The following is a 288,358-nucleotide window of genomic DNA, read 5'->3' as shown; positions in this document are numbered from 1 at the left end:
TGAAATGTTGATTCTATTTTTTGGTACACTGAACATCTCTGTCCCAGTCCTGACAATTGTTACTTCCTACATCTTCATTATTGCCAGCATCCTCCGCATTCGCTCCACAGAGGGCAGGTCCAAAGCCTTCAGCACTTGCAGTTCCCACATCTTGGCTGTGGCTGTCTTCTTTGGATCTTTAGCATTCATGTACCTGCAGCCATCATCAGTCAGTTCCATGGACCAAGGGAAAGTGTCCTCTGTGTTTTATACTATAATTGTTCCCATGCTGAACCCACTGATCTACAGCCTGAGGAATAAAGATGTCATTGTTGCTTTTAAAAAATTAATTGACAGAAAACATTGATGTAGTTAGACACAAGATGAGGATTATTGATTAGAACACTATCCAGAGAGACATAGTTTGAAATACTAGTAATTTTAATCTACTTGTTACCTTCATAATTTTTACTATTATAATTTTCAATATAAATTTAAAATTCATTTTTCTCTGCACATATTATCCCATATTGTTTCCCAGAGTCAACAATGTGAACAAATAATAAAGGTGAAATGGTTCTATAGGTCCATAATGGTCACTCCATCACACACACACACACACACACACACACACACACACACACACACGTGTGTGTGTTTTTGTGTTTAAAGTATTCCTTTAAAAATAAAATTAATTGCAACAAAATGATACTTTTTTAAAATTCATTTTTGAGAATGTCATACGTAAATCATATAATTACCCCAGTCATCCTATCTCCAATCCCTCCCATGCTCCCTCTGCTGTCTATGAAATTAATTGTCTCTTTAAAAAAGAAAATATATATGTACTAGGAGGCTTATCCTGAGGAAGACGGACTCCTTTCTTGACTGTATTTAATTGCATAAGGCTCTTCATTTAGGAGTAGTTTTCACTGAAATGTGCCCCTTCCCTTTGTGTATGTCAACTGGTATCATTTTGGCTCTTGTTTCAGGAACCGTATTGTTGACATTTCATGATGCCACGTTCCATAGAGGACATAGTCTCGCTGCTCCTTCCCTGTCCTCTGGCACCTAAAGCATTCTTTCCTCTGCTTCGAAAATTTCCCTGTGCCTGAGGTGGTGGGGTAGAACTGTAGACCGATTAACTGTGGCTCTTCATGTCATCATCACTTCTTCAGAGGGGTGTGTGTGTGTGTGTGTGTGTGTGTGTGTGTGTGTGAGAGAGAGAGAGAGAGAGAGAGAGAGAGAGAGAGAGAGAGAGGTATTTTTAGCTAAACATAAAATGATTCCCTATGGTATTTATCCCTCTTCTCTATTTCTCCTTCCATACTGCTTTCCTTTCTCCCTTTCAAATGAAAGGATCCCCATTTTTTCTCTGTTCATAGTACCTGCTATTCTCTGTTCTGGAGTATATGATCAATCCCACATTAATTTTTATTTATTTTTTATTTCTGCTCACAACTAAATGTTTGGATCTAGGCAAAGGAAGATTTTCAATTGTGACTGTGGTTCTATTTAATGTACTTTCCTATAAAAGTCATGTTATATAACACTTGAGAATAGAAAGGCTTCATGTTGGCCACAGACTCTCTGTGACTTATTGCTAGAGGCCATTCTTACTATGGCATGAGGGAAGATTTGCAGATGTCTTATTTCTTCTCATACAATGAGCAGAGAACTAGTCTTAATTGCTCTGTACACCCCACACACCACATACAATTATAATCTTAGAACTGTATAATGTTTGTGAGAAATTATGATTTCAGAACAAAAGAACCAGACAATGACACTGGATCAGACCTGACAGGATTTGTTCCCCTCAGCATGCTGGACGCTGACATCCTGCATCCTCCTTGCTCCAGTCCTAGACACTTCTCTTGCAGTTACCCATCAGAATTGGACAGCTTCCCAGACAGCATTGTAGGAAGCTTCTGATCCCATTTGGTCTAGCATTTCAATCAATCCCACACAGGACTCCTATTAAGCATGGAATCTCTCCACATGTAGAAACTGGACCTCAAATGCAATCCTTGGCTTGCTTAACCATTTTCCCCAATTTTTGGGCCCCCTAATGTATTATACACCCCAATTTAGCCTGAAGAAACGTTAAGGGATAGACATCCCATTTCCCTTTAAGTGGGGTTGGGTAGGTTTCTGTTTGCTCTCTTGGTCTAAAAATGCTTATTTTCATCAGGAGGTGGTTATAAATTATTATTGGTCTTATACAGAGAGAAAATTAGCCTGAACTCAGGGATGTCTCTCTTCTCTATCTGTCATCCATAGGTAAGGAGACAGGAGCTGAAAAGAAAGAAAAGAGCATATAGAAATATAGAGGGAAGATGGAACAAATGGTAGACGATTGAACCTACTTCTTAACTCAAAGTCTTAATGTTACTTACAAAGAAAGTTATCTAAGTCACTTGTATAGAATTTTGTATATTGATGCAAATCATGGTCATGTCAAATACTAGTCTGATTTAGTACAAGAATATATATCCTAAATCTAAAAGATAGATTTGATTCTATAGATATATAAGGTAAAATAGTTAAATAAGGTCTTCAAAAGCCTCAAAGGCCCATTCATATTTTTCTCTTAATTAAAAATGTTTTTGAGATTCTACTGTGATTGCACTATTTCTCTTTCCCTTTCCCCCCTCCAGAGCCTCCATAAACCACTTCTTGTTCTGTTTTTAAAAAATCTATGACCTTTTTTTCAATAATGGTTTCCTACCCACATATTTGTCGATGTTTTTTCTTTTTTTTTTTTTAATACATTTTTATTAATTTATACATATTACATCTCAGTTGTTAGCCCATCCCATGTATCCTCCCATCCCTCCCTTCCTCCCACTTCCCCCCCCCTACTCCCCTCCCCTATGTCTGTGTCTGAGGGGGATCTCCTCCCCCTGAATATGCTCATACGGTATCAAGTCTCTCCTTGGTGACCTATTATCTTTCCTCTGAGTGCCACCAGGCATCTCCATCCAAGGGACATGATCAAATATGGGGCACCAGAGTTTGTGTGAGAGTTAGATCTTCTTCTCCACTCAACAGTGGAGAATGTCCATCGGCTAGTCCGGGTAGGGGTTCAAGGTTTTTACTGCCTATTTTTTCCTTGGCTGTTGCCACAGTTTGCGGAGGACCCCAGGGCCCAGACTCGCCTGTAGTTTTCCAGGACCCATTGGATCCTTCCATTTCCTCTTTCTCCCAGGCTTCTCACACCTAAAGTTTCAATAGGATGTCCTCCCCTCTTACCCATTATTCTGGTAGGTACAGTTTTTCATGGTAGGATTTGCTGAAGGAGGCAGAGGCAGGAGGATCACGAGTTCGAGGCCAGCCTGGGCTACACAGTCGATGTTTTTTCATAATTCCCTAAAAACTCTTTATTGACAGCTCTACCCCCCACAATTATGGGCCTGCATCATAAAAGCTGTGCTCTACCTGTAATTTCTCACACACTGTATCTACCGATATGTTCTGTTTGCCTAGCAATTTTATACGGAATAATTGAAGTTATTGATAGAATTCTAAATTTAGGATAGAATTAGGAGACAAGAATGTAAGACTTTGTACTTTAAGAAAAGTATTGAGATAATCTCTGAGTTCCTGTCACTGTCAGATACAGTCCTTAATACTCACCTACAGCATTCAACTACCCCACGCAATAAATTATTTAGGTTCTACTAGCTAACCTATTCTTTTATTCTGTTAGACAAGTAAATATTGAGTGATACAAAAATTCTATATGTAAATTATTATTGCTAAAGATCTTCACTCTTTTCCTTTCATAAAAATTCAACTTCAATAAAGGAATCATGCTGATTCAAGGAGCATTTTAAATAGTTAACTGTTTACCTTTAGGGAATTTTTAATTATTGATTATATTTCATTTTTACATATGTATTTATACTATTACATATAACTAAAACAAAGTACATACAAGAAGAAGAACCATGAAGCAACCAGGAATTATATACTGTTACATTCATATTGATTTTGGTATTTGTATTTGGCAAACTATCTTTACTACCTTGGTGAGTCTAAAATTCTGAATTAAAACCAATATCTATCATATCTCATCTCTATGCCCTTAAAACATCTATCTAGACCTAAAACATCTTAACCCCTAAACAACTAAGCTTACTTGTAAGACTAAACTATCAGTTCTTCAACCCCATTAGAGACCTGAAAAGGAAATTTTTATTTTATTTATAAGAATTATACTTTTCCTACCATGTATTATGTACTGAAAATCAATGTAATAAATGTAATAAAATAAAGATTTTAGTTAAAATAGTATTCTATGTTTTTGTTTCTTGCTAAGAGGTTTTTTCCTTTTGTAAGACTAATATAGTAAACCATTATTTATGTGACCTTTTTCCATTACTGGAATCTAATGGTTCTAGCACTTTTAACATCGAATTATTAGCACTGACCAGTTCTGGCTATTATGAATAAGGCTTAGTATATTAATGCATGCCTGTAACCCAAACTTGTTGGGTAGCTGAGTTGGATGTTCTCAAACGTATAAATTACAGATTTAGATTTGTGAAAATTAAATTAAATGAAATTAATTCTCTAGCCTTGTTTTCTGTGAGATATAACTGTCAGAGTATTTTCTAGATCCTAGACCAACTCATTTTAATGTGGGCTTAAACAACCATACTGTCTATTTGCATATAAGAAATGTAGAATCTTAAATTACATTCAGATTTCATTTATTACAATATTTGTTTTAATACAGATAATCCCTGTATATAAATTGTAACCACATTCAAAAATTTGATGATAGAAAAAGATTAACCATCTGGGAAATAGCATTTGTTTCTCTTTTCAAGAGATTTCACCTTGAGAGATGGAAATCCTTGGAGAACATCCTGTCATGCTATTTGGAGCTGTCATATATAAGTCCAAGGTACATCTTCAGAGAATAGGAGGCAGAACTGCTCAGGAGACTGTGATAGGTGAGACTTTGCTAACTCTAGAAGTGAAGAAGAACTTGGATATATTAATCTTTCATTAGATGGACTTCAAAAACAGCTCTGAGCCTGAGGCGTAGGCCCTGGTCTCCTAGAACTGATGACTGTGCTCAGCACAGTCCTGGTCTCCTAGCACTGATGACTATGCTCAGCACACATGAGCCCCTTACCAGGATTAGTGATTTGGCAAGTGGCAGGATAAAATTTGGTGCTGAGACTTGGAAAGAAAGAAGGTGAGTGTGTTCATCTCAAATGTGATTAAAGTCATGAGTCTAGAAGAACCACTGTGAAAAGTCAGGAAATACTCCCCAGTAGTTTCATTAATTATTCACAAGGTAATCTTAAAAGCTTATAGAATACACCTGCCACGTTTTCGGTTCCAAAAAGTACATAGTCCTTCTGCATTCTGCTCTGGCTCACACTATAAAAATTTGCTGCTGCTTAGAAGTTAATTTTCTGGTATTCACTAGGACATTCGAGGCAGTATGTGAATGGAGAATGCTTGCATGATGTCTTCAATTTTAAATTTAAAAGAAGTGAAGTTTTATCAGAAAATTGAGTGGGAAATTGGAATAGTTCTGTCCTCATCTCTGACTTTCCAAATTTTATGCCCAAAAATGAGGCTCTGGTTTCTTTATTTAAATCAATATTAATGTAGTTTAATAACAAAATAAATTTCTCTTTTCTTTTGCCTCCTTTAGAATGTATTAAAATCAGCACATTACTTAAGAAAAAGTATTTTCTGGATGACTTTTATTTCATATTTTATTATGACCTCATAACCCATACACCACGCATCCATGTATAGCAGTGTTCCCAATCTTCTTGAACATGCATAATGTCATTATCATCACAGCATAGTGGGATAAATAGTTGAGAGGTGTTGTTTCTGGTGAGAACCAACAGGCTTCTTCAGCATAAAGGACAAAACTCAGCAGTTCAGCACACTCCTAATCTTTTCTGATGCTTGAATTGCATGTCCTTGAATGTGATGAATGTGAATGTGTATTGCATATCTTACATGTGTCATTATCACATTATGACCACTGCATATTTATAAATGATGTCTCAGAGGTCCATTTCCTTCTGCATGATCTAGGTATGTGTGGTCTTAACTGACTTAGTAAGGATTTATGCCTTGATGTTTTTATATGGATTACATAAAATAATTTATCTTGGATGTGATGAAATATTTTCACACCAAGTATTATACATTCCTCTTTAATTTTTAAAGTAAAAATTTTTTCGTTGTTTGTGAATCAATTTCTTTTCTTTTTTTTCTTTTTTTTTTCTTTCTTTCTTTCTTTTTTTTTTTTTTTTTTGACTTCTATGTCTGAAGTTATAGTAACTTTGAAGACATGATGGCCACAAGAAGTACACCTTACCATGAGAAAGTGGTGATGCTCAGCTTAATCTTAATGCAAAAAAAGGTTTCATAGTGTTTGACTCCTTAAACTCCTACTAATATGTCATTCTTACTATGATGACTGCTTTTCAAGTAACTAGGTTCAATTACAAGATTAGGCCTTCTCTTCTACATTGCAGAACTTATAGGCCCACTAAACTAGATTTAATTAGAGACCAAAGTTCGAACAAAATGCTTGAGTAAACATGTTTGGCATTTTTAGATTATCCTGATATTTGTTGTGTATCATAAGGTGTTTTACAAGCAAAATATTTCAAAGAACCATATTAAATCCATAGGTATTGGAATAATTGGATAGTAAAGGCATTTTATAAATTATAAAACATAAAAATGGTTAATTAGTGTTGCATCTTTGAATTAAATAGAGGTGATTCCTTTCAAATATTTTATGATTGTGAATTTTCTCAAGTTTTCCTCATTATGAAGCATTACAGTGAATATTGGCACATTTCTGCACTTAGTGTAAGCTTATCACGATGCAATAATAATATATTCAATTACAAGTTTTATTTCTTCTCCCTCACAGTCTTATTTTGCCTGTAAATTTTTATCACCTATTAGAGCCTAGTTCTAATTAACATATGCTAATATGGCAGATTTAGACTGTGAATTTTTTTTCTTCCTCTGTATGTAGTTTATTTTACCCATGTGTAATAATATAAAGGTATATGTTAAAATTAATAAAAATATTTTAAAAACATAAAATAACAAAATAAAATATTGACAAGAGTTATAGGCACAGTAACAAAGAGAACAGTCTCTGTAACTATGACATATGTAACATTTTTATCTGTAATCACTATTTTTCAGATATTCACCTTAATACATATGTGTCACTTCTAGATTGTGAAATTTTTTAGGCAGAGTAGATATCACTTTTCGTTTTACTGCTGCAATGAGCTGACATCATTGTCATTTCATTTGTATGAGCTACCAGTCTACCTACAATAAACATAAAATTTAAGTATGATAACAATTAATGAGGTAATGGTACTGGCTTAATGTAACTAAGTTTAGAATATCAATAGATGATTCAATATTAAAGTCAGTGAATCTAAAAATAGAACAGGAAATAGTTATTTACAGCTGTGGAGGTGATCTCAAGAAGAGCTAGAAATTAAACTGAAGCTGTTCTGTGGAGATTCTATTTTCTCTTGGGAATAAGGCTATGAGTATGAGTAGAAAATGCAATTATTTTTGCTTTTCTACATAATCATTCTTACATTTTGCACTGGTTAATTTTTAATGCTGTTTTTATCTTAGGTGACTTTGATAAATAACAGTATTTGAGTAATAAATAAATTAAAGCATATTTCATATTCATATGTGTTTTATATCTCATTGAAAATCAACTACACACATTACTCTCTTACTGTAAATTCTGAAATGACCTAAATTAGAAAAAGGTTGCTTCAAGTTCTTTATTAATGTTTTAAATGTGAAATCCAGTAACAGGATTATGACAAACCTATTCATAAGTCTATGAAGTTTGATTTTTTAAATCATATTTTGTATTTAAAAACATTTCTATGGTAAATTCTTCTCTCATTAAACTTTCCTTCAATTTCTCTCAGGACTACTTGAAAGATCCAGCATATGGGAATTGTTTCAATCTTATTAGATTGGCTGGTGGATATTTGCTGCTAACTTGTTCATATTTTATGCCATTTGTATTTCAGTTTTATTTTTAGAAATTCCATTGGGATATGTTTTAATATAAGAATACATAGTAGTAAAATAGAAATATAGAATTCATTGTTTCACATCCAAAGACTAACAAACTTAAAGCCTGAGATAATGCACTTACGTAAGATAAGCTAGGCTTAAAACTCTTTAGCAGCAATGAGAAGATACGTCACAGCTTAAAGAAAAGGTATGACTCAAGTTTTAAAGACTACAGAAAAAGATAATGAGAGTATTTCTGCAGGTATTACTGTGCTGTGCTTAAAAAGTTCTAGAACAGCATCCATAAAGACATTGAGCATTTGGGATATCTAAGCAATATAATTTAAAAGGTCACACACACACACACACACACACACACACACACACACACACACACACACAGCTTCAAAATAGCCATTGTATATTTTGTGACATTTTACTCTTTAATATATTTTGACAAAAATTTTAAAAAGTTTAAAAGCAAAAGGTCTTTTGTCTGACAATAACATTAGGCATGGATTTCATCTTCTGAGAGAATAGATCAATATTACCATGATGTTTATGCTACCATTTTACTAAGGAGAATGTCTTCCACTCAAAATGTTAATTTACTCACAGTGTTTACAGTTGGTTAAGATTTCTTAACATGGTGGTGCATGCCTTTAATCCCAGCAATCTGGGAGTCAGAGGCAAGAGGATCACTGTGCGTTCAAGGCCAGCCTGGCTACACAGAGAAATCCTGTCTTGGAAAAAAAAAGACTGCTGAGCACCTTTTTTTCTCCATTAGTGTCCATAGTAGCTCCCATACTGTGAAAGATAGCCACTGGGGATGAAACTTCCAGGCCAGGGTAGGTATCTTGGTATCTCTGTTCTTTACGACGTGAGTACAGGGGACTTCAGCAACAAAGCCTTGTCACTGGGCCCTGGAATATAATCAATAGCATTGAGAAGAGCCTATAATTTTTACAGAGGCTAATGAACCTTCCCTCACTGACCATTAACTCTAAATAGAGAACCAATTAACCCAAGGTGATGGATGGATAAAGAGATCAATGTCCTCAGACACTGGGGGACAGTGGCACATATGAACTTAGAGTGATTGTGACAATAAACCTAATTCGTGTGCAAGCACAAACCAGACCAAATCTCTGAATGGAGTGTGTAGATAGGCAGGAAAATTCTCCTCTACCTCAAAAGCTACTGGCAATTGATGTCTTCTGGGAGAGGAAGATTCGTTTTCCTTAAAATTGTTTCCCCTGGTAAGTCAGCAGTGCTCCTGTGGAAGAACACATATCTAAGAATACATGGGCAACACAAATTGGGTGTGATGATTGAAAAAATTATGGACACAAAGGGGACTGAATATTGAGTAGAGTCAAAGAAAGGTTCAATGTGATCACTACCCACTGTAAGCAATTCTTGAAGAAGTAATTATCAACAAAATAAAAATTGACCAAATACAGCTACCAAGAACATTTCTAGAGTGCAATATTTCATATAATAATAAGAGCAATGACATATTTGAAGAGAAAAAAGCTTTTTAAAAGCCCAAAACTTGTACAGCTACTACATCTATGGAATGATACATAACCTATGAAATATTTCCAGTAAGATATTATGGGAAATTTGATCTATTAATTATGGTGAGATACAATTAAATAAAATTTATTGGGGCATTTATAGCAAATGAAAATTCTAAAAGGAAAAAATTGTAGAGTACTGGATAAAGCTCTACTTAAAAAAATTAAATAGCACTAAATTTTGTGGCACCGTCCTAACGTTTGAGCTTTCAAGGTGAATAGGCAAGAAGATCATGAGTTCTAGGACAGCCTGGGCTATCGAGTGAGCCCTTGTCAAAAAAGAAAAAAAAACAGTAATAGGTAAAGAGCAGAAAATTAAAGACCATATAAAGAAAAAATAGTTAATGAATAAAATACAAAAATATGATTTGGAAAATAAGCATAGCTATGCAAGAATATTTATTGATTAATGAATTTGGATAACTTCTAAAATGGTTAATGAGACAAAAATAATCATATGTTAATGATATATATTCTAAAAAGATAAAACACTGCTCAAAGTAAATCACATACACACACACACACAAGAAAATCATTACAAAAATGCAAAAAATTTAATCATTTTTACGGTTGTCAAATGTATTGAAACTTCCACTTAGAAAATATAAGAAAATTAATATGGATATTAAAATACAACAAAATTTTTCTTTTATAATTTTCACAGATATAGTAAAGCAATATCTAGATTGTTATATTTTTGAATATTATTAATGTCTGAAAGATCTGTTTTATAGCCATTCTAACAATACCATATTGTTGAAATTATGGTACTGTCTGCCAAGTGTGATTTATTCCTTTAAAAATGCTAATAATAATTCTATTCTATCAAAAAGTACAATAAAATATTTGGGCTATTTCCTACTCAATATTTAATAAACAAACAAATAAATCTGCTAAAATACATTTCACAATTCTTTATGCAGACAAATGTTCTCAAATGTCCTGGATAAAACTTAAAAACACGTAACTAAAGTTCATAGAAGATGTGTATTTAAACTTTTACTATGGTGCCAAGATGCTTTTGGCAATGTTTCAAGGTTTTTGTATTTTACACCATTATCAAAATGCCTTGATGTATCAAGCTACTACTTATCTACATTTGGCATTGCCACAACCTTTTTTTATTAATTTATTCTTGTTACATCTCAATGGTTATCCCATCCCTTGTATCCTCCCATTCTTCCCTCCCTCCTATTTCCCCCTTATTCCCCTCCCCTATGACTGTTCCTGAGGGGGATTTCCTCCTCCTGTATATGCTCATAGGGTATCAAGTCTCTTCTTGGTAACCTGCTGTCCTTCCTCTGAGTGCCACCAGGTCTCCCCCTCCAGGGGACATGGTCATTGTCACAACTTTAAAAAAAAAGCCATTCCAATGTACGTCTACTGAAATCATTTTGAATTTATTGATGTTTAATTTAATGAGCCTATTCTCATATAGGTATTAACTCTTCACATACTGATTTTGTAGGTATGTTATTTTATAAGGTTTTTTTCAGTTAACGTATTCACTTTACAATAGAAAACTGTTGTCTTTATGGTATCACTTATACAAATACGTTGTGTATTTCATAGTAAGCTCTTTGAACGATATATTTAATTACTATCGGTTTGGCACCTCATTTTTTATCCCTTTGAGCTTTACAATATTTTTTATTCTTTGAAATTTCATACAATATGCTTTGGTCATATTCTCTGGTCCTATTCTCTCTCCTTCCCCCAACTTCTCCTATGCCCACGCTCCTCCCGCTCCCATGCAGCTTTGCGTCCTGTCGTTTCAGTTTTCCGATCCTGGCCAAACTGTTCCGCTCGGATACTCTTGGATAAGTCGTCTCCTGTGGCATGGTCAACTTGCCTAGTACTGCAGTTAGGGACATGTTGATGTCTTCTTTAAGCAGTTAAAGACTGTCAATAGCTCCTCAGCTGGGGTGAAATTTTTCTTGGACTCCCCTTTTCCATGTTGGGACTTGGTCTGGCTTTGTCTTATATAGATCCTGTGCGTGCTGCCACACCCACTGTGAGTCTTAAGTGCAATGGGTCTGCTGTGCACAGATACAGTTTGTTTTCTTATAGTCACCCACCATCTCTTATGAGCATTCTTACCCACTTTCATTGTCTTTCCTGAGTTATTGGAAGAGGGCTGTAGTTTTACATTTGAGTGATGAGTAAATTAGTTTTTAATATAAAGTTAATGACAACTTCAGTTATGCACACACAGACACAGACACACACAGACACACACACAGACACACACACACACACACACACACACACGTTGCTATCACCTCATCAGTAATCTCTAATACACTCCCTCTTCCTTATAAATCTTTCCCACATACATGACTTTATGTTTTGTTTTTGGACCCATTTATTTTAACAAGGTCATCTATATGACCATATATTTAGAACTATCTGCTGGAGTTTGAGGAGATTATTAGTTAGTACACAACTGAAGGCTATGTCTACCCCATTCCAGAATCTATTAGTAGTCCATAGCTCACAGTGGGCAAGCACAGTATCAGGTCTCCCCTACGCATCAATCTGTGGTCAGTTATGCAGAGCTTCAGTCTTTTATGGTCCACTGAGGCCCTCACTGCTGCGAGATCATGATTGCTTTGGCTGGTAATTCCAAGAAGAGAGTTTTTCACTGATCTCGTATTTTGGTTCTTAAATTTTATGTCCCCTGTCATTTTATGATTAGAACCACTGTATAGTTTATCTTTTCTTTATTTATATATGAGTTTCCACAAAATCTTGAAGTTGGACTCTTCCATGGCTGTCTAGAGTTTCTTCAATATTATCTTCAATACCTTTTATCTTACTCAGTCTACTTAAATCTTTGATCTTTCTTGGGATTTAAGTTGTTATCTATGTAAGACATAAATGTTTACATTTTAAAAGCATTTCAAACTTTTGGCCATTTAATAACTAAAGTGTAACCCAATTAGGAATTCGCTTTGTGTACACAATGATTAATTCATTCACAGTTCAATAGGACAGAGGATTATTATACTTTCCTCTCCTTTTATGTGTTCTTGCATTGCCATCCTTCTTAGTTCACAGCATATAAATGGGAAAAATAAGAATTAAGCTGAGTCTCTGTCACTAATTTTAATGTGTAGAAATGGCCAATTTTCCCTCCAAGAGCTCTCAATATGAACTAACTACTCAAAATCATATTGTAGATTTTCAGAAAGACAGGATGCCAGTAATACTCATTTCTTTCCATAGTAAGTAAAAAGATACACTGTACTAGTCAAAGGTTGTTATTAGTAAGTCATGGGAGTAAATATGGGCTCTTTTTCCTTCTGCCCTCACAATCTATTTAACCACTAATAATCCTGTTCATCTTAAGACCTTGTTTTGAGACCACAAACCACTTCCTAGTAGCACCATATATCTAGTACCGAATTCAATGGCTGCTTCACATGTCATATAATCTTCACATTTGAAAATTTCAAGACTGTAATTATCATAATAATTAGAAAATTTTAAAAATCTGAAATAAGAACTTTGGGATCCCCTGGAAAGATTAGATTTTGGGTAATCATTCACTGTTTGTAGGGAAACTTGCTTACTCAAGTTTGTCATTTTTTCTCACTGATAATTACCATTTTTCCCAGCATATAAGATGACCCCAAATTTAACTTTAACTTTTCCAGTTAAAATATAGAGTTTGTAGCCTGAGTCAGCTGCAAAGGCTGTGCGTTGATAGAGGGGTATTCTTCTATGGCAGGTGTTTTCTAAACTCTATATTTTAACTGGAAAAGTTAACTTTAAAGTTAAAGTTGGGGGTAGTCTACTAATGTAGGAAAAGATGGTATTCTAAGTGTGAAATTAGAGACATTACTTTGAAATGCAATTTTTAAAAATTTGAACTCAGTGATGGTATTTTACATGAAATGAATTCTTAAAATTTTAAGGATGTGTTTAAAAAATAATAAAGGATAATGTATATTTATCGAAGGTAATCCATTAAGGTAATTATTAAAAGAGAAAAGGTTTTCTAAGTCAGAAATAATTTATATGGGGACTTTGTGTGCAAGGAAAAGAATAATAAAGTCACTCTAACAGCCTTATGATTCTCTCACTCCTTCAGGATCTTAATGGAGAACACAGCATCAGGAAACCATTGCACAATGACTGGGTTCTTCTTGGCTGGACTCTCAGAGAAGCCAGAACTCCAGCTGCCTCTCTTCCTGCTCTTCTTAGGAATCTATGTGGTCACTGTGGCAGGGAACGTGGGCATGATCACACTGATTGTACTCAGTTCCCACCTACACACACCCATGTACTATTTCCTCAGCAATCTGTCCTTCATTGACTTCTGTCAGTCTACTGTTGTTACTCCTAAAATGCTGGTGAATTTTGTGACAGAGAAGAACCTCATCTCCTACCCTGGATGCATGACTCAGCTTTTCTTCTTCGTCATTTTTGCCATTGCAGAGTGTTATATATTGGCTGCCATGGCCTATGACCGCTATGTTGCCATCTGTAACCCCTTGCTTTACAATGTAACCATGTCCTATCAGATGTACATTTTCCTGATTTCGGGTGGGTATATAATTGGAGTGCTGTGTGCATTAGCTCACATAGGCTTCATGATTAGAATTAGTTTCTGCAAATTATATGTGATCAATCACTATTTTTGTGATCTTCTTCCCCTCTTGAAGCTTGCATGCTCTAATACCTATATCAATGAAATGTTGATTCTGGTTTTTGGTACATTTAACATCTCTATCCCAGTCCTGACAATTATTACTTCCTACATCTTCATTATTGCCAGCATCCTCCGCATTCGCTCCACAGAGGGCAGGTCCAAAGCCTTCAGCACTTGCAGTTCCCACATCTTGGCTGTTGCTGTCTTCTTTGGATCTCTAGCATTCATGTACCTACAGCCATCATCAGTCAGCTCCATGGACCAAGGGAAAGTGTCCTCTGTGTTTTATACTATAATTGTTCCCATGCTCAACCCACTGATCTACAGCCTGAGGAATAAAGATGTCATTGTTGCTTTTAAAAAAATAATTGGAAGAAAACACTGATGTATTTAGAAACAACATGAGTATTATTTACTAGAACAACACTGTCCTGAAACATATACTTTGAAATGACACTAGTAATTTTAATCTACTTGTTACCTTGATAATTTTTACTATTATAATTTTCGATATATATTTCAAATTCAATTTTTCTGCACATATTATCCCATATTGTTTCACAGAGTCAACAATGTAAACAAATAATAAAGACAAAATGGTTCTATATGTCCATAATGGTCACTCCACCATATATATATATCTGTGTGTGTGTGTGTGTGTATATATTTAAAACATTCCCTTAAAAATAAAATTAATTGCAACAAAATGATACTTTTCTTTTTAATTCATTTTTGAAAATGTCATATGTAAATCATGTAATTACCCTAGTCATCCTATCTCCATCCGGTCACTCCCACGATCCCTATGATTTCTATGAAATTAATTGCCTCTGTATATATACTGGGAGGCTTATCCTTGGGAAGAACGACTCCTTTCTTGCCAGTATTTAAATGGATAAAGCTCTTCATTTAGAGTGAATTTCACTTAAATTTCCCCCTTCCACATTATTATGTCAAATGGTATCATTTTTCTCTTGTTTCAGAAACTTTACTGATGAAATTTCATGATGTCACTTTTCATAGAGGACACAATCTCAATCCCTGTGCCTGAGGAGGGGGAATTTTGTTGTAGATTGATTAACTATGGCTCTTCATGCCATGATCAGTTGTTCAGTAGGTGTGTGTGTGTGTGTGTGTGTATGTGTGTGTGTGTGTGTGTGAGAGAGAGAGAGAGAGAGAGAGAGAGAGAGAGAGAGAGAGAGAGAGAGAGAGAGACAGAGACAGAGACAGAGACAGAGACAGAGACAGAGAGACAGAGAGACAGAGATTTTAGCTAAACATAAAATAATATGATTCCCTATGGCTTTTTCAAACATCCATATTGTTAGTATCCCTCTTCTCTATTTCTCCTCACACACTGCTTTCCTTTCTTCCTCATAAATGAATGTAGCCCCATTTTCTCACTTCATATTACTCACTTTTCCCTGCTCTAGAGGATTTACTCAACCCCATCATCAATTTTTATTTTTCTTATTTTTGCTCACAATTAAATATTTGGACCTAGGCAAAGGGAGATTGTAAATTATGACTGTAGTTCTATTTAATGTACTTTTCTATAAAAAGTCATGTCATATAATACTTGGGACTTACTTACTTAAAAATATTTTTTTAGATTATACTGTAATTACACTATTTCTTTTTCCCTTTCCTCCCTCCAAAGCTTCCATATACTTCTTCTTGTTCTTTTTCTAATCTATGACTTTTTTTCAATAATGGTTTCTTCCTGAATACATGTAGATTTTCTTTCTTATAATTCCCTAAAAATGCTTTAATGACAGCTCTACCCTCACAATTATGGGCCAGCATCATAAGGGCTACATTCTACCAGGAAATTCCTTACACACTCTATCTATCTGCATGTCCTGTTTGCCTAGCATTCTGAAGGGCAATTATATATGGAATAATTGAAGTTATCGATAAAATTCTAAATTTAAGACAGAACTCAGAGGCAAGGGTATAAGACTTTATACTTTAAAAAAAGTGGTAAGATTGTCTCTGAGTCCTTGTCACTGTGAGCTACAGTCCTTAATAGTCACCTACAACTTTCAACTAACCCATGCAATAAATTATTTAGGTTGCACTAGCTAATGTATTGTTTTATTCTGGTAAACAAGTAAATACTGAGTGGTACAAATTTCTATATGTATATTATTATTGCTAAAGGTCTTCACTGTTTTCTTTCCGTAAATACTCAACTTCAATAAAGGAATAGTTTTAAATTGTTACCTGTTTATCTGTAAAGATTTTTTATTTTTATTATATTTATTTTTTACATATACATTTATATTATTCCACATAAGAAAAATAAAGTACATACAGAAAGAAGAACCCTGAAACAATCAGGAATTATATAATGTTACATTCACAGTGATTTTGCTATTTGTACCTGGCAAACATGAAGAAAATATCTTTCCTACCTTGGTGAGTCTAAAATTCTGAATCAAAATCAATATCTATTATATCTCATCTCTATCAACTTAAAATATCTATCTAGACCTAAAAGCATCTTAACCCCTAAGCAACTAAGCATAATTGTAAGACTGAACTATCTGTTCTTCAACCCCATTAGAGACTTGGGAAGGAAAATTTTATTTTATTTATAAGAATTGTGCTTTTTATGTCATGTATTATGTTCTTGTTTTCTTTATGCCACCATTTATAAGAGTGTTTGACAACAACAAACTTCCTGATATACTGGGTCACAGAACATTTCTATTTCATATGCTGTTATTTCCTTGAGACAGATATGCAAGAACTGGGAAGCCACTTGTACCAATTAGTGCTGAGATCCCCAGGACCCATTGATCTCTGTGTTATGTCCAGTTCTGGTTTTCTGTGATGTTTTCCATTTGCAGTAAAATGGCTTTTTAGATCTGTGGTGATAGCTACACCTATGTGTGGGTATAAGACTAAGATTTAGAAGGTAGTAAAATGATATATTATAGTAATGTGTACTACTCTAATTGTCATATATATATATATATATATATATATATATGTTGAATAGAGGTTATATATGAATTAAACTACATGATCTGAAAATTATTCATACAAAACCTAAAGACTAGAGACTCAAGAAATGTTTTGATTGGTTTGGTCAGCATAGTCCATCTGACTCTGAAGTTTATATGGACAGATAACATAGCTCTTTGTGCCTCTCAGAACTTGAGGATGAGACCCCATTGATGGAGTCACTATGTACTTCGGAAACAAGAGCCAGAGGAGCTGAGAGGAATCAAGCATGGAAACCTCTTTCTTGCAGTTTGAATTCGATGTTGCCAGAAAATACTCTGCAATCTGATGAGGAATGTAAAAACTTAAACAATCTATCCAGCTACAACATGTGTGGACCATTGTAGCCAGCATGCCAAGATATTGGTACAGGTGCAAATAAGTGTCACTTATATGTTGGTGGTTGCTCACCACTGTCTGGCAGAATATAAGTCCTACTTTTCTGCATGGAAATCAAGCCTGGTACTGGAAACCTAGCCACCTTCTTGGGGCTAGTGATGTCAACTACTTTTGAATGAACTCATTTATATAGTTATATGTTATGTAAATTTTAAAGTTAATTTATGTTAGACATCAATCTTCAATTTGGTATAAATTTGGTACTCTTCTATGCTGCTAGTGAGTGACTTTTCAAACTGTGAAGTGTGAAGGCTTTGTAACACAATTCATGATCCCTACAAAGATGGTGCCATTGACTAAGTATAAAACTTTAGATTTAAAATTAAACATAAAAAATGTGTTCTCTACCAAGAAGAGATTTGATACCCTATGAGCATATACAAGGGGAGGAGGTCCCTCTCAGCCACATTCATAGGGGAGGAGAGAACGGGGAAAATAGGAGAGAGGGAGTAATGGGAGGATACAAGGGATGGGATAACAATTGAGGTGTAATATGAATAAATTCATAAAATATATTTTTAAAAATGTGTTCTCCGACAGACATATTTGCAAGGTAAAAACTATTGAGGATTTGCTTACCCTGTCTTTGCACAGTTTGGCAATCAACATGGGCCAAATTTGCCCATTTTTAGGCAGAATTCTGTCTGTGGCAGAAACAAGGACATTTTGGCCAGTAGCTGGTTTGCCACGTTTGAAGCCAACTCCGTAAGGAGATTCTTTAATGCACACCTTCTTCTTTGAAGCAGGCTGGGTGTTGCCAGGAGTTAACTTGTCTTGTTGTCAAAGAATCTTTAGAATAATATAAACATCTTTAAATGCCATATTCTGTAGATCTCTGATGTTTTGAAGACCTTATTTAACTATTTACTTCATATATCTATAGACTCATATCTTTCTATCAGACCTAGAATATATTCTTGTGACAAAATTAGACTAGTTTTTGACATGAGCATGATTTGCATCAATACACAAAATTCAATACCACTTAATAAAAAAATAACCTTATTTTCGTGTAACAATTAAGGCCTTGAGATGAGGAGTAGATTCAGTAACCTACCTTTCGTTCTATCCTCCGTCTATATTTCTATGTTCTCCGTTCTTTCTTTTAAGCTCCTATCTCCTTACCTATAAAAGAAAGATAAAGGAAAAGAGATACATCCCTGAGTCAAACCCAGTTTCCCCTCTGTAACATATGAATCATACTTACAACCAACTCGCAATGAAAATAAGCATCTGTAGACCAAGAGAGTAAACAGAAATCTACCCAACCCCCCTTACAGGAGGAGATGAGAAGTCATTCTCTTAAGGTTTCCTTAGGCTGAATTAGGGCAAATAGTTGCTTTGAAGCTCCCCCACCCCCAAATAATGGGAAAACGGTTAAGCAAGCTTGCTTGTTTTATTGTTTCTCTAATTGGATAGCTTGGCCAAGGTGGATGTGTCCATTGCCATTCTGGTCTTTTATTTTTTTTTAACATCGAAACAATAGTTTGTTATGTCAGGAATTTATGATATTCTCTGCTCACCTTGTTTGCTCCTTTTATTTCCTGACCAGTCTACAACCTTTTTGTTAAGTAGCAGGCATAGTGAATGACTTTTACTCCTCTTTCCCAGTTAACTTCTTATTGTCCCTGAAAACAGGAAGAAGTGAACACGTCTTGCTCCTTTTGGGATGGAATCAGTTTCTTTAGTAAGACTCAGTAGCTCTTGATGGCTTCTGTCTTACCTGGCACCCCAGTTCTCACCCCTCCAACTATTTTCCATTATTATTCTTGTTTGCAACTTCTTGTGTAGCATTTATAATAATATCTAAATTATTATTACTTGGATGAGGAGAAAGTAGCTTTTATTTAATTCTTGTGGAAAATTTCTCAAGTAAAATGATTTTGTGACTCCCTCACACTGTTGAAGCATGTTTGGTAGATGCCAATGAGAGTTACAAAGTTCATATCCTTTTACTTTCTTACCCTGCTCTTTAATCTTTTTCCTTTCAAGAAAAGATGTTTTTGAAAGTTGCAGCAACCTTTTAGTGTCTCTAACATAATTTTTACTATGTCTATATTTAAGACAGAACTAGGAATCATACCACTGGCTATATCACACACATGAGAACCACTAGAGAATATATAATAATTCTGCTTGTTGATTTCCCGAGAGATGAAACTCGAGGGATAAAACTCTAGAGGGAGATAAGCTCAAATTTTATTTTTGTAACCAATCTCTTGTTTCTGTACTCAGGATATAAAATGTTTGTCACAACCCAAACATTTAGAAAAAAAAAAGATTTTGAGACCCAGATTCAAGGAATAGTGGCTCAGCAGCAATCTGGTGTAACCAGCAGCTCACATGTTCAAGGCTATTTTCCTTCTGGTATAAAGGGGAAGCTAAACATGCAGCGTTGAGTTGTCTATGGAGAAGGGGAGGTATGTTCAGATAAAAGTCTTTAGTTCATACAATATTAAATCATCTTGTTCATTCTTTGTTCGTATACATGTGTGACTTTTTATTTCCCAAGTTCCATTTTCATTCAAAGAGCCTCACATTCTTCTTAAAAATGTTTTGAGAATTTCACACATGAATACTCTATTTACTATTTACATCATTTCAAACTTCTGCTATCTCCACAAAAATAGGTCTAGACTCTCTTCAACTACTCTTAAATGACTGACACACACACACACACACACACACACACACACACATATATTATACCACACACACATATGCATATATATTTATATAAACACAAGACAAGATGAGTCCACTCAGTGTTGCTCATACGTGTATGTATTTAGGACTAACCATCTGAGATTAGATAGTGTCATGACTTGAATAAGAATGGCGTCCATAGACCCATATATTAGGATCCCAGTTGGTGCACTGCTTCTGAAGGATCAGGCATTGTGATTTTAGTGGAAGAGATGTGGCCTTGTTGGAGGATGTGTGACTTGGTGGACTGTTTAGAAAGAATTCATGGTTGTGATCTTTTTGAAAGAACTGTGGCTTTGTTAGAGGAAGTTTGTCACTGAGGTTAAGTTTTGAGCTTTCAAAAGCCCATGCCAGGCCTAGTCTCACACTCTTAGCCTCCTGCCTACAGATGTAGCTCCCGAATTCTGCCCCAGAGACTGAGTGCCTGCTAGCTGCTACATTCCCCACCATGCTGAGCATGGACTAAGTCTCTGGGACTCTAATCAAGCCCAAACTAAGTGCTTGCTGCTACAAGTTGATTTGGACTTGATGTTTTCTTTTTCACAGCAATAGAAGCAAAAAGTGCCCAAGGCTCTTCACCTATGCAAGTGGTCATGTTTCCCCCCTTGTCTTGTTTCATGTCAATTGAAAGCAGTTAAGAGCCACCCAGACTCCTTGATTTCCACATCTGTGCTAAGTATTCTTCCAATCCTTAGGATACCAAATCATAAAAAACAAACAAACAAACAAAAAAAAAACAAAAAAAACTTTTTTGTGTGTTCAAGTTTAAACTCACACAGTGTGATAGTTTCATGGTCATATTTAAGTTGTTTGTTACCATAGCTTGTACCACAATTTTAAATTCATATATTCAAGGTATGGTGTTAATTACTACATGTGTAATTTAATGAATAAGTTAATGTGGTTTGTGGTTTATACTAATAAATACATAGCAAAGTAATTTTTATCTAAAATAAGAAGCATAAAAAGAGCATAAAATATACTTGGTCTTTTGCATATACTATGACTCCCAGTTTGATGTTTTTATAGGATTCCTAAATAAGTAAATGAGCATTTCTCTGAATCTTCTTCCTGTTCATGGGCAGTTAACTGCCTTTTGGTTTGTCTTGTCCAACTGTGAGTGCGCAGCTTTGGTTTTTATCTTACTGTATTTTATTTTGTTATATTTTTAAAATGGCAAAGGTTCACAACTGAACTGTCAATCATTCCTGCTGGGAGAGGGAAAATAAGTTTTCTTACAAAGAATGACATTGGATATATCAGCCACTCCACGACATGCATCGTGTGTGTGTGTGTGTGTGTGTGTGTGTGTGTGTGTGTGTGTGTGTGCTTTAATTTCTTTGAATTTGGGTAATTTTATTTGGAGGGGCATTGTTTTCTTTTCTTGGTTTTGGGAAGAGTGTAGTTGTATTGGATATTTGACTATTGAGAAAAACCTTTAAACATGTTTGTCAGGGAGAGATAGGATTGTGAAGGATTTGCAGGAGTGGAAGAAGATGAACACATATATTTAAATTTAAATTGGTTTTAAATAAAAAATTGTTATTAGTTTGTTTTACCATAGAGCTTATTTTCAAATCAAATATTGCTTTATTGCATTGAGTTTTGTTTTTTTACAAAATATTGTTATATAATTATTGAATAAAACATAAGTCTTACCTTTAACAACACAAACAAAATTATGTTTAATAGTATAAAAAGATAAGAATAAAACCTTAAAGAATGATTATAATAAAAATTGTGGCATATTTAATGTCCTTTTTTGTAACAGTCATGTCGTATGATACTTAGGCCAAAAAGAAAGGAACTTTTATATTTTATGATTCTCTAAAATACCTTTGTTGATAACATCTGCTCACTAAGGAAGAGAACCATATTGGCCGTGTTCCTTCAGTGTCTTTATAAACACCTTATATAGTCTTTGGTTGTGTACTTATATCCTTACTGACTGAAATGTTCTGAAGAGCAGATTACCTATTTCTTTATCTATCTATCTGGAAGGCCACAGGAAACTGTATGCTTCACACGTTTAAATTTGTTTTAATGTTTGTCCATTGTAACATCCTAACAAAATCTACTTGAATTGCTGTCAACCTGCTTAGCTGCTATCATGCAAATTATTGATATAATGCTGTTTTCAAAGCAGAATTAAATATGCAGAACTAAATGTTACAATGTATACATTAAAGTTAGATAATTTTTGAATTTATATAATTATGAGATACAGTTTTCTGTTTTCACTGGTAATTTGTAACTGTCTTATGCACAAAACTGTCTACCAAAACTGGTTACTTTAGCTATAATTCATATTTTATATTAATAAATAATAATCAGTGAAGTCTACAAAATTATGAATATATATTAGAGAGTTCTGAATCATTACCATTTCTTTTCCCTGTAAGATAAATTGTACTGATCAAAAAAAAGCTTTTGAGCCAGGAGAACTCTTTGCTATGATAAATGAGCCACTCATAAAGTGAAAAAAAGGACTGCAGGCATCTTCTTATATGAATTATCTGTAGCAGTAAAACTCAGTGAGCCAGAGAATACAGTAATGTTGGTGATAATTTGGGAGAAGATACATAGTACATATGTTCAATGAGCTCAGTCTCAGGTATTTTAGGACACAATTCTTTATCTGAGAATATTCATAGAGATAGCCTGTGTAATATCATGCATTGTGTAATTCAATTTATTTGATGGTGCATATTAAATCAAATAATCTTACAAAAATAAGACAAGCAACAGACACAAATTATTATGTGAAGACTTGATGAGGAGATACATACATCAGTTATATTGCTAGTGGTACTGGCAAGACCAACATTTACATATTCCATGCCAATAAAATCATATGTTAAATATGTGTGGTTCTTTGCACCTCAGTTTGCTGAGAGGAAAGATAAAACATTCTTAGTTCATTAAATGTTGTTATTTTGCTAATATTCATTCATATTTAAGATGCATCTGACAAAGAGAGCCTAAGACAACTAATACACAGTCACAGTGTATGGTTCACAACTTTTATAGACTAGCTGTACTGAAGAGAAGAACAAAAATAAAAAGTGAGATCTTCTTTGAAGATAAGTAGTGAGGAAAGTAAGAAATCTGGTGTTAGCATATAAGTGACTGCTTCACATTTCCATGAGTAGCAGTATCAACCAAGAGTCATTATGAAGCTTTTCCTGATGATTTAGACTTGGTGCGGAATGGGAGCATCTGTCCTTTTTGGGAGGTAGTCAACAACAACTGCTGCGTGAAAGAGAAACAAAGATCAAACAAAGAACCCAAAAATATCTCACATGGGTTTGTTGATCATTTAAAAAAATATTCCTCACTTCTATGGTGATTTCTGTTTCTTTACATTACTTTGCTATGATGTTTATTACATTTAATAGTTGTCTTACACCAATTCTGCATTTTCTATAGCTTGATTATATTTATGTACCAGTAGATGTTTTATTTTCTTGATTTCAAATCTACTGGTTTTTAAGTTCAATTTTTGTGTCTCAATTCCCTAGACAAATATTTTTCGTTTTTCAAGACATGGTTTCCCTATGTAGCCTTGGGTGTTCTGGATTTGTTTTGTAGACCAGGCTGGCCTTGAATTAAAAGTGATTCTCCTGCCTCTTCTTCCAGATTCCTGGGATTACAGGCGTGGGGCGCCATATCCAGCTCAGGTAGACAATTAATTCTATTGTTCATTGTCTTGTTGATAATGCATTAATATAATCCCAAGTAAAATATCTACCAAAGGAGAGATGCTCCCAATAACCCATGACAAATTCTGGAAACAACTAAAAACACTAGAATGGTGGGAAAGTGGTAGAAAATGTGTGCCAGTAAGAAAAAATAGTTTTATCACGAAGGTTGAAATCAAGTGAATATGGGTGATATTATTTCTTTACATGTCTCCTTTCTCCAGGACTAAAAAAAAATCTCTGATTGTTTTGAAAAGAGGGTGTCAGATGACTGGAGATACCAAAAAATATTTGAATTCTGTTTCATAGTCCATAGAGGGATAGGACAATGAATAGTCAAAATTTTAAGTCTGTATAAAACTTTATTTTATACAGAGTTTCCAGAAGACAATGGGAGAATTAAATCACACCGCAGTGTCTGAGTTCATCCTCGCAGGGTTAACAGAGAATCCTGAGCTCCAGCTGCCCCTGTTCCTCATCTTCCTGGCTCTCTATGTGGTTACAGTTGTTGGAAACCTGGGCATGATCGTCTTGATTCTGTTTAGTTCCCAACTCCACACACCCATGTATTATTTACTCAGCAGCCTGTCCTTTATTGACTGCTGCCAGTCCACTGTCATCACTCCTAAAATGCTGGTGAACTTTGTGACAGAGAGGAATGTCATCACTTATTCAGAATGCATTTCTCAGTTCTACTTCTTCTGTGTTTTTGCTGTCTCAGAATGCCACATGTTGTCTGTAATGGCATATGATCGCTATATAGCTATAGCAAACCCTTTACTTTATAATGTAGCCATGTCGCATCAAGTCTGTTCATTGATGATAGCTGGGGTGTATGGTATTGGCTTACTGAGTGCCACTGCCCACACTGTCTTCCTTATAAGAGTGTTTTTCTGTAAGGCTGACTTAATAAAGCATTACTTCTGTGATCTTTTCCCATTACTGCAGATCTCTTGCTCTAATACTTTTATCAATGAATTAGTAGCACTGTCCCTCAGTGCATTTAACATTGTTGTACCAGCTATGATGATCCTCAGCTCTTACATCTTCATCATTGTCAGCATCCTACGCATTCAATCCACTGGGGGCAGAGTCAAAGCCTTCAGCACCTGCAGCTCCCACATCTTGGCTGTGGCTATTTTCTATGGTTCTACAGCATTCATGTACCTACAACCATCTTCTGTAAGTTCCATTGATCAAGGAAAAGTGTCCTCTGTATTTTATACCACTGTTGTGCCTATGTTGAATCCACTGATCTACAGCCTGCGAAACAAAGATGTTAAAGCTGCCCTTAAAAAGTTACTACAAAAGATAAGTTTCTTCAAAACAAAGAATACATTTCCCTGGAAATAGAGTATAACTTCTTCAGTCTGGAGGAAGATACAGTGCACTAGATGCCACTAGTAACACTAAACATGCGACTATTGTTAGTACATTTTTATTTGGAAGAAATCTACCAAAAGTGAATGCGGACTCTGACTTTCATACCCATAGAGAACCTCTACACTCAGGTGTAACCAGAATACATGCATAGGTAGCAACTTATTTCACATGAATATTCTCCAAAGTGGGTTATTGGTTACACTTACATATACAAACCCAGATCTGCTTCTGCGAGCCTCACTCACTACTTTAAGTTGTGAATAAATACCTTTATTCAACATCAGTTCATTTTCCCAATGTTTTGTAGAAGGACTTCTTGACTAATTGGCAAATGGATCAAAAAGTGTTTGTCTTTCTTGTATAAGTTAATCAATTTGAATAAACAGCTTGTAACTCTGAGACTTGAAAAGCACGTGGACCTCTATGAATGCATATCAAATCAAATGACAAGGTTCTCTCACAGTCCTACCCACAAGGTGATTATGCTATCACAGACTAGATTGGCCAATGATATACAAGAACAAACGCACTTTGCACTTTATGGTGAGATGTGCATCATTCTTTATACTAGTCTTTGACTCCTAACAGTTCTAAAGGTCTATATTAATGTTTCTTCTTTGTGTAGAATCATGGTATTCTACACATGGCATTCCAAACCTTGCCTTTCTGAGCTTTAGACTCAGAAGATACATTCTTTCTCTGTAGAATCTCTTTGTGTCATTTCTTCATATTGAGAAGAGACAAATTAGGAAAATCATGTTCTGACTAGCAATAAGTGCCATTCACAAAGTCAGGATCATATGTGAAGGGCAAAATGGGGGAAATAAAGGACCACCAACTAATGAATGCTTTTGGTCTCCTGTGACAAATTAAGCTCTTCAACTATTTAAATGAAGAATACAAAGCTTTACTATGAATGAGTTTGCTACAGCTTTCCAATGACATTTTTACCACATAACACCCAAAGGTAGATTACTGATAAATAACAAAAGAATAGTTGTAGCAGAAAATGACAGGACACAGCTTAAAACCAGTTAAGTTTATGAAGATAAACATTATAGGAAAGCTTTTGAAAACATATACACTACAGACAGAGGCCTATAACCTTAACAATGGGTGTTGAAAATATTTGTAGGTGAGGATTAAATGAAACAAAGCATTCTGTTAGCATCTATCTCCTCTAACCAAACAAAAAACAGGAGGTTGTAAATAGCTTAGCACTCTACTCTCCAACTTTTCCATTAAGATAAACCTTAATTCTGTTTCTCCAAGTGGAGGAACAATTTTTTTTTACTTCTTACTTCTCAGACATGTTTTGACAGTTATTAGACCAGATACCTTGAGCTAATGCTATATCCAAAAGAAAAATCAATGATGATATATGTAGTATGTACACACATACTCAGTTTGCATTGTCTTAATCAGTAAGAATCTAATAATGAGATGTGTATTTAAACATGACTAAAATCCAGCAAGAATGTTGATTGCAGAAAAGACTGTAAAACTCTGAGGTAGATTAAATATTCCTAGATATTTTATATTTAAAAACATAAACGTAGCTAATATATTCTGTAAAATGCACAAGGCAGAGTATCTCTTAAGTTTTAATTTATTTAATTTTTCATACAGGTGAAAGCTCATAGGGTCTCAACCCTGCAAACAAAATCTACAGGCAAATAAGGTCTTGCTTTGCTCTTGAAAGCAAAGAGCAACACCTCAACTCTCTCACCTTGGGAAGTCGCAGCTCCTTTATAATGGTTAATTCATGGCATCTGCCTTCAGTGGTGCCTCAGGTCCCCAATATCATGATGGAAGAAATAAGAAGATGTGTTATTTGACTTCTCCCTAGAATGGTTTCTGAGATTATTGAACATCAAATATTTATATTTGTATTCCATTTTAGTTCTTAGCTATAACTCTTTGGTAGCACTATTCTTCAAGGACAAATTCTTCAGGAGACAAATAATCACATTTCAATATACATGTTCTTCCCTCCAGGATCTATTAAGCCATTGCTGGAGGGACAGCACAGATTTCTTTACTCACCCTTAACCTTGTCTGAGTGGAGCTAAGTTGAATCTGCCAAACTAGCTTTCATATCTAACAGATATAAAATCATGTTGATTTTATCACAGCATTCCTTGAACACCAGAAACCTAGGTGTACTTATTCTGGGTGGACATGTGCCTTTATTTCTATAGTTCTGTACTCAGTTCATATCCCTTCTTTATTCTCAGTGTATTTTCTTGAAGTATCTTCCTGATGCCCTTTTCTCCTTCCAAATTTTAGAAATATTTCAGTGAAAACCTTATGTGTATCATACTTATGAGTGGCTCATCATTCCATGTTATAACAAGGCACTTTTATGTTATCTTATTGTTAGTATCAGTGACTTATTTATTCCCTATCATTAAAGATGTTTATAGCTGATAAAAAAATTAGTGAAAATCTTAAGAATATTTTTTCTTTCTATGTTTTATATTTCAAAAATCTAATGTTTTGTAATTAGTCAAGGACAACACATTTCACAGGATTCGTAAATTCTGTTACAAATTCTTCACATTTTAAGATTGGAAAGTCATGCTTTAAACTATAAAATTATACTTTATGTTTATCATAAATTAACATGTAGTAAATAATAAATAGCCATATAAACAAATTCTTTTCTAAAGCCCACAACGTAACTAAGCCAAAGAAGCTGGCTAGGTTTTCAGTACCAAGATTAATTTCCATTCAACTTAGTGGGTCTTAAATTCAACTAGAGAGCTGTAGGTGATAACAACGTGTAAACGGCACTTACTGTACCTTTAGTACATCATGGTATACTGGCCACTGTGGTTCAAGTCTGTTGTACATGAGTAGAATTGTTCATGTTTTTCCCTCCCTCACCATATTTCAGAATATTTTCTAACAACGTAGAAGTTGGACTGCAGGAGGGAGGGTTTCAGGTTTCACTCTCCTCTGATAAGTGTTGTGTCCTAAGTGTGCAGTGACTTCAGCAGTAGGGTTTCAAATTCAAGCACTGAGAGGTACCAAGCACTACATTGTTAGTCTATATTATTTTCGGAGTCACCCGCATTAGCCTGACCAACCATGGCATATATGCATCAGCTGAGGGTGAGAAACTCACATTTAATTATTTGCATTTTTGGCCAGTTTGGGGTTTCTTTAGTGGTCTCCAACTGCTACAAAAAGAAGCTTGTTTGATGAGGGTGGAGAGTTAATGCTGCCTGAAGATGCAAAAATAAACATTTCAAATACATTTAGAAATTATACTGATTTTAAACAGTGGCAGTACTATGTTCTCCTCTAGTGTCTATGACTTTAAGATGCATGAGTAGTGGGTTAAGTGTGTACTTTCAGGCCAAATATTGAGCATGCCTAAAGTCCAATTAGATCGCAGTTGTTTACTACCATGATTTTTGTGCCACTATTGTACTCTTGAGGCCATCTTGCCATGGTTGCAATTATTGTACATCATAGAATTTGTAGCTAGATGTAACTATGACTATTTTTCTGCCTTGGAAGATTCCATCTCACCTTAGGCTTTATGACATGCAGTCCTAATAGAGGAGATGCAAGCTTCAAGTCAAGTTATTGCTGTGAACCTACTGAAATTATTGAAGTGCACAGGGCCAGTATTTTACATTGCATGTATTCTGAATTTTAAGAAAACACTTTCAATTAAATATTAAATTAAGAAAGTTTATGGACGTTTCTGTAGGTTTAATAATCATAAAGAGACAAAAGTTACACTTAACTAAAAGTCATGTTATCGTAGAATTCTTCTTAATTTAAAACAATAACAGTCACTACAGCAGACGTACATTTCATTCTTTTGAACAGAGGATATGGCAACCAGAAACTATTGCACATTGCCTGAATTCATTCTGACTGGGCTCTCAAAAAAGCCGCAACTCCAGGATTTTACACATATTATATATACATACCTACGCATTAAAGCGTGTTAATAAAAATATAAATAAAATCTAAAACAAGAGCCCAATACACCTTAAGTACAGGATATGCAGAACACTTAATTAAAGTTATGATACCGCCAATAAACTATCACTTCCTAACTTTAAATTCTTTCAGCTATTGTTTATTTAGTATCTTGAGAATTGGTCAGATAAACCACAGTTTGCTTTCTCTTGGCTGTCCTGAACTTGCTTTGTAGACCAGGCTGGTCTAGAACTCATATCAGTTCTCCATCCTCTCCTGCCAACAGTGCTAGGATTAAAGGCATGTGCCACCACCATGCCCAGCTTACAGGAAACATTTTGACACAACCTTTTCGTGATCCACATACTCAAAATATTGGTTAGGATTTGAAAGTTTAGAAATGTCAGGAATCCATTTGAGGAATAACTTGGCAGCTGGGGAATTAACGCTGATAATTGCTTATTTTTCTCATGATCATGTTTCTAGAATAATGAGAGTCCTTAGAGAATGTTTGTTTCCTGACACACAGTATCTGAAGAAGTTAAACTCAGGAGAGAGCTTCACAAGTGATTGTGACTGTGGATGTAAAGTTGAAACTGCTGAGGCACAAACGGAGTCATAGAAGAAGCTTACTTGAGATACAGACCAGGTTCAAAGGTACTGTTGCTATTGACATTTAGGCCTTGCTTTTTTCGTACTAACTGTAGAATTCTGGGCTCCTCCTTCTCCCAATGCCAGAATTAGTGTCATTTACAAACAACAACAACAAAAAAAAACCTTTATATTTAGGATTTCAACAGAATTAAGGTGAGTATGTTCGTCTCACATACACTCAGCTGTCATTTAGGACTCTAAGGCCTGGAGTGATCACTGTCAGAGGTCAGGCAGAAGTAAGTGAGTGTCCCAATTCACTCATCTAATTCATTATTTATTCTAAAGAGTGCATTTAAAAGCATACGATGCGGCAGACACGTAAGTAAGTACAACTGCTCATATGCTTAGTAGTGTAGTTTGTAGCCCAAGGAAGTGTGCAGTTAAAAACTTACGACATCCTTAGTGCCTTTTAGGAAGGATGCATCCATTACAAGATTTTGGAAAATGGCTATGCCAACCATAATTTTAGATGCGATATAAAAGGAAATAAACATTTACCAGCTAACGATGAAAAAGTTCTCACTGGAATAAACAGCAAAACAATAGGCAATGAAATGATAGTAATAGAGTCTGGGATTAAAGTAAACATCTGTCGTTTTACTAAAGAAATGAAAGGGATCCTTTGGATATTTGAAAGTGAACTACCATCAAATTTAGGGCTCAATATAGTCTATGGCAAGGAATAAGTAACTTGTTCCCTTATTAAAACAACAAACTAAAATATTATTACCCTATTATTAACACTGGATATACACTAATGATATAACCTTCAAATGTTCTTTGAACATGTCTCAGCTTCTGTGTTTTATCTTTCCATCGTCCCTTTCTTACTAAGAACGTCCATCAATAGCCTGAGATACAACATAATAACTTTATCGTAGTGCTTGTCAACTTCATGGAACACAGAACAAACAGAAACATTAGCAGAGCTTTTGGATGCGGGCTCAGCTGTGGTAAATGGTGACCACTAAGAGGCCCATTGGCTCGACCATCAGGCATCATTGTGAACTCTTGGCATTATTCCACTGTTGTATCCATGAGAGGACAAAACAGAGATTTTTTTAGGATCACTGCATAAAATATGTTAAGATAACCTAAAATATGATAGTATAATTTGTTATATTCTAAGATTCTTGGTTTTCTGAAAATTTCTGCATTTTTTTCCTTCTCCCCTAGTCTCTGAATTTCAATGTCTCATTGAATCAAAGTATATCTTTAGTTTTTCATATAAATTGAACATAACTATATATGTGGTATATTAATAGCCATTTAAAATACAATATAAGGGTTAATAAATTTGTCTTTTTAAAATTTTAAGTTGCTTATTTACACCATTTTTATTCATAATAACTCATTGTCACCGACTTAATATTTTATTTCTACTTTAATGCCAAGTGAATTCAAATATCTAAACTTTACTCTCTTGGTCTTATGTAAAGATTTAAGTTTATACTAAAGACATAAAATGTCCAACATTCTTATGCATATTTTAAGATATTTTCAAATTTTGGTGATTAATGAATTTTGAGAACATGTGCGAAGTTCCAGAAGTTGGTAAAAAAAAATACTCAAAGAAAAATACCATGATCAATTACAAGAAAGTAAAGTCCACGCCCCTTTAAAATAGCCTAATATGTGAGTTGATGTCTGTATAAATATCAGCATGAGCAAATTATTAATAATTGTGTACTCACTCACTTTTAGGAGAGGTAATAACAAACTATCACAATTACTCTGCTCAGATTGTGTGTGGGATACGTAACATAAGGCTGTGGTTCTTGAGCAGCTACTTTTATTTGTAACTGTGTTTACATTTTAACACTCACAGATTTTAATTAGTGCTGTAGTCTCTTTGGGTGGCCAAATGTAGTAAAATGTATTTCCCAATGCTGGTAAACGATCTATCTCTTTAACCCCATTATTTCTGCAATGATATGAGAAACTGTACCTCCTGCTTGTATGAGACCAATGTTGTCTATCATATATCTTCACTAAAAGAAATATTAGTTTTGATATAAAACTCCCATAATTGAGGCAAGCTAAATGGGAGGAATGCAAGCATGAGTGTACTGATCCTGCATGCTGATGCAAAACTGTGAGAAATTCAAAGGAGGAAACTATAGAGTACAAGGGATAGAGGAGCATTCTGTCAATGTTGTGTAGCTAGCAGTCAATAATTGTGACATTTTGAGTGTCAACATCTTAATTCTCCACCAATGTTAGGATAAACCAGTATTTTCTACAAATTATAAAATTGGAACATAAATTGCTCAGTGTACTAAATTCAATATTTAGTCATTTTATAAGATGTTCTATATATGGTAGGATGTTATACATAGGAATTAGATTACACTAACTAGTAAATTAATTTGAGAGACTTTTTATCTTTGTAGGAATGAACCCCCTAATTCATGACTCTGATAAATCTTTTCCTGTATTAATACTAAATATCCTCCTGTTCCTCTGGAGATTATTCAAAAGTATATATCACATGGATTTTGTTAGATTCATTCTATAATTTGAATTCCTATCTGTTACTGTTTTACACAATGCTATTTTAATATTCTTATTTCATTTGTACCTTTCAAAATACTTTAATAGAATAAATAATTAGTGGCAAATAACATCAGTATTTGCAATACTGGCTAAAATATATCTTGCAACATGCAATTGTCAATACATACATATGTAATAGAAGGTACATTATTAAATGTAAAGTTAGTTATTCCTCTTTTGTGAGATTCAACCCAAGATTTGAATAATGAAAGTCATAAATAGAAAAACCAAACCCTCTACCGGAAAAAATTCATAAGTTACTCAATAACTATTATAATACCACTCAAAGAATCACTATGCATAGGCAATATTAATAAGATGATCAATGAATTGGACATAACAAAAGTATAGTTATCTGATCTAAGACTTATTGAAAATATTTAGAAAGGCTGAATAAGCACTGTGTTGTAACCAAATCCTCAGAAAAACTTAATGATAGATATTGGAGAGTATGCTCAGGAAACACGTTGAATTTAACAAAATATTTTAAATGAATAGAATGTGTGTCAATATATAAATAATTCACTTGCTTATGATTCATGTAATTATAAATATTGTAAAATATTTCATACTGAATTCAATGATAATGTGAAATATTTAAATTGGTAAGACATAATTGATGTGAAGCCTAGAGTGGAATTAACAATGTATACGTATGTATTACAGAATAATACAAAACAGAAGCATTACTTAAACTTTATTCTTGAGGAAATTAGAAAGAAATCAGGAAGTCATTTCAAAAATGTATATACATAGAAAGAATTAATCTAGTAATATGATCTTAAAGAAAGTAAATACATAAACCAAGATCAAGGAAAATTGTTTTAAATGAATTAATAAAATTGATAACCTTGGCTCAAGATCAAAACAGAAGAATATTAGTTTATTGAATTCAGAAATGAAGTACAATGTCATCAATTTTTCATGTTAAATAAAACTCACAGAAACATGCAGTATATTTGATAACATATAAACTAGTATGCAGTTCAAATTTCAACTTAAGAAACCTAAGAAGAAAGACAAAATTTGAGGGTTTTTTGGTTTCTGTTTTTTATTTTTGTTTTTACTTTGGCCATCCATTTTTTAAGAGAATTAACTTTGGTAGAAATGTGTGTGTCAGTGTGAGTATATAATGTCTCTCAAGCTTTTTTTTCTTCCTGCTGTTTGTTTATGTGTTTAGTTCTATTCAAGTTTTTGGTTTGTTTGTTTTACTTTTTCTCATTTTATTTTTATTATATTTACATGCCTGTTTGTATTCTAATGAGAGAAAGAAAAGGTACAGATTTGGGTGAGTCCAAGACAATGATTAAAATTTCTTATATTATAAAAATCTATTTTCAATAAAAATGAAAGAGAATATTTGAACAACTCCTATGTATTCAATAGTGTTAATCCAATACTCAATAATATTTCAAACAAGAAAATACTGTAATTCTGGCAGGGCACACCACTGAATAATCCATAATTTTGGATCTGGTTTTGTTAAATAAATTCATAAAAACTCTAGCATCTTTAACACTTATTTTGTTTCATATATTCTTCCAAATTTATTGCTAAGTAATATTTTATTTTCATATAAATGCACATGCATATGCATATCATAATACATGCATCAAACATCCTTAGTGCACATTAGAGTTGTTTATAAATTTTGTTAATAGATATAAAAATGCTAAGCATATATTTGCTATCAGTTTGATACAGGTAACTATATATGTATGTATCTTGAGTAAATACTAAAAACTGAACTGACAGAATATGTAGTATTACTATTTAAATCGATAGGAAATTACTAAACTATTTTTTTAAATAGTGGAATGGCATTAAACCAGTAACTAAGTTCTGTTTAAAACTATGGTAGAAACATTTAGATGTTACTTATTGCATGCATTTTCCTTTTATTAAAAATAAGACTTGAAATAAAAGATGGTGGTACCTCCAGAAACATATGAAGCTGAAGACAGTGCTTTCAATATCTGTGAAGAATTGCGTTGGAATTTTGAGGGTGTTTGTGTTGAATATATAGATCTTTTTGGTAGAACTTTTACTATATTATTTCTACTTACCCATGAGCATGAGAGATATTTACATATTTTGATATTTCTTCAATTTCTGTATTTAATAATTTGAATTTTTGTCATACAAATCTTTAATTTGCTTGTTTAAAATTACCCCAATATGCTCTATATTATTTGGGGATGTTGTAAAAGACGTTGTTTCCCTGATCTCTTTCTCGGTATATTTCTTATTTTTATATAGGAAAGCCACTGATTTATGTAAGTTAATGAAAACTTTTCCTTTCATTTTGCTGACGGTGTTAATCAGCTGTAGGGATTTCTTAGAGGAATATTTTGAGTCACTTATGTATACTATAATATCATCTTCAGATATATATAATTCAATATGAATTTTTACTTTGTGAATAGTTAATGCATGTATTCATTATATAACAGAACAAGGAAACAAATTTGTAATTTTTCACTTTCTGCTCCTGTGGTTCTGCTTTTGAGACATTCTGATTCACAGAATTTAAAGGGGAAAGAAGAAATATTGGGACACTAAGATTCCTATTCCAGAAATTTTTTGTTAGTAATTGTCTTTTGCTTAACAATTCATTGGGCATAGTTAACAGAAAGACTGATTGATATATCTTTGCCATCTATGAGTTAGGTAGAATTGTTTTCTTAAAAATATCTTAGAGTCATGACTTAAATTAGCTACTTTACTTGCCCAGATGTGTCTCTTAGTCAATGATGTGGTTTAGAAATTGTATTTAGAAATACCAAGTTAAAAGGTTTTGATATGTTAAAAATAGAGAATTAACAGTAAAAAAATTATTACCACAAACACAAAATATTTTCTATAAAATATCATTCATTTTGTATTTTTCTGTTTTAATTTTAATTTTATTAGTTTATTCAAGTTACAGCTCAATTGTTATCCCATCACTTGTATCCTCCCATTCCTCCCTCCCTCCCGCTTTCACCCTATTCCCCTCCCCTAGGTCTAAGAGAGAGGGGGACCTCCTCCCCCACTATATGGTCATAGGCTATCAAGTCTCATCTTGGTAGCCTGCTTATTCTTTCTTTGAGTGCCATCAGGCTTCCCCACCAAGAGGTGGTGGTCAAATATGGGGCACCAGAGTTCATGTCAGTGTCAGTCCCCGCTCTCCACATAACTGTGGAGAATGTCCTGTCCATCGGGTACATCAGCATAGGGGTTCAATGTTTACTATTGTATTGTCCTTGGTTAGTGCAACAGTTTGAGCAGACCGCCCTGGGGCCCGATCCACACAAAATGAACGATTTTCTTCATGACCTCAAATCCTTAGTAATGAAGAAAATCATTCATTTTGAAACTCAAAATTTGAAAATAGCAAGATGAGCCAACTTCCACACGGTGCCGATGGTACGGGGAAAGTACTCGTATAGAATTTAAGGGGCACCTGGTTCCAAAAGAAGAGCAGCCATGTCACTCAAAAGACTGAATATTTTCCTTTCAGAATCTGAACAGAAAGCATGAAAAAGGGCAATCACTCCACAGTGACCAAATTCTTCCTCGCTGGGCTCACAGACCAACCAGAGCTGCAGCTGCCCCTGCTTCTCCTCTTCCTTGGCATCTACCTGCTCACAGTGCTGGGCAACCTGGGCATGATCATCCTGATTCTGCTCAGCTCCCACCTGCACACCCCCATGTACTTCCTACTCAGCAGTCTGTCCTTCATTGACCTCTGCCAATCTACTGTTATTATCCCCAAGATGCTGGCGAATTTTGTGATGGAAAAGAACGACATCTCCTATTCTGAGTGCATGACTCAACTTTACTTCTTTCTCCTTTTTGCTATTTCGGAATGTTACATGCTCGCCGCAATGGCCTATGATCGGTATGTTGCCATTTGTAGCCCCTTGCTTTACAGCGTCATCATGTCTCAACAGGCTTGCCTTTCTCTTGTTGTAGGAGTTTACATTGTAGGTATAGTTTGTGCGTCAGCTCACGTAGGATGTATGTTTAGGATTCATTTTTGCAGATTTGATTTGATCAACCATTATTTCTGTGACCTTCTTTCTATTCTTAAGCTCTCCTGCTCTAGTGTTTTTGTGAATGAATTGATGATTGTAATTTTTAGTGTTATTAATATCATTGCACCAACCCTGACCATCCTTAGCTCTTATGCTTTCATCATTATCAGCATTCTACGCATTAAATCCACTGAGGGCAGATCTAAAGCCTTCAGCACATGCAGCTCCCACATCTCAGCTGTGGCTGTGTTTTTTGGTTCTGCTGCTTTTATTTATCTGAACCCATCATCTTCCAGCTCCATGGATGAAGGAAAAGTGTCTTCCGTATTTTACACCATCATTGTGCCCATGCTCAACCCTCTGATCTACAGTCTGAGGAATAAGGATGTCAATATTGCCCTGAAGAAAATGATAGAAAGGAGATATTTCTTGTGAAAAATGTAATGTGTAAAATATTTTGTTAGTTGTTAATCTATGGCTATATAGTATGAATTGAATATATTTTATTTTAGTCATTCTATGTAAATTTTCCTCACTTCATGAGATAACATATTTTCCATGGCTTTTTAAATATGATTTTGACCAATGTCCCACCTTATATTATCTTTGAGGTCAGTGACTTATTCTTATTATCTGGAATGTATTTGTTACTACCAGGACTTGATAATTTTCTTGCTATTTATTTTCCCTAATATAGGCTTATTACATGCAATATGTAACCAATATATTGTTGCTTATTAACCATTCTATATTTCAGCATTAAGCACTCTCTAGCTTGGTTAAAATACATCATGCATAAATCTCACAAACTCTTAAAATGTTTGTCACACAGGTGGTGGTCTTGTGATAGTGGAGAAAGTTTTAAAATATTATCCTTGAGTTTTCTGAAATAAATCATAACACAAGTATGATAACATTGCTTATTACTTTTTATTATTTTGGTTTTTGTATGTGCATGTGTACATCTATATGTTAATGTGAATGTGTACATGTGTGTGAAAGAATGTACACACACGCATTGGGAGGTCAGAGTGCCAATCAGGTATTGTTTCCTAGAATCTATCCACTCTGTGCTTCTTTTTTTTTTTTAAAGATAGAACTCCCGTTCCACTGGTCACAAACTAGATCACATGATCTCCAAGAAAAGCCTGCATGTACCAGTGCTATGATGCTTTTCCTGGTGATCTGCAGAAAATACAGACATCTGTGTACACCTCCACAAAATTATGAAGGCCTACTCTAAACGCTGTTAACACCCCCAGGTTCATTACTGCACTAAGAAACTGAACCTGGCCCTGACTGAACTAGAACTTCTTTTGATATTCCAATTGTACATCAGCACTGAGTGGCCCCAAAACTGATTACCATCTGGCTACTCAAAAACCTGACCACTTCAGGTAGTAACAGAGATGCCAACAACCACACAACAAAAGGTACCAATGTTCATACCAAGAAACATTACTAAGGGTCTGACTCCAGATGTCCATGTCTTAAAGGAAAACTACAAACCACACACACACACACACACACACACACACACACACACACACACACACGCAAATCAAAGCAAGATGCTTCATCTCCATAAAATAATGTAGATGACAACAAAGACAAATAATACAGAATAGAAATCATAAATATGGTCAAAGAATTCAAATAGATATTAATGTTGGAAGGTAGACTAGAAAAATACAAATAGTTAAACAAATAGGTAAAACAATTATGGATTCAAAATGTGATTTAAATAATTAAAAACACAGAATTTCTGAAGAAAACACAAATTGAATAATATTTAACATGCAAAACTCAGAGAAATCAAACAAATGTTCAATAGAAAGCCACACCAGTAGGATGAATGAAATGGAGAAGAGAATTATCAGGCCTTGAAGACAAAGTAGAAGAAGAGGGTCACTCAGTCAAAGAAAATGATAAATCTAATAAAACCTAAGAACAGTATCATAGGCCTTTTAAAAAGCATAGGATTTATGAATTATGAGGATAGAAAAAGAAACTCAAATAAAGGCACAGGAAATATGTGGTAAGGTGAATGTTTTTCATCCTGACCCCAAACTCAAGAATAATGACTCTGGAGAATACAAATACATTCCCAAATATCTAGACCAAATAACTAGGCTCTTCTCTGACTATTTCCTAACTTAAAATAGCCCATTTATACTAACCTACATCCTGCCATGTGGCTTGTTACCTCTGATCAGGCACCACATCTTCCCGGGTGACTCTCTCTGCTCCTAGCTCTCTCCCAGAATCCTTCCTGCCTACTAGATGTCCCACCTTCTATTCTGACCTGCCCTATAAGCTATAGGTTTTTTAATTGACAGGATACACAAGATATACTTTCTACATAAGTGTATTTGTCAAAGTCATTAAAGAAGCATTTCTAAAGCTGACGCTAAAATCAGTTTTCTTCAATAGAGAAACATTGGTTATATCAACCATGTTCCAGACAGGCCTTATGCTCAGTAATATTTGGCAAACACAAAATAGTCTCCATTGTTTTGTACTTTTTTGTTTTATTTTGCCTTTTGATTGTTTGAAAAGAGGTTGAAAACATGAATTTCAGTGAAGGAGTGGAGCTATGGAAAGGAAGAATATAATCAAAATTTAGTTTATGAATTTTTTTTAAAAATTCTAGCAAAAAATTTAAGGGGAGTAACAATACATAAAGTAAATTTCCTAAATCTAAAGGAGGAAGTGTTACTCAAGGTCAAAAGGAATATGGGAAACTAAACAGAGAGAACCAGAAAGGAGTCCCCCTAATAATATGTTGAAAACACTATACATACAGAACAAAAAAAATTGAATGCCACCAGAAAGACCAGATTACATATAAAGGTAGACCATCTGTATACCAGTTCATTTATTTATTTATTTATTTATTTATTTATTTATTTTATTAATTTATTCTTGTTATATCTCAATGATTATCCCATCCCTTGTATCTTCCCATTCTTCTCTCCCTCCCATTTTCCCCTTATTCCCCTCCCCTATGACTGTGACTGAGGGGGATTTCCTCCCCCTGTATATGCTCATAGGGTATCAAGTCTCTTCTTGGTAACCTGCTGTCCTTCCTCTGAGTGCCACCAGGTCTCCCCCTCCAGGGGACATGGTCAAATGTGAGGCACCAGAGTACGTGAGAAAGTCATATCCCACTCTCCACTCAACTGTGGAGAATGCAACACACAAAGACAAGAAGACTTTCTATATACAAAATAAAAAGGAAGAAGAAGAAGAAGAAGAAGAAGAAGAAGAAGAAGAGAAAGAAAGAGAAAGAGAAAAAGAGAAGAAATCATGGAAAGAGTACCAGTCACAGTATTGTCCAATAGTAAAATATGTTGGAATAAATCTAAGTAAATTAAAGATTTTTCAGTGCAACTTAATGACTCCAAAGGAAAAAAAAAAAAAATACCAAAGTTCAAACACCTCTCACACTGTTGTATTAATACTGTGGAAATGATATTCAATCAAAAACAGTGTACAGATTCAATAAAATCTCTCTTCATCAAAACTGGTAAACAAAGTGTTAAAGGCCATCAGGAAGCACAAACACCAAGGATTTTCAAAGCAATTTAAATAATAATACGGGTGATGGTGGTCTGAAGTTATTAAACTCATTAGCAATCCTGATTTCAAGTTGATTATCATGGTTTATAACAGCAATAGGAACCATAACTAAAAATTATCATCGAGATCTTGATGATATGACCTTATTGCTGAAGACATCACATACTTGAGTGATAGGGTGTGGAGAAGTCATGTTGGTATCAAACTGAAAGTGTCAACCCTACTGTCTAGCTTTCAGATTGCCTGGAGTTCTATTCATTCTACTGCAGTAGAAAATCAGCAGTCTTGCTTAGTTGTGATCCTTGATTTCCCTAGAAAGCTTTGTCCAATGCTGTATTAGTGACAAGAGTGTTATGGGGGTAAGCAGTAGTTGGATTTATGGTCTTCACTATAAGATAAAAGTCATTCCTAGCACCATTCTGAGTTTCTGATGTACAAACCCATGGCTGAGTAGATCATAACTCCTAGAGGTGAACCAACTACTAATGACATAATCAATGTATGTCATTTACATACATTACATACATTACATACATTAAAGATGGATTAGTCTTGCATTATTTCTACAACTTGTTTGTGTATACATACATATGTTGATAGTTAAATGCATTGCTATTACTAATATTTTTGTACAAGATGTTATCTGTTAGATCAGTTAAGAATATGAAGTATAGGTGTTGGAGAGATGGTGAAGTGGGTAGGAGTACTTACTGCCGGGCTACGAGAAAATCCAAAATGTAAATGGCTAAATGAACACTCTCCTGAGGTCAGACTTTCAAAGATAAAAGGGTTTCGTGTCCCTTTTAAGTGTTTTGGTGTTTTCTCTCCCTGGTGGAAACAAGAGAGCTTTTTTTAAAAGTCCTGTGAAAACTTCATCTACTGGAGCAAAACAAGTGTGGACACTGATGTAACTGAGCGCTCTCATTAAAGACTTGGCCACACTAGGCCTCCAGGAAGTCCTTGTTTACAGTTTGGAGTTGCTGTCCCGTCCCGGCAAGATTTCCAGTGGGAGCATTTGGTATACCAACCTAGCCACAAAATTTTCAACCTACAATTTGTCCTGCCTACCAAATATGCTGAAATAAAGGTGACGCAGAAATTGTAAGAGTGGCCAACCATCGACTGGTCCATCTTGAGATCCGTGTCATAAAGTGGAGCCTACCACTGACACTATCTGGAAAACCAAGACCCAGAGGCTGCATAGTCCAAATACCTAAAATAGAACCAATACAACTGAAAAAAAAAAGTTAATGAAATAATTCCTAATGATATTGTGCTATATTCATAGATTCTTGCCTAGTCTAATTGTCATCTGAAGGACTTCACCCAGGAACTGATGGAAACAGATGCAGGGGCTCATAGCCAAACACTAGGAAGAGGTCAGGAAATCCTGTGAAAAGGGGGGAAGAAGGAGTATAGAAGCCAGATGGGCCAAAGACATCACAGGAATATTCACAGAATCAAGTAAGCTGGGCTCATAGGCACTTACAGGGACTGAATTGACAACCAGAGAGCCTGTATGAAACTCACATATGCCCTCTACACATATGTTACAGTTACATAGCTTGGTCTTCTTGTGTAACTCCTAATGGTAGGGGCAGGCCTCTCACTGACTCTGTTGCCTGATTTTGGGACACTTTCTTCCTACTGGACTACCTTCTTCAGCCTTATAATAGGAGAGGAGGTGCTTAGTTGTAAAACAACTTGATAGTCCATGGATGGTTGACATCAATGGGAGGCATGCCCTTTACTGAAGAGAAACGCACGAGGAGCAGATAAGGGAGCTAAGAGGGTGAGGAAAAAGGAGAGAGGTGGTGATAAAGATGCAAAAAAAAAAAAAATTAACAGATATATACAGTGAAAGTGTTAATGTATGTAAAACATTAGGTTCAATATCTGGTTGTATTTTTCACTTTAACTTTACTTTTGTTCGTTGTTTTTTTAAACAAGATCTACATATAGACCATCCTAAATGAGTGTGGTTTAGCTGTAGACTTCTCCATGGGATACGCATGGAGCAATAAAAACCTCTCCATAAAGAAAAATCATTATTATATTACTAATAATTAAACATTGGATATATAGGAAAAAACATTGTTGCTTACTAACACATATTTAAATATGTGATATATGTAATAAAATAAAACAATCTCTGAACTAAGACAAAGTACATGAACTCAGGAAATTATCATTTCAAATAAGAATCTCCCTCTTTATACCTGTGAAAGAGTGCCCTCAGAAAGTGCTTAGATGCTTACACCACCATTAAACTCACTGCTTTGCACCATATTGCATTGAGGGTTTTTTTTCCTTACTATGCTACAATACAGTGGAAGCTATAAACAACCTTACATGATTTTCTGTTTACTTCACTGAAACTTTTGTTAGAGTCTCAGGTATCAGAATGCAGCATTCACATCAGGCAATCATAACATCTATTGGGACCAAAGGATGAGGGGCCTTGGTTCTGCAATGAGACCTGGTTTAGCTCAGTCCCTGATTGTGTGCTTGAGTTATTGAGTGTCAGTGGTTTATCTTCCTCTCCTCTAAATGAGGTGCTTTTAATTAATTGAGAAAATAATCACTGAACCTAAGAAAAAAAACCTTCATACCTTATGAATACTCAATAGTGATTTTAAATTAAATCACATCTACATGGGACTTTATATCTGCATTACTGAATTATAATTTTTCTTTTAATATACTGTATTAAAATTCTTTTTAAAGTGCCTTACTGGAAGGGCACATAAGGTGACTGAATGTTTATCTCCTATTCATTAAGTTCTATTTTAATAGAAATGTGCATTTTAGAAGGCCAGAGAATCCCTGAAACATTTGTAGAATTGGAGTGAAGGCTTAGGAGTGTTACCACATGCAAAGACTTTAATATGAAATAGGCAGTAGAAATACGTTTTCAAGAAGCATCCAGTCTGAAATTACTCTATCACATAGGCTTGGACATTGGAAAAAGATTTTGCCATTTCTATTTACAAAGCTCTATTGTTTGAATCTTAATGAAGAATGTAGTAAACTTAAATCTAATTGGTCCCTTGGGACTACCAATGACTAAATTATGAAAACTCTCCAAGGGCATCTGAGAGAAATGACTTAGGGAGTAATAAATGAATTCAAAACATGTTAGCATGCACATGCCATGAACATCGTACAAACACCAAACCTCAGACCCTGAGACTAGAAGATACTGAGTTCCTCTAAGTACTAAAGAAGATGAAATGAGTTATCTTTGCAATACTGTAGGAAACCCATGCTTCATAAAGTGGAAAGCATCTCCACATCCAATGTTCTTGCAGGGATTGGGTTGGCCATCATCGGTTAAAGCGCCATAGTAAGTTCAAGGTCAGCCTGAGCTGGTGAGATACCATCTATCTTAGAAAACCCAGGGTCTGGCATATAGCTCAGTGATAGAGCACTAACCTAGCAAGCTTACATGCTAGATGTAATTCTGAGCACTGGAAAGGAATCCACCTGGAAGGAATCAATCAGGCAGAAAAAGTGTTTCTATTTTTTTTTTTTCTTTTCACTAAGGACACTTTACTACTTATTCACTGAATAAGTGTCATCTAAAAGCAGATGCTTCTGAATACTCAGATCTTTAAAAAATGTTTTATTTTTTTGAAAAAAAATGATTTTAATTAAGGAGAGTACAGAATAATTTTCTTAGATGCAGGTTTTAATAAAGTATTTTTTCTCCCTCATAAGCATGTAAAAGTGGTGATTTATATATTCTGTGGCATTTATATGATAAGCTACAAATTATAACTGTATGTTAGTGTCCCATCATGATTTAACTTGATTTTTTTTTTTTTTTTGGTTTATGATGTTAAAGATACATCTACAACTTATTTAAAAGTTTTGCTGAAAAAGTATTTCAAATCAGTTGTGTGATTTTCTTGAGCTAGAGAGATTACCTGCCTTTTTTTTGGTTTGCATTAAAAAAAATGATGGATACAATTTCTTGTTGGATATAAAATGTGTAAACATTTTTTCTCAAGGTTAACTAAATTGTTTTTGTAAAGAAATATTATAGAATTTTGAATTTACTAGCTTTCAATTTCAATCAATTTTAGACTTATGTCTACAAAAATAATACAATTTACTAATATCCAGTGCTAGAGTATCTTGATGTCACCATGTATTCTGCTATATAATTTGCTACCTTTATTTATTGTTAATACATCAATGCTATTACAAGCATCACTGCCTACTGATAAAAATTTTAATTTTCTTGATTGTCATCTAATGAACTACTATGTTGTCAGGGAACTCCAGAAATCACCCACTGCATTTTATTTGTTTCTCTCTTTAGCTTCCTGTTGCCATAACTGCTTGGTATGTTTTTTGGGGGGTTGTTTGTTTGTTTTGTTTTGTTTTTTTCTGTCTTTCATGATTTGAATATCGAAAATTTTATTTTTCATATAATTTAGTTTGCTGTATTTGAAAAGAATCACAAATTCTAATTGTGATGCCTGAAACTAAGGTAACAAGAAAATTTCATTTTAATATGTTGAGAAATTTTTATTCAAAATTTTACATATAAGCCATGATATATGTAAGTATAACTTTGTATAAGTTGTTATCTAGAATAATTGACTTTTTAAATTGTATTTTCTATATAATTGCTCAGTTATTACATAATTAATATGAAGAAGACTATTCTTGGGTTTCTTTTGTACAGTTTAACAAAAATAAATTAATCACACATTCAAGAGTCCATGTTCTGAACTCTCTACTTGGTCCTGCTGAGATATGTTCCTACCTTCACTAATGCATGTGAATTCAATAAAGCAATGTTAAAGTAAGTATTAAAATCAGTAATTAGAGCTTTACCACTTATTTTGTATATTAAATGGAGAAATGATTAATTGTATTTAATTAGAATAAAAATTTTAAAAAACTGCCTACTACTAGCCTTTGTTTTAATGCAAGCTATAGAATGAGATTTTATTATCATTAAAATTTTAATGTTTTAAATTGACATAGAGTTGGTTGTATAATTTAGTTTGAAAACAGATTTTTTTTCTATCAAACTGACGTTTCCAATCTATCAAAGTACTATTTTTTCCAACTGTAGATGTTTATTTAGATTCTGGATTGTGCTGAAATTTTCTGGACAATATTGACTTGCATTTGCTCTTTTATGTGAATCAAAACTGCAAATATCAGACAAGCAGTTTCCCCTGTTTCACTTTATATGTAATGCTTCCAGAAATATTTGTAAAGTCTTTACAGGGCTCTAATTTGGTTTGTCTCCAAGGTTAAACATGAGACAAGTGGTTTGGGTTGTCCATATCTTACTTTCATTCTATACACATAATGCCAAGGAGCAAGCTGGCTTTGTTGGCTTCCATAATTCCCTTGAGTGTAGAAAAACACATTCCACCAACACACATACACACATGGGGGGGGAGGGAGGGAGAGAAGGAGGGAGGGAGGGAGAGGGAGAGGGAGAGGGAGAGGGAGAGGGAGAGAGAGAGAGAGAGAGAGAGAGAGAGAGAGAGAGAGAGAGAGAGAGAGAATGGGTTAATGTAATCCTCTGTCAAAACGTTTATCCACAAGTTTTGGTTTTTATGCTGTTCACACATGTTTCCAAAACTCATAAGAGTTGTCATGAACCCTTTTGAAAAAAGCAGGGAGAAGAAATAAAGGAAGAGCATTACAAAGTACAGGAAAGGGTACTGAACTCTTATATATATGGTTGTGAGCCTAGCCTTTAATGGCTGAGCCATCTAAATGAAACTTTTTTTTCCAACAGTTCCTTTAGACAAAGATCTATTGCATCAGGTATCTTGGTGAAAATAGTGATTGCATTATATATTGTAGTTTAATTATCCTGAGCAATCATGACCTGATACTATAATTTATTTAATTCTTTTACTTTTGAGATTATAATATAATTAAACTGCCACTTCTTCTTTCTTTTCACCCTTTAATCCTTCCATACACCCTCCCCTCACTCTTTTTCAAATTCAAATGTAGCCACTTGGTGTGCTTTGCCTTAAGGAGGACTGATCCTTCCACTTGGTGTGCTCTGCCTTAGGGAGGACGATCTTTCCACTTTGTGTGCTCTGCTTTAAGGAGGACTGATCCTTCCACTTGTGTCCTCTTTATTTCAGAAGCTCCACCAACAGAATTTCAGTCCTGGAACTTTAACTCATCTTCCAACTAAGCCAGACAGCAAGAGGAGTTAAGAAACAGATTCCTTTTAAAAAGAGGATGTTTGGGGGAAGTTTATTGCTTTTTCAAACATATACATGTGAGAAACTCCTGGTTTGGATTCAGTGTTTGTGTCTTGGATGTCAGTATTCTGGTTTGAAGTTAGTCATTCTCAAAGCTATGAGGAATCTCTCAGTAGTGTCCCAATTTATCCTACTGGGTATCCCGCACACAGAGGGTATGGAGACCATGCTCTTTGTCCTGTTTTTGTCTTTCTACATCTTCACGCTAGTGGGGAACTTGCTCATATTCCTTGCAATTGTCTCCTCCACTCGGCTTCACACACCCATGTACTTCTTCCTGTGCCAGCTCTCAGTGTGTGACATATTTTTCCCTTCTGTGAGCTCTCCCAAGATGCTGTTCTACCTCTCAGGAAATAGCAGAGCCATCTCCTATGCAGGCTGTGTGTGCCAGCTCTTCTTCTACCATTTCCTGGGTTGTACTGAGTGTTTCCTGTACACAGTGATGGCCTATGATCGCTTTGTTGCCATATGCTACCCGCTACGGTACTCAATAATCATGAACTACAAAGTGTGTGGTGTCCTGGCTATAGGGACGTCATTTTTTGGATGTATTCAGGCAACCTTTCTCACCACTCTGACCTTCCAGTTGCCCTACTGCGGTCCTAATGAGGTAGACTATTACTTCTGTGATATTCCTGTCATGCTAAAACTGGCTTGTGCGGACACATCAGTTCTAGAGATGGTAGGGCTCATCAGTGTGGGCTTGATACCCCTCAGCTGCTTCCTCCTCATCCTTACCTCCTATAGCTGCATCCTCTGCTCCATTCTGCAGATCCGCTCTGCTGAGGGGCGGTATAGAGCCTTCTCCACCTGCAGTGCCCACCTCACCGCCATCCTCCTCGCCTTTATGCCAGTGGTCCTCATATACCTCCAGCCTACCCCTAATCCCTGGCTTAACGCAGCCGTTCAGATCTTGAACAACCTGGTTACACCTATGCTGAATCCTTTGATTTATAGCTTGAGAAATAAGGAAGTAAAATGTTCTCTGAATAAACTGCTTCAGCAAGTGCCTAGTATGTATAAAAAGTAACAGAGAAAGTCTTAGAACCTCATACTTTAATGAAACGATAGCTTCTTCAAAGCTATTCTTTTCTGTGCAATGGATAACACAGATATCACCACTGCTTTGAAGACTTGGAGATAAGGCAGAAATTATTCAAGGTGAACAAATAAATTGTTTTGTCAGCAAGGACTGTCTCTATCCAATGGGCAAATAACATGGAATTTTCTTTTCCTTTGCCTGACCTATGCTCTTATCTCTACAACTGTCCTTCTACTTCTTCAGTCTACTGCTTCTTTGTCAACATTTGATTTTTCTAATTATCACCCTGAATAAGTGCACTTTCATTTCAAAGTCTTGGGGTTCTTGATAGAAATGGAAGTGTTTCAATCTCATGGCTTTGTCATCCACTTGTGACTTCTGAAACATAACTTAAGTCATGTGTTGGAAAACTTAACTCGTGGGTGGGACCCAATCATGCTATTACAAATGGAACAATGTACTGATATCCTCAGCTACCTGGAACACCATTGTGTAATGGTCTCATACCAGGAGATATGAAAGAGAATTGAGACATAGTAGACAGGGATATTTGGTGAATGGGAGACGGATTCTGTTGAGTTTCTTTCTAGAAAATATGAATTTGGAATTGAGAACATCAGCACACCTAAATGATCATTTCAAGTCCAAACTGCAGTTGATTTGTCACCTGTGCATCCTCCTATAGATTTCCTTTCCTCCTGTGTGAATCAGTGATAGAGAGGTAGAGACCATGCATTTAATTTAGTTATTTATTTGTTTGCTTGTTTGCACACACTCATATACATAAAATAAATGAAATCTTTTAAAATGTTTTTTAAATTTTTGTTAAAAATTCTTTCTTATAAATTTACATTAAGGCTTTGTGATTCATCAAGCCTGTAACCTAGGTCCCAATTTTTTTAAAAATAAGAATTCTTATATAAAATTTTCTAATCTGAATAATAACGTATCTCTGGTAATATAACAGTCATTCATGTTACAAGTAGCATATTTATTCATTAATACAAATGAATAAATCATAATTGTTCTTAGTCATAACATATTATCAATAGCCAATAGTTCAGCAGGTACGAGTGGGGTCCTTTGAATGAACCCCTCCCTGATTGTATTACTCAGTTTTAAGTATAATAGCACAACTGATAGACTGAAATAAATCAACAGTAAGCACAGTAAAACACATTTAGTATCATCATCACCAAGGAAAGCAAATTAAAAACATAAAATATGCATACATTAAAATTGGTAGAATTAAAATTATAAAATGAAATTAAGTTTAGTCTTTAAAAACAGACCAACTACAACTCCTATTCATAAATAAATGTTAAAACGTTAAATTACTTCATTCACAGACAGTTTAGCAGTGTGATAAATTACTTAGAGCTCACTTAACATAATTTACAAGTCTTTTATCTGGAGATTTCTTTAAATTAAATGATATATGTGATAATAGCAGTATGGAACTAACAAGAACTTTATTTGTAATAGTATAAAATACCCTGCATGATCACCAATAACTAAGTGAATAGACTGTGATAAGTCCATACAAAACCATTCTAAACAATTAAAATGGAGTTATAAATAAGTATCTAAAGGTTACTTTGGATAAAAAAAAAAGCTAAGAATAAATTAATAAAATGTGTGTTTACATGGGATGATAGAAATCACCAGTCGGTTCTGATAATAGGAAAATCTGCTGTTGTCTAAGGGCTGAGGTCAAAATAGGAGTCATGAAGCATAATCAACTGTGTGAGATTTTGACTGCAGCAATAGGTCTAAAATTTATAAATATGTCAAAATCAATCCAACTTTCTTCTTATATATGTGCAGTTTCATGTACTTTTACTTCCCATGAATATGTGTGTGTGTGTGTGTGTGTGTGTGTGTGTGTGTGTGATGATATTCCTCTAACGTTTAAAAAATGTGGAAATTAATTGCAGAAACTAGTATATTTGAATGATGAATTATTCTTTTCAAATATTACATTTTTACTTATTCAAGTCTACTTCTGGATCTCTGGGGAGTATTTAAGAATTTCCCTCAGATAAGTTCTTCACTCTTTTTGTTCAGTACATGCACACAAAAAAATCTATCATTTCATCATTGATTCACAGACGGGTTTATGTCTTGTAGCTGCAATAAATTTACTACTGAATTCTGGGTATTAATTTATCTCCTGATACTTTATTGAAGTCTTAGATTAGTTTTATCCCTGATTCTTTAGGGATTTGGGGGTAAGCTATTATATTGTCTTCAATTAAAAAATAACTGTATTCCTTCTTTCCTCATTCTTAAACTTCTTGGGGTTTTCTTATGTTGCAGCTAATTGAATAATAATTTATACTTAATAACAAATCATTATGGGATGGGTACTCACTTCCTTTTCCTTGTCTTAGTCCAAGGAGCTATTGACTAATAAGGGTCAGGACCAAATGGAAATCAAGGACAGTGAATACTCTGGATAGAAAAAACAATTTAATCACATTGAGCAGAAGCTGCAGAATGAAACTGCCAATATTTTTTTGCAACAATTTGATCTTGTGTTTCTTTTTATTTTCTTGTGCATTTGAACAGATGCATCTACAGTATAGCTCCATGTTGAAAAACATTAAATATTAGTGAGCAGCACCCTACCTCTCACATTTCAGCTTTTTTTTGAAACATAATATAGAATTTGTATTTTAACAGTTACATACATGTGTATGATGCATTTTGCATTTGGATTGTTTTTAGCTCCAGCCCCTCTCACTCCCCTCCTCCTCCTGTGTACTCCCCTTTTCCTATTAAGCTCCTTTTCACGTCATCTATACATGTTTCTGGTCCCTGGTTATGACCAGGTGCACTTGTGGCCGTGGGGTTAGAATTATGTGTTGGAGTCTCGTGGGCATAGAGGCAAGACAACGAAAATAGTGGATCCCCACCTCCCAGATTCTATCATTAGTCTGTATATCAGTTCTGTATGGAAAATACTACTAATGACTATCCATATAGACATAATTCCAAACTACTATCTAAATATTCATGTTTACACCCTTAGGTGAAATGTATTTTTTGACACTAATGAGAGAAGATTTCATTTACACTAAACAGTGGCAAACAGAGACTCCTGGCTATATAAGATACCTAGAATAAATAATACATAAATCCTAAAGCCTAAACAAGGCATTTGTATTACTGTCCCCTTTAAGGACAAAGAAATATTGCAGATGAGGGAGAAGGAGGGACTGTAAGAGCTATTAGGGAGAAAAATCAGTGAAATTATGTAAAACAAACATGAAACAGTTGTCCTAATCATGACTTTTAAAGTGCTGTGCCTATTTCTACTGTGCCTGCATAAGACAGAGCCACTCACAGTCATTCATGGATTGTGAAAGGATTCATGGGACCACACTCCATGCTGTTGTACTCCAAACATAGAAAGGTTTAAATAATCAGCTATTGAATATTAGGATAAGAAGACTCAGGTTAGAGAAAAATATGACATACCATTTAATTTCTCTAAAAGAAAGTCATTTTCTGTCAAAGCAATGATGTCAGCTTTATGAAATCATTCTCTATTTTATTGGAAAATTGAATCAACAATAAATGGTAAGGTATTTTTTTAAAATATGGATAGTAGATATAGCACTGTCATATAGTTCTTGTCTAACATACATTGTCCTGAGAGTAATCTCAGTACCACAAACATAGATATGCTACATATTTCAAAAGAGAAATTAAAATAAATAGAAAGATCATATTCTCATTAGAAAATATACTTTTCCATCAATCATTTGCCAAACGGAAAACTTATCTTCCTACCAAGAATATGCCCAATGCTTTCTTCACGTCTTTGTTCCTTAAACTGTATATTAGTGGGTTCAGCATGGGGATCACTGTGGTATAGAACACGGAAGACACCTTCTCTTCCTCCAGAGAGTTACTTGAAGGAGGCTTAAAATACATGAAGGTGATAGACCCAAAAAAGATTCCCACAGCCATGAGATGAGAGCTGCAAGTTCCAAATGCTTTGGATCTGCCCTTTGATGACTTAATGTGAAGGATGCTGCAAAAGATGAAGACATAGGAGATGGCAACAGCTAGGGTGGGTACCAAGGTGTTAATCCCTGCAATGATAAATAGGAGAAGCTCATTGAGATGTGTATTAGAACAGGAGAGGTTGAGGAGGGGAAGAACATCACAGAAGTAATGGCTTATGATGTGGGATTTACAGAAGCTCAGTTTCATCATAGCACTTGTGTGTGCCACAGCAGAGAAAAGGCCTAGGATGAAGGCAATGAGCACTAACAGTGTACAGAGTCTAGAGGACATGATCACATTATACAGCAACGGTCTGCAGATGGCCACATAACGATCATATGCCATGGCAGTCAGGAGATAACCTTCAGCCACCACAAAGATCACAAAGAAAAAGAGCTGGGCCATGCACTCAGAGTAGGAAATCAAATTTTTCTTCCCAAGGAAGTTCACCAGCATTCTGGGTGTAATGACAGTGGAATAGCAGAGATCAACAAAGGATAAGCTGCTGAGGAAATAGTACATGGGAGTGTGCAGCACTGGGCTGACTGTGATGAGCAGGATCATGCCCAGGTTCCCCACCACTGTCACCACATAGATGCCCAGGAACAAGAGGAAGAGGGGCAGTAGGAGCTCTGGCTGCTGTGTTAATCCCACCAAGACAAACACAACTGCTGCAGAATGATTCCCAGAGCCCATTCTTTGTCGATTTCTGTGGAAAAAAAAAACTTTAGTTTACTATCACACTACAATGAACGTGCTTGATCTAGAAAACAAACAAACAAACAAACAACAACAACAAAAAAACCCAAAACAAAACAAAAGGGACCCAAAAAACTAAATGTGATATTATGAAAGACTTTACTCCTCTTATTAATGCAGCCAAAACGTTAAAGAAAGGTTAGAAAAGTGTCCAGGTATTGTTCTTAACTCCTGTCCAAAATCACCGAATGTATCTCCTTTAAATTTCTCCTTAAGTTGTTGTGAATTCTGATGGCAAAATAAAGTGCTTCCTCACTGACTTAGAAATATTTGCCTCCTGTGTTTAGCACCAGAATCAACTTTACCCAAGGAGAACAAGAAGCATTTTCTGACAGGTGAAGAGTAGAAATGTGTGAGTATTTGCTCATGCATTTAGCAATACAACTCAAGGATACATACATGATTGCTGGGGCTTTGGGTTTTGGCTACAAAAGCTACAGTATCAACCTGGGTTCCTGTTAAATACTTTCTTTTTTATTATTATTAATTTATTCTTGTTACATCTCAATGGTTATCCCATCCCTTGTATCCTCCCCTTCTTCCCTCCCTCCCATTTTCCCCTTATTCCCCTCCTCTATGACTGTTCCTGAGAGGGATTACCTCCCCCTGTATATGCTCATAGGGTATCAAGTCTCTTCTTGGTAACCTGCTGTTCTTCCTCTGAGTGCCACCAGGTCTCCCCCTCCAGGGGACATGGTCAAATGTGAGGCACCAGAGTACGTGAGAAAGTCATATCCCACTCTCCACTCAACTGTGGAGACTGATCTGACCATTGGCTAGATCTAAAAACATAAAGTGCACTAAGTGGACCAACCAAACAAAAAATAAAATAAATCAAGCAAGAATAAAAAGCGGAAAAGATTGTGCAAAATTCTAGCCTAGTTTCCAGTTTCTTTACTTAGATTCATCTCCAAAATTCAAAAAATAAGAAAATGGTGAATCTTCAGCTTTATTGAACTGAACACAGGTGTTTTGTATCTTCAGGTAGAGGGAAGGTACACATTTACTTGAGTAAAAAGCACTGAGTCACTCCAAGAAGGAAAGTAGTATCACTAATCAGGAGTACTCACCCAACACATTCTGGATCCAGCTATGTTTGTAAATCCTGAGGCACAGCCATTTCCCCCACTGCGTTGTGCTAAAACACAGCTCTCCGCAGTAGAGTTGCTTACCCTAAGGTTCCCCAGGAGAGTTTCCTCCCGCTCACTCATTTTCAAAAGTGTCACCTGTGTAGTACCTAAATCATTCAATAAAAATCTGCTACTTATGAACACCCTATGACCAATGGACAATCATTACTAGACAGTAGCATTTGCTCCTGTATATATTAGAATTAATGCTATTACTATAAACTTGACTCTTCTAGTAGTTGATGCTCACAAAGATTTGGACCCTGTTTGTAAACAAATAAAAGTGTGTGCTACATTTCTGCTCTCAATAGCATCATAATTAGTGGGTCCACGCTTTTTCCATGTGATATGCTTTTCTCATGGAGCCATTTTTAGATGACAGTGTGTATTATCAGAATACAGCTATTTCTTCCATTTTGATGGATTTAATGGTTACCCTCCTCCCCTCCCCTCTACGCTTTCTTCTGCTCATTTAATACCTCTTCCTTTTTTACACATTTCATGTTGAACCCATGTGCTTTTCCTATATTATGACATTGAATTCTTATTTACGCTGGATGGTTCATCTATTTCTGATGTAGAAATCCAAGTGAGGACAATTTAAGAATAGATTCAGAACTCAATTCCAGGGTATATGATTCTAGAACAACTCTTTCACTGGGTATACATAAGAGATGGTTGATATTTTATTGATAGTTGTCATCTAATTAACCACAAAGCAGAGAGGATGAAAATTCCCAATGGGAATAATTTTAGATGCTAAAGGATGGTCCAGATTTCTAAAGCTTCCCTTAAAAGGCAATTCTAAATAATGGGCAAGAGAAAGGGCATGGGATTACCTTGCAGTAAACAACTTGAGCTTGGAGCTCATGCTAGACAGGCTTAAAACAGCAGGAGACCAATTCCAGCAAAGAATACTTTATCTCAGAATTTTACTGCATTTCTAGAAAATTAGGTTTGGGGAAAACACAGAAAAGGGAAAAGAGATATTTCTGTTTTTAACAGAGCTTACCAAAAGAGATATTAAGTAATTGGAAAAAATGAAAAAAAAATATTTTCTAAAGCATCCTTCAAGGGAAAGAAGGCCTTGTGTAAATAGCTTTGAGGTATATTTTCAACACTATAGTCTCAAGATTATCTGTAAAGACAAAGAACAAAGCCAACAGAGAGGTACATATGATTTCAAAGAGCATTTCCAGAGTTCTCTCATAGACAGTCAGAGTGATCATGTGTGTATTGAAATCACCAAATAGTCCATCTGGCAAGAAAGCAGTCCAACTTCATAACCTGAGCATTTAATATATCTTTTGGGCAACAGGAAGGCAAATTAGATAAAAAGCTGAAATTTTGGATATATTTAGCACCAATAAAGGATTTATTGCAAAGGCTGACTTCATTGCTGATCAGTTTGGTGCTTTGGGCAAGTCATTTAATGAGTTTTAAAGTAATGTAAGGATGAGAATTCCCTAAGGCAAACAAAAGCCATGAATGTAAATATTCCTGTATAAAGCAGTAAGCAATATTTAATATACATTTACAAACCTGAATGTGAGATAAATGGTGGTAGAGCATGTATTTAATCTCAGCACTAGGCAGGCTGAGTTGGAGGCTATCCTGGTCCACAGAGTGAGCTCCGGGACAGCCAAGGCTACATAGAGAAACTTTGTCTCAAAAAATAAAAAAATAAAAAAATAGAAAACAAACAAACAAACAAACAAAAACAAAAAATAACAAAATCAACAACAAGAACAAAACAAACAAACTAACTAACTAATAACTAAACCCCCAGAAGAACAAAACAATGTAAAGATGTGAAAACATGCCAGATAGGAATCAGGAATATAGATTTTCAAATTTCTTCTTCATCTTAAACTATCATCTTAGTGTGAATGATGAAAATATAAGAACATTTGAAATTACTTGGCTCTTATACATTTTATCACTTCGGAAGATCAAAGTGAGGTTAGCAGTACCAACTATATTCTGGAAACCTGAGAGAAATTGTGACATTGAATACTCTTTATCTTGTAGAGTGTGCTCTGTCTAGTGCTTCTGAGGCCAGAAAGAAAGAAAAAAGTAATATTTGCAATGAACAGATAATGATATATCTCAGCATGATTTGAGTGGATTTATTCAATAAACAAGAAAACAGGAATTTCTGTTTTCCAAGGAATTAGATATTTAAGGATTTTTTTCCTTTGTTTTCTTTCTTTTGAAGATATGTGTGGGTTAATGTGCAAGATACAGAGTGCTAGTAAATAAATCCTATAGCAATGTTTTAAGAAATTGAAGCCTCATAGCCATGGATTCCCAGTGAGATTTTCTGTACCACTTCTAGTTAAATTTGGATTGGGAGTTATTCTTTCAGATTGTTTGATCCAGTTCCCCCCACCTCCAAAAAAAATAGTAACAGTGAAGGATGACAGGAAAAGAGACAGGAAGATGTCAGCTACTGAACAGAATATGGAAACAAATATTAAGATGTTGCATTTGAGTGAACATGATTGTTATGTCAATTGTCCCTCTACACAATATACTGTTGTCACAAATTAAACTGGATTCACCTATGTCCTGCAAAAATGAAACTGGATACTCACCTATGTTCTGCACAGAGGCAAAGTTCTTATGAATTGCTTAGTTTCCTTTTCATGTAACAGACAATTATTATGATGTTCAAAGAAATGTCTCCTTCTTTTTACACACATAGTGTCAAGTGCTGAATTAATGTTTTTGTCTGGAGTGAAATATCAATATTCGTTTAATTTATCAGTATCCTAAAGCACATCTGGAACTATAATTATGAGTATGTTGTGATGTAGAGGTTTTAAGTGATGGCCTGGGGACTTGGGATTTATTAGGAATACAAAGCACTCATTAGTTCACAAATCCCCTATAGTCGCCAGCATTTAAGAACAACTTGCAAAAATGACTGTCCCAAGAGCAATGGTGATGTTTGGAAAGTCCTAATGTATTCACAAGTCATGTATCAAGATGAAAAATTAAGTTAGGTGTCAAATATTTTTTTTTACTGTTTATTAATTTTTTTACAGAAAAAAATCTTCTGTTTAGCTTCAGGTAGTTTAGAAAATACAAAATAAAAACAGAAGCAAAGACTGTTTACACTTTATTTTAAGGTCTTGAGTGAGGTGCGATGTTTTTTAAATTAATTTTTGTCATATATATTTATAGTATTATACATAAATAAAATAAACTACATAAAGCTAGAAAAACCACAAAACAATCAGGGATTATATAAATGTTACACTCATGGTGTTTTGGCTAATTGTAATTGGAAACCTTGCAAAAAAACCGACTTTCCTATCTTGGTGAGTCTGAAATTCTGATGTAAATCCATACCTATATCTTATCTCATCTCTATCAATTTAAAACATCTATCTAGACCTAAAGATGTTTTATCCCCTAAACAACTAAACTTAATTGTAAAAACTAAACTATCTGGTCTTCAACCACATCAGAGACTTGAGAAGGAATAAAACTTAGTTGTGGCGTGCTATGTTTATTAGGTGGAAATAAACAAGGTCTAAGGCACTCGGGAAATCATTGTCTCGTGGCTGAATCAGACACATGCCTGTTATCCACAGTCTCAATCCCAGATACTCTGTGTTTTTGAAGATATTCCTTCAATAATGTATTCAGATATCTGTCACCCCACCATCAGATACTGAATTCCTCCCATTTCCTTTTTGTTGTTGTTGTTGATGTTTTTGTTGTTGCTCTTTTTCTTGCTTGTTTGTTTCTTTTTGAGGTAGAATCTAGCTGTGTCGTCCAATGACTCAAATTTGTAAATCTCTTATCTCATCATTCCAGTACCTAGACCAAACATGGGCCCAACTACTTTAGTTCTTTTTTTCAAAAAAGATTATTTACTGAAAATATGTATTTCCCATACTATATACTGATTATGTTTTCCCTTTCCATGAATTCACTCAGTTCCTCTTCATATCCCCTCCCATCAATGTTCAACCCCTTTCTGTCTCTCATTAGGAAACAAACAGGTTTCTAAGGGACAGTAAAGAAAAAAAAATGAGATAGAACAAACTAACACAATAGACTAGGACAACATAGACAAGCAGAAGGAAAAGAGACCAAGAAAAGACAAAAGAAACAGAGATAGACACAAAGATCTACTAGATGGCACACTCAAGAGTCCCATAAAAACACTAAATTGGAAGCCATAATACATACTCAAAGGACCTATAAGGTAAATATATTTATTATTAAATTATTATTAAAATTTTAAAAATCCCTGAGAGAACATTATGATACAAGGAATCCCCCAAGGTACCGTAGCCATCTACTGCTGGGAATGCAATCTACATTTAAAAGTGGTTTATTTACCCATTGAGAATCCCTTGAAGAAAACTAAATTTTCATTTGCAAGTAGTTATCAATAGGTGATAGTTCTGGGTTAGGGACGGGGGAAGGGGGGGGCATCTGTCCACTTTTCCTTTTTGCTCTAGGATAGTAACCGGTCCAGATTCCTGCAGGCCTTGTGCATGCTGCCACAATCTCTATTGAGTTCATATGTGAGAAAATCCTGTTGATTTATAGGGTTTTATCTCCATGGATTCTCCAATGCCTCTGGTTCTTATATTCCTCAGCCTCCTTCCAATTCCAATTGCTAATATGATATTTTCTGCAGCATAAAGAAACATTTTACAGATATGGTTTTCTTAAGTCCATTAGGGGAAATTTTCAATCTTAAATTTCTTTTTGTTTTTAAGAAAACTGATTAAATTTAACCACACTGGACATGTACTTTTTAATTTTAAACACAATTTAATAAGGGTTGCAAATTACAGTATATGCGCTATTCAAGTTAAACCTTATAAAGCCTAAAAAACAGCAGATGTCAGAAAGCAATAGAAAATATAAAGTATGTGTTTTAGTGGGTAATTTCAGTTTTTCTCAAGGTAAGAGACGCGGATGTAGAGGGTGTTTTTAACTTTGAGGATACCATGACTTTTTCCCACCTTTGCCATTTCCATGACCTTGTCTGGTACAATCAGTGATGCGCCTTCAAACCTGCAGCTCATTTTGTCTAGATACAGCTCACAGTAGAATGTGCACTGAGGGGGAAGCTACTCTTCTCAAGGAGCTGATGACAGAATTACAAAGCATTGCCTTGAACCCTCTATTGATAGTTTTACAGTTGTTATAATAATTTCCATAAATGTAGTGCCCTAAGTTAAGAGAAATTTGCTAAGCTACAATTCTGGAGACATGTTTAAATTTAATTGTAACCATCCACAATGGATGTTCTGCCTATACTTCATTACTTTCAGGAGTTCTAAATGAGAAGAGACATAAATCATTGTGAGATGCTGGCTGCCTTGGTGTCTTCTTGTATTATTGCAGTTTCTACTTTGTGGCTTTCAAGGGAAATATATGTAAATAGATTAATTCCTGTGCCCCAAACTCAAGAAGACCATTTTTTCAAACATAGCTTTGCTACTTTTATTGTCCATCCTGTTACAATGGCAGTTTTATTATGATTATAACATTTAATATTTAGAACTCTTCCTCTTCCATCAGTTTCTATACCTCTTAAAAATTTACAGAGATTACACTTCTCACAGAAAACGATATTGTTTGATAATCTACACAAATGTCTCAGACATTCTCAAACATCAAATATTCTAGCATCATTTCTCTAGTAACAATGGTTTTACCTAGAAGAAAGAAAAAACCCAAAGAACCTATGAGAACATCTCCTGTTTTATTTTTTTCTTTCTCTCAATATATTAGGATGACTGCCTTCGCCCAAACGCCCTTTTGAGTGCATTCTTTACATCCTTGTTCCTCAGGCTGTATATGAGGGGGTTTAGCATTGGGATCACTGTGGTATAGAACACCGAAGACACTTTCTCCTGTTCCATATTATTGCTGGAAGGTGGCTTGAAATACATGAACGTTATAGACCCAAAAAAGATGCCCACAGCCATAATGTGGGAGCTACAGGTCCCAAAGGCTTTGGAACGTCCTTCCGTGGAACGGATGCGAAGAATGCTAGTTAGGATGAAAGCATAAGAGATGATGACAGCTAGTGTAGGTGCTAGCGTATTAATACCACCAATAATGAACAGTAGTGTCTTATTGATATGGGTGCTGGAGCAAGAAAGAGCCAACAAGGGCAGAATATCACAAAAATAATGGCTGACAGTATGGGACTCACAGAATGACAACATTGTCATTCGCGTGGTGTGGACAGTAGCTCCAAAGACACCCAGGGAATATACCACAAGCATCATTATGGAACAGACCCTGTGGGACATGACAGTATTGTAAAGCAGTGGGCTACAGATGGCCACATAGCGGTCGTAGGCCATGGCTGTCAGGAGGTAGCCCTCTGCAATGGCAAAACTGAGGAAGAAATAAAGCTGAGTCATGCACTCCCAAAAGGAGATGATGTTCTTCTCAGATACAAAGTTCACCAACATTTTAGGGGTAATGACAGAGGAATAGCAGAGGTCAATGAAGGACAAATGTCTGAGAAAGTAGTACATTGGCGAATGAAGTTGAGAGCTGATGGTGATTAAGAGGATCATGCCCAGGTTTCCCAGCATGGTGGTCACATATATTATAAGAAACAAGAGGAACAGGGGGAGCTGAAGGTCTGGGCGTTTTGTGAGTCCTTCGAGGATAAAGTCCATCACTGAAGAATGGTTCATAGTAGCCGTTTCTCATAAAATGTTATCTATAAGAAAAAGGGAGGGAAAGGGTTGATAGTGATTATTATATTCTGGTTCTTTTTTGACAGAATGAATCTCTGAAAACTCATTTCTCCCATGTATCTGGGATTTCCAAAGAGCTTTTAATATATTATTTCTTTTTTTTTAAAATAATATGACATCATTTCACTTTCTCATTCTTCCCTTAAAGCCCTCCCATATATATCTCCTTGATCTATTTCAAATTCATAGCCCCCTATTCATTAATTATTGTTACATGCATATATGTATATGCAAATACATAGACAGTTTTTCAATATGCAAGAATTAAACATTAATACATAGAACGAAATAAACTATTTTTATCTTGTATAGAAACAGGCTTAAGATACAAAAAGAGTAGAGCATGATATTTCAGTATATGTTTCTGAAGGTCTTCTACAACTTTTTAAGAGTACTAAGCATATCTGTGTACCTAAAACTATAATTTGATGAGATATTCTTGCAAAGAATACAATATTAAATATAATATTTATTTTATATTTAATATAAAGGCTAGAGTAATAAATCTGAATCACAAAAATTGCCGGGGGAAAATTATTTTCAACCCTGGGCTTCATAGCAGTAATCTGTGCCACAAAACAAAACAAAACTAAACACAATGGACCCTACTCTGAGGGCAGTCCCAGGGTTAATAAGATGCTAAGCCCTTTAAGACTGATTGCAAGAGTATAATATCATTAGATGGATGTGCTGACCTTGCCTAATTAACCACATGAACCACAGTGAGAGGATTTCAACAGTTCCTGATAGAAATTCATCACGTCCATGCAGCTCAGTAGAAAGATACTGACAACAGCTAGTGTACTTAGTGGGTGCCGCCATTTTTAATAGGTACAAAAATAATTGACTGATTTTTTTTTATAAGTAGGGGTTGTCCAGATAAACTACTGATGATTTTGAGGTTCAAATTGTTCACTTGTTGAGGCAAACAAACCCTATCATAGTGTGTTTTGTTAGAGCCCAATAGGAGATAAAGAATAATATCTCACTTATTTGGAGATGTTTATTTAGTGAGCTTTAACCTCAGGGTTACAAAACAATGTCATATCTAAGCCAAACTAGTATAGAAATCATAATATTTGTGTACTAAGACTTATTATTTTATCAACCCACACCTGTCCATCTTAGCTGCATGGCTTCTTAGGAAGTACTAATGATTCATATGGAAAACGTCAAAATAAAAAAGCAAAGTTAGAAAGATTTAGGGAAACACGTGAAAGTCATTCAGTCCAGATGAGAATTGCAAAACGAGCAGTTCAATAGGAAGAAAGGGGTGTTAAAAATATATATTCAAAATTCTTAAATAAAAAAAGTGCCAAACTGCAAAGTTATGTGAATATTAGAACATTTGGTCATGTTAGAATACACATAAGTATGTCCAAAGAGTTAATGTAAAAGTAATTCCTACCAATGTGTCTTGACATTGTAATTTCAAGGAGGCAGGAGATCCTAACACAATATTTAAATGTCTTACTCAAGTAATCCATAATGCAATTCACAGATGAATAAAAATAAGACATTATATATTTGACATAAAATTAATTATCATATACAATAAAAGTGAAAATGAGCAACTTCCAATTGCATAGGTCATGTGATCTCTGTAGGCGGCAATGAGATATTGATTTTTCTCTCTTCCTGTTTTGTCCACTTCTTTGGCACCTACAATTATACTGACTTCATAGTTGTATATTACAGAATGATATCAGATAGAAGAGTTGGTGCTGCCATTCTTTATGTGCATGACCAAATATTGAAGGTAAGTAACTCATTATTCTATAGGTAAGAATACTAATGCTAACCATACCTATTGTTATATATGTATATACATATGTATATGTATGTATATATAAATGAAATATCTGTGCATCTACAATGAAAAACAGCTGAGATATTTGCTTCTTTGTTTAACCTAGACTATGGAAATCCTTCCTATAGCCTCTTAACATTTAAACATATGACTAGGACAGTGTATATTTAGGAAGACAATGTGCAATTGAGAATGTATTAAATCCATGATTAACCAGTTCTATGCTTTTTTTTTTTGCAGAGGGTGGTCTTTTATGCAATGGTTGTGTTTTAAGTCATGTAAAAAGTAGATGAATTTAATCTAAAAAAACAAATGCTATAGCAATACACTATAGCATAGTGCTAAGAAACTTAATGTCACTACGGCTCTATCCTACATGGAATCCAGTTTTGGGTAATTTCAGGTTAATCATATTAACAACATACTTCTTTCCTCAGTGGTAAATACATTGTGTGGTATTCCTTTTAGAGAATTAAATGAGTCAATGTAGGTTTCAAATTATTTTTAATGTTTTAATGTATAATGTTATAGTAGGGAAAATGGATCTACAGTATCAATGAACTAATCATTGTTAAGACACTCAGATATCATTAAGCATTTACTCAAGTTCTCAGAATGTGAAATCTACTTACCTTAAGATGTTTTCTTCAAACACAGGTATCCTATATTATTTGGAAATTTTGAGCTAGGACTTAGAAATACAAAGGTAATTCATTCCCAAAGGTGATCAAACCCTCTGAAGATTTGTCCCATATTTAATACACAATTAATGAAGAAAACAAACCATGGCACCGATGATCTCAGTAACATTTCACTACCTCAGAGATTTGACACTGTTAACAAAACTCAGTAATAAATCCCACGTTGTCTTTCTATAATACTCTAGAATGTACAAGGTGTTTTATAAATATATTTTTAATTTGTTATCTGAATCCTATTCTAGTAGATGCCAGTAAGTCTTAAAGGGACTTGCTCTCTGGGAAAAGGACTAGATTTTCTATTCGCTAGTCTATATGATTTCTATCACAGAATATGTAAAGATATGCAATGCCCCAACTACTCTTGTGAAAAGACTAAATGTAATTAAAGCATCTTTTCTGTGAGAAAAGAAAAACTGACATCAACAATTTCATTAATTTAGGGCACTTTTCTAATCTCATCTTTCCGCTTTATTATCTAAAACCACATAATCCTGAGCATTGTAGGAAACCATTGACCACTAAAAGCATGACTTCATGCTGTTGGCCATTTCTTCAGTTTTTATTCTATGTTTATCCATGAACTACATGTAGACAGGACAAATTTGGGATCAAAATCTTGGTAGGTGGGTTGGTGTCTCTCTCCCTCCCCTGAAAGTCCTGCCTTGCTACAGGAGGTGGCCTCTTTAGGGTTCATATCCCTCACTGGTAAAAGTTTCAACCAGGGTCATCTCCATACACTCCTGGGACCCTCGCTCTCCCCAGATATGCCTCCTTACTGATTTCCATACTCTCTCCAAGGCTTCCCCCTTCCTCACTCCTGATCCCCACCTCTGTTCCCTCCCTCTCCTTCTCCCTCCCAGTTCACTCGCTCCATCTACTTCAGAAGCCTATTTTATTTCTTCTGAATGATATTCAAGCATCCTCCCTTGGGCACACCTTGTTACTCGGCATCTTTGGGTATGTGGAATGTTTCCTGATCATCCTGTAATTTATGGCTAATATCCACTTATAAGTGAATTCAAACCGTGTGTATCTTTCTGCATCTTGATTACCTCACTCAGGATGGTCTTTTCTAGTTCCATCCTTTTGTTCGCAAATTGCATGATGTCCTTTTTTTTACAAAAGCTGAGTAGTATTCCATTGCGAAAATGTAAAACATTTCTTTTATCTATTCTCCAGTTGAGCGAGATAGCCAGTTTTGTTTTCAAGTTTCTGGCTATTGTGAATAAAGCTATTATGAACATAGTTAGCAAGTGTCCTTGTAGTATGGTGGAGTTCTTCTGGGTATATTCAAAGGAGTGGTATAGCTAGGTCTTGATGTAGAACTATTTCCAATTTTCTGAGAAATCCTCAGATTGATTTCCACATTGGATGTACAAGATAACATTTCCTACCAAGAAGGAAAGAATGGTGCACTTGCTCCACATCCTCACAATCATGTGCTGTCCTTTGAATTTTTATCTTATCCATTGTTGTTTGAGTTGCATTTCCCTGATGACTAAGGACAAGGATGTTGAGAATTCTCTATTTGGCTATGTACGTCTTTTTATAGCTGGGTTACTTGCTATGTTGGTATGTAATTTCTTGAGTTATTTATATATTTTGGATATTAGCCATCTGTCAGATGTAGGATTTGTGAATATTTTTCCAGTTTCGCAGTCTGCCATTTTATCCTATTGACAATGTCCTTTGCCTTAGTGAAGACTTTCGGTTTCATGAGGTCCCATTTATTAATTGTTGATCTTAGTTCCTGAGATGTCGTTATTCTATTCAGGAAGCTGTCTCCTGTATTTCAGCTTATCCCCCCACTTTCTCTGCTATTATATTTAGTGTATCTGATTTTATACTGAGGTCTTTGATCTACTTGGACTTGAATTTTGTACAGGGTGATAAATATATATCTATTTGCATTTTTCTACATGCAGACATCCAGTTAGACTAGCACCATTTGTTGATTGTTGTTGATTATGTCTTTTATCCCACTGTATGGTTTTGGCTTCTTTGTCAAAAATCAGTTGTCCCTAGTTGTGTGGATTTAATTCTGGATCTTTGATTTGATTCCATTGATAAACCTAACTGTTTCTGTGTCAAAAACAATGCACTTTTTCCTACTATTTCTCTGCAGGACCGTTTGAAATCAGAAATGGTGATTCTTCCAGCAGTTCTTGTGTTGTATAGCATTGTTTTTAGATAATCTGGGTTTTTGTGTGTGTGTGTGTGTGTGTGTGTATGTGTGTGTGTTTCTTTGTGACTTTGAGAATTGTTCTTGCAAGGTCTGTAAAGAATTTTGTTCATATTTTTATGGGAATTGCATTGGATTTGGAGACTGCTTTTTGGTAAAAGGCCATCTAGATTTTGTTAATCTTACTGATTCATGAGCATAGGAGATCTTTCTAACCCTTTTCTTGATTTTCTTTCTTCAGAAACAGGAAGTTCTTGTCATACATGTCTTTCATTTCCTTGGTTAGAGTTACCAGTCTGGGGCTGGATGCAAGTGCCTTTCTAGTTTGCTTCATCTCTTGGGTAGCTAGAGCTAATGGCTCAGTCAACTGATCAGGATCAAAAGAAGAAAGAAAAATAGGAGCCCAGTGTTTCTTCTCTAAGAACTGGATTGTACTGCAGCCAAGGAGGAAAACTTAAACTAACCACAATTTTCCTATAGCTGATCCTGTAAAAGCAGCTTCGAGATAGAGACTACACAGGGGTCATAAAAGGAAGCTCTTTGCTCTGTAGACAGGCCTCTTTGTGGAGATCTCCAGTAAGCTAATGTAAACTTAGGCCTGTTGATCCTAAAAGGTAAAGGTAAAGCCCCAAGTCCACTAACTTATTTGTAAATCTACAGAGATATGATAAATAAGAGAAAGATAAAAAATAATAATAAACCACGCACACACCCACATATATTCAAGAGAAAAGGTGGATGAAGTTAGGCATCTTAACTTCAACTAAAGTTACGCAGCCCAATTTCAATGCCTTTTATTGTTGGTCACCGTACTTATACTTCTGAGAAAGGGGAATTACCTCATACATATCCAAAAAAGGACAATTAATCACAAAAACACATAAATTTGAAAATACAACATGTTACGTTTTATTTATTTATTTTTTGTTTTCATTTTTTTAATTTTTTTTATTAATTTATTCATATTACATCTTGATTGTTAGCCCTTCCCCTGTTTCCTCCCATTCCTCCCTCCCTCCCACTCCCCCCCTTCTCCCCTCCCCTATGTCTGTGATTGAGGGAGACTTCTTCCCCTTATGTATGCTCTAAGATTATCGAGTCTCTTCTTGGTAACTTGCTATCCTTCTTCTGAGTGCCACCAGGCCTCCCCATCCAGGGGACATGGTCAGAAAAGGGGCACCAGAGTTCACGTGAGAATCAGATCTCACTCTCCACTCAACAGTGGAGAATATCGTGTTCGTCGGCTAGGTCTTGGTAGGGGTTCGAAGTTTACTGCCTATTTCTCCTTGGCTGGTGCCTTAGTTTGAGGAAGACCCCAGGACCCAGATCTAAAGATAAACATTTCTTATCTACGTATCCATTTCATAAATTCGTAGTGAGTTCAGAGTGACAAAGCCTAAAGGTTAACAGGGTCTAAAACTTACAAGAATATATGACTTTTCAATTAGGGCTTATGTAGCTATACATTACCCAGCTTTCTCTTAGTTCATAATGATTTCAGAACAATTATTTTATCTGTCTTTCATTTTAAGAAACAGAGTAAATTTGAAATGACAGCATATGATGCCACAAAGTGACAAGGTATAAGGAATTACAACAGAACAGTTTGTAAATTTAGACATTAAGGCTCATGCTTAGTTTAGACATTTCTAGGCAGCCCCATTATATCTTGGTCTCATGGGAAGTTTAAACCAACTTGCCAATATTTATGGTGAATACCAGGATTCATAGTGCTATCTGAAGTGAAGGCTTATCTAAGGCCACAAATCTGCTCCAAGGCGATATATCCCTAGTGAGTCATCTGGAGGTCCACAAAGGTATTTATTGCAGCCATAAACTCTCTAAAACTGTTTTAGAAGATCAAAACAATTTAAATTTTAAACTATTTGAATCATATTAGGAATTCCATAATCAAGGATTAATTCATCTGAACAACAAGCAATATATCCTCAACAAGATCCTGTAAGGAGTTTGTTCAATCAGAACTAGTCAATACCCAGCAAGTGACTGTTCACAACAATGCCAAGTGTTTTTTCTTTTTGGTTTTTGAGATAGGGTTTCTCTGTGTATCCTTGTCTGTCCTTGACTTGCTTTGTAGACCAGGCTGGCCCTGCCTCTAGCCTTGCTGTCCTGGAGTTGCTCTGTAGACCAAACTGGCCTTAGACTCACAGCAATACACCTGCCTTTGCCTCCCTGAGTGCTGGGATTAAAGGCATGCGCCACTACACCCGCCTCTGATGCCAGATTTTAGAGAGATGCAGAAGTGCACAATTAACTGGGGTTCCAGAGGTTGGAAGCAATTCTGGGGAGCATCACGGACAGACCTTGCAAAATACTAGATCCCTTCCAGAGATCTCTCGTGCCTACTGAACTTCCCCAAATCAATGGCTTTTGACATCGTGTCAGAGGCTGGAAGCAGTTCTGGGGGTGCATCATGGTACAGACCTTACAAAATACTGGATCACCTCCTAGAAATCCCACATGGCTAATAAGCTCCATTAACAGGATGACTCCTGGCATTTCATTTTATAGTATTTTATTTTAGTAAAAATGACAGAACCAGCTCAATAAATTAAAAATTATACTTATCATCTCTTAGCTTGGAAAAAAATGATTTCTTCACTGTCTTTCAAATTCACTACCTCTTGTTTAATTAATTTTATTTCATGCTTGTATGTGTTTATATATACACACACATTCCTTAATATATCCTGTTGAGTTCTTTATGTAAGGTTGAGGCCATATAAAATTTTCTGGGCTCAGTTAGGAATCATAATCATTATTCCTTTCTATAAAAGAACTTTTATTAAACAGAATAAAGAAGGTGATCATACTGTTTTCTATTAGTACAACAATAAATATATGTGGGGGTCATGAATCCTTTTGGCCATATGCAAGGCAGTTAATAGCTACAAAATCAGAGCCTCAAAAGAGAAATGGTGACTGGACTCATTGCTTCGGCAGATGTTGAGGCTGTCAAGGCCCTCTGTCTAATGCTGTCTTTACCTGGTTACTCTATAAGGGCTCAAGACAGGTACAAGTAATGGAAATTTCAAGATATAATTTAGAAAGAAAGCAATATTTTTTAAAGAAAGAATAGTTATGTTTATTTTTCCCCTCATAGGTTGTATCAACTTTTTCCCCTCAGTGGCTTGGAATAGCAATTTTCTCTTGCATTGGTTTTATATTTTAATTAAACCTTACAAAAACAAATTCTCACTCAATTTATTGAAGGTACTTCAAAAGCTGACAATTGAATTTTTGTTGTCTTTCTGAACAATCTAAATTTTATTCATGTGTATATGTCTGTGTTATGGTACGGCATATGTATTCCAGTAGTCACAGAGGACAGGAAAGGGCATCAGATGCCTTGTATCTGAAGTTGCAGGTGGTGGTAGCTGCCCAATATGAGTGACAGGAACCTAACCAGAGTCATCTGGAAAAACATCGAATGCTCGTCCTCTCAGCCTTCTCCTCAACATTTTAATAGTGATATCTTCCTGTGTCTAAGACTCGAATAGTAAATGTCATTAGCACAAATTTCATACTCACGCTATTAAACATTGCCCAAGCTGCTCACATCACACTTCTTCAATACAGTCTTCTGCCTTTGGGTGTCTGACATATCCAAAGGTAATCTTTCAGCTATTTCTCATTGTTATTGTTTTTCTATGCTGCTTACTTTTTTAAACGTTACGGGCATTTATTTATTGATTTAATTTTATTATTTATTTTCCAGTAAAAATAGATGTTTTTAATTTTTATTAATTTATTTATTTATTCACTTTATATCCCCCCCCTTCTCCCCATCTTACACTCCTTCCTTTATCCCTCATCCCTTATTCCTCAGAAAGGAAGAGTTCCTTACCAACCCACCCCAGCTTATCAAGTCACATCGGGACTGAATTCATTCTCTTCCTCTGTGGTCTTGCAAGGAAGTCCCATTGAGGAAGTGATCAAAACGCAGGCAACAGAGTCCATGTCAGAGACAGACCTTTCTCTCCTTACTAGTGGACCCACATGAAGCCTGAGCTTCCTTTGGCTACATCTATGTAGAGGATCTAGGTCCAATCCGTACATGATCCTTGGTTAGTGCTTCAACCTCCACAGGCCGCTCGGGGCCCTGGTAAGTTTTGACTTTATTGATCCTGGTTGTATGGTGGAGATTCATTTGGGTGTATGCCCAGGAGTCTTGAGATAGAGATAGTCCTAATTTTCTGAGAAAGCACCAGATTTATTTCTAAAGTGCTTGTACCAGCTGTTTACTCTTTTACCCAAAGAATCTAACATTATTTGTATGAAGTCTTAGAGAAAATAGAATATGAAGTTCTGTAATTATACTTTGACTTTTCTCTAAATGCAATAAGGATTTCCTGCTGTCTATTCACTTTAAAGTAGTTTATTTTATTTTATTTCTGACATTATAATAAAATTAGTTCATCCTTTGCTCTTTTATTTCCTTTCCCAAATTCATCCATATATTTTCCCTTTGCTATATTTTCAAATTCATGGCCTTAGTTTATTGTATATATTCCTAAATTCAACGTCTTAGTCTGTATAATGCTACATGAATGTTTGTTTTCAAATTGACTATTTGTTATTGGATAACTATTTAGTATGCTCTGCCTCTGGGAAAACAATTTCTCACACCGTCTCCTGGTTATGGCACAAGCTCCTTTCATTAAATCTCATCCCTTGAACTTTAAGTCACTTTCCAACTAAACGAAAGAACCAAGGGGAGGGAAGAAAGAGAATCTCTTCTGAATGTGGGTATTTTGGAAGTTTATCTCCCTTTCTTTTTCTGCTTCCTATTGCTTAGCAAAGTAATTAATAAAATGGATTAGTACTGCCTAAAATTTTAAATATAATCTATCACAAAACAACCTCAGTATAAATAAAGTACAAATCAAGGTTGGACTTTAATCCAACTCATCAAAAATTAGTAATCCTCAATTATACTAATACATTTGTATTGCTTTCCTCTTATTTCTAGATGTAGATCTATTCCAACAATGTAAGTGTGTTTGTTAAACATAAAATTAACATATGCATTAGAAAAACCCTTGGTTTGACTTCAGTGTTTGTGTCTTGGAAGTCTGTGTTCTGGTTTGAAGTCAGTCATTCTCAAAGCTATGAGGTAGTTTATGCTGATGTGCACCCCCCCACACACAGTCTGGAGAGCATGCCTTTGTCCTGATTTTGTTTTTCAACCTCTTCACCTTAGTAGGGAACTTAGTCATAATCCACTTGGCTTCACATACCCATGTACTTCTTCCTGTGCCAGCTGTCACTGTGTTCTACTAAGATCCTGTTTTACCTCTCAGGAAATTGTAGAGCCACCGCCTATGCAGAATTTGTGTATCTGAGCTTCTACAATTTCCTGGGTAGTAATGAGTGTTTTCTGTACACAGTGAGAGCCTATGACTGCTTTGTTGTCATATGCCAACCTCTAAGGTACTTAATGATCACAGATAACATGTGCCATCCTGGCCATGGGGACATTATTACTTGGCTGTATCCTGGCTACCTTTCTAATGACTCTCACCTTCTAATTGCCCTACTTTAGTTGCAATGAGATTATTACTTCTGTGATATCCTTGAGATACTAAAATTGGCTTGTGCAGAAACATCAGCCATGGAGTAGGGAGAAATGATATAAATATCATATTATCTCAAAAGTTAAATAAATAAATTCAGAAGCATTTATTAAGAGAAGGAATATGATCTAAGCTGCATTTTCTCTTTATTGAATAAATAAACACAGAGTGCTAAGTCAGTAGATAGGGTAGTGAAAAAGATGCCAAATGTTGATCAATGAAGTTAGGAAATCAATAGTGACCCTTGGTTGGTCCTACAGATGGCAAAGCCTTGTCTAAAGACATCTTCTCCCAATTGTCTCATGTAGGCCTCAAATAAAATGACTTGGTTATGTACCATGTACAAAGAATATAGTATATTTAGTAAGTAGAAGTGATTCATTTTACATTATCTGTTACACTTTATGAGCTTTGTTTTTTCCTCAGTAACTTGAGTATAGTAATAATTTCTCTTGAAATAGTTTTAAAATTTTTGTAAAAAATCACTTTTTGGAAATTCAAATGAAGGCTTTGTGATACATCAAGCCTTTAACCTAAATCACATTTTTTGAGCTTTTCTCAAGCACCTATATTGCCAAAATAGTTTTAAATTTTTTGTTAAAAATCACTTTTTGGAAATTCAAATGAAGGCTTTGTGATACATCAAGCCTTTAACCTAAATCACACTTCTGGTGCTTTTCTCAAGCACCTATATTGCCCCAAATTTTTTTTGTAAAATCAGGGATCCCGCTCAAACTAAGGCACCAGCCAAGGACAATACAGGCTGTAAACTTTGAACTCTGCCCAGATCTAACCAATGGACAGAGCATTCTCCACAGTTGAGTGGAGAGTGGGGTATGACTTTCACAACTCTGGTGCCTCATATTTGACCATGTCCCCTGAATGGGGAGACCTGGTGGCACTCAGAGGAAGGATAGCAGGCTACCAAGAAGAGACCTGATACCCTATGAGCATATACAGGGGGAGGAGGTCCCCCTTGGGAGCAGTCATAGGGGAGGGGAGTCGGGGGAAAATGGGAGGGAGGGAAGAATGGGAGGATACCAGGGATGGGATGACCATTGAGATGTGGCAAGAATAAATTGATAAAAAAATAAAAACAAAAACAAAAACAAAAACACCCAAAAAATATAATTCTCATACAAAATTTTCTGATCTGAATAATAACACATATTTGTAATAAAAACAGAGTCACTATCATTATTGGTAGTATATTTATTCATAATGCAGGAAAATAAAGCTTAAATGACCTTAATCATAACAAATTATATCAATACCCAATAATTCAGCAGATATGAGTGAGTTTCTGGGAGTGAGCCTCTACATAATTGTATTATTAGTATGTGTTATCTATAAGAAAAGTACTCACAGAATGAACTGTGAACACTAAGTACATGAAAACATATTTTGTATCATTTCTCACTGGAGAAAGCAAATTCAAAAGCATAAAATATACACATATTAAAATTGATAAGATTAAAATAAAAACATGAATTCAAGTTTTGCCTTTAAATGCAGACAACTGTAACATTTATCCATAAATGTTAAAAGTTTAAAATTTACCACATTCAGAAGCAGGTTGGCAGTTTAATAACTGATTCAGAGTTCACTTAACACAATGTACAAGTATTTCATATATATATATATATATATATATATATATATATATATATATATATATATAAATCAAGCAGTATGGAACTGATAGCAACTTTGAATTGTAATAGAATAACATACCCTGAGGTAACTAAGTGAATAGACTATGAAAAGTCCATATAATAGTATTTTAAATAATAAAATATGATTACTTTGAATAAAGAAAAGTTAAGCACATATTTATAATCTACCTATCTATATGACATGATAGAAATACCAATAGCGAGTCCATTGTGACAATGTGAAAATCATGTATTTTCTATGGAAAGAGATTAAGAGTCATGAAACACATTGTTTGTTATTTTTACTGTAGCAATGCTCTAAAATGTATAAATGTGTCAAAAGTAACCCTTGTCTTCTGAAATATGTGCAGTATCATGCACTTTAACTTCCCCTGGACAATTTGTGTGTGATGATGTTTCTCTAAAGTAAAAATAAATGTCTAGAAACATAAAAACTGCTATGGGGATTTTGTTAGTGTTCTGTTACATTTTTAAAAGTTGTGTAATTCTGCCCAAATATTAAGCTTTTACTTACTCAAGTCAACTTTTGGATCTTTTGGAAGTATTTTAGGATGTCCCTCAAATAAATTCTTTACTTTATTTTTCCCCTCACGGATACACATATATTTATCATCTCTGCATTGCTTTATATTGACGCTATGTCTTGTAGCTAGTTTCCTACTGAATTCTAAGTGTTAATGTATCTCTTGATACCTTACTAAAGTCGTAGGTTAGTTTTATCACTGATTTTCTAGGGACTTAAGAGTAAGCTATTATACTGTCTGCAATTAAAAGTAACTTTTCCTTATTTCCTCATTCCTACACTCCTAGGAGATATATTATATTGCAGCTAATTGAATAATAATTTATATTTAATAATAAATCATAATGGGGTTGGTATAAACTGTCTTTATCTTGTCCTACTATAAAGAACTATTGACTCAGGAGAGTCTGAACCAAACAGAAATCAAGGATCCTGAATATTCTGTAAAGTAAAAATGTTAAATTACTTTGAGCAGAAGCTGAAGACTGAAACTGCCAATCTTTTCTGCAACTGTGTTTTTTCTGTGTTTCTCTTTATTTTCTTGTGTATTTATCTAGTCCTTTCAAGGATTAATGGATAAACTTACAATCCAGTTTCTTTTTTGTTTGTTTGGTTTGTTTTGTTTTGTTTTTCGAAACAGGGTTTCTCTGTGTAGCCTTGGCCATCCTGGACTCACTTTGTAGACTAGGCTGGCCTCGAACTCACAGAAATACGCCCGCTTCTGCCTCCCGAGTGCTGGGATTAAAGGCATGCGCCACCACGACCGGCTTTTGTTTGTTTGTTTTGTTTTGTTTTGTTTTTGTCCAGTTTCATTTGTACAAACATTCAATATAAGTTAGCAGCCTGCCACATTGCAGGTTTTCTTTTTTAAGAAATAAAATTTCTGCTTTGATATTTCCATACATGGCTATCTTGAAGTTTGCTTGGTCTTAACTCCAGCCTCTCATATCGCCTTCTTTCCACTGTATTGGTAAATGGAGAGTCATGGTTATCTAAGATGCTGCAAATAAGTGATAGATAAAACCTGAAACCTAAACATGTCATTCATTTTTACCACTCTCCCATTTAAGGTTCAAGAAACATTGCAGATGAAGGGGAAGGGGGGAATGTAAGAGCTAGAAGACAGGGGGAAAAGCAGTAAAATTATACCATCCATATATGAAACAGTCACTGTAATCATGAATTCAAAGCAGCTGTGACTACTGAGCTTGTAAAAGACAGAACAATTCATGGTTATTCATGAAAGGGGGTACCAAGTTTCTTCTTGGTAAATTGCTGTCCTTCCTCTGAGTGCCACCAGGTCTCATGGTCCCCGCCTCCAGGGGACATGGTCAAAGGTGAGGCACCAGAGTATGTGAGAAAGTCATATCCCACTCTCCACTCTACTGTGGAGAGTGATACAGGGGGAGGTAATCCCCCTCAGGAACAGTCATAGGGGAGGGGAATAAAGGGAAAATGGGAGGGAGGGAAGAATGGGAGGATACAAGGGATGGGATAACCATTGAGATGTAACAAGAATAAATTAATAAAGGAGAAAAAAAGAAAAAAGAAAAAAGAAAGGGGGAAGTGTTTAATGAGCCACACCTCTTCCCCCAGAACCATAGGGATAGAAAGATTTGAATAAGCAACTATTGAATATCAGGTTAGGGAAAAATATAATATATCACTTCATTTATACAAAAGAAAAAGCTCAATTTTCCTAACAAAACACTAATACCTGATATTTTTATTGGAAAATAGAGTCAGTGGTACATGGTAAAGCATTTATTAACATAAAGACACTGGATGTTGCCCTGTGGTATAATGCCTAATACAAGATCCTCTGAGATTAATCTCAGCACCACTAACAAATATGCTCTATATTTTAAGAGGTAAAAATAAATAGATAGAATATGTTTTCTTTATAGCCACTACCTTCTTCCATCTCTCCTTGCCAAAAGTAAGACTTACCTTCTCACCAAGAATCTGCCCAGGGCCTTCTTCACATCTTTGTTCCTCAAACTATATATTAGTGGGTTCAGCATGGGGATCACTGTGGTATAGAACACAGAGGAAACCTTCCCTTGCTCCAGAGAGTTACTTGAAGAAGGCTTGAAATACATAAAGGTGATAGACCCAAAAAGATTCCCACAGCCATGAGATGAGAACTACAAGTACCAAATGCTTTGGACCGACCCGTCGATGAACTGATACGAAGGATGCTATAGAAGATGAAGACATAGGAGATGGCAACAGCTAGGGTGGGTACCAAGGTGTTGATCCCCCCAATGATAAATAGGAGAAGCTTGTTGAGATGTGTATTAGAACAGGAGAGGTTGAGGAGGGGGAGAACATCACAGAAGTAATGGCTTACGATGTGGGATTTACAGAAGCTCAGGTTCATCATAGCACTTGTGTGTGCCACAGCAGAGAAAAGGCCTAGGATGAAGGCAATGAGCACTAATAGTGCACAGAGTCTAGAGGACATGATCACATTATACAGCAATGGTCTGCAGATGGCCACATAGCGATCATATGCCATGGCAGTCAAGAGGTAACCTTCAGCCACCACAAGAATCACAAAGAAAAATAGCTGGGCCATGCATTCAGAGTAGGAAATCAAATTTTTCTTCCCAAGAAAGTTCACCAGCATTCTGGGTGTAATGACAGTGGAATAGCAGAGATCAACAAAGGATAAGCTGCTGAGGAAATAGTACATGGGAGTGTGCAGCACTGGGCTGACTGTGATGAGCAGGATCATGCCCAGGTTCCCTACCACTGTCACCACATAGATGCCCAGGAACAGGAGGAAGAAAGGAAGTAGGAGCTCTGGCTGCTGTATTAATCCCACCAAGACAAACACAACTGCTGCAGAATGATTCCCAGCGCTCATTCTTTGTCGATATCTGTGAAAACAGAAAATAATACTTTAGTTTACTATCACACTACAATGAACATGCTTGATCTCATATAAAAACTGAAATTTGCATCACAGAAGATTTTTACTACACTTGTGAATTCAACCAAAGCTTCTAAGAGAGATTTGAGAAGTGCCAATGTATTGTTTTCATCTTCTTTTCAGAAACATCTAATTTATCTCCTTTAATTTCTCTCCAGGTTGGGTCAGAATTTTGATCACAAATTAAAATGCTTCCTTATGAGTTAAAAAATATCCTTTCTGGAATTAGCAGCAAAATCAAATTTATCCCAAGGAGAGGAAAAAGACCATTTGCTCACAGGTGAAGAGTAGAACTTCTGTGTGTGTTTGCTCATGCACTTAAAAACACAACTCAAGGAGCTGAGAAGGAACTCCTGTGGCTTTGCATCAAGTTGTGGTTACATAAGGTAGAGTATCAGCCTTGTATCTGTTGTTAAACTCTTTTTCAAAAGTACAAAACAAGCAAAGTGAACCAACAAAGTAAAATTTCAATAAAATAAATCAAGAGAAAAAAGTAGAAAAGATATCGAAAATTCTAGCACTGTTTCTCCAGTTTCATTACATACCATTACCTTCAAAGTACCTACCCACCCCCCAAAAAAGGAAACAATGAAGACTCCATTCCACAGCATTGAAAATACTTTTTGTAAATCTCTAGCTGGAGGGAAGGTAGACATGTACACATGTGAACATCATTGAGTCATTCCAAGAAGGAAGCTGTCTCTATCCAGGTGTACTCATCCAACACAGCCAGGATCGTGCTATGTTGGTAAAGCCCAGGAAACAGCTGTTTCCTCCCACTGTACTGTGATGAAACACAGCCTCCTGTGGCACAACTGCTTACCTCAAAGTTCACAAGGAGAGTTTCCTCTCGCTCAATATTTCTCAAGTGTGTCAACGGCTTAGTACCCTAATCATAAGCTAAAAAGCCATTACTTCTGAAACCCCTAAAACCAATGGACAATCATTACAAGACAGGAACATTTGTTCTGGAACCTGCTAGAAGAATGCTATACCATAATCTTGATCCTTCTAGTAATTGAGGCCCACAGTGGTTCGACTCTGGATCTGAACAAATAAAAGTATGTGCTACATTTCTTCCCCCGGGAAACATCACAATCCAGTCAGTCTACTACCCTTTTGAGGGTGAAATGCTTTTCTCATGGAGTATTTTAGACGACAAAGGGTGTTGTCAGAATACAATATGTCTTCCATTTAGAAATGATGGCTAGAGACAACGGTTGCCCTCCTTGAGTCCTCTCTTATCTTTTCTCTTTTTCCTTCCCCCTTTTTTCCTCACATATTATATGTGGATTCTGTGTGCTTTACCCACATTATGACATTACATTCCTTGGAACCCTTGAATGATTATATATTTCTGATCTAGAGATCCAGGTTAGGACAATTTAAGAGTCTATATGAACTTGAGTAGGTTTTCCATAAGAGATGGTTGATATTTTATAGACATTTGTCATCTAACTAACCACAAAGCAGAGAGGATGGCAATGTGAATCATTTTAGATGTCGAAGGGTGGTCCAGGTTTCTAAAGCTTTTCCGAAAAGGCAATTCATATTATGGGCAAGAGAAGGGGCATGGGGTCCCCTTGCAAAAAACAACCTGAGCGTGGAGCTCTTCCTAGACAGGCTTAAAACAGCAAGAGACCAATTCCAGCTAAGAGTACTTTATCTGAGAATTTTACTTCAGTTGCAGAAAATTAGGCTTAAAGAAAATGGAGAAAAGGGAAAATTGATGTTTCTGCCTTCAACAGTGCTTATCAAATGGGATATAAAATATTTGAAAAAAAGGAAAAGGTATTTTACTAAAGCATTCTTCTAATGAAAAAAGGCCTAGTGTGACTAGCTTTGTGCTATACAGTCTCGAGATTACCTGTAAAGATGAAGAACAAAGCCAACGAAGAGATACACAAGAGTTCAAATGAGCGTTTGCATCTTGCAGGTAAAGCAGAAATGTTGCATGTGACTGAGCATGAGTCTCATGCCAACTGTCCCTCTGTGAGATCTCATACTATTGTCATGAATGAAACTGGGTACTTACCTAGGTCTTTCCACAGAAACTAAAATTCTTATAAATTGCTTGGTTTCTTTTTCACGTAACAGTATTAAGACTTCCAAAGAATTACCTTCTCCTTTCTTACACAAGTTATGTCAAGGGCTGGATGAATTGATATTTTTGGCTCATGTGAAATATCAATATTCATCTAATTTATCAGTGTTCAAAAGCAGATCACATCTAGCTTCCCAGTCCCTACAATCATGAGTGTGATATTGAGCTTTTATGGGATGCTCCTGAGGTTTGGGATTTATTAGAAATACAAGCACTGATTAGTTCACAAATTCCCTATAGTCCCCAGCAACTAAGAACATCCTGCCAGAATGACATCTTGCCATGGGTTCCCATCTGTCCCAAGAGTGATGATGATGGTTGTAAATAAAGTCCTTATGTCTTCAAAAATCCTCTATGAAGATACAACATTAAGTCAGATGTCAGATGCTGGCTTTTACCTTACATTTTATTGTTTTTTTTATACATAAAAGAATTTCTTTTGTTTAGCTTTGAGTAACTTAAAACATAAATCAAAATAAACAAACACTTTGTACTTTATCTGAGTGGCCCCAAGAGAGTTGCTACCTTTGAGAGCAGGAGGTAAACAAGGGTTCAAACACTCAAGGTGTCATCACCAGATGGTTGAGTCAGACGTATGCATGCTTTCCCAAGTCTCAAGCCCAGATAATGTGTGCTTTTAACAATTTCCCTGCAGCAATATATTCATAGATTTGTCACGCCACCCGTATATAGAGAATTCCTCCCCTTACTGCATTCTCTCCGTTTGTTTTTCTTGTTGTTTGTTTGTTTTTGATGTAAAAATCTTGCTGTGTAGCCCAGAGATTCAAATTTGCCATTCTCTTACATTAGCGTCCAAGTGCTTGGACCACACAGATTCTTTGAATCTAAAAAATTTTTTACTGAAAAATATTTTTCTCAGATCACATATCCTGAATATGGTTTTCCCCTCCCACTGATCTCTCAGTTCCTCCCTCACATCTCCGCCCATCTGGATTGAACTTCTTTCTGTCTCTCATTAGAAAGCAAACACACTTCTAAGGATTAATAAAAAAATAAAGTAAAACAAGACACAACAAAATCTAACACATCAGAATAGAACAAAACAAAGAGAAGAAAAAAGAGCCCAAGAGGAGGTATAAGAAACAGACATAGAGACCCATAAGGATTAATAAAAAAATAAAGTAAAACAAGACACAACAAAATCTAACACATCAGAATAGAACAAAACAAAGAGAAGAAAAAAGAGCCCAAGAGGAGGTATAAGAAACAGACATAGAGACCCATAAGAATCTCATAAAAATGCTGAACTAGAAGCCATAACACATATGAAAATGACCTGCAGGGTATATGTGCGCTTGCGAGTGTGGTGTGTGTGTGTGTGTGTGTGTGTGTGTGTGTGTGTGTGTGTGTGTACCATCTACTGCCAGGCATTAAGTCTACCTTAATAGTAGTTTATTTATCTATTGAGGCTCCTTTGGAGAAACCAAATTTTCATTTGCAAGTGGTAATCTTTTGGAGACAGCTTCTGAGTTAGGGGTGAGAGTGTGCGTCCACCTTTAGTACAGCATCTGATGCAGAGTACTGTAGCCCCTGTAAATGCTACTAAGTCTCATCTGTGAGCAAATCCTGTTGATTTAAAGTGGATGGAGTTCTCCATCCCCTCTGTTTCTGATACTGTTTCTGCCTCGTCTTCCACTTCCCATATGTTTTCTTAATATGGTATTTTATTAAATTTAAGCACACCTTACATATACTTTTTCATTTTAAACTCAGTTTGATGAGATTGTCCAACAGGAGCATAGATGACTCATGCTAAGCATTATAAAGCCTGGAAAACAAGTCTTGTGAGATAATCAAAAGATATATGAACTATTCATCATATATAAAGGATACATTTCAGTGATTAATTTCAGTTTTTCTCAATGTAAGAGGTGTATGTGTAGGGGGTGATTTCATTTTCAGGACACCATGATTTTATCCCACGTTTGCCATTTCCATGCTATTATCTTGTATAGTCTGTGATATATCTTCAATAATTGCAGTCCTTTTTGCTTAGAGACAGCTTACATTAGGATGTGCAATGCTAGGGAAACTATTCTTCTTAAGGAGCTAATGGCAAAATAACAAAACCTTGCCTGGAACCCTCTATTGATTTTTTTTATAGTTTGAGAACCCAATGCTAGTCCTCATTCTATTTGATTTATAAGTGATTTGTATGAAGATAATTTCAAAACACGAGAAGGGAAAAGTGCTGGCAAATACTTGTCTAGCTTCTACAGTGCTGAGAGTATCAGGACACAGCTTGTATCCATGAGTGGTTCTCAGACTCTTCCAGAAATGAAAGTAAAGTAGGCATTTTGCTGGCCGTCTCCAAGAAGGCTGCTGTAGTCACACAATGGGAAAGTTATCGTTTATGATGAGATGAACAACCTGGGGATTCAACACAGAGGATATTGTTGTGTTTTTAAGATACCAATGACTAGTTCATATCCAGAGACAGCTTTTCCCAGGAAACTGTCTGTTTACATATTAACAGTGATGATCACAGTATCTCCTTAGAGACACTGTTTTCCCCTCAGATTGCATCTCCATGCTCATTACTTCATTTCCAAACTACAAAGAGTAGAAGTCATCTGCAGTGGCTCTCTAGGCGCTTTCTGGCCTTGAATAAGAAGTCTAGTTGCCTCAGTGCCAGTCAGTTGCTAAATCATCATGTCTTGTACTTTATATTAGTGTAGAAAACTGTGAAATTAGACATGTAAGCTGAAGATTCTCTAAACACAACACATATACAGATCAGCCCCATCCTTGTGGTGGGCTGTTCAGTATCACACTTCTCAAGTCTTTACGAATTGCACTAGGAGATAATGACTGTCTCTTGAGAATGTTTTTTTTTTTTTTTTTATCAGTTTTAGGCTTAATATTTTCCACATGAGAAGTCAAACTTTATTAAAAATTCATCTTACTGATCCTAAATTCTAATTGCAATATTCTTTTAGAATATGAATATTTTTTAGAATAAAACTACAAGGTACTTTGAAAATATATAAATCTTTTTGGTTAACAGTATAAAATAAAAATCATGTAAATCTCAGTGAATTCCCATAATATTAGAAACAGCTGCAGCCTTTTTTTTAAATACAAATGAAGCCTGCGGGGAGTGGCTGAGGCATTAGAGAACATCTTTTTTTTTTAATCCATTTCACTGCTCCCCAAATCAGCATTGAACACTACAGATGCATTAATAATTACTTGAGCTGCACCAAACAGATACAAAGCAAAAGGTAAGAGACCCAAGAATCAAGCTGGAGTAGCCATTCTAGGATCTAATAAAAATAGACTCTCAACCAAAACTAATCAAAAGAGATGGGGGAGGACACTGCATACTCATCAAAGGGAAAAACAGAACTGAGCGGGAGGGGGAGGCATAGATTAGACATCTAAGATGTAGCGTTTCAACCCAAGCATTGGGTGTTTCTGCTTCCACAATAAAAATGAGGGAGATGAATCTTAACAACACTTCTGTTTCCTCAGTACACAGAATTAATAACATTTCAGTCAACAGAAACATGAAACAGACTGAGCAGTAATTACCTGCAGATGCTGAAGGGCCAAGGGAATGAAGCTTATTCATCATAGTGCTTCAAAAAAGTGCGGTTGTGTAACGCAGGGATACATAGCGAGAAGGCCTGAGTAATTTTTTTTGAAAGATAAATGAGTGTGTTTCAGAATCCTGATTCATTCAGATAAAGTTGCTTTGAAGGGTACTCTATAAAAAAGATGGCGTATTGATTATTAGTCATGGTTATATTATGAACCTAAGTATTCTTTTAAAATATTTAGAGTAAAACATCAGACTCATAAGATATCAAGAGTTTGTTTTCTTTTTTGCTTGGTTTTTAGAGACAGGGTTTCTCTGTGTCACCCTGACTGTCCTGGACTCGCTTTGTAGACCAGGCTGTCCTCGAACTCACAGCGAACTGCCTGCCTCTGCCTCCTGAGTGCTGGGATTACAGGCGTGCACCACCACGCCCAGCTTCAGATTTTTTTTTTCTAACTTTGGATTTACTAAGAGGAAAAATAAGATGGTTAATTTCAACTATAAAATTTATCTTGGGTAGCAATAGTATAAAAACATAATGGAAAAAGACCTGAAAGTGTGCTATGCTCACTAGTTTTCCACCAGCAATCATGTAACTGTAGACTAGATGTCCCTCAAAGCTACAGGTAATCTCTCAAATGCCAAGGCTAATCTTCCACACTACTGAACAGGAAGGAAATCCATAATTCCTCAGTAGAAAGACAAAACAATTCTCATAAGGTAGATTTTGCCCTGAAGGAAATGAAAATTTCATGGATTTATTGAAAGTTAGTTTTGCTTTTGAGGGCTTTTGAGAGTTCATACACAAACGCTACAAAACATGGAGGTAATTTGGTTTTTTCTCAAACCTTTGAAAAGATGAGTTCTTCTCCAAGGAATCAAAATCAGACTCAAATATTGTGGACACTCTGCACTCATAAGCAGTTAAGATGGTGTGCGATTTAGGATATACACCTTTAGGACTGTGCTAAAGCAGAAACTGATAGAGGTTTTTTGCTTCCCAAGTATGAAAGACAACAATAAGTTGGTAGTAGATTTGGAGTATCCTTTAAGATACTTGCAGATCAAAACAGGAAAAGCAGGAAAGCACTTGAAAGCATAATGCTAATGCTTAGGCTTCTGTCTAGAAGGCTTAGAACTGGGCTTGTGACCTGTTCTTCACCTTTGCTCTCTGCAGAAAAACAACACTGCCTGTATTGTAGTTGAGAGTGGGATATTACTTTCTCACATACTCTGGTGCCTCACCTTTGACCATGTCCCCTGGACAGGGAGACCTGGTGGCAATCAGAGGAAGGACAGCAGGTTACCAAGAAGAGACTTGATACCCTATGATCATATAGAGGGGGAGGTAATCCCCCTCAGGAACAGTCATAGGGGAGGGGAATAAGGGGAAAATGGGAGGGAGGGAAGAATAGGAGGATACAAGGGATGGGATAACCATTGAGATGTAACAAGAATAAATTAATAAAGGAGGAAAAAAACAACAACACTGCTTCTAAAGAAAATGGTAATTCTGAATTAATGTCCTGCTCTTTTGTATTGAAAGATCCCAAACATTTGTAAATCTCAATCTCTGACTTTATACAAGAGATAGATAAAGACCACATTTTTCTTTTTTAATATTTTATTATTATATTTCTTTTTGAACACATACATTTATATTATTACACATAAATATAGTAAACTACATATAGCAAGAAGAATCACAAAACAATCAGGAATTATTTAAATGTTACATTCATAGTGATTTGGCTATTTGTATTTTTGCAAGCTAGAAGAAAATATCATTCCTATCTTGGTGAGTCTAAAACTTTGAATGAAAATCAATATCTATCATCTCTCATCTCTATTAACATAAACATCTATCTAAACCTAAAAACATCTTAACCACTAAACAACTAAGTTTAATTGTATGGCTAAACTATCTGATCTTCAACCCCATTGGAGACTTGAGAAGCAATAAAACTTAATTACCTGAGTGAACCTGAAGGAAAAAAAAGCTTACAAGACCATCAATTTTAAAACTATGATTATGCTGAAGTATTGTCTACATTACAGAACAGAAATCTAAATAACTCTTATTTCTTGTCTCAGCATAATACCAGGTAGTATTAAATTATTTTATCTGAGTGTCATTATCTTTAGGATTTGATACAGTGACTTCTCTACCTTCCCCCCTCCCATCCACCAATTCCCTGCCTGCCTTGGGGCACAGTCAGCAGAAGTGAGTTTTACTCTGACCCCTGAGAGATATTGTCAGACTCAAGACTTGCCTTCCTTTCTAAGGAGACCCAGAGGACCCAGGAACATTCAGGTCCACCTGGGGCACAGCAAGCAGAGATAAGCAGCAGGCTGTTCCATAAGCTCCATTGCAGGCTGTCACAATGAAGCCTGCTGTGCCAAAGGAACATCCAGCTTAGAGCCCTTCCCATCAGTCCTGTGACTGCCTGGTCCACCTGTCACACAGCCAGCAGAGGTGAGCTGCATAGTTTCCCCAAAGATACAGTGTTAGGCTCCCAGCTTAGCCTTCCTTTCCAAGGAGGCCTGAAGGACCCCAGGAACATTCAAGTTCACCAAGGCACAGCCAGAAGAGCTGAGCAGTGAGCTGTTCCCTGAGCTGTACTGTCAGGCTCAAGACTACCTGCCTCCCTAAAAAGTCCGGCTGGCATCAGGAATATCCAGCCAATACCATGGACAATCCAACGGCTCAAGGCCAGCATAAGTACATAATCCATAAGAACCAGGGTGATAAAGTACCACCAATGCCCAGCTATCCTACAACAAGCCCTGGTCATCAAGATGGAAGCTAAATAGAGAAATCACGAAAATAACTGATGTTATGAATCAAATGGATCTAACCGAAATCTATAAAATGTTTCACTCAAACACAAAAGAATATGCTTCCTTCTCAGCACTTCTACAAAACTGACCACATAGTCATAAAGCAAGATTTAACAGATATAAGAAAATGAAATAACTCCTTTCATTTTATTAGACTGCCATGGGTTGAAGCTGTACTTCAACTACAATAGAAAGCCTCCAAACCCAGGGAAACTGAACAACTCTCTACTCAATGAACACTGGGTGAGGGAGGAATTTAAAAAAGAAATTAAAGCTAAGACATTTATAGACTAATAAAATTTAGCAGTCCTTTCCAAAATCCAGTGTTTTTAAGCAGCTGTGCTACTTGTCTCATTGACAATTTAAAAATGTAAACTCAATAAAGCATTATTTAATCTATCTCTGGGAGATCCCATATCTCCATTCTGTCATATGAATATTTCTTTTAAAGTCCTTTTAGATATCTGCACAACTGCTATATTTGTAGGACTATAAGATATATTTAATATTTTCTATGCCATAATGTCTAAAAACATGTACTTTACTAGATACATATGCCAGATCATCACCAGCTTCAATCTGCAAAGGCATTTCTAAGATAGCCAACACATCCAATAAATATGCAATATCAGAATCACCTTTTTCAGAATTCAAGGCAAAAGCTCATTGGAATTTTCAATCTATCAATGATATGATACACATATTTTAATTTTCCAAACTCAACAAAGTGAAATACAAAAGTATTTATGACATGATCTAAGGTGACATCCTTAAAGTTAATATTCTTAACTCAGTATATTGTCTTTCACCTATCAAGTGATCTTTGAACATATAAATATAGTATCTAGTATGATTTTGTTGGTCCATAGCCGAAGCTTTTTTACCTAGAATTTCTGTGGGATTCAATTCTCTTATTTCATGGCAAGGTGGTGCTATAGGGTTTGGATTGGATTGGATTTTTTGTTGTTTTGTTTTGCTTTTTGAGACAAGGTTTCTCTGTGTAGCCTTGGCTGTTCTGGCCTCACCTTGTAGACCAGGCTGGCCTTGAACTCAGAGATCTGCCTTCCTCTGCCTCCTAAGTGATGGGATTAAAGGCGTGCACATTCACTTCAGGCTCTCGGATTAGCTTCTTTTGAAGCTCTTTTTTTCTGAAACAAAGGATTCTTCGATCTCTTTTTTATCATCTCCAATCTGGCATTTCATTTTTCCATCTATTTTCTTCTCTAAGTCTGTTTTATTCTGATCTTTCTTAAAGAGCATATCTAAAATTGTAATCTTTAATGAGAAGAAAACTATTTTATGCTGATAAACAAACAAAATTATGCAGTATCCACATGCCCTCTGTCATTGTATTTTTCTTTTTTTATACAGAAAATATTTTTTCAAACTCTACAATGCTCCCCTTCCTTTAGAGGTTTCATTTTATCATGTACATTTGTAGAACATTTTTATTTATTTTTCTCTCTCTCTTTTTTATACTTTACTATTTTATGCATATTTAATTATTTCTCTTTTCTCGTTTTCTACTTTAATTTTTTTTTACATTTACATTTCTCTAAACTCTTTCCCATCCTTATCCAGCTTATCCTTTTTATATTACTTGACTCTCTTTAAGGACTTTACTTCATTATTTTTAAGTTATTTTTTTCTATGCATGTCTATACCCACTTTCTTTTCTTTCATAGCACCTAAGCACCTTTTAAAGAATTCTGTACTTGTTCAGAGGTTTTCTCCGTCTAGACCTGGCTTTCCATGTGCTTGTAACCATTGTCTGACTATGTGAACCAAGCCTTAAAGGGCCAGGGCACCTGCGAGGACCAGCCAGACTGGAAGGAGCAGCAGCATGCAGGAAGCATTCACATGTCTGCAGAGAGACTGCAGTGTCTGTGCATCCATAGATAGAGAAGTGCTCATTCTGTGGAGCCCCAGAGGTCTTTGTGTGCCTCCATAGTTTTGCCACACACCTGTACTCAACCCACACACCCTGTGTCAGCAACTCTGTCCAATGTCCCCTCCGGGCCCTTAGAAGCTGGAGGGATTCCTAGCAGCAGTGTTTGAAAGGAGCAATGGACCATCCAAGTCATGAGTTTTCACAAGTACCACAGGACAAGAATGGGTTAACCTTCCACCCTACCTCTGGGTTGCTCTTTAGCAATGGGAAGTTTCTTTTTTGTAGGATTGTGCCTGAGGCTCTAGTTACCCTGCTCTTTCTTTCTTTCCTTTTTATTAAATATTTTTATGTATACATTTATATTATCACACAGATATACAATAAACTACACACAGTAAGAAGAACCATGAAACAACCAGGAATTACATAAATGTTACATTCTTAGTGTTTTGCTCTTTCTTAAAGGGACCTACTCTTCCACTTGGCTAGGAACCCCGTTAGGGGGTGGGGACCCACAATTAATTCCTTCAGAACTGCCTTTGCAGCCACTGGGGCCAATGTGCTGCCCTTTGTGAAGCACTGACTGACCTGCATCTTCCCAGACCTGCCTGACAGAGGTTCAGATATCTGCTTTCTCCCTCTGCTTTCCTTAGCACAACAGCTAAAACAAGAAGCTGTAAAACTTTTGGTGTCATCACAGGCTTAGGAGGCTCCCAGGTCTCCACTGCCATCTGAGACCTGTAGTCTCATTCTAAAAGAGCAATAACTGTGACATTCCTCAAAAAGCTCATTTTCCCCTGCTCCAGGTGAGACTGGAAACCAAGCCTGGAGCTTTACCCAGTGCTCTCTAATTGGCCTCTGAGCAAGAAATGGGCCCATGGGACCTTTGATCCCGAGGACCAGACTGCCAGACACACCTGATGATACAGAAATCAACATTTGAGTAACACAAAGGTAACCTTTACACAATGCACGACACTCTTAAGTTGGCTGTCTTTGCAATCTGTCCTCTTTGAGAGTTGGGCATATCCTATCTCTAACTCATTCTGACAGAGTTCTCTGAGTTGTCACTTTCTCTCTCCCTCAACTGGACATTATGTTTGAGAATAAAAGTGTGTACTAAAGATGTGTTTATATTCCAGCCAGAGAGATTAAAGGTATGTGGCATTTCTGCATTCAAGCCAGATCACCTAGACCTACAAGGTCCTTGCATGTGATCCCTTGCTGGAACAGCTATGTTGCTGGTTTAAAATTCCTCTACAGTAAACTTAAATCTAATTAGTCCTCAGGTCTATCAATGACTATAACATGAAAAATCCAAAGGGAATATAAAATAAATGGTTGAGTGGACAATGAAGGTGTTCTAGACTTCATAGCATAGACATTCCATGAACATCACTGTACAAACATCAAACCTCAGATCCCAAGGCTGAGACTCTGGATTTATCTAAGTACCAAAGAAGATGACTTAAGTTACCTTTACAATACAAAACAAAATGCATACTACATAAAGTGGCAGATATCTCCACTTCAGTGTTCTTGTAGGAATTGGGTTGAACATCATCAACAAAAGTATCATAGTGTGTTACATATCAATCTGAATTGATGAACTATCTCAAAAACCCAGGGCCTGGGATATAGCTCAGTGATAAAGCACTGACCTAGCAAACTTAGACACTGAGTGTAATCCTCAGGTCTGGCAAAGAATCCACATTGGTTCTAGAAGAAAAAGTGTTTTATATTTATTTCATTTCTCTAATTATACTTTACCACTTAGTCACTGAGTAAATGACATCTAAAAGGAGGAAGCTTCTGGAGGAAACTTCTAAATAGTCATTTTTAAAATGTTAAATTTTTCTGGAAAAGGTTTTAATTAAGAATAGCACAGAAGTATTTTCTTTTCTTTTTTTTTTTGGAAATTTTTTTTCTCCTTTATTAATTTATTCTTGTTACATCTCAATGGTTATCCCATCCCTTGTATCCTCCTATTCTTCCCTCCCTCCCGCTTTCCCCTTATTCCCCTCCCCTATGACTGTTCCTGAGGGGGATTACCTCCCCCTGTATATGTTCATAGGTTATCAAGTCTCTTCTTGGTAACCTGCTGTCCTTCCTCTGAGTGCCACCAGGTCTCCCCCTCCAGGGGACATGGTCAAAGGTGAGACACCAGAGTATGTGAGAAAGTAATATCCCACCCTCCACTCTACTGTGGAGAGTGTTCTGTCCATTGTCTGGACCTTGGTAGGGGTTTAAGGTTTACCGCCTGTATTGTTCTTGGCTGGTGCCTTAGTTTGAGCAGGACCCCTGGGCCCAAATCTGCCTATCATAATGTTCTACTTGTAGGCTTCTAGGACCCTCTGGATCCTTCTACTTTGCCATTCTCCCATGATTTTCTCATCTAGAGTCCCACTGTCAAGAGAACAAAGCGACAGCCTACAGACTGGGAAAAGATCTTCACCAACCCTACATCTGACAAAGGTCTAATATCCAAAATATATAAAGAACTCAAGAAATTAAACACCACCAAACCAAATAACCCAATTGAGAAATGGGGCTTGGAACTAAAGAGAGAATTCTCAAATGAAGAATATCAAATGGCTGAGAAACACTTAAAGAAATGCTCAACCTCCTTAATCATCAGGGAAATGCAAATCAAAACAACTCTGAGATTCCATCTTACACCCATCAGAATGGCTAAGATCAAAAATTCAAGCGACACCACATGCTGGCGAGGATGTGGGGAGAGAGGAACACTCCTTCATTGCTGGTGGGAATGCAAACTAGTACAACCACTTTGGAAATCTATCTGGTGCTATCTCAGAAAAATGGGAATAGGGCTTCCTCAAGATCCAGCTATTCCACTCCTTGGAATATACCCAGAAGATGCTCCAGCACACAGCAAGAAAATTTGCTCAACCATGTTCATAGCAGCCTTATTCATAATAGCCAGAACATGGAAACAGCCTAAGTGTCCCTCAATAGAAGAATGGATAAAGAAACTGTGGTACATATACACTATGGAATACTATTCAGCTATTAAAAACAAGGAATTCCTGAAATTTGTGGATAAATGGATTGAGCTAGAAGTATTTTCTTTGATACACATTTTTATATAAGAATAAATTATTTTTCTCTAATAAATAAGGTAAAACTAGTGATTTATATCCTGTGGCATTTGGATTTCTCATTTTATATATAATTTTTAATTTGTTCACTTTACATCCCGACTATAGCCCCCTACCTTGTAGCCTCCTGGTCCCTCCACTCCTTCATCCCTCCTCCCCTATCTACTAGCCTTCAAAAAAGGAGAAGACCTCCTCCCCTATCATCTGACCTCAGCCTATCAAGTCTCATCTGGACTGTCTGCATTCTCTTCTTCTGTGGCCCGGCAAGGCTGCCCTGCCAGGGGAAGTGATCCACAAGTAGGCATCACAGTCCATGTCATAAGTAGTCCCTACTCCCTATATTATAGGACCCACAAGGAGACTGTGCTGCCTAATCTACTACATCTGAGCGGAGGGTTCTCACTATGAATGGTGCATGATGGTGTGTCTCTGCAGAACCCCTACCCTGCCTGGATTTGTTGGTTCCACTGGTCTCCATGTGGAACTCCCATTGCATTCGAGTGCTTTTATTCCCCAACTCCTCTAAAAGATTCCTTGTGCTCCACCCTGAAGTTTGGCTGTGAGTCTCAGCATCTGTTTCAATCCCCTGCTGGGTAAAGTCTTTCAGAGGACCTCTATGATAGGCTCCCTGCCCTGTTCTTTCTCTTCAACAGCTTTGGATGTCTATTCTATTTGTCCTTATGAATGAGAATTAAGCATTCTTCCTAGGGTCCTCCTTGTAATATAGCTTCATTAGGTTTGTGTATTGTACTGTGGTTATCCTGTATTATGTGGCTAATATCTGCTTATAAGTGAGGGTATACCATGCCTGTCTTTCTGGGTCTGGGTTACCTCACTCAGGACGATCTTTTCTAGTTCCATTCGTTTGCCTGCAAACTCAACATTTTCTTGCTTTTAATGACTGAGTGGTATTCTGTTGTATAAATGTGCCACAATTTCTCTATTCATTCTTTGGTTGACACCTAGATTGTTACCAGATACTGATCATTATGAATAAAGCTGCTATGAACATAATTGAACAATTGTCCTTGTTGTATGGTAGAACATTTTTGAGGTATATGTCCAGGAGAAGTATTGCTGGGTCTTGATGTAGAAATATTCCCAATTTTCTGAGAAAGCTCCAGGTTGATTTTCATAGTGGTTGTACTAGTTTGCACTCCCACCACCAATGGAGGAATGTTTCCCTTTCTCCACCTCTTTGATATCATATACTGTCCCTTGAGTTTTAGCTCTTAGCCATTCTGACAGGTATAAGATGAAATCTGAGTAGTTTTGATTTGCATTTCCCTGGTGACTAAGGACACTGAACATTTCTTTAAGTGTTTCTCAGCCATTCATTATTCTTCTGTTGAAATTTTCTGTTTATTTCTGTACCCCATTTTTAAATTGAATTATTTGGTTCTGTGTTGTTTACTTTCTTGAGTTCTTTATATATCTTGGATATTAGCCCTGTATCAGATGTAGGGTCAGGAAATATCTTTTCCCAGTCTGTAGGCTGTTGTTTTGTTCTTTTGACAGTGTCTTTTGCCTTACAGAAGCCTTTAAGTTTCATGAGGTCCCATTTATTAATTGTTGATCTTAAAGCCTGAGCTGTTGGCATCCTGTTTAGGAAGTTGTCTCCTGTGCCAATGAGCTTATAGCTCTTCCCCACTGTTTATTCCAATTGATTTAGTGTATCTGGTTTTATGTTGTGATCTTTAATCCACTTGCTTTAGTTTTGTGCATGGTGATAAATAAGGGTCTGGTTGCATTTTTCTATATGTAGACATTCACTTAGCCCAGTAGCACTTGTTGAAGATGCTTTTTTCCCCATTGTATGGTTTTGCCTTCTTTGTAAAAAATCAATTGTCCATAGGTGTGCAGGTTCATATCAGGGTCTTTGATTCAATTCTATAATCACCAGTCTGTTTCTATGCCAATACTACTCAATTTTTGTTACTATTGCTCTATAGTACAAAGTGAGATCAGGGATGAAGATATCTTCAGAAGATTTTTTATAATGTAAGATTATCTTAGCTGTTCTGGGCTTTTTGTTTTTCCACATGAATGTTTTTCCATGTGAATGTTAGAATTTATAAAATCTAAAGTGATTATCGAAAGTGGTTTAGGTACTAAACTTTGGACTCATCAAGATACGATAGGTAGTGTAGTACGTTCTCCAAAGCTGCCAAATAAATGGATTTGTAAAGGTAATTCTTATCTGATAGTTCTCATAATTGTTCTTTATTTGTTTGGTTTTTTTTGTTTTGTTTTGTTTTTTTGAGACAGGGTCTCTCCGTGTTAACCCCCTTACCTGTCCTGGACCAGGCCTGCCTCTGCCTCCCAAGTGCTGGGATTAAAGGTGTGTGCCACCACGCCTAGCTCATAATTGTTCTTACTGTATATAATTTATTGATATTAGAGAAAAAACATTTATTGAACTAAAGGGAGGAGATGTTGGAATACCCTCTGTGAAGGTGTGTCTCTGTATATTCAGTTGTTAATGCCGTATCAGTAGAGAGCTAAATACTAGCCAGATCTTGGCACTGTTATTTCTACGGTCCACCACTGGACCATTACAAACATTTTGTAAATATTTGTCCCTTTCTCTTCTGATTAAGGGAATTTAGACTTGTTTCGGGTTGGGTATAATTAGGAGGAGACAGCCAGTATTTGGGTAGGAAGTGGGCGGCAGATCTTCTGACCAAAGCAAAGGATTCAGGGAGAAGAGTCAGAGGTAGGAGATTCAGCCAACAGACACAAAGGAAAATGGAAAGACAAGACCAGATTATAGAGGTAGAGCTAGCCACGTGGCTGAACATAGGCTATTTAGATGGGTTAAATTTAGACTAGCCATGAGACTGCTCAGGAAAGAGCCCAAGTTTTAAAATATTAAAGAGCTCTGTGTCATTATTTATGTCACAGGCAGGTCTGAGATAGTCCTACTGTATTTTATCTCTCAGATTATAATATAATTAAACCAGTCCTTTACCTTTCTTTCCTCCCAACGTAGTTCTGCTCCTATTACATAAGGGTGATTGATAAACATAAAACCAGTATATTTGGGAGAGAAAACCTTAGTTAGATTTCAGTGTTTGTGTTAGAGGTCTGTGTTCTGGCTTGAAGTTAGCCACTCTCAAAGCAATGGAGAATCTCTCGTTGGTGATTCAGTTTCTCTTGCTGGGCACCCTGCACACAGAGGGTCTGGAAATTATGATGTCTGTCCTGTTTTGGCCTTTCTACGTCTTCACCCTGGAGAACTTGTTCTTATTCCTTGGAATTGTCTCCTCTACTCCACTTCACACACCCATGTACTTTTTCCTGTGCCAGCTCTCAGTGTGTGATATATTTTTCCCTCTGTGATTTCACCAAAGTGCTGTCCTACCTCTCAGAAAATCACAGAACCCCCTCCTATGTAGGCTTTGTATGCTGGCTCTTCTTCTATCATTTTATGGGTAGTACTGAGTGTTTCCTGTACACAGTGATGACCTATGATCACATTGTTGCTATATGCCACCCTCTAAGGTACTTAGTAAACACAAACTGTAACAAAATTTGTGCCATCCTGGATGGCACATCCTGGATGGACATCACTTCTTGGCTGTATTCAGGCTACCTTTCTGACCACTCTCACCTTCCAGTTGCCCTACTGCGGTCCTAATGAGGTAGACTATTACTTCTGTGATATTCCTGTCATGCTAAAACTGGCTTGTGCGGACACATCAGTTCTAGAGATGGTAGGGCTCATCAGTGTGGGCCTGATGCCTCTCAGCTGCTTCCTCCTCATCCTTACCTCCTACAGCTGCATCCTCTGCTCCATTCTGCAGATCCGCTCTGCTGAGGGGCGGCATAGAGCCTTCTCCACCTGCAGTGCCCACCTCACCGCCATCCTCCTCGCCTTTATGCCAGTGGTCCTCATGTACCTCCAGCCCATCCCCAATCCCTGGCTTAATGCAGCCGTTCTGCTCTTGAATAGTCTACTCTCCGCTATACTGAAGACTGAGCTATAGTTTGAGAAACAAAGGAGTAGAATCTTCTCTGATAAAAGTGCTAACGGATGTTCCAAGTGTCTCTAAAGACTGATAGAGCATGGTTTTGATTCTTGTGTTTTAATAACAGTATAGCTCCTTCAAAAGCTATTCCATTCTGTGCAGTGTATAGCACAGATATCACCACTACTTTAAAGACTTGAAGATCAAAGACTAATTACTCAAAGGGAACTAATACATTATTTATCATTAAGGAATATATCTGTACAGTTGGTAAATTAATTACATGATTTCATTTCCTTTGCCTGACCTATGCTCTTACCTCTACAACTATTTTTTTTTTTTGGTGTTGTTGTTTTTTCGAGACAGGGTTTCTCTGTGTATCCTTGGCTGTCCTGGACTCACTCTGTAGACCAGGCTGGCCTCGAACTCACAGTGATCTGCCTGCCTCTGCCTCTGAGTGCTGGGATTAAAGCCATGTGCCACCATGCCTGGTTTACAACTATTTCTTTAATTCTTATTACTCTACTACTTCTTTATCCACTAACTCTTAGATCAGTTTTATCACTTATTCTCCAGGGATTTGAGAGTAAGCTGTCATATTGTCTGTAATTAAAAATAACTGTTTTTCCTCATTCTCACACACCCAGGAGATATCTTATATCACAGCTAATTGAATACCACTTTATGCAATAGTAAATCATGACAGGCTGGGTACACACTTCCTTCACTTGTATAAGGAGAAATTGACCCATGAGAGTCAGGATGAAATAGAAATCAAAGATCTTGAATATTCTGAATAGAAAAAAAGTTACATGACTTTCAGCAGATGCTGCAGACTGAAACTGCCTGTTTTTATTTTGGCTTTTGCTACCATGTTTTCAATAACTGTGTTTCTCTTGAATTTCTTGTGCATTTGTCTTGTCCTCTCAGACACTAATTAATGGACCTACAATCCAGTTCCATGTTTATAAACATCCAATATTAGTGGGTAGCCATTACCTGTCACATTGCAGGTTTTCTTTTTAAAGAATAAAATTTTTACTTTAAATGTTTTATACATGTATATCATACATTTTGAGTTTTTATTGTTCTTAACTCCAGCCTTTCTCATTTCCCTTCTTCTTTTTATACAATCTCCTTCCCTTATTCATCCCCTTTTCACATTGTCTATACATGTTTATGTGGCTTGGGTACGATCAGCAACATCTGGGTCCTTGGGAATAGAATTATATGTTGGAGTCTCATAGGCACAATGGCGTCACAAATGAAGACAACTTTTACTCAACTCCCAGTATCCAACAGTAGTATTTAGATGGAAATTACCACTAATAATTTAATAAATAGACACAATTGCAAACTTCCTTATACCCTTTGCTTAAATGTATTTTCAACACTAGTGAGAGCAGTTCCCATATACACTGAGCAGCAGTAAATAGAGACTCATGGCTACCTAAGATGCTGAGAATAAGTTATAGATAAGACCTGAAGCCTAATCAGTCATTTGTACTCTGTCCCATTTATAAGGACTAGAAAACATTGCACATGAGGGAGAAGGAAGGAATATAAGAGCTAGAACATAGGGAGAAAAACAGTAAAATTATCTCATGCAAATATGACAGAGTCACTGTAATCATGAATTAAAAAAAGCTGAGCACACACAAGACAGAACCACTCAGAGTTATTCAGGGATCATGTAAGCATTCAGGGGACCACATCCTCTATTGCTCAAATACAGGCTTAGAAAGGTTTCAATAGTCAAATAAAGAATATTGGAAAGAGAAGACTCAGGTTAGAGAAAAATCTGAAGTATCATTTCATTTATACAACAGAAAAAGTTAAGTTTTTTGTCAAAGTACTAATACCTTCTTAACAAAATCATTTTCCATTTTGTTGGACAAACTGAAACAATGATACATGGTAAAGCATTTTTTAAAATATTGACAATGGATGTATGCCCATGGCATAGTGCTTGCCTAAACTACAGGATACTTGTGGATTAACCCAGTACCACAAACATAGATATGCTATATACTTCAATGGATAAAAAATGATAAATAGAATATATTTTCATGAGGACAATTTAATTCTTCCATCTATCATTTGCCAAAAGACAGACTTATCTTCCCCCCAAGAATCTGTCCAATGCTTTCTTCACATCTTTGTTCCTCAAACTATACATTAATGGGTTCAGCATGGGGATTACTATGGTATAGAACACAGAGGACACCTTTTCTTGTTCTAGAGACTCACTTGAAGAAGGCTTTAAATACATGAAGGTGATAGACCCAAAGAAGATCCCCACAGCCATGAGATGAGAGCTGCAAGTTCCAAATGCTTTGGATCTGCCCTTTGATGACTTGATGTGAAGGATGCTACAGAAGATGAAGACATAGGAGATGGCAACAGCTAGGGTGGGTACCAAGGTGTTGAGCCCTCCAATGATGAATACCAGAAGCTCATTGAGGTGTGTGTTAGAACAGGAGAGGTTGAGGAGAAGGAGAGCATCACAGAAGTAATGGCTTATGATGTGAGATTTACAGAAGCTCAGTTTCAGCATAGCACTTGTGTGTATCACAGCACACAAAAAGCTTAGGAAGAAGGCAATTAGCACTAACAGTGTACAGAGTCTAGAGGACATGATCACATTATAGAGCAATGGTTTGCAGATGGCCACATAGCGATCATATGCCATGGCAGTCAGGAGGTAACCTTCAGCCACCACAAAGATTGCAAAGAAAAAGAACTGGGCCATGCACTCAGAATAGGAAATCAAATTTTTCTTCCCAAGGAAGTTTACCAGCATTCTGGGTGTAATAACAGTGGAATAGCAGAGATCAACAAAGGATAAGCTGCTGAGGAAATAGTACATGGGAGTGTGCAGCACTGGGCTGACTGTGATGAGCAGGATCATGCCCAGGTTCCCCACCACTGTCACCATATAGATGCCCAGGAACAGAAGGAAGAGGAGCAGTAGGAGCTCTGGCTGCTGTGTTAATCCCACCAAGACAAACACAACTGCTGCAGAATGATTCCCAGAGCCCATTCTTTGCCGATTTCTGTGGAAACAGAAAATAATACTTTAGTATCATACTATCATGAACATGCCTGATCTTACATGATACTAAAACGTACAATATGAAAGACTTTTACTCCTCTTTTTAACATAATAAAGGTTGGTTTTCTCTTTCTTTCTTTCTTTCTTCCTTCCTTCCTTCCTTCCTTCCTTCCTTCCTTCCTTCCTTCCTTTCTTAGACATGTGTAGGTGAATGTGTAAGATACAGAGTTCTAGTAAACATATCCTCTATAAACACTTTAAGAAATCAAAGAGTTCTGAATTCGCAGTGAGGTTCTCTATAGTACAGCTTGTTAAATTTGGACTGGGAATCATTCTTCAGATTGTGTGACCCAGTCATAAAAAAAATAGCAGCAAACCATGGCAGGAAGAGAGACAGGAAGACATTAGCTACTTGACAGAATACTGAAACAAATATTCCTATTCTGGGAAAAGCTGAGATGTGGCATGTGAGTGAATATGGTTGTTATGCCAACTGTCCCTCTATGAGATGTTATACTGTGTTATAAATGAATCTGGGCACTTACCTAAGTCCTGCACAGAAAACAAAGTTCTTATAAATTGCTTGGTTTCTTTTTCATGTAAAAGATAAGTATTATGATGTTCAAAGAATTGCTTCCTGCTTTCTTACACAAGTCGTGTTGGGTGCTGAAATAATATTTTTGGCCCAAATGAAATATCAATATTCATCTATTAGAACAAACTATCACTGTACTAAAGCAGAACACCTCTATCTTCTCAGGACCTATATAATCATCTTTGTGGTGTGATATGGAGCTTTTATGTGATGCTCCCGAGACTTGTGATTTATTAGAAATACAAAGTACTCATGAGTTCAGAAATCCCCTATAGTCCCCAGGTTTTACAGAAAAGCCTGCAAGAATGACTTCTGGTCCTTGGGTTACTGTCTTTCCCCAGAGAAAAGATGATGGTGGAAAGAAAGTCCTTACATAATCACAAGTCATCCGTCAAAATAAAAAAGTTAAGTTAGATGTCACTTACTGCATTTTTATTACGGTTTGTATTGATTTTTTAATACAGAAAATAATTTCATTTTTTTTGCCTTTAAGTAACTTTAAATAATTCAGAAAACCAAAACAAGTAAAAAAATGTTTACTCTTAATTTGGGTGTCTTGAGTAGGGTGCTATGTTTATGAGGAGGAAATATTCAAGATCTAAGACACTCAAGCAATCATCAACATGTGTCTGAGTCAAACAGGTGCATGCTCTCTTCCATCTCAAGCCCAGATACTCTGTGATTTTTAAAAAATGTTTATTAATTTATTCTTGTTACATCTCAATGGCTATCCCATCCCTTGTATCCTCCCATTCTTCCCTCCCTCCCATTTTCCCCTTATTCCCCTCCCCTATGACTGTTCCTGAGGGAGATTTCCTCCCCCTGTATATGCTCATAGGGTATCAAGTCTCTTCTTGGTAACCTGCTGTCCTTCCTCTGAGTGCTACCAGGTCTCCCCCTCCAGGGGACATGGTCAAAGGTGAGGCACCAGAGTCCCGCTCAAACTAAGGCACCAGCCAAGGACAATACAGGCGGTAAACTTTAAACCCCTACCCAGATCTAGCCAATGGACAGAACCTTCTCCACAGTTGAGTGGAGAGTGGGATATGACTTTCATACTCTGTGATTTTGAAGATGTCCTTTCAACAATATATTCAGAAATCTCTCACCCCATCATCAGATACAGAATTCCTCCCATTTTGCAATACTGTCATGTTTTGTTTTTTGTTTCTGTTTTCTTTCTTCCTTTCTTTCTATTTATTTGTTTGTTTGTTTTTGAGATAGACTCTTGCCCAAGGACTTAAATATGCAATTCTCTTACCTCAGCATCTAAGGGCTTGGATCACATATAGGCCCAACTGTTTTGGTTCCTTTTAAATTTTTTTTCATTTACTGAAAATGTATTTTCCCATATGACATATCCTAATCATGGTTTTCTTCCCTACAGTCTTGTCTGTTCTTCCTCATATCTCCTTCTATCTAGATTTAATATCTTTTGTCTCTCATTAGAAATCAGACAGGCTTCTAATGGACAATAATGAAATAAAATGCGATTTAAAAATACTAAAATATCTGAAAAGCACAAAATAAACAAACAGAAGGAAAAGAGCCCAGGAAGATGAAAGACACAGAGATCCACTAGATTATACATTCAGGAATCCCATAACAATACTAAATTGGGAGGCATAATATATACACAAAGGATCTATAAGGTAAATATATGTGATGAAATTATTTTTAGGATTAAAAAAGCCTTGACACAACATTGTTAGATGAGGAGTTCCTAAAGTTGCCAGTGAAATAGTTTTCTGCTGGCCACATACTTCTGGGCATGCGGTCTACCCTTAAGAGTAATTTATTTAGCCATTGAAACACCCTGGAGAAACCCAAATTTTCATTTACAAGTGGTTATCAATAGGAGGTAGTTCTGAGTTACAGATGGAGGGATGTGTCTACTTTTCCATTCAGCTCTAGGACTGCATCTGTTTCAGACCCTTGCAGGCCCTATACATGTTTCCCCAGTCTCTCTTGAGTTCATATGTGAGCAAATACTGTTAATTTAGAAGTCCTTCTCCCCTTGGAGTTTTCCATCTTCTCTGGCTCTTATACCCTTTCTGCCCCCTCTTACACTTCCAACATATTTTCCTAATATGATATTTTATGCAATGTAAAGGGATATTCTATACTTGATCTTAGCCAAAAGGCCGAGAAGCAATTGGGTGACTGTTCAGGAAATAAACTGTCTCAGTCATTTTCTCACTTTGGAACCTGCTAACCTGCATTCTGGGTTCGCTCAGGCATTTAAGTTTTATCCATTCTCAAGTCTCTGATGGATTTGAAGACCAGATAGTTTAGTTTTTCAACTAAGCTTAGTAGATTAGAGGTTAAGATGTTTTTAGATCAAGAAAGATGTTTTAAGTTAATAGAGATGAGATATAACAGATATTAATCTCCATTCAGAAATTTAGACCCCACAAAATCAGAAAGATGTTTGCTTCACGTTTGTCAAATACAAATAGCCAAATCACTATGAATGTAACATTTATATAATTCCTGATTGTGTCATGGTTATTCCTGCTGTATGTAGTTTATTTTACTCATGTGTAATGTATATGTTAAAAACATTAAAAATATTTTTAAAAAGAAACATTTTACAAATATAGTTTTCTTGGTTACCTTGGGGTAATCTTGTCTTAAATTTCTTTTTTTTTTGTAAGAAAACTAATTAAATTAAACCACACTGTATATGTACTTTTTCATTTAAAATACAATTTGATGAAATTTGCAAACTTCACCATACATGACTCAAGTTAAACATTGTAAATCCTGAAAAAAATAGTATACATCAGATGAGCAGTAAAAAAACATAAAATATACTCTTCAGTGTGCAATTTCATTTTTTATCAATGTAAAATGTGTAAGTATAAAGGGTATTTTCATTTTAAGAACACCACTTGTCTCCACATTTGCCATTTCCATGATATTAACAGGTATGATCAGTGCTATGTCTTCAATCACTGCTGCTCTTTATGCCTAGACACAGCTTATATTAGGATGTGCAATGCAAGAGAAACTACTCTTCATAAGGAGCTAATGGCAAAATAACAAAGCATTGCCTTGAACTGTATATTGATTTGTTAGGGTTGTTGCAATGATTTCCATAAATGTAGTAGATTAAATCAACAGGATATTGTTAACTACAGTTCTAGAGAAATGTTTAAGTTAATTTTAAGTGGCCCAAATAGATGCATGGACTGCACCACACTACTTCCAGAAGTTCTAAGGAGTAGAAGTACAAATCCTTTTGAGCTTATTGCCGCTGCTGGCATGCCTTGGTGTGTACTTGTATCACACAGTTTATACTTTGTGGTCTTAAATGGACATATATGTATATAAATTAATTTATTTTCCCAACGCTCAGGAATTCTTGTCTTCAAAAATATCTATGCTATCTTCAATGACAGCACAAGCATTATAGTTATGACTATTATAATCATAACATTTAAATTTTGTAACCCTTCTTCTTTCATCAATTTCTATTACTTTTAAATTGTACCAGAGATCACACTATCCATTAGAAAACAATAGTAGTTGGTGATCTACAAATATGTCTCAGATATTGTAAACAAAAAGTAATCTATAATCATTTCTCAAGTAACTATGATTATTTTCTCTGAATGAAACAAAGAACCAATGAGAATTTCTCATGTTTTAATTTTTCTTTCTCTTAATTTGATAAGATGACTGTTTTCTTCCCCCAACCATCTTTTCTAGTTCAAACCTTACATCTTTGTTCCTTAGGCTGTATATGAAGGGATTTACCACTGGGATCACTGTGATGTAGGACACAGAGGACAATTTCTCTTGTATATTATTGAGAAAAGGCGGGTTGAAATCCATGAACATTATACGCCCAAGGAAGATGCCCACAGCCATAATGTGGGAGCTACAGGTGTCAACGACCTTGGAACATCCTTCAATGCAGAGGATGTGAGGAATATTAGTTAGGATGACAGCATAAGAGATGATGGAAGCCAGTGTATGTGCTAGGGTATTAAATCTAACTACAATAAGCAACAGCATCTCATTGATATGGATGCTGGTACAAGATAGAGTCAACAAAGTAAGCATGTTGCAAAAATAATGGCTGGCAATATGAGACCCAAGAAAGGACAGCATTGACATTCAAGTGGTATGAAGAGTAGCCACCTGAAAAACCAAGTGAGTATAGAATAGATGTCACGGAACAGGCCCTCTGAAATATGACAGTCTTGTAAAGCAGTGGTCTACACGTGGCAATATAATGTTCATAGGCTATGGATATCAGGAGGGACCTTCTGCAATAACAAAAGTGAGGAAGAAATAAAGCTGAGTCTTGCTTTCCAAAGAGGAGATGATGTTTTTCTCAGATACAAAGCTTACCAACATCTTAGGGGGAGTGACTGAGGAATAGCAGAGGTCAATGAAGGGCAAATGGCTGAGAAAATAGTACATTGGAGAGTGAAGTTGAGAACAGATGGTGATTAACAGGATCGTGTCCCACAGGCCAGCTCCAGAAACCAGTGAAGAGGAAAGAAGAAAAAGTCTTGGTGGTTCCACAGTAGAGAGAATTGATGGGGAGGTGAACAGCTGGTTAAAGTGACAGAACCACTGGGTAAACACCTAGCTAAAGGAACTAGTTGTTGAGGAGAGATTTGGGAATGGAGGAAAGAAGAAATATTGAGACCCAGGTGTAAATTGAAAGATCTTGTAGCCCAAGAGAACTTTATTTTTCTCCTGCTTTTTCTTTCTCTGTTGCTCCTTGGGCCAGAGTACCTCATGATTTTCTCATCTGTTACAATCAATAGAGCCATTAAAATTCAATAGAGCAGAAAACAATCTAACAAAGAAATATAAACAGTTCTGTGTAACTTAAAGCATTCAACAAAAATCAATCAATTTCTAAGCAGTGGTCAGCATGACCTGATTATTATTTCTTTTTTTAAAAAAGTTTAATAATAAATTTTCAGTGGACTAAAGCCACTGTGTTTATCTGATTATCATAGCTGCATGGATTGAAACTAAATGTCATTAACCCAGAAAAAAAATTGACTTACTTCCAGTCCCAAACCACCAGGTGTGCTATCCAAGCCTATACCAACTGCCAAGGGATCCTCTAGTGTAAAACATCTGTAAAACAAAATATTTCAAGCCCACCCTCTATTACTCTCACACATGTTCTAAAGAAACATGTTTGACATTTCTACAGCTAACAATACCTAGCCATATACTGTTATGTCAAAGTTCTAACTTTCTTTTCAAGCAGTTTCTGCTTGGCTGATCACAGCCAGGGGTAAGCCTTTGGCCATATGCCTTCTTTCAACATTCTATTAGTGCTCACAGTCAAAGTGAGAAATAGAGATAAAGGCAGTTTTAAGTGATGATCAGCTGTAGATCTTTGGAACTTTGTCAAGCAAAGCCTCAACACCTCTTCTGGATGTCTAAGGACCATGCTAGGTGGTTGGAAGTCTTTGTAACTTTGTCAAGCAATGCCTGTACCACTAGTTCTTGTGTATCTGATAATCATGCCCAAGTTTCCCACCACTCTGATCACATATATTACAAGAAACAAGAACAGTGGGAAATGAAGCTCTGAACATTTTGTTAATCTTCAAGGATAAAGTCAGTCACTGAAGAATGGTTTGTAGGAGCCATTTTTTATAAATTATTATTTAAAAGGAAAGGAAGGGAAAGGGTTGTAGCTCACATCTTGCTCTAAGTTCTTCTGACTCTGAGACTGCCAGAGCTATTAGCTTCTGTTGTCTTTGGGTCTCCTGCTGATTAGAAGAAGGCAGCTAAGAAAAAAAAGAAAAGCTTAATTACCTAAGCTGGCAAAAGTACTCTTGCTCAGAGGCCAGAGGAGCTAAATGGCAGGCCTGCTCAGGGCTTGGAACTTATTAACTCTTTGTAAGACAAGAAGAAAGAACAAGAAAAAGAAACACACACATGCACACACACACACACACACACATTCACTCACTTACACACGTACAATGGATTAAGCAAAGCAGGTTCCAACATGTTCTATTTTTTTCTCTGGGTGTAAATATTTCCTCAGACAAAGTCTCTAGGTAAAAAAGCAATTATCCAAAAATTTTAAATAAAGAAGAAAGCAATTAACACAAAAAGGTTAAAAAGCATAGTTACATAATGATTATTGATTACCAAGAGTGAATTGCAGGAAGATTATAGATTACAAGTTTTTCCATTACAACTCATATCTAATTAATATTACTTTATCTATCTGTACATGAGTAAGTTACAGCAGGATTATATATTACAAGTTTTTATGCTATAAACTAAACATTTCTTCATTCCATAGGTTCATTGACAGTTCAGGGCAACAATGTATCATGTCACAGTTTACCAGGGTTTAAGGTTAACAGGATCCAAGGGTTTACAGCAGGATTACTGTTTATATGTCTTTCCATTGAGACTAGCATCTCGTGTTCTTTAACTACCTCTTACCCCATGGGTTCCTTCTAACAGTTTTCTATGAATTAGTTTAACAAGGATTATAAGAAACAGGTCGCTGATCTTTTGTTTTATTTTTGAGGTTTTGTGCAGCTAATTATCGGTTTTCTGTTCATGGTTCATCTTATCATGGTGCACACTAAGACCTGTGACTTTACCTCTGGATCTAGAGCAAATATTTAGCTAGGTGTAAAAGTCTTGTGTTTGTTCTTCTCTCTAATGCAGTTTACATGCCAGTGACATATTAAGGTTCACAGACGACTTTGTTTTGTTTTTGTTTGTTTGTTTGTTTGTTTGGTTGATTTGTTTTTTTTGGGGGGGTTGCTTGTTTTTTGTTGTTTTTGTTTTTTGTTTTTTTAGACAGGTTTCTCTGTGTATCCTTGGATGTCCTAGACTCTATAGACCAGAATGACCTCAAACTCATAGAGCTCCACCTGCTTCTGCCTCCTGACGGTTGGAATTGTTTTCTTCCTCATTCCATCATCATCATCATCATCATCATCATCATCATCATCATACTCATCATAGTTTATTCACATTACATTCAGATTGAAATCCCCTCACTCTTTTCTTCCGACCCCCACCCTCTTTCTTCCCATTCTCTTCTCCTGGGCCTCCTCCCCTATGGCCTGACCACAGCCTATCAGGTCTCATCCTGATAGCCTGCATTCCCTTTCTTTTGTCTTCCCACAGGGCCTTTCTGCTAAGTGGATCTGACCTCAGGTCACCCAGCCAATCCACAAAAAGTTCTCTCGTCCATGTAATCAGGAATGCAAGCTTCAAGGACTAGCCACATGCCTGGCAGGCACACAACTCATCTCTGGGGTTCAAAGGAAGCTGTGGGCAAGAAAAACAAAAGAAAACCAAAAACATATGTGGGATTAAAGGCATGCACACCACCATACCCTGACAGTTCACAGACTCTTTGTGCAGGATTTGCTATATATATGCATATTTACCATAAATGCACAGACCAAAAGAAAAGGAGTGCACTTCTCTTTTACATAGATGTGACAACCCTCTTTCTCAAATTCATATTAGGCCAGAAAGTCTGAGACATCACTCCACACTAGAAATCTATAGCTAATGTGACACAGACTATTATTTCTCTGTGAGACAAAACATGTAAAAAACTTTCCTTACATTTCACACATAATCCAAGATGCACTCCTGATATCCATGATCAGAAGGCAGTCTTGTCCATTGCACTGGGACCTCATGACTCAAGTATAATTGATTTTGAGAGACTTGATTTCATCTCCTGATCTCTAACCTGGAGCCTCAAATATTCAAGAGAATGGTAGATAGGACAACGCTACAAGGAAGCCAGAAAGATGTCACCAAGTGGGGAGCAGATCTTGAGTGATTTTTTTTTTTTGGCTTTCCTAAGGTAATCTTTTAAATGTTATTTTTAAGCATTGTTATAGACAGAGTTGATGTCTAATGAAAATTACATTTAGCATGGAGTCAGAATATATTCTTACGCTTTCCTCTTCAGTTTTCACTATTAAAGAAATTCAATTTCAAAGTCTTTGTCTACCAATTGTATTACATTGCCAAAGTTGCTATGAGAGTTTGTTAATATTAATTATCTGGTTATAAATTGCTTTAAAAATAAAGACTTATGACATTGTCAATACACACATTATTATCATTTCAATTATTATGAAATCCAAGTGGTATAAGTGCTCAGAAAGATATTTCTATTGTTCTACAATGGAGTCCAGCATATCCACTAACAAATATTAGGACCTTAGTCAGTTGACTTAATGTTTTGAGCCATAATATAAAGGAGAAATACATTCAAACAGTTTCATAGAGATGTGCTAACAAGGAAGGGTAGTAATGTATGTAAAGCCTTAGTGTCAGTTCAGAACCCATGTTCTGCTTTTAACTTTCTGGCATCTAGGCACAGATGCTTATAGGTGCTGGATTTGAAGAAACAAAGCTTAGCTGGATGAGCAGGTCCTCAGGATCCAGATTTGATAGTGGATGCAGGGGTGGGGTGGAGTGGATCAGCATCTCTGTTACAGCTCTTCTAGTGATACTGTAGGTCTTGATCCCAATGCTTTCAGTCTGGAGCACAAGGATGTTGGCCTGGAGCCAGGGTCTTGCTTCCTCCCTTGGAGTATCTAGGCACAGGATCATGAAAACTGACTTGAACCAGCTGTCCAGAGTTCAGAATGAGTCAGGAAGAGCGAGTTTTCAGTAGCAGTGTGCATTTTAGATAGCTAGAGAAACCCTGAATTGTTTGTAGACTTGAAGTGACAATGTGGGAGTATTGCCACAAGCCAAGGTTTTACATGTGAGATAGGTAGCAAAAGTAAGTTTTCAAGAAACATCCAGTCTCAGATTAGTCTATCAGGCAGGCTGGAACATTAGAAAAAGATCTCATTGGTTCTATTTCTAAGCCTCTAACATTTTAACCTTGATGAAGAATGTAGAAAACTGTAAAAGTAACTTTTATTTGCCAGATTTAATTGTCATCTCAGAGGCTTATTGCTGAAAACAACTTCACTCTTCCTAGCTCTTTCTGAACTCTAGACAGCTGGTTCAAGTCAGCTTTGCTGGCCCAAACTCCTCTCTAAGCTGAATGAGTCCAACTGGCTTCTCTTGGTTTCTCACTGAATTGCTTTGCTTGGCCTCAAACTAATTCTGGCAATCTGTTCTAATCTTCTGGCTCCTTCTCATTCTCTGGCTCATTCTGTCTTCACTTGCAACTTGTCTCTGTGAAGCTGTCCTGATAAAATTGCTTTCTCTCTCCATCTGTCTCTGTGTCTTTCCCTTCTCTCTCTCTCTCTCTCTCTCTCTCTCTCTCTCTCTCTCTCTCTCTCTCTCTCTCTCTGTGTGTGTGTGTGTGTGTGTGTGTGTGTATGTAAGTGTATGTGTGTGTGTGTGCTGCTTATAAAATAAGAACCCCTTCTAATGACAATATATTTATTATAAGCTCAGGCACTATAGATGGTGACGGAACAGTATTTAGCCTGACCTATGTCCCTCCATAGGACACATTACCTCTACCTCAGTACCTTGGTCCTGGCACTTCTTTCTTTCTCCATGTCTGGGTGGTGACTCTTCCTGTTACTAATACTTTCCAGAGTTTCTATCTCTGCTCGATGTGGATGCCCTGTCTTTTTCTCCTGCCTCAGCTATTGGTTGTTCAGCTCTTTATTAAACCAACCAGGTATTGGAGGGAGTGCTTAGCAAATATAATGCAGCCATAGGAATAACAATAGCAATGTTCAGCCTGTACTCAGCACTCTGCTGGTTAAGAAAAAGCTCCCCACTTTCCTTACTAGGGGACACACATGAAGACCAAGTTGCTGTTTGGGTACATATGTGTAGGGGGCATAGGTCCAGTTCATGCGTGGTTCTTGGTTGGTGCTTCAGTCCACAGAAGCTCACCCTGGGCCCCAGATATTTGTCACTGTTGGTCTTCTTGTAGAACTTCTCTCCCCTGTAGGTCCTTTCATCCTTACCCTAACTCCTCCACAAGGCTCCCTGAACTCCTTTTATGTTTGGCTGTGAGTGTCAGCATCTGTTTCAATCTGCTGCTGGGTGGAGTTTCTCAGAAGAAAGTTACGTTAGGCCCCAGTTTGCAAGCATAGCAGAGTTTATTTAATAGTGTCAGGGGCTGGCACTCTCCCATTGGGTGGGCCTCAGATTGGGGCAAGCATTGGTTGAACAAGGAAATCATGAAATTTGCAAGCAAATGGACGGACCTATAAAAGATCATCCTTAGTGAGGTAACCCAGACCCAGAAAGACACACAGGATATACAGTTACTTATAAGTGGATATTAGCTATATAATACAGGATAACCATACTATAGTTCACAGACCCAAAGAATGACCCAAGTAACAAGGAGGACCCAAGAGAAGATGCTCAAATATCTCTCAGAAGGGGAAATAGAATAGACAATGGGAGTGGTTGGAGAAGGGAACAGGATAGGAGCAGGATTTTGGTGGGAAATGAAGGTGGGGAATCACATAGGAAGAGAAAAAGGGAGGGAGGACAGAGGGCCTGCCAAGAGAAAAGAAATCATGGGCAGGGGCATCTCTATGACAAACTGGAGACCTAATACAGGGTTGACTTCTGGGAGGATATGGGGGTGACTCTAGCTGAGACTCCTAGTAGCAGTGGTGGTGAAGACTGAAGAGGCCATCCTCTAACTAGACAGGACTCCTCGTGGAGGGAGGGGAACACCAGTCTACCCAAAACACTTTGACCCAAAATTTACCCTGCCTATAGGATGTGCAGAAATAAAGATAGAGCAGAAATTGAGGGAATAGCCTAACAATCTTATGTAGCCTCCATTTCCTACCTGTCCTCTTGAGAGTTGGACCTAAACTATCTCAGACCCATTGTGTCAAAATTTTCTCTGAAATGTCCCTTTGTCTTTCACTCAGGAAGACATAGTTGGGATTAAAGGTGTGTACAAGGGCATGTCTGAGTTCCAGCCAGATGGATTAAAGGTGTGTTTCCTGCCTGCATTCAAGCAGAGTCACACAGACCTAGAACACCTTTGGTTGTAATCCCTTGCCAGAGCAGCCATACTGATGAAGTAAAATTTCTCTTTGGTTAACTTAAATCTAACAGGTGTTTCTGGGTGAGCAACAATTAAATCATGAACATTTCCTAAGGGCATCTGAATGAAATTATTGGGTGAGTCATAAAGATATTCTAGACTAGAGAGCATACACATGCTATGAACATTGTTGTACAAACACCAAAGTTCAGATCCCAAGGCTGAGACACTCTCATCTAAGTACCAAAGAAGACGATTGGAGTTCCCTTTACAATACCCAATACCATAGAAAATCCCATGCTGTGTAAAGTGGCAAGTATCTTCAGTTCCTGTGTTCTTGCAGGGATTGGATTGGAAATTATTAATGAAAGCATTATAGTAAACTCAAGGAGCTGGTGGAACACGATCTCAGAAAACACAGGCCCTGGGATATAGCTTGGTGATAGACATTGACCTTGTTAACTTATACGTTGGGTCTAATCATCAGCTCAGGTAAGAAACCCACCTGTTTTTCTATATATTTTTCTTTTTGTTGATACTGGTTTACTACTTATTCACTGAATAAATGAGGTATAAAAGGAGGAGGCTTCTAAGTACTCAGTTATCTAAATTTGTCTTATTTTTCTGAAAGCAAATTATTTTCAGAAAGAATAGAACAGATATTTTCTTAGATACATGTTCTTATATAAGAATACATTATCCTTTCCCTCTCATGAGCAGGGCAAAGTGGTGATCTTCATTTTCTGGCATTGTTTTTCTAATTTTGTAATTTAATCTATAGGTTATAAGTGCACAATTTTGTCCCAAACGGCTTACTTTGCATTTCTTTTGATTAGTGAGGTTGAATATTTTTTATAACTATTTGGGACTTAATTTACTGTTTTGATGAAAATGTGTTCAAATCAATTGCTTGGTTTTCTTGAGATAATTTTCTGGAGAAATTATCTGGGTTTTTGCTGTTGTTGTTTGCATTTAAAAAGTATTACAGATACAATTTCTTGTTGAATATACCATTTGTAAGTGGACTTACTTTTTATTCTTTTGTAAGGAAATATTACAGATTATTGAATTTATTAACTTTTAGTTGTAATCAATTTAGACTTAAGTTTCCAAAAGTAATGTAATTTACAAATATCCAATACCTAGAATATTTTCATGGCAGCATGTATCTTGTTGTATAATTTTTTCTCCTTATTTATTGTCAGTACATTAACACTGTTAACAAACATTACTGCCTAGTGACCTAATTTTAATTCTGCTTGTTTGTCATCTAATGAACTACTATGGTCCAGGAAAGTGCAGGAATCTTCCATTGCATTTTATTGTTTCCTCTTTCTCCTGCTGGCCCTTAACTGCTTTGTATTCTTTTGCTGTCTTTCATGTTCTCAACATAGAAAAAATTAATTTTCAGATGATGTAGTTCATTTTATTAAAAAAATTATGGATTACAATTGTGGTGTCTGTAACTAAGGTTCCAAGAAAATATTTCTGCTACTATCTAGAGGAATTGTATATTCAAAATTTGTATTAAATGATTGTCTATGTAAGTATATTTTGTTTAAATTGTTAGACATGTATCTAGACTAATTGACTTTTATTTTTATTTTATATATAATTGCTCACATATTTCAAAATTTATATAGAAAGGACTATTCTTGGGCCACTTTTTTCATACAGCTTGCCAAAAATAAATTAATCATAAACACCAGAGTCTATTTTCTGAACTCTATATTTGGTCCTGCTGAGATATGCCTCTACCTTCACCAATGCATGTGAATAGTGCAATGCTAAAATAACTAAGTAAGTATTAAAATCAGTAATTTGAGCTTTAGCATTTAGCTTTGTATATGAAATGGAGAAATGATTAATTGTATTTTAATTATAATAAAAAGAAGAAAATTTGCTTTTGTGATCCTTTTGTTTTAGGGTAAACTATAGAATGATCTTATTATTACCTTCAAAAATTCTAATATAATTCACATTGACATTTTATTGATTATATAGTTTAGTAAGAAAAAAGAAATTTCTTAGTAAATTGAATTTTTCAATCCATAAAAATACTATTCTCACATACTCTGGAGTGCCTCACTTTTGACCACATCCCCTGGAGGGGGAGACCTGGTGGCACTCAGAGGAAGGACAGCAGGTTACCAAGAAGAGACTTGATACCCTATGATCATATACAGGGGGAGGTAATCCCCCTCAGGAACAGTCATAGGGGAGGGGAATAAGGGAAAATGGGAGGGAGGGAAGAATGGGAGGATACAACGGATGGGATAACCATTGAGATGTAACAAGAATAAATTAATTTAAAAAAAAAGGAAAAAATAAAAAATAAAATTAAAAAAATACTATTTTCTTCTAATTATAGGTGTCTTTTCTGAATATTTTCTTTACAAGTTTGTTAGAATGTTCATATATGGTAAGCTCTCATTTCAATAGAATGGCAGAGATGGGCAGAAGGTAGGGCCAGAAGAAGGAGCCTTCTCCTTTGGGAGCTAAGGGGTTAAAGCCTGCCACCAGGAGCACTTTCCCAGATTTCTGTATAACTGAGAATCCCAAGCACCTGGATCCTGTAATGTATGTTTGGAACTAATAGTATCCAAATAACAGAGCGTGAGAAACTTGAAAGCAGTAAAAATGAAATAAGTAAATTTTTTATGTTTTAAAATATGCTTAGGTAGCTAAGAAAGGACTTGTGCTTGATGGGGCATGCCAATAGAGGGAATTGCTTCAAGAAAGTTGACCATCTCCAGCAACACTTCTTATCTTCATCTATCATGAGGAACAATTCATCACGTAGAAAAGACCCTCAAGTTAGGGAGATGTGTACCCTCTAAAAATGTTAAGTCATAAAATTACCAAAAATCAAATCTACCTCCTCCCTCCCTCTACTCCAGCAGAGGGAGTGGTCCCTGATTCTCCTTCTCCTATTCAACAAAACTAACTCTACAAGAGCCCTCCACAAACAAACAAATAATAAACAAAGAAATAAATAGATAGATAAAATACATGAGAAACTGAGTGACTCCGTGACCTCTCACCTACCTGCCCTTTACCACACAATAGCTTTGCAATCTCCAGGAGACTGCTACAAACACACACACATACACACACACACACACACACACACACACACACACACACACACACACACACTCAAATTAAAGCCTTTGCAAACTCCAGCTCTCCTTCTACTCAAGATGCAGACTCAGAGACAGAATTTCAGGAATCCCAAGCATTCCCAGTTAAACTTTATGGCCAAGGTCCCTATTCCAGAGGAGCAGAGCAGGTTACATTACCAAGTGTCCCCTTGGCCAGGAACATCTCTGTGCAATTCAAGTTAGGGATAGAACACCCCCTCCCTCTGAATCACAAGACCCCACCTGGCCTGCAGTTGCCTGGTGGTACTGGCCCTGCCTGCACCATCCCAGGCCTCCTTCTAGGCCCTGTCTGTTGTGTGCACAGGCGCCCAACCTATTACAGGCCATGGGCTAAGAGGTCAGTATGTGGTGCCGCTGGCCATTTCCTTGGTCACTGTGCCAGTGGAGGTGGCAACAGAGTCTACCGGACACAGATGCTTCTCATTGATTGCCCCAAAAAGAAGCCTTAACGTGAGGAACCTTGCAGGTGCTGATTCACCTCATTTGCATTGTGTGGCACTGTTGGGGGTTCCCTGGCATTGGAGGATGTCTGATGCCCATGGGAATCCAGGACCCCTCTTCACTCCCCTCCCCTTTCTGCCATACTGAGGGCAGCTAAGGCTGGAGCCAATGGGCTGCAGGTTTCTCCAAAAACTGGTTTAAATACTTGTTATTTAAAAGTCCATGTTTTTAACCCAAAATTGTTTACATATTGCAGACAATGACAGTACCAATTTATCTTGCATCCACCTCACAGGTGAAACAAACTACATTAACAACTATTAAAGTCAGTTTATTTTTCCACAGAAAAGCTGTTACTGTCTACTTTGCATACATAACTAACATGTTGTTTCATTCCACAGCTACTTTAAGCAAGTGAGATATGAGTGCCAGCCCTTTCCTCTGCTTTCCTTACTGAAGCTCAGGTGACTGTCTCCAGAACGCCTCCACATGTGGAGCCTGCAAATATTGGAAATGCAGAATTGCATCCCCCTGTCCTGGTGACAGGAATCTGGCTTTTAAGGTCAAATTCTGGCATTTCCAGAGAGCTTCTGAGCTCAATATAGGCTTTTGATGTAAGACCTAATGGTTACTTGGATTCAAGGAATAGTAAAGCCTCATCTCGACTGCATTAAAACAGTATTTTTGAAATCTCTAGCTGGAGGGAATGTAGAGACATATATGTTTAAAAACCATTAAGTCACCACAAAAAGGAAAATGTCTATAAAAAAGAGTACTCACTCAACACCTCCTGGATCCAACTATGTTGAAAAGGGTGAGACACACCTGTTTCCCCACTGTGTTGTGATGGACCAAGTCTCCTGTGGCACATCTGCTTACATCAACATTCACAAGTAGGATCATCCTCCCGCTCAGCCATTCTCAAAAGTGCCAGCTGCTTAGTGACTTAATCAAAAGCTAAAATACTACTAATTATTAAGTCCCTAAAAAACCAATGGACAATCATTATGAGACAGGAGGATTTGCTCCTGAATATGCTTGAAAGAACAGTAGTACTATAAACTTGATCTTCTAGCAGTTCATGTTCACCGTGGTTTGACTCTGGATCTGAACACATAAAAACATGCACTACATTTGGCTCCTTGTGAAGTGCCACATTCCATGCAGTCCACCCTTTGCCAGGGTGAAATGCTTTTCTCATGGATCCATTTTAGACGACAGTGTGTGTTGTCAGAGTACAGCTACTTCTTCTCTTTAGCAATGATTGCTGGAGGTAACGGACCCTCCTCCCAACCCCTCTTCTTCCCTTCCTTCTTTCCTATCACGTATTTCCTCATATGTAACATGTTGGTTCCATGTGGTCTTTACCTATATCATGACATTTAGTTGCTTAGAACCCTTGGCTCATTTTATTTCTGATGTAGAAATTGAGGTTAAGACAAATTAAAAATAGACTCAGAACTTAAGTCCAGGATGATATGTTTCCAGAACAACTCTTTCACTGGGTTGATGTAAAGGATGGTTGATATTTTACTGAAATTTGTCATCAAACTAACCACAAACCTGAGAGGATGAAAAAGTGGCAACATGAATAATTTTAGATGTCAAAGGATTATCTAGATTTCTAAAGTTTCCTGGAAGGGGTAATTCCAGGTGACGCACAGGAGGATGGGGCAGTAAACAGCCTTAGCCTGGAGCACATGCTAGACAGGCTTTAAAAAGCAAGAGACCAGTTCCAGCTAACAGTCCTTCATCTCAGAATTTTTTCTAACTTGGAGAAAATTGTGTTTGGTGAAAACATAGAAAAGGGTAAATTGATGTTTTTGGCTTAAAACGCTTGTTAAAGGATATTAAATATTTGGGGGACAGAAAACTAAAAGAATATTCTCCAAAAGCATCTCTCAATGGTAAGAAGCCTGGGTGTGACTAGGTTAGATCTATATTATTACACTATAGTGTCAAGTTGACCTGTGAATATGAAGAACGAAGCCAACAAACAGGTACGTGTGATTGCAATTGAACATTTTCATAGTACTCTCATATACAGAATGAACGTGTGTATTGAAATCATCGAATGGTCAAGCTGGAAATAAAGCCACCCACCTTCATATCCTCAGTATTTCCCAAAATTTTGGGTAACAAAAAGACAAATTAGGTTACAGAGCTGAAATTTGGGATATATTTAACATCAATAAAGGCTTCATTCCAAAGATTGACTTCTTGCTGATTAGTTTGACACTTTGAGCAAGCAACTTAATGAGTTTTAATATGAAGTGACAATGAGATTACAACTTTCTAAAAACTTTATGATAAATGAAAGTTATGGGTGTAAATATTCAATAAATGAAACATAATATACAGTTAAAAACTAAAATACAGACATACAATATGAGGATGTGAATATATAACAGCTTGAAACAGGGACTATAGGTTTATGTGTTTCTTTTTCATTGAAATCCCTTCCTGTAATTGTGAAAGGTGTAAATATATTAGCATTTGAGACTATTTTGCTTTTCTACATTTTCTGATTTTGGAAGTTTGAAGTAAGACTAGAAGTAACAAGCACTGTTCAGGAGACCTTAAAGAAATTGACATCAAATATTCTTTATCTTTTCGAGTGTACTCTGTCTAGTGTTTCTTTTGCCAGGAGAAAACAAAGAAGAGATATTTGTGGTGGATGACTTAATCATCTATCTCCTCACTGTCTGAGATGATTGTTTCAAAATAAACAAGAAAGCAGGAATTTCTGTTAACAAATGGATGATATATTTAATATTGGTTTTCCCTTGCTTTCTTTCTCTGGTAGATATATGTAGGTCACTGTGAAAGATACAGAGTCCTAGTAAACACACCCGATAGACATGATTTAGGAAATCAAAGTTTCAGAGTCATGGATTCCTAGTGAGGTTCTCTGTACCACAGCTGGTTAAATTTGAAGTAAGAGTTTTGATTGTGTAACCCAGTCATAAAAAAGTGATAGCCAAGGGATGACAGGAAAAGAGACAGGAAGACAGTTGCTACTGGACAGAATACTGAAACAAATACTCAGGTAAAGCTGAGATGTTGCATGTGAGTGAATATGATTGTTATGCCAACTGTCCCTCTATGAGATATCAAAGTGTGTCATAAATGAAACTGGACACTTACCTAGGTCTTGTACAGAAAGTAAAGTTCTTATATGTAAATTGCTTTCTTTCTTTTTCATGTAACAGACAATTATTATGGTATACAGAGAAATGCTTCCTTTTTTTCTTACACATGTTGTATCAAGTGCTGAATTAATATTTTTGGCTCAAAAGCAGATCACTTCTAACTTCCAAGGACCTATAATCATGAGTGTGATATGAAGCTTTTATGTGATGCTCAGGAGACTTGGGACTTATTAGGAATATGAAGCACTTTTGAGTTCATAAATCCCCTACAGTCCCTGGCATTTAAAAAGAGCCTGTGAAAATGACTTTTGTGCCTTATGTAATTATCTCTCCTAAGAGTAATGATGATGGTTTTTTTCTTTGTTTTGTTTTTGAACTAGAACATTCTAGTGCAGCACAGGGATTCAAAATTTCAATTCCCTTCCCTAGCATCCAAGTGTTTGGATCACACATCAGTCCAATTGCTATGATTCTTTTATTTTAATGAAATTTATTTACTGAAAAATATTTTTCCTATATAATATATCCTGATTATGGCTTCCCTTCCCTGTGAATCCCCCAGTTTGCCCTCATATCCCCTCCCATATGAATTCAACTTCTTTCTATCTTTCATTAGAAAGCAGAGAGGCTTCAAAGGGATAATAATAAAAGAAATTAAAATAAGATGTAACAACAAAATGTAATTCATCACGATAGGACAAAACAAAGAGATGGAAACTAGCCCAAGCAAAGGCACAAGAAATATATACAGAGACCCATTTGTTTGCACATTCTGGAATCCCACGAAGACACTAAACTAGAAACCATGATGTATATGCAACTGGCCTGAAGAGTATATATATATATTTAAAAATCCCAGTGTAAGGCAAGGAATCCCCAAAGATGCCGAGGAGTTCATTTTCTGTTGGTCATACATTGCTGGGCATGAACCCCACCCTTCATAGTAGTTTATATACCCATTGAGACTCCCTTGGAGAAACCAAAGTTTTACTTGCAAGTGGTTAAAATTGGATATAGCTTATGGGTTAGCAATGAGGGCATGTGTCCACTTCTCCTTACAGTTCTAGGACAGCATCTGGTGCAGACTCCTGTATGCCCTGTGCATCCTACCTCAGTCTCTTATGCTCTTATGTGAGCCAATCCTACTGATTTAGAGGGCCTTGTTTCCTGGAGTTCTCCATCCCCTCTGATTCTGATATTCTTTCTGCTCTCTCTTCCACTTTCTGATGTTTGTTTGTCTAGTTTTACTATTGTCTTCTATTCAGTGTAAAGAGACATTCTACAGATGTAGTTTATGGGGTAACTTGGAGGAATCTTTAATCTGTATCTTTTTATTTGTAACAAAACTAATTAAATTCGAGTGCACTGTATATATACTTTTTAACTTTAAACACAATTTGATGAAGTTGTTAAACAGCAGCATACATGACTTAAGTTAAACATTTTAAAACCTGAAGACCAACAGAGTTCAGATAGTTAGAAAACAATATATCATATTCTTCATGGTAAAAGAAGAATACTTCTCAGTGAGTAGTTTCAGCTTTTCTTAATGTAAGAGAAGTTGGTGTGAAAGGTATTTTTATTCTTGAGCACACCCTGATTTTTCTTCCCACATTTGCCATTTCCTTGCCATTAGCTTGTATAATAAGGATACGTCTTCAATCACTGCAGTTCTTTTTGCCAGGACACTGCTTATATTAGGATGTGCATGCACAGGAAACTATTCTCCTAAAAGAGTTAATAACAAAATGAAAAATCATTCCTTTGAGCTCTATTTTTACGGTTGTAATGTCTTCCATAAATATAGTGGCTTAAATTAACAGGAACTTGTTAAGTTACAGTTCTAGAGATATGTTTGATATTAATTTTAACTGTCCCAAACAGATGCTTAGACTGCACTTCTCTACTTCTAGAAGTTCTATTTTTATGTTTTTAAAAATATTTATTAATCTTTTCAGGTTACAACTAAATTGCTATCCTATCACTTGTATCCTCCCATTCCTCCGTCCCTCCTGCTTTCACCCTATTCCCCTCCCCTAGGTCTATGACTAAGGCAAACCTCCTCCCCCACTATATGGTCATAGGCTATCAAGTCTCATCTTGATAGCCTGCTTATTCTTTCTTTGAATGCCACCAGGCCTCCCCATCAAGGGGAGGGGGTCAAATATGGAGCACCAGAGTTCATATCAAAATCAGTCCCTGCTCCCCACATAACTGTGGAGAATGTGCTGTCCATTGGGTAGATCAGAGTAGAGGTTTGGTGTTTACTATTGTATTGCTCTTGCTTAGTGCAATAGTTTGAGCAGGCCCCCCTGGGCCCCAACCCATCCATCACGATGTTCTTCTTGTAGGTTCTAGGACCCTCTGGGTCCTTCTATTTCCCCATCTCCTATATTTCTCTTACCTAGAGTCTCAAGATGTCCTCACATCTATCCCAATCTCCTGGTAAGTGAAGACTTTTGTGGGACATGCCTTTTGGGCTAGGACCCAATTATAAGTGAGTACGTACCATGTGAGTCTTTCTGCTTCTGGGTTAACTCACTCGTTATGATCATTTCTAGTCCCATCCATTTGTCCACAAACTTCTATAAGTTCTAAGTGAGAAAAGATACAGATTGTTTGAGCTACGTGCAGCTGCTGGCATGCCTCACTGTGTCCGTGCATCACTCATGTTTCTACCTTGTGGCTACAAAGGGACAAGTACATATATGAATTACCTCAAGTGTCTAACATTCAATAAAATGTTTTTTCAAACATAGCTATGCTGTCTTTAGTGTCCATCCAGTGACAGTATTCTTTTATTATAATGTTAGCATCTTATATTTATATCCCTTTCTTTTTTATCAGTTTTTAATTCCCCTTAAATATTCCTAGCGATTACACCATCCATACGAAAACTATATTGCCTGATAATTTACAAAAATGTCTCAGATATTCTCAAATATAAAATGATCATTTCTCAAGTAATGTTGACTATTTTATGTGGAGGAACTTAATACTAATAACATATGAGGCCTCCTGATGTTTCATTTTTCTTTCTCTCAGTGTGTTAGGATTGCCTTTCCCCAACCACCCTTTTGAGTGCATTTTTTACATCCTTGTTCCTCAGGCTGTATATGAGAGGGTTTAGCATTGGAATCACTGTGGTATAGAACACCGAAGACACTTTCTCCTGTTCCATATTATTGCTGGAAGGTGGCTTGAAGTACATGAACGTTATAGACCCAAAAAAGATGCCCACAGCCATAATGTGAGAGCTACAGGTCCCAAAGGCTTTGGAACGTCCTTCCGTGGAACGGATGCGAAGAATGCTAGTTAGGATGAAAGCATAAGAGATGATGACAGCCAGTGTAGGCGCGAGAGTATTAATACCACCAATAATGAACAGTAGTACTTCATTGATGTGAGTGCTGGAGCAAGACAAAGTCAACAAGGGCAGAATATCACAAAAATAATGGCTGACAGTATGAGACTCACAGAAGGACAACATTGTCATTCGCGTGGTGTGGACAGTAGCTCCGAAGACACCCAGGGAGTATACCACAAGCATCATTATGGAACAGACCCTGTGGGACATGACAGTGTTGTAAAGCAGTGGACTACAGATGGCCACATAGCGGTCATAGGCCATGGCTGTCAGGAGGTAGCCCTCTGCAATGACAAAAATGAGGAAGAAATAAAGCTGAGTCATGCACTCCCAAAAGGAGATGATGTTCTTCTCAGATACAAAGTTCACCAACATCTTAGGGGTAATGACAGAGGAATAGCAGAGGTCAATGAAGGACAAATGACTGAGAAAATAGTACATTGGCGAATGAAGTTGAGAGCTGATGGTGATTAAGAGGATCATGCCCAGGTTTCCCAGCACTGTGGTCACATATATTACAAGAAACAAGAGGAACAGGGGGAGCTGAAGGTCTGGGCGTTTTGTGAGTCCTTCGAGGATAAAGTCCATCACTGAAGAATGGTTCATAGTAGCCGTTTCTCATAAAATGTTATCTGTAAGAAAAAGGGAGAGAAAGGGTTGGTGGTGACTGTTATATTCTGGTTCTCTTTTGATGGACAGAATCTCTGGGAACCTCACTTCCCCCATGCATTTGTGTACGCCAAAGAGTTTTTTTTTTTTTTTTTTATAAATTACTTCTTTTATTTTTTTGAAAATCATTTCCCTTCCTCTTTCCTCCCTCAACTCCTTCCCTTATACTTCTTTCTCTGTTTCAAATCCACAGCCCACTATTCATTAATTATTGTTATATGAATATATGTATATGTGTATACTTACATAGTCCTTATTCAATCTGTTCAGTGTGTATCATGTTATTTGTATGTATGTTTTCAGGGATGATCATTAGTTATTGGATAACAAAGTCATCATGCTCTTCCTAGGAAAGACAATGTCGTCTGCTGTCAGTGCTCCTTAGCTGCCTGGAATGCTGTGCATAGAGTTGAGGTCTCATGCATGTGCTTCTAAAGCTTGAAGACAATGACTGGTTAACAGTGTAGGTTGCACCCCACCTTACTGACTGCTCCTGCTTAAGCCATGTCTCTTCATTTTGTTCAAAAAACTTAACTCTCTAATTACTTCAGATGAAGAATAAGCACAAATTTAAAACTAATTATTTTATTTACATATAATTAAAATAAGACTACTTAAGCATTTCACCTGAGTACCTCCAAGAGGAATCATCAGGTTTATGAAATTCAAGCTTGCACTATATCTCAAATAGTCTTTTTAAAAAATCTCTTTCAATTTCTCAGTGTATTGTAGAAATCAATATCACAGTCTCTAATGCTGGGAGTACAGACACAGTAAATGGAGCCACTAAAGTTGAGAGGAAATACATTTACGTAAAGAAGATTCTGGATGTAAATGAAAATATTATTTTAAAAAACAGCTCTATTCGCCCTACACTTGCAATCTTTTCTATTTCTTCTTGGGAGGAAAATCAAGAATTGACTAGGACACTCTCTTTCTAAGGATGCATGTACAAAATATGGTGTTACTGTCTGGTCATAAAATATAGCTGAGGCCAGCCCCATCCTCGAAAGAACAAAGTAGATCTGACTTCCAAACGTTAGATCTGAAACATTAATAAATTGGTATTTCCTCCAGGCAGTTCTGCTCCTTGCATCATTTGAAGACAATGTCTCACTGCCTTTTCTTTAAAACTATCAGAGCAGATCTCCAAACTTACTTTTAAATTTACTTATTATTTACTAAAATCCAAATAGACTTGAAAGAAGTTTTTTAACTTAATGTTCATATATTTTATTGAGTAATTTTTTATTAAAACATTCCCTTCAGGCTACAGAGATTGCACAGCAATTAAGAGCACTGACTGCTTTTCCAGAGGACATGGGTGCACCCACTCACCCACCAACCAGCTTACAATCATTTGTAACTCCAGTCCTAGGGTTTCAGACACCATCTTCTGGCCTCTGCAGGCACCAGCTTGCATGTGATTCACAGACATAAACGCAGACAAAAGATCCCTGTACATTAAATTAACATAATAATGTAAAATGTTCCTAATATTGTAACAGAGAGAAGTTTGGAAAGTGATATTGTTTTAAATTACATATTTTTTCAAAAATGAAAAAAATAAATTGAGAAAACATTAGTGCATACAATGAAATAAGTGATTTTTATTTTGTATTAAAAATGTGCTTAAGATAAAAAATTACAGATAAAGATGTTTCAATGTATTTTTCAGACTATCTTCTACAACTTTGTAAGAGCATTCAGTGTATCTGTGTACTTAAAAACAGGATTTGGTGAGATATTATTGCAAAGAATACAATAGAATATGATCTCCAAAAGTAATGAATCTGAATCAAAGAAAAGGAGGGCAAGGCTATCTTCTACCCTGGACGGCATAACAATTAACTGTCCCACAAAACAAAACACAATAAAAAGGACCATACTCTGAGGGACAGTTCCAGAGATACTGAGATGTTAAGCTCTTTAAGAGTGAGAGTGAAAGTAGAACACCTTCGGATGGATGCTCTGAACTTGATCAGTTAACGATACAACTCAGACTGAGAGATTTTCAACTGTTATTGATAGAAACTTATCACACCATGCAGCTCAGTAGAAAGATGCTGACAGCAGTTCGTGTACTTATCTCCTGCCACAGTTTTGATTAAGTGCAAAATAACTGCCTGGATTTCCTTTTGTAAGGAAGAGTTGTCCAGATAAACTACAGGTGATGTTGAGGTTGAAATTGTTAATCTGTTGAAGCAAATGAACTCCATTGCTGTGTGTTTTGGCAGAGTTCAGTAGAAGATAAACAGAAATATCTCACTTATGTAGAGATGTCTATTTAGTGAACTTTAACCTCAGGGTTACAAAAGAATATCATATCTCTATAAAACTAACATAGAGATCATAATATTTATGTACTAAGATTTGTTCATTTATCAATCCACATTTGTCACATGTTTTATCCATGCTTTCTTAGGAAATGCTTTTGATGCACATGACGGAGGTCAAAATAAAAGATCAAAATTAGCAGGATTTGGAAAGATGTATGAAAACCATGTAGCTCAGCTGAGAATCACACGCACAAAAACAGATGAGTTTAACAGCAATAAAAGGGGCTACAATATCAAATTAAATATCAGTAAAAACAGAAGTTCTCAAACTGCAAACTTACCTAAATATTAAAAAATTTTAGTCATGCTAGAATACACGTAAAAATGTCCAAGTAGTTCATGTAAAAGTAATGTTTTTTTACATTCCTATCTCAAAAAGGCAGGAGAGCTTGACACGATATTTAAATTTTCCACCAAAGTAATTCATAATGCAAGTCACAGATGAACTAAAATAAGATATCACATATGCAATATTTAACCTAAAATGAAGTATGTGCAATATAAATGAAAATGAGCAACTCCCAATTGCATAGGTCATGTGTTTTCTTTAGGCAGCAATGAGATATAGATTTTTCTCTCTTCCTGTTTTGTCCCTTATCTTTGGAATCTACAATATATTGTCTTTGTAGTTATATACTACACAATGATATCAGACAGAACACTTGTTGCTTCCATTCTTGATATACATATACACATATATAAGAAAAGTAACTGTTTATTCAATATGTAAGAATACAGATGCTCACAAGACCTATTATCCACAAAATAATCAGCACTTACACACACACACACACACACACACACACACACACACACACACACACACACACATATATATACAGAGGGGGGAACATAAAATATATGCATGACTAGAATAAAAATAAAAATAAATTAAAAATATAATAAAATAAATAAAAGTTGAGACGTTTGCTTCTTTATTTAACAAAAACTATGGAAATCCTTCACACAAACCCCTGACATTTAAACATATAACTAAAATAGTGTACATTCAGGAAGACAATGAAAGTATATTAAATCCACGATTGTCTTTTTCTATGCTGTTTTTTCAGCAATTGATCTTTTACACAATTGTTGTGTTTTAGGTCATATAAAAAGCAAATGAATTTAATCTAAAAAGCAACTGCTGTAGCACATATGTTACAACCTAGTGCTAAGAAATTTAATGTCACAGTGGAATTCCCCTACATGGAGTCAAATGGTGGGTGATTTCAGGTTATTCATATTAACCATATATTCATTTCCTCCTTGATAAATATAGTCTGTGAGATTCCTTTTAGAGAATTAAATGAGACAATGTAGGGTTTTTTTTTTATTATTTTGTATAGTTTTATATCTATAATGCTATAGTTAGGAAGATGAACTGTAGTATTGATGAACTAATTATTGTTAAGTCCATTTGAACATAAACACTCATACATCATCCAATACTTATTCAAGTTCTGAGGATTTGAAATCTACTTACCTTAGGATGTTTGCTTCAAACACAGGGTTCCTATATTACTTAGTAATTTTGAGCTAGGGCTTAGAAATACAGAAGTGGTTCATCCCCAAAGGTGCTCAAAATCTCTGCAGATTTGGCTCATTTGGAACACACAATTAATGAAGGGAAAAAACTATGGCATGGATGATCTCAGTAACACTTCACTACCTCAGGGATTCGATGCTGTTAACAAAACTCAGTAATAAATCCCATGCTGTCTTTCTATAATTCTCTAGAATTTCCATGTAATTTCATAAGTATATTTTCCCTTGTTATCTGAATGCTACTCTAGTAGATGTCAGTGAGTCTTAAAGGGAATTGCTCTCTAAAGAAATCACAAGGGTTTCTTATTCAGTAGTCCATATGTGTTCTATCACAGAATAGATAAAGATGTGCAGTGCCCCAACTGCTAGTGTGGAAAGACTGAATGTAATTAAAGCATCTTTCCAGTGAGGAAAGACTGACCTTAATAATTTCATTAGTTTTGGCTATTTTCCAAAGCCCTCCTTTCCACTTTATGATCTAGAACCACATAATCCTGATGTGGAACCACTGGCCATGAAATACATGATCTCATGCTACTGGCATCCCTTTCTCATGTTTTCTGATTTTGTTGAACATATATATATATATATGTTCTATGCCATGAGTTCATTGTGATCCAAACTCAGTGAAAGTCATGGTACTCCTTGCCCAGCAAGGCCCATGCCATCTTATTTAATATTAAATGTTTTAAATTAATTAATTAGTTAACTTACTAATTAATTTTGTCATATATTATATCACAAACTCAGTTTCCCTTCCCTCCTTCCCTCCCAGCCTTTCCCCTTCCTCTCACTGATCCACTCCTACTTTGTTTCCCTTCACAAGTATTTCTTTGAGACTAATTTTGATCATGCTCATCCCCCAAAAAGCCTTTCCAGATCCACTCCTCATTAGCTTTGTGTCAACTTCATTTTTATTTATTTATTTATTTATTTATTTATTTATTTATCGTTCACTCACTCATTCATTTGTTTTAATCTCCAGATGAATTGGTGATGCATAAATATGCGTCATCTTCTTTTGGTATGGTTGACTTACCAGAGGCTACATTCTTAGAATAAAACTGTCTCTGCCTCTGTAGCAGCTAACGATTGCCAATAGCTCCATTGTTAGGGGTAGGACTTGAGTTAAACTTTCTTCTCTGTTCTAGGATATTGGTGTGGCTCAGGCTTGCTGAGTTCTTGTATGCGCTGTCTTAACCCCTCTGAGTTCCTATGTACAAATGCCCTCTCAGCATTTTTGTAAATATTTGAGGGTTTTTGTTTTGTTTGGTTTTTTGTTTTTGATAAAGCATTACTGTACCAGTTCCTCTTTTTTCCTATCATTCTAATATCTACTATGTATTTCCCTGTTCCTCTTCCTCAGATTCATGGCCTTTTTTTCTTTAATTACTGTATAAACACACACACTAACTGTATGTATTCCTAACTTTATAAAGGCAACCCACTTGGTCCATCTAATGTTACTTGTATATCAATACATGATTTCAGGAATAATGACTTGGTACTGGTAAACTTATTTTTAAAAATTCAAGATAGCCAACATTTTATTTTAAAATATTATTAATATTATTTTATAGTTTGTTCAAAGTTTAATATAAAACTATTCCCAGAGTTTGATACTGAGTGATAGGCATTCTAAACAATGTTGGATTTGTTGTTGTTGGTGGTGGTTATAGGTTTATTCAGACCTTTTAAAACCATAGTTGGATAACTTATACATCCTTAAAAATTTACCTTTTCATCTAAATGTTCATTATATCCTCAGGACATAGGCATATGTGCTCATTCTGAGTATGTTTCCCTTCTCCAGTTTTAATTTAAACTTATTTAGTACCTTATTATCTTTAGGGTTTTTATTTTATCAGTCCTTTACTTATTAATGTTTTTATTTTGTTTTTTGTGTGATCCACTTTATTTTAATATTCATATACATGCTTGTTTGGCAGCACTGGGTATTGAATATAGTGTTCATACATGCTAGGCAATTGCTCTGTCATTGAACTACATATGCCCTGAGGTTACATTTTACTTTTTATTTTGAAACAGTTTCTAACTGTATTCCTGAAGTTGACCTTTAACTCACTTTGTATCCAAAGCTCCTCTGCCTCTGCCTCTTCAGCTACTGAGAGTACAGGCCTGTGCCACCTAACACATCTCCTAAATATTGATCATTTAAATTATACAGTACCCTTAAATTTATATTGCTATTAATGTATTATTATTGAATATCATTGATATTATATTATTCTTTAATTATTATTTTGAGTTTATACAGATCTTTTTACAATCTAAATTTAACATATTAAAGTCATAATTACATCTTTATAAAAAAAATGAAATCAGCATAATGCTATAACTGCCTCCAAGGACTACCTTAGATGTGTTGCACAGTTTTGTCCTATGTATTGTAGTGAGTTCCAAATATTCTTATTTCCTCTTTATTGTAATGTTCATTTGGTCAGTAGTTTTATCCTTATCATTTATATTAGTACATAGCTAATTTAGGGTAAAGGTTGGGTGTTACTTTTGCCCACCCCCTTTCCTGTAAAACATTAGTCTTATGAATAATAGAGTTGGTTCATTGTTATTGTCATTGTTATTCAGATACCAGATTTTAAACTTTGTTTTCCTTTACTGTTGAACAAATATATAGGGTACCATAGAATAAGAAATCCTTATAATGAAAAAGAGCAGAATGCATGCATGTCTTACCCATGCTTCTACTTTCAACATACTATTAACACAGCAGAGCAAAGTCTGAAAAATCTAGGTTTCTTTTTTTTTTAAATACATTTTTATTAATTTATACATATTACATCTCAGTTGTTAGCCCATCCCATGTATCCTCCCATTCCTCCCTTCCTCCCACTTCCCCCCTACTCCCCTCCCCTCCCCTAAGTCTGTGTCTGAGGGGGACCTCCTCCCCCTGAATATGCTCATACGGTATCAAGTCTCTCCTTGGTGACCTCTTATCTTTCCTCTGAGTGCCACCAGGCATCTCCGTCCAAGGGACATGTTCAAATATGGGGCACCAGAGTTTGTGTGAAAGTTAGATCTCCTTCTCCACTCAACAGTGGAGAATGTCCATCGGCTAGTCCGGGTAGGGGTTCAAGGTTTTTACTGCCTATTTTTTCCTTGGCTGTTGCCACAGTTTGCGGAGGGCCCCAGGGCCCAGACTCGCCTGTAGTTTTCCAGGACCCACTGGGTCCTTCCATTTCCTCTTTCTCCCAGGCTTCTCACACCTAAAGTTTCAATAGGGTGTCCTCCCCTCTTACCCACTATTCTGGTAGGTACAGTTTTTCATGGGGATGTACACCTTGGACTAGTGTCTCGATATAAGTGAGTATATACCATTTAGCTCTTTTTGCTTCTGTGTGAACTCACTCATTATGACAATTTCTAGTTCAATCCATTTGTCCACAAATTTTGGAAATTCCTTGTTTTTAATAGCTGAGTAGTATTCCATAGTGTAAATGTACCACAGTTTCTTTATCCATTCTTCTATAGAGGGACACGTAGGTTGTTTCCAAGTTCTGGCTATTATGAATAAGGCAGCTATGAACATGGTTGAGCATATGTCCCTGTTGTGTAGTAGTACATCCTCTGGGTATATTCCAAGGATTGGAATAGCTGGGTCTTGAGGAAGCCCTATTCCCATTTTTCTGAGAAAGCACCAGATAGCTTTCCAAAGTGGTTGTACTAGTTTGCATTCCCACCAGCAATGCAGGAGTGTTCCTCTTTCTCCACACCCTCGCCAGCATGAGGTGTCAGTTGAGTTATTGATCTTAGCCATTCTGATGGGTGTAAGATGGAATCTCAGTGTCGTTTTGATTTGCATTTCTCTGATGACTAAGGAGGTCGAGCATTTCTTTAAGTGTTTCTCAGCCATTTGATATTCCTCTGTTGAGAATTCTCTGTTTAGCTCTGCGCCCCATTTCTCTATTGGGTTATTTGGTTTGGTGGTGTTTAATTTCTTAAGTTCTTTATATATTTTGGATATTAGACCTTTGTCAGATGAAGAGTCGGTGAAGATCTTTTCCCAGTCTGTAGGCTGTCGCTTTGTTCTCTTGACAGTGTCACCTGCCTTACAGAAGCTTCTCAGCCTCATGAGGTCCCATTTATTAATTGTTGATGTTAAGGCCTGGGCTGTTGGTGTTCTGTTCAGGAAGTTGTCTCCTGTGCCTATGAGTTCCAGACTCTTCCCCACTTTTTCCTCTAATTGGGTTAATGTCTGTGGTTTTAGGTTGAGGTCTTTAATCCACTTGGACTTGAGTTTTGTGCATGGTGACAAATATGGGTCTAATTTCATTTTTATACATGTAGACATCCAGTTAGACCAGCACCATTTGTTGAAGATGCTGTCGTTTTTCCATTTAATGGATTTGGCTTCTTTGTCGAAAATCAGGTAAGCAAACGTGTGTGGATTCATCTCTGGGTCTTCAGTTCGATTCCATTGATCCACTAGCCTATTGCTGTGCCAGTACCAGGCTGTTTTAATTACTGTTGCTCTATAGTACAACTTGAGATCAGGTATGGAGATTCCTCCAGCGGATCTTTTATTGTATAGGATTGAAATGTAGGTATCTTGCTTCTCAGAATAGCATTCACCTCAGCTCAGCCTGCCTCGTTATAAAGTCAGACTGTAGAAGTATGGAATTGACACGGCAATTGACCCAGTCCACTGGGCTTGTGATGGACAAATAATAGACAATGTTATAAACACTTCTGCCAATTTCCACAGTGATAAAGCCAGAGAAGAAGAGTTTCTGCAGATACTGATAATTTATTCACATTATATCCTGATTGCTATCCCCTCACTTTTATCCTCCTGTTCTCTCCCTTCCTCCCTCCCTCCCTCTCCCCCTCCTTGTTCCATCCTATTTCCCCTAGACCTCTGACACTGGTGTGGGGGTGGGGAACTCCTCCCCCACTGTCTGATCAGTCTTTCAGGTCTCATCAGGATAGTCTGCAAACCCTTCCTCTGTGTGCCCTCGAGGCTGCCACCAAGGAGCAATGATCAAATCACCGGCACGAGAGTTCATGTCAGAGGCAGTCCTTTCACCTCTCAACCCCCCTACATACACATGGAGAATGAGCTACATCTGTACAGGGGTTCTAGGCACTCTGCATTGTACGTGGTTGGTGCATCAGTTTGTGCAGGCTCCCATGTGTCCAGATCCACTGGCCTTCATGGTCTCCTTGTGGAGGTCCTGACCCCTCTGGGTCCTTCCGACCCCTCTCACTCTTCCATACAACTCTAAGTGCTCTGCCCAAAGTCCCAGTTGCATCCCAGTATCTATCCCAATCCCCCTCTCAGTGGAGTTTCTCAGAAAACATCTATACTGGGATAATATTCACTTTTAACTGGATATATACCATGCCTATCTTTCTGAGTCCGGATTGCCTCACTCAGGATGATCATTTCTACTTCCATCCATTTGCCTGAAAATCTTAAGGTTTCCTTGCTTTCCATAACTGAGTACTATTCTGTTATGTAAATATACAACAGTTTCTTCATCCATTCTTCTGTTGAGGGGCATCTAGGTTGTTTACAGATTTTAGTTATTACAAATAAGGCTGCTATGAACATAGTTGAGCCAATGTCCTTGTTGTGTGGTGGAGCATCTTTCAGGTATGTGCCCAGGAGTGGTATAACTGGGTCGTGAACTAGCATTGTTCCCAGTTTTCTGAGAAAGCCCCAGATTGATTTTCAAAGTGATTGTACAAGTATTCTTGAATTAACAATGTTTAAAACAATTCATATACATTAATTCCTCTCAAATAATTGAAGGTTTAAAAACTGCTGTCAGTCTACTTTACTTCCTTTTGTGTCTTATTCATCTCTGATGAATGAATGTCACTTCTTATGTTAGGAACTGTGTAAGAACAGCAAAACGACTTTAGCATTCATGGCATATGTCCCAGTTTTGCCCTCAGTTTTCTGATATCATTTAATAAAAAATGTTAATGAGTAGATGTGCAACCTGAGGATTTAAAGTACAAATGACTGATGGTTTCTGATATAAAATTTAGATTTGTGATAATTTTAAGATTTTTATAAGATTACTTTTTAAGATAAACAATAGAATAATGGATCCTGGCTTTGTAACTACAAATTGCACTCTGCTAGTAAAAGAAACTCTCTGAAGAAAATATCTTGCTCACTTACAGTTTATTAGTCTATGCTTAGACATGAATGTATGTGGGAATTTGGGAATAAAGTGGGGTTTTTTCATCTGATGTCAAACATTTCATCACTAATGGTATTGGGGAACAAGCTTTTATAATGTTCATTGTAGTCATGTAAAATAGAATGTAACCACATTATAATTTTCATATTGCTTGAGAGATTTCTCTGGGAGATATAAGCTATGAGAGAAAAATTAAAGTTGTTGGAACTTGTTGGAACCTTTATTCATCTCACTCTGTGTGTGTGTGTATGTGTGTGTGTGTGTCTCTGTGTGTGCACATGTGCCCATGCATGCATGTGCCTGCTTTACATTAATTACTGCCCTCACATCCCCTCCTTGGATTCTAAGCTATGCATGTGTTCATTGTTTAAGTGAGAAGGTTTTATTGAGATAAATGCTGCATTTATGACAAGGTGGCCTTCATCATTCTTGGGGTCCAGAAAAGAAAGGACTTGCCATTCTCTTTGTTTGGTGTTTTCAGATCACACCCAGTCTCTCTCTCTCTCTCTCTCTCTCTCTCTCTCTCTCTCTCTCTCTCTCTCTCTCTCTTTCTCTCTCTCTCTCACACACACACACACACACACACACACACACATGCACACTATATTATTGCTATTTTAGGAGCTCTGCTTTCATTCTTTATGCACTATGTGCAAATCAGATCAATGTTCAATTTGCCTTTAATTTCAATGGTTACACATTTCTTGCCTCTTTTTATGAGTCTTCATTTTACTTTTATTACAGCATACATCAATTTCTTAGAGCATCTTGGTATTTTATTGTCTAATTATATATTTCTAGCAATAATTATTATATTTTAACTGTGTAGCAGACATCCAAGAGCATAATAAATAACTTTCCCCTAAAATATAAATTGTGATCTATAAGATACATTAAACACAAAATATCACATTTTAATGGAAAGCTGATGAAAATGATACTAGGCTGTATTAAAATAAAAATATGTTCTATTACATGGATAAGAGTTATTGATCTTGTGAGCATCCTCACCTCTTCCTAATGCTAGACATAAGCTTTGTTTAGCCAAGTAAACTCTTTAAAAAAGGGAAATATTATCTCTATTGAGTTGTAAACTGGAACACAACCAGGTATTGTACAGTGAAGCAAAGGCCAGGAAAAATGATTGGATTAATTTGATGCTCAAAATCTATTAACAGAGATTATTGAAGTCTTGATGCCTTCACTTGTTGCTTATACTTCTTATTGCACATGGTAAATAATTTACTGTTTTTAAACATATTTTTCATCATTCTAGAAGCCTAGGACAGTGGAAACTCCCAGGAATTTATGAGGATGACCTAAGACAACTAGCAATGGGGCTTTGGGGCCAGAACCTGCTATCTCCCATAACCAGACAAGACTTCCACTTTAGAAATTGGGACACCAACCAAGCCACAAAACCTTAGACTCGAAATCCGTCCTCCCTACAAGATGTGCAGGGGTAATAGATGGAGCACAATCTGAGGGAAGGGCCAACCAATGACTGGCATAGATTGAAACCCATGCCACGAGAGGGAGCCCATCCCTCACACTATTAGTGATATTCTGCAATATGTGCCGACAGGAGCTGATGTTTCATGTCTGTCATCAGAGAGGTATCACCAAACAATGGATGGAAATTGACTTTAGTAGAGCTTGAGGAATCCTGTGGAAGATGGATAGGAAAGATTGAAGAAACCAGTGGGTCAAGGACACAACAAGAAAATCTACAGAATCAAGTAACCTGGGCCCATCGGGGCTCATAGAAACTGAGCCGCATGCCAGAGAGCACTCATGGGATGGCCCTGGCCCTTTGTAACAGTTGTGCAGCTGGGTCATTTGTGGGACTTCTAAAGTGAGAGCAAGGGCTGTCTGTAACTACATTGTCTGTCGATGGATCCTTTTCCCTTCACTGGGCTGACTCCTCTAGCCTCAATATAAGAAGACGCTCCTTAGTCTTACTGCAGCTTGACCTGCCAAACTTGGATTAGAGTAGAGGGGAGGGCAGAGACTAGGAGGGGAGAAGGGAGAAAATGTTGTGATCAAGCTGTAAAATACATAAATAGCTTTACCAGTTTCTGAGTTTCTTGGTTTCTGAGACAGCAATTGGGTGTATATAAAGTTTTCTTACAAAGAACTTTGGGATCATTTCATGAATCCTGCATTTATTATTTAGAATAAATGAACAAGGGATTTACAAATAAGAAAGAGGCAAGGTCTCAAGCGGGGGAGGTTGAGGGACTTCAAAGCACACCTCCCTAGAGAGCTACAAGGAGAGAGCCCATTGTGAGAGGATGTGAGCCTTTCCTCATAGCATCACATTCAACATATATTCACACTGACTGCAGTTTTTAGTTTTCTCCATGTTATTTTATCCTGGACAGTATTTAGTCTTCTTAGGAATATTATTAGTTGATTTGGTTTGAACATTTGTGAGACTTGGGATTCGTAAAACAAAATGTAAATATACTCATCATAGAAAGCAAAAGCATTACTACTTTTGATAGGTTTTCGAATTTGTTTTTCCTACTTGGTGAAATGTAACATAGTTTAGAATTAGAAACTATTCTTCACTCTAGAAAAAGTTCTATTGAAACTTACTATGAATATAATAAAGCATCCTCCTTCAGCTTCATTTATGTTCAAGAAATATATTTGGTCTGTAAAATTTTCTATATCTTCTTTTCAATGAGAAAAATCTAACCATAGTATAAAATTCTGATATTTGAAAAAGCTACTTTTTACTTCAATCCAATCTCTAAGAAAAAAGATAGCCTAGGTAGATCAAACTATAATTGTCTATTGTTATAAGTTAAACATTATCACATTCTTTGTGGTCTGATATGTCCCTAGCAGCTTTTAAATGATTTTTAAAGTTTTTTTTTTGCTCTAGAACCCTAAAAACAATATCTCTGCTCATGATTTATACTTTATGAAAATTTTTAATTAATATACTCACCATACATAAGAATAGCAGAAATTTTATGAGTATTTAAGCTATTTCTACAAATTGTTTATTAGATACATTTTAAATCTCGGTCATAATGTCTTAAAGAAAGCCAAGACAAGCAGAATCTTAGTTTCTTGGAAAATGAGAGCTATGCAGTTTATCTTACAGTACGTGACCAGAATAAAAAGACCTATGTAAGCCGGGCAGTGGTGGTATACGCCTTTAATCCCAGCACTCGGGAGGCAGAGGTAGGCAGATTGCTGTGAGTTCGAGGCCAGCCTGGTTTACAAAGTGAGTCCAGGATAGTCAACTCATAGCTATAACAACAACAACAAAAAGAACAATAAAGAAAATAAACACCTGGATGCTTCAGAGACTGAGCTCAAATGGTGAAAGGCAATGTTCCCCGTGGTATTCACTTTCAGTTCACGTTTACACTGGCTGACAGTTATGTTTGTCTTCAATAATCACTTGGAACAATGGAAATTGTTGTAGATTCATAGCTGCTTCCAAAAACATGAAAGAAAAACTGAAACACAACTTTCAAAATTCTCACCAATTTTGTTCATCGGGTTTGTTTTTATGATAAAATCTGACCCTCTGTTTGTGTCATATGAAATCAACTATAAACCAAGCACATACACAGCAGAACAGGGGCCACAGCTTAACCAGCCTCTGCCTCACAGTGTAAATGAGTATAATTTGGTTAATTGGTTATCTAAGCCATAGTATTTGCCGACACAATAAACATATTTCCACATAGAAAAACTAAAGAGTAATACCTTTTACTTGTTTCTCGATGTCTCAAGTATATATTTATCTACGTAAAAGTTGTGAGAAAACGAGCAAGGAAAATGAAACGCTATGAAGAAAGTAAACAGCTCTAAATTAACGGAGATAATGATTATGTTTGACTAAGGTCAGTATATATAGCTTTGGTAAATATATCAAACAATCCAAGAGAATTATTTATTCTTAATAGTCCCTTTCTGCTCAAGAAAATAATTTTCTTTTCAGAGTTTTCTTCAGAGCTAGCTTGACGTCCTTATTCCTTAAGCTATAGATCAAGGGGTTCAGCATGGGCCCAACATTTGTGTAAAATACCGAGGCTACTTTTCCTTTGTCCATAGATTCTGCGTCAGAAGGTTGCATGTACATGAATGCTGCTGCTCCAAAGAAGAGTGAGACAGTCATTATGTGGGAGCTGCAGGTGTTGAAGGCTTTAGCCCTGCCCTGTGTGGAGCTGATGCGGAGGATGTTAGCAATGATAAATCCGTAGGAGACAAAAGTCGTGCTGGTAGACACCACGATGTTAATGCCAACCAGAACAAAGACTACAACTTCATTGTTGTAAGTGCTGGTGCAGGAAAGTTGGAGCACAGGGAGGATATCGCATAGATAATGATTGATAAGGTTTTCATCACAGAAGGTCAGTCTTGCCATGCAAAGAGTATGGGCCAAGGAACCCCAGCACCCCATCACATAGGCCCCAAACACAAACACAGCACAGATCTGAGGGGATAATATAACATTGTATAGCAGTGGCTTGCAAATAGCAACGTATCGATCATAGGCCATTGCAGTCAGTATATAACATTCTGTAATGACGAAAAAGCAGAAGAAGTAGAGTTGAGTCAGGCAGCCTGTATAGGAGATTGTGTTTTTCTCTACCACGAAATTAATTAGCATTTTGGGGGTAAAGACAGAGGAGTAACAAATATCTACAAATGATAGGTTAAAGAGGAAATAATACATGGGCGTGTGAAGGTGTGTGTTCAAGGAAATCAGTGTAACCAAGCCCAGATTGGCCACTATAGTAACCACATAGATTCCTAGAAACAGGAAAAACAGAGGCATTTGGAGTTCTGGCCGATTAGTTAAGCCCTCCAGGATAAATTCTGTCACCAGGGAGTAGTTTCCATCTGTCATTCTTCTGTAGATCTTCATCTACAGAGGTATAGAAAGAGACAATTAGCAGAAAGTGGAGCTTACCTAAAACACGTCCCACCCATCCTCTGGACTCTGCTGTGCCTCTGAAAACACTTGGATGTGCTGCAACATATCTAGCTTGAAGAAATCCCTTGCAGCAGGGCATTGTCCCAGGTTGCCTGTTTCCTTGTTCAGCTCTTAATGCCTTTGTAGGTACAATTCCTTTCCCTTTAAAGAGCCAACTGTACACACTTCACAAGAGGCTAAATACATTTATTAAAAACATGTACCTTGTCCCAGGTAAAATATTTAGAAGCCTAGCAAGTAGATGCCACACCTCGGAGAGCTGAGGACACTGAGAGTCCATCTTATTAAATGGTAACTAATTTTCCTAGTACATTTTTCTGTGCCCCCACTATCTCAGCATATCTTGCAACAAAGGGACCCTAGCACTCTGAGTTGATAAAACAGTTCTTTAAATGGTGCTACCTGGAGATGTAAAATTCAGGTTTCTTTAAATGAGTTGTACTGGGTGTGTCAGCCACACTCCAGGGAGGCACCTTTCTCAGGGTAGATAACCAGGACAAATCAGACTCTATAAATTATAGTGGCTTTTTCTTTTTAACTTTTTAAAAGATAGACAAAACAAAACAAAAACACAAATAAACAACAACAACAAAAAAAACACAATGAAATTTGGTAGCAATAAAAGTGAAGAGGCTCCGAAGAAAGTTGGGGGATGGGAAATAATATCCTAAATATATACTGCATTAAAGAATAAATAAATAAATCTAAAGAATAAATAAAACCAGTTTTAAAGACTTGAGGAATGCAAACTAACCAAATACAATAATAAAGGTGTTAAATTCATATACTCACAGTTGTTTTTAAGAACAGCCTTCAGTCCTTATTTTATTTGATTTATAAATGATTTGTGTGAAAGCAATTCCGAAACTGGAGAAGAGAAGAATGCTATCACAGACTCGTCATGCTTCTATAACGCTGGTGTATCAGGACACAGCTTGTACCCATGAATGATCCTGGGACTCCTCCAGAGCTGAAAGTAAAGTGTGCATTTTGCTGGCCTTCCGCAAGAAGACCACAACAGTCACATGAAAGGAAAAGTAATATTTATGTTCATAGGAAAACCAAGGGGGATTCAACACAGAAGACGTTGTTGTGTTTTGACAACACTAACGCCTAGCTAATATCCAGAGACAGCTTCTCCCAAGATACTGATGCCTGTTTAAAACTTAACAGTGATGATCACAGTATCTCCTTAGGGACACCGTCTTCCTCTCAGATTTCATCTCCGTGCTCATTACTTCATTCTCTAAATTACATGCAAGAGTGATCTACAGTAGCTCTCTGGACGTGATTCAGAAGTCAAGTTCCCTCAGTGCCAGTCACATGCTAAATGATCATGTCCTCTATCTTATAGTAAAGAAGAAAACTTGGAAACTAGATATATGAGCCCAAGATTCTTTAAACAAGGCCCATATCAGGTCAGCCCCATCCTGGTGGTGGGCTGTTCAGTATCACACGTCTCTGGCCTTTACTGACTTCCCGGGATAAAATAACTTTCTCCCAAGAATGCCTTTATTAGTTATAGCCTCAATATTTTCACCAAAGAAGTCAAAGTTCTTTTTTTTTTTTAACCTAAATGCCAATGCTAAAAATATTTTAGAATATCTGAGTAGGCTGTTGCTTTGTTCTCTTGACAGTGTCACCTGCCTTACAGAAGCTTTTCAGCCTCATGAGGTCCCATTTATTAATGGTTGATGTTAAGGCCTGGGCTGTTGGTGTTCTGTTCAAGAAGTTGTCTCCTGTGCCTATGTGTTCCAGACTCTTCCCCACTTTTTCCTCTAACTGGGTTAATGTCTCTGGTTTTAGGTTGAGGTCTTTAATCCACTTGGACTTGAGTTTTGTGCATGGTGACAAATAGGGGTCTAATTGCATTTTTCTACATGTTTCAATAGATGCACTATAGAAATATAGACACACTTTTCATATTTTTCTCATACTATGAATTATTCTCTATCTTGTTTATAATTATAGGGCATCTCTATTTGAATTTCTTGGCATTTTACTGTCTCTAGTGAGAACGAAGACTACTAATAGACAGGATAGCTCTAGAATCTGACTGAATGGTTGGAATTACAGTAAATTTTCTTTAGTTAGAAAGGGAGCAATCTCTTATTTTGCTTGCAAAATTCTAGCTAGAATTCTATATATAATTCAAATATCCATTTATTCCTATTTGTTATAATGTAGTTGGTATGCAAAAATTATATTAAATTTGTGTATATAATTTCTTGAGTTGGAATGTTTGTATACACTATGTCATACAAGGTAATAACTCATCACCTCTCCAAATTCTTTGGCTTTGTTTTTTTTTTTTTAATGTTTTTCTAAAACTCTACTATCATCAACATCAAAAAACAGGAACCAACAACCACAGGTCATTAATATCTCTCAATATAAATGGCCTCAACTGTCCAATAAAAAGACACAGGCTAACAGGATGGATCTGAAAACAGGACCCATTACTCTGCTTCATACAGGAAACATACTTCAAAAATAAAGATAGACATTGCCTGATAGTAAAGGGGTAGAAAAGAGGTATTTCAAGCAAACAGACCTAGGAAGCAAGCAGGAGTAGCCCTTGATTCTCTCATCTAGAGTCCCAATAGGTTGTCTTCCCCACTGTCCCACTTTCCTGGTAAGTGAAGACTTTCATGAGACATGCTCCTTGGGCTAGTGTCCAGATATAAGTGAGTATATACCATTTGACTCTTTCTGCTTCTGGGTTAACTCACTTATTTTGACCATTTCTAGTTCAATCCATTTGCCCACAAATTTCAGGATTTCCTTGTTTTTAATAGCTGAGTGGTATTCCATAGGGTAAATGTACCAATTTCTTTATCCATTCTTCTACTGAGGGACACTTAGGCTGTTTCCATGTTCTGGCTATTATGAATAAGGCTGCTATGAACATGGTTGAGTAAATCTTCTTGTGTGCTTGAACATCTTCTGGGTATATTCCAAGGAGTGGAATAGCTGGGTCTTGAGGAAGCCCTATTCTCAGTTTTCTGAGATAGCACCAGATAGATTTCCAAAGTGGCTGTACTAGTTTGCATTCCCACCAGTAACGAAGGAGTGTTCTTCTCTCTCTACGTCCTCGTCAGCATGTGATGTCACTTGAATTTTTTTATCTTAGTCATTCTGATGGGTGTAAGATGCAGATTTTAATTTTTTAAAGTTTGTATTTACTGAATAATATGGAAAAGAAGATGATTGATTTTAATAATAAAAGTTACATTGGGTAGTGAGAGCTCAAAACCATGATTGAAAAAGACAAGAAAGAGTGGTGTGCTCTCCATTCCTCAATCAGCAAATGTGTAACTATAGACTAGAAGTCATTCAAGGCTACAGCCGATCTCTCAAATCCACAGGACACTCCCCCCACACTACTGAACTGGAAGGAAATCCATAATTTCTCAGTAGAAAGAAATCATATGTCCCATGAGGTAAGCTTGTTTTTTGTCATGAAGGAAATAAATTAATCATGGATTTATTACAGATGCCTAGGAAGAGAAAGAAGCAGGGGAACTGGGTCTCTGAATATTCTGTCAAACCCACCAGGATGAATTCAGTAATGAAGACAATGGTTTTCGTGCCCATTCTCTTCTTAAGAGCTCAAAGAGAGAAGGCATGTTCTGAATTAAGAGGAAATGCTGTACCCATTTGTTCTATACCCAGAAGCCCAGAGACTCAGCTGAAACTTGCCTACTTTCTGTTTTTGTTTTGGGTTGTTTGTTTGTTTTTGCTGCTTTTATAAAGGAGGCACATGTGGAAAGCTAAGCATAGCGAAAATACATGGGAGAAACATGCCAAAAAATATACACAGGTATTTTTAACTCAGATTTTTCTACAGACATCAGTATGCCAACACCTGTGTTCCAATGTGATAAAGACCCAGAATTTGTCTTTCAGTTGAATATCAAACTGCTTTTATAAATGTCATATTCACATCATCAAAAGCAACATATGAAAACATTGCTCCTTCTCTTTGAACTACTTCATGCAAACTTTAATCCCACACATAAAACTATAAGAACAAAGGAATGATAAAAGCAGAAGAAATAATCTTTGCTAGGGAAAAAGAACACCAGTTGGTTGTCCAATACCAAATGTTCAGCTCTGAAAACATAAATTTAAGTAACAAAATGCAGACCGAGCAAGATTGTACTTAAGTATTTAAGAATATATAAATATTAATTTTTAAAAGGTCATGAATATTAAAGAAATCAAGGAAAAGTATATGAGAATGTGACAATGGGCTGAAAAGCTACAACCTCGCCTGGATGAGTTGCCAGATGTCAAAAGCATGAACACAATGGCAACCCGACATCACTTATCAGGGTGATTGGACCTAGGGGTATCTAGAAGATTCAGGTGACTGAAGGACTCAGAAGAACGTGGATGTTGTTTTAGCTTTACACGTTCACACTCCCACTAGTAATGGGTGGTGGGAGAAAGAAGCCAGAAATACACACTGGGAAAATTTAAAAACAAACAAAAAAAAACACCAAAAAAACAGTGTCCTCAACAAATGATGCAGGCCAAACTGAATGGCTGCATTGTAGAAGAATCTAAATAGATCCACACTTATTTCCTCCACAGTACTTAACTCAAGATGAATCCAACACAAAAGCTGGTACTCAGAACCTGGTAGAAGAGAATGTGGGGACAGCCTTGAACTTCTTGGTGCAGAAAGACTTTGTGAACATAACACTAATAGTCCACGCACTAAGAACAACCATTAGTAAATGGGATCTCATCAAAACGAGAAACTTCTACACCGTGAAGGACACCATCATTTAAACCAAAGGGCAGCCTGTAGAATGGGAAAAGGCTTTACCAACCACACATCTGTTAGATGACTGATTTCTGGAATATATATAGAACTGAAACTGGCCGCCAAGAAAATAAATAACTTAATTTTAAAATGAGGTATTGATTGAAATAGAGGAATCTCAAATGGCTGAGAAACATTTAAAGACATATTCAGATCCTAAGCCATCAAGGAAATGAAAATGAAAACTTCATTCAGATGCCATTGTACACCTGTCAGAATGATTGAGATTAAAACAAGTGACAAAGCAAGGCTGGTGATATGTGGATTAAGAGGAATAGACATCCATTATTCGTGAGCGTGTAAACATGTAGAGCGACTATGGAAGTCATTATGGTGCTCCTTAGAAAGAAGACAATAAACCCCCTGGCAATGGGCAAAGAGGCAACTTGTTGGTGCTGTTGTGGTTATATCAGTCAGGAGCTGAGCAGATGGGAGTTATTTTTCATTCTAGCTTGATGCCTGGCTTGGCGGGCAAAGTTGTTTGTTTGTTTGTTTGTTTTGTTTTGCTTTTTGTTTTTGTGTTTTTGCTTTTGTTTTTGTTTGGTGCCGAAGGAGGAATACACACAGAGACTGACAGACTACCATGCTACCCACAGACCAGGTCTCCAGCTCACAGCACAGGAGAGCCATAAACACCTGCCTGCTGACATGGCATGCAGTGTAGATGGAGCATGTTGCCCAGGGGGCCTGCCAGCTGCATGGCAAGTGTGCAAGGATACGGTGGTCAGATAGAAGAGAAAGAGGAGAGGCTCAGCTTGAGTCCTGTATAGAAAGATGGAACTGGAGTTTCAAGGGTGGAGGGGAATAGCCTGTTGTGAGTGGCCAGCCCAGCCTCCTGGGGCCACGGCAAGATCCCAGCCTGAGCTGCTACTCAGAACCATGTCTCAGGCTGTGGCTATGCAGTGGCAGAGGTTGATGTGGTGTCTGTGGCTTCAATTACCTCTAGAGAACACAGGGATGTCTCTGGTCTGGGCAGCTGGCAGGGATCAACTGATGTCCAGAGGCTGTTTAGAACTGGCCCCACTCCTCACTAGGTGTGGTGGTCTAGGGAGCTGGACCCATCTCTCATCACTGGCAGCACTCATGAAAGCTGGCCTTGTGCCTTTCAGAGTCAACCCAGTGGAGCTGGCCCTGATGGCAGGGGTGTGGGTGAGCGGGCCTCAAGGCCATGAGTGTGGGAGAGCTGACCCTGCCCTTCATTTGCTGTAGGGTAGCTTGTTCTTATCTAGAGCCTTCACCCCTACTACTAGTGTTCATGGTACTAAAAGGTACTCTTTATAGTGCCAATGTCCAAAGTAGAGAGGTAAGTAGAAAATCAGCTACAATCTCTTTAATTTATAGTTGTTGTTTGCATAGTAGATGTGTTTGTATCTTAGTGACACAATGTCTGTGGGATTAAACAACCAATATCTGACTGGGATTAAGGCCCGTTCTATCCTATGGAGCCCATCCCCAACATTGCTTTGCTTGGCCAAGAACTTGAGACTACATAGGTTAGGGACCCTAGGGGAAAACCAAATGTTACTGTCATGCTAAAGGAATGTTACAACAAAATGACTCCTGATGACATTCTGCTATACTCATAGATAAATGCCTTGCTCACCACCATCAAGGAAGTAGATAGGAATAAATACAGAGAATCACAATTGGGAAACATACAGAATGAGAGGCCTTAGAATACTCAGTCTTAAATGGAGTATCAACAACATTTCGCCCCCCTCACTGCCAGGGAGCCCTGACAAAGAAGAGGCAGAAAGAGTGTGAGAATCAGAGGGCATAGGCTACACCAAGGAAACAAGGCCTTCTAACCACAGCACAGTCAGCGTAAAGGGATTATGGCCTTTTGAAACACAGAACCTGCACAGCCCCCAACATCCCTAGCCCACAAGCCATCTCCAAGCAATAATCACTCAAATAGAAAATTATTTTTCTCTAATACATTCCCACTTGGTATAGAAAACACTCTCAGGCTTAGCCTTAGATGCTAACATAAAATAGATTTACCTCTCTCTCTCTCTCTCTCTCTCTCTCTCTCTCTCTCTCTCTCTCATCTATCTATCTATCTATCTATCTATCTATCTATCTATCTATCTATCTATCATCTATCTATCTCATAATGCTTTGGGTATTTTTTCTTACCATATATGCCTTTTGCTTAAATACTATAGTTTCTCATTTTGTATTTTTAGAGAATTTAATTTCATGCCAGTGTGTGTGTGTGTGTGTGTGTGTGTGTGTGTGTGTGTGTGTGTGTCTACACCAATATGTACTTCCTGTGATTTTTTTAGCTCTTTGTTTTTCTGTTCATTTGTTTATTTTGTCCTATGCAGGCTTATTGGTTTGCTTTATCATAACTGACTGTTTTTTCATTTTCTTTAAGTTTACCTTCTATTTTCTAATGAAAGAAAGCAAGGAACCATATGGGTTTAGAAGATGTGGAGGTGGAGAGAGTCTGGGAGGAGTTGGGGAAGGTGAAACAATAATCAGAATATATAATATGAAAAAATTAAGTATAGGATGGTAACTTTTATGCAGTGTGTGTGTGTGTGTGTGTGTGTGTGTGTGTGTGTGTGGTGATTTCCACACTAAGCGATTACAAGCTCAGTATCATGGAGTGTACCAAGAATCTGAGCACCAGAGACACTGTGGCAGGAAATTTTTGACGTGAAGTGATACCTGACAATTAAAATAAGAAACCAACAAAATTAAAACAACAGAAAAGGGAGAAAACAAAGGTGAAAAATTGCTGAAGAAGATATAATTTTGTGAAAATTCATAAGACATAAATAGGTTGAGAAAAATATAATCATAGAATATATTGCAATACCCTCTTTATTACAACATTGCTCTGAGCATGATTCAAATCTACAGCAAGGGTACACTGGCTTTCTTTCCTTACAGAATCTGTGTGTCCTTGGAACTCCATACCTTGCATGGTTCAGGGAGTAATCCAAAGCTTCTACTCAGTGTAGATCTCTCAGTGGGCTTTCTCTGTTGCTGATTTCCAAGGTTAAACAGTTTGTATTAGACATTTATACAGTTAAAATACTAGTGCCTTTTCCTGCTGTCTATAGACGTATATGTTTCTCAAATAAATAGACTTCTAACCGAAGTTTGAACTTTATTATATCGTATAAATAGTATAGATATAAAATTATTTAAAATACAAATATATTTCTATGTACTAGAATATTAAGACTTTACAAAACCATGTGTACTTGTAAATAGAATGACATCATCACCTTCATTCTTTTTCTCTGCATGCTGATTCTACTTGAAAAAGCCTCTATCTTTTCTGTTAGTTTGTCTTGTTTTGTTTTGTTTTGTTTTTTGTGAATCTATCACTCAAACAAGGCTTGATTGTCATCTGTCTTCAGTACACAAATACAAATAAAATGTGGAAAAGACACTAATGTTGGAATGGCATGTATTATGTGTGTGGCTCTTATTCCACATCATTATAAGACTCTTGGAATAAAATCTGCTCCAGAGGAAATAGAAGCAAACATTCCACCCTCACTGGACTAATCATATGGCTGAGATAAATGTGATATAAAATTAAGTGAGATATGATATTCAAGCATTTATTGCTAATTCCAGGATGGAGTAAAAGCCAAAAGAAAGAATGGTAACATGTGTCATCTCATTTTTCCGTATACTATGCCTGTCAGTGTAAATTATGGATACTTCACACATCAAAACTGAGCAATAAGACTGTAAAATATGAAGTACTAAACAACTTCTTGAACACTTTTTTAGTTTAGTATTTGTTCTTTCTGGGTAAGTCAGCACTTTTAATCATTAAGTTGTATTTGTTTCATTTATTTTCCTTTTTTAAAAATTAATTGAGACTTTCTTTTTTTTGTTTGTTTTTTTTTCCAAGATATAGATTATTTTATTAATTTGTTCTTATTACATCTCAAAGGTTATCCCATCCCTTGTATCCTCCCATTCTTCCCTCCCTCCCATTTTTCCCTTATTCCCCTCCCCTATGACAGTTCCTGAGGGGGATTTCCTCCCCCTGTATATGCTCATAGGGTATCAAGTCTCTTCTTGGTAACCTGCTGTCCTTCCTCTGAGTGCCACCAGGTCTCTCCCTCCAGGGAAAATGGTCAAATATGAGACACCAGAGTACGTGAGAAAGTCACATCCAACTGTCCACTCTACTGTGGAGAATGTTCTGACCATTGGCTAGATCTGGGTAGGGGTTTAAAATTTACCGCCTGTATTGTCCTTGGCTGGTGCCTTAGTTTGAGCGGGACCCCTGGGCCCAAATCTGCCTATCATAATGTTCTACTTACAATGTCTTGACCATGTTCATTTCTTCCCCCAAGTCCTTCAAGCTCCACTCCCCCTTTCTTAGGCATTCAATTTTTTTCTTTTCTTTTTTTTTTTAAGTCAACCATATCCAATTTATGCTTTCCATACATTCATAAGTGTGTAGCTTTCTACTGAAGCATGGTCAACTTTTCAGAGGTTGCATCCTTAAAGAAAACTGATTTCAGGGTCAGATAGAGCATTGCTGTGTAGGAGTGTGACTTCAAACCCACATTCCTTCTCAATATTTTCATTGTTTTTTAGTTGAACTTACACAGTTCTTCGGCGTCTGTCACAACTACCTGGAATCAATATGTGTAACTGTCTTGCAGTGTCTAGAAAACCATACCATATGGTAATCACTATACTTTTTGTTTGTCTTATACTTGTTGATTTTGTAAGAAAAATTCAAGTGTCTATCACAGCAATTTTGATTGTGATTTGGGGCAAGCCAAGGGTGTCTCTGAACATCAGCATCAGCATCTATGGAGCTGGGTGAAGTTCTCTCCCTATGGCTTCTGGACTTCTCACCTACTTAGCTCAAAGATAGGCAGGTAGGATACTGAAAAGGGAGCAGTGTGCATCATTCCTCCTGAGGCAATATATAGGTGATATAGGTGCACTGACATTTGTCAATGTTTAATTAATTCTTTCTGAGAGATACATGTTTAAATCATGCAGATAATTACATCAGACTCCTCACTGAGGAAAACAGTAGCCCTGTCCTTGGGATATAAATCTGTGCAATATATTAAGGGACATATTTTGTACATCAGAGTCCATCTGATGACCCAACCCCTTTATTTTGATTAGGTCTTAATCTAGACATTAGGCAAATGCAATCAGTTTTAAAAGTAATTTATCTTAAAACCATCCGGAATTCACCAGGGAAGAATATACCACTAGTATGAGGCATAATGAAAATAATTTTGGAAGAATGGGAGGATACAAGGGATGGGATAACCATTGAGATGTAACAAGAGTAAATTAATTAAAAATGTAAAATAAAAAGAAAAAAGAAAATAATTTTATGAAAATGTATTACCGTATATAAAAAAAAGATGAAAAGAAAATACTCCAAAGTTTTACTCTGTAAGATAAATAATATTTGAGAAAATATAGTATGTTGATATTGTAGTCATTTCAGGGACATTAGTGAACACTTGAAACAAAAAGGGACAAAATATGCCATGCCAAGCACTCCAAACCAAGCAAAACAACACACACACACACACACACACACACACACGCACACACACACACCAAACCAAAACCAAACAAACAACCAAACAAATAAACAAACAAAGCACACTTTTGTAAAATTTCTTAATCCATGAACATGGAAATAGAAAGCCTTGGAAAATGATGTCTGTTATTACAGATATATTTAACAATTAAACATTTAAACTACACCATGCATGGCATTAGTTTGAAATTTTTACCTTTGTCATCCTTTGCCTCTTTTCTCTTAACAAGAATTACAGCATCCTTTCAAGAGGAACCATATAAAGTTTTCAATTCATGAGCTATATCTTACAAAATCATACTACTCTTCCAAGGGAAATGAAGTTTTATCTTCATATTCATTTTGAAAGAGTGCATAAAGCAAGACCAATGGGGTGATTTTCTTGCACACAAAACATCCTGCCTCCTGTAATTAGCCATTCTTTACTATTTTGTATCATAACCCAATATCATCTCCAGAGAAATTCTATAGTCTACACTTTTAGAGACTTCTACAAAAGAGAAGATGGAGGTTCCATTTCCTCTATTCCTTTATTTCTGAATTATTTTCCCACCTTGAGTTTCCACAACTGTCCTGAAGGTGACTCCTTTCTTCTTCGTTCTTCACAATTTGTCCATAATATTTTCTCTCAATCTGGAAACTCTTCTAACTCATTTTCATCATGAGTAATAAGTATGGGCAATGTTTTATGAGTAGAGAAGGGAAATTAAAGTAACTAAGCTTCACAGAATAACATAAAATCAAATCAACGTGCTGTTTGGTTGCTCCTGGGCGATTCTCCACACCAAGATTTTGGTTTTCTGTGCTTCATGACTCTTGTACCTGCTTGCCATGTTCTCTTTCTTCTTACATGATTCCATTCTCTTAATGAAATAATGCCAAAAAGTTTCAAAGGCATCTACAGCAAAAAGCAGTGCAACTTTTATATAGATTCAAAGGACAAAAAGAAACATAGTACATCCAATTAATAAGGTAACACTGTTGCAGTAATTTTGGAGAAATTCAACTTATAAAACAAAGGAATTGTAATAAAAAAGAAATGGAGGGGAATAAGGGGAAAATGGGAGGGAGGGAAGAATGGGAGGATACAAGGGACAAGATAACCATTGAGATGTAACAAGAACAAATTAATAAAATAATATATATCTTGGGGAAAAAAAAGAAATGTCCATTCACTTTTTCTTTTGATGAACCTACAGGGAAAGTGGATAATATGGGAGGCTTGAAATCTGGTGAAGGCCAGATGGTCTTGGTTTGTTTCTTTAAGTAGCTGTGTGTGATTATATAAACAATCAGTCTCTAAGTTTTAGAATTCTGCTTATAAATAGGTATATATTCTCAATATAACATGCATTTTTTAAGCTTAGCATGATAAGGAAAATACATCTAAAAAGATTATTTAATGTATAGAGCTTACAGTTGTAAGGTGGTATATTAAAGAGTGAATCCTCTGTGTAAATTACACACTGGTATTTAAAATCAACATATTCTTCCCTAGCGAAGGAAAGATAGAGAAAGGTATAGACAGACTTTCTGCCCTATAATTTCTTTCAAGTGAAAATAAAAGTATTCTCATTGAAATGCTGGCAACCTACTGTTACCTTAATCAATATCAGATCCATTCATGTTTTGTAAGAAAATATATAGAATGACAGTAAGAAAAAAATGCTTACTTACCACAATCTTAAACAGACAAAATCTAAAAGGAACAATGACAGGAACTATTTATAAGTACTATACAAAAGGTGTGATTATAATATATATTAAACACAGAAAATTTCTATGTTATTATTATATTAAAGGCTTCCTCCTATTCAGTATCTTTCTCAGGGAAACTTTAACATCATTGTTTCTCAAGCTATAGATTAAGGGGTTTAACATGGGAACCACAATGGTATAAAATATAGAAGAGATTTTTCCTTGATCAATTGATATAGCAGAGGAAGGTTTCAGATACATAAATCCACATGAGCCAAAGAACAGAGAGACAGCAACTATATGGGAACTGCAGGTGCTGAAGGCCTTGGATCTGCCTACAGTGGATCTTATTTTAAGGATACTGGAGAGGATGAAGCCATAAGAGATAAAGATGATCATACTGGGCAGAATAATGTCTTTCCCTCCTACAATGAAAATTTCTGTCTCATTGACATAAGTGCTGGTACAGGAGAGCTGCAGCAAAGGAAGGACATCACAGAAATAGTGGTTGATTATGTTTCCATCACAGAAGGTCAGCCTAAGCATGCAACCAGTGTGTATCATAGCGTCAGAAAATCCCATCAAATATGAACCAAGCATGAGATAAGAACACACCTTTGGGGACATGACACTGCTGTACAAAAGTGGATTACAGATAGCTACATAGCGATCATAGGCCATTGACACCAGCACATAACATTCAGAAATAATAAAAAAACAAAAGAAGTAGAGTTGGGACATACATCCCATGTAAGAGATAAGATTCTTCTTTAGTATAAAATTCATCAGCATTTTTGGTGTAATCACAGAAGAATAGCAGAGGTCTACAAAAGATAAGTTAAAGAGGAAAAAATACATGGGAGTGTGTAGGTGAGCATTTAACACAATTAAAATTATCAAAGTCAAATTACCCAACACTGTGATCATATACATTAATAGAAAGAGTAAGAAAAGAGGCAGCTGGAGTCTGGGCTCTTCTGTTAATCCCAAGAGAATGAATTCAGTCACAATAGAGCCATTTGTCAGAGCCATTCTTCTCTAAGAGAATTTTTTAAGAGAAACGAATGTAGAATAGATTTGCCAGCAATATCGTCTCCCCAAAATATAAGTTATACCCAGACAGCGTTTGAATGTCCTCAGCATGAAATAAAAGAATCAGCTGGCAAGTACAGAGGTGCTTGCCTGTTATTCCAGCACTTGAGAGGTAACCACAGGAAGCTCAGGCCTTCAAGGTTATCCTAGGCCATACAGTAAGTCTCAGTCCAGTGTAGCCTACAAGATACCCTGTGTGGAAAGAAAGGAAGGAAGAGCAGAGCAGAGGGAGGAAAGAAAGAGTCAGGAATCTTTCATAATTCATAATATATGATATCTTATACCCCATATTACAGTCTGAAAAATTAAAAACAACCTATTCTCAATAATTTCACCATCAAAGATGATCCTAATGTTACCATGCGCCATATTCTAATGTAACTGCTAGAAAATTCTGGGGAGAAGGATAAAGTGGAATAGGCAGGGTAGAATTCCCTTATCTACTTGTGGGGTGCTGGCTTCAAAGCACACTTAGCCATTACGATCTTGTTAAGAGAAGTTGCGATTATCTGCAAAAGATCCTCAAGTTTCTGCCTCTCCATATTCCCTCACAGGAAAAGAGGCTCAGTAGACCATCACATGAGAGATCAGGCTATTTGCTCTGGGCTAAATTCTCAGCTGTCTGTAATTCTGTCTCACTGTTTTGAGGTAATGCCTATGCAGAGTATGGAAGGTTAACCAAGGGAAAGCCCACTTGTGCAGCTGTACAGAAAGTATCCATGCTGGTATAAAACTTTTTACTGATGTAGATGTGTTGGGGTCATCCACACTCCAGTTAGGTACAACTCATCCATGCTGCTGTAAATAAAATAAAGTCATTGGTTCTTCAAAATAGACTTTGGTGGAGTCATTGCTTTAATCCAGTTGTAATGCCCTATCTTAGCTGAGTGCCATTTGTTCACATCTCCCTTGGAAAAGCTCATATAGCATTTGCCGATCTCACGACTTCCCTTCTTCCCCAGTACAACTATAAACAATAGGAACTGGTGATGAAGTTCCAGATTGAAGTCATTAGAGTAGGAAGCATGAACACTGATTTTTAAGAAAAGCTAAGCTACTGCCTGGGATGTAAAGAAACTCATGAACGTGAAAAATTGTGAGAAATGTTTATAGAGTGGAAAATTACTAATAAAGACCTTGCAAGCACTCTGTCCAGAGTTAGAATGCTCTCTGCTTACCTTCAAGATCCTTATAGGAAAGACACTGAATTTTAGGGCTGCAAAAGATGGAAAGTAAATTGTGTATCCTAAAACAGTACATCATTTCACGGGGGTCAGTTATGCAAATATAAAAAGCAAGCCACTGAGTAGGAACACCTCATGATCTACACTGAACTGCAGTTATGTTCACATAAGCAGAGAGTAGCAGGTTGGTTTTTCGTGTCAGTAAAAAAAAAAAAATCAATTGATGCAAAGCAAAACTGAAATTTTTTTCAGTTATTCAATATGATTGAAATCTAAAGTTCAACATGGTGACTATGGTTAGCATGTGATATTTTATACTTGGGATTACCTAATAGGACTTATTTTAAAATATCTTCTCACTGAACGTATGCATACAAAGTACATAAAAGCTTCTTATATAAGGGGAAACATACTTGAATTAGCTTCATTGTTGAGTCACTTCACAATGAATATTTTAGTCAAAACATAAAGTTCTAATTGTCATGTATACTATTTAAAAGTTAGTGTTATACCAATAATGTTGTTAAATAAAAGCACAATATTTAGTATATATTACTGATTAAAATTGTTCATTGAAAACTTACCCTTTTATGAGAGAAATCTTTGTTGTTTCCTTATACTGCAATTCATTCTGATTGTAATATTGGGATATATGGCTTCAAGTTTTTAAATTATCAAGTGAAGCAGAATAAAAATAACCTTACCTAACCCCAGATACTTTTGAACTACTGGTCATAACAGATAATTCTTAATCTTCTAAGAAATAATAGAAAATACAAATGATGTTTCTTATTATCACAGTTGCCACTCGATAAGCATCCCCTACTCCAAATCCACATGGGTTTAAAATCCTTACCTAATTTTTTTATATGAGAAAGGTAGATACAGTTTTTTTTCCTTCACAGAGAAGAGATGCTAGATACAGACAGACAGAAAATGAAGCAATTGAATTTATATACTGGGCAACTGCGTGTCTTTAGTTACCTAGGGATTCAATGTTTTAACCTGGCCTGGCCTTCTCTCTGGGGATTATACATTGTCCAATCTTGAGCAATAGTGAACCTCAGTCTTCCGTTATTCCATTATATTTTATTCATTAAGGGAAATTGAAAATAGTCCACAGATCTATGGCTACTTTTCCGTATTACTTCACTGAAGTTTTCCTTCCAGCTATATGGTAATACGTGTCACATACTATCTTTCTTGTAACTGCTTTGTGTCTGACAAACGTTTGATAAGGGGAGTAGCAGTTTAAGGACCTCAAAAGTGGTCCATCCAAGGAGTCATGATAAAACTTAACCAGGTGGAAAAGATACAGGACATAAATCTATAAGTAATACTGGTACAACTTTGTGGGGAACATTGTAAGAGAAAGTAACACGAGGAAAACTTTTACATCAAGATTAACATGATTATAATATAAGATTAAGTATAAAGTTAATATAATGTTAAAAAACAATCGTACAACTGCTGGATCACGTAACATAGTTCTGTTGAAGAATAAGGTAGCTGTAATGAGCTATTTCTTTTCATGGGACTCCTGCATAAGGAGCAAGAAACTAGAACCTTTGTAAAAAAAATTTAAAAGTCAGTTAAAGTCAGTATCTAAGGAATAAATCTGAACAGAAAGTGTCTAAGTGACAGTCCTTGCTTTCAAGTATGATGAAACATGTATATTTTTTGCAAAAAAAAAACGTAAAAATTTTGATTAGAAACAACTTGATTTAAAAATTTTATTAATTTGGTCTATTACCTTAAATGACCATATCTAGTATTTGAAAATATGATTTAATAGGTATTTTATTGAATATTAAGTGGTTATACTTACATTCTAAGATTGAATAGTAAATATATTTTGTATCATTAGGCCTGATGAAGAGCCAATTTATTTCAAAGATGTGTTTCCCTAAAACAAATGGTTTTTAATTTTCAGTGTCAGAAGTATACTCCCTAAGACAGTGGCTGCCTTGCTTCCTCCCCTATATGCATTTCTCCAGAAAACTCTAGAACATCCTAAGTTGCTACCTGAATCAGCCACTGCTTTCTTAAAAGTAAAGGACTCATTTTACAAAATGACATTGAACAACCAGATTTTTCTTAAATTAGCCACATTAACAGGCCTGTTACTAATCTCTGCACTCCATATAACCAACAAAGAGAAGAAATACAAAGGCAGAGAAATGTCAAATCTCTAATACATAATTTACATGCAGCAGACAGAATTAACAAAGGAGGCCAAAGCCGAATCTTTACTCCTTCTGCAGATAGACAAATCTCTAGGTCAGCACATACTGACAGCAGTAAGCATGTTTCTTAACATCATTCTACTTAAAGTGATTAAATATTCAGAGGCCTAATTTGTAAAGCAAGATAACCAAATAAAATGAGCTTTAACAATTATTGGTGTGATTATTTAAAAAAGAATAGCCCCCATAGGCTCATATATTTGAATACTTAGTCACCAGAAATGGATACATTTGAAAGGTATTAAATAAGGTAAAATAGATAAAGTCTTCAAAGCCTCAGAGACCTACAGAGTATGGCATTTAAGAAGCCTTTACTATCTTAAAGATTCTTTGACAACAAGACAGGCTAACACTTGGCAACACCCAGCTTACCTAGAGAAGATGATGAGCATCAAAGATCCTCCTCATGGAGGTGGCTTCAAATGTGGCAAACCAACCACTGGGCAAAACGTTCTTGTTTCTGCCACAGACAGAATTCTGTCTAAAAATGAACAAGCTTGGATACAGGCAAAGTTGACAGCCAAACTCTACCAAGACAGGGTAAGCAAGTCTTCAATAATTCCTGTCTCACAAATATGTCTGTCAGCTATATTGGACCAGAAGGCTGAAGATGATACTCCAACATTATAAAGAGTTTTAGGTGACTGCTCAGGGAGTAAACTGTTTCTGTCATTTTTGTGTTTTTCTTTTTCTTTTTTTCCCCTTCTCACTCTGGAAGCTGCTAACCTGCACTTCCGATTCACTCAAGTTATTAACTTTCTTTCCTTCTCAAGTCTCTGATGGTGTTGAAGACCTGATAGTTTAGTCTTACAATTAACTTAAGTTGTTTAGGGATTTAAATGTTTTTAGGTATAGATAGAGATTTTGATTCGTCAGTGATGAAAGATGACAGATATTGATTCTTCTTCAGAATTTCAGACTCACCAAAGTAGGAAATATGTTTTCTACAAGGTTGCCAAATGCAGTTAACCAAAATTCCTTGAATGTAACATTAATATGATATGATTGTTTTGTGGTTCTTCTTGCTGTCTGTGATTTTTCTACTTGAATGTAAATATATAAACGTATATGCCAAAAATAAATTACTAGGAAAAAAGGATTAGGAGGTGTTATCTTATTGGATAGCTGTGCCAGTGGGGGTGGCTGAAAAAAAAATGGACTACTGATCAAAATGTAACTCTCAGATACTGTCTGATACCATGCTCCCTACCAATATCAATAGTGGACTAACCTTAGAATTTTGAAGCAAGCTCTCAATTAAACACTTTCTTTTATAAGACTTGCCTTGGTCATGGTGTCTCTTTACAGCAATAGAATAGTGACAAAGAAAATTGGCTTTTGGAATTTCTTAGAAAACATCCACAAACTTCACTGCCAAGGCCTGAAGACTTTTTGTAGACTTTAAGGCAAGAGTACAGGCCCTGGCCCTAGAGATCTCTGACTAAATTATATCCTCGAAGCACCACAGGTCCTCCCAGGTTGGAGAGAATCTCCTTCAAGCACTCATGTCCTTCTGAAGATTGTCAAAGCTCAGACTATCACTTAACATAATTATTTGTTGACTCCACAGATGAAAAAAAACAACAATGGTCTAAGTTACTGCTTGGATATTTTTAATAACCTATCAAAGCTGTAAGTTTGATGTGTGTGTGAATAATCTTCTATTTGAATTTTATACCACCATATCTAAAATTAAACTTATTCTGCATCTATATACAAAATTCTATAGCAATGAATTAAAAGCAAGTTTGTGAGTGACAATTGAGGCAATAATTTGAGGAGTAGATTCACCAATCTACTCTTTGTTCTATCTTCCATATATATTTCTACATTCCCCCTTCTTTCTTTTCAATGCCTATATCCAAACCTAAGAATGTAAGATAAAGGAAAAGAAAGGCATCTCTGAGTCTAACCTTGTTTTCTCTCCAAATAATGCTGAGCTTTCCTCCTTTCAGATGACTTGAGTTTGGTCATGTTGACATAAAACTATCCTGTACAATGATATTAAATATTATTTTACATTAAAACAACTTTAAGTTTACTTTAAACTTGTTTTGTTTTGCATTTTTTTCTGTTGGCACTTAAAGGAGAAACAAAAAGGCAGAAATAGAAAAGCAAGTCTGACCTTAGACAGTTGAAAGCTTGTTCATTGGCAGGCACACTCAGAGAACTAATGATCTCACATACATGGATGGTTGAGCCATATGTCCCACACCATGCAGGCAGATGATAAAATGCCTCATGCCATGTGGATATGATTAGGGAATACCCACAGGAAGAATACAACCTTTATAGGGTCAGAAGTAACTACCACATTATATTAAATTCCCTGCTATATGCCCTCCTTTCTGGAGTTGCCTTGCCTGGCAACAAAGAAGGGTGGAAATTATCAAGAACTTTCACATGAACTCAAGTGCCCAATATTTGACCATATCCCCTGGATGGGGAAGCCTGGTAGCACTCAGAGGAAGGATAGCAGGCTGCAAGAAGAAACTTGATACCCTATGAGCATATACAGGGGGAAGAGGTCCCCCCCAGTCACAGTCATAGGAGAGAGAGGGAGGGGGTAAGTGGGAGGGAGGGAGGGATGGGATGATACAAGGGATGGGATAATAATTGAGATGTAATATGAATGGATTAATAAAAAAAGACAAAAAATATTCTATGGCCTATTCACCAGCTCTTGCCTTCAGGTTCCTGCCATACTTGAGTTTCTATCCTGATTTTCCTCTGTGATGGACTGTTACTGAATGTGTAAGTAAAATAACATTGCTTTTGATCATGGTTACTACATTAGACACCCTAATGAGGACACTGACAAGATAAAAGAGGAATTGGAGAGGAGCCAGTGTGTGGCTCTTGTGATGAGTGATAGGACATGCACTTGAGCCTGATCTACCTGGGGAAGGTACAGTCGCAGGCAATCTGATATATTTACCATTATCTTTGTCTTAGGTTTATGTGTCTCCTTATTGTAGAGACATCTGCACATCTCTTGCTCTCAGTGATCAACCAATATTGAGCTATATGAACGTAAAGTATCTTCAAGGTGACCCTATAGTGGCTGTCTCCTATGATGTACGAAGTTTCACAACTCATAAACAGTAAAGTCTATTGTATGAATTCAGATATATTCCCTAAATGGCAGTTGTACTAGATAATGTTCCACAGTCACTAAAACTAGTATCTCTGGGACACGATAATAAGGAAGCCATGGCAGCAGTAGTGTGTGTATGGACAATGAGAAGTGCAACAGAATCTTCCCAGCTCTGTCGAGAAAGATTTTACCTGCATGAGAGGGCATTAACAAAGGGGCAGGGAAACAACACATTAAGAGCCTACAGTCTGTGTAGGCTTTTGGTTTGGCAGAAAGGGGAGTAAAAGGGTGAATGTCATGATAGATGTTGCTTGGTTTTCCTTTATGTGGTAGAATGCAAAGAAAAGTGTTTATAGATAAGATCTTGGGGCTCTGGAAATGAATTGGTAATTAAGAGCACATTTTACTCCTGCAGATGACCCAGATGTTGTTTCTGGGATCTCCATCAGATGGTTCACAACTGTTTATAATTCGACTTACAGGAGATGTAACATCCCTTTTTGGAATATATATATATATATATATATATATATATATATATATATATATATATATATATTGCACATATACCTGAAGAGGCATGAGCACACACAATCATTTAAAAAATATTTGTGCTAACAATCTTTTCCAGAGAAATCTAACAACTTGAAATGAAAAGGGATTAAAAATTAAGATAGAATAGTGAGAAAACTGTGGTAACAGGTCTGAACTTTAAAATAGAAGAAGAAGAAAAAAATATGGTGCAAGGTGCAGATAACTGATGGCATGTTTCTGAATACAAGAGGGTGGTAACTCATGGACCGAGCTAACAGCAGCATGGATATTAGTACTTCAAGAAACTTGTCCCTTAGCAATGTATACTGAGTTGGGATGAATTAAAAGGCCCGATTATACTAATGGCCCACCTGAGAAAATAGAACTGGCAGATGCTGGCCAGCAACTGTGGGGACAACAAGAAGTGAAGGAGAATTTATAATAGAATTTCACAGGAAGCCAGAGTGCCTGAAACCTTTCCACATAGTAAGCCACAAACCCTTGAGTGATCCTAGGAGTCAAGGAACAAATTTCTCTTGTGAAAATATAGTCCATTTTCCCTCAGGTACCAGCCATGGCATTGCCTGATGCTCTCCAATCTTGAGGTTTCCTCTGCCTGAAAAATTAGTCCATTATGTTTAAATTTGACTTCATTCAATATTTGTGGACAAGGCTGTAGATCTCCACATTGCTGTTTAACATAATTATTCAATGAAATTCTCGTGGGAAGATAAAAATTTGAGTGATCAAAGTTGCATATTTTCTATGCAAAGCAAAGTAGATGAAACACTTCATATAGTGCTTAGCTTACTTAATGGAGATATCACAATGCTGGGGATAAAAACTGTATGTGTCATAATTACTACCATTTCATGTCATCATATTGGACTTTATTTCATCATCACAATCTTCAGAGTGACTTAGATGAAAAGATCTTGGAGTTTGTTTTGTTTGTTGTAGCTCTGCTGTATTTCATTGTAAAAATTGTCATGTTATCTTTCAGAATATTTACATATGGTACTACAATATTGGATTTTGCTAGAAATTGATAACCTATAACTGTTACAAACTAGTGAAATATTATATGGTTTTGTCTATATTGTTCATGTATGTATGTTTAAGTCTGAAATGAGTAAATAAGTTAATATATCTTATGCTATAACCAGAAGATTAAATTCTGAAAAGCCCAGAGACTCCAGTCTCTCTGAATATGCTTGAGTTGGAAAAAGCAGACCACAGAACACACAATTAATGTTATAAAACCACTACATAAAATCATAGTTGAAGTTGTATGTGTATATATGTTGTGTCTGTAGTGTTGCATAAAAATTCTGGTAAAGAGGATTTGAGAAATGGGTTCAACACTGATTAGGGGTTGAGGAAATGTAAAACACAAAACTCACAACTGTGTTTACTTTACTAGTTTTGTAGCAGGGTACACAAAGAGCCTATGCAGCCCTGGTTATGAGCAGCAACAGCAACTTTCTCAAAGAAAAGTAAATTAATCAAATCCACATCTTGGTCATTTTTCATTATAGATCTAATCAAAGCTTTCCCATAAAGTAAAAATATCCATTTCCTAATACACCGATAAAGATTAATTCTATCATTTCCAGGTCTAACACACAGTTGGGAGAACTTCAACAATTACATTTTCTCTCACATTTTATATACTGCTGTTCACATAACCAATCACAAATATATAATCAGGTTTTTAAAATATGGCTATGAAATACCTATAAAAACAAAGACTTGGATGCCTTCTTCAAAAAATTTAATATGTTAAATAAGATTGACTACTGAATTATTTAAGCTTTTGTTCCTCTAAGTTATTCTCCAACTCAAGGTTTGTAAACTGCATTTATACTTCTAAATAAAATTTACAAACAATCTTAAAATATTGGTATCATTACAGAAGTTGCTAGTTCTGAAAATGAAAGAGACTATTGTGAGGGCTGCCACATGATACACATATAGTAAGCTAAATCCACCTGCAATGTATACAAAGGCTCCCAACAACACAGACATTATTTTGTTGTTGAAATATTTTTATTCCATATAGAAAATGATTTTTCAACAGCTTTTGTAGATTACAAATAGAAAAAAGTTATCATTCCTGTAGTTCAGATCTTTTATACATGTATAAATCATTGAATTAAGCCAAACATATTGGTGGTAACGCCATTGAATAGGAAAGAAGTGACTACTTTGAACAGTAAAACAAGAGTTAAACTAAAGTCTGTATCTAAAACCAAGCAACAGAGACTGCAAAACACCTAATTTCAAATTTTCAAAGCCTAAATATTTAATCAATACTGGATGAAAAATGTAAATGTTATTATAATTATCTTGGGAAGTATTTTAACTTTAAAGCAGTATCAGATGAGGAATCATCAGATCTTTTTTTTTTTTTTTTTTTTTTTGTCTGCTTTCTCCAAGGTGGGGAAAAACTACTATTCTTTGCTTAGAAACATATCATCACAGTTTAGCCTACTTAACAACCCTTTTCAAATACTTGTTGTTCTCACATCAAGAAGGAATTTATTGTTTTATATTTCCCATGGGAATTACACAGGAAGCAAGAAGACAGGGGTAATTTAGTTCTGTTAAGGCATTCTACTTTCTGGAAATAACCTTTGTTTCATATGAAGTAGCATAAGCCAGCATCACATCTAATGAACCCTATCCTATATTTTTATAACTTAGCACATGCTTGCCTTTATATCTGACGACTTTCACCCCCAACTTTCTTATCACCCTCCTACCCTCCCCATCTCCACAAATCTAATCATCACATATTTATGTCTACTCATCTTTTATGGTCACCCACAGAAATTAACCAAGAACATCAGTGTGGGTACCAGGTTAGAGCTAATCATCAAAGCCTGCTGGGATCAACAGTATGAATACAATTAAAGGTATAAATTTCTCTTGTCCCAACATCTATCAGTAGCCAATAATTGATAGTAATATTTGAGCTTTACAAATTCTCATGCACTTGACAGACTGGTCTTGTGTGTGCCCATTGCAGATGATGAAGTGGGCTTACACAAGTATAGAGAAGGCCATTTCATAGCCCTACACCTTACCTTCTGACATGTACATTGTTTCTGCCTTCTCTTCCACAATGTTTCTTACACTTTGTGGTGGTGGTGGGGTGATATTTAGGGTTGGGCTAACAATCACTACCTGTTTTCTGCATCTTGTGCAATCATAAATCTATGCTTTCACCACCAACCACTGTAAGAAGAGGCTTCCATGAATAAAGGTGTGAGCTGTTTTTGTTAGTATTTCAGAGGCAGTCTGCTGTGTCACATTAGATAACCATCAAAATTAGGCTCCATGCACAGACCTAATACCTCCCCAAACTGGGGTTGTTAGTCAGGCTTACACTGCTAGATGTTGTGAGATATGAGTTACCCACAACAGTCAAGTTAAAGCCTGCTACAAAAAAAATGTTAAGAACTTCCATTTTTCCATTTTTTTCTTCACAAATTCCTTCTGCTTAATGCAGTTTCAATTATAACTCACTTTCAAAAACCCTTAAGTTGTTCTTTCTTCTTTGTTCCTCACAAATGGAGCCACAATATTTTGTTTGTTACTTTTCAAAATGCTTTTTTGAGAGCATTCATCATGACGGTAAGACCTAGAAAAGCCTATGAACAGAGAAAGGTTATCATAGCGATAAACTTCTGCAGAGCAAGAAATGTAAGAACAAATTTCGGTTGAATTTCCACTAATCATTCTCCACACTAAGATCTTATTTGTTGTTTATGTATTCCTTTGTCATGTGTCCCATTTGTTTGTAAAGCTCCTACGACCATATCCTTCCACATCAAGACCTAGAAAATATTTGAGAGGCTTTTTTTTTTTCAAATGAAGTCATCTTCTGGACTTTCTTCTCCCATGACTGGCACAACAGTCATGACTTTTCCCGATAAATAGAATCATTAAGAAGTCCCCTTGAAGAAGCACTGCTTCAACAAAATCCCTCTACTGGATTTGTACTTCATGTAGAAAATGTAAAATGTAAAATACACCAATTTAAGGAAATAAAACTAATAAAATAATGTAGACAGAAAGGATGCTAGAATTGAGAGGAAGAATATAATGTTTCATCCTGGAGCCTACATTCTAAGAACTGTATGGTATTATATAAATTATTAACACAGATTAATTTAAGATTCATGCAAATACAATAAACCTATAGTGATGATCTCTAAAACGTATTATTATCTTATTTAAACAGAAAGTATCAGGCAGCTGACAAAAGAATGCTTAATGCATATTATTTAGTGCTGCAACATGGGTTGTATTTAGTTTAGCAGATATAATGCAGAGGCATGCTCGTCTATGAGACATTGGGATTTTGAAAATGACATCACCAAGTACAGGACGGAGGACGAGAATACAGATATGATACATGTTCATATTTTAATTCAATTGACAAATAAAACCTGTCCTCCAAAAGGAATCCAGGCAGCCCGGTATTGTTTTAAACAATGGCAAGAGGCATTCACTGTTTCCTAGGAAACGTCCATAGCATGAGTGAATGAGAAAAATAAGCTCCGCCCTGTTATGAAAAGAAAAGAATGACTAAAGACATTCTACTCAGGGAAAGGGAACAAAAGAAAACTATTATAAAATAAAAGCTGTAGAAAAGAGACCTCAGATATTTCTCTCTATGATAAGAAAAACAATCTAACATGAAAGATCATATAAACTTTCTGTGCTAAACTAATAAGCAAAAAATAATTAAATAGATACAGATTCTGATTAAAATATTTTCTTGCTCAGAGTTTTTCTCCAGGCAACTTTAACATCTTTGTTCCTTAAGCTATAAATTAATGGATTCATCATGGGAATTACAGTGGTATAAATAATGGAGGATGTTTTTCCGTTATTCATGGGTCCAACTGAATTGGGTTTGAGGTACATAAATGCACCCGATCCAAAGAACAGAGAGACAGCAATTATGTGAGAACTGCAGGTGCTGAAGGCTTTGGACCGGCCCTCAGTGGACCTCATTTGAAATATGCTGGTAAGGATGAAGCCGTAAGAAATAAAGATGACTACAGTGGGCACAACGATGTCTTTTCCTGCTACAATGAAAATCTCGATCTTATTGACATAAGTGCTGGTGCAGGAGAGTTCCAGCAAAGGGAGGACATCACAGAAATAGTGGTTGATTATGTTTCCATCACAGAATGTCAGTCTCAGGACGCATCCAGTGTGGATCATGGCACCAGAAAGTGCCATCAAATAGGAGCCAAGCATAAGATAGGAACACACCTTGGGAGACATGGTAATGTTATACAAGAGTGGATTGCAGATAGCCACATAGCGGTCATAGGCCATTGATGTTAGGACATAACACTCAGAAATGACACAGAAACAAAATAAGTAGAACTGAGTCATACATCCCACATAGGAGATAACATTTTCCTTTAGTACAAAGTTCATGAGCATTTTTGGTGTAATTACAGAAGAGTAGCAAAAATCTACGAAGGATAAATTAAAAAGAAAAAAATACATAGGGGTGTGAAGGTGAGAATTCAGAACAATGAGAATAATTAAAGCCAAATTCCCCAATGTAGTTATCACATATATTACTAAAAAAAGCAGGAATAGGGGCATTTGGAGGTCAGGCTGCTCTATCAGCCCTAAGAGAATGAATTCAGTTACCACAGAGCCGTTTGCGGCAGCCATTCTTTCATAGGACATCATGAAAAACGTAAATACATGGTGGGATTAGAGGCTCATGCAAGACTGGCCACCACCGAGAGCAGGGCTTTCAAATCCTACAGTGACTACAATAGAAGCCAAGAGGAAAGGGAGACGTATGATGATGCACACAATAGCACTGCCCTTAAGTCACTATTTCTTTTACATCCTCCATGATACAAACAGAAGCTCTCATTACTGGATTTTACAATCCATTGAGACCAAAATCTGGGTGAGTTAGAACCATGAACACTTTCTAATTTAAAAAAAAAGAACAAGAATCTAGGAATGGGGAGAATTCTGCTACAGTAACATTAGGTTCCATGATGTGAGTATTATACATGCCAAGTGAACTTAGTAATTTAAGCATCACAACACAGACATCCACTGACTCTGAAAAAGATTCAGCCTTCTTGTCTTGATCATCCATCTGGAAATTTCTCTCGAGTCTTAGGACTTTACAAAATGAGAAGGAAGTGGCACAACTCTGGTTCTTGGACTGTACAAGTGTGAAGTCACTACAATAAAACACATTTAGGGACATAATATATGAAATTCACTCAATGTAAAATCTCAGTTATAGTCACACAAACAGAGAGTATTGTGCTTTCTGCTGGAATGCAAGAAACAAAGCTTATTTGATTTGATCAGAATGAAATAAAGTTAAATTATATAACATGATTATTTTCTAGACTGTTCAACTTGCTAATGAAAATTACCTATGCCACAGTGTATATACAACTTCCTAAGATGATACAGCATAAAATATGGATCTTAGTATATATGCATTCACTAAAGCTTCCCAGTATTGGAGGGAACATATGCCAGTTATCTTCATTGAAAAATTATTTCACATTGAAATGCAAACAATTATATACATATATATTTCATATATATAAATTACTTTATAACTCATATCAACCAAATTGTTTTTTTTCAAGTGATGAAATACTATGTTTAATCACAGATTACATAACATGGTGAATTCATGTTAAATTTACAGAAGATTCTAACTGAACAGGTGAGGACATGTTAATTTCTTTTTTTTTATAGGAAAAATATTTTATTTTGTCAATAGCAATGATTAAATTTGTCTTCTTTGCATGCACAGTTTTGTCTCTAGTTTCTAAGATAGCCTGAATAGATTATTTTTTCCTCCTTTATTAATTTATTCTTGTTACATCTCAATGGTTATCCCATCCCTTGTATCCTCCCATTCTTCCCTCCCTCCCAATTTCCCCTTATTCCCCTCCCCTATGACTGTTCCTGAGGGGGATTACCTCCCCCTCTATATGATCATAGGGTATCAAGTCTCTTCTTGGTAACCTGCTGTCCTTCCTCTGATTGCCACCAGGTCTCCCCGTCCAGGGGACATGGTCAAAGGTGAGGCAACAGAGTATGTGAGAAAGTAATATCCCACTCTCCACTCTACTGTGGAGAGTGTTCTGTCCATTGGCTAGATCTGGGTAGGGGCTTAAGGTTTACCGCCTGTATTGTCCTTGGCTGGTGCCTTAGTTTGAGCGGGACCCCTGTGCCCAAATCTGCCTATCATAATGTTCTACTTGTAAGCTTCTAGGACCCTCTGGGTCCTTCTACTTTGCCATTCTCCCATGATTCTCTCATCTAGAGTCCCACTAGAATGTCCTCCCCTCTGTCTCAGTATAGGGCTTCCTCAAGACCCAGCTATTCCACTCCTTGGAATATACCCAGAAGATGCTCCAGCACACAGCAAGAAAATTTGCTCAACCATGTTCATAGCAGCCTTATTCATAATAGCCAGAACATGGAAACAGCCTAAGTGTCCCTCAATAGAAGAATGGATAAAGAAACTGTGGTACATATACACTATGGAATACTATTCAGCTATTAAAAACAAGGAATTCCCGAAATTTGTGGATAAATGGATTGAGCTAGAAATGATCTTAATGAGTGAGTTAACCCAGAAGCAGAAAGACTCAAATGGTATATACTCACTTATATCTGCATATTAGCCCAAGGGGCATGTCCCACGAAAGCCTTCAACCAAATTGTTTTAAAGATCAAGAAAATAATATGACTATTTTCAAAGCTTATCTACTCCTTATCTTTTGTATTTACTGTTGTGGTCCCTGATGAACAGTTTTTGGATCTGCAGTATTGGTATGTTTTATTTTAGGAGCTTGCAGCACAACAAATGCTCTAATTCTATAAACTTACACGTAGTTTAAAATAGTAATTCTTAATCCACTAAAAAAAATCAGAAAAGAGTAAGCATCTAGTCTGTTATCACTCTAACCACAGAGACACCAGACACTTCAAATGAGTTTAGTAACATAATACACATGGCTGTGTGCAAAATAAACACTTACTCAGCATCTTACCAGGAACAGAAAGCAGAATTACAAAGGGATGGAGGCGATATCACTTTCATACTCTACCGTGATGCATAACTCATATCTTGGGGAATTGAGTTGTGCACACACTCCTCTATGGGGATTTTACATATTCTGTGCTCGAGCCAATTCTGAACTCTCATCTGCCAATCACTTCCATCTCTTCTGGGATAGCTATTGCTTTTATTCCTTCTCTCGTTGTTCACAGGTCTCTATTGATAATAGTATATAAAAGACTCTAATTATTTGATGCAAAATATATCAATGAACATAGTAACACATTCATGTATTATCTCTCATGACATATCACTCATTTAAAAAAAAAAGTTTGGTCTTCTAGGAATAGGCCTAATTGTGTTGTACATGCTAAGCAAGTAGTCTACTACCAAACTAATTTTTCCAGCCCTCAAATCAGTGTAATTCAATGTATAATTTATAAGATTTTGCACTTCCTATAAATTCCTGCTTGAAATTCCTTCTTACTCTGCTTAATCAATACATTAATGATTGGGTACACAGTTTCTAACCCTGTTATAGAACAGAATGAGGACTATAGATGTAATGGGTCTGTATTTGATCCTCTCTCATGCACTTCCTTATTATGAGAGTTTGGAGAGTTTACTGAACTTCTTTGTGCCTCAGGTTTTGCTTTGTAAAATAAGAATTGTAGAAAGAATATGTCTTCTGCTGGAAGATGTCCTGTCTCTAGAAAACAGTGAAATATCATCTCTGAGTATATATGTTTTTGGATGTATGAAAGGGCTCTGTGCATACTAATGCATCATTGTTTGATACAATACTAAATTGAATGACTTTTAAAATGCAGTAAAATATTGGGTTATAAATACCCTAGAGATTACTGGCTTGGGGAGGGTATGTTTGAAATATCTACACATAAACTTCATGTTGTATCTCTTGACATGTTCCCTTAACTGGAAATCTTTTTTTTAAAGAGTCTAGATAATTTTTCTGTTTTTTATTTAAAAAAACTTCATCTAACTATCTTCCAAATATAATGGCACAACAAAACACATCTTGTTTTTTTAAGAAAAAAGCAACAGTGTATTTTAATGAATAATGAAGCTACAACGTATCTGAGATCAATTTATACGTCATAAAGAACCAAGCAGATAAAAACCAAAAATTAACAATGCTACTGTACTTTTCTTTAATAAAATAACACTAATAATATAAAGTAGACAGAGAGAAAATGATGGTAGGTGTAAAAGACTAAGGAATTTTTTCATGACTATCACTTTCTCATTATGTACATTATTAATCTAGCTGAGTCTCAGTATGGTATTTATTTTAGAAATATGTTTGGAAAAATACAGCTGAGCTTATTTACATTTAGACAGTAAATATCAAACGTCTGAGAAAAATGTGCAGTGCATATTTTTAAAGATGTAATGTGTATTGTGTTCAATAACTGATGCAGAACTGTTTGTGTGTGTTTAACAATGGCACTTAAAACGCAAATAATTTTGTTGAGAAAGTCAAAACACAACTGAACATAGAATGCCAGAACTATATATCACTCAGGGGATGGTCGTGACTGTTCCCCCACAAAGACCTATTAGCAGTCTATTAATGAGGTAATCAATGAGGAAATATTTCTTTATATTATAGAATATGACTTATACCGATACACACATATATATATATACAGTTATGTAATATATATATTTATGAATCAGTTATTGTATACACACTGTAAGATTTAAAAAGGTAAAAAAATCACTGGAGGAAAAACAATGCATATGGTAAAAAAAAAACTATACTATAAAACAAATGTGCAAACCTAGAAGAAATATGGCTAAAGAACTCCAAGCAAACCCACACTAGCCAAAGGATCATTCTGTGGTCTAAGAATAAGCACAAGGAGAATTAGTGTCTACTCAAAACCCTCTCCTGTCCAGAGTTTTACTTAGTAAAGCTTTAATGTCTTTGCTTCTCAAGCTGAAGACTAAAGGATTCGCCATTGGAGCAATTATCATATTAAAAGTGTAGATATTTATCAGCATGTTGGCTGTGATCACAAAAGAATAACTAAGGTAAATGAAGGACAAATTAAAGAGGAAATTCAACACAATTAGTACAATCAATGCTAAGTTCCTCAATGAAGTTACAATATATGTTACGAGGAAGAATATGAAAAGAAGTATTTGTAACTCAGGCTTGCTAGTTAACCACAAAAAAACAAATTCAGTTACGGTGTGCAAAAAAAATGTCTAGAAACAACTCACATGAAATCAATGACTCCTTTCAAGTAGACATGAAATCAGTGTCTACTTCATATTGGAATCTATGATCTAAACGTATGTGAAGAATATCACGGCCCTCATAAAGCATGGAATCTTATAGCACCATATTCATGGTGAGTTGACAACAGAAAAGAGTGGCTTGTGTTGGCCAGGATGTACTTTTTTCTGTCTCACCTCTTCTTTATTGTTTTATTCTCTGCCAAGCAGAGAGAAAGCAAAACAATTGTCTTAAGAAAAATCCTATGTGTCGAAAACTCTGAGCTTTGACTATGCAGAAGAGCATTTTTGATCTCTGATGTCTAGTAACTCTAAATGTTCCCTGCATGCATATCTAGTATATTCTTCCGATTAAACAATCAAATATTAGTATAGAACAAATGAAGAGAAAAGATGAAATTGGGGATCCTGAGATTCACATTGATGTGAAGCCACTATATGAGTAAAAAAGCAACACTATAAAGGAGAAGTCCTTCATTATCTCTATATATGTTTGATTTTAGTAAAATATATGCAGTGGGAATAGAAAGATAAATTTGTTGGTAGGATTTTTGAGAATGTAAATCAGATGATGATGTCTAAGATGAAGAATGAAATCTTGCTGCTTCCTCAACATAGTTATTTATTCTTCTCCTGGATGTGAACACCAGGCTTTGATTCTAAGAGAAGTATATGCACACAATTATTTTCTTATATCACTCGGACATGTCTCTGAACTCTTCTTCTCAAGTTAAAGTGCTGTTCCTTATTCTAACAGCTTTCTCTTTATCACGCTTAGCATTTACTTGACATCAGAAGCTTCAAGTGAGTTTAATTTTAGAAAGTGCTTAGAATGTGAAAGGTTGAAACTGCTTGTCTCATCCAAGGTAGGAGAGTTTAGATAGGAAAAGAAATAAGTACTGTTATTACAGGTCTGTGCCACTGCTAAATGTCTCTCAGCTGAAAAATGGATAAAGAACCAGAGGGTTCAGGAGTCCCACAAGGCACCAATCAACGCTGATGGATCTGGACCCAGGGGCATCTGCACAAACTGTTGTACCAGCCGAGGACAATGCATGCAGTAAACCTAGAACCCCTGTTCAGATCTAGCCAATGGACAGCTCATTCTCCTCAGGTTTGAGGAGAGTGAGGATTGGCTCTGACAGGAACTCTGGTGCCCCAACCTTGATCACTTCCCCTTGGTGAGGAAGCCTAGTGGTCACACAGAAGAAGGGGAAGCAGGCTATCTGGATTAGACATGATAGGCCATGGCCATATGATGGGGGAGGAGGTCCTCTTCTGTCAGAGGTCTAGGGGAGGGTGATAGGGCAGAAGAGGGAGGGAGGGAGGGTGGAAATGGGAAGATACCAGCCAGGGGATAGCATTCCAGATGCAATCTGAAAAAATTATAATACAATATACAAAGGAAGAAAGGAAAGAAGGAAGGAAGGGAGGGAGAGAGGAAGGAAGGGAGGGAGAGAGGAAGGAAGGAAGGAAGGAAGGAAGGAAGGAAGGAACAAAAAGCCTCACCTTAGAGGAACAGCATTTTTTCATTTTTTTGAACTTCAAAAATAGCTTGATTGTGATTTCTGCTTCTAAGTTTAATATGGTGACAAATGCCAGCATACTTTGTATTTCTAAATGCTAGCGTGGTGATGATACATTAATCTCCTAGTTCTGAAAGCCTTGGGAGTCGCTGCAATGGAAGTGAAGACCTTTTCTCATAACCTGCCTGAAGCAGAAGTCCTTTAGACAGACTGCACTTGATCTCCCATTAAAACAGCTTGGGAGGGACTGAGCAACAGATGCTGCTGAGGTGAACCCAGATGTAACCTCTTTAACCTTATTCTGTAAAGTGCACACAAGTCGTTAACAGGGAATTCAAAGTAAATTATGTTTTTCATGAAAGTCTATCTTCTAAATTCAGTTTGATTAAAATGATGTCCTGTTGGTATCTGCCATTAAAAAAAAGGAAAAAAGGAAAAAAATCAATTAAAAAAAATGAGGAGACTTGTGCTTGCTAGATCCTGTCTCTTCTGGCATGACCTTCTATTTGGAGATCATATAGCCTTTGTGCTTATGCTAGTACTGGACTCCAGTATTTTTTTTTAATCATCTCCACTTCTTCAGGGAGATCAATTACTTATATATTTACTTACTGCTACATTCAAAATATTTTCATAAATTTACTTATTTGTTTGTTTTTAATGTATGAGTGCTCAACATGTATGTATACCTGCATGCCAGAAAAGGGCATCAGATCTTTCTGTAAATGTTTGTGAGCCACTGTGTGGTTGCCAGGAATTGAACTCAGGACATCTGGAAGAGCAGATAGTCATCTCACTAACATATTAGTCCTACATTTTAAATGGTGATATTGTGTAGAAATAACCCTCAGGCTTTCTAATTAGTTTATCAAAAACTGTTTAAGGACTGTAGCAACATACCTCAGATATTTTCTCTCCTGGTGTTCCTACAAATCAATTTATTTATTTATTTATTTATTTATTTATTTATTTATTTATTTGTGTTCTGGGAATGAATTCCAAGGTCTCTTATACATTATATCACTGTGATACCCCTAAACAATATCTCCATCTCCCTCCCAATATTTTGATATGTTGAATCTCTTCTGTGTGTTAGCATTACTTGAAGCTGCATCTATGTTTTTAATTCTTCAAAACATGATTAGCAATCATATAAGTAATTGATATATTTGCGTGAGGAAAAAATGGAGGCAAAAGTGCTGGAGATTTTTTAATCCTCACCTCAGTCCCCTAGGAAATAATTTGAATAATTTACTTAACATGAAGGATGTAGATTCTTCTTTGTAAATTATGGATAATGTTTAATAAGTGTAGTACATCTTTATTGTATTCTTTTATGATTGGAAAAGGAAAAGAGACTCAGGTAAAATAATGTTCTTCACAGAAGAAATAATAAAATATTATCTATGAGTACAAAGATTCTTGCTCTGCCACATTCCTTGCTATATATTTATAATTTATAATTACATATAAATATATATGTATATATATATTTATTAGTGAGTCATTGAGAGAAGGTCTACTTTAGAAAAGCTTATGTGCGCTGCTGTGAAGAATATAGATTCTTTGCTGTTTAGATGGAATATTCTATACATATTTATTAAGTTCATTTGATGCATTATGACAATTAATTCTGACATTTCTGTTTGTTTTTTGTCTAGATGACCTGTCTATTACAGAAAGTGTTGTATTAAAATAACAACTTACTATTAATGGATTGATGTCAGCCTGCATCTTTAAATTTGTAATACACTTTTTATTTAATTAGATGCCCCAGAGTTTGGCACATATGTTTGGTATTATAGTGTCATTTTGGTTAATTATCTCCTTGATTAGAATGAAGTGTTTCTTTTTATCTTTTCTGGGTAGTTTTAGTTCAATATCTCATTTTTCACCTACAGGAATAGTAGTTTTGTCCATCAATTTACTCCAAGGCAATGCATATCTTTAAAACAAAGGTGAGTTTTCTGTAGACAACATGTAGACATTTTTTCTCTTATTGAAAGTAGATTTTTTAAATACAATGTACTCTGATGACACTTTCCTCTCCCTGTATCAGTCCCCCCTGTCTGTTCCAGCTCTCTCAGGAGCAAACCCTAGAGGCTCTGTGTGCCTCCAAGGTGCTCCTGGTGATCCAGGTATTGAGAAGCCGTCCCCATCTACGGGGTGGGGTATGGGACAGCTCCTGCCATGGTCTTCACCAGGTAGACAGTGACACTCAGACTGATAGCATCTTCAAGCACATAATGGCATGGGGCAAGCTGTGCCTACCCACCCTACCCATGGGCATCTTGGAGCCCTACATCCTCTCTGAGCTCCCCTCATTAGCCATGGGTACTATGACCCACCAGAGTCCATGGAGGGTGCCCTGCAGGAGGAAGAGCAAATGGGCAAGCAGGAGTAGAAGGAAGTGGAGCTAAGTAAAAACAATCACCAACACTCAGGAGGCAGAGGTGGGCAGATCGCTGTGAGTTCGAGGCCAGCCTGGTCTATAAAGTGAGTCCAGGACAGTCAAGGCTACACAGTGAAACCTTGTCTCAAAAAACAAAAACACACAAACAAAAAACAAAACAAAACAAAAAACCCAAAATCCGTCTCCAAGACAAGCTGAGCCTGATGGTGTGCTACCACACAGATGAGAAGGAAGACCTAGGCACTTGTGTTGGAGAGGTAAATCCAAACAGCACTGCACCCAAAGAGGGCTGCACCCGTGAGGGAGACAGAATCATCCAGACTAATGGAATGGATGTCCAGAACCGAGAGGAGGCAGTGGCCATCCTGAGCCAGGAAGAAAACACCAACATCTCCCTGCTGGTGGCCTGGCCCGAGAACCAGCTAGCAAAACGGTGGAAAGACAGTGACGGAGATGACTTCCTAGATGACTTCGGGGTTGAGAAGGAAGGAGATGGCCGTACTAGGAAACTGAAGTTACCGTCTGTCCAGCACACTGGAAATAATGAGAAGGGGCTCCTGATGGGGGCCTCGCCTTGAGCAACATCCAGGAGCGGGACAGAGGAGTCAGCCAGACTGATGAGAGTACCTGCCATGAAGATGCCTCCAAACATCACCAGGCAAATAACATAAGCCGCACCACCAACACCCCTGGAAGCCTGCGCAAGTTTGGCCTGCAAGGGGATGCCCTGCAGAGCAAGGACTTCACTTCAACATGGACTCTCTACTGGCCAAAGTGGCAGGACTGGTAGCGGCTGACCTATATAGGCTCACCGACGAGGAGTATGAACGCTACCGGCAGCTGCTGGAGACCAAGTGCCACCTGGAAAATGGCAACCAGCTGGACATCTTCTCCCGGCCTCTCCCCCCGCCCCAGCGTGGCAACAGTGCCCTAAATGTCAACTGCAATGAGAAACTAGGCTAAGAGATGTCCATGCTGGAGGAGGAGCTTTGGCATGTAGATGCAGCAGTTGCAGAAGCGCTGTAGGAAGGTCTGGCTGCTGGGTGAGGAAATCCTCTATGACCTAGCAGCCAATGCGCCAAAAAACCGTCATTTGTCTGATCTCTGAACTTCCAGAGAAATCAGATAAGGACAGCACCAGTGCCTACAAGCCTGGGGAGAACTGACGCAGCAGTGCTCTGTTCGTGGAGGCTCTTCCCGAAAGCTCCCTGAAGCGATCTACTGCTGGCAATTCCAACTTGAACCGGGCCCTTCCCGTCACCACCCACCCCAAAAGGGCTCCTTCACCAGGTTGCCATGCCAAGTTCTAGTCACTCTTACGGGATCCTGTGGTGGGACGACGGAGACAGCTCACAGAGGAGCATGTCTACAGCAGCACCAAGACAGGTGTTACTCTGAAGCCTTTATGGGCACTGAAGGCAAGCCCTTATTTCAGATGTCTGTTTTATTTCCTCCTCTGAGTGAAATTTAAGCATCCCTCCTTGCAGAAGGGAGCCTAGCATAGCTGTTCTCTGGGAGTCTACACCTACCAGCACATCCTAACAGATGCTGAGGGTGTCCTCTTCAGTCTCTATGACGACTGATACTAGGAATCTCAGTCTCCCCCCATATCCTCCAATAAGCAGCCTACAGTGTCCTGTGTCTCTAGCTTTTCACAGATATGTTCCCAACCGCAGTTTCTCTTCTCTCTGCAGGCCCTCAGTTCTCTTGACCATGATCTCTTGCCCAGGTATGGGAAACAGAATAGACAGCTGCACTGGTTGAAGAGAGGGGACGCAGAGAGAAATGAAGTTGGAGCTTTTGTTCTCTTTTAAAGAGACCAGGCCTCCTGCCCAGCTTGCAAGTTGCATCAGACTCCAGTCCCCAGGTCTGCCAGCCTCCATTTTTTAAAATTTATTTATTTATTTATTTATTTATTTATTTATTCATTTTACATCCTGATTGTAGACTCCCCCCTCCTCTCCTTCCTTTCCTACCCCCCTTTTCTCTTTTCCTTTTCCAATCATAAAAGAATCCAATAAAGATGCTACATTTATTTAACATCATCCTAATTTACAAAGAAGAATCTACATCCTTCATGTTAAATAAGTTATTCGAATTATTCCCCTATAGGAGTCTGAGGTGAGGATTAAAAACATCTCCAGCACTTTTGCCTTCATTTTTCCTCTCCCTATTCTCCTATTCCCCAGAAAAGGGGAGCTGCCTACCAACCCACCTCAGCACATCAAGCCACATCTGGACTGAGTATAACCTGTGGTCTGGCAAGGCAGCCCCATGAGGGGCAAGTTATCCAGAAGCAGACAAACGCATCCACATGAGACACAGCCCCAGCTCCGATTAAGAGGGTACCCATGAAAGTAGAGCTGCCTATCACACACATCTGTGTAGGGAGCCTAGGTCTAGACCATGCATAGTCCTTGGTTGATGTTTGAGTCTCCAAGAGCCCCTCTTGGATGGGGGAGGGGACTAGTTAGTTGGCTCTGTTCTTGTGGGGCTCCTGTGCCTTTCCTTCTATGCTTCCCTTCCCATTCTTCTACAAGTCTCTCTGAGCTCTGACCAATGTTTGGCTGTGAATCTCAGCATCGGTTTCCATCCCTAACTGGGTGAGGCCTGTCAGGGAACAGCTATGCTGGGCTCCCATCTGCCAGCATAGCATATTATCCTTAATAGTGTCAGGTTCCACGGGCTGGGTCTCAGGTTGCACCAGTCTTTAGTCGCACATTCACTCGATCTCTGTTCTATTTTTATGCCCGCACATCTTGTGGGCAGGGAAGATTTTTGGATAGAAGTTTTTGTAGATCATTTTGTGTTCCCTCCCCCCCCGACCCCCGCCTCCACCAGGAGTTCTGTCTAGTCAGATGGTGGCCTCTTCAGTCTCCATGACCATTGCTTCTAGGAGTCTCAGCTAGATTCGTGCCCGATATCTCCCCAGGAACCCACCCTGTAGTAGGTCTCCAGCTTGTCACAGAGATGCCCCTCCCACAGTTTCTTTTCTCTCTGCAAGCCCTCTGTTCTCCTGCTTCCCTCCCTTTCTCCCTAGGTCTTATCTCCATCCACATTTCTCTCCGTGCTACTTCTCCTACCCTATTTCCACTCTTTAACTGCTTCTGCTCTCTATTCAATTTCCTCTTCTGAGTGAGATTTAAGCATACTGCCTTGAGTCCTCCTTGTTATATATCTTTGGATTGTGAATTGTAGTATATTTTTCCTGTAATATATGGCTAAAATCTGCCTGTAAGTGAGTATATACCATTCATGTCTTTGGGGGTTTGGGTTACCTCTATCAGGATGATCTTTTCTAGTTCCATCCATTTGCCTGCAAATTTTATGATGTCCTTGTTTCTAATAGCTGAGGAGCACTGCACGGTGTAAACGATCCTGTCTGCAAGCATTAGCAGAGTACCACTAATAGTGTGAAGGATTAGCTTTCTCCCATGGGCTGGGTCTCCAGTTGGGGTAGTCACCATTCGGTCCTTCCCTCAATCTCTGTTCTACTTTTATCCCTACACATCTTGTAGGCATGGTAAATTTTGAGTGGAGAGTTTTGTGAGTTGGTGTCCCCCTCCCTCCCTGGAAGTGTTCCCTGGTTATAGAATGTGGCAGCTTCAGTCTCTACGTACACCCTGCTGCTAAGAGTCTCACCTAAAGTCAGTCCCATATCCAACCAGGTACCTATAGGTCTCTATGTTGTCCCAGAGAAGCACCCTCAATTTGTTTCCCTTCTCCCTCTCAGTCCCCTCGCCTCACACCTTCCTCTCCACTCACCTGATCCACATGCCACTTCTCCTTTTTTTTTTTAAATATTTATTTCTGTATTATGTATACAAATCTCGTTATAGATAGTTGTGAGCCAACATGTGAGTGCTAGGAATTGAACTCATGACCTCTGGAAGAGCAGTCAGTGCTCTCGACCTCTGAGCCATCTCTCTCTAGCCCCCACTTCTCCTTCTTAAATGGGCCTTCCTTGGTTTTTTTTTGGTCCCACTCCTGTGTCCAAAACTCTTTGCTTAATTCCTGAGTCTTGTGTTTTAAGCTAGGATTTTTAGGTAAGTTTGGATTACGTTTGTAAAGGCATGTTTATCCTCTCGGGCTCAAGCTTCTGAAATAACAACTCTAAGGCTTAAATATAGTTTTAAAAGCCTTGGCCAATACAGCTAGGCATGTTCTCCGTCTTGTTCATAACTAATATCCCTTTATTCCATTCTAAATTCTAGCGCATGGCTGGTTACCTCTGCTCGGTTTCATACACCCATCTTCTTCAGCGTCGTGGGATAAATCTCCTGACTGTGACTACATCTCAGAGTTCACCTGTCTATCAGCACTCTTACCTCATATTTCCCACCTCAGTTAATAGGCCATCGCCTTTTTATTAACAGGTGATGTTCCCATACAATACACAAGAGATTCTCTCTACATATTCATGCTGATTTTCAACTTTGATCACATTCCTGCTCTGATGAACATAAAGCTGGTTACTATTTTCCTGACAATCATGCAAGAATAACAGAGAGAGGATAACAATAATGGAAATTTTCTGTTGGTTTGTTTGTTTTTGAGACAACGTTTCTCTGTGTAGCCTTGCCTGTCCTGGTCTCAATTTGTAGATCAAGCTGGCCTCGAACTCACAGCGATCTTCCTGCCTCTGTCTCCCTGAGCACTATGGTTACAGGCATGTATCACCACACCCGGCTAATAACGCAGATTATTAATTTAGGAATGCCAAAATCAATGCTACATGCTGACTCTAGATTCCATGACTCCTATTTTATTATAATTGCTTAAGAAAACTTCAAGTGCTATTTTTAAGAAAACATGTTAGGAGGCTATGATGACTTCTCTCAGAAGAAATGATAAGGACAGAATATCAGATTCAAACAGATGTGGAATAGACAGGCAAGGTTGTAGGGCTGTTCTTTTTACGACAAGAAAGAAAGCAGTAAAGATAAAATGCAATATCTTTCTCAGCCAAGAAGAAATGAGGGACTCGGTGGAAGCCAGGCAGTGCTCTTGTTTCATGGGTGACATCCTCAGATGTTAAAGGCCTCAGGATTCACAGATGCTTTCAGGAGACCATTGGCAGCCTGCACAAGCATGGGGATGGAGGAGCCTGTGAGAAGAAACAGGAGTCAGAACTGTGCGACAGGAGAGGAGAGGGAAGATCTTTCCTCGGCCTTCTCAATAATTTGTCACACCCTTCTGCCTTGATTTAGCTTCCTACAGTGTCCCCTGGCTCTTTCTTTCTTGTTATTATTCTCACTTAGTTTTATTTTCTCTTCAAGGAACATAGGAACAAGGATACAATAGATACATAAGGGCACTTGCTACATGTCTGGGGATAGTCTTATTCTGCTAAGCATCCACATCTATGTTCCTCCCCTCTTGGTGTACCTTGTCCCAAATATATATATATTCACCCTAATCCTGAACAGAAGAATGAGCTAAAGAAACAGACTATACTCTGGAATAGCATGGTTGAGGAAGCTATGGAGACTCTTTAATGTTCTCCGGCACATACAAGGCTAGCTGCTTGAGACACAGATGGAAAAGCGGTGACAGGAGGGAAGGGGGAAGTGCTCCTACCTGCATGGTCATGAAGCCAGGTCACAGCCTTTCTTTCCAGAAGCTCCCACTCACACTTCAAGTCCTTGCCATTGGCATGCAGCCAGACCACTGCCAGGACTGTGGCCCAGGCTGATGGGTCTTCATTCTGCAAAGCAGAAGCAGACAGACACTTCAGTGAAGCTCCAGGCAGGGCAGAATACACTCAAGGGGAACTAAAGAGATTTACAATCTCTTTCCTCATCATTCCTAATATGCTGTTACCTGAATTCCCTGCCTCGTCTTTACAATAAAGGCTGACCAGAGAGCTTCAAGACAATATTAACTTACCGCTTTGAAAATGACTTAGGTTGTAAGTCCAATGTAACCATCATCACATTCCTTAAAACACTCCAAACACCAAGTGCATGGATGTCTTGGTTAGGGTTTCAGTTGCTGTCAGGAAACACCACCACCAAAAAGCAAGTTGGGTAGGAAAAGTTTTATTTGGCTTACAATTGTACATTTCTGTTCGTTGCCAAAGGAAGTCAGGAAAGGAACCTAAACAGGGCTGGAACCTGGAGGCAGGAGCTAATTCAGAAGCCCTGGAGGAGTCCAGCTTACTGGCTTGCTCAGCTTGCTTTATTACAGAACCCAGGACCACCAGGCCAGGAATCCACTTCTCACCATGGCCTGGGCTTTCCCTCATTGGTCACTAATTGAGAGAATGCCTTACAACTGGGTCTCATGAAGTCATTTCCTCAACTGAGGCTCCTTCCTCTCTGATGACTCTAGATTGTGTCAAGTTGAGACATAAAACCAGCCAGTACAGTGGATAATTAGACTACACTAAGAGAATAAAATGTATATCTGACTTCTTTTAAGCTATTATGTTCATTAATATTTTATCTTTGTATCTCCAGTTGCCTAAAAAATCCATAAGAATCAATAGCACATTTCCAAACAATCACAAGTAATACAGAAGTGAAAAGACTTTTCTAAACTTAGTTCTCTCATATGGATGGTGAAATTATGCCAATTATTGGTATGGTCACAGCTTAGGAAAAATGACTAATGAAAATCTATTATCATAGGAAGAATGAAGCTCATCCTGAGGAATCCTGGTTCACATCTATTGTTCATATTGCCAGTGGCTGTCTTGTCTGACACCTCTGTATGCCATATGCAACTGTTCTTGGGTCAGTTTTCTGTCTCTGGTCATACAGCTGCAGATTAAGAAACAGAAAACATTCTTGACTTTTATTCCTGTTGCTTAATCTTTTGTGAATGCAATTATCTCCCCATGGAAACTTAGAAATCAGTGTGGGCCTCTCTCTGTAGGTGTAGGAGACCTTCCACCAGCTAAGCTTCATGCTCAGAAATAGGCAGGTATACCCACTGCTGGCAACAGCCCACAAGACGCCAAAATGTGTTAAAAGTCTAGTTCCCTGCAGGGACACTCCCAAAGCAAACTCCACAGGCCCTGTGCCAAAGATGTCAAAAGCTGGCTCTCTGAAGAAAAATGTTTCCAAGCTGCCCTGGAGACAAGCCCTAGGAAGTGTCCTGAGTGTGGCTCCTGCAATTCAGAAACCCTTGGTTAAAAACCCCAGAGGTCTGGGGTGGGGCCATTCACTTCCCCATTTCTCAGCCCAGCTTCCTGGAGAATGGAACCTCAAATCAGGACCCAGGATCCCAAAGGATCTTAAGTTTCCTATTTGTCACTTTATCCTTCAGTTTTATTATTGGCCAATAGAAATCTTTAATCTATGTCTTAACTAAATTCCCCATTTAAAATATAGATGTGTACAATTTCAGTTGTGTGTGTGTGTGTGTGTGTGTGTGTGTGTGTGTGTGTGTGAACTTTTGCCATCAATTAATTATTCAATAGTAGTAACTTAGGTAATATACACTTAATTTGAAAATTCACCATTTAAAATTTTCAAATTTTCAAAAGAATACAAGATAGCAGCACCAAGTGTGCATGGTGTGTGAACTGCAGAACAGCAGCGAGAGCAAGGCAAGTGACAGGTTGTGCTGTGAACCCCAAAACATCTGTGTTTCCTGGGTGCAACAAGAGCCAATGGTGTGGCAAACTTAGGATCCAACCTCATGTCACCTGGCTAAATCAAGGGAATATTTCAAGGTGCCTGATGGCTGCAGCCTTAGCCTAAGGTTACATGCCTTCTCTCACCATCTGTGCATACCTTCTGGGTACCAGAGCTTGTGACCCCAACCTCGGACCCTCCTATGGAATGGATACCTTCCAGTACTGGAGCAGGCAGCTCCAACCTCGGGCTTTCAGCTCAGTGAACACAGTGTCTAAGGACAGTGTCTGGGCAACAGGTTGTCATTAGCCTTGAATTATGAGTGAATATGTGCCTTTTGCTGAAAACATGTTTTCAAATAGTATTAGATGATTCAGAAGGTGATCTTAATTTCTAATTAAGGTTTACTCTAGTCAGCCTATTTGAGGACAGGAAAACAGAACAATAATGAGGTTAATATGGGAGACAGGTCACCCTAGTATTGAATCTAGCTCTGTAATGACTGGCTCACGCCATGTTCATTTTCACAATGTTCAATTTCTTCATCTATAAATAGTAACATAAATAGAACATGCCTTAATTCACTGAAGTGAGAATCAAATAAATATATTAATAATAAGTGCTTAAAATACTATGTGGCACAGTGTGAAGATCAAAATATTTACTTTTACAACTAGGTCTAAGTGAATAGTGTTGAGTTTTCCCTTTGACATCTTTCAGGCTGACCATGCCTTCCAGAAGCTATGCCATTAATTCCATGTGTTTTATGCTACAGCTAGTGGGAATAACTTTATATATTGGATGCTGAAATTATGCCAACTATTGGTATGGTCACAGCTTAGGAAAGATGACTAATGAAAATCTATTATCATAGGAAGAATGAAGCTCATCCTGAGGAATCCTGGATATATTAACATATATATATATATATATATATATATATATATATATATATATATATATATATGTTAATTTCACCTTTGTATTACTTATATTCTTAGTTCTCAGCTGGGCCCTGGTTCTTTCCGATTCTAATTATGTTCCTAACCTCGTGAAGCACACGCTCTTTCCCCTGTTTCACTTTGCACCTCACCTTGGCAGGGTTTGCAGCTTTGAGGTCTCCCAAATTAGTGCCCAGGATCTTGGCCAGATCTTCATCCAGCTTCCAGGAGCCATTTGCCGTTTGGAGGGAAATCAACTGCACAACAACATTCTCTCCGAAAGCTTTGTGGAAAAAAAAATTGAAGAAGAAGGGTGCCATGGAAAATCCCAGTCAATGGGATACAGCCCTCCTTTGTAAGTCTTCTGAAATAGGAGGCCATATTGAGGGTTCTGCAGGAAATCCTCAGACTGCATCTAGTCCATGATGCATAATGGTTGGTCTGGGTTCAGAAAGAGAGCAGTAGCAGAGTCCTGTGGGGCCAGGTCCTAAGGACACATGGACTATGCAGAGAGAGACAGCCAATGGGCTCAAAGAACTAGAGGACACTAAACATCAATAGGTTAGAATGTAAAGAGTGGTGTATTATAGCTCAATAAAGCTAAATTCATTCTGGCAAATACAAGGCAATGTCAACTATCACCTCCTGACTGCTGCCTCTTATAAGTCACCCATTAGGTAGAGAAAGCTTCAAGACGAACAGTGCTGAAATTTAGTTTCTTGTTTACATAAAGCAGGTCACCCTGCTTTATGATCTGAGGACCATCTCACCTTTGTGGTCATTTTGTAAGTTGGTTTTCTTAGCGAAAGAATTCATCATTCTCATATTTCCACTTTTTTGGATACGTGAAGATCTCCCGTTCAAAAGGATAGGGCCTGTGACAAACAAACTTTACTCAGAAAACATTCCTAACAAGAAACTCCATCTAGAAGACTCTAGAAGCCTTCATAGACCTCTTGGGATCTTAACCATTCAGTCTGTATGCCACAGGCACATTACCTGAAGAAGATGCTGCACATGCTGCTAACCTTAAGCTACTGCATAGAAAACGACCTGAAAAACACAAACACACAGTGAATACTGCAGCATTCTCCATGCCCTGTAGCAGGCAAACACTAAAATGTGTGAGGACTTGAGACTTCAAGCCTCCTAGCCACATCAGCCTCACTCACTAACCACCATGTGCCCTTCCCCTGTGTGGCCTCCTCCAATACAGAGACTCACATTCTGAGCCTTCCTCCTACTTCCTGTTGAGTCTCCTAAAATCTCTCCTATGTGCTAAGCAGTCATAGCTGCATCACCTCTTCAACGCAAGCGGATTTTTCTAGCTACACCTTAACTTAAATATCTTTTGGCCCTACAGAGATATTTTTTTTACCTCTGTGCCATTCAAAAGTAGCTCAATTGTACCACAAGCATCCAGGTTCAGAAGGCAAGCTTGGCAATTTTCTCAGGCCCCAAAATAGTACTTCCTCTCTCACCTGGGTTATCTCCCGCATGTCCTCACTACTCCCACGGCTCAACTACATAAATCACCTCTTACCAGTACCTAAATTACCCAAAATCTGACCACAGGTTTCCAATGTACTCCAAGCTCTTCCATAAAATTGATGACTATGATCATCCATGTAGGTAGCCTATGCAACATCTTAATGCAAAGACCTTAACTTGTTCTGATCCAGTCACTATGGCTGTAACAGGCCTCTCTCATGTCCTTAGGTCATTAGTATCATACAGAATTGTGTGCTTTCTCAGATAAATTTTAATCTAACTTTTAAACACCAAACTCATATCTCTAGTGTTTTAACTTAGTGTTTCATGTTTTAAAATAGTCTTTGCCTGACGTCTTGTTAGTCCTCGATTCTTCTAATTTGTCAAGTATGTCAACTTCCGTCAAACTTTATTTTTCATTCAACTTAAGCCTTAGTCAAACAAATCTCCACCTTCATCAGTATCTTTAATTCGTAGCAATACTTTCTATTATTCAGAACTATATGGCAAAATCTGACATTACAAATCAATTCAGACCTCAACCCACTTTATTATTCAGTTAAGTATGCTAATACCTACTGAAAATTATTCACAAAACCTAGAATTCTCACTGCTGTTTATGCCTCTGGAAAAAAACACAGCAATTGCAACTGGGCCATCTGCTATCCCAGAGAAATGATTTTTTTTCATTCCTAATAGTACTCTACAGCTCTTTCATCTTCTACCATTGACATTAACAGATTCAATCTAATCATTTGCCCTCTGTGTGGCCATTGATTAATTATCATGAACAGGAGTCAGATTCTGACTAAATGGCTTTATTATGCAATGTTTATAGATATTTCTGCATTGTAATATGTCTTTTTGTTCTTTTGTACTTCTATATAAAGTCTCTCTTCCAGTTGAACATAATCTACTTCTCTAGACATTTTAAGGCAAGCCAAAACTCTTCAGTGTAGAAAAATGGGGAAAACATAAGAAATGTAAGAAACTTATTTCAACTTAAATTTATGAGATTCTAAAACTTGCCTTTGTTCAAATGATGTACTTAGACATCTGAGACCCTACATGCATAAGTTGAAATTGGGATAAAACTTACCACTCTTTGGCCGTTTCGAAAATATCATCGGCCTTGGAATCACTCTGTGAGCCAGAGGGCCCTGAACTGGCTGGTTGAGCTCCTTGTTTATTGCGATGAAAGCTGTGAAGGAGCTGAGGACTCCAGACTGAATGCTGATGTTCACCACATCCTCTTTTTCTCTTTCTGAGGTCTTACCGGGGCCCAGGTCTTTGATCTGAATCAAGGACTTTGCAGCCAACCGATGAATGGTGAAGCTGAAAAAAATTACTATAGAAAATTAAAGAAAAATAATTGCAAACCACATACCCAAGACTCTTAAAAGCTACTGATTGCAGGTGGGAGGGAATGCAGAGACAAAGCATTTAGATGAATGAATGAGAAAGAGAATAGCTTAGCAGAAACAACAGAGGTCAGTGACAAGAATAATTGGACCATCAAGGATGGCAGAGAAGAAAAGGGGGGTGAAAGGAGGAAAAAGAAAAGGAAGGCAAGGAAGAGGGGAGAAACTGTGGAGAAACAGAGGCAAAGCCACCTTCTTACCTGGAATTTGCCTTGGGTTGTAGGGAAAATACCACCCTGTTTTCAAGACTTTTGCCCTGGAGGGTATACTTGAGACACACTGCTCCTGAGCTCTCTGTTTGCTACAAATAAAAAGAAGAGCAGAAATGAAAAAAAAATACATAATGAGAAAAAATGATTAGAACTAGGGAAGCTCCTCAGCTCAACACAATTTATGACTAAGAATTGGATGGTACAGGATAGTGTAGACAGGACATGAAGGAGGGGGGTGGGAGACTGGCTGCCTGGCTAGTGTATATCTTAATGAAATTCAAAGCAAACATCAGTGTTCACTAAAATGCTGGTACGGGTTCCATTGAGTAAAGGAATGAACAAGATTAGGGACTCACAGGCATAAACCCAGTCAGTTGGGCATAGATGATTAACCTCTGACCCCTAAAGATGGCACTCTGCTCTGGAGAAAGCATGTTGGCAGACAGACCAGGTGGCAAATCCCAGCTCAGAGAGATGTCCTCCACTGCACTCTGTAGAGCAAACTTTAGAGACCCAAGAGCCTGTTGGGGGAGAGAAGAGCCAGGATTACACACAAGAATGATAATGATGACTATTGTCAACTATTTACCAGACCCAAGGCCATATCTCAAGTCACATCTAAGCACCAGTGCTAAATGAGAAATGCAATTCTTTCTCTACTTTTGCACATGAGGAAGTTACAGATGTGAATGAAGGAAATCTTTGAGAAAACAGAACTCTGCACAACTGAGTTTGAAAAGAAGTGGTGTCAAAAAGGAAAAAGAAGCTTAGAAATATAATCAGAGCTGTCTTCAATTTTTATATACAAATAAGGAATGTGAGTTTAGCATGTCTTTTAGTCTAACACACACACACACACACACACACACACACACACATACACACACTTTTTTTCTTGTGTCTTCTGAATGAAGAGTGGATTTCTACTAGATTTACCTAGAGTACAGACTGTGGTCCCAGATAAAGCTCTTAAATCTTTCACTTTCTTTCTCTGTGTTTTTCAAAACTAAAGTCATACTGCTTTAATTATCTCCTCTCTGATTTCCAGCAGAGTCAGATGTCATTCTAGATAGGAGAATGTTACTTTTTTTTAAAATCAAAGTAAGAAGAACCTGTATATATATTGCCTGATTCATAAAAATATGCCCTCCAGGAGAGTGATCATCTGCCTTTGAAGCAATGTTCCTGTCTTGGCCTGTTTGCTCTGGAATATCCAACTCTGGATGCTGCCTGCTCTCACCTTCGTCTGCATCCTGTCCTTGCCTGTGATAAACTCTGCAGTGCCCCCTGATACCCGGGCGATGCCTTTGATTAAACTGGTGGAGGCTCCTTCTCCAATTCCAAATGAGAAACATCTGCAATGGTAAAGTGGTGAACATTAGAGATGGGCTCTCCATAGCAGCATTATCAACTTATGCGGGCTAGTCAAAAACACACGAAGAGATAAGGTACATACCTTCATGTTAGTGTTATATTATCTTTTAGAAATCATACTTTATTTCCATGTGCAGCAATAAGAACCTTAAAGGAGTGATACATTTTAATATCACAAGTTTTCTAGGAAGAAAAGGCTCGGTTTCATTTTGCCTAGATATAGGGCCCACAGAATTTGCAATATCTGACTTAAGTTATATTCTCACTACAGCACAGATGGGCAGCAGCTGTCTAGCAGCATTCTGTCTCAAATATTCCTCAAGCACATGTTGAAAATATAAAGGTGACAAGCAAATGCACTGACGTCATAGCTTATACATCCAGTGACGTCATAGCTGATACATCCAGTATCTGTGGACATTGTGCCAATATGAGTCATCATTTGCAAATTGGCCTTAAAATTTGTATTTTCAGTATGTAAGCATGAGGACCAAATTTTATATGGTAGTTTTACTCCCTCTATAAGGCAGTTACATTTGGTTTTAGCATTTTCTACTTAATCAATAAAACAGACATATTAGTGGAGTTTCCAGACACTTACTACAGAAGACCCAGAGGTGAAATGCATGACTTCTTAAGAGATTCTGACATTAAAGGATTCAAATACAAGGCTCAAGACAAAACAAACTATGAGTTCTACTCACAGAAAACCTACACCATGTTATTCAAGACTGAGACAACTAGAGACTTATAAACACTAGCCTTAATTTTGTGTCAAGCAGGCAAATACCATGATGATTGGTTCCAATGAGTATTGAGAAAATATGAACCTAGGAGCCAAGAGCAGGACATAGAGTGAATAAAAAGTAAACTGAGCCTAGATCTGCTGGCCACTTACTATCTGAAGCATTGTTACCAGTATGGATGGCTGAAAACATGGCACATTCACAAATAGTAGGATGACTGTAGTTTTGAGTTTTGTCAGTGGCAGATCTCCCTGAAAACACCTGAGAAGTTTTCACAGAACAAGGTAGAAATACTAGGACCTAAGATGTAGATGTCCATAAAAAGTGGACCAGCCATAAAGTTCACTACATGTTAGCTAGATTAACGATGTCAGCTCCAAGTCTTGACAACCACTGAAATCAAAGAGTAATACCTATCAGGAAAAAGGTACCATTTCAACCAGCACAGCACTTCGAGTTTTCAATCTCCTTGACTTGGCAGTGTCCTGATGGCCCTTAGATTCAGCAACCTCTCCAAAGCCAGGGTAACCCTGCAGGTCTGCTTTAACTTGTGTTACACAGTCACATTGCCAACTTCTATCATGTGAGGCTTCAGATACCTTCTAAGTCCTATTCATATTGAGGAGACCAGACTTTAAGCCTTACTCCTAGAGCTACTCTCAGGTCTACCTTGTTACCAGACTTAAAGGACAGGTCTCAGATACAACCTTTTACCATTCCTTTAGCTAAAGGACAGTGACTGTTCACGGCAATTTCACCTATGCCTTAAAGCTTCCAAGATGTTTTCTCAATGTTAGAAGGTCTAAAAGGCAATTTAAGGTTGGTAAAGGCAAGTTATGGATGTTAGAAGGCCTAAAAAGGGATTTTCAGGTTGGTAAAGGAAAGTTATAAAGATCAATATGTCTAAAAGGATGTTTTGTTTCTTCCTGCTGCTGGGCTATCCCTGCATCGAGACTGTTCAGTGCCCTGACATTAGTCACTGGAGCTCGGATTTATTAATCTAAAGAGGATACAACATTTCACTATATGATCCTCTAATCATAGTTCCAAGCTCAAAAATTTAAATTTCCTTTGGTTTGCCTTTTACTTAAAATGTTTCTCATTGTGCTAGGTTTATATACATCCAGTCTTCTGGACACACATCTTTCATGATGTGTACTGATGCTAACGTGAACTTGTGCCCTTCTGTTTTACAGGAGGATTCTGTCCTCCCCATGTTATTGTTCCACAGTTGTCAGAAAACTCCACAAGGCTTCTACTTTTCCTAAGCTCACCTCAAAGAATATTCATGCTTTTAATATAGTTTTTCCCCCAAGGCTCTACTATGCTATATTTCTACTTCCTTTTTCTGCAATGTATCTTTCACTGTAGATTGCAAACAATGGTGATGCTAACATGTCTAAAATTTATGTCCCTTCAGAAACTTAAAAGGATTCTACCTCTCAGGTCAAATGGAACTCAGTTAAGTACTAGCAATCAAGTTTCCCACCTGTCGCTTATTTTGGAGGGTGGTATTCCTCTTGATTTCATTGGCTTTGGGACTCCCTTTCCTAACTGGCCTAATGCTAGCTACCTTTCTGCATCTATCACCAGTTTTATTGGTGAATTAGATTTTTAACATTGTTTTATTATTTATTAATTCATTCATATTACATCTCAATTGTTACCCATCCAATGTATCCTCTCATTTCTCCCTCCCTCCCGCTTTCACCCTATTCCCCTCCCCTATGACTGTGACTGAGGGGGACCTCCTCCCCCTGTATAGGATCATAGGGTATCAAGTCTCTTCTTGGTAGCCTGCTGTCCTTCCTCTGAGTGCCACCAGGTCTCCCTATCAAGGGGACGTGGTCAAATATGGGGCATGATTGGTGAATTTCTGCTCAGCGTAAATGCTTGACACTTCTCTGGTTCACTGGGAGATGAGATACCCAACCCCAGTCTGCATGACTGTGCCTGGACTCCCTCGTTGCCCTGCATCTAAGACTTCTCCCACTGGGAAAGACCACTGCCAACATAGTTTTTTCTCCATTCCTGCCTCTAAAATCCTAGTGCACTAGGTGATTGTGTCTCCAGGCTCTGGTCATTCCTGTTTGATCTGTGCTTTTCCCTGGTTGCTGTCCAGCATGGATGGATGACTGGAACATAGATTGTATCAGCTTTTTTTTTTTTTTTTGAGTCACTATTCATTTCCAGGGATGCCCTAAGGGACTATTGACATCACCTCTCTGTGGAAATATTCCAATTGCTACCTCTCTTGGCATTCCTTTTGGGATGCCTTCTGGAGAATTTGAAATCCCTATGTTCACATTAATGGCTGCTAAGTTTACAACCAAACTTGGATAGATTCAAAATGAGACCTTTTTAATTATGCCAAAAGTCATGTAAAATGGAAGGAGGCTCCTTATTTTCAAGCACTCTCTCTTCCTTTCTCTCCCAAGAGTTTCAAATACACACCTAAGGTAAAGTGAAAGGAAATACCCCATGTTCAAGCTTTTCTCTTCTTCACTCTGAAACTTCCATCTCTACTCACTCTCTCAAAAGTTTCAAGTGTATGTACACCCAAAGGGAATTTTCTGCCCATATATATGTTGCAGTATCCTACCAGGATGTCCTACATCCAGGACAGCACCAAAGCAGCTACCCACAGGTGCTCCAGTCCAACCTCACAGATTGTGCCATCTGGACCTACATTGTCCCTCCTAGCCATAGATGTTCTCAGACTCTAGACAGCAATACAACAGCCTGCTCTTCCTGGACTTGGCCAACATTTCGGCCTTTGACCCCCTGTTGCCTCTGAAAGAGAAAATTTTAATTAGCATTAAAGCAACCAGAACAACAGAGCTCTTAGCTTTCTGACTCATTAAGAGTGCAGGTCAGCAGGTATGCTAGTCCAAGGCCCCAGATAATAAGTCACAAAGAATGTGGAGCTAGGGGACAAAGGCCTATTGAGTGTTCCAGGAACCAGCTGGCCATAAAAGATAGGGAGGATACACAAGAACAAATTCCTGAGAGAAACAGGTACCAGACATGATCGAGTGAGTACTGAGCCAAGACCCCTCATCCGATCTTGTGGTGTTTGCCTAATTCCCCCTTGAGGCCCGCACACAATCTTCCTGGTTTGAGTTTAACCAGATGTTTCATTAGCTCAGATAAACATCTGCCCTCAGGTTCTGAGAAACAGGAACCAAGGACTGTTCCCGTGAGACTAAGTCTGACCTTACCTCTGATCTGCTTACACAATTTGCTGATGTTCAAAACAACCAATCATGTGTGGCCGCACCAAAATTCCCGCTCCCCGCGACCTTTGCTCATATAAACCCCAAGCCCCTGGGCTTCTGGGTCAACCCCTCTGTCTCCTGTGTGAGATACACATCGACCCAGAGCTCCGCCAATGAACTGCCTTATGTGTTTACAGCAAGATGGTTGTTTGAGTGTCTTTGGGTGTGCGCCATCCCGAGGCTTGAGTGAGGGTCTCCCTTCAGGGGTCTTTCACCTCCTTACTATCAGTAGGAAACAGTTGAAAAAATTGATTTCTTCATCCCTTATCCATTTACAAAAGGTTGAAATGGTGTACTTTAGACCTGGGACAAATGGCTCCAGGTTCTCCAGCATTCCTTGGTCCTATGTGCTACAGGACATGGCTGGCATGCCCAACTCTCTACCCTGAACTTTCTGGGGAAGAGCTTTTCCTTCCCCTTCACCATATCTTTTAGACAAATTGTTGATCTCTCTCTTTCTCTCATGGGAGCCAAGAGCTGCTTTCAAATGAACCTATATTTATATACTTTAACCTACTTTACATGAAGAGCAATCCAATGTCCTCAGTTTCTTAATTATCAGAGAAGGAAGGGAGGTTAGCATGCATCCCCCAGTCTGCCCAGCAGCCTATGGCAGCATTAGCCGCCTGCCACTAGGTAGGCCAACTGCCCAGGATACAAAAAGGGGAACCCAGCTAGTCTCTCTCTCTCTCTCTCTCTTGGTTTTCTCTCTTGCTTCTATCATTCCCCTTTCTTACCTCTCTTGTTCTCTCTGTCTGTCTGTCTCTCTCATTCTCTCTATTTCTGTCTGTCTGTCTGTCTGTCTCTCTCCCTTTCTCTCTCTTTCTCTCTTCCTTTCTCTCTCTCTCTCTCTGTTTCCCCTCCCACTTTCTTGCTTTTCCAGGCTCCTATAATAAACTTCTCCATTTCATATTTCTTGTCTGGTATCTCATTCTTTTTTTTTTTTTTTTACCATTTTTTAATTAATTTATTCATATTACATCTTGATTGTTATCCTTTCCCCTGTTTCCTCCCATTCTTCCCTCCCTCCCACTTCCCCCCTTCTCCCCTCCCCTATGTCTGTGATTGAGGGAGACTTCCACCCCCTATGTATGCTCTAAGATTATCGAGTCTCTTCTTGGTAACTTGCTATCCTTCCTCTGAGTGCCACCAGGCCTCCCCATCCAGGGGACATTGCAAAGAAGACTTAATTGGATGCTATCTCAAAATAAAACATGAATAGAAGCCTGGCATAGAACTCAGTACTGTAAATTTGCAGTGCTGAATTTCTGAATTTAAAGTTGAAAGTGAGATAGTTTAATGTGTAGAAAAGGCTTCTTCTTAAAACTATGAGCTACTAAAAAAGACCCAGTTCCAAGAATGGGATAACTGCTCATGAGATGTTTGTCCGGGAGCCTCTGGGGAAAAAGCCATTAGTCTTGCTGTTGTTCGTGGTTGCCTATAGAAGAGAGATGACAAGGCCCTAATGCCAAAGCCAACAAACACCCTGGTTGTGTGATATAGAAAAATCAAGAGATGCTATAAAGGATTCTGGAGGAGAAAAGGCATCAGTGATGTTAACCAGCTATGAGCCCTACATGCTATAATACCGTCTGCCATGCATGTACTCACTGGTGCAATAGTTGAATGACTATTATGGGAGTAACATCCTAAGAATCAGAGAAAGCGGGAGTCATAGCCTTCAGCTGTACACCCTTGAGTAAATAGCCCACAGGATTCAATGGTTAGTCCCAATCCAGTGGTCACTGAGATGTCACTGGTTAAATAAAATAGATCACAGTATAAAACAAAAGTGCATAACATTTGGCAAGTAAAAGATAAGAAAGAGAAGACTGATGGAGATAGGAGGAAGAGAAGGGCTAGTAAGGAGAATGTGCTATGTACATATATGCAAATTTCAAAGAACCAATAGAGAGAGAGCAAAAAAAGTTCTTCTTATCTTGAATAGAGAAAAACTTTAACACAACACCCACAAAGGAATAATCACAAAAGGTACTTCAGAGAATACAAATTAAAATGGCAGTTACTTGAGTCAACCATGGCAGCACATGGCTGTAATCCCAGACGCTAGAGGCAGAAGCAGGCTGACAGTCACCCTTTAAGGCCAGCCTGGTCAAGTAAGGGAGCTCCAGACAAATCCTGACTATATAACAAAGAGTATCTTGAAAAACAAAGCAAACAGTTTTCACCATGAAATACAATCTACAGAATAAGAAAATAGTTATCAATATACTCATATACAAATCTAAAATGAAATACATCTCAGTAAAAATAAAAAATCTACTGGAGAAAACAATAAAAGTAGTAAAGCTACTTGAGTGTATACTAAAAGGGTCCACTCTCATGGTTATTAAATATTAAATATATCTCATGGTTATTAAATATTAAAATGTATATGAGGTAGAGATACCAGGAAAATAAAACTTTAGTCCATGAGACACTACAGTCCTAAGCACAAAACTAGCTAAGACTGGAGAACATAAACCTTCAATTTAATTAGGAAATAAAGCTTCAGGAAGTCATTTGTAAAGTTGATGTAAATTAAACCTGTAGTGGTAGTGAAACTGTTTGCCATCCCACTGCAATTGGACAACTCTGTCTATGTAAAGAATGGTATACAGGGTGGCTGTAGTGGTGGCATAGACCTTTAAGTCCAGCACTCAGGAGGCAGAGGCAGGAGGATCACTGTGAGTTCTAGGCCAGCCTGGTCTACAAAGTGAATCCAGGACAGCCAAGGCTAAACAGAGAAACCCTGTCTCAAAAATCAAACCAACAACAACAACAACAACAACAACAACAACAACAAAAGAATGGTATATGTGAGTATGTAAGTTCATAGGACTATGCTTTGCTCTCTGTAGAGTTATTTTCTAGCACATCTTGTTAATACATGGTAACACTGGCATTTAGCTTACACATAGCCTCCCATATAAATTAAATCTCTAGTGAATTGCTTGTGACATGTATTACAATTACTACACTGCCCAAAGAAAACCATCCTTATGACTGTCCATATAAAACATAGTGAACTACTTCATAGGAAAACACACACAAATGGGACTTGACTGTGGCTATATCCAAATTGTGTCTATGTTTTAAAAACCTGGTGACATAAAAAACAAAAGGGATGTATTCAGGAGGAGTCATATACCATGAAACTCAGTACGAGACAAAAACAAAGAGAAACTCTCATAAGGCAGAAGAAGTATATGTAAGGTAGGTTTATCACAGGGAGTGGTAGAAAGAGAATGAGTGAAGACTGATAACTGTCTAGCCCTAGCCATGTGGCATACACACAGAGTGTACACTGTGACAGATCATCTGCCCAGATACCAAGTATTTGGTTAACTTTTTACTTTAACTTGCCAACCCCTTTATAATGAAAATGACATTCAATATATCCCTCAGAGCTTTAGGAAAATAAGGAACAATAACTTTGCGGTATCAACGTTAAGTGGAAAATTACTTTTAAGTTTTATAGAGAATAAGTGATCAGCTAGTTTACTAGAAAATCTTTGAGTCACTCTGCCCCTTTGGCAGCATGAGGATTCCTGGTACCACGTGGCACAAGTCATATGTGGTGTTGCTTGGGTTCCAATAAGCACAGTAGAAACCATACTCTCTTCATACCTGTGTTTCTTGCTGTTTAACTTAACTTCTCTAATGACACTAAATGTGTCACTAACTTCTCCATCTGTGAAGACGAAAAGCTGCAAAAGAAAGAACATTCACTGAGCCTCTGTCAAATTCATTAGAAGACATCATCACTGGACCTATGAAAGACAGCAGTTTCTAGTCTTTAAATCATCTTTACTTTGGAGCAGGGACACTAGCACTCCACTGTCACTTGCTCCACGTCAGCATAGAGACACCTCAGACCCTGAAGAAGTTTCACTTCCTCCCCATGCTGTTGAATCTGAAACTTTTGTGGTATCAACTTCCTACATGAAATGAGGGAAGGACACTGCCTCTGGTCTTTTTTTTTTTCTCTTCACTCTGTGGTAGATAACTTTACACACTAATTAACTCAATTTTATAAGAGAGAATTTCTTGGGCTTAGGCTATTGGAGAATTACACTCTTTTATCCCTCTTAGCATGTTAAAATTTTTCCTTTCAGGTTTTGCAGAGCCTTTTCTCTCTCTCACTGCTTCCAGTGCTCACCTGTAAGGGATGGCCAGGAATGGAGGGTGCCTTGTAAATGTCGCAAAGTGGTGTCAAGATTTCAGTGCCCCCTAGATCAGCTTCTAAATCCTTCACTCTTTCCACTGCCTTCTCCATTGTTTCCTGAGTGTACTTCACACTCTCCCTTAGAGAAACAAACAGGTCTGGTCACATGGCAGTAGCATACAACACCACTCTGATAATCCTATTACAAAAATTTCTCCCAACAACCCCAATGTTCAGGTCAACTCTGCAATAGTCTTTTGAAAAGTGCAGATTCTCCTTTAAAGAGAAGCCTGTTGATTCATAGTCCACAGTCCTCCAAGAAACTTACGGAAATAATTTTTCATAGGTAGATCCAAATCCATAGATGTTGAAATAACAGCCCACTGGCAAACTCTTTAGCAACAGCAACAGAGTTTCCTGAAGGTGAGAGAAGAAGAGGAGATGGGGTAAGACAGGGCTCTACCAAATATACAGACCCCAGTCTAGTTCATAAGCGTGAGGGATGTCACCATCATCTGTCACCTTGTATTTCAAGGCTGAGAACAGAGTGGCCATGGTTGCTGTTGCCCAGAGCAGAATTGTCCAAGAGCTACACATGAGCCCCTCTCCCACTCTTCCAGGTCATTGTCCCATGGCACTGCTGAATAGTGAAATAATCTGCCTTTACCTTGGCAGCCTCTATGCGCAGCTGAGAATTATTCTGGGTGCTCATGGGGGAGTCCATACTTCCGGAGCGGTCCATGAGGAACACAAATTCTCCACAGGCCCTTGAGGCCTCCACTTCTGGGATGTCTGGGTAGAAGCTCACCATTGCAACAGGGGCTCCCATCAAGCTATCTGTACAGAAAGGAGAAGAGCCCTGTAAGGTACAAGCGAACCTGGGGGTTCTAATGTTCCCAAGAATCAATTATCAATTCAATGGGAGTCTCAGAAAGCTCAAATATAGAGCCCTGTGTTTGCACTTTTGTGCTGTTTGCACAGGACTAAATGTAAGCTGTCACAATAAAAATGAAAGGAGCAGAACCTAGGGGAGAGGAAGGAAAACAGGGTAGGGATTACCACACAATAACATGGCAGCATCAATGTGAGGAGATCTACGTATTTTTACACTTGAATAGGACACATTAGCTTAGCAGCTTCCAGTGTGAGCTCAAAGATACAGTCAGGATTCTTAACTTAGTTAAATCTCTTCAAATCTGATTAATAGGAAAATGATCTGTAAGTCACTGGTTAAGTCTTCCTTTGGACTATTAGGACAAAGTGATGCTCTTATGCATATTGTTAATAGGACAAATTGCAAGAGCAGGCTAATCCGGAATGTTGCTCTAGAAAACTAGGTGAAAATCTTATAAACATAAATAGGACCAGATCTTAAGATATACGACGTATGCAAAAGTAGCATTGGTTTTTAATATGTAAAGTAGATTTCCTCTTACCCTGGGAGATAGGTGGTTTTCATGACACTAGCACTGTTTTGAGAAGCCAGAAGCACATCCAGGAGGATGACAGAATAGCTGTGCAAACTGCTCAGAAGAAGGTCATGTAGGCAGTCAGCACCCCGTGCCCAGTGCCTACTAGTTTTCCTAACTAATCAGATGACTTCACTTTTATGTGTCAGAGCTTCCTTGTTTACCAATGAGCACCTCTACTTCTTAGCCTCAGTTTCCTTTTCTAAAGTCTTCCACGCGGTAATTCCTGTTATCGGGTTATTGTAAGGTTGAGTGATAAGATGTGCTTAAGGAATTCAGAGTAGGCCATAACTCACACTGAGCTGTTAATTATACTTGTACACATTGTCCTTTGTAATTTTGCATACTTATGTGTTATAAATTAATATATAACTTAGTTTATGAAGTGCTGTTTCCTGTTGGTATCACACTACAGGGATTCAGTTAGGCAAGCTGTCGCTTATGCTTCCCTTGTGTTTCTGAAGGCTATGGGAACAGGCAGACATCTGGCAAAGTTCTGACATGCCCTAGGGAACAGGAATTAGGAGTCATAGATGAAGGAATTACCAAGACTGAGAAAGGACGAACTATATCCTTTCATAAACTGTAAATCTGGCCACAGAAGACACGAGAAAGACTTGCACAGCATTATGGAGACATCCCAGAAAGGAACGGAAACCTCAGTTATCACATACTAGATACAGAAACATGAAGTCATTTAGGGTGAATTAAAATGATCCTGACTGAAGACCAAATCTGAGCAGAATAGTTCATGAGATCCCAAAAAGATTTAAAAAATAAACAATGACAACAATGACAGAGCACTGAGTTATAGGGGAGATGAGGCAGTTACAAGAAATCCAGGAAGCTGGGATTCTTCTCAGTGACCTGAAAGGAATGGACAAACAGTGAGGGAAAACAAAAAGCCTTTGTCATCTTTGTCAAATAATATGCACTTGGTGGGGTTGGGTATGCAAACCCAGCTTCATGGAAAAGTCCTCACAGTGCTTACGATTACAGCAAGAGCCCAAGCCCAGATGTCACACTGTGAAAATCACTGAGCCCCAAAGAGCTTTCACAACTCCAATGTACAAAGGAAAGTGTTTCGGTAGCCTTCTTGTGTTGTGTGATGGTACCTGCAACCTAGTGCAAAATGGACCAGAAAAGCCAAAGGGAGCAAAACACCAATGTGGGCTGCGCCAGTTCAGGTAAAAGTTAAGTGCACATAAAAGAAAGCGTTTAAAGTGAAAACCATTAGGGGTAGATAAGAAACAAAACTCACTGGGAAGCTAAGATTAATGTAAGAAATAACCAAGTCAGCTACAAAGGAAAAGTTTGAGTGATAGTTTTAAAGTTCAGTTTCTTCAGGACAGAGAAGACCTAAAATTATTTTTAAATTTGACCATTGCTCCTAGTCATAAAACCAAAAATAAACAAACAAACAAAAAGCAAAACAAGCCAAGCAAACAAAATCCAAACAAACACACAAAAACCACCACCAACAAAAACCAAAACTGGCAACAAGATGGCATGCTGGCATGATCAATTAATCAGCAAAACATATTTGCCTAATGTAAATTTATAAAACATCATTATTCTTCTAAGAAAGGTTACTATTGCATATTGCCTAAAGCACTGTGATTTTTCTAAACCAACTGTGATTTTATAGTACAAAGAGAAATTATAACTACATTTTCTTTCCCATTATTTGAAGATCTTCTGTCTTAAGCTTTCCAATTTGTAAATGTACACTGTTTTAATAATGGTAGTATACCATATCATGTAACTGATAACACATATTGTGACTATTACATTTTAATCTTTTAATAATATTGGATCATATTATAAGTCAACATCGTCTTGTATCATATAAATATTTTATTTCAAGAAAAATATTGTAAATATTAGAATTGCCAAAATGATCATATACTCTACTCTGTGCAGCCCAATACTGTGAAAACAGTGAAAAGAAATTGATTTACTTCAAAACTGTCTGAGTCACGACACCCTGTAAGGCATAAGGCTTTATCAGACTTGGACATCCCTGATCCTATGAAAGAGGAAGTAGTCATAAGATTGTTTTTTTATTTGTCTTATTTTTGTAAAGAGCAGTCATTGTTACATGTTGACAATAGGCTAAATGTTTTCTTATTAGTTGGTCATATTTTCTCTAACATGTAGTAATCTATGTAAATTAGCCTATAGGACATAATCATCTGATTATCTATGGAGCCCATTATTTTCTTCATGTAGATGTGAAAAGTTAATAATTCAATGGCCATGTGTTGATCCTGGATAAGTATGTATGTCCAAAGACAATTGAGAGTTACAACTTAGAAAGGGTCCATAGTGGCGTAGAAAGTACCTGGCTTCAACTCCTGCATCCCCATCTCCACAGCTACAGTGGGGCTGTGCACTTCAGTGTAGTAAATCAGGAGTTCCACATCTCGGTCAAACTTGTGTCCTTCAGCCAAGGAAACCTGAGTGAGAGACCAGCAGAGGAGCCATGGTAGAACTCCAATGAGTGCATCTGAGATAGGGTCAGTGTTCAGAACAGCAAGCTTCTTCTCTCAGGAGCACATTCAGAAAGAAGTACAGGAAAGACTGGATAAAACCAGTCTACACTTGTCCCAGAGTAGAGAAGATAGAGAGTGTGCCTCCCCATGCATGACCAGAAACACTAGGAAGATGTGGGAAGGTTGGGTGAGGTCAATGATGAAGATAGAGAAGACCAACAGTAGTGTCCTGTTACTATTCACCTGAGCAGAAGTCTTGTCATCTGTAAGGTACTGAATAGGACTCAAGGAGCAGTTGGATTGGACCCTCTCAATGCCATGCTGGGAAGTGATGGTGGCAACCATGCTGAGTGTGTAGGGCAGGTCCTCCACAGGGAACATGGGGCCCTTCATATTCAAGCAACTGTTCACTGACTCTTCTATGAAATATTACATTAAATTTCCATATTAACAATTTCCAGCACAACCATAAATTTGTGTTTCCACAGTCATTCTACCACTGGTTTTAAAAGCCATAAATTACTTACCAGAGAGCTGGTATCTTGGATTCAAGATTGTTGGGAGCAGGTAGCGCAGGGCCCCATCCTTTTCTAGGGGAAGTTCCTGCACATACCTCAGGGTAGCTGCAACCTTAGCCCCAGGCTGGAGGTTCCCCACATTGCAAGAAAAGATATCCCTGGAATAGTCGTCCTCTTCCAATAAGTAAGCTTGGTGGCCCTGAGAGAGAGCATCCTCATAGTTGCTATGAGCCTAGAGCAAGGACATGGAAGATTAAAATAAAACCACAGGTAGTCAAAAAGATATGAACAGTTTAGAGGGAGTGTCATCGATCCTGTGAACTTTATAATTATTCTGGTAGCTGCTATTAGATTCCTTCTGCCTTAATGATTTTAGCCATGTTGTAATTAAAAGTACATGAAAGGAGGAACAGTCAACATCTGCACTTATGGACTGTTTATCAAGACTTGATACCCTATGAGCATATACAGGTGGAGGAAATCCCCCTCAGGAACAGTCATAGGGGAGGGGAATAAGGGGAAAATTGGAGGGAGGGAAGAATGGGAGGATACAAGGGATGGGATAACCATTGAGATGTAACAAAAATAAATTAATAAAAATTTTTTTAAAAAAGGAAAGAAGAAAAACAAACCAACATAAGAAAAAAGAAAGACTAAAGTATAATGTAATTTAAAAGAAAGAGGAGAAGAGATGATGAACTCATCCCTCAGACCTTCGTCTTCTCCTGCAGTTCTGCCACAATTTTCTTCCCATCCACCAAGGCTTCAAAGCTGTAGACAGCAGAGTCTTCATCCACCGGGAACACAAAGGTGGCCTCTATTGGGATGTTCTCCTTATTCTCATAGGTTAAGGTGGCAGCCACAGCAGCCACAAAGTCATCTATGGTCAGGGTTACTGAGATGCTCTTCAGTGGCACTGGGGAAGAGATCGGTGTTTAAAAAAATCAGCAGCAAACTTTACCAAGGTGACACCCATAGATGAAAACTTATACTGGGTTCAAAGCTCTCATCACTGAAAGTTGTAAGCCATGCTTACCTCGCTGCTTGTTGCCTGTGATTAGGCCACAGTGATGCTCCATGGTGACGGCACGTTCCTGTGGAAATGGCACATCATTAAGAGGTCTGTTATAGTGGTCAAACCATCAACATTATTTCTTAGGAGCAGCTTTAATTCTTATCTTAGTAGTAAGGATAGGTGGTGAAAATGAGGGGAGATGCCAGTGGTGAACTTCCAATTAATGCTGCTCAAGTGTCCAATCAACAGGAAATTCCTAAAATACCTTGAGTTTGCTTCAAACACCATTTTGCTTTGACTTTTTCCCAAACAACATTGAATGATCCATCCACAGGGAACTCTATTGCTGCCATAATTTAAGCTGATTGAACATCACTATTCTCAATAACAAATAAGAGCAATATGTATATGTAGGAAATTTCCAAGGCTAATGTTTCGGCCTAAGAGTAATTTGTCATAAGGATGGTGGCCAGTGTTGTTCCTCTTGACACTGGTAATATTATTTACCTGGAGTCAGTTTATTTCCAGATTAAAAAAAATTTAATATTTTACTTTTTTATGTTATGTGTATGATTATCTGCCTATGTGTATAACTGTGTATCACATTCAGGCAGACACTCTTACACATAACCTTACACATAGCAGAAGCCAGAAAGATGTTGAATCCCCTGAGAGTAGAGTTACAGATGGTTATGAACTACAGTGAAAGACCTGGGACTCGTTCTTTGGTCCTACTGAAAAAAAAAAAAGCACAGCTCTTAAAACTGAGCCACCCAAAAGCAAAAAGAGTCAAATGGTATATACTCACTTATATTGAGACACTAGTCCAAGGGGTACGTCCCCATGAAAAACTTTACCTACCAGGAAAGTGGGTCAGAGGGGAGGACATCCTATTGAGACTTTAGGTGTGAGAAGCCTGAGAGAAAGAGGAAATAGAAGGATCCAGAGGGTCCTGGAAAACTACAGGGGGGTCTGGGCCCTGGGGTCCTCCTCAAACTATGGCACAAGCCAAGGAAAATATAGGCAGTAAACTTCGAACCCCTACCCAGTCTAGCCGATGGACAGGACATTCTCCACCGTTAAGTGGTGAAGGAGATCTGACTTTCACACAAAAGTCTGGTGCCCCTTCTGGCCCATGTCTCTTGGATGGGGAGGCCTGGTGGCACTCAGAGGAAGGATAATAGGTCACCAAGAAGAGGCTCGATACCCTACGAGCATATACAGGGGGAAGAGGTCCCCCTCGGTCACAGACATAGAGGAAGGGAGTAAGGGGGGAAGCAGGAGGGAGGGAGGAATGGGAGGATACAAGGGATGGGCTAACAATTGAGATGTAATATGAATAAATTAATAAAAATTTAAAAAAACCGAGCCACTTCCCCAGTCTCTATTTCCAAGTCTTCCTATGAATACCATTGTTATTCAAATGACATCCTGTGTCATACTTGTTTTACTTAGTCACTTTTCTTCAGGACTTAGGACTGATACTACATACCGTTTTTTTTTTTTTTTGTTCTTGGTATTTACTTTCAAGACACTGTCATGTGAATCATTACTGGTCCATTGTAGAGAAGAAATAAGATACCGTGGAGTGCTTAGCCCTACATGACCATCTGTCTCATCATATCTGCCCCTCCAACACCTATCTCACTGCAATAAATGCTCTGAGAACATAAGGAAGTGTCAGAAAGTTTCTGAAAGGCAAAGGTCGGGGAAGACTATTGTAAGTCAGTGTGTTCTGCCCATGCCTGGGCTACTGCGCTCACAAACTCAGAGCAGATGTTGTTACCTGCACAAGACATGCCCAAAGATATGCCTGGTCAAGACACTCATTATTTCAGCACATATCAGGAAGGGGGCACATACAGTCCAATCATGACCTGAGGAGTTTTGTGGTTGAAAGCTCCTTGGAGTGTGAGAGTCATTGTTTTTCAGGGACATGGTTCTTGGAAGATTGTCAATCCTCCAATTGATAACACTGCAGCTACACAGGTAGAGGCCACCAGTGGATTCCAAAGGTTATGGAAAAAAAATAGAAGGATATGTTGTCAGGAGTGGAAGCTGTTATGGGTCAGGAGGAGATGGGACAGGAGAATCGGGGGAGATATAATCAATATATACCGCACATATCTTTACAGTGATCAAAAGATAAATTTAATATATATTTGAAAAGATATATTCAGGTATAAAGAGATTATATGTACAATATTTTCCTTTCTTTTAACATAAACTTTCCTAACTGTATTTCATGAATTGATTATGATTTTATGTAAATCTCATGCATGGTGTGATGACAAGGGGAAAGATTGATTTTTCCATGTTATGGTTTACATGCTAATTTTATCAACAGAATCTAAAGATTGGTCTAATTCTACTGATGTGTTTGATAACCCGGGAAGCTGTTCTGGGCCTTTCTATCCCTGATCATGTGCTAGCTTGTCTCTCCCTGTTGTCACTGTATGTAATCTCAGTGTTCAACTTAAACAAGGGTAGTTTCTGATGGAACTGCATCCTAAGGAGCTAAAAAGTACACTTGGGAGCTCACATCATGCATGTTCAGATGTCCAGTGATGAGTCCCAGACCCCTAGAAGTCCAGTCTTCTCTTTCAGATACACAGACTGGAAAACTATCTTGAAGATCAGCTCTCTATCCATGAGCAATCTCAATCAAGGAATCTGAAGACTTTTGTAGGGCACCTCAAAGTCAGCTCAAGATAACCCAAGGCCAAATTCTCACTACGAAGGAGATTCATTTGTATCAGAGGGACAGAGAGCAAATATGAGAGACAAAGGCACGAGAGAGAGGAGGAGGAGGAGAATGGGAACATAACAAGGGAGAGGGGAGAAAGGAGACCAGGGAGAAGGGCATGTGGTATTTGTCCCAGAGTGGGACAAAGTTCTGTCTCTGGATAGGGAGGAGACAGATGTGGCACATAGCAGAATGATGTTTATAAAGGTGAATGGGTAAACTCCATGTCAGGATGATGTATTTGATTTTAATTGCGGATGTTAATTAGGTAATGCAAAGGGGGCTTTTGATTGCTGAACTTCAAAATTTTGATAGCCAAACCTTGGTGGTCAGCTTCAAGAGGAGACGTTGGGCAAACATAAGGGTATAAATAGACCTTGGAGGCTAGTTATTAGGAATATAATCTAACAGATTCTTTTAGTAAGGTAGAGGGAATTGGAGAAAATGGCAAGACCTGCCAGAAGAGTCACTTCAGCTTTGGAGGTCTGTTTCTAGGTCCTTGCTGGTGTGCTTCAGACTGGGGACAAACAGCTGCAGGTTCTCCCAACATTCCTGGGTCCCTATCTGCCACAATGCATGGCTGGCATACCCCACCCTCTAAACTGTCCAGAGCGGGCCTTCTGCTTCCCCTTAACCACATAATCTGGACAGTATGGCACTTGCACGTGCTCTCGCTCTCTTTCTCTCTCTCTCTCTCTCTCTCTCTCTCTCTCTCTCTCTCTCTCTCTCTCTCTCTCTCTCTCTCTGTCTCTTCAGTAGCCCATTCAGGCCCTGACTTCTCTCTCCTTTCCTTCCTCTAAATAAATCTCTCTATATACAATCTGTTGTGGGGCAACATTCTATATTTTAAATATAACAGTTGGTCTGTTAGTATTGTGAAAATATGAGGATTAAAGCAGGCACAGACTAGAGTATTAGCTCAGCACAACAGGACTCGATGTGCCAGCTTGTACAAAATCCTGAGTTGCACAACTAACCCAGACAATGCAGAAAACTAGGGATATCTCCCTAGTCTCACTAGAGACCATCCCCCTGATATCACAGGTGTTTCCTATACAACTTTAATAAGTCATACATATCTGTCAAAAAGTAGATCATGCTCTACACCCACTATTTAAGCAACTGGAGATGTCTGACAGTATGAAATGGCTCAGATACAGCCAGCAGCACAGAAGCATTAGCTGAGCAAGGGGGAAGAGGACAGCAAGCAGAGGGGAAGGAATTTTCCTGGGAACAGGCAGAGGAGCCTGGAATGTGGGGAAATAATTTCTACTGACACCAGCAAGAAGCTTAGGGTGGGATACTCACCCAGGAGCAGAATGGCTGCAGGAGAGGTGTGTGTGTCTGGCAGCAGAGATCTCAGGCTGGCAGTGGCCACTGCAGGAGGCTGAGAGAAGAGAGAGGCATCAACTACAATGAAATATTCATCTCCTGATCCCAACCTCAGAACAAATTGTCTTCACTCTCTCACCCTCTCCCTGACACTTTGCCCACCAGCCAGTTGTAACAGTTGTTCAAAGGCTGTGAAGTAAAGACTGGTTCTAGAGGTGACCAAAGTTACAGCCTTAAACTAGGTGTGGATATAGAGCTAAGGATCAGGACAAAACCAGCCCACTGCAGGCAGAAAGCTGGGTGAGTCATCTGGCCACACCCTGCTGTTTACTGTTATAGGAAGGGGGAGAGTCTGTGCTTCAAGCCAGGAAAAATGATTGTGCAGTTAAAAGCCTTTAATACAAATTGGTATTTGATCCTTAGACTCCCCATCCAAGACCATCAGTGCAGATATTTACAGAAGGGAAACTTCAGTTCCTCTAATATTTATATAGAAGGCTTAAAGGGCTGCAATGGCTTAGGGTGAGTGGAGAATCAAGGCTGCACTTCCATAGGACACACTTAAGTGAAACTTAGAAGAGAGAGCAAAACAAAAACAAAAACCAAATTAGAAACTTTTTGGAGCAAGAATGAGAAGAGGAGAGAGGTGAGAGAAAAAGTGGCAGGGGGTAAGAAGGAGGAGAAGACAGGGAGGGAGGGAGGAAGGGAGGGTGGGAGGGAGGGAGGGAGGGAGGGAGGGTGGGAGGGAGGGAGGGAGGGAGGGAGGGAAGGACAATCTGAACCTGAAACTGATATCATTTATGTACCATCAACCTAGAATAATCTCCTGGGCTCATGTACCAGGATGAGTTTCTACCCCACACTAGGCCACAAAGCTTTGCCCCTAAGCTGTGAGCCTTCAGAAGCAGTAGGTAGGAATCTTCCCAGAGAGAACAGAGCACAGCACTCACATCTGTCCTGAATTCCCTGCTCTGCTGCTGCTGCTATTGCTGCTGCTTTTTTTTTTTTTTCTGTAAAAGTGAAAGCAGCTACAGTAAAACTTCCTGAAAGCCCTGTCCCCTTCTAGGGACCAACTATAATGTTACAATTGTATAAGGAAGGGATAGACTGAAAATTCTTAAATCCTTTTTTAAGTGCTTAAGGAAGTAAACATGAAATTCTGGCAATGTATCTCACCTCGAAGCTGTTCTATTTGTATCCCTGCACATCTTGAAGGCAGAGTAAATTTCTGGTCGAAGTTTTTGTGGGTAGGTAGGTGTTCCCTTCCCTCTCTGAGAAGTCTTGTCTGGATAGAGGATGGCTTCTTCAGTCTCCATGATCATGGGACTAGGAGGCTCAGCTAGAGTCACCTCCATATCTTCCCAGGAGCCTACCCTACACAGGGCTCTAATTTGTTTCAGATATGCCTCTGCCTTTTGTTTCTCTTCTATCTGCAAGCCCTCTGCCTTACTCTCCCCACATGTGATCCTCACATTCATTTTCTTATGTGCTCCCTCTCCGATCTTGTTCCTTTTCTTCAACCATTCCCACTATCTATTCTACTTCCCCTTCTAAAAGAGGTTCTAGCATCTTCCCTTAGACCCTCCTTGTAACTTAGCTTCTTTGGGTCTGTGAATTGTAATATGGTTATCATGTACTATATAGCTAATTTCCACTTGTTTGTTTGGTTTTTGTTTTTTTCAAGACAGGATTTCTCTGTGTAGCCTTGGCTGTCCTGGGCTTGCATTGTATACCAGGCTGGTCTTGAACTCATAGGGATCCACCTGCCTCTGCCTCCCTAGTGCTAGGAATAAAGGCATGAGCCACTACCGTCCAGCCTAGTATCCACTTTAAATGAGTATATACCATGTGTGTGTCTATGGCTTACCTCATTCAGCATGATCTTTCATAGTTACAGTCATTTGCTTGCAATTTTCATGATTTTTTTTTATTTTAATAGCTGAGTAGTATTCCATTGTGTAAATGCATGGCATTTTCTTTATCCATTTTTTGGTTGAGGGACATCTCAGTTGGTTCCAGTTCCTGGCTGTTATGAATACAGCTGCTTTCAATATAGTTGATTACACATCCTTATTGTATGGTGGTGCATCATTTGGGTATATGTCCAGGAGTGGTATTGGGGTAGAGCTATTCCAAACTGCCCCAAAACAGTCCAGATTGTTTCCCAAAATGGTTGCAGTTCATCATCATGGTTGCAGAAGTTTGAAATCTCACCACACATATATCATATGTGTGAATATATATTTATTTTTGGCACATCTTTTTAAATTCAAACCTACCTTAACTCTATTCTATTAAGTGATTTGAGAAATTAGGACATGAATCATAGCATTTGATTCATAATATGTGATCTATTTGGAACTTGAAATCTGTGTACTGATCCACAGTAAGAGTGTGGGGAGGGTTTTATTTGAACTGTCATTACCTACTACAGAACTATTTCATGTGAAGGTTTCTGACTCTCAAGTTTACACAGAACTGGGAGAGAAGTTTCCAGGCAGACAAAAGGTAAGCTCTTGAATTCAATTTCTCCTAATACCAATCCATCTCAAAATGAGTCAGACATTCTAAGACACAATCTCTAGATACTTTATATGAAAGTATCTGAAAATGGTCATTCCTATTTTGAAGAGACAATTTAGAAAGAAGGAAAAATTATATATAGACCTAAAATTTTTTCCACGTATGCTTAATAGTTAAGTAGATTTGATGCTAACAATTGGCTGTAAAATCTCATCTGAGGCAACACAATATAGTCAGTTCCTATTTGTGCTACTGGTCAGGCAGATACTGAGTATAACTAAAATTTATACAAATAATTTGCTTGCACAGTTTTAACTTATATTGATATGTCTAACCCATACCTCCAATTTAGCACAAGTCAGCAAGGAACTCTTTATTTTATGTTCTTATCTCTTTGACCATTTACATAACTTATTTGTTTTAGCCAAACATTTAAATTTTGATATGTTTTGGTGAATTTTAGAAATCCATAATATGCAGTCAAGCCTACCTCATTCTCCTCATCAGGACTGAAACAGTCTGAGTAGTGCAGCTCTGAGTAATGCTGTTCTCTATACTCAACACATAAAACATCATTTCAGCATGTCACTATTGAATGGTTTTTGCTCTCAGTTCACAATCACATCCAGACAATATCTTCTTGATGCAGTATAATCATGCAAGTATTGATTATTGTTTTTATCAATTTATAAATCCCTCTACCTTCTTGACAAAATGCTTTTTTTCAAGACTAGATCCTCTCTCTAGGACTAATTTTAAATGATATCTGGGTTCAACAATTATAAGATATGTTTCTTTGATTTCATGTACAAAATATAATTTTGTAATGCACATAAGATGATTATAAAGATTTAGCAAATAATTTGCCAAAGTAATGCAAAATTATTTAAATATTTTCTAGATGAATCTTTTTAAATACACTAAAATTTTAAGTATAGATATACTTCAGTGATTCTATGGTTGTTTTGTGTGGTATTGCTAACTTTTTAAACACAATTTTGTTTTATTCTCCAAACGGAATTTTACAGTTGTATTCAACATTGATAAACTTGGAATACAATATACAAATTTAACTAAACAAGAAACAAAAAGAAAAGCACTGAAATATTCTATGTAAATATTGTAAGTATTATAGTAAAACCCATAGTAAAAAATACAAAAATACTTATTACTGGATGGATGGCAGAGAGACAGGAAGAATTAATCAAAGTAAAGATCTTACTGAAGTTTGAAAGATAAATTATAAATATATTCTGTGCAATGTGGTAAAGAAGTGAGTACTTGTAGAGTGAAAACTTCACAGGGTAGGTCTCAAAGTACACATTCTACGTCTACATAAATAATTATAAATGTACAGGAACAAGAGATGTTATATATACTTATTACCATTGATTATCATGGTGTCAAGAGTGTTTGAATTCACACATCTGAAAAAAGATACACATTAAATACTTACAGTTTGTTGTATGTCATCTCCACTTTAGTAACACTAAGAGACAAGTAAAACTGGTGACTCACTAATCTCTAAGATAGATCGGATAAAAATAAATCCTCGTGGTTCATAACCACGCTGGAAACCTCTATCTATGAAAATATTTGCATTATAATTCATAACAACATCAAAATTACAGTCATGAAGTAGCAATGAGAATAATTTTCTGGTTGGGGTTCACCAGACCATGAGGAACTGTACTAAAGGGTCACAGCCTCAGGAAGGTTGTGAACCACTGAGATAAAGAAAGCATAAAACAACTGGTAGAGGGGAAGGTGTTTGCAATTGTCTCCCTGAGTCAAAGTCATGCAAACATGAAAGTTTTGTTAAAAGAGAAAGAAGTAGAATTTACTAGAATATTTCAGTCTTCAGGGCAACTAGTTGATACGTGCCTGACACCCATGATTAGTGTAAAGTCTACAACGAAACAGTAACATATAATGGAGCTTGCATGAGAAGATTCTTTGTTTTCCAGCACATCTGTGCTAGAGTCAGGGAACAGAGGAAAACTAGTCAGATGGCCAGGGAATCAGTGGAAAATATGGAAGCAACTTTATGTATGCATCTTAATATCCTTTTGGTGGAATGCACAATGCTGCATTATATATTGGTTAGTGACAAGAAGTTGATTTCGCTCAAGTATGTTGGGGTTGGCAAGTTGAAAGTCCAGAAGCATCTGGAGTGATCTTTAATTTTTGGCTGTGCTTTCTGGTCCTTCTCAGATACAAGACAGAAGAAAGTCTCTAGATTAAGTGTCTACCTTACATTCTTTACTCCTATTGCATTGCTAATTAGTATTTATTTATCTATTTATTTATTTTATTATTTTTAACTTTGTATTAGAGGCATAAACACACTTCCTGATAGAATTAACTAATGAGTGAAGACAATAGCTTCTGTTGGCCAGGTTTCAGAATAATGTCCCAATATTGAGAAAACATGGTATTTGGTATAAACTAAGAGGTGTCCATCACATAGTCAGTAGATGGGAAAGGCTTCCAGGCAGGTGGAAATCTCACAGGACCTGGTAGAATCTTTCTTCTGGTCAGGCTATTTCAGTGCTCTATTTTGGTTTTAATTATTACAAACATATATTATTTTGTAGCATAGTATAAAGTATGGATTTGTCAATGTATTCAGTGTTTTACTATATCCATTGAATTATGCAACCCTTACCATGTTTTATTGTAAAACCATTTTCAACCTTCATCATAAATAAAACTCTAACTGTGAGCAGTCATGGCAGTGCCTCTCTTTCCATCCTATAGTTCCTTGAAGACATTAAGCTGTTTTCTGCCTATATGATTGGCCTATTCTTGATACTTCATAAAATGACCCCTGTCAACTGGTTGGCTTACGTTCTTAGCTCCTTTCATTTACAGTGTTTCAGGTTCTTCAAAGAAATGATCTATTCGGGGCCTTTAAGTCTCTTTATTGCATAAGAGTGGTCCATTTTATAGACAAAGTATACTTTGTCTGTTTATTCATCAATGGATGAATATTTGGGGGGGGTTCAACTTTATGATGTCATAAGTACTTACTTTAAATCAGTACTGTACAAAATTTTGTATGAGTGTATGTTTTTGATTCTTGTAGGTATATCATTAGACTGAAATTTGGGCTACATGATAACTCCATAGTTTATGTTCTGAAGTGTTCTAATTGTTTTTAAGTTTGTAATATTTTAAAACAGCATCCAAAATATGTGAGGATTCCTATTTCTTCACATCCGTGTAATACAGCTTTCATTGCAATCATCCTGTCCCATGTGAAATATTATTTCACTGTACTTGTGATTTGAATTTTCTTAATATCAAATGATAAAGCATAGTGTTTCTGATGCTTTTTGGTTATATATGATTTGCCAATAGAGGAATGGTTATTTCCATATTCTAGCAAGCATAAATTGTGTTATTTGACATTTTCATTGTTAAACTGCACTAGTTTTAATGTATCGTACCTCCAATTTGCCCCCTTAATCTTTTTTTGGTGTTATATGCCATGTTTTCAGACTTTATATAATGTTCACTTTCCTAATCTTGAATGGCAGCCTCTGATTTCAGCACCTTGTCTACAAGAGATGAGCAACTCCAAATTTGTAAAATGTTTGCTATGTTTTTTTTTCAGTATTGATACTGCTTTATATGCTGTATTTACCTCCAGTGGCCCATTTTGAATCCAACTGATTGAATGACATGAAAAATAATTACATTCTAATAACAAGTATCAATCTGATTACCCCACCTCATATAATTAAAACGTATTTCTACATTGACTTATCATAAAACCCTTATACACAAAGCTTGTAGATATATGCTTCTTTCTGGGGTGGCAAACACATTCCATTGACTGGCACTTCTACCCTTATGACAGTACTATACTATGCAGACTATTGCAGAGTTATAGTGAGATTCAAGAGAAGAGAGATCAAGATCATCATTTTCCCATGTAAGCTATTTCTGATATTCTTGTGTCACAAAATTTCCATGGAAGAATAATGATTCATGGGCAAGCAAAGTTTAAAAGGAACCAGGGAGTTGACAGTGTTATCACTGAGTTCAGAGATAGATCTGGAATTTATGTCCATTTTGAAAGATTTTCATTTACTCATGAGTAAATGAAAGGCATGGCTACCTTTCTTTTTCTGACTCTCTTTAATTCTGTTCTATAGAACTTTGCACTTCTAATTGAAATATCTTATTTCTACCATGTAATGTACATTTCATCAAATTAAAAATTGTTATATTACTAGATAATTTAATAGTTGTTGTGTTTGCCTTTTGATCTTCTGTTCTAACATTAGCTAACCACTTAAATCTTCAATTTTATATACACATTAATTAGAGTTTTATATATAGAACATTGCATTACTAAGAGGTAAAAATAGTCTCATTTCTTCCTTTATAAGTACCGGAGCTTTATTTCCAGTGTCTTGTTTATTTTTTATATAAGAGAAACTATACTAAAGCACAGAATAACTATGCTAAGATTACTTCATAGGTATGGTGAAAATTTTCTATAGAAATTGTTTGGGAGATCCTGGAAAATACTTTTATTATTTTTACTTTTATTATAAAGCAATATATAAGCTTGTCATAAGAACAACTAGAAGATGGCATTACATTTGTTATATCTGGTCTTTGGATGTTCATGGAACATAAATATACATGGGTACATTAGATACGTATTTGTATGTTTCATGTTAGTCTTTAACTGTTAGTCATAACTTCATATATGTTTATATGAAGAGCTGCTAGAAACAGGAAACATCTGAATGAAAAACTTGAATCCAATTTCAAACATCAAGAGCAGAGAGAGAAACAATCTTTTTTCTCACTTTCTACATTATAACATGCAGGGCCTAATGTCAGAAAGAAATCTTTCCACAGTGACTGAGTTCATCCTCGCTGGGCTCACAGACCAACCAGAGCTGCAGCTGCCCCTGCTTCTCCTCTTCCTTGGCATCTGCCTGCTCACAGTGCTGGGCAACCTGGGCATGATCATCCTGATTCTGCTCAGCTCCCACCTGCACACCCCCATGTACTTCCTACTCAGCAGTCTGTCCTTCATTGACCTCTGTTATTCCACTGTCATTACTCCCAAGATGCTGGTGAACTTTATGACAAAGAAGAATGTCATCTCCTATGAGGAATGTATGACTCAGCTCTATTTCCTCATTTCTTTTGTTATATCTGAGTGTCACATGTTGGCTGCGATGGCATATGACCTCTAGGTTGCCATGTGTAATCCCTTGCTCTACAGTGTCACCATGTCCTACCAAGTCTGTTCCTGGATGGTAGGTGGGGTGTACGGCATAGGCCTGATGGGTGCAGCGGTTCACATCCTGTGCATGCTAAGAGTGGATTTCTGTAAGGCTAATGTAATAAACCACTACTTCTGTGATCTTCTCCCATTGATGGAGCTTGCCTGCTCCAGTACGTATGTCAATGAGGTAGTACTCCTGTGTCTCAGTGCTTTCAATATCTTTATTCCAACCCTGACCATCCTGGGCTCTTACATCTTCATCATAGCTAGCATCCTCCGGATCAAATCCACTGAGGGAAGATTCAAAGCCTTCAGTACTTGTAGCTCCCACTTCTCTGCAGTGGCTGTCTTCTTTGGTTCCCTGGCATTCATGTACCTACAGCCCTTCTCAGTCAGCTCCAAAGACAAAGGCAAAGTGTCCTCTGTGTTCTATACTACAGTTGTGCCCATGCTAAACCCCATGATCTACAGCTTGAGGAACAGGGATGTCAAACTTGCTCTAAGTAAGTTACTTCAAAAAAAAAAAAAAAAAAAAAAAAAAAAAAAAAAAAAAGGAAGGGCCGTGTGTAAAGAGATATTAGCCATAGCAATCATGTATAGCTTACAACCAAAATTTTTATTTCTTAAACCTCCCCAATTAAGCTCCAAATAAGAAAGATTAGTTCTGTGTCAAAAAGTACCATCCACATCAGAAAGTCTCCATATCTCTTGCTTGTGTCCATCTTTCTTGTCTTCTTCTGAAGACAAGGGCAGGACAAATGTAGCTACTCTCATCTATGCCTGGGATAGACTCTCCTAGCATAAAGTACTTCTATGTTACCTTTAAACATTTCTCAATTTCATGATATTTGTGATCTTCAAAACCTTTAAACAAATTGCATTAAGGAGACAAGTGTGGAGAATTTCAAATTTCACAGGGTACCCCTACTCACTGAAATAATTTGTGTCCAGCAGAACACCACCAGAGCCATTCTTCCTCTTTCCAGTGTTAACTTTTATTTATGTATTTATTTATGTATCTAAGTATTTATTCATGTATGTATTTATTTATTATTTTAAGTCTGAATCCCTTGCATCTATTATTTCATCTGAATACTCTAGTGGGCACAAAATATTGGTGACTTTATTTCCACCTTACCTTTAAATATATGACAAGATACCTCTTTACCATGTTGCTTCTGCGGCATCCTGTAACTTCAAAACTAGAAACAAGAAGATAATATTATTTTTTAAAACCTGGATATAGGCTCTCTTTTTTATAACCCTTGACTTTTCGTCATTTTTAGGTTTTCATTTATCTCACAAAAATCTTTATATGTAATTCTATCATAATTGATTGGTTGTTTTACATGACATGTAGGTCAGTTACTATGTACCAGGACAAAAATAATACATATCATCAAAAGTTTTGATAAATAAAGAGAACACAATTGGAACAGAAATTTCCAAGTAGAAAGTATGAGTGCCTGTATTCTATTTCTCCTAATATTATTCCACCATACTATATGTCAGACCATAATGAACTCTAGTATCTAGAAATTGTAAATATCTCACAGTACCTGAAAATGAATGCTCATCATCTACAACGATACCTCAGAAGACAGGAAATTATCTTTTTCCTATTTTAAGCCATACTTTTTCTAGGCATGTGTGTTGGTTTGAGTAGAGACAGTTTCCATAGACTCGCGTGTGTATGTGTGCATCCTTAGATCACCAGGAGTGCCACTTTTAGGAGGTGTGGTCTACTTGGAGGAAGTGTGTCATGTCAAGGGTGGAAACTGAGGTTTCCTATGCTCAGAGTTTGCCCAGTGTGGTACAGTCTCCTGAACCCCATGGATGAAGATGTACAGCTCTCAGGTCCTTCTCTAGCACCATATCTGCCTGCATGTGGCCATGTTTCCAGCCATGATGATAATAAACTAAACCTCTAAAATTTTAAGCTAGCCTCAATTACATTTTTCCTCTGTAGGAGTTGCCCTGGTCATCTTGTCTTTTCATGGAAATAAAACCTTAACTAAGATAGTGTATTTACTAATACTCTTACTTTGATGATAACACAAAAATGAAACTTATTAATTGTCTGTCTCTTCTCTTATAGTATTGGAAAAATACATACTTTTTTGTATTATTAGTCATATAGATAATATGTGTAATTAACATTCATGTAAATATTTAATTTTTGTTGATAATTTCTGTTTTTAAACTTGTCATAGAATACACCATCAAAGTAACACAATTTGTCAACTGTTATTTACTTATTTATTACTAATTTTAGATACTTTGCTTGTTTTAATAAATCATTTAAGCTCAATTTTATTCTTTTGTGATTTTTGTAGATAGACATACTTTTAAGATGAAGAAATATTTCTCTATTGATTCCAAACTTGAAAGTTTTAAAGACTTGTTTGTATTCAGGTTAACAGGCTTTTACAAGCCATTCCTTAAGCATATGCAGTTAGCACCGTAATAGCTGTGCTCCTGTGGACCTGCCAATCAAGACATTTATCCTATAGTCTACTCTGTTCTAACATCTCCTTCCAAGTTGTACCATCATAAGAATCAGGGATTCTGCATTATTCTGAACAACCACAAAGCATTTCTGCCTGCCACTAAGAAACATTTAAAGTGCCAAACCATAACCACATGTAAATAATTCGTGAAGCATTATTACTATGTCAGTAGTGTTAAATTAAATGTTCCACAATGTTTATAATTCTAGAAATAATTTTAGATGGCCCCTGGATTTCTAGAACCATGAGTTATTTTTCTATGTTTTAAGCAGAAAGAAACTATGTAATGTGCATAAGATGACTGTAGGAATTTAGCAAAGATTCTATAAGCTAATACAGATCTGTTACAATAGTTTGTTATAGCAACCTAGTAAAAACAATAGTGAAATAAAATCTACATAAGCCTCAGCAATCCTATCACCTTTATGAATCATTACTAAGTTGTTTTTGGAAGAGTACTATTTTGATTTCTTTGAAAAAATACCTTATTTGAAACAACATGTATAAGCATAGAAGTCACTGTGCAAGTTGAAATGTCTATCACTGAAAAGAAACACTGAATGTCTCTACTTTCATAGGATCACCATAATAGGCAAAGAGAGTTTACCTGGTTTTAGAGGAGAACAGAATAATGTTTGCCATCTGATGGGATATATGGTGACAGTGCACAGCTTTTCCAGTGGGTATAATTATGTGGTAATATTAAGTGAATAAATTATAAAGATGTTATATGTTAGAATTTTTATAGTTAACAATGTAATAATGTTTACTAAAACCTTAAGGAAATCATTCTCACATTAAACATTAAGAGAACAGAAATTATGGCAAGTAAACAGAAAACATGAAATTACATGGAAGAGCTTTGCTATACAATGGACATATTCTGATTTACATATGATGTCATGATAATTTCAATATACAAGAATGTGTCATATCATAGAAAATAAATATTTGCCACCCACTGAATAACTTTTTCTATTTTAATAGACTTGTTAGCAGATCAACAAAGAAAACTTTGTTCTATGAGATAATTTTTGGCTTTTTGTTGATGAACATTTGTCTCTGAGAGGTGCCAGATGTTAAGATATAGGAGAGGATTTTCAACATTCCCTACTATGCCAAAGGCACATAACCATACAGGTAGTTAGCAGAAAACAGGAGGCATCTTCCTTTTAAAACTTTGCCAGGATCAACTGCTGTCAAAGCCACAGATTCTGTGCAGAAGATAATGGAGCTTCTGTGGTAGGATCAGCACTTCCTGAGTCTTTTCAGAGGAAATACAGTCATATGACCACTGAGAACACTCAGAACCACAGAAGGACGTGTCTTTGTCTCTTTTATGCTGCTGGAACAGATATGGTATGTACAGTACAATGATTAGGAATCTGTTTGGCTCAGTTCTGGAGGTAGAATGCCCACAGGCAGTGGAGCACATCTACGATGCACCTTCATGTTGCTTCAGGCTGTAGTGGAAGATTACAAAACAAAAGAAACCACAGAGATGCCTGGCTTCATCCTAGATTTAGACATTCATGTATGTGGCAATTAATTTGTCTCTATAAGAACATTAAATCATTGGCCTTATACTCTATTATCCATAGAAGACCAGCAACCTCCACACTATTATACTGGAGAGTAAGCTTCTCACATAGAATTTGGGGAACACACTCCATCCATTTCTATGTGCAAATTCAACACGGTCAATAGGCATAAAACTAGAACATATACTTAAAAAACAATTGATGTTTTGTAAAAAAAAAAAAATAAGTAGGGTCAGCATAGGACATCAAATTGTGAATTAATAATTTTAACATCTTGGTATCACTCCTACTTATATAGCAAATTATGGACTTGTCCCGGGATTAGATTTTTTTTCCTAGGCAGGATATGGTCAGCTGGAATTAGAGCAGAGGGTCAGGCAGCAAGGTTGAGGGTTTTGTTGTTGCTCACAACTTCTTCACTTATCTCACAGTGTCAGTCATTTCAATTATTTACATATTTGTGTTTCTTTTTTTTTTGTTTTCTTCTATTATAATGAACACAAAACAAGTATTTTCAGTTACATGTCTGTATTGAGTCTGGTACTCAACAGCTATAGCTGGACAGGCTATATTTTCATTTTTATATGTTGTAGATTGAGGAATTGAAATATTAGCCTATGAATTCGTATAGCAGTTTCTGTTGCTCACGGGAAAGAAAAATGTCACAGTATTGAGAAAACTCTGATATGTGTATTTGGCATGAATAATAGGTACCCGCTGGATGTATCCTAGATGGGCGAGACTTCCTGATGGGTAAGGAAGCAGCAGCTTGGGAAGAAAAAATTTTTGTGTGGTTCTTGTGATATCGGTATTCTTTTGATGCATTTTAAAACTTCAACAATTGCAGTTATTCCTCTTATGTGTTTGCATATGTGTGTGTTTATGTGTGTGTGTGTGTGTGTGTGTGTGTGTGCATGCATTACACACATATAATGTGTGAATGTGCATGCAGAGGTCAAAGGAGAATGCTGTTGAGTTGACTCTCTCCTTCATCTTTTATATAGGCTACATTAATTGAACTCAGGTCACCATGCCTATTGTGTGGTTGCCTTTACCAAGTAAACCATATCACTGGCCATGATTGTAATGTTTATAACACATTTACTAAAGTGTACTGGATACATCTGAAAATTCATAGTTTTCAATGTACTGTTCAGAGTTTTGTACATTCATGTGTTGGGCCAATGTCATCATATTGCACTATAGATTTTTTTTTATTGCACATTAACTGAAGCCCAATAACCTCATGTGGTCAGATGACACCTCCCTTCCCACACACCGGGCAGGCAGTAAGCTTCTTTCCACCTGTGTGAACCTGTTTCTGACACTTCCTACACATGGAACCACACATGCTTTCTCTAGGCATGTTTCAGGGCATTTGAAGATAAGATTTATCTTGAAACTTAAGCCCTCATTACTGCAGAAAATGCTACATTCCATGGATCAGACACATTTTTCCTGTCTATGCATCACTGGATCAACACTTGATGGCTTAAAGAATTTAAACAGAAGTACTTCTGCAGGAACTGATCATACACAAGTTTTTCTGTACGTGCACATTTTCTGTTTGCGTTCTTTTTGCACCACTAGAATTTCTAACCATATGAAAACAATATTTTTAAATCTCTATATACCTATCTGTCTGTATGTCTGTCTGTTTTAAGAAGGGAAGCATTTGCTGTACCAAATGTATTCAAGAGGATATACTAAGAATGCAGGGGAAGACAGGGGCAGGAACAGGGAGACAATAAGTCATATTGCATTTATGGTCTAGAGGCAGAAAGTAAACAGGGAATTGTGCTAGGCTACAAAACCCTCAAGGCCTGTCCTAGTGACTCATTTTCTCCAAGGAGGCTCTGACAACAGTGCAGTAGTTTGGGATTGTTTAAAACTGTGAAACACTGTGTGTGTGTGTGTGTGTGTGTGTGTGTGTGTGTGTGTGTGTGTGTGTAATCTCTGTGAAACTGTCATTAACCTCCAAATGCTGATAAGATTTGTATCAGAAAAGGCTGTCAGCTCCTTCTCTGAACCCATGACTATCTTCTTTCCTAATTTTTGTTAAGTCACATGTTGGCCACAAGGGTATGGGACGATTCTGGTGCCCTCTGTAACTCCTTGATAAATTCCCCAGTCTTACCAAGTCTACTTCTGTATGGTAGGTAAAGTGCATGCCATGGCTTTCACTGAGGTTAGTTCAAACTCTGCATGCAGAGAGTGCTTTTGTGCAAAGGTAAAATAATGAAACTGTTCCTTCTTGATCTTCTTCTTTTGCTTCAGCTCGTCTGTTCCAGGACAATTGTCAATAATGTAGTAGTTCTGTGCTGCAATGATTCTAATGTCCATGTTCCAATCCAGACCGTCCTGGCTCCTTACATCTTCATCAGTACTATCCTTCAATGAAGGCAGGTTCAAAGCCTTGAGCAACTGTACTTTCCACTTCTCTGCTCTTGCTCTCCATTTTGGTTCCTTGGCTTTATGTATTTTCAGCATTTCATAGTCATCTAGAAACCAAGGTAAAGCATCACTTGCTTTATACAACTGTTCCATGCTGAATTCTATGATGGACAGCACACGCTATATATAAACTGTTTCAGTACTGAAATAACATGTTTAAAGAATATTTCATATTACCAAACTGTATCGTATCTAGAGTTTTGATAAGCACACAGTCTAAAGACAGGAATGCATATCTAATTATATTATCATTTGTATGTGATTATAATTTTTGCAGGAGTATAGCATAAAAAATTATTGGATTCATGGGCCATATATATCAAGGAAGCAGTTGTGGGATGCTTTTCCCCTCCCTTGTGTTGCACTGTGTCCAAAAACAGAATAGGCTTCATTTATCCTTTGTACTGAGCATTGCCCTGCTTAGCATGCAACTGTCATATCAAATATCCCTCTTAATAGGTGGGTGTATGTGCTGGCTTTGTTTTTGGCTTGCTACAAAATCCATGATAAGATACTAACAACCTTTCATAAAGTTCACATCTTTGTGATGAGATCTAGGTTTATTGACTATTTTGTTAGTTCTAAGTCTGATGTGGAAACAGAGGCTATGGCAGAGGAGAAGATGCACACACTGGTTTGGCTTAGAGGTTGGAAACTGCTTGGATGGGATGAAATAAGGTGGGCAGAGACAACATGGCTAGGGCATACGAGCTAGATATGGGAAGCAGGCATGGATAGGGACGCCAGAGATACTCGCCTTTGCTGACCTTGGAGAAGGAAACGGGAGGTCTGAATCAGAAGAACGGTTGAATGTAGTGTAGAAGGCACAAGTAGGTGCCTACAACTCAGAAGGTCTCTAACTAAAGCCTTGAGTTTAATTGCAGTTTGGTAGGGGTAGCCAGACTAGGCTGAGACATTGGATGTGGAGCCTGGTCTAGATCTGGAGGGTAAGAGAGAAAGAAGTGTTGACAGATATTGGATTGCACTGTGAACAGTTAGATTCTGAACATTAAAAATCTGTTTCTCATTGTGGTATGGCTCATTCTTTAATCCTAGAGCTTTCTTGCTAAGGTATAAAATGAACTTGGGGCATGGCTCAGTTCTATCACACACGTTTAATCCTAGAATTATTTTCTGTTTATTATAAACAGGTGGTTGGGGTGTGACTTATCCCTAACACATACCTTTAGGCCAAGAGATATCTATAAACAAGATTTCATAAAGTTAACACAAGTCAAGAGGCTGGAGAAGCAACCACCTGAAATAGATTAAACAGGTAAGAGGGATACTGAGGAAAAAAAGTATTTAAGTCACCATAAAGAAGAAAGGGCTTTTGGTTTTTCCCTTCTGGGTCATGAGCTGAATAGGAAGTGCTATTTCTATATAAACGTATGTGGTGTCCATGATGCATAGAACAATTACGGCAGGTTCTATGCTCTTTATACAATCAGAAAAAAAGACATCTGTAAATTATCATTCAAGCCATAAGAGGAATGTCATCTAATAATATATCACAAGGGTCCTCTAGCCACGAAGAAGCGTAGTCTATGCATAGACATTCATGTCTCAGCCTGTCTCATAGATATCACCAGGTAGTGTGATTAGCAATATAAGTTACCTACTTGTTCTGCAGTTTGGATATGTTTAATTTCTGATACATTGGTATAGAATTCAAATTTCAGACCATTCTTAGCATACATTTTATATATATATATATATACCCATACAACTCAATTACAATACAAAGTTTACTTCCAATACTGTGATAGTGCTATTATAATAGGCAGCTTATGATATATAACTTATACAAATTAATTGTTAGTTGATCAAATCATGGTCATATCAACCACCGGTTTATTTTTGTCAGAAAAGATACATCCTAGGTGTAACAGATAGATATGATTCTAAAGAAAGATAAGGTAAAATAGTTACATAAGAGGTTTTCAAAAAACCTCAGAGATGTACATAATACAGCATTTAAAATTGTTTTCATTATTTTAAAGATTCACTGACAATGAGACAAGTTAACTCCTGGCAACACCCAGCCTACCTCAAAAAAAGATGATAAGCACAAAAGAACTTCCCTATAGAGATTGCTTCAAATTTGGCAAACTAGCCACTGGGAAAAATGTTCTCATTTCTACCACAGACAGAATTCTGCTTAAAAATGATCAAGCTTGGATGCAGGCAGAGTCTAAAGTCAAACTCTGCCAAAACAGCTTAAACAAGTCCTCAATACTTCCTACTTCACAAATACATCTGTCAGATATATTGAGCCAGAAGACTAAGATGATGCTTCAACATTATAAAGAGTCTTGAGTGACTGTTCAGACAGCAAACTGTGTCTGTCACCTTCTTATTTTGGAAACTGCTAACCTCCACTTCCTGTATACTCAGGTAATTAAATTCATTCATTCTAAAGTCTCTGATGGGGTTGACGACCAGATATTTGATTTTACAATTAAGCTTAGTTGTTTATGGGTTAAGATGTTTTATGTCTAGATAGAAATTTTAAGTTGTTAATGATGAGATATGATAGATATTTATTTGCATTCAGAATTCTAGACTTACCAAGATAGGAGAGATGTTTTCTTCATGGCTGCTAAATAGAAATGTTAGAACACTATGAATGTAACTTTTGTATAATCCCTGATTTTTTGTCTCTCTTCTTGCTCTATGTAGTTTATAGTATATATGTGTAATAATCTATATGTACATGTTAAAAATAAAAAAATGGAGCTCGGTCCTTGTTCCCACATAGGACACAACTTTTTTCCTTAGTATGTAGTTCATCAGCATTTTGGGTGTAAGGAATGAAGAATAAATTGATCTATGAGGGACAAATTAAAGAGCAAAAAGTACATAAGCTTCTGAAGGTCAGAATTTAGTACAATTAGAATGATCAAAGCAAAATTTCCTAATGTGATTACCATATAGATTACTAGAAAGAATAAGAAGAGGGGTACTTGGAGTTCAGACTCTTCAGTTATCCCCAAGAGAATGAATTTCAGCATCAAAGAACCATTTACCACAGCCATTCCTCAGGAAAATCTAGAGAGAGAGAGAAAAAGCATAATTGTATGAAAAGCACAACTGACAACTATCTTTGATAATCTTTGATAATCTTGAGGAGTGTACCAGCAATACACTGACTCACTTGAAAACAGTCTAGCCACCTTTGAGTTACCATGATATTAAGTGGCTTTTTCTCACTACTCAGTAGAATAAATATAGTGCTTGTCTTTATTCCTGACACTTGTGAGGCCAAGGCAGATAGATACTCTGTGAGTGTAAGTTCAGCCGGGTCTATAGAGTTCTACAATGACACTCCCCTACACACCACGACATATACATGCACACACACATGGGTGTGCACACATACACATGCATGCACAAAATACCACAAGTAGATTGTGCACCTGAATTAAGAACTTTCATTCTAATATGACTGCCAGAAAAACCAAGAGAAAAGTTTAAATTTGACACACAATATTATAGAATTGCTCAATTCTTTTTTCATCTTTTTTTTTCTTATCATTTGGGGATATAAAAGGAAGGTTTAGCAAATTAGTACTGACCCAAATTTGCACTCTGTGGATTGGAAATCATGAGTGATGTCTCCACATGAAAGAACCAGAATCTAAGAAGAACAGTTATGATACTCAGAAACATTCATGATCTAAAGGAATTTTAGGTATGCCATGAAGAAGTACATAACTAAATAAGACATTGCAGCTTGAGTGTTTACTGGTTCTCTGGACAGTGCCTATTCACCCTTTTCAGACATTCTTCTGTGAATTTCACTTGAATCATAAGATTGCCCTATGGTACTGTCAAAATACTTTTTTTTATTAATAAAACATTTTAAGTGTCATATATTATGGATCTCTGAGGCTTTTAAAGATCATCTATTTATCTATAGTGTATCTGAATAGGCAATCATTGCCCATTTCTAACTCTTTACTATCTGCTTAATCTAGGAATTATATTTCTGTAATAAAGTAGTCTAGTATCTGACATAACTATGAGTTTGATTGACTAAATATTAACTTTCATTATTTAATCATATTAAACAGTTGCATTTTAAATGAGTTTCGTAAGTCCAATAGATCATACCAAAGTTGAAACTTAATATCCAATACATTGCAACAAAACCAACCTTAATATACAAAAACCTGTTGCAATGTAATCAAATATAAACTTAATTTGTATCAGTATTGAAAGATTTATAACATGGTAAGATATTTTTTGCTTGTTTATGCTTTATAGTTAAAGAATATATTCAATAATTTACTATTTTACACTTGTTTTTTGAATAGGTATCGTATATCTTCTTTTTCTTTTCAACCCCCTTCCCTTTACCTAAGACAGAAAGATATAAAAAAGAAAAGGAAAGAGAGAAATCCCTAAGTCTTAGCTTCTATCGCTTGTTTTCTCTCCAATAAAGACCATATAACAGCCTCTAACCAAACCCTCTTTAACAATAAGCACCCAACATCCATAGTATGATGAAATCTTACCTTGCCTGCCTTATGGGAACAATCCATCCATCTAAATTTCTCACTACTGATTTGGGGTGTAGTTTTCCTTTTTAGGGACCAAAGAAAATTGGGAAAATGGTTTTAAAATGTAGCAGTAAAGTAATATTTGTTATCCAGTCTCTAAATGCTGTGAAAATTCAAGCTTAAGTGATGCCATGGCAGGAACAGTTTGTGATACTGGATGATTTTGGCTTTGAACTTGTCCTATAGGTTTTGATTGAACAGCAACTGAGGCAATCTGGAGCTGTATAAAGTAGGATGTTGGAAGAAACATGTTTCAGTGTTTCAGCATCTTGGAGGATTAGTCTTGGCAAGACTGTATCTATTCATGTCTGGTCCTTTTGTTCTATAAATATAAAGGCTTTCACAAGTAATATAGTTATGCAATGACATATGTATGAAAGAGTCAGGTGCACAGTTTATCTTAAACTGATTTTCTTCTCTTTTTCTGAGCAAGTTAAAGGCATCTTCTTTATTAATAAGCCAGTCTGGAATGGTATACTAAAATGTATACCAGTTTTTATCTATGCCATATGGAAGGATGACATAATAAATTGCCGAGGACTCTGTGGGAACAAGATATATTGACTATTCAAAAATACTTGGTCATGTCCCAGCCAGTTTCAGAGCTTTCCACTTAGGAGGGATCAGCTTATCATTATCTGCCTTTGCCATTTTTATATTATTCTTCTTGTAGCCAGCCAAGATCTTCAGGGGGGTCTTGCCATGTAAAATATGATTTCCAATAATATTGATGGAAAATGCAACCTTTCTTTTCCTGTTGGAACAAATATAAAATCTCCGCACCAATGCAGTAAAATTCATTTCTTCCATTCTGGCATTAGGAACTGTGTAGGCTGATCTAATTCAGCACTCCTTTCTAAAATCAAGTGTTTTTGTTTTTGTTTTGTTTTGTTTTTAACAGCTTGTCTCATTGACTTAAAAAAAAACGAAGCCAACAAAGCACCATTTAATATATCCCTGCGATATTATTTATCACCAATTAACAGGCCATCAAAACAGAAACAAAACAGAGAAATAATGAAACTAACAGATATCTACAGATATAGCAGATATACAGCTATAACAGATATCTACAGAACATTGAATCCAAACACAAAAAGGATTCCCTCAGCACATTAGGGAACTTTATCTAAAATTAGCCACATACTCAGTCACAAAGCGAGCTTCCAAAGAAAGAAGAAAATCGAAATAACACTTTGTATTCTATCAGACCACCATGGTTTAAATGTGGACTTCAGCAACAACAGAAACAACAAAAATCTTACAAACTCATGGAACCAGAACAGCTCTTTACACAATTCACCTCTGGATCAGGAGAGAAATAAAGAAGTAAAAACAACAACAACAACAACAACAAAACAAATTTATGGGACTCAGTGAAAGCAGTAATAATAATAAGAAAGTTCATATCACTAAGTGTCATCATAAAAAAATGGGGAGATCTCATAAGTGCAATTTAAAGACACACCTAAAAGCTGTAGAACTAAAATAAGGAAACACACCCAAGAGTAGTAGATGGTAAGAAATAATCACACTGGGTGGTGAAATCAACAAAAGAGAAACAAAGCATACACACAAAGATTCAACATAACCAACACTTCTTCTTTGGGAACATCAAGATAGACAAACCTTTAGCTAAAGTAACTAAAAGGCAGAGGGAACGTCTCCAAATTAACAAACTCAGAAATGAAAAGAGGGACATAAGAATAGACAGTATGGAAATCCAAAGAATCACTAAATCCTACTTCAATAGCCTGGACTCCACAAAATTGGAAAAATTTAGACGAAATGGATGATTTTCCTGACAGATACCACTTACAAATGTTAAAACAAACTCAAGTAAACAGTTTAAATGCCTTCACCAAAGTAGCTGGATACAAAATTAACAAACACAAAAATCAGTAGCTCTTATTTGAACAAGTGATAAACAGGCTGAGAGAGAAGTTAGGGAACCAATACCCTGCAAAATGTTCACAAATAATATAAAATATCTTGGTGTAACTCTAACCAAGTAAATGAAAGACCTTTATGCAATATCTTGAAGTGTTTGAAGTAAAAATTTGAAGAATTTAGAAGGTAGAAAGTTCTCCCATGCTCATGGATTGATAGGATTAATACAGTGAAAATGTCCATCTTACCAAAAGCTTTCTGCAGATTCAATGCAATTGCCATCAAAATTCCCACAGAATATTTTACAGACATTGAAAGAGCAATTCGCAACTTCATATGAAAAACAAAAACAAAAACACAGGATAAGGAAAAGAATTCTGTACAACAAAAGAACTTCTGGAGGTATCTTCATCCCTGATTTCAAGTTGTACTACAAACCAATAGTAATAAGAATTACATGGTATTTGCACAAAAACAGACAAGTTGCTCAATGAAATAAAGTGGAAGACCCTAAAATAAAACCATGCAATTATGGACACTTGATTTTTGACAAAGGATCCAAAACCATACAATGGAAAAAGAGATAGCATCTCTAACAAATGGAGTTGGTCTAACTTGATGTCTACTTGTAGAAAAATGCAAATAGGTCCATATTTGTCACCCTGAAAAACCTCCAGTCTAAAAAGATCAAGGATCTCAACATAAAAATCAGGTCAACTATTTCTATTAGGAGAGAAAGTTGGAAAAATCTTGAACTCACTGGTAGAGGACACAATTTCTTGAAGAGAACACCAAGAACTCAGGCACTAAGATCAACAAGTAATAAATGGTACCTCATGAAACTGAAGTATCTTCTGTATGGGGAAGGGCACTGTCAATAGGACCAAACAACAGCCTACAGATTGCAAAATGTCTTCATCTGCCCTACATCTGAGAGAGGGCTAATATCCAAAATGTAAAAAGAACTCAAGAACTTAAGCACCAACAAACCAAACAACCCAATTAAAAAATGGGGTACAGACCTAAACTGAGAATTCTCAACAAAGGAATTTCTACTGCCAGAGACGCATTTAAAAAAATGTTCAGTGTCTTTAGTCATCTGGGTAATGCAAATAAAAATGAACATGAAATTTCACCACATAACTGTCAGAATGGCTAGAAAAAAAAACACAAATGACAACACAAGCTGATCAGGATTTGGAGGAAGGTAAATAAGTCTACATTGCTGGTGGGAGAGTACACTTGTTCAACAACTTTGCAAGTCATTCTGGAAGTTTCTCAGAAAACTAGGAATAGATCTACTACACAATATAGATATACTACTCCTGGACATGTATGTAAGAGATTCTCCATCATAACACAAGAATACTTGCTCAACTATGTTTATATCAGCTTTATTCATAATTGTCTACAACGAAAAAAACCTACATGTGCCCTGACTGAAGAATAGATAGGGAAAATGTGATACATTTACCCAATGGAATGCTACTCATCTCTTAAGAACAAAAACATCATACAATTTTCAGACAAATGGATGGAGATATAAAAGATCACCCTGAGTGAGGTAACCCAGAACTAGTAAGACCTGCATGGGATGTACTCACTTATAAGTGGACATTAACCATAATGTACAGGTTAACTATGTTACCATCCACAGATCTAAAGAAGCCAAAATGGACCAAGGAAGGATCCCTAATCTCACTCAAAAAAGTAAATAAAATAAATATCTGAAGGATGGAGGGAGAGAGCTACGGAGGGAGAGGGGGTGGGGAGGATTACATAAGTTGTGGGGAGAATAGGGAAGTGGGAAGACATGGAAAGAGAATGGAAATCAGTGTGGTTTGGGTCACATCTCTGGGCCATGTGAAGTTCATCGGAGTCTATGAGGATGGCCCTAGCTGAGACTTTTAGAGGTAGGTAACATGGAGGCTGAAGTTACTACCTCCTGTAGAAAGGTGGGACTTCCTGCCTACAAGAAGTGTAGGTTTAAAGATGGAAGAAAGAGTTGAGGGAGTGAAAGTCAATGGCTGGTCCAATGTGAGACCCATCCTATGGGGGGGAGAGAAAATCCCTGACAGTATTAAGGGCACTCTACTCTGTTATGCTTGCAGACAGGAGCCAAGCATAACTGTCTGCTGAGAGAATTTATTCAGCAACAGATAGAAACAGATGCAGTATCCTATATCCAAACAATAGATTGAGCTCAGGGACATTTGTAGAAGAGTGGGAAGAAGGACTGATGGATTAAGAGGGGAAAAGGAAATCAAAGAAGACATATAAAGGGAACTAACCTGAGCCCATTATGGCCAACAAAGTCTGAATAACCAACCAAAGAACTTGCATGGGCCAGACCTAGACCCCTTACATATATGTAGCAGATGAACAGCATGGTCATCATATGACTCCTCCAATAATGAGAATAGTGGCTGTCTCTGTTCCCCATTTTGGATCTTTTTTCTTTAACTGGGATGCCTTGAGTGTCTTCAGTGTGAGAGGATGTGCTTAGTCTTGATGTGACTTGAGTTGCTGGGGTAGTTTGTTACCCCTTATGGACCCCCCTTCCTTCATAAGAAGTAGCAGGCTAATGTGGGTCATTTGGCTTGGCCTGGGTCTAGAAGGGGGGAGAGGCTATAGAATGATTAAATTAAATAATGAAAAAAAAGTGTCAAGTAATAACACTCTTCTATGGAGTGGTTTCAATTGAGCCAGTCATTTGTTTGCCATTCCCTCCATCTTTATCTGTATACTTCTTGTAGGTGAGACAAATTTTGGGTCAAAGGTTTATGGGTGATCTGGTGTCTCCATGCCTTCACTGGAAGTCTCATTTGACTACAGAAGATGGCAACCTTAACCTGCATATTTCCAATAACTAAAAGTCTCAGATAGGTTCATCCCCATAGGGTCCTCCCACAGATTCTGAGGAGCCTTCCCTGTCTCAGAAATGCCTCCCTCACCAATCTCTGCTCTATTACTCTCCCAGTCTTCCCCTTTTCTCACTTTCCCCACTCCTGATCTCCATCTGAAACCCCATTTCCCTCTTCACCTCCTCTACCTCCCGGTTCCCTCCTTCCATCTACTTCAGATGTCTGTCTTATTTTCTCCTCTATGTGAAATTATGCATACCCTCTTGGGCTCTCCTTGGTTCATTGGGTCTATGGACCATTTCATGGTTATCCTGGGTTTTGTAGGAAATATCCTGATTAGTCAATGGTCACTCTCTGAGGCTTCTTTGAAACCCTGCTATGCTTGGGAGAAGCCTAAGCTGCTGTGCTCTGAGTCTTCATCCCCTCTTTTCATGGTTAACTTTGCTCTGGGAAACCTCTTGCCTACAGGGCATGTTCTCTCTCTGTCTCTCTCTCTGTCTCTCTCTCTGTCTCTCTGTCTCTCTCTCTGTCTCTCTGTCTCTCTCTCTCTCTCTCTCTCTCTCTCTCTCTCTCTCTCTCTCTCTCTCTCACACACACACACACACACACACACACACACACGCACACACACACACACACACACACACTTAAATTTTTATTTATTTATTCATTTTACATCCTGATCATAGCCCCCTCTCTTTTTTTCTCCTGGTACCACTCTCCTTTTCTCTTGCCTCATCTCCCCTCCCCTATTCCTCTAAAAAGGCTATACCCCCACCCCAGCTCATCAAGTCACAACAGGCCTGAGCATATCCTATTCCTCCGTGGCCTGGTTAGGCAACCCCACCAAGGGTGAGTGATCAAAAAGATGGAAACTTAGTCCATAGTAGAGGCAGCCCCAGCTCCCTTGCTGGTGTATCCACATGAAGGTGGAGCTGCCCATTTCCTACATCTATAGGGGAGGTCTAGGTCCAATCTAGTTATAGTCGTTGGTTGGTGCTTCAGTCTTGCCAAGTCCGTCAGGGCCCTGGTTAGTTGACTGTATTGGTAATCTTTGAGCCTCTGCCATCTACAGGTCTTCTATACACCACCACACCACTTTTCTAAAAGAATTTCTAAGCTTTGCCCAATATTTGACTGTGAGTCTCAGGATCAGTTTCATTGTGGTAGTGGGTATAGACATTCAGAAGTCAGTTATGTTAGATTTCCTTCTGCAAACAGAGCTGAGTGCCCTTAATAGTGTCATTGCACGTTCTCATTTTTCTTTTGTCTGTGTGTTTATCATTAAATCCATTTTCATCTTCAGATCTTGAACAGATTTTTTGATTTCTTTCATCTGGTTGTTTGCATTTTCCTGAAAATTTTCCAGTTCCACTCTATGTGCTTCTTTTATGTCTCTCACCTGTTTGGCTGTGTCTTCCTGCATTTGATTACGAATTTTATTTGTTTCCTCCGTTATCATCCTCATTACCAAGTATTTGAGGTCATTTTCTTGTGTTTCCATTGTATTTGAGTTCTCTGGGTTGTTTTCTTTGGGATAGCTGGAAACTGGAGACGCCATGTTGTTTTGGGGTTTTTGTGTATGCTGCCCTTTAGACATCTTGCTGCCTCTGTTTTTGTTGGGTAACTTCCAGAGTTGGATGGAGGGAGTCTGATGATAGATTCACTTGTTTTCTCACGATTTCCATAGGCTGGAAGCTCTGATGCTTCACTGGTGTGGATGGCAGGAGGTTGGGAAAAGATCTTCACCAACCCTACATCTGACAAAGGTCTAATATCCAAAATATATAAAGAACTCAAGAAATTAAACACCACCAAACCAAATAACCCAATTGAGAAATGGGGCTTGGAACTAAACAGAGAATTCTCAACAGAGGAATACCAAATGGCTGAGAAACACTTAAAGAAATGCTCAACCTCCTTAATCATCAGGGAAATGCAAATTAAAACAACTCTGAGATTCCATCTTACACCCATCAGAATGGCTAAGATAAAAAATCCAAGCAAAACCACATGCTGGCGAGGATGTGGGGAGAGAGGAACACTCCTTCATTGCTGGTGGGAATGCAAACTAGTACAGCCACTTTGGAAATCTATCTGGTGCTATCTCAGAAAAATGGGAATAGGGCTTCCTCAAGACCCAGCTATTCCACTCCTTGGAATATACCCAGAAGATGCTCCAGCACACAGCAAGAAAATTTGCTCAACCATGTTCATAGCAGCCTTATTCATAATAGCCAGAACATGGAAACAGCCTAAGTGTCCATCAATAGAAGAATGGATAAAGAAACTGTGGTACATATACACTATGGAATACTACTCAGCTATTAAAAACAAGGAATTCCCGAAATTTGTGGATAAGTGGATTGAGCTAGAAATGATCATAATGAGTGAGTTAACCCAGAAGCAGAAAGAGTCAAATGATATATACTCACTTATATCTGCATATTAGCCCAAGGGGCATGTCCCATGAAAGCCTTCAAGTACCAGGAAACTGGGACAGTGGGGAAGACATCCTACTGGCACTCTAGATGAGACAAGCATGGGAGAATGGCAAAGTAGAAGGATCCAGAAGGTCCTAGAAACCTACAAGAAGAACATTATGATAGGCAGATTTGGGCCCAGGGGTCCCGCTCAAACTAAGGCACCAGCCAAAGACAATACAGGCTATAAATTTTAAACCCCTACCCAGATCTAGCCAATGGTCAGAACATTCTCCACAGTAGAGTGGAGAGTTGGATATGACTTTCTCACGTACTCTGGCGCCTCATATTTGACCATTTTCCCTGGAGGGGGAGACCTAGTGGCACTCAGAGGAAGGATAGCAGGTTACCAAGAAGAGACTTGATACCCTATGAGCATATACAGGGGGAGGAAATCCCCCTCAGGAACTGTCATAGGGGAGGGGAATAAGGGGAAAATGGGAGGGAGGGAATAATGGGAGGAGACAAGGGATGGGATAACCATTGAGATGTAACAACAACAAATAAATAAAATAATACATATCTTGGGAAAAAAATAGTGTCATTGCTTGGACATTCTCTCAACTTTTGTATTATTGTAAGGCGCAGCTGTACCCGATAATGGCGGCGACCGTTACCACTTGGTGGCGACTGTTAACGCTCCCGCGCATGCACAGACATAAGCCCTCTCAATGCACCCCTCCTGAACAGGGGTATGCAAATGAAGCACTCCAACATGGCCCTCTCGACTGCGGGCATGTTAATGGAGCATGCAAATGCAACCAATGAGACTTTGACACGCCACATACAGACAGTATTTAAACGATGTGCTCATGGGCATTCGGGGTCTTTTGCTTCAGTTTCAAGGGCGCTCCCAATAAAGCGCGATTGAGAAGAATCCTGGTGTCTGCGTCATTCCTGCCGGCAGGAGGGCACAACATATTATCTTTATCTCTGCATATCTTGCAGACAGGGGAAATTTTGGTGAGTGTTTTTGTGGGAGGGTTGGTGTTTCCCTCCCTCCACTATCTAGTTAGATGATGTCATTTTCAGTCTCCATGATCCCTGCTACTAGGAATCTCAGAGTCACCCCCATATCCTCTTAGAAGCCTACCCTGACCTATTTCTCCAACTTTTCACAGAGTTGCCCCCCCACTACACTTTATCTTCCCTCGAAGGCCCCATGCTCATCAAAGGTCTGAGAAATAGAATAGAAGTAGAAGTGATTGATGAGAGGGAACTAGGAAGTAGAGGGAACACAGAGAGAAGTGAATGTGGAGTTTATGCTCCTTTAAAAACAGACCAAGCCTCCTGTTCTGCTAGCAAATTGCATCAGACTCCAGCTCCCAGGAACCAGCCCCGCTTCTTCTTTCTATTAAGTAATTTACTCATTTATTTATTTATTCACTTTATACTCAGATCATTGCTTTCTTCATCCTCTTTTCCCATTCACAACTCCTCCCTCTCCAGCTTCCTGTGCTCCTCACAAGCCCCCCCCCCCACTGAAACCCACCCCAGCAGGTCAAGTCACTTCAGCAATGAGCACAGCATCATTCCTTGTAGCCTGGCAAAGCAGCCCCTTGAGGTGGAAGTCACCCAAAAGCATGCAACAGAGTCCATGTCAGAGACAGCCCCGGTTCCCACAGTAGGAGACACATATGAAAGTGGAGCTGATGAACCCCTATATCTGTGTAAAGAGCCTAGGTATAGTACATGCATTGTCCTTGGTTGATGTTTCAGTCTCCAAGTCCCCACCCTGAGCCCTATTTAATTAGCTCTGTTGGTCGTCTTGTGAAGCTCCTGGCCCCTTCCTTCTATCCTCATTGCCCACATACTTCCACAGTTCTGCCCAATATATGTCTGTGATTCTCTGCATCTGTTTCGATCCTTAGCTGGGTGGAGGATCTCAGAGAATAGCTATGCTATGTTCCCATCTATAGGCATAGCATATTATTCATAATAGTGCCAGGCATTGGCTCTCTATCATGGGGTGGGTATCAGATTGGTGCAGTCTTTAGATGTATATTCCCTCAAACTCTGCTCTGCTTTTATCCCTGCACTTCTTATACACAGGGTAAATTTTGTATAGAAGTTTTTGTGAGTGGGTTGGTGTTCCACGTCCTCCACTAAGATCCTGTCTAATTCAAGGGTGGCCTCTTCATTCTCCATTATGCCTACTTTTAGAAGTCTCAGATATAGTCACACCCATATCTTCCCAGGAGCCTACTCTATAGGTCTCCAGCTTACAACAGAGATGCCACCCCCATTTCGTCTCTCTGCTATCCCTCTGTTCTCCAGCCTCCCTCCCTTTCTTCTCAGGTCTGATCTCCATCTTCATTTCTTCCCATTTTCCTTCTCCTACCCTATTTCCTCCCTTCAATGCTTCTACTGTCTATTCTATTTCCTCTTCTGAGTGATGTTTTTGGGGTTTAAGTTAACTCAATCATGAAGATCTTTTCTAGTACCATCTATTTGCCTACAACTTCCGAGATGTCATTGTTTTTAAAGCTGAGTAGTACCGCACTGTGTAAATGTATCACAGGTTTTTAAACCATTCTTTAGTTAAGGGACATCTGAGTAATTTCGGTCTATGGCAAGTAGGAAGAGAGCTGCTATAAACATGGCCTGGTAGCTCAGTCTGTAGAACATGAGACTCTTCCCTGTCCCCTTCCAAGTGTTTAGTTGCCTCTCAGTGGAGAATTATGCTAGGTTCTTGTCTGTAAGCATTAGCAGAGTATCGTGAATAGTGAGAAGGGTTAGCTTTCTCCCAAGGACTGTGTCTCCAGTTGGACCCATCATTGTTTGGCCCTTGCTTCAATCTTTGTTGCATTTTTATCACTACACACCATTTATGCAGGGTGAATATTGGGTGCAAAGTTTTGTGGGTTGGTATCATCCTCCCTCCCTGGAGGTGCTGCCTGTCTATAGAATGTGGCTCCTTCAGTGTCTATATACACCTTTGTGCTGGGAATCTCAGTTGTGGTCACACTCATATCCTAAGAAGAGCTTACAAGTCTTCATGTTGTCCCAGAAATGTTCTCCCAATTGGTTTCCCTTCTTCTGGCGGCCCTCTCACCTTCAGTCCTCCTCTTCTTCCAACTAATCCCCATGCCAGTTACCCTTCTTAAAGGGCCCTAATGTCTTTTTGGTCCTGCTTCTGTATCCAAAATTCTTTGTTTTAATGCTTGAGTCTTGTGTTTTAAGCTTGGATTCTTAGGTAAGTTTGCATTACATCTGTAAAGGGATGTTTTCCCCCTAGCCTTAAACTTCCAAAATAACAACTCTGAGGCTTAAACATATTAACAAAAGTGTAGGCCAAAATATCTAGGCACATTCCCTGACTAAGTCACATGACAGGACTTGGGCACTATTCTAAGTCCTGTCATGTCATGTGACTTAGAATAGAATAAAAGCGATATTATTTATAACAATCGCCTAGTTTCATATCTCCATCTTTTTCAGAGTCACAGGGCCAAGCAAGTCTCCTGAGTCTGATTATCTCTCAGACTTCATCTGCCTAACAGCACTCTTACCTCCTATTTCTTGTCTCAGTTAATAGGCCATCACATTTTATTGACAGGTGATATTACCATACAATACACAATAGATTCTTTCTACATATTGATGTTGATTTTCAATTTTTATCCAATTCATGCTCCCATGCACTTAAAGCTATGGTCCTGAACAACATGCAAGAGAAAAAATGAGTGGAAATAGTAATGCAGGTTATTTGTTTTTTGTTTTATTGAGACAGGGTTTCTCAGGGTAGCCTTCAGTATCCTGGAACCACTTTGTAGATAAAGCTGGCCTCAAGCTCACAGAAACCTGCCTGACTCTATCTATCTGAGTGCTGAGATTATAAGTGTATGACACCATACCTAGCTAATAATACAGATTATTAATTGAGCCATTGCTCAGGATCAATGATATATGCTAACTCTATATTTATTGTAATTGCTCTGGAAAATTCAAGTGTCATTCTGTATATGAATAAAATAAAGTTACAATGAAAAAAAAAAACATGTTAGAGGCCATGATGACTGCTCCCAGAAAAAAAAATGAGATAGACAGATACAAAGAGACTGGATTAGATAAGCAAGGTTATTGGAATGTTGTTGTTATGACAAATAAAAAGCAGTAAAGATAAAACCTAAAGGTTTCTCAGCCAAGAAGAAATGAAGGGCTTAGTGGAATCCAGGAAACACTCTTCTTTATGTGGGTGACATCTTCAGATGCCTAAGGCATCAGGATTCACAGATACTTTCAGGAGACCACTGGCAGCCTGCACAAGCATGGGGATGGAGGAACCTGTGAGAAGAAACAATGGTCAGAATTGTGGAACAGGAGAGGAGAGCGAGGATCCTTCCTTCAGCCTTCTCAGTCATTTCTGTCACACCCTTCAGCATTGATTTAACTTCACACAGTGCCCTTTCGCTCTTTCACTCTTGTTCTTATTTTCCTTTAGATTTTCTGTCCAAGGGACACAGGAGCAAGGATACAATAGACACACAGGGGAACTTGCTACATGTCTTGGGATAGTCTTCTTCAGCTAAGCATCCATATCTTTGCTCTTTTTCTGTGTCTCAGGTTATCCCAACCACCAAGTAGATATTAACTCTAATATCAAAATGGAAAATTAGCTGAAGGAACAGGCAATGGTCTTAGATAGCATGGTTAGGGAAACCATGGGGCTCCCTAAGGTTCCCCTGCATATAGCAGCATAGCTGCTTGAAACAGATGGGAAAGAAGGGAAGCAAGGGAGGAGGACTGTGCTCCTACCCACCATGGTTATGAAGCCAAGCCATGACCCCTCCTTTTCAGTAATTGGCACGTGTTGTCCTTTTCATTGGCATGCAGCCAGAGCCCAACCAGCACTGCATCTCAGGCTGAGGGATCCTCATCCTGCAAAACAGAAACATACCCTTCTGTGAGGCTTCAGTCAGGGCAGGAAGCCACTCAAGAGGAAGCAAAGGTATTTACTGTCTTTTTCCTCATCATACCACAATATGCTGCAACATGAAATCTGTGCCCCATATCTACCATAAAGACTCACCAGAGCAACACACAATATTCTCCTGCCATTTTGAAAATGACTTACGTTGTAAGTCCAATGTAACCATCATCATATTCTTTAAAACACTCCAAACACCAAGTACATGGATGTCTTAGTCAGGGTTTCAATTGCTGCCAAGAATCACCACCACCAAAAAGCAAGTTGGGTAGGAAAAGTTTTATTTGGTTTACAATTGTGCATTTCTGTTCATTGCCAAAGGAAGTCAGGAAAGGAACCTAAGCAGGGTTGGAACCTGGAGGCAGGAGCTAATTCAGAAGCCCTGGAGGAGTCCAGCTTACTCTCATGCTCATGCATGGTATATACTCACTTACAAGCATATATTAGCTATGTATCACAAGATAATCATGCTATAATCCAGAGACCTTAAAGAAGATAAATAATAAGGAGGAGCCTAGGAAGGATGTTTAATTCTCATTTAGAAGGACAAATAAAACAGCTACAAGAAGAGCTTGAAATGAGGGAACAGGACAGGAGCCTACCATAGAGATCCTTTGAAAGAATCCACCTAGTAGAGGAATGAAACAAATGCTGAGACTCACACTTTTACTCTGGGTCAGAGCACAGGGAGTCTTATGGAAAAGTGGAGTGATAGAAGGACCTGGAAGGGACAGGAGCTTTACCATGAGAACAACAGAGCCATCAAATCTCAACCCTGGGGTACCTACAGAGGCCATGTAAGGAGAGGACCCAGACATCCTTCTCAGATGTAGTTGACAGGCAACAGAGTCTCCATGTGAATCCTATAATATGGGCAATAGGGGCTGCCTCTGACATAGACTTTATTTCCACACATCGATCACTTCTTTCTGGTGTGCTGGCCTTGCCAGGTCACAGAGGAAGAGGATGCAGGTAGTGCATCTGGAACTTACATAGTCTGGGTTCAGAAGGTAGGTGAGGAAGGTTTCTCCTTTCTGAGGAGTAGGGAAGTGGGTAGGGCAAATGGGGGGGAAAAGGGGTGAGTATAACCAGGAGGAGGCAAGAGAGGGGCTACAATGGGGATATAAAATGAATACATTAAAAATAAATACTTTTTTTAAAAAGAAAAATTTCCAAATTTTTAACTGAAATTAAGATAACAGCATATTTATTTTACTTTACTATATGCTTTTACTGAGTTAAACACCTGACCTCCTATATGCTGGAGTTCAGATCACTTGGTGATCTATTTGTCTAACTAGTAGAAGATCTTATACTTTTTAGTGTTAAAATGAATTAGCATTGTGACAATTTGCCAGCCTGATGAAATAATTTTGGTGAAATATTCCTGTAGCTGCACCTTAAATAATTAAGTCAGTTTTTATAACAGAATATATACCACTATTGATTAAAAATTTGTCTGTCATTTATTTACACTTACCACATTTCATAGGCTCATTAGCCAGTTATGACAAGGAGATAAGTCCAACTAGTATAACCATAGATTAAATGAAGTCTATTTAGTGATTTGCATTTTAATAACTGGGAATTATATTTCTTCATCACTATTTAACAAATGTATTTTATTTAAAAGATGTTTTCAAGTAGTATTAGATGATTCAGAAGGTAATCTTAAACTCTGAATATGGTTTACTCTAGTGAGCCTATTTGAAGACATAAAAAAATAGACAATAATGGGATTTTTAATGAAGACAAGACATCCTACTATTGAATCTAGCTCTGCAATACCTGGCTCACACAGTGTTCATTTTCTTAATGTTCAATTTATTCATTTATCAATAGTTTATAAGTAGTACATGCCTTAGTTCAAATGACAATGAAATAAATATATGGATAAGTGCTTAAAATACTATCTATCATAGTGTGAAGATCAAAATATTTACACTTAAAATGCAGTCTTAGTGAATGAGACTAACACTGAATAGTGTTGAGTTTTCTCTTTGACACCCATCATGCTGGCCATGCCTTCCAATACCCAGACCATTATTTCAATGTTCTTTATGTTCCAGCTAAGGTGGGAATGCTTTAATCTTCTATACACTACAAGTGAATTTCACCTTTTTCTCTGGAGAGCTGAAGATTGCCTTTCATAATCCATATGATCTGTGAAAAAGAAATATTATTGAGAAATGATTCCTAGGTAGAAACTCCCTCAGACTATAGAAGTATGTCTCGATAGACATCTCTGGAGACTATGGATTCAATCTATATGCTGCATGCAAAATACCTTGCATATTTGTTACATATTTTGCCAGTCTTAAGTGGCTGCGTGGCTTGTAACCTGAAAAACACAAATTCACAGTGAAGACTGCAGCATCATCTATGCTTTGTAGCAAAAATAAAAAAGTGTGAGGATCTGAGACATCAACTCTCTTATCCCCATCAGCTTCACTCACTAACCATGATGTGCCCTTCTCCTATGTTGGCTCTTGCAATAAAGACACTCTCTTTCTGAGCCTTGATTCTCCTTCCTATTGAGTCTTTTGAAACCTCTCAGATGTGTTAAGCACTCATAGCTGCATCACACCATTTATACAAGGGGAATCTTCTAGCTACAACATAATTCAAAATATTTTTTCTCCAAAAAAGATATTTTACCTCTGTCCATTTGAAAAAGAGTGCAATTGTACTCTGACCCTCTATCATCAGAAGGTAAGATTGACAATTTTCTCAGTACCCAAAATATTAATTTCTCTCTCAACTGGATTTTCATCCATGTTCCTCACTGCTACCGTCTCTCAACTACTTAAGTCATACCTTTCCCAAATTCCTACCACAGGTTTCCAATGTACTCCAAGCTCTTCCACAAAATGTGATGATTACGATCATACATGTAGGTAGCCTATGCAACATCTTAATGCAGAGATCTTAACTTCTTCTGATCCACTAACTGTGGCTGTAACACACCTCTCTCATGTCCTTAAGCCATTGGTTTCATGAAGAATTGAGTGATATCTCAGAGAGATTTTAATCTTACTTTTAAATACCAATCTCATAACTCTAGTGCTTTAACTTAGCATTTCATGTTTTAAAATAGTCTTTGATCTACCCTGTTGTTGCTCCTTGATTCTTCCAATATTTCAAAATTGTCATGTTCACTTAAACTTTATTATTCATTCAATGTAAACTTCAATGAAACAAATCTCCACCTCATCAGTATCTTTAACTGATAGCCTTAATTTCTATTCATCAGAACTACATGACAAAGTCATCCCTTAGAAATGAATACAGCCCTCTTCCCGCCATGTCCTTCAGGTAAAGCTGCTAACACCAACTGCAAATGATTTACAAAACCCATCTCTCTCTCTGGCGGTTATGCCTACTGAAAAAGGCTATAAATTCAACTGGACCCTCTGCTATCCCCAAAGATGATACATTATTTATTTCTAATAGTACCCAAATCTATTTCAGAACTCTGCCATCTTCTACCACTAACATTAACAACTTCAATCAAGTCATTTGTCCTCTGTGTGGCCGTTGAATATCATGTACAGAAGTCAGATTCTGATATGTGGCTTTATTACTCAATGTTCATAGATATTTCTGTATTGTAATATGTCCTTGGGTTCTTCTCAACTTCTATATAAAATCTCTCTCCGAGTTGAACACGATCTACTTCTCTAGAAATTTTAAGGCAAGCCATAAATCTTGGGTGTAGAATGATGAGGACACACAAAAAATTTAAGACACGTATTCCGTTTTAAATTTCCAAGATTCTGAAACCTACCAATTTAAAAATGATGTACTTAGATATCTAAGACCCAATATACATAAGTTTAAATTGGAATAAAACTTACCAGGCCCAGTTGGTTGTGGCATTGGTACACTAATATCAAATGTCACTGGCCTTGGAATCAGTCTGTGAACAGCACTACACTGCACTGGCTGATTGAGTTCCTTGATTAAGGTAATGAAAGCTGTGAAGGAGCTGAGGACTCCAGACTCAAAGCTGATGTTCACCACATCCTTTTTTTCTCCTTCTGGGGTCTTACTGGGTCCCAAGTCTTTGATCTGAATCAAGGACTTTGCAGCCAACCAATGAATGGTGAAGCTGAAAAAAATTACTATAGAAAATTAAAGAAAAGTCATTGCAAACCACATACCCAAGACTCTTAAAAGCTACTGATTGCAGGTGGGAGGGAATGCAGAGACAAAGCATTTAGATGAATGAATGAGAAAGAGAATAGCTTAGCAGAAACAACAGAGGTCAGTGACAAGAATAATTGGACCATCAAGGATGGCAGAGAAAAAGGAAGGGGAGTGAATGGGAAAGGGAAGGGAAGGGAAGGGAAGGGAAGGGAAGGGAAGGGAAGGGAAGGGAAGGGAAGGCGAGGGAAGGGAAGGGAAGGGAAGGGAAGGGAAGGGAAGGGAAGGCGAGGGAAGGGAAGGGAAGGGAAGGCGAGGGAAGGGAAGGGAAGGGAAGGCGAGGGAAGGGAAGGGAAGGGAAGGGAAAGGAAGGGAAGGGAAAGGAAGGGAAGGGAAGGCGAGGGAAGGGAAGGGAAGGGAAGGGAAGGCGAGGGAAGGGAAGGGAAGGGAAGGGAAAGGAAGGGAAGGGAAGGGAAAGGAAGGGAAGGCGAGGGAAGGGAAGGGAAGGGAAGGGAAGGCGAGGGAAGGGAAGGGAAGGGAAGGGAAGGGAAGAGAAGGGAAGGGAAGGCGAGGGAAGGGAAGGGAAGGGAAGGGAAGGGAAGTGGGGAGGGGAGGGAGGGAAGGGAGGGGAGAGGACGGGAGGGATGAGAAAGAGTGGAAAATGAGAAGCAAATCTGAATTCTTACCTGCCATTCATCTTGGGTTGTAGGGAAAATGTCACCCTGTTTTCAATACTCTTGCCCTGAATGGTGTACTTGAGGCATATGCTTCCAGGGCTCTCCTTTAGCTACCAATAACAAAAACGCAGGAGTGACAAAACCTACACATACTCAGAAAATGATGATACTAGGGTAGCTCCTCTACTCAATGCTGCAGTGTAAGAGTAAGAACCTGATAGTACAGGATAGTATAGATAAGTCATGAAGGAGAGGATGGGAGGCTGCCTGCCAGGCTAGTGTATATCTTGATCAAATCCAAAGCAACAATTAGTGTTAAGTAAATTACTGATACAGACTCCCCTGAGTAAAGGAATGAACAAGATTAGGCACTCACGGGCATAAACCCAGTCAGTTGGGCATAGATGATTAACCTCTGACCCCCAAAGATGGCAGTCTGTTTTGGAGAAAGCATGTTAGCAGACAGACCAGGTGGCAAATCCCAGCTCAGAGAGATGTCCTCCACTGCACTCTGTAGAGCAAACTTCAGAGACCTAAGAGCCTGTTGGGGGAGAGAAGAGCCAGGATGACACACAAGAATGATCATGATGACTGTTGTCAACTATTTACCAGACCCAAGGCCATATCTCAAGTCATGTCTAAGCACCAGTGCTAAGTGAGAAATGCAATATTTTCCTCTACTTTTGCATATGAGGAAATTACAGTTGAGAGATTTAATGGTGTAGATGTGAATGAAGGAAATCTTTGAGAAAAGAGAACTCTGCAGAACTGAGTTAGAAAAGAAGTTGTAACAAAATGGAAAGAGAAGTTTAGAAATATTATCAGAGTTGTCTTCCATTTTTCTATACTAATAAGGAAGGTGAATTTTGCATGTTTAGTCTAATACACACACACACACACACACACACATATACACACAAAACAAACAAAAAAAGACACTGGCCTTTTTGTGTGTCTTTTGCATGTAGAATGGGTTCTACTAGATTTACTCAGAGTATAGACTGCGGTCACAGACAAAGCTGCTAAGTCTTTCACTTTCTTTCTCTCTGCTCTTCAAAACAAAAGCATCACTACTTGAATTATCACCTCTACGGATTTCCAGTTATGACACCCCAATGTCATTCTTTAGATATGAAAATGTTACTTTTTTGTTTTTATGAAAGTAATAAGACTCTCTAAATATCTAGCCAATGGACAGGACATTCTCCACAGTAGAGTGTAGTGACTTTCACACGTACTCTGGTGTCTCATATTTGACCATGTCCCCTGGATGGGGAGACCTGGTGGCACTCAGAGGAAGGATAGCAGGCTACCAAGAAGAGACTTGATACCCTATGAGAATATAAAGGGGGAGGAAGTCCCTCTCAGTCACAGTCATAGGGGAGGGGAGTAAGGGGGAAATGGAAGGAAGGGAAGAATGGGAGGATACAAGGGATGGGATAACCACTGAGATGTAACAAGAATAAATTAATAAAAATTCTCCCCCAAAAAATAAAGAGTCATGAAAATGTGCCCTCCAGGAGAGTAAGACACCTCCCTTTGCAGCAGTGTTCCGGCCCCGTTTGTCTGTCCTGCTTGCTCTGGACCATGCAACTGTGGACACTGCCTGCTCTTACCTTGGTCTTCATCATATCTTTGCCTGTGATAAACTCTGCACTGCCCCCTGATACCCGGGCGATGCCTTTGATTAAACTGGTGGAGGCTCCTTCTCCAATTCCAAATGAGAAACATCTGCAATGGTGAAATGATGAACATTAAAGTTGGGCTCTCCATAGCAGAATTACCAATTAACATGTGCTGTTCAAAACCACAAGTGACAAGGTACTTACCTCAAAGTCTGTGCAATATTATCTTTTAGAAATCATACTTAATTTCCATGTCTTAATTGAGTGATTCAATTTAAATCACAGTCTTCTAGGAGGAAAGGCTCGGTTTCATTTTTACCACATCTATGGCCCAGAGAATTTGCAATATCTGTCTTTAGTTCTATTCTCACTACAGGGCAGATGAGCAGCTATCTAGAAACAATCTATCTCCAACATTCTTCTAGTAAGCAATAAAAATATCAAAGTGACAAGTAAATGCACTGACATCTTGGCTGATGTGTGGACATCTAGTATCTGTGGATAATGTGTCAATGGGAGTCATCATCTCCAAGTTGGTCTTAGAACTTGTATTTTCCTCATGTAAGCATGAGGACCAAAGTCTATACAGTAGTTTTATTCCATCCAGATAACCTATAAGGTAGTCACTATTTGTTTTAGCATTTTCCACTTCATCAATAGAACAGACAGATTAGCAGAATTTCCAGACACCTGTCCTGCAGAAGACCCCGAGGTGAATTGTGTGACTTCTTAAAAGATTCTGGCACTAAAAGACTCAAATACAAGGCCAAGACAATACAAACTAGGATTTCTACTCACAGAAAATCTACACTGTTCTTCAAGATTGATAGGACTAAAGATTTAATACACAGTAGTTTCAATAATTTGTGTAAAGCAGCCAGCTACCATGAAACTTGGCTCCAATGACTGAGAAAATATAAGCCTCATAGCCAAGACCTGGAAATGCAAAGAAGGAAAGGAAAATTATACTGCATCTGATGCCCACTTACTATCTGAAGCATGGGAGAAGTACGGATGGCTGCAAACATAGCCCTTTGAGGAAGTACTAGGATAATTGCAGTTTTGAGTTAGTCAGTGGCAGGTCTCACTGAAAACACCTGAGTAGTTTTCACAAATAATGTAGAATCACTAATCCTAAAAAGCAGATGTCAGTAAATAGTGGACCTGGTGCAAAGTTCATTGCATTAAGGATGCCAGCTCCAACTCTAGACAACAACTGAAATCGAAAGTAAGACCTATCAGGGGAAAGATACCATTTAAGTGTAAGTAGTTCAAAAACACTACCAAACCACTAGGTATTAATACTGCATTTTCTGTTTCCAATAAATGTTTAAGAAATGACATATTTAATGAAGTTGGAATAGGGCTATTTCTGTTTCCCTTTGATTTTCAGGCTCATTGTGTGATGCCTGGTCTGCATGGATACCAACACCTTGTGGGATTATTTTCCATTAACAAATATGCAAAATCAAAGGACATATGGTTCAATTGAACCCACAATATGTGACAGAGATTGTTCATGAGTACTGAGATGTGTTTACCCAAAAATACAAGATGGAAATAAGATGTAGTAATAGACACCTTCCCCACCTAAAGCAACAAAAGATAAAATCACCACTTACTTCAAAAAGTGGATGAAATTCAATTATAATTATTACTCAAACACACGCACTCTAGGATCATGAATAGCATGTGCACGCCCACACATGTACATGCCCCCCCCCCCCACACACACACATTCTCTTTTGGAAACACAAAAAATAGAGAGCCTTGTTAGCCTAATTAAGAATAAATTGAGAAATGGGATTTACAGGAGTGTGAGCAAGATAAGAGTAAATAGAGATGAGAGGAGTAATATGTATGCTCGTGTGTGTGTGTGTGTGTGTGTGTGTGTGTGTGTGTGTGTGTGTGTGGTGTCTATGTATATATCTGATGTGGTCAAATAATAAATTTAATTATTAAAAACCATACAAACCAATAAGAGCAAAACAAAAAATTAGAAGTCTTTACATAAATGATTATACACTCAATGTTATAAATTTTAATGTGGTGTTACATATAAACAAGTCATACATAGTGTTGCTTGAGCTCTGGTCAGCACAGCAGACACCATACTATCTTCATACCTGTGTTTTTTGCTGTTTAACTTCACCTCTTGGATGACCCTAAATGTGTCAGTAACTTCTCCATCTGTGAAGACAAAAAGCTGTAAAAGAAAAAATACATTCATTGAGCCTCTGTCAAATTCATTAGACACCATCATCACTGGCCTCCATGGAAGACACCTGTTTCCAGTCTTTGAAGCCTAGTTACCCTGGAGCAGGCACAGTCACTTGCTCTATGCCAGCATAGAGAGTCCAGGCTCCTGAGAAGATTCTCATCCTCCAGATGCTGCTTAACCTGAAGGTTCTGTGGTACCAAATACCTACATGAAGCGAAGGGGGAAAACTGCCTCTGGTCTTTTTTCTCTTCACTATTTTGTAGAATACACATAGTTTACTCAATGCTTGGGATTGGATTATTTCAGGATTTCACTCTTTGTCCCTCTTAGCTTAGCATGGTAAAAATTCTCTATTTCTACTATGCAAGCCTTTTTGTTCTCTCACTGTATCTATTACTCACCTGTAAGGGATGGCCAGGAATGGAGGGTGCCTTGTATATGTTGCAAAGTGATGTTAAGATTTGAATGTCCGATTGTTCAGCTTCCAAATCCTTCACTCTTTCCACTGCCTTCTCCATTGATTCCTGAGTGTACTTTACACTCTCTCTTAGAGAATCAAGCAGATCTAGTCACATGGTGGCAGCATACATTCCCAATCCGATGGCAAAATTGCCATCACTTAAACTTTCTCGGGACAACCCCAGTGTTCAGGACAACTTTGCAGTAGTCTTTTGAAAAGTGCAGATCCTCCTCAAAAGCCCATTCATTCACCCTCTATGGTCTTCCCAGAAACTTACGGAAATAATTTTTCATAGGGAGAATCAAATCCGTAGATGTTGAAATAACACCCCACTGGCAAACTCTTTATCAACAACAACAGAGTTTCCTGAAGGTGAGAGAAGATAAAGAGTTGGGGTGAGAGAGGGAACCAAATATACAGACCCTAGTCTAGTTCCTAAGGGTGAGGTATGTCACTGTCTTCTGTCACCTTTCATTTCAAGGCAAAGAACTGAGTGGCCATACTTGCTGTTGCCCCAAGCAGAGCTGGCCTAGACCTACACATGGGCCCCACTCCCATCCTTCCTAGTAATCATCCCATGGCATGGATGAGTAGTGAAGAATCTGCCCTTACCTTGGCAGCCTCTATGCGCAGCTCAGAATTATTCTGGTTGTTCAAGGGGGACTGCATACTTATGGAGCAGTCCACGAGGAACACAAATTCTCCACAGACCCTTGAGGCCTCCACTTCTGGCATAGCTGGATAGAAGCTCACCATTGCAGAAGGAGCTCCCATTAAACTATCTGTACATAAAGAGGAAAACCCCTTTCAGATACAAGAGAACTCAGAGGTTCTAATGTCCCCAAGAAAGAATTATCAGTTTAGTAAAGAACTCAGAGATCTCAAATATAGAGCCCTATGTTTGTTCTTTTAGTGCTCTTTGGACAGGACTAAATGTGAGCTGTCACAATAAAAATGAAAGGAGCAGAGCAAAGGGGATATCAGTTTAGGAATTAACAGACAAAAACACAGCAGTATCAGTGTGTGGAAAGCTATTCCCTTTACACTCTTGAATAGGACCCATTCCCTTATCAGCTTCCAGCATGACTTCAAAGATACAGTCAAGAATCCTATGAGAATTCTGGGCTGAATCCATCTGGTGCAAAATTATACCAGACCTTCAAAGAAGATTTAACACCAATTCTATTCAAAGTACTCTACAAAATAGAAATGAAAGGAACATTACCAACCTTACTCTGAGGCAAAGACATCTTGATACTTAGACCACTCAAAAACCCAACAAAGAAAGAGAATTTCAGACAAATTTCCCATATGAACATTAGTACAAAAATACTCAATTAAAAACTCCCCAAAATAATCCAAGAACATATGAAAATATCATTCACCATGACCAAGCAGGCTTCATCAGAGGCAGGCAGGGTGGTTCAATATATGTAAATTGATTAATGTGATTCATCATATAAGGAAATTGAAAGAAAAAAACATGCACACCCCCTTAATATGGAAAAAGCACTTGGCAAAATCCAACACCCATTCATGTTAATAGTCTTGGAAAAATCAGGGATAAAATGTATCTATCTAAACATAGCAAGGCAATATATAGCCTTTTAAGGTCAACACCAAAATAATGGAGAAAAACTTCAATCAATCCCACTGAATCAGTAACATGACAAGAATGCCTACTCTATCTATGCCTCTTCAATATAGTACTTTAAGTCATAGATAAAGCATTTAGAAAACTAAAGAAGATAAAAGGGATACAAATTGGAATAGAAAAATCCAAAGTATCAGTATTTGAAGATGATATGGTGGTATAAAAAAATGACTCCAAAATTTCTACAAAGGAAGTCCTAGAGCTGATAAACATTTTCAACAAAGTGGCTGGATAAAAATAATACAAAAAATAATTACACCTCCTTTATTCAAAAGAGAAACAGGCTGAGAAAAAATTAGAGAAACAACACCCTTCATACTAGCCACAAAAAAAGAAAGAAATTGGTGTAATCCTGAGTAGGCAAGTGAAAACTTTGAAATAGAACTTCAAGTTTCTTAATAAAGAAATTGAAGAAGATATCACAACATTGAGACATCTTCCATGCTCTTTGATCAGTACCATTAACAGAAAAATGGCCATCTTACCAAAAGCAACCTATGGATTCAATGCAATTCCCATCAAAATTCCAAGAGAATTTTTTACAGACCTTGAAAAAGAGATTCTCAATTTTATATGGAAAAACAAAAAAAGCTCAATTAGTTAAGATAACCCTGTACAATAAAAAGATCTTCTGAAATATGTCCATTCCTAATGTCATGCTGTACTACAGAGCAACAGTAATAAATATTATGTGGTACTGTCATAGAAACAGATTGATGGATCAATGGAATCAAATTGAAGACCCAGAAATAAATGAACACACATACGGGCACTTGAAAAAAGTAGACAAAAGCACATAATAGAAGGAAAAGTAGTATATTCAACAAATGGTGCTATTCTAACTGGATGTCTACATGTAGAAATATTCAACTAGACCTTTTTTATCATCCTGCATAAAATTCAAGTCCAATTGGTTTAAAAACCTCACCATAAAACTGGACACACTAAAGCTGTTAGAATAATATGCGAGGAAGAGCCTTGAGCTCATAGGCCCAGGAGTAAACTTCCTCAACAGAAACCCTAAAGCTCAGGCTCTAGGATCAATAAATAATAAATTGTCAAATCATCTACATATCACGTAAATATTTTGGTTTAATTCAGAAAATATTATAAATATAGGAAATGTCAAAATGAGCATTTACTTGACTGTTTAAAGCCCAAATACTTTCAAAACATTTGACACAAATTGATTTGCTTCAACACTATCTGACAGTGTACACCATACCATGTAAAGCATAAGGTTTTATCAGATGTGGACATCCCTGATCATATGAAAGGAGAAAGAGTAACAAGATTATTTTTTATTTTCCCTATTTGTAAACACCAGTCATTGTCACAAGTTGATAACAGTATATACATTTTCATATGAATTATTTGGTCATATTTTCTTTGAATTATATAGTACTCTATTTAAATTACCCATAGGACATAATCATCTGATTATCTATGAGGAACAAACTTTTTCCCTGTGGAAGTGAAAAGTTATTAATTCAATGGCCATATACTGATCCTGGATAAAGGATGGAAGACCAAGAATAGTTGAGACTTACACCTTAGAAAGGGACCATAGCGGGAGATAGAAAATACCTGGCTTCATGTCCTGCATCCCCATCTCCACAGCTACAGTGGGGCTGTGCACTTCAGTGTAGTAAATCAGGAGTTCCACATCTCGGTCAAACTTGTGTCCTTCAGCCAAGGAAACCTGAGTAAGAGACCAGCAGAGGAGCCATGGTAGAACTCCAGTGAGTGCTTCCTGAGATAGGGTCAGTGTTCAGAACAGCAAGCTTCTTCTCTCAGGAGCACATTCAGAAGTACAGGAAAGACTGGATAAAACCAGTCTACACTTGTCCCAGAGTAGAGAAGGTAGAGAGTGTGCCTCCCCATGCATGGCCAGAAACACTAGGGAGGTGTGGGAAGGTTGGGTGAGGACCAGGTCAACAATGAAGATAGAGAAGACCAACAGTAGTGTCCTCTTACTATTCACCTGAGCAGATGTCTTGTCATCTGTAAGGTACTGAATAGGACTCAAGGAGCAGTTGGATTGGACCCTCTCAATGCCATGTTGGGAAGAGATGTTAGCAACCATGCTGAGTGTGTAGGAAGGGTCCTCCACAGGGAACATGGGGCCCTTCATGTTCAAGAAACTCTTCGCTGACTCTTCTATGAAATATTACATTATAATAAATTTGTGTTTCCACAGTCATTCTACCACTGGTTTTAAAAGCCATAAATTACTTACCAGAGAGCTGGTATCTTGGATTCAAGATTGCTGGGAGCAGGTAGCGCAGGGCCCCATCTGCTTCCAGGGGAAGTTCCTGCACATACCTCAGAGTAACTGCAACCTTAGCCCCAGGCTGGAGTCTCCCCAAATGACAAGCAAAGATATCCCTGGAATAGTCATCCACTTCCAATAGGTAGGCTTGGTGGCCCTGGGAAAGGGCATCATCATAGTTGCGATAAGCCTAGAGCAAGGGCATGAAAGATTAAAATAAAACGACAGGTAGTCAAAAAGATATGGACAGTTTAGGTGGAGTGTCATGGATCCTGTGACCTTTACAGTTATTCTGATAGCTGCTACTAGATTCCTTCTGCCTTATAAAAATTTGGCATGTAGTAATTAAAAGTGAATGAAAGGAGGAACAGTCAATATCTGCCCTTATGGACTGTTTATCAAGACTAAAGTTTAATTTTATTTAAAAGAAAGAAGAGAAGAGATGATGAACTCATCCCTCAGACCTTCATCTTCTCCTGCAGTTCTGCAATGATTTTCTTCCCATCCACCAAGGCTTCAAAGCTGTAGACAACAGTGTCTTCATCTACTGGGAACACAAACATTGTCTCTAACTGGGCTTGCTCCTCATTCTCATAGTAGAAGGTGACAGTTGCATCAGCCACAAAGTCATTGATGGTCAAAGTTACTGAGAAATACCTCAGTGGCACTGGGGAAGAGATCCGTGTTTAGAAAATCAGCAAACTTTACAGGGTAGCACCTATAGATAAGACATATTCTAGGTACAAAGCTCTCATACTAAGAGTTGTATGGCAGGCTTACCTCTGTATTTTTTTCTAGTGATTAGACCACAGTGACGCTCCATGGTGACAGCACGTTTCTGTGGAAATGACACATCTTTAAGAGGTCAATGATTGGCGTTAAACCATCAATACCTGCAGATTATGGGCTTCTATTTTGTAGGAGCAGCAACCACTTCTTAGCTTAGGAATAAGGATAGGTGGTGAAAATGAGGGGAGATGCCAGAGGTGAAACTTCCAATTAATGTTGCTCAAGTGGAGATGCTCTAAGTGTCCACTAAGCCACCAAGTAGGAAATTTCTAAAATACCTTGAGGTTCCTTCCAAGCATTTTTTTGCTTTGTTTTTGTTTTAATTTGTTTTTCAAACAACATTGAATCCGCCATCCACAGGAAACTGTATTGGTGTCATAATTTTAACTCATTGAATGTCACTATTCTCCACACGTAATAATAGCAATATGTATATTTAAGAAATTTCCAAGACTAAAGCTTGTCCCTAAGAGTAATTTGTCAAGGAATATAGTTGCCAGTGTTTTTCCTGTTGACACTGTTCCTATTTCTACCTGGATTAAATTTATTTTCAGAACTTTTTCTCTATTTTACTATTATTTATTTTTATGTTATATGTAAGAGTGTCTGCCTGTGTGTGTCTTTGTATCACATACAAGCAGACACTCTTACATATAAGAATACCCATAGCAGATGCCAGAAAACTATATTGAATCCCTTGAGACTAGAGTTATAGATGGTATTAACTGCCATGTAGGACCTGGGACATCCACTTCTGACCTCCAGGGAAAAAAAGTCAGAGTTCTTTAAAACTGAGCCATCTCTTCCATCTCTATTCCCAAGTCTTCAGCTGAATGCCAGTGTGTTTCAACAGCATCCTGCATCACTTACTTCATCATATTTCTTAAAAACAAATTTTCTTAATTATTTTTCATGAGCTGATTATGATTTCATATTAATCATGTGCGTAGTTTGATGATAAGGGAATAGAGTGATATTTCCAAGTTATGGTTTACATGATTATTTTATCCACACAATCTAAAGATTTGTCTAATTTTAATTATTAACTTGATAACCTGGGAAGCATTCTGGCCCTTTCTAACTCTGGTTATGTGCTAGCCTGTCTCTCCCTGTTGTCACCCTGTGTGATCTCCGCCCAACACCAACAAAGGTGGTAAATGCATCCTAAGGAAATGGAAGAGCACGCTGGAAACACACATCATGCTTATCCAGATGTCCAGTGATGAGTCCCAGACCCCTAGAAGTCCAGCCTTCTCTTTCAGCTACACAGACTGGAAAACTATTTTGAAGATCAGCTCTCCATCCATGAGGAACCTCAATCAAGGAATCTGAAGACTTTTGTAGGGCATCTCAAAGTCAGCTCAAGACACCCCAAGGCCAAATTGTCACTACGAAGGAGATTCATTTGTATCAGAGGGACAGAGAGCAAATATGAGGGACAAAGGCAGGAGGGAGAGGAGGAGGAGGAGAATGGGAACATAACAAGGGAGAGGGGAGAAAGGAGACCAGGGAGAAGGGCATGTGGTATTTGTCCCAGAGTGGGACAAAGTTCTGTCTCTGGATAGGGAGGAGACAGATGTGGCACATAGCAGAATGATGTTTATAAAGGTAAATGGGTAAACTCCATGTCAGGATGATGTATTTGATTTTAATTGGGGATGTTAATTAGGTAATGCAAAGGGGGCTTTTGATTGCTGAACTTCAAAACTTTGATAGCCAACCCTTGGTAAGTCAGCTTCAAGAGGAGACATTGGGTGAACATAAGGGTATAAATAGACCTTGGAGGCAAGTTATTAGGAATATAATCTAACAGATTCTTTTAGTAAAGTAGAGGTTATTGGGGAGAATGCCAGGACCTGCCAGAAGAGTCGCTTCAGCTTTGGAGGTCTGTTTCTAGGTCCTTGCTGGTGTGCTTCAGACTGGGGACAAACAGCTGCAGTTTCTCCCAACATTCCTGGGTCCCTATCTGCCACAATGCATGGCTGGCATACCCCACCCTCTAAACTGTCCAGAGTGGGGCTTCTGCTTCCCCTTAACCATATAATCTAAACAGTTTAGCACTTGCCTCTCTCTCTCTCTCTCTCTCTCTCTCTCTCTCTCTCTCTCTCTATCTATCTATCTATCTCTCCTCATACCCTCATTGGCCCACGCAGGCCCTAACTCCTCTCTTCTTCCCTTCCTTCAAATAAATCTCTCCATATACAACCTGTTTTGGGCCATCTCTCTATATTTCAAATAAAACCATTCTGTCTGATAGTACTGCAAAAATATGAGCATTAAAGTAGGCTCTGACTGGAATTTTAGCTCAGCACAACAGGACTTGACTTGCCAGCTTGTACACAATACTGAGTTGCATATCTAACCCGTACAATACAGAAGGCTAGAGATACTTCTCTAGTCTCACTAGAGACCATCCCCCTGATATCACTGGTGTTTTCTATACAACTTTAATAAGTCATACAAATCTGTCAAAAAGTAGATCATGCTCTACACCCACTATTTAAGCAACTGGAGATGTCTGACAGTATGAAATGGCTCAGATACAGCCAGCAGCACAGAAGCATTAGCTGAGCAAGGGGGAAGAGGACAGCAAGCAGAGGGGAAGGAATTTTCCTGGGAACAGGCAGAGGAGCCAGGAATGTGGGGAAATAATTTCTACTAACACCAGCAAGAAGCTTAGGGTGGGATACTCACCCAGGAGCAGAATGGCTGCAGGAGAGATGTGTGTGTCTGGCAGCAGAGATCTCAGGCTGGCAGTGGCCACTGCAGGAGGCTGAGAGAAGAGAGAGGCATCAACTACAATGAAATATTCATCTCCTGATCCCAACCTCAGAACAAATTGTCTTCACTCTCTCACCCTCTCCCTGACACTTTGCCCACCAGCCAGTTGTAACAGTTGTTCAAAGGCTGTGAAGTAGAGACTGGTTCTAGAGGTGACCAAAGTTACAGCCTTAAACTAGGTGTGGATATAGAGCTATGAGACAGGACAAAACCAGCCCACTGTAGGCAGAAAGCTGGGTGTGTCATCTGGCCACACCCTGCTGTTTACTGCTACAGGGAGAGGGAGAGTCTGTGCTTCAAGCCAGGAAAAGTGATTGTGCCAGTTAAAAGCCTTTAATAAAAAATGTTATTTGATCCTTAGACCAAGACCTTCAGTGCAGATTTTTACAGAAGGCACAACTTCAGTTCCTCTAATGTCTATAGAGAAGGCTTAAAGGCCTGCAATGTTTCAGGGTGAGTGGAGAATCAAGGCTGCATTTCTTTTATTATTATTATTATTATTATTATTATTATTATTATTATTATTATTATTAATTTATTCAGATTACAATTTAATTGTTATCCCATCACTTGTGTCCTCCCTTTCCTCCCTCCATCCCCCACCCACCCTACTCCCCTCCCCTAGGTCCATGGCCGAGGGGGATCTCCCACACACACACTTTATGCTTATAGGCTATCAAGTCTCATCTTGGTAGCCTGCCTATTCTTTCTTTGAGAGCCACCAGGGCTCCCCACTAAGGGGAGGTCATCAAATATGGGGCACTAGAGTTGATGTCCAAGTTAGGCCCTATTCTCCACATAACTGTGGAGAATGTCTTGTTCATTGGCTAGATCAGAGTAGGGAGTCTATGTTTACTACTTGTATTGTCCTTGGTTAGTGCAACAGTTTGAGCAGACACCCTTGGGCCCTGACCCACCCATTATGATGTTCTTCTTGTAGGTTTCTAAGATCCTCTGGATCCTTCTATTTCTCCATCTCCTATATTTCTCTTACCAAGAGTCCCAGTAGGATGTCCTCATATCTATCCCAATCTCCTGATAAGTGAAGACTTTCATGGGACATGCCTTCATTGCTGGTGGGAATGCAAACTTATGCAATCGCTTTGGAAATCTATCTGACACTTTCTCAGAAAAATGGGAATAGGGCTTCCTCAAGACCCAGCTTATTCCTCTCCTTGGAATACAACCAGAAAATGTTCCACCACACAATAGGGACATATGCTCAACCATGTTCATAGCAGCCTTATTCATAGTAGCCAGAACCTGGAAACCACCTAAAAGTCCCTCAGTTGAAGAATGGATGAAGAAATTGTGGTACATTTACACTATGGAATACTGCTCAGCTATTAAAAACAAGGAAATCCAGAAATTTATGAACAAATGGATGGAACTAGAAATGATCATACTGAGTTAACCCAGAAGCAGAAAGATTCACATGGTATATACTCACTTATAATTGGGCACTAGCACAAAGCTGCGTTTCTTTTTTTTTTTTTTTTTAGATTTATTTATTTATTATTTATACAGTATTCTGCCTGCAGAAGAGAGCATCGGATCTTATTATAGATGGTTGTGAGCCACTATGTGTTTGCTGGGAATTGAATTCAGCACCTTTAGAATAGCAGGCAGTGCTCTTAACCTCTGAGCCTGAATGTCTCCAGGCCAAAGCTGCATTTTTAAAGGAGAAACTTAACTGAAGCTCAGAAAAGAAAGCAAGAAACAAAAATAAACAAGAAACAATTTTGTGAGTTGGAGGAAGAGTGAGAAGAAGACAGAGGTGAGAGAAAAAGAGGCAGAGAGTAAGAAGGAGGAGGAGGAAGGGACTGAGGGAGGGAAGAGGGAGGGAAGAAGAACATAAAGCTGAAATTGATAGCATTTATGTACCATCAACCTAGAATAATCTCCTAGGCTGACTTACCAGGATGAGTTTCCACCCCACACTAGGTACAAGCTTTGACCCTAGGCTATTATCCTTCAGAAGCAGTAGGTACTGTAGCTGCTTTCACTTTTACAGCACTGATGTCCCTGCTCTGATGCTGCTTTTTTTTTTTTTTTTTTTTAATACATTTTTATTAATTTATACATATTACATCTCAGTTGTTAGCCCATCCCATGTATCCTCCCATCCCTCCCTTCCTCCCACTTCCCCCCCCTACTCCCCTCCCCTATGTCTGTGTCTGAGGGGGATCTCCTCCCCCTGAATATGCTCATACGGTATCAAGTCTCTCCTTGGTGACCTATTATCTTTCCTCTGAGTGCCACCAGGCATCTCCATCCAAGGGACATGATCAAATATGGGGCACCAGAGTTTGTGTGAGAGTTAGATCTTCTTCTCCACTCAGCAGTGGAGAATGTCCATCGGCTAGTCCGGGTAGGGGTTCAAGGTTTTTACTGCCTATTTTTTCCTTGGCTGTTGCCACAGTTTGCGGAGGACCCCAGGGCCCAGACTCGCCTGTAGTTTTCCAGGACCCACTGGATCCTTCCATTTCCTCTTTCTCCCAGGCTTCTCACACCTAAAGATTCAATAGGATGTCCTCCCCTCTTACCCATTATTCTGGTAGGTACAGTTTTTCATGGGGACGTACACCTTGGGCTAGTGTCTCGATATAAGTGAGTATATACCATTTAGCTCTTTTTGCTTCTGTGTGAACTCACTCATTATGACAATTTCTAGTTCAATCCATTTGTCCACAAATTTTGGAAATTCCTTGTTTTTAATAGCTGAGTAGTATTCCATAGTGTAAATGTACCACAGTTTCTTTATCCATTCTTCTGTTGAGGGACACGTAGGTTGTTTCCAAGTTCTGGCTATTATGAATAAGGCAGCTATGAACATGGTTGAGCATATGTCCCTGTTGTGTGGTAGTACATCCTCTGGGTATATTCCAAGGAGTGGAATAGCTGGGTCTTGAGGAAGCCCTATTCCCATTTTTCTGAGAAAGCACCAGATAGCTTTCCAAAGTGGTTGTACTAGTTTGCATTCCCACCAGCAATGCAGGAGTGTTCCTCTTTCTCCACACCCTCGCCAGCATGAGGTGTCAGTTGAGTTATTGATCTTAGCCATTCTGATGGGTGTAAGATGGAATCTCAGTGTCGTTTTGATTTGCATTTCTCTGATGACTAAGGAGGTCGAGCATTTCTTTAAGTGTTTCTCAGCCATTTGATATTCCTCTGTTGAGAATTCTCTGTTTAGCTCTGCGCCCCATTTCTCTATTGGGTTATTTGGTTTGGTGGTGTTTAATTTCTTAAGTTCTTTATATATTTTGGATATTAGACCTTTGTCAGATGAAGAGTCGGTGATGATCTTTTCCCAGTCTGTAGGCTGTCGCTTTGTTCTCTTGACAGTGTCACCAGCCTTACAGAAGCTTCTCAGCCTCATGAGGTCCCATTTATTAATTGTTGATGTTAAGGCCTGGGCTGTTGGTGTTCTGTTCAGGAAGTTGTCTCCTGTGCCTATGAGTTCCAGACTCTTCCCCACTTTTTTTTTTTTTTTGGCTGTAAAAGTGAAAGCAGCTACAGTAAAACTTCCTGGAAGCCCTGCCCCCTTCTAGGGACCAACTATAAAGTTACAATTGTATAAAAAAGGGATCAACTGAAAATTCTTAAAGGATTTTTTAAACGAGTAATTAAGTAAACATGAAATTCTGGCACTGTCTCTGACCACGAAGCTGTTTGAACAGAACAGAGCAATGCCTTGAGGGTTTTCCCACTGATTTATTTATTTAGTCATTTTAAAACTTGATTGTGATCTGCCCCTCTTCTCTTCAGAGTCTCATTTCATGCCCCACTCCCCTCACTCCCCCTCCTTTTCCTCTCAGAGAAGGAGAGGCTGCCATTGGATACCAATCTTCACTGGCACATCAAGTCACAGCAGGAACAAGAGTGTCCTCTCCCACCGAGGGTAGACAAGGCAGCCCAGCTGGCTAAAAGGGATCCAATGTCAGGCAAAACTGTCAGAGACAGAGACAGGCCCTACTCCAATTGTTAGGGAACCCACATGATGCCCAAGCTGCACATCTGCTACATATACGTAGCAGGCTTAGATCCAGCTTATGCATTCTCTTTGGTTCAGTGGTTCAGTCCCTATGAGCCCCATGGGCTCAGGTTTCTTGACTCTGTAGATTTTCTTGTGGTTTCCAATCATAGACACTTCCTAAGAAATGTGTCGGCAATTGCTTCATGATGAATTTGCACAGATGCAGATGTTATGATTTAGAGCATTTGCTCTTTTTCCCCTCTGCATGGTCTACCCAAAGAAACAACTGAAGATAGTCAGATGTGCGGACTTTTTCAAGATTGAGTGCTGCAAATATACTATCTAAAAAATTATATAAAATGCTGTATGTATACCTCTCTACCAAGCTTGAGTTCTTTATATTTTCCATATTAGCCCTCTGTCAGAAACAGGGTTGGTAAAGGTCTGCTCCCATTCTGTAGATTGCTCTTTTCATCCTGCGGAAAGTGACTTATGCCTTGAAGAAGCTTTTCAGTTTCATGAGGTCCTATTTATTAAGCATTGCTCTTAGAGCCTGAGGTGTTCATGTTCTGTTCAGAAAGTTAGATCCTGTGCCAAATATTTCAAAGCTCTCTCTCATTTTTCTTCTAATAAGTTTAGTGTTTTTGGTTTTATGTGGATGGCTTTGATCCATTTGAACTTCAGTTTTGTTCAGGGTAATAAATATGGATCTATTAGCATTTTTCTCCATGTAGATGTTGAAATGCTTTCACTTTTCCGTTGTATGACTTTGAGTTTTTAAAACTTTTGTGTCTGTAGTTATGTGGGATTACTTTTGTGTCTTTGATTCAATTCCATTAATCAATCTGACTGTTTCTATACAAGTTACATGCAGTTTTTATTACTATTGATCTATAGTAGAGTAATCAGACATAGAGATATCCCTAAAAGTTTTTTTATTGTACAGGATTGTTTTAGCTTTTTTTTTTTTTTTTTAGTTTTTGATATGAAGTTGAGAATTATTCATTCAAGGTCAGTAAAACATTGTGTTTCTATGATGATGGAAATTGCACTGAATCTCTACACTGCTTTTGGTAAGATGACCACTTTTACTATGTTAAACGTACTGATCCATGAGCAGGGGAGATCATTCCACCTTCTGATGTCTTCTTCAGGTTCTTTCTTCAGAGACTTGAGGTTCTTGTCATACAGGTGTTTCACTTGCTTGGTTACAGTTACACAAAAATATTTTATATTACTTGTGGCTATAGTGGAGGGTGTTGTTTCCTTAATTTCTTTCTCAACCCTTTTGTCATTTGCATACAGGAGGATACTGATTTTTTTTGTTGTTGTTGTTAATTTTGTATGCAGCCACATTGCTGAAGTTGTTTGTCAGCTGTAAGAGCCCTATGGTAGAATTTTTAGGTTCACTTATGTATACTATCATATCATCTCTAAAGAGGGATACTTTGATTTCTTCCTTTCCAACTTCTATCCCCTTGATCTCCTTTACTTGTCTTATTGTGCTAGCTAGAACTTTAAATACTATGTGAAGAGATATGGAGAGAGTGGATAACCTTATCTTGTCCCTGATTTTATTGGGATTTTTTTTTGAATTTCTTTCCATTTGATTTGATGTTGGGTATTGATTTGCTGTATATTGTCTTTATTGTACTCAGGTATGATTCTTGTATCCCTGATCCCTCCAAAACTTTTATCATGTTGGGGCATTGGATTTTGTAAAAGGCTTTCTCTCATCTATTGTGATGAACTTGTGGTTATTTTCTCTCAGTTTGTTTACATAGTGGATATCTTTGGCGCATTTTCCTCGGTTAAACCATCACTACATCACTGGCATGAAGCCGACTTGGTTATGATAGATGATGTATTTGATGTGTTCTTGGCTTCTGCTTGCAAGTATTTTATTGAATATTTTTGCATCAATGTTCATGAGGGAATTTAGTTTATAATTATTTTTCTTTCTTGTTCTTTTTGTGGTTTAGGAATCATGGTGACTTTGGGTTCAAAAAATGAGTTTAGGAATAGCCCTATTGTTTCTTTTTCATGGAATAGCTTGAGGAGTATTGGTATTAGCTTATTAGCTCTTCTTTGAAAGACTGGTAGAATTTTGAGCTAAAATTAGCTGGCTCTGAGATTTCTTTGGTTGGGAGCCTTTTGATGACTGCTTCTATTATCTCAGGTGTTATAGTACTATTTATATTGTTAACCTGATCTTGATTTAGCTTTGATAAGTAAAATCTATACAGAACATAGTCCATTTTTGCAGATTTTCCAATTTTGCAGAATACAGGCTTTTGAACTGAAACCTAATGATTTTTTTTTATTTCCTCAATGTCTGTTGTTATTTCTCCCTTTTCATGTCTGTGTTTGTTAATTTGGATACTGTCTCTCTGTTTTCTAATTGGTTTGCCTAGCCTTCTGTCTATCTTGTTGATTTTCTCAAAGAAAAAGTTCTTGGTTTCATTGATTATTTTCATTATTCCTTTGCTTCTAAGCTATTGATTTCAGCCCTAAGTATGACTATTTCCTGCAGTCCACTCCTCTTGGGTGTGTGTTGGCTTCCTTTTGCTCTATTGCTTTTAGGTGTGATTTTAAACTGCTAGTGTGAGAACTTCATAATTTATTTATGAAGGCACTTAGTGCTATGACCTTAGTACCTCTTCATTGTCTCCCGTAAGTTTTTGTATGTTGCATCTTCTTTATCACTGAATTCTAGAATGACCTTAATATTTTTAACTTCTTCTCCGACCTAATTTTTGTTGAGTAGAGAGCTGTACAGTTTCCATGAATGTGCAGGTTTTCTTTGTTTCTGTTGTTGCTGAAATTTGGCTTTAATCTATGGCAGTCTGATAAGTTACAAGAGATTATTTCAATTTTTTTTAGTTTGTTAAGCTTTGCTTTCTGACCAAGTATGTGGTCATATTTGGATAAGGTGCCATGAGATGCTGAGAAGAGTGTATATTCTTTTGTGTTTGGGTGAAATGTATCTGTTAAGCACATTTGATTCATGACATCTGCTAGTTTTATTACTTCTCCATTTATTTTCCATCTCAATGATTTGTCCTTTGGTGACCGTAGCATGGCGAAATCACCTACTATCAATGGGTGGGGTTCAATGTGTGATTTACGCTTTCTTAATGTTTCTTTTATGAATGTAGGTTTCCTTGTATTTGTGGCATAGATGTTCAGAATTGATACGTCATTTTCATGGATTTTTCCTTTGATTAGTATGAAGTATCTTTCTGCATCTCTTTTGATTAATTTTAGCTGTAAGTCTATTTTATTATATACTGGAACTGATACTCCAATTTGCTTGTTAGGCCAGTTTGCTTCCAAAACCTTTCCAGCGCTTTACTCTGGGTAAGTTTGTTGCTAAGGTTTGTTTCTTTTGTGCAGCAGAATAAGAAATCCTGTTTTCGTACCCATTCTTTTAGCCTGGATGATTTCATGATAAAGTCAGGCCATTGATGTTGAGAGATATTAGTGATCAATGATTGTTAATTCGTCTTATTTTGGTGTTGGTGGTAGTAGTAGGGTTTGGGTGTGTGTGTGTGTGTGTGTGGTGTGTGTGTGTGTGTGTGTGTGTGTTTCCTTTCTTTTGTTTTTTCTGATGTGGGGTTGTTTATTTCCTTTGTTTTTCAGAGTGTAGTTAGCCTCATTGGGTTCAAGTTTTTCTCCGAGTATCTTCTGTAGGAATGGATTTATGAATAGATATTGTGTAAATTTGTTTTTGTCATGAAATAGCTTGTTTTCTCCACCTATGTTGATTAAATGTTTTGGGTATAGTATTCAGGGACGACATCTTTTTTTCCCCTAGCATCAGTAACATATCCGCCCAGGCCCATCAGGCCTTTAGAGTCTCTACTGAGGAGTCAGTTGTAATTCTGATATGTCTGCTTTCATATATGACTTTGCCTCTTTCCATTGCAGCTTTTAATATTCTTTCTTTCTTCTGTACACTTACCATTTTGATTATTATGTAATAGAAGGATTTCCTTTTTGTCCCAATCTAGTTTCTTGTATCTTTCTATGTATATATTTCTTTAGAGTGGAAAAGTTTTCTTCTTTGATTTTGTTGAAAGTGTTTTCTGTTCCTAGGAGCTGGGAATCTACTCCTTCTTCTGGTCTTATCATTCTTAATCTTGTACTTTTAATAGTGTCCCAGATTTCTTTGATTTTTGTGTGTCAGGAAGTTTTTTGACAACATTTTCTTTGATTGATTTATTGATTTCTTCAATAGTAACCTACATCTGGGCTTCTCTCATTCATCTCTTTTATTCCTCTGGCGATGCTTACGTCTGTGGTTCCTGTTCTGTTCCCCAGGTTTTCCATCTCCAGGATTGTCTCAGATTGTCTTTCCTTTATTGCTTCTACTTTCATTTTCAGGCCTTAAACAGTTTGATTCATTCCCTTCACTTGTTTAGTTGTTTTTTTTTCCTGAATTTCATTAAGGGGTTTGTTCATTTCTTTCACCTGCTTGATTGAATTGTAATGTATTTCTTTAAGGGATTTATTCATATTCTCTATTGAATCCTCTGTTATCTTTGTAATGATTGATTTAAGGTCATCTTCTTTTAGTTCCTCTGTGTCAGGGTGTCCAGAGCAGGGTGTAGTAGGACCGCTGTCTTCTGGGGATGACGTACTGACCTGGCTCTTGTTGATTGTATTCTTACATTGCTCTTTTGCCATCTGCTTTTTTCTAGTGTTGGTCGGATGGTCTTGATGCTGACAGCACTCCTATGAGAAGCAGGCAAAACTTAGGGCATGATAGCGGAGCTCAGGGAAAAGCACACTGCTCACTTTGGCTTGCTGGGTATTCTTGGTGACTGGCAGGCCTGGATATTTCTCTGCTGGCTGTGTCTCCAGTGGGCAGGAGATAGGTTGAGTGAGGTCTAACCTGGCTCTTCCTGTGTACCTGCATGCCTGGATGATCATTGGGCTGGTAGGCTTCTTCTAGAAGAAAGTTTGTGGATATTGGGGTGGGTAGAGGGGTAGCCTGCTGCAAGCTTTGTTGGCTGTTTCCCTGGGCATACACATGAAAATCTAGTTGGACTCAATCCTGTTTATTCCTGGAGACCTGCAGGCCTTGATGGTTCTGGGGCGGGTAAGCCTTTTCCTGGGAGAAGTTTATGGAATTCTGCTGGCTGAGTCCCCCAGCGGGAGGAGAAAAGCTGAGTTTCTTAATTAGAGATATATTCCAAGAAATCTGTCAGCAATTTCTTCTCCATGAACTTTAACAACCACAGATTTTAGGCATTCCTTCAACCTCATTACAACAGCTCTCGATGTAATCCAGAGACACAGAAATACAAAGCAAATAAAGCTAGTGCTGGAATAGCATGGTTTGTTGTTTTACAGTTTCATTCATTTATAAACAAAGGAGTAAAAGCATGATATGGGATAGTACATAGTAAACATAAAAACAAGTAGTTTAATCATTCATCATCAATATTAACAATCATGCACTTTATGCATTTGCATATTCAGGGCTGGTATCCTGGAATTACCTTGAAGACATGAAACATGGGGCTATTACACTATGGTGGTTAGGGTATTCCAAGGCAGTAGTAATTTTCAGTTATTTGGTAGTCTTTTGTGAGCTCATCATCAATGTTTTCCACTTGATGCTGGTGAAAATTATCTTTTTGTGATGTATGATCTTTCATCATAAGAAATTATTGATCAGAGGAAGGATAGCAGGCTACCAAGAAGAGACTATATACCCTATGAGCATATAAAGGGGGAGGAAATCCCCTTCAGTCACAGTCATAGGAGAGGGGAGTAAGGGGAAAATGGGAGGGAGGGAGGAATGGGAGGATACAAGGGCTGGGATAACCATTGAGATGTAATAAGAATAAATTAAAATAAAACTTAAAAAAGAAATTATTGATTACTCCCACAGATGTATCACCATCTAACATGGCATCCTTATTTATCTTTTAATATTATACTCCAATTCTTTCTTTTTAAAGTTTAAATTTCATACAATATATTCTGATTGCAGTTCCCCTATCCCATATCCTCCCATATCCTCCTCACATAACCATCAGTCAGATACTATGCCATGTTTTATCTCTTTAGAAAACAAACAAAATACAGAATTAAAATAAAACAATGCAAAAGTACAAACACACACACACACACACACACACACACACACACACACACACACTCCCACACACACTGAAAAACAAAAGTTATAAAAACAAACAATTTCATCCCATAGCATACAAGAAAAGACCAATAAGGTTTTTTTTAATGCTCAAAAAGATCAATATGAGGCAAAAAATTTTGTAAAAATACCTCTAAGTACATTTTGTGTTCTTCCTCTACTGTGCAGTATGGTATATACCCTTAAGTATTGTTCTGAATTCAGTGGTAGCTTGGTCTTGGTGTTTGCTTCATGATGAGAACAGCAGGACCTGGAGATCAAAGTCCCTTTTCCTCTCAGCAGTGGTTTAGAGTGCTCAGAGGAAGGCTCATGTGCTGATCCAGGCACAAGTCTCACTCTGGGAGGTAACAATGAGTTTTCCATGGGGTGTTAACCTTAGCTCTTTCAGAATGAGTTTGCAGTATAAGACTGCAGTTGAAAAGGGGGCATTCCAAAAGACTGTGATGAGTGATGATACAAAAAAGTTACAGCCCTTTGTTCAGCTACCATCCTAAGTATAGCAGAGGAAGTGAGTGGATGCCCAAAACAAGACAGAAGAAACATCCAGTGAGACACAGGCATGGCTGGCCTGAAGGCAGGTTGGGTATGGCACAGGTCCATTGCGAGCTTCACCAGGGGTCAGTACCAAGCTCTCTGTGATGAAGTCGGTTTCAGCAGCTGCCAAGGCAGTAGTTCTCCTATCACTGCCTGAATGGCAGTCAATCTCCAGGTGTCCATCAGAGATTCTTCCCCAGAATAATTGATGAGGCTCAGATGGTGTTGGTAGAGGATCGCAGTGAGCGAGCAAGCCTTTCTTTTCATGAATTAGGGATATTATAAACCTTAGGAAGTGGGAGGGGTTTTGAGTGAGAATGTGTTGGACTCAACTCACTGGTGATAGAGGGGATAAGGTTACTAAATTTACGTGTAACAAAACAGCCCTATGAGATAAAGGGAAAGAAGCAGTCACTTATCTTACAAGTGGAAGAGAATATCAGGTAGAGTTGAAGGTCTTTGTTTGTAAACCAAGAAATCTTATTATCATTGGGTGGGAATCTCCAAGAATTCCAAGATGCTTGATGAACAAGTGTGTTACCAGGAAAGGGTTTGGATTGTAGTTTCCCCCTGAGGATTATGTGATGCTCCTTAGAGGACTTAGGGTACCTCACATAAGGCAAAGAAAGAAAACCACTGAGAAAGGAAGTCTGTGTTCATATACCATTGAATTTCTGGATGTGCCATACTTAGATATCAATAGCAGAAGTCCACACTTAAGGGTGGTTTATATACACAATAAGAATCCATGGGGAAAAAAACATGTTTCTTTCACAAACAGTTGTCAATTGCAGATGGCTTCTTGACTTGGGATAGGAGAGTTTGTCATCTACTTTCCCCTTTCAGAACTGCTACAGTGTCTAGCTTTTAAAAAATTGTTACATGTTCATTTATATTATTACACATATATATGATAAACTACCTACTACAAGAAAAACCACAAAACAATCAGTAATCATATAAATGTTACATTTATAGTGCTTTGGCTATTTGTATTTGGCAACCTTGAAGAGAACATATTTCCTATCTTTGTCTGTCTAAAATTCTGAGTGTAAATCAGTATCTATTATATCTCATCTTATTCAACATAAAACATCTTTCTAGAGCCAAAAAACATCTTAACCTCAAAACACCTAAGCTTCATTGTAAAACTAAACTATCTGGTCTTTAACCCAATCAGAGACTTGAGAAGAAATAAAATGAATTATCTGAGAAGACAAGAAGTGTAGGTTAGAGGCTTCCATAATGAGAAAATGATAGGGACAGTTTGATGTCTGAACAGTCACTCAAGTCTTTCTATAACTTTGAAGCATCTTCTTCAGCCTTCCGGCCCAATATATATGACAGACATACTTGTGAGACATGAACTATTGATGACTTACTTAACCGGTCTTGGCAGAGTTTGGCTGTCAACTCTCCCTTCATCTAAGCTTGCCCATTTTTATGCAGCATTCTGTCTGTGGCAGACACGATGACATTTTGCCCAGTGGCTGGTTTGCCACATTTGAAGCCATCTCCATAAGGAGGTTCATTTATGCTCATCATCTTCTTTGAGGTGGGCTAGGTGTTGCCAGTAGTTAACCTGTCTTATTGTCAAAGAATCTTTAAACTAATAAAAAAACATTTTTTAATTCCTTATTCTCTACATCTATAAGGCTTTTTAAGACCTGATGTAACTATTTTACCTTATTTATTTATGGAACAATATTTATTGGTTAAACCTAGGATGCATATTCTTATGACATAAATAAACTAGTAATTGTCATAACCTTGATTTGATCAACTAACAATTAACTTGTTTTACCTAATTATCCTAAGCAGCCTGAATAGCACTTTGAAAGTATTAGAATTAAACCATGCATTATAGTGAGTTGTATGGGTACAATACTTCACATTAGAGCATATATATATGTGTGTGTGTGTGTGTGTGTGTGTGTGTGTGTGTGTGTGTAATAATCTTAAATTTGAACTCTATACCAATGTATCAAAAGTAAACTTATTTTGCATGAATATACAAAATTCTATTCCAGAGAATTAAAAATAACCTTGTGAGCAACAATTAAGACACTGATTTGAGGAGTAGATTCAATAATCTACTTTTTGCCTTATCATCCTTCTATATTCCCCCTTCTTTTTTTCAACCCCTATCTCCAATCCTGAGAAAGAAAGATAAAGGAAAAGAACAGAATCCCTGAGTCTAAGCTTGTTTTCTCTAATGTGTGCAGATCATGTGCATGCTACCATAGTCTCTCTGAGTTCATATGTGCTTCAGTGCTGTTGTGCCTGGAACACTGTCTTTCCTTGGTGACCTCCATTCCCTCTGGCTCTTAGAACCTTTCTGAAGCAGTCTTCTCATGCTTAGAAACACCATTTGTCCTAGTCCTCCTGATGTGTGGCTCTTAGAATCCTTTTGCCCCCTCTTCCATGATCATCCTTGAGCATTTGAGGAGGGTTTGTGATATAGATACTCGCTCTGTCCCTGAGCACTGCACAGGGACATTCCCTACACTTTAAATAGTCCAGAGTTTCTGTGTCGACCACCTCCTGCCATACAAGAAAATTTCCCTGATGATGTCTGAGAAGGGCATTAGTCTATGGGAACAAAGTTCAGAGTTCATATGGCAGTTTGATATTTTTGTCTATTAAGAAAAATAATAGGGAGTTTACTTCTTGGACCTGTGAGATCCCGACAGTGTGTTTTACACCAGGGAATGTATTTTCTCATGAGTAATAGGCCTTAAAGCAAACAGAAATTAGGTGAATGTCACCATGGCCTTCTTTCAACAATGGCCTATGTTTTTGTTTTTATATGTTGTAGATTAAGGAATAGAAATATTTGCCTATGAATTAATATATAGGTTTCTGTTGCTGGAGGGAAAGAAAAATGCCACAGTGCTGCTAAAACTCTGATATGTGTATTTGGCATGAATCAAGAGGTACCTTCTGTATGTACCCTAGATGGGAGAGACTTCCTGATGGGTAGGAAAGCAGCAGCTTGTGAAAAAAAATGTTTGTGTGGTTCCTGTGAATCAATACTCTTCTGATGAATTTTAAAACTTCACACATATAATGTGTGAGTGCGCATGCAGAGGTCAAAGAAGAATGTTATTGAGTTGGCTCTCTCCTTCATCTTTTAAGTAGACTACAAAGAATTGAACTCAGGTCACCATGCCTATGGTGTGGTTGCCTTTACCAACTAAACCATATCACTGGCCATATTTGTAATGTTTATAACCCATTTACTGAAGTGTACCGGATACACTTGAAAATTCATAGTTTCCAGTGTACAGTTTGGAGTTTTGTACATTCATGTATTATGCCAATGTCTATGTATTCCACTATAGATTTTTTTATTGCATGTTAACTAAATTCTAATAACCTTATGTGGTCAAGTGACACCTTCCTTCCCAAACACTGGGTGGACACTAATCTTCTTTCCACCTGTGTGAACCTGTTCCTGACATTTCCTACACATGGCACCACATGTAAATAATTGCCTCCACATGATTCATCTAGGCATGTTTTAGGCCATTTGAAGATGAGATGTATCTTGAAACTCAAGGCCTTATTACTGCAGGAAAATGCTATATTCCATGGATTAGATACATTTTTCTTGTCCATGTATCACTGAACGAACATTTGATGGCTTTAACTTTTGAACAGAAGTACCTCTGCAGGAACTAATCATGCACATGTTTTCCTGTACATGCACATTTTCAGTCTGGGGTCATTTTGCACCACTACAATTGCTGAGCCACGTGAAAAGAGAACATTTTTTAATCTCTGTCTCTCTGTCTGTCTGTCTGTTTTAAGGAGGGAAGCATTTGTTTTGGCTTACAGGTCAAGAGGATACACTCCAGAATGCAGGACATAGGGGCAGGAACAGGGAAACAATATTTCATATTGCATTTACAGTCTAGAGACAGAGAGTAAACAGTGAATTGTGCTAGGCCATAAAGCTTTCATAGTCTCTGTTGAGAAGTCAGGTGTAGTTCTGATAGGTTTTCCTTTATATGTGAATTGACATTTTTCTCTTGCAGCTTTTAATATTTTTTAATTGTTATGTACATTTAATGTTTTGATTATTATGTGAATGGAACATTTTCTTTTCTGGTCAAATCTACTTGGAGTTCTGTAGGCTTCTTGTATGCTTATGGGCATTTCTTTCTTTAGGTTATGGAAGTTTTCTATGATTTTGTTGAAAATATATTTTAGGTCTTGGAGCTTGGGGATTTCTCCTTCTTCTATTTCTATTATTAGATTTGGTCTTTTTATAGTGTCCCAGATTTCTTGGGTGTTTTTTGTCTGGCACTTTTTAGTTTTTACTTATGTATCGATAACTTCAATCACATCTTCCACACTTGAGAGTCTATCTTCCATCTCTTATGTTCAGTTGGTGTGACTTATGTCCATCCTTACTGTTCTCTTCCTTATGTTATACGACTCTAAGATTGCCTCAGCTCGTGTTTTCTTTGTTGCGTTTAATTCCCTCTTTAGGTCTTGAATAGTCTTATTCATTTTCTCCCATTTGATTGAATTTTCCTGTAATTCTTTATAGGATATATTCAATCCCTTCATCTATTTGGATGTATTTTTCTGTAACTCTTTATGGGATTTATTCAATTCCTTTCTCTGTTTGAGTGTATTTTCCTGTGTTTCCTTGCATAATTTATATTCTTCTTTCAAAACTTCTATCATTTTCATCACCTCAGATTTAAAGTCTTCTTCGTGTACATTGTGGGTATTCATATCTCCAGGGATTGCTATGTCAAGATCACTGGTTTCCTGTGTTGTTCTATGGCTGTGAGTTTTGTTGCTAGTTTTCTTGTGCTGTCCTATAGGCATACGATCATCTTTAGTGTTAGCAGGTCTAGAGTTTCCTCCAATAAAGTCACTGTCTGTGTCTCACATTGGCCAAGCAGGTTGGGAACAAGCAATGGGAGCTCCAGTCCTAATGATGTTTTCTAGAGCTTCTCAGAGGCCTCCTCAGAATGTTGGTGTGTGTGTGTGTGTGTGTGTGTGTATGTGTGTGTGTGTGTGTGTGTGTGTGTGTGTGTGTGTGTGTGTGTTAGAGCCTGTATCCAGCTCAGCTTAGCTGGGTTCCCTGAATGTATCCCAATTAGGTCTAGCAGAAAAAGAGTAAGCTGATAGATTTCTAAGCCCCAATGTTGCTCAGTTGCCTTACAGTCCTTTTATGAGATGGCAGGGCTCTGTCTATCTGCTGTGTTCCTGATGGGCTAGGTCAGTAAGCCAGAGCCTAGGGAGAGAGACTGTATCTCAAAACTGTTCCCAAATCAGCAGCAAATGTGGGTTATGGCCCTCACAGGACTCTGCTTTCATAGTCTCTATTGAGAAGTCAGGTGTAATTTGGATGGGTTTGACCTTGTATGTGACTTGACCTTTTTATCTTGCATATTTTAATACTCTTTGTTTGTTCTGTATATTTAATGTTTTGGTTATTATGTGATGGGATGATTTTTTTCTGGTCGAATCTATTTGGAGTTCTGAAGGTTCTTGTATGTTTATAGGCATTCTTTTCTTTAGGTTGAGGAAGTTTTCTTCTATGATTTTGTTGAAAATGTTTTCTGGGCTTTGGAGCCTGGAATCTTAATTCTGTATCAATTTATTAAGATTCATAACAATGTAAGATTTTTTCTTTGTTAATGCTCTACAGTTTAGGAATAGAATCAATAATCTATGTGTTTACTCTCATTATTCCTATAACTATCCCTATATCCCCCTTTTCATTTTAACCCTCTTCCCCTTACCTAAGAAAGAAAGAAATATAGAGAAAACAAAAGAAAAGAGATAAATCTCTAAAAATAAGCTTTTATACCTTGTTTTCTCTCTGACAAAGACCACATAACAACTTGTAACTGACCCCCTTTTTAACAATAAGCACCCCACATTCACAGTATGACAAAATCCTACCCTCCATGCCTTATGGGAATGGGTTATAGGTCTAAATTTCTTACTGCTGACTTGGGGAATAGTTTCCCTTTTTAGGGCCCCAAGAAAATTCAAAAAAAAATTTTGATGTAGTAGTAAAGTAACATTTGTTGTCCAGTATCTGAATGCTTAAGTTATGCCAAGACTGGAATAGTCTGTGATACTGGATCATTTGATCTAGCTGCTTTGAACTTATCCTATAAGTTTTGATGAAAAAGCAATTGAGGTAATCTGGAGCTGTATAAAGTAGGATGCTGGAAGAAATGGGTTTCAGTGTTTCACCATCCTGGAGAATTAGTCTTGGGAAGGCTGTTTCTATCTATTCTTGTCTGGTCCTTTTGTTCTGGAAACATATAGACTCCTACAAGTAATATACAGGTATGCAATGGCATATGTATGGAATGGTCAGGTGCACAGTTTATCTGAAACTGATTTTCTTCTCTTTTTCTGAGCTGGTGAAAGGCATCTTCTTTGTTTATAAGCCAGTCTGCATTGTATACCAAATGTATTACCAATTTTTATCTATGCCATATGGAAGGATGACAATAATTCCTGAGGATTCTGTAGGAACAAGATTTATGGGCTATTCAAAGATAGTTGGTCATGTCTCAGCCATTTTCAGAGCTATGTGAATTTAGAGGAATCAGATTATGGTTAGCCCACTTTGTCTTTTTTATATTCACCTTCATTTAGGTAGCCAAGATCTTCCGGGGGGTCTTGCCCTGTTATGTATGATTTCCGATATTTATTGAAGATACAGCCTTTCTTTTCCAGTTGGAACAAATATAAAATTTCTTCCCTAATATAGTCTAATTCCATTCCTCTATTCTGGGATTAGGAATTTTATAGGTTGATCTAATTATCAGTCCTTTCTAAAATCCAGTGGTTTTTTTTTTTAAATGATTGGGCTACATGTTGCATTGACTTAAAAAAAAAAAACAAAGTCAACAAAGCAAAATTTAATATATCCCTTGGATATTCTTAGATCCAATTAATAGGTCTTGGGACAGAAACTAAACAAAGAAATAATGAAATTCACAGGGTTCTACAGGTATAAAAAGTATACAGATATAACAGATATCTATATAAAATTCAATTCAAACACACAAAAAATAGACCTTCTCCTCAGCACCTGAGGGAGTCTTCTCTAAAAGTGATCCACATACTCAATCACAAAGCAAGCTTCAACAGATAGAAGGAATTTGATATAACACATTGTATTCTATTATGCCACCATAGTTTAAAGGTGGACTTTAACAACAACAGAAACAACAGAAATCCTACAAGCTCATGGAATCTGAACAAATCTTTACACAATGCCCCCTGGATCAGGAGGAATATAAAGAAGAAAAGTAAGAATTTCTAGAACTCAATGAAAAGGAAGGTACAACACACCCAAACTTATGGGATTCGATGAAAGCAGTGCTTTGAGGAAAGCTCATATCACTAAGTGCCATCAGAAAATAAAATGGAGAGATCTCTTAATAGTAATTTAAAAACACACCAGAAAGCTATAGAACTAAAATAAGGAAACATACCCAAGAGGAGTAAATGGCAGGAAATAATCATACTGGGTAGTGAAATATACAAAATAGAAACAAGTCAGACAGGATAACTACACTACAATACAGAGACTGATACACCAACCAAGGACCATTAATGGTGTGGACCTATATCTTCTGCTCAGATGTAATAGCACAGTCTCCTTGTGGGTCCCACTATGTGGAGACTAGGGACTACTTTGGGTGTGCAGTAGGGCCCTTGAACTTTGATCACTTCCCCTTGTCAGGGTGCCCTTGCCAGGCTAGAGCAGAAGAGGTTACAGATAGCACAGGTTAGACTTTATAGACTGAGGTCAGATGTTAGGGGAGGAGGGCTCTACTTTCTGAGGACTAGAGGAGGGAGGGTGGATTTGACGGGGATGTGGGAGGGAGACACAATTTCAATGTGAAGAATTTAAGCAGCAGAACAAGCATGTAATTTAGATCGTTAATCCCACCATATGGGACTAGCTCTGAGACTGGCTGAGACATGAATGTCTAGGCAAAGACAATTCTTATTGTTGGCTACAGAACCCCTATGAATTATTATTAGGTGCCATTCTTTGTATGTCACAAAAGAAGATTTACAGATGTCTTTTTTTCTGCTCAAACAAAGAGCAGAAAACAGCCTTAATTGTTCTGTGTATCATGCACACCTTACACATTTATACTTTTAGTCCTGTATAATGCTTATGAGAAATTATATATTTTAAGAACAAAAGAACTGGACACTGACACTGGATCAGACCTGACAGGATTCATTCCTCTCAACATGTTGGACATTGACATCCTGTGTCCTTCATGTTCCAGCACCAGGTGCTTCAGTTGCTGTTCCTCATCAGAATAAGACAGCTCCCAGGACAGCTCAAAGAAAGCTTCCAGTTCCAATTGGATCAAAATTTTAGACTGTCCTACCCAGGATGCTAAGCTTAGAATTTCTCAACATTTAGAAACTGTATCATAAATGTAATTCCTAGCTTGTTTAACCATTTCCCCGATTTTTTTTTGGGCTCCTACAAAGTTATTATTAGTCCCAAATCAACCATAACAAACCTTAAGAGAATGATGTCCCATTTCATTTGAGGGGGGTTGGGTAGGTTTTTGGTTGCTTCCTTGGCCTATAGAGAGTTATTTCTAATGGGAGTTATTATAAGTTATTATTGGTCTTATTTAGAGAGAAAACAAGGTTGGACTTAGAGATATCTCTCTTTTCTTTTGTCTTCCATTCTGACCTTTGGATATAGGAGTTGAAAAGAAAGAAAGGGAAATATAGAAATATATATGGAAGATAAGACAAAAAGTAGATTAGTGTATCTACCCCTTAACTTAATGCCTTAATTGTTACTCACTATGTTATTTTTAATTCAATTCTATGGAATTTTGTTTATAGATTCAAAATAAGTTTAATTTTAGATACAGTAGTATATAAATCAAATTTAAGATTTTTCTTCACAGATATACATACATACATACATACATACATACATATGTGTATATATATATATATATATGTATGTATATATATATATATATATATATATATATATATATATATATATATATATACTCTAATATGAGGTATTATACCGATATAACTTAATTATAATACAAGGTTTACCTCTTATATTTTAAAGCATTGCAGACTTTTTAGGATAAATAAGTTATACAAGTTAACTGTTAGTTGGTCAAATCATGGTCATATCAATCACTAGTCTATTTTTATCACAGGAATATACATCTTAGATGCAACAGATAGATATGATTCTATAGAAAGATAAAGTAAAATAGTTAGATACAGTCTTCAAAAACCTCAGAGACATACAGAATATTGCATTTAAAATGTTTTTATTATTTTACAGATTCATTGACAATGAGACAGGTTAACTCCTGGCAACACCCACCCTACTTCGAAGATGATGATGAGCATCAAAGAATCTCCTAATGGATATGGCTTCAAATGTGGCAACAAGACACAGGGCAAAATGTCCTTTTCTCTACCACAGACAAGATTCTCCATAAAAAAAGGGCAAGCTTTGATGCAGGCTGAGTTGACAGCCAAATTCTACAAAGATAGGGTAAGCAAGTCCTCAATAGTTCCTCCCTCAAAAACATGTATGCCAGATATATTGGGCCAGAAGGCTGAAGATATGCTCTAATGATACAGAGTGTTTTGGGTAACTGCTCAGGTGTAAAATTTTCCCTGTTATCTTTTGATTTGAGGAGCTACTAATCAGCACTCCCTGTATACTCAGGTAATCAAGTTTATTCCTAGGTTGAAGACCAGATAGTTTAGTTTTACTAGTTAATTAGGTGTTAAGAAGTTTTTAGGTCTAGATAGATGTTTTAAGTTGATAATAATGAGATATGATAGATATCAATATACATTCATAATTTTGGATGCAGCAAGATAGGAAAGATGTTTTCTTCAAGGCTGCCAAAATCAAATAGCCAAAACACTAAGAATGTAACATTTATATAATTCCTGATTATTTCATGGTTCTTCGTGCTCTAGGTAGTTTATTTTATTTATGTGTAATAATATAAATGTATATGTAAAAAAATAAAGAAATATTTAATAAAAAATCACCTAACAATGATCATTCATAAGGATTGGGTCCATTTAAAGACGTATAGTTTGTTGAACTTAATTAATAAAGGTATTCATCACAGAGAGAAATATGAAGATTACATTTAGAAATACAAGACGACCTTTAACAAAATGCAATGCACCTTTGTGATAAAAGTCATGAAACAGCAAACAGATGCACCATGCCTCAATATAATAAAGTCTATATGTCACCAGTTGATAACCAGCATTATGCTACATTGAGAAAACGTCAAAGCATTCCCACTTAGATCATCAGTGAGATAAGTGTCTACTCTAGATATTAAAATTACTATAAAATATTAATAAGTATTACATTATTCACTAAAACAATAATTGTGATCATTAAATGTTAATGTTAACAATTCTAAGAATAGATTTATGAATGTCTTTAGAGACTCCATATTTGTGTACCCTGGGAATTGTTTACTCTCTGGTGAGAAGTTCACATCTATTATCATGAATTGGGCCTTAAACACACACAAATCATTATTTCTTTTCTCCCTACTTGATTACCTTAGAGAACACATGAAGGAGATGTATTTATCATTTATAATGACGTCTGAAAGATTGAAAAGCCCGAAACAAATACATTGTTCTAGTATATGGTGACTCCGACTTCTGATATGCTGCTTTCCTTAAAATCCTCTTGGTAAATACACATTACAACTTTGAACTACAGCTTATGATGATCCCTGGAACCTCCTGATTGCAAACTCTTTACCAGATTAAGGAGGAGAAGATTCTTTAGCGGTGTCAGTTTAGCTGTAACACTTCCAAAGCTAGGCTCTTCCAGATTAGCAGACGTGAGACTCATGAAGAATCAGCACCGAGTTGATTGAGAGGGGAAAAAAAAAAGTAAGTTTCTCTGGTCTAAATGTATTCCACTCCTCCGTGTTGGTTAACAATGGGAACGTAATAGTGATGGGGCTTCTACTCTACAGCCTAATTGTGTGTCTTTGTGATCTTGCTTCTACCTCACTCTGGTAGCGGGACAAGCGCAGCAGCTCCAGGTAAGACACCAAGAGTATGTCAGCATTCAGAAAGGGACTACTTCTGACATGGACTCTGGCGCACAGATGTTGATCACTTCCCTCTGGTGGGGCACCCTTGCCAAGCCACAGAGGAAGAGGATACAGGCAGTCCAGATGAAGCTTGATGGGCTGAGGTCAGATGATAGGAAAGGAGGGGTCCCATTTCTGAGGATTAGGTGAGGGAGGGAGAGAGGCTGAGGGAGGGAGGGAGGGAGGGAGGGATCAGGAGGCAATGAGGGAGGGAGCTACAGTCGGGATACAAATAATTCAAACTGCAGAACAAGCAGGTAATTTATATTCCTAATCCCACTACATGGGAATAGTTCTGAGAGTGGCTGAGGCATGAATGCCTAGGCATAGACAAGGCTTCTTGTTAATTACAGAATCCTTGTGTCTTATTTCTGGATGCCACTCTTTGTATGGCATGAATGAAGATTTACAGATGTCTTTCTTCTGCTCATACAAAGAGTAGAGAGCCAGCCTTCATTGTTCCCGCTCATCTCTTGCATTTATAATTTTAGGACTGTATAATGCTTGTGAGAAATTATATTTTTCCAGAACAAAAGCACCAGACACTGATGCTGGGTCAGATATGACAGGGTTCATTTCTCTCAGTATGCTGGATGCTGACATCCTGCATCCTTCATGTTTCAGCTCCAAGTGCTTCAGCTTTTGTTCCTCATCAGAACTGGACAGCTTTGCAGAAAGTTTCTCATCCCAATTGTTCCAGCATTTTAAAAATAATATTTACAAATTTACTTGCAAATACTATACCACGCACTGGTATGTTTGCTTATATTTTCTTCTCCCAAACATTTAAAGACATATTCATAACCCTGCATTCACTCTCAGATTTAGGGTACTATTGAAGGGAATGTGTAGAAAGAGAAGAGTAAATAGTTGCATTTGAATATGAGGTAACACTTACTCCCCAAACTTGTTATCAGTGGTTGTTTCCTTAGCCATTTGAATCACGGCATCTGGAAGCCAAATAGACTGGTACAGATTCCCTTCCGGGAATCAGAAGAAGAGAATGACTCTTCTACATGAGTGCGTTCTTCCTGGTCATTACTGGAGAACTGAGGTGTTTAGTCAAGAATGTAAGCAGGAATAGGAATGAGGAAGTGAAAGAATAGATACCCAGAAACTTTGGGAGACATCCAAGCTAAGTTTGCCAGCAGGCTTAATTTGCCCAGTTAGTCTCTAGTTTTCCAGCAAGCAGAGAGATAACTCACATAGATAAATTGATACTGATCTAATAATTGATGTTTTATTGTATTACATTTGGATGCCATGAGAGAAAGGAGAATTTAAATTATCCCAGTCACTTTACTATGAATACAAGCTTGAAGGGAGATCAGAAGGATGCATGCTGATGAGATATTTTTTCTGTCTCCCCAGATTTACATTGATAAGCATGCTGGCTGGAAATGGCTCCTTTGTGACTGAGTTTGTCCTTGCTGGATTGACAGATCGTCCAGAGCTCCAGCTGCCACTCTTTTACCTGTTTCTAATCATCTACATTGTCACAGTGGTGGGAAACTTTGGCTTGGTCACCCTGATTGGCCTCAATCCCCACCTTCACACCCCCATGTACTATTTCCTCTTCAACCTCTCCTTCATTGACCTCTGCTACTCTTCTGTCTTCAGTCCCAAAATGCTGATGAACTTTGTCTCTGAAAAGAATTCCATCTCATATGTGGGGTGCATGACTCAGCTGTTTTTCTTTCTGTTTTTTGTCATCTCTGAATGCTACATGTTGACCTCAATGGCCTATGATCGCTATGTGGCCATCTGTAATCCACTGCTGTATAATGTCACCATGTCCCCTCAGGTATGCTTTATGCTATCTTTTGCTTCTTATGGGATGGCATTTGCTGGAGCCTCTGCCCACACAGGCTGCATGCTCAGACTGACCTTCTGCAATGCCAATGTCATCAACTTTTACTTGTGTGACATCCTGCCCCTCCTCCAGCTTTCATGCACCAGCACCTATGTCAATGAGGCTGTAGTTTTCATAGTTGTGGGTATTAACATCACTGTCCCCAGCTTTACCATCCTCATTTCCTATGTTTTCATCCTTGCCAACATTCTAAACATCAAATCCACCCAGGGAAGATCAAAAGCCTTCAGTACTTGTAGCTCTCACATCATGGCAATTTCTGTGTTTTTCGGGTCCGGGGCATTCATGTACCTTAATGGTTCTGGATCTATGGATCAGGGAAAAATTTCTTCTGTTTTCTACACTAATGTGGTTCCAATGCTCAACCCTCTGATCTACAGTTTGAGGAACAAAGATGTCAAAATAGCAGTGAGGAAAGCTTTAATTAAAGTCCGCAGCAGATTCACATCATAATTAGAAATAAGATAATGTAAAAGACTAAATATTATATGTAAAGACTCACTTTACTAATGTACTCATGAAGAATTTTTTCATAATAATGTGGCTTGATTTTAAAGTTGTTACCAGGATTCCTAAGGTTTGATGTTATAACAATCACATGTAACATAGAGGCTGTGCCTTCTCATTACTCTAGTTTCTCAATAATCTCCCAATCTCTATTTTTCAATTTTAAGCTATATGTGAGCTAAAGAAGTACTCATAAAATAGTATATCTTATTTGGATAACAGAGCAAATATTCACTAGTATAAGTAATTAAAATGTAATGCACAATTTAATTTTGAATATAGAGCACAGTGTTTATAAGATCTAGTAGCACCATATGAAGGAATGCCAGAGTGAGGAGCACAGATGCTATAGCCAAGGCTTTTTCACATGCACACTAATGCTCATTTTTCCATGCCTCAAATGCCTCACAATACACACACAGTCTTACTCAAACATTTTACTTTATTGTCTTACTTTATTTTGGACTAAGGCTTGTCAATTTCTTTACAAAGTCAGGCATATTTAAGAGCAAATGATTCTTTGTAATTCCAATGTCTTTTACAACTGCCCTCAGATAAATTTTCTTCACATATTTCTTCCATGTATCTTTCAGATATAAAATTTTCTCATTGCTCTGAGGTTTTCTCTACTGATTCTACCCAACTATATTTTATTCGTTATGAACAATTACTGCAGCAAATGTCCTGAACCTGTGATCATATCCTGCAGTCTATTTCTAAGCAGAACTGAGTGATGGCATTTATATGAAAAGCTTCCAATAGTGGGATACTATGATAGCCATAACAGATTGCCTTGATTGTAAAAATACACAAACCAACAAGATGGAATAGAAGACTCAGAAACAGATTTTCATGTAGATACTTCATTGATTTACAAAAAGTCAACATACTAATTTCATGGAAAAATAAAATATTTTAAATAATTTCTTCTGAAATTGGATATATCCACAAAGAAAAGCATGCAAAAGGACAATTAGTCCTTAAAATGACCTTGACTCTCCCACACCATCAGATGAGATTGAGATCCTTTTCTCAGGTGACATTATTTTGGGTCAAGTTGGCAAAAACTACCCAGAATATATCAGTTACATAATTATAGACTCCACTCACTCAACCATGTGCAACGGCTGCAGTCCCTTTTTTACTGAGAAATCACTTTATACAACCGTAGACATATAGATACAAAAGATATACAACAAAAAAGAATTTCAGTGCAATTATTGATATTTTAATGCAATTTGTCTCTGCTTTGTGTGTTTGTGGTGTTTTGGGCTTAAAGAGAGTTACAGAGAGAAAGACAAAGTGTGGGTCTCTCTCTCTCTCTCTCTCTCTCTCTCTCTCTCTGTGTGTGTGTGTGTGTGTGTGTGTGTCTGCATTTGTGTGTGTCTCTGTGTGTGTTTGTACATGTACCACAAAGTACATGTGGAAATCTGTGAATACTTTGAGTGTCAGCCTTCCTTTTCCATCTTGTTTTGGAAATAGGGTTCCATTATATTTGCTAATGGGTTTCGAGGGTAGAGGCCCATCAACTTCCAAGAACTCTGAACTCCGCCTTGCCTCACCTTGCCTCTCCTCTCCTCTTCGCTCACCTTAGAAACATGGAGATAGAAGAGGTGAGCTAGCACACCTAGCTTTATATGAATTCTAAGGATCTAAACTCAGCTCCTTACACTTGAGCAGCAAGGGATTTGCTCACTGAGCCATTCTCTCAGCTCCTGAGGCAGTTTTCTGAAATGTAGTTTACTTTTCTCCATTTTAAAATAGAAAATTCACATATTTATGTCAAAGGTGTGCCTATTTAAGTTTACATAGCAAATCATATCTTAATTGAATTATAATTTTTCCAGGACAAGGCCTTATTCAACACTCCAAAATTCATAAATATTTAATTTTATAATTTTAACCTTTTTGTGTAAATTACATAAAGTTGACAAACCTTACACCCAGTCATAAATTATTATAAATTCTACCCAAGACACAAGTGAATATTCATTTAAATTATTTTATATAAATATTTATATGGAAGAAAAGCTCATGGGTTTAATATCTATGAAGAACTGTGAAATTTTGCTGAGGATTTCAATGAGTCTTTAGATTGTTTTTGGTATGATGGGTTCATGGGAGGTCTTTCCACCATTTAGTATTGTCATTTCTTTTTAAATTTTAAGTTATTTTAATTTATTCAGACTACATTCTGATTGTTATCCCCTGGCTTGTATCATCCCATTCCCACCCCCTTGTTATTCTGCCCTATTCCCCTCTCCTAGACCTCTAACAGAAGCGGGCATTCTGCACCGCCGTATGACCACAGCCTACCAGGTCTCATCTGGATAGCTTGCTTCCTCTTGCTTTGAGTGTCACCAGGCCTCTCCACCTTGGGGAAATCATCAAATCAGGGGCACCAGAGTTCATATCGGAGGTAGTGCCTGCTCCTCCCACAACCATGGAGAATGAGCTGTCCATTTGGGGGGTCTAGGTTTACTGCAACCATTTATTCACAGTTTGGACCCATCAGGGTCCAGATCTGTCAGCATTGATGGTCTTGTAGGGTTCCCAAAGCTCAGGGTTCTTCCATTCCTCACTTCATTTCTTATTTGGCGTCTGAAATATCAACCACCAGGTGTCCTTCACAAAAAGTAAGCAGAGGTTAAGAGTGTAATGTATGCTAGTAAGGCTACATTTAGGTATGAAAATTCTGACCAACAGAAATATAATACATTGCATGCAAGTGTTAGGTATTTGGGATTGTCTTGAAGAAGCCTTACACATCTGTCCCATTGGAAAATAAAAGAGATATGATGTTTTCCAATGGAGGATGTGCAGAAGAGGACAGATGTTCTAAATTATACTTTCAAAAACTTTATCAGTGCAAAATGAGAACCCTCATGAACAATAGAAAAGTGTAATCCTAGTATGGATTTACTATATCATTTGAAGAACTACTTTCCGTTATTTGGCAAATAACATTCATGTTGTAAATAAAAATGAGGAAAAACAGCCAGGGATTTCATTAGCATTTTTTCTTAGAAAGCACACATGTTACACAGAATGAGAAATTGAGGAAAAGGTAAAGGTCTGTTGTGACTTTATCCAGCGGTACTATAGATGGTTTTTGCATATTTGTCAATCTGAGTAAAGTGCTAGTGAACTCTGATTCTCTTGAAACTCTTAGAGTGATGGACTTTGTGTGTTTATACACAGGACACCTGAGTATATTCATTATATAAAAACAAAAACATTAAAGAAAACAATGTTTCAATGTGACATTCTCCCTTTATTTTGATGTAGATGACAGTGCAAACAAAAGGTTTTTACAATGTTTTGTCCTTTTTAGGGAAAGCACATTCCCACTGAGGATGATGGGAGTTTTTGACTGAACATTCTGAGAGGTTCAACAAATCTGATCGTTCTTACACAGTTAGGAAACTCATTAATATTTGCAGGTACTAAAAAAATGAAGATATTGGCTTATCTTTACTGGAAAGACTGTACACATTCATTGTCATAGGGATAGATCAGTGTTGACTTGAGAGTTACAGACATTAAGAAGCTGATATAACAATACCTCATATCTATTCATCTATCTATCTGTTTGTTTGTGTGTCTGTGTATTGATCCAACTTTCTATCTATCTATATTGAAATAAGTGCCTAGGGCTGCCTCTTTCCCCAAATAATATATAGACTTCTGTGATTTCATTTTAGATTACTGAAAGTTGAAGATTGTGGGATCTCTACTTAGACAATTTTTTTGCACATTAAAAGAAATAACGGGCATTCTATAGCTACTGTAGTTTATAAGTTTAAAAAAATAAGTGCTCACATATAAAAATGAATCAAATCTACTTTACTTGACATTATTAATTTTTCTTCATGGATCATCTATATGCTTGCAACCCTAAGAGTCTCATGAAGGATTTCAAGTGAGTGTAAGAAGTCATATCTTTGGGGCATAGTGGTGCACAATTTTTCTTTGCCTAGTTTCTTTTTTCTTTATTATTACTTTTTACTTTTACATATAAATTTATATTATTACACATATATTCAAGAAACTACATACAGAAAAGAGGACCACAAGACAAATAAGAATCATATAAATGTAACACTCATAGTGTTTTGCATATTTGTATTTGGAAACTTTGTGAAAACATCTTTTCTTTATTGATGTGTCTAAAATTCTGAATTAAAAACAATATTTATCAACTTTATCAAGCTAAAAACTTCTATCTAGAGGTAAAAACATCTTAACCCCTAAACAACTAAGCTTAAACTAAACTATCTGGTATTCAACATCATCAGAGACTTGAGAAGGAATAAAATTAATCATCTGAGTAACAATTTTAAAATACTCAGAGGACTGCAATTATGTTTAAAAGGAACATTTGAAGATAATACTTTTAAAGCAATAATATTATTTTCTGATAATAGATAAAGAAACAGCAGACTTCTGAGTTTTTATTTAAAATGCATCATCCATGAATGCATATGGGGACATGTTTAGATATTATTTAAATCAGTGGAATCCAAAATATTTTGTATCCTCTCTCTTAATTTCAATTGAGTCTTGTTGGATGAATTAAAGCCAGAATCCTGGAAATATCCAAGGAGTGAGCTTACTCCAAAAAAAATGAGTAAGAAGATGAGAAAGACTTTCTTGAAAAAGGATGGAATGATTCATACTAGACAAGAGATCTGTCCATATATTTTATCATATTATGTATTATTTATCTCCCAGTAGAAAGGCCACTTTTAAGTGTCACAGTTCTATTGAATCTACAGACAAAAGAGAGCATATCCTTCAGCTTATAAGAAGAGCTTCTGAATTGGGATTAATTTACTTTAAATATTTTTTATTATATTGTATTCACATTACATCCTGATTTTTATTCCCTAGCTCATATCTTCCTGTTCCCACCCCCTCCCTCTTCCACCCTATTCTCTTCTAGTAGACATCTGCAGGTGGAGTCCTTCTCCTCCGCCATAGACCACAGCCTAAGGGTCTCACTTAGATAGCCTGCATCCCCTTCCTCTGTGTTCCCACAGGCCCCCATGCCAAGGGGTAGTGATCAAGTCTTGGGCACCAGAGTTTTTGTCAGAGGCAGTTTCCTGCTCTCCCCCTGTTCTCCTTCCCCCAATGCATAATGAGCTGCCCATTGGCTACATCTCAGCATGAGGTCTAGGTTCTCTGCTTGCAATGTCCTTGGTTGATGCATCAGTTGGGGCAGGCCCCCCTAGGTCCAGATCCACCAGCCTTGATAATCTCCATGTGGACCACCCAAAGACACCCACCTCAACTCTGTCTTTCCAGCCCCTAACTCTTCCTTACATTGCCCAGAGTCCTGCTGCTAGTCTTAGTATCTGTCCAGATCTCTGGCTAGGTGGAGTCTCTCAGAGGACATCTAAGTTGAGGCTAATATCTGCTTATAGGTGAGTATATACCACGTGTATCTTTCTGGGTCAGGTTACCTCTTTCAGGATGATCTTTTCTAGTTCCATCCATTGGCCAGCAAATTTCAAGAGTTCTATGTTTTTAATAGCCAAGCAGTACTCTGTTGTGTAAATGTATGACAGTTTCTTTATTCTTCTACTGAAGGACGTCTAGGTTGTTTCGAGATTCTGCCTATTACAAATAAAACTGCTATGAACATATCTGAACAAATGTTCAATCTTTAAGGTATATACCCAGGAGTGGAACAGCTGGGTCTTGAGGTAGCACTATTCCCAATTATCTGAGAAAGCACTAGATTGATGTTCAAAGTGATTGTACAAATTAAACACCACCAAAACAAACAAAATAATTAAAAAAACAGAGTACAGAGCTAAACAGAGAATTCTATACAGAAGAATATCGAATGGCTGACAAACACTTAAAGACATGCTCAACATCCTTAGTCACCAAGGAAATACAAATTAACACGACTCTAAGATTTCATCTTGCACCTATCAGAATGGCTAAGATCAAAAACTCAAGTGATGGCACATGTTGTCAAGGATGTGGAGAAAGGGGATTAATGTACCTTTTATTGTATGGCCTGAGCTACAAAATTTGAAATACGTCCTGTTTCTATGTGTTTCCAAGTGCATATTCTCGAGTCTTCCTAATAGGATACAAATATTTTATAAATCATTACTTTTTCACATATTGAAAGGCTTTATTTTAAACATTTGATTAAAAAGTGAAAGTTTTGTATATGTATATTTCGTATAATGCGGTTAAGTAATAACTTCAGGTCAAGATTACTAATCTTCAAAATTGCCATAGTATATATTCATTGTAATACTAATTGAGACATAAAATGAATTTAATATAAAACCTATGGATCACTCAGCATATTTCCTCCATAACTGTTCATATCTCATTTTTCAATTCTGCATTCCAGTGTTTATTTGCACACTTTATTTCCCTATATTCCTGTCATATGTACATGCATAATTGCATTCAGTATATAAAATTTATTAACAACAGAAAAAAACATGGTGTTTGCCTTACTAAGATTATATTATTTTACATATTTGAGCATAAATATATATATACATGTATGTACATAAATATATGTACACACATATGTTTATATTAATATAAATATGTTCATGTATATGTACATATGTATATACAACAAAAATATATGTTTACATATATACATGTAAAATATATCATGAAAAGCAACAGAAAAGTGGCCATTAAGTTAGAAGGATTTAACTGGTGACTATTGGAGTGACTGGAATAAGGATAGGGAACTAATGAAATGATGTAGTTAAGCTTTATTTTATTTTCTTAAGATATATTAGAGTTTTTATTTGTCTTTAAATATAAAAACATATTTTATAGTATAAAATAGAAAAAGAAATATACTTTTAATTAAAATATAATATTGTAATTTTCAATTTGTCTTTTTTTCCCCCTCTAATCTTTCCAAACCACATGCTATTGGTCTTTCTCAAATTCAGGGCTTCTATTTACTAAATTTTTGTTACAAACACACTCACACACATATATGTATATATATATATATATATATATATATATATATATATATATATATATATGCCTAAATATATAAGAAAAAGAACCTCAGTCCATATAATGTTACTTCTTTGTATGAATTTACAGCTGACTATTTGATATTTGATTTTTAAAAATTTGAATAGTTTTCTTCACTGAAAAAGGCTAGTCATAACACTCCAAACATTCTTCAGTAGTCTTCAGTTCTTTTTCTTCAGTTTGGGCCTTTTGATATTTCCTCCTTCTCTGTTAGCATGTCCTGGTGTCATCTTTGTGCAGAAATCTACATTTCAAAGTAACATATGTGATAGTTCAGGTAATACAGCACTTGCTATAATGCTCTAAAATTTTCAGACACAGAGTTTAGTATGTCGGGAGCATGACCTGTGGGCAGTTCTCACTTAACTGCAGGCAGCAAGAGAGTAAGAAGCCTAAACTCAGATTTTCCTTCTGAGCTCACATAATTAGGGAGACAAAGCCTGTCTCTCTGTCTACCCTGGGACTCAGCACTATCTAGTGTGGATGGGAAGTGTGCGCACAATTGTAGTTCCCTCAGGAATTAAGGATGAAGATCCAGAGAACAATACAATTTCCTCAGATGTTCTTCAATCTAAATGCTGTCCTCTGAGGAACACCCTAGACATGCTCCAATCTTTGCTTATAAGCACTCACATCCCTCACTTAAAAGAACTCTTTTACTTCTTCCAGAAAATACTCCAAACCTTAATCAGAAATCATGATCTATAACTCAGAAATTGTGCTAGGAAATTTAATTTTTATGTGTATCTTCCTTAAATCCTTAAATATGAAGTATTTATCTACATAAAATGGGATAAATGAAAAACTAAAAGACCTCTAATGATAAGACTGGAAATTGTGATTTTTCTGAATTCCAGGTACACCCTCTCTCTTTTCTGTTCTTTTTTAAAAAAGAATGTTTTTTTTATTTTATTGAAAACAATTTTTCGTATAACGTTCTTATTATAATTTCCTCTCCCCAAACTCCACTGAGGACATCCTCACCTCATATCCCATCTGAATCCATAACTTTAATGTCTCTCTTCTTCAACCTGCAGAAGAAAGCCTTTAGCTGGATGAGAGAGTTTTAAGAGGTGTTGGTGGCCCAGGAGTTGCAGCATCTCTGATGAGCTTCTCCTCCATGGTCAGAACTCAAGCCTTCCAGATTCCTGACGCTGTTATCCTGGGGCAGGAGACCTTCTTTCCATGCATCACCCCTTTTCTTTAAATTTTGGCTGACCATATATTTTTATTCATCCCAAAGCAAACCTGTCTGCAGCAGACACCAACCCTGTACTTTTAAAGCATCTGTTTCCATTTTTTATTGTAGTGGGGAGGACACTAGTAAAGGAACACAAGGGAGACATGGGAGAATGTTAAACCCTCCTTGGTCCAATATGCTCCTTATTTTTAATGTTTTTTCATAATTAATGCTAACATTTGGTACCATAGGCTCTCAGACATAAGATCATTTGTTTGTGACTGCACTACCTGATTCTGCAGTAGTCAGGCCCGGAGGAAACATCCCCAGCATACACATCACGGGTGGGAAGGACCCAGGACTGAGTGCTGATCATCCTCTAACACAGCTCGATTTTCTGTGTCTACAGATTCCCTTAAAGAAGAATGGACTCAGCAAATGTCTCCTTGGTGACTGAATTCATTCTGGTAGGATTAACAGACCAGCCTGATCTCCAAATACCCCTCTTCTGTCTGTTTCTAGCAATGTATCTGGTCACTGCTTTGGGAAATTTGTGTTTGATAATTCTAACTGTGTTGAATTCTCACCTCCACACGCCTATGTACTTTTTTCTCTTTAACTTGTCCTTTATAGACCTTTGCTATTGCTCTGTGTTCACTCCCCAAATGCTGATGAACTTTATATTAAGGAAGAATATAATTTCTTACATGGAATGTATGACCCAACTCTACTTCTTTTGTTTCTTTGTTATTTCTGAGTGTTATGTGTTGACTTCAATGGCTTATGACCGCTACATGGCCATCTGTAATCCACTGTTGTATAATCTTGTCATGTGTCCTAAATTATGTTTGAATCTTATGCTTGGTTCCTACTTCATCGCATTTGCTGATGCTGTAGCTCACACAGCATGCATGCTGAGACTGACCTTCTGTGATTCCAACACCATCAACCACTATTTCTGTGATATTCCTCCTTTGCTCCAGTTGTCCTGCACAAGCACCTATGTCAATGAGCTTGTCATTTTTGTTGTTGTGAGCATCAATACTGTTGTTCCTACTTCAACTATGTTTGTTTCCTATGGTTTCATCCTTTCCAACATTCTCCGCATCAGATCCTCTGAGGGCAGGTCCAAAGCTTTCAGCACCTGCAGCTCCCACATCATTGCTGTTTGTCTATTCTTTGGTTCAGGTGCATTTGTGTATTTCAAACCCTCTTCAACTGATTCTATGAATAATGGAAAAATCTTTTCTGTCCTTTATACCAATGTGGTCCCCATGATGAATCCCTTAGTCTACAGCTTGAGGAACAAAGATATTAAAGTTGCCCTGAGGAAAACCCTGAGCCGTAGGAACTTTTGACTGTACGGGGTTGTCTTTTTGCCTCTAGGTTTGGGCATGAAGGTAGATTTTATTTAGGGCCAATGTTTCACTAGAAGACTTTACCTCTGTTTTTTTTTTTCAATGAAAATATTTTACATCTTTTTCCAGTTTTGGACAGACAGAAAATTGTCTTATAATTGTGACACCTATTCTGTTCTTGTTGCTATCATAAAAAAAATGTGAATCTTATAAATTTATGTTTAATATTTTCATAGTTCTCCTCCTTTGTTCTCTGTCATTTCCACTATTTTCTATTATGTTTCTTTTTTTTAATAATAATGCCACTGAAACAACTCACCTATTTCTGTCCACCATTTCTAAACTCACCTTTATTCCTCTTATACTCTAAGATAGTTTTTCAAGAGGTCAAAGGAAGTAACACTAGATGCCAGTTAGCACTGTGTATGTGTTCGATGTTTCAAATCTACATCTTTGATTGCGTAATTTGAACATCTGATTCTGATCTTTCCTGGACATTCTTCCAGTGGAAGAAAGCATAATCCTTTCAACTGCCAATGTGACAGATACGATTTATTGGTAATCAATAGCTTAGTGAAAAGTGTAGCCAGTTCTATTGTTCCAGGTTTCAAGCATGTTATTAATTCACAAATTTTTATATTAATGTGTCAGTATCATTTAGAAATATGGACAGAAGAGTATATTTCAGCTTTGAAACATTATTATTTGTTTAAGAAGGACATATCTGTCTAGGGTTATTGCAATGGTCACTTTATTTTTTATTTTTGTTTTTATTTTTATTTTTTGAAATAGCAAAGTTTTTAGCCATTCATCCATTGACAGACATCTAATCTGTTTCTAATTGTTGGCTATTATGAATAGAGCCACAATGAACAACATTGAAAATATATCTATGTAGTAGGATATAGAGTCCTCTGGGAGGATTCTCAAGATTAGTGTAGGCTGACCTGTATTCTTAGCCTCATGAAGAAGCACCACACTACTTTTCATGGTGACTGTACAAGTTTATACGCTCATCATCACTGGACTAGTGCTCCCCTTAAGGAATATCCTTGAAAACATGAGATATAATTTTGTTGATCTTGGCCCTTCTAACAGGTATAACATAAAATTATAAAGTAGTTTTGATTTGCGTTTTCCTGTTTATCAAGGATGTTGAAGATCTAAAAGTTTCTCCACTACTTGTGTTTCTTGTTTTGAAAATAATCTTTTTATATTTTTACTACGTGGATTGTTCTTTTAAAAAATTTTTATTTGCGTTTATTTTTGTGGTTGTTACTCATTTATTTAATTATCTTATTTGTCTCTTATACAATATATCCAGAGCACAGTGTTTCCTCCTTACCCTCCTCTCAGTCTACCTTTTAAACCTCCGTTTGCCTAGGACCCCTCTCCCTTCATTTCCCTTCAGAAAAGATCAGGCTTCCCAGGGATATCTACAGACACAACTTAAACATTAAGATAAGACTAGGCATAAACCCTATTATCTGCTCTGGGACAGGTAAATCAGTAGAAGGAACAGAGTCCCAAGTGCAGGCAAAGAGTCAGAGAAATCACAATCCTACTGTTAGGAGTCCCACCAGGAAAAAAAAACAAGCAAAAAATTTAACATATTTGAGGAAATCCGAGCACAGACCCACAAAGACTCCTCCTTGATTGCCACTTCAGTCTCTGTGAGCTTATATGACACCTGCTTTGTTGATTCTGTGGCCATGTTCTCCTGGTGTCCTTGACTGCTCTCACTCTTGTAAGTCTTCCTCTTCCTTTTCTTTGTCATTTCCTTAGCTCTGAGGGAGTTTTTAATGGGGATAAACAATTTGGGCTCTCTGCAGCTGTAGCTCCCGCATCATGGCTGTTTTTCTGTTCTCAGTTCTTCAAACGGTCAAAGGAAGTAACAGCAGATGCCAGTTTACACTGTGTAAGTGTGTCAGGTTTCGAATCTACATCTTTGCTTGTGTAATTTGGACATCTGATGCTGTTCTTTCCTGTACATCTTACAGTGGAGGAAAACATAGTCCTTTCAACTGTCAATGTGACAGATATGATTTATTGGTAATCAATAGCTTAATGAAATGTAGACTTTTCTATTATTCCAGGTGTCAATCATGCTGTTAATTCCCAATATTTTATATATTTATATAATGTATGGGTATTATTTAGAAATATGATCACGAGAGTATAATTCAGCTTTGAAACATGGTTATTTGTTTGTGAAGGAAATGTTGTGTAGTGGTCACTTTATTATTTTTTGTTTTGTTTTGTTTTATTATTTTGAAATGGCAAGATTTTAAGGCATTCATCCATTGACAGACATCTAATGTGTTTCTAGGTGTTGGCTATGAACAAATTTGAACAGGTCTCTCTGTGGTAGGATACAAACTCCTTTTGGAGGATACTCAAGATTAGTGTAGGTGGATTTAATTTTAGATGTATTCTTACTTCTTGAAGAACACTACTTTTTATAGTGACTGTACAAGTTTATATGCTCGTCATCACTCACGGGATTAGTGCCCCCTTAAGCCACATCTTTGAAAGCATAAGATATCATTTTGTTGATAGTTGCCTTTCTAACAGGTGTAAGATAAAATTGCAAGGTAGTTTTAATTTGTATTTTCCTGATTATCAAGGATGTTGAAGATTTAAAAGTTTCTCCACTAATCATGTTTCTTCTTTTCAAAGTAATTTTTTTACCTTTGTACTACATGGATCGTACTTTTTAATTTTTTATTTGCTTTTATTTTTGTGGTTGTTACTCATTTATTTAATTATCTTTTTTGTCTCTTATACAATACAAAGCCACTCCAGGACAGCCAAGGCTACAAAGAGAAACCTTGTCTCGAAAAACTTAAAGATATATATCCAGACCACAGTGTTTCCTCCTTATTCTCCTCTCAGTCTCCATTTTAAACCTCCATTTGCCTAGGATTCCTTCTTCCTTCATTTCCCTTCAGACAAGATCAGGCTTCCCAGTGATATCAATAGAAACAACATAAAAATTGTGATAAGACTAGCCATAAATCCTCATGTTAGTTCTGAGCCAGGTAACTCAGTAGAAGGGAAAGAGTCCCAAGTGCAAACAAAAAAAAATTCAGAGCAATCACACTTCCACTGTTAGGAGATCCCCAAGGGAAAAAAAAACATTTACAATCATTACAAATTTGAGGAGGTCCTCGCACAGACCCACACAGACTCCTTGACTGTCACTTCAGTCTCTGTGAGGCCATATGAGCCCTACTTTGTTGAGTCTGTGGCCATGTTCTCCTGCTGTCCTTGATAACTCTAGCTCCCATAAGTCTTCCTCTTCCTCTTCTGTGGCATCCCCTGATCTCTTATGGGAGAACCCTAACGGAGATCTCCAATTTGGGCTCTCTGACAACCTTATGTTTGGCTTGAATTATTTTCCTGATATTAGTTGTTGATGTTGTCATTGTGTTTTATATATTTTGGGTGTAAACCCCAATTATATGCATAGTTCGTCAAAACTACTTCCCATTGTGTAGTCCGCTGATTATCCTGAGTGAGGTAACACAGATCTCAAAAAAACAAATATTGTGTGCATTTACTTACGTGTTCATGTTAGTTAAATCTTCAATAAACAGTCTGCAATCTATATGTACGCCGCAGTTAGGTATAGAGCAAGGGACTGGGGAGATGATTGGGTCACCGTAGAAAAGGAAAGGAATGTAGATAGTTATAGATGAATGATGGTCACTGGAACATGAGGAGAAAACAGGGTGTAGGAAGGAAGGTGGAAATATTGAAAGATGCATCTAAAACTAAATTTTATATTCTCGACTCCCATAAGGCAATATCTGTATAAGGGAAATGGGTTAAATATACACAATAAATTTAATTAAAAATAAAGAAAAATAACAGTATGTAATATGTTGGAAATGGATAGTATTCATCATATTACTATGTGATAAAAATTCAGGATCCTATGCTTATTTATTTTTAATTAATTCATTCATTTTATGGCCCTCTTCAGTTTCCCCTCCACTCTCTTCTCTCAATCCCTCTCTTCTCCTTCCCTGCATCCATTCCTCCTTCAGAAAAGGGCAGGCATTCAAGGTGCTGACAGCAATGACTGTTTTTTAAATTTATTTATTTATTTATTTATTTATTGTAATTTTATTTTATTAATTTATTCATATTACATCTCAATGGTTATCCCCTGCCTTGTGTCCTCCCTCCCTCCTTCCCATTTTCCCCTTACTCCCCTCCCCTATGACTGTGACCGAGGTGGACTTCCTCCCCCTATATATGCTCATAATGACTTTCGAGTGGTCAGTTGTAGACAAGATTCCCATATCCATTTTCACCTCAAGGATCAGAAAACCTAGTGAAAGAGTCTGATGATATGTAAGACAGTAGTTAAATATTATATTACAGGACAACATGGCCTTGGTACTCATGAGTTCACAGTGGCTGCAGATGAGGATAGAGTCACATCTATGCCCACATGAGTAATCCTAGTTAAAATTGGCGGGTTACAAAGCAAAACCAGAAACAAAACAAAACGATATGAAAATTAGATTGTTTGGAGGTTTTTAAAATTTTTTTGTTTGCTTTGGTTTGGGTGATTTGTTTTGTTTTGTGCATGTGTTTGTTTGTTAGTTTTTGAGAGGAGAGGAGGGAGACTCAGGATTTGTATAAAGGGAAATATGGGAAGGTGGGGAAGAAAGTGTGACCAGAATGTGCTATATACATAGATGAAACTGGCAAATATAAAATAATAAAAATATTGAAAAGCACGTTCTATGAAGTATTTGTAGCAGATGTTAATCAAGACGAAGACAAAAGTAAAATAGTGGTTGTATTAGGCTTATGGGAAAGAACAATTGGGAGTTCAATGTGTAAAGGATATAAGATCCAAGCACTACACATGCTAAAAAAGAAAAATTCCATGTTTGATGACTGAACAGAACATATTGTGATAGTGAGGAAAGTTTAAATATAAAGACAGAGAAGTAGAAAATTGCTAAAGTACATGTTATATCCATAATATTAAAGTATTAGTAAAAACAAATGTGATTCATTAAAAAAATAGGCCTGGAAACAGAAAATGGAATACTCAAAAGATGAAAAAAAGCTAAGAAAAAGTATCTCAAGAGAAAAATGTTTATTCTCACATATAGGTTTGTTAGGAAAGGAAATAATAATAAATAATAAATAATAAATAATGAATAATGTGGATATATTGGGGAACTGGGACAGGAAGCAGAAGGCATTACGAGACGGAATAAAATTTAGGGTCATTAAAGGGATAGTATGAAAACCTAATACATATACATATGTATTAAAATATATACATATATGAAAGTGATCTAAATGAAGACACAAAATAATGGATGAGACAGAGTCCAAACTGGCTGTCTTTTGTCACCAAACAAAACATCCTGTACCAAGACTGGCTTAAGTCAAATTTAACAGTTGGCCAAAGAGACCCATGGGAACCACCAAACAACCCAGGCTGTTGCCAACACTATGGGTTGCTCCCCGAAAAACTGACAAGGCTCAGCTGCTGAGGACAACGCCTACAGAGATCATTGAATATAGTCGTGTTGAGCTGCTGAATACACAGGGCCTCCACTTGTATGTTCTAGCATCTTTGGTACAGGAAAGTTCTCTGCATTCTACAAACGACAAATGTAAAGGTTACACCAGCCATAAACTATTTGAATTACGATGGTCTGCTACTTGCAAGAATTGCTAAAGGAAATGGCAGAACAACGCTTGTGGGAGTAACTGATTTAACTTAAGGACAGTTACACAAGAGGAAGCACATAACCCCACTGCTTGGGTGGCCAAGAATAAGAAACTATGTAGCCCAAAGACCTAAAATTAAACCAAACACTGTTGACTATTGGTCTTAAAAACAAGCAAAGAGTAGTGATAAAATGACTTTCCTAATGATAGTCTTCCATACTCGTAGATCACTGTCTTGCTCAGCTATAATCAGAGAAAATGCAGATGTGAACAAACACACAGCCAGACATTATTCAGAGAGTGAGAGAAAGAGAGAGAGAGAGAGAGAGAGCTGTCATGAAACACATAGCTCAAAATGAATTGTGTCCATCAAATTCCTTCCCTCAGAGCTCAGGGAACCCCACAGAAGGGGAGGTGAAAAGATTAAGAACCAGAGGAGATGGAAGGAATACAGGGTAACAAGTCCCTCTAAATCCCCTGAGCAAAGTTCATATGAACTCACCGAGACTGACACAGCAGCAACAGGGTCTCTCCATGGGTCTGCACCTCATCTTCCTCTTTCACTTTAGTATTTTTATGGGACTTGTGAGTGTGTGAACAAGCAGGTCTCTCATTTTTGTGTCTCCTCTCCATCACCCTAGCATCTGCTGGCTTCCCCTGTTCAACTTCAATGTGATGGGTTTTGTTTTATCTTATTATTTTATTTGGTTATGCTTTGTTGTTATCTCTTAGATGCCTGTTGTTTTCTAATGAGAGACTGAAAGTGAGTGGATCTGAATGAGAAGGGAGTTCAGGGTAAACTAGGAGGGTAGAAGGATAGGAAACAGTAGCAAAGATATTTTATATGAGAAAAGATTTATTCTAATACAATTGTGAGAAGATAACTTGCTGACGTAAGTCTTCTACCCCCAGTGTTCCATATATTGAACTCAGGTTTTTACTGCCACGACAAATGTCCTTATCCCTGGAAACATCTTTCTTCTTCTACATAGAAATAAATTCCTGTGCAGCGTAACATTTCCATTTATAACTGACTTAATTCTTTAAGAGAAAATAAGTTTTGCGGTAGAAAAACATATAAAAATAAAGTAGTTTTAATATCTTGAAAAATTCATAATATGTGTTTATTAAATTTCTATCATTTTTGAGAGTCAAAAGACAGCCTCTAGAATAGAAGATGTTTGGCATTAATCATCTGATAGTAGATTGATATATTGATATATAGAGTATATAAAGCACTCGCAAATTATACACATGAAAATCAAATAATACAGTCAACATATGGGCAAATGCTATAAACAGAAAATTCTCTAAGGATGAGGCACAAATAAGCAATAAAATAACTGTCATTATTCTTCACCTTGAGGAAATGAATATAAAAAATATACCAACATTCCATCTTATTGTAACCAAAGCTATTACCATCAAGAAAGAAAGACACACACTAACATGGTGAGTACAAGTGACAAAAGGAACTCTGTTACCCTATTGGTGGGAATATAAATTAGTGCAGCCACACCCATAAAAGTCTTCACTTACCAGGAGATTGGGATAGATGCAGGAACCTCCTACTGGGTCTTTGGGTGACAGAAGTATGGGAGAATGGTGAAAGAGAAGGAACCAAAGGGTCCTAGAAACCTACAAGAAGAACATCATGACAGGCAGATCTAGTCCCGGGGGGTTCTGCTCAAACTACTGCACCAAGCAAAGGCAATAAATGCATTAAATATTGAACCCCTATTCAGATCTAGCCAAGGGACAGGACATTATCCACAGTTGTGTGGAGAGTGGAGACTGACTCTGACATGAACTCTGGTGTCCCATATTTGACCACTTCCCCTTGGTGGGGAGGCCTGGTAGCACTCAGAAAACAAATAGGAAGGCTACCAAGATGAGACTTGATAGCCTATGACCATATGGTGGAGGAGGAGGTCCCCTTCTGTCACAGACCTAAAAGGGAGGGAGGGAAGAATTGGAGGAGACAAGCAAGGGGATAACAATTGAGATGTAATCTGAATAAATTAGTAACAAAATAAAAATAAAAAGTCAATGTAAAAAGATGCTAATAACTTAAAAATTCTGATTTACAAATGAGCCAGAAATATCTTGGCAAAATCTGTGTTCTCCAAAGTTAAAGCCAAGTCAGGTTTTATAAGATATATAATTGTATGGAAATATCATTCCTAAAGCTGAACTATGGAATCAATCTGAATGTCAGCATGGATCAAGAAAACAGAGGGAGTTGGGCTTGATGGTAGGTGCTTGTCACCTCAGTACCTGAAAGAATA

The 288,358-nt window shown here is 37.4% G+C and overlaps 16 protein-coding genes and 2 pseudogenes across 23 annotated transcripts in view; 8 read left to right on the top strand and 10 right to left on the bottom strand.

Annotated features, from left to right (window-relative positions):
* Positions 1-346, top strand: part of LOC311598431 (olfactory receptor 8G18-like) — a gene marked incomplete at its 3' end in the record, with an annotated part of 951 nt that extends 605 nt beyond the window's left edge. Inside the window, exon 1 of the mRNA XM_084783478.1 lies at positions 1-346. This exon is cut by the window's left edge and continues 605 nt beyond it. Coding sequence (XP_084639604.1) covers positions 1-346 — 346 coding nt within the window.
* Positions 347-13,732: 13,386 nt separating this feature from the next.
* LOC311598429 (olfactory receptor 8G18-like) lies at positions 13,733-14,671 on the top strand (the record flags this gene model as incomplete). The annotated part of the gene is made up of 1 exon (XM_084783476.1): positions 13,733-14,671. The coding sequence occupies one exon, from the start codon at positions 13,733-13,735 to the stop codon at positions 14,669-14,671; it is 939 nt and encodes a 312-aa protein (XP_084639602.1).
* A 9,823-nt stretch (positions 14,672-24,494) lies between these two features.
* Positions 24,495-25,498, top strand: LOC311598428 (olfactory receptor 8G50-like; the record flags this gene model as incomplete). Its single annotated transcript, XM_084783475.1, is given in 2 exon segments — positions 24,495-25,418; positions 25,421-25,498. Coding segments are annotated over 2 exon segments (1,002 nt in total).
* Positions 25,499-36,157: 10,659 nt separating this feature from the next.
* LOC311598269 (olfactory receptor 8G17-like) lies at positions 36,158-37,093 on the top strand (the record flags this gene model as incomplete). The annotated part of the gene is made up of 1 exon (XM_084783300.1): positions 36,158-37,093. The coding sequence occupies one exon, from the start codon at positions 36,158-36,160 to the stop codon at positions 37,091-37,093; it is 936 nt and encodes a 311-aa protein (XP_084639426.1).
* A 9,501-nt stretch (positions 37,094-46,594) lies between these two features.
* Positions 46,595-47,527, top strand: LOC311598427 (olfactory receptor 10D1B-like; the record flags this gene model as incomplete). Its single annotated transcript, XM_084783474.1, has 1 exon — positions 46,595-47,527. The coding sequence occupies one exon, from the start codon at positions 46,595-46,597 to the stop codon at positions 47,525-47,527; it is 933 nt and encodes a 310-aa protein (XP_084639600.1).
* Positions 47,528-51,325: 3,798 nt separating this feature from the next.
* On the bottom strand, positions 51,326-52,252 carry LOC311598298 (olfactory receptor 8D1-like; the record flags this gene model as incomplete). The annotated part of the gene is made up of 1 exon (XM_084783333.1): positions 51,326-52,252. The coding sequence occupies one exon, from the start codon at positions 52,250-52,252 to the stop codon at positions 51,326-51,328; it is 927 nt and encodes a 308-aa protein (XP_084639459.1).
* Positions 52,253-59,210: 6,958 nt separating this feature from the next.
* Positions 59,211-60,137, bottom strand: LOC311598299 (olfactory receptor 8D2-like; the record flags this gene model as incomplete). The annotated part of the gene is made up of 1 exon (XM_084783334.1): positions 59,211-60,137. The coding sequence occupies one exon, from the start codon at positions 60,135-60,137 to the stop codon at positions 59,211-59,213; it is 927 nt and encodes a 308-aa protein (XP_084639460.1).
* A 14,498-nt stretch (positions 60,138-74,635) lies between these two features.
* Positions 74,636-75,561, bottom strand: LOC311598300 (olfactory receptor 8D1-like; the record flags this gene model as incomplete). The annotated part of the gene is given in 2 exon segments (XM_084783335.1): positions 74,636-74,811; positions 74,814-75,561. Coding segments are annotated over 2 exon segments (924 nt in total).
* Positions 75,562-92,270: 16,709 nt separating this feature from the next.
* LOC311598426 (olfactory receptor 10D1B-like) lies at positions 92,271-209,166 on the top strand (annotated as a pseudogene). The gene is made up of 3 exons: positions 92,271-93,101; positions 207,140-207,265; positions 209,036-209,166. The product of its transcript is annotated as an olfactory receptor 10D1B-like (transcript).
* LOC311598301 (olfactory receptor 8D1-like) lies at positions 95,235-96,161 on the bottom strand (the record flags this gene model as incomplete). Its single annotated transcript, XM_084783336.1, has 1 exon — positions 95,235-96,161. One exon carries the CDS (start codon positions 96,159-96,161, stop codon positions 95,235-95,237), a length of 927 nt encoding a protein of 308 aa, XP_084639462.1.
* On the bottom strand, positions 117,556-118,479 carry LOC311598312 (olfactory receptor 8D2-like; the record flags this gene model as incomplete). The annotated part of the gene is made up of 1 exon (XM_084783346.1): positions 117,556-118,479. One exon carries the CDS (start codon positions 118,477-118,479, stop codon positions 117,556-117,558), a length of 924 nt encoding a protein of 307 aa, XP_084639472.1.
* Positions 132,564-133,517, bottom strand: LOC311598258 (olfactory receptor 8B3-like; the record flags this gene model as incomplete). Its single annotated transcript, XM_084783284.1, has 1 exon — positions 132,564-133,517. One exon carries the CDS (start codon positions 133,515-133,517, stop codon positions 132,564-132,566), a length of 954 nt encoding a protein of 317 aa, XP_084639410.1.
* Positions 145,775-146,713, bottom strand: LOC311597513 (olfactory receptor 8B3-like; the record flags this gene model as incomplete). Its single annotated transcript, XM_084781723.1, has 1 exon — positions 145,775-146,713. The coding sequence occupies one exon, from the start codon at positions 146,711-146,713 to the stop codon at positions 145,775-145,777; it is 939 nt and encodes a 312-aa protein (XP_084637849.1).
* LOC311598259 (olfactory receptor 8B8-like) lies at positions 158,611-159,558 on the bottom strand (the record flags this gene model as incomplete). The annotated part of the gene is made up of 1 exon (XM_084783285.1): positions 158,611-159,558. One exon carries the CDS (start codon positions 159,556-159,558, stop codon positions 158,611-158,613), a length of 948 nt encoding a protein of 315 aa, XP_084639411.1.
* LOC311597512 (PDZ domain-containing protein 4-like) lies at positions 167,751-169,590 on the top strand (annotated as a pseudogene). Its single transcript has 2 exons — positions 167,751-168,170; positions 168,320-169,590. The product of its transcript is annotated as a PDZ domain-containing protein 4-like (transcript).
* LOC311598251 (von Willebrand factor A domain-containing protein 5A-like) lies at positions 172,874-246,557 on the bottom strand. Of its 4 annotated transcripts, none has more exons than XM_084783273.1 (20): positions 199,870-199,942; positions 198,896-198,974; positions 194,863-194,920; positions 194,540-194,742; positions 193,836-194,058; positions 193,552-193,727; positions 193,158-193,272; positions 190,012-190,181; positions 189,673-189,761; positions 189,339-189,483; positions 188,807-188,886; positions 181,019-181,133; positions 180,135-180,299; positions 179,767-179,867; positions 179,245-179,480; positions 177,654-177,707; positions 177,425-177,529; positions 176,807-176,937; positions 173,711-173,837; positions 172,874-173,237 (listed from the first exon to the last, which is right to left on the bottom strand). In XM_084783273.1, exons 3-20 carry the CDS (start codon positions 194,903-194,905, stop codon positions 173,158-173,160), a joined length of 2,358 nt encoding a protein of 785 aa, XP_084639399.1. In that variant the 5' UTR covers positions 194,906-194,920; positions 198,896-198,974; positions 199,870-199,942; the 3' UTR covers positions 172,874-173,157. The 4 variants fall into 4 exon arrangements, with proteins under 4 accessions (XP_084639399.1, XP_084639400.1, XP_084639397.1 ...); XM_084783274.1 differs by lacking the exon at positions 199,870-199,942 and adding an exon at positions 199,082-199,219; XM_084783271.1 differs by lacking the exon at positions 199,870-199,942 and adding an exon at positions 199,059-199,217.
* LOC311598304 (olfactory receptor 8B3-like) lies at positions 201,323-280,361 on the top strand (the record flags this gene model as incomplete). The annotated part of the gene is made up of 4 exons (XM_084783338.1): positions 201,323-201,427; positions 266,593-266,808; positions 269,774-270,056; positions 279,696-280,361. The coding sequence occupies exons 3-4, from the start codon at positions 269,790-269,792 to the stop codon at positions 280,359-280,361; spliced, it is 933 nt and encodes a 310-aa protein (XP_084639464.1). The 5' UTR covers positions 201,323-201,427; positions 266,593-266,808; positions 269,774-269,789.
* On the bottom strand, positions 228,718-246,700 carry LOC311598252 (von Willebrand factor A domain-containing protein 5A-like). 3 transcript variants are annotated; one of them, XM_084783275.1, is made up of 19 exons: positions 246,638-246,700; positions 246,475-246,553; positions 243,772-243,829; positions 243,456-243,658; positions 242,959-243,181; positions 242,704-242,879; positions 242,307-242,421; positions 239,678-239,847; positions 239,343-239,431; positions 239,007-239,151; positions 238,511-238,590; positions 236,376-236,490; positions 235,136-235,300; positions 234,769-234,869; positions 233,794-234,047; positions 232,224-232,277; positions 232,054-232,099; positions 229,765-229,887; positions 228,718-229,293 (listed from the first exon to the last, which is right to left on the bottom strand). In XM_084783275.1, the coding sequence occupies exons 3-18, from the start codon at positions 243,812-243,814 to the stop codon at positions 229,803-229,805; spliced, it is 2,064 nt and encodes a 687-aa protein (XP_084639401.1). In that variant the 5' UTR covers positions 243,815-243,829; positions 246,475-246,553; positions 246,638-246,700; the 3' UTR covers positions 228,718-229,293; positions 229,765-229,802. The 3 variants fall into 3 exon arrangements, with proteins under 3 accessions (XP_084639401.1, XP_084639402.1, XP_084639403.1); XM_084783276.1 differs by having other exon boundaries at positions 229,769-229,887; XM_084783277.1 differs by having other exon boundaries at positions 228,719-229,293; positions 234,769-234,863.
* Positions 280,362-288,358: the final 7,997 nt, after the last annotated feature.

Source organism: Acomys minous, assembly GCF_964271855.1.
Source record: "Acomys minous genome assembly, chromosome: 5".
Classification (NCBI taxonomy): domain Eukaryota; kingdom Metazoa; phylum Chordata; class Mammalia; order Rodentia; family Muridae; genus Acomys; species Acomys minous.
Note: the sequence above shows the minus strand (reverse complement) of the source record. Positions and strands in the feature narration are given on the sequence as shown.

What these genes read in the sequence shown, in the direction of transcription:
- LOC311598251 (XM_084783272.1), bottom strand. Translation starts at nt 194,905, where the DNA reads ATGGAGCATCACTGTGGCCTAATCACAGGCAACAAGCAGCGAG. An exon ending in TTCCTGGCCATCCCTTACAG is followed by an intron (nt 188,887 to 189,338) that starts GTGAGCACTGGA and finishes TTTCTTTTGCAG; the next exon opens with CTTTTCGTCTTCACAGATGG. An exon ending in CAACCCAAGGCAAATTCCAG is followed by an intron (nt 179,481 to 179,766) that starts GTAAGAAGGTGG and finishes AATTTTTTTCAG; the next exon opens with CTTCACCATTCATCGGTTGG.
- LOC311598252 (XM_084783275.1), bottom strand. Translation starts at nt 243,814, where the DNA reads ATGGAGCGTCACTGTGGTCTAATCACTAGAAAAAAATACAGAG. An exon ending in TTCCTGGCCATCCCTTACAG is followed by an intron (nt 238,591 to 239,006) that starts GTGAGTAATAGA and finishes TTTCTTTTACAG; the next exon opens with CTTTTTGTCTTCACAGATGG. An exon ending in CAACCCAAGATGAATGGCAG is followed by an intron (nt 234,048 to 234,768) that starts GTAAGAATTCAG and finishes AATTTTTTTCAG; the next exon opens with CTTCACCATTCATTGGTTGG.